This window comes from Gallinula chloropus (genome assembly GCF_964237585.1).
Source record: "Gallinula chloropus genome assembly, chromosome: 6".
NCBI lineage: Eukaryota > Metazoa > Chordata > Aves > Gruiformes > Rallidae > Gallinula > Gallinula chloropus.
In genome coordinates, this window is record NC_140091.1 from 21,614,960 (window position 1) to 21,903,317 (window position 288,358).

Genomic DNA, 288,358 nt, shown 5'->3' on the forward strand with positions numbered 1-288,358 from the left:
CTGGGCAACCTTATGCAGATCCAGGCCTGGAGGCTGGTGTCCCTGCCTGTGGCAGGGGGTTGGAGGTCTGTGATCCTTGGGGTCCCTTCCAACGCAGACCAGTCTCTCAGTCTATGAGTCTATGATTATTTCTACGAGGAGATTTTAAAAAGGCATTTTTTAAATTACTCATGTCATCATGGGAGAGCTTTGACCAACCCTTTCCCTGTCCCAAGCCTCAAAGACCACCTTCCAAAAGTGATATCAAAGGAGGGCAATGAGGAGGATTCAGGTTTCAGCAGACATCCAAAAGTGTTATTGAAAGTGGAAGAGTTCATTGCCTAGTTATTCAACTGGGAAAACAACAACTGGGAAAGATACAATACCCTGTCTTTAACATAGCTCATTTTCTGTTCAAGGAAGAAAACCGAGCAACAGCTCCCAGCCCGTGTAGGCTGGCCACAAGCTGTAGCTATTTTAATGCTTTTCAGCTATGGCATTCTTATGTGGTATCGAAAACATCCGGCTTTCTATGAAACAAATCTGTATTCCAATGAGGTAGTTGTCTAGAATACATATTCCTCTACATGTTATCAGAAAGGGAGGTTGAAAATGAACCACTGCAATGTGCACAAACCAGACCAAAGGAGTTCCCCAAGATGATGATCCTGGTACAAAGGTCTGCTTATGGCCAAACTTCTTTTTCCACGGTATTTTTATTAGTCTTTGTGGGTTTTTTTCAGAGTTTGAGCATAAGGCCTGGTGTCTTCCCTTGTTCTCCATCTATGTGACTCTGCCTGTCATGGGGAGTTGTTAAATAAATATGATTAAGCTGGCTCATCCTTAAGTAACATCAAGCTGCTTCAAATATAGACCTCCTAATATACCAGTTCTCTTCTGTGCATCGAGAGATGCACACACCAGGCTCAGGGAATGCCTGGGCCAGCCAAGAACAGGTACAGCATCATGACAATGAGGGAGGTGAGTGTTCCTCCTCTTTACCCTTAGCAGAAGATAAAGTAAGAGCAGCACAGTGCAGCACCAAGATGAGTCCAAATACAAGCTCCAGAAACACACACACAGCCACCTTAGGCACAAAAATAACCTGGTTTAGATCTATCGCCAGGTCGACAAGGAAGTCCTCCGGGTCAATCAACCAACCTTCCCTGCACACCTCGATCTGAAAATGAGCCCTAGGTGCTTTCCAAACTCCGATGACTGAGCTCCCTTGTCCCAACGATTTACACTCACCTTCCGCTCCGCGCTCTGTGGTTCGGAAAAGCAACTGTAAGTTATCTGTGCTTGCAATCTGTAGCCCACGTAGAAATAGGAGCTATCTGAAATGTCCCCAGGGAAAACATACTGGCTCACATTTCACTTGGCTTTACTCATTCCTGTAGAGTCACTGTACCTTCAGGTCCTTATCTGCACCGATGTATTTGCTCCGTAAGCAGCTAAAAGGAAGACACGGTAACTTCCTCCAGTGTTGGAAGACACATGCCTGGAGCTTTACTCATACAGTGCAATATTTCTTTATTGAGAGCATCATGAAACCCTGATCCCAGTGAGATAGCAGTTCTTGAGAAGTCATTGCTGACAGGGAATTTTCAGCCTTTCACTAAGGCACACTTTATTCTTGGAATTTAGATGTAGCTTTTTTTACTACTGACACCAAAGTATCTAAAGAACTGAGCCAAACCATCAGATGATGCCGAAGTAGAAGTATGGTTCATGTTGCTGGATACAAAGTTTGGAGTTGAGAAGGGAAATCATCTTGGGTATTTGCTTGTGTGGTACTTGATGTCTCAGATGAATTACGGGTAGGTCCGGAGTGGATTAACTTCCCTTAATTCTTATGAATAGTCTTATTGCTCCCGTAGTTCTCAACACTTAAATCTCCGCTGTCATATAACTATGCAAATACTCAAAGGATAAGAACTATCAGGACCATGCTGGAGGACTGTTTTGCCATCACTTTTTAAGATAAAAAAACATTAAAGCATGTAAAGTACCACAAGTAATAACAATGGCTCAAGCAGGTAATGTCCAGCAGGCAGAGCCCAGCAGTGGTTATTACCTGGGAACTGAGGGTTTCCAGCAGCAAAACAACTTCTTGCTGCTGCAAACAGAACTATTGATCCAAGAGAGGATGTTTTGCTCAGACCTTGAATTCAGACTCCCCTCTAAGCAGGCAGCTCTAGTCCAAGCATGCTGCCCAGCAGTGTTTGAGCCAAGGGGAGATGACTTTTTAATTTACAGTCTCCTTATTTTCTGAATGATAAATCCCAGCCTGATTCAGGTGCTGGTTTTTCTCTTGGCTGCAGATGTACAGGTACTTTCTTGTGAGTAATTTCAGAAAATACAGTTCCTCTCTCTCTCTTCTATCCATCCACCCATCCAGATTTCACACCAACTTCCACTTGCCTTCCAGCCCTCTTATCATCTGCAACTGAGTCATCTTCCATGCTTCCTGGGATTTCCCCTCCCACTCTTCCTCCACAGGCTCCTTGAGCAAGTCATCTTGCCTCGCTGTCTCAGCTTTTCCATCTCTAACACCGGAACATGTAGGCTTCTCTTCCTTGGAGCTCTTTTAAGAACAAATCCACTTCCCTCTGTAAAAGACTATGAAGTCTGCCACCAAAAACTATGTAGGCAACATGAGCCTTAGTGTGCTTTCACAAGGGCATTGCATTCCACTTCCCAACTAACCACACCTTAGGAATAGAAGGTTATAGTGACACCAAGCACATGCTGTCAAACAAGTATCAGCTGCTCCGCGAGCAGGGCTGGGGTGGCAGGTAAAGGGTCAAAATTAAGGTCTCCCACTTGGAGGTGAGGATCTGTGGGGCTCAACCCAAGGAAAGCAGGAGCAGAAGGAGGAGGAGACGATGCTTGATGGAGCACAAGCAGGCAAGCTTGTTCCTGGGACAGAGGCAGGGGTGATGAAGAGAAAGCTTAGAGGCAGTTTTAGCACCTCGTTCAGGAACCAATTTAGGAGACAGTTGGTTCCCTTCTTCTGCAGCCCTGCTTACACCAGGACAAAAGAAAATACATAAAATACAGGAAAACTGCAGCACTATGAGAGCATTGAGGTTAGTGAAAACATCATCCAGCCCTGCACTTGGCACTTGGACTGTGCCAATATTGACCAAATCACTGATGTTATTAAATAGACTCCCTTTTGTCTGAAATGCAAACAAGTCAATATTAGTGATACCTCAAATGAGACTTGGAGAATGCACATACCGAAAAACCCCCAACCCTCAGGTTCATTACCCTTACACATTGCTTAGATCATACGGAGGGCCTGGAAATGATGTGCTGCACCTCACCTAGATCAGACCCAATTATAAGCAAGCTAAGAGCAGAAACAGCTTGCAGTTTGGGCTGGACACCAGCTTGGGAACTGAAAATGGTATCTGAATGTATTTCTGTTTCATCTGTATTTTTCCAGCTCGGAGTTAAGGTCTGAAAAGCAGCAACAGGCATGTGGGAATCAGAGAATCACAGAATCACAGAATCACAGAATCACAGAACTGTAGGAGTTGGGAGGGACCTCCAGAGCTCATCGGGTCCAACACCCCTGCCAAAACAGGGTCCCTAGGACAGGTCACACAGGGAGGCATTCAGACGGGACTGGAATATCTCCAGAGAAGGAGACTCCACACCCCCCTGGGCAGCCTGTCCCAGGGCTCCCTCACCCTCACTGGGAAGAAGTTCTTCCACATATTGGTGCAGAACTTCCTATGCTCCAACACAAGTCCATCACCCCTTGTCCCGTTTCCACAGACCCTGAGAAGAGGCTGGCCATTTCCCCCTGTGTCCCACCCTTCAGATAGTGATAAACACTGATCAGATCTTCTCTCAGGCTTCTTTTCTCCAGGCTGAACAGCCCCAGCTCACTCAGCCTTTCCTCATAGGGGAGATGCTCCAGGCTCTTCATCACCTCCGTAGCCTCCGCTGGACTCTCTCCAGAAGATCCCTGGCTTTTTTATACCAGGGAGCCCAGAACTGGATTCAATACTGCAGGTGGGGCCTGACCAGGGCAGAGTAGACAGTGCTACTACGCTGAGCGAAGAGCAGGCTCCTCATGCTTTGCACACAGCTAGATGCATTTGAAGAAGTTCTAAGCCTGTTTTGAACCACAGAAATATAACCTTTGGTTCACAGCAGGGCAGGAGATGTCCCCAAGCAGTTTTGAAGCTATCAGGCTAGATTTCTCCCCATCCAACACCATGGAGTTGGATGAGGGTGAACTTCCTCCAGCACTTCTTTTGTCGCACACACAGATATATAACAAGCTTATGTACGATGTTCCATCTGCATTCTGGTCACAGAATAGAAAAGGCAGATAACACTTAGATAACACTTAATCCAGTTAAGCAGAGTAAAATGGATGGTGGTGGCTATTTTCTGAAAGGCTGTACAGGAGAGCAGGCGGCTGCGGAGATGAGTTGAGCAGTCTCGTTCCCCAGTTATCAGGATGTGTGCCAGGACATTTAGGAGCTTGATTTAGTCTTCCTTAAAATGGAAAACAGAAAAACATTCATCCTCACCTCCTTGATAACCAGGATCTGTTTTGTTCACTTAAACTACTCCACCTGCAGCTGAAGTCACAGGTGTCGGTGTCTGCTAAATAGTACCAATAAGTCAGCCTTTTCCCTCCACCTCCATCACATTAAACAAGCTAATAAAATATCTGGTCCTACTCATCCAGGCACCTCAAAGCCTATGGTGGAGCAGATCAGCACAAAGAAGCAGCGTGAAGGACAGGGTGAGAGGAAGAAGGAATGGGGACAACATCCATACAGACCTCAGCACGACACAGCAGAGCGACCAGCAAAAGGCCTTTTGCTGATGGAGACCTTCAGCTGCACTGCCTTCAACCAATTTCAGGTTTAAGGAGACTTTTCAGGCCTCTCAAATAAGGCAAAGGAGTTACTGGGTTGTGCAGGGACGATGAGAAATGTTGGGAGCAAAGCTGACGGCACAAAGTCCTTTCATTTTTGAAAGGCTTTGCTGGATCGACATCAGGTACTGAGAGCTGCCTTCCCCTTTTGGGTCAACAGTGGAAGTCACAGGCAGTGCAAGCTGGAGGTTTAGCTTTGCTCCACACCTTTTAACTGCCAACAGCAGCTCACAGGGGACACGACAGCCCCACGAGGGAGGAAATAAGGCTTTGGACTTCTTTACTGCAGCAGTGCCAAGGTGGGAAATGTCCCTTGACCACTGCACAGATGACAAAGAGGAAGGTTTATAAACTCCAGATGAAGAGCTCCACCTCTGTCTGATAACAGAGGCTCCTAAAGCATCTTTAAAGGGTTTTCTTCAACCTGGCTCAATTCAACTTTTCCTTAGCATCACACCCCTGAGCTGCAGTGATCTTCAGAGACTGGCAGTTCTTTCCCTCTCCCTTCTCCAAGGAGACCAGACACACACACAACCCAAACAACAAACCCAGTAACAGACGTTTCACAGAATCACAGAATCATAGGGGTTGGAAGGGACCTCGAGAGGTCATCAGGTCCAACCCTGATGATGATTTGCACCATCTTGGGCATAGAATGTCATAGAAAGTTACAGTGCCACAGCACTCAGAGGTGTTTAGCTTGGCTTGTAATCTCTTCTGATTCCCGGGGCAGTATTCACCTTAGTGGAGATGCCCCCATATTTTTCAAAGCCTGGTGCACTCCATCCCGCCTGCAGCAGGCTGCAGATGTTGTTGGAGCTGATGCAGAAAGGTTGCAGCTTTCCTTTCTTCTCCTGTATCCCTGCCAGTAAGACTTTCATCTCTTACCAACCTCACCCCCTTCTCCACCTCCACTCAGAAAAAGCTGCATTATCTCTATATTTAGCCTGATCGCCTGTGTGGGTATTAATACCACACTCTTCACATGGCCACGTGCCTGACTCCTGCCTCTGCGGTGGCTCAGCAACTTAAGGAAGTCGTTAGTGACCCTCAGCTGGTTTTACAAAACTACAATAACACCAACTGTCACGGGCTCAGCCCATGGAAGGAACGTCTCTCTCTGGTTTTTCTGGAAGGTCAGATTCCCTTCTGTTCCCGCAGCTATGGGTGATGGACACTGTTCAGGTATGTGCTGTGTTTTTGACACAAAGAGCACAAGTTCATGCACATGCAGACTTCATCTCCCCACCTTGCAGAGATCAAAATTTGGATAACTTTTTTTGTGATGGGGAAGGGCAGGAGATGGGCACCCTACTTAGTCTTCACTGGAACAGGCTGCCCAGGGAGGGGGCTGAGTCCCCGCCCCTGGGTGTGTTTAACAGACGGGTAGATGAGGTGCTCAGGGTTATGGGTTAGCACAGGACAGGAATGGTTGGACTTAATGATTTCAAAGGTCTTTTCCAACCTAGTGATGCTGTGATGCTGTGATTCTATTATCTACTTGGAATCCTGCACAAAACCAGGAACACCAGTAGATCTTCTGCATAGTCCTTCAAAGACAGGCTATACCAAAACAGGGTCAAGGAAGACTGGGCAAGATGTTCAACCTTCCCCATGTCAGCCTGCAGACCTAACTTGGGCTTTCCCCGAGTCTGATCTTGTTTTTCAGCAACAGGAGGAGCTAGAGGGAAGACTGGGCACCCAGGAATATATGAAATTTGTGACAACAAATAATACAGACCTACTTTCTGGTACGGCCCTTCACTGGTTTGCGAGTGGTCAGAATGCTTTCATGCCATTTTTAACTGAAGATCAAGAGGCCCCACCATGGCCTCTCACTGGGATATATACGTTTTAGAGCTGAACACTGCATCTCCATTTCTTAGGCCCAAAAGAGTCTCCATTGTTTGGACGTTAGCTCAAGATGATGGAAAGCCCATTTTTTCATTCTGGCTAAACATGTGGAACTAACACCCAAACCACGCACCGTATTTTAACGCAGTTCAATGGAAACTGTGATTTGGCCTCAAACCAAACCAAACCCAACTCACCTAGAGTGAACTCCTAAGTGCTTTTCAAGTTTTAATCACCATGTGAAGTTCTATTATGACTTTGTTGCTGATTTTTTTCCAAGTGTAGTATTGGGTACCTGCCTTTTAATTCCTCTTACTGCTATCCCAATTCCTCCCTCGGCCTCTAAGCTACACAGAGGATTAAGACAAGAGTGCTGGCAACATACTCCCTGACTTATTGGAGGGAACATCTCTCTGTCTTTCTACTAACTTTTTTTCTTCTTCTTCCAAGAGATAAACTTATTTTGATAACGAACTGAACCCCTGTATCTCCAGGCTGAACGATGACAGTTCTGGATGAAGAAGGACAAACAGACAGTAACAAAGTAGGAAATAAGAAAGGCAAAACCTTTTACACACTTATTGAGGGAAAGCTCCCCAAAATGCTGATGGAATGACCTTTGAATTGTCCCCTGAGGATGGATTCATGTGGTTTAGACATCAGAAGTTAGGTGCCTGTGCTTGTGCTAGTTATCCAAGCAAGACACAAGCCTCCAGGAGGTCATTCATTTCTCCTTAAGACAGATCAGCCTTTGAAGGTCTTTATTTCTCTGCTTTGAAAGGAGCTGTGGATGACTAGCCATAGCATGGACATCTCATCCCAAGGTGCCTAGGATAAGGCAGACAAATCCCACCCTACAGCTCCATATCACAACCTATAGATAAAAATTACAACTAAAAGGCTTTTGTGATGAATCACATAACCATACAAGTTGTGAAACTCAAGGTAATAGTTCCCTTACCAACTATAACACACACTTGCTGCTGGTTTAATGCTTTCTGTAGAGGTGCGTAGCAACAATTGCTCCAAAAGAGCTCGGTGTTTGGGATTGAGTTACAATTTCTAAGGGAATCATAACTTTGCCTTGATTTGGATGCAATTAAATTCCTGGCCATAATAGCAGTGTAATGACAAAGGGTATTTTTTGTTTATTTCCTCAGCGTGGAAATAAAAAGGGAATAGCACAATATGTTACTCAAACAAATAGACTTTCTGTCCCACACGGGCAGCAGTGTTCTCAAGTCAGCGTATTCTTCTGGTATGACAAGTGATGCAGACAAATCCATTTACGTATTTCTTTTCCATACCCACATCCAGTGCATGAAAAGAAGAAAGCTGTGCTAGAAGTCACAACATAACCTCGGAGCAATGGCCTGAAGCTTTGCTTCTCAGGCCCGCTTTAGAATCACAGAATCACCAGGTTGGAAAAGACGTTTGAGATCATCGAGCCCAACCATTCCTGTCCTATGCTGAACCATATCCCTGAGCACCTCATCTACCCTTTTATAAAACACATTTAGTCTACTTACAGAACTACTGTTTGTCCATCTAAGATGCTAACACCTGAAACCTTGATCTAACAACAGCTGTGTTCAGGTCTAACTTCACCCATGATGCACAGTTCCTTGCTGCATGGCTGACAAATGGCTTGGGTAGAACAATGATGACTTCACCCATGACAGCTTTCACTGTTCAAAGTAATCCTCCAACTAGTGATGAACTTGGAACACCTTTTTTTTTTCTGGTGCATTAAATGACATGACAAATCCCCTAATTCTTCATTATTGTTGTTAGAGCCACCAGTTTTCACTTTATGTTCTCACAAACAGTATTCTTATGGCCTCCTGAAAGACTGATTTACTTAAAGTTTAAAAATGCTTGCTTGTCTCCTGCTGTAACTGTATCCTGGCTGTCCTGCTGGAACCATCACACAGTGACTCTTACCTCCCATCACACCAACCCAACACCTTCCCAAATACCCACACAGCCTAAAGTACATGGTACAAAGGCTGGCTTCTCAAGAACCCTTTCCAATCAAGCCAAGACAATGTCCAAAAGACAGTGGTCTGTGGTATTCTTGTATGAGCTGGTAGAGTGAGTCCCAACATATCGCTGTATGTGGGGGTCTCTGTGTGTGACCCGACCAGGACCAGAATATCTAGTGCTTGGTTGTCACTGAGTTGCTGTGTTTTCAGATCCTCTGCTACCTTGTTAGAGGAGTCATAGAGCAAATGGTGGGGGGTGCTGACAAACTGTGCCTCCAGGAACGCGAATCATGTCAATCTTGGCTGGTTTATCCTATTACAGTACAGGGACACAGCCCACAACTCCAGTCCCAGGGCAAAAGATATCTTAGGCTAAGAAACTTGATGTACTAACTTTAGCGGTACTTGTGCTGCCCCCAAACTCCTGAACAACCAAAACCCAAAATCCCTGCTTATTCTTTCCTCTCTCTGCCCTTGCCTGAAATTAATGGACAGCTTCGCTAAGTCATTAATCTGTAATTAGGACCTCGGAATTGCATGCTCTGACATGGATCTTTATTCTTGTTCATACAGCATCCCAAATACACCAGGCTTACCTGAGGGCTTACCTACCTGTTTTGTCTTACCTGGCCTAATTGTAAGCCCATGTATAAAGAGAATAGTTGAATCTGGGGACTAAACAAACTAGCCCTACGTGTAGAACTGAGAGAATAAAGGCTGTGTGAACACTCCCAGGGCTATCCTTAGGTTCCTCCTTTGGCTGAGCTTGCTCTCTGCCCCAGGTTTTTAATCTGTCCCTGTTCTCCGATGGTGAAAAAGGAAAAGGCAGAGGAGTTAGGCAGTTAATAAAGATTAATCTTTGACTCTTTTAAAGTATTTCAGACTCCTTTTTTGCTCCCTGAACAAGTGTACTGCCCAGTGAGGTGAATAAGAACAGTTCATGTTTCCAAGGGCTTTACTTATTCTAAGACAATTATGGTTAAAATGCAATCTCTACCACGCCAAGACTTTGCCATCCTTTTTCCTCTTTATTGCAGATTAGCACCATTTCCATTTTAATAACGATAGTGAATGTCATGAGCAGGGATGGGGGCAGACTGTGCAAAGCAAACATCCACTAATTTGTAATCATTTAAATATGCAAAGCTGGTCTTTGATGTTAACGTGCCATTAAAAAGAACCCGGGAAGTTCATACGTCTGTTCCTGTATCGCTTGTCAGGCAGCAGAACAGCTCAAAGAGCAGCTCGTTGATTTGCAGCCTCAAACCCCCCTCTGCAGATTTGCCATCTCATAAAAACAAATTTGTGGTGCGTGATTTCTTCAAATCTGACAGGACGTGAAAAATCCATGGGAGGAAACCCAATCTACAGAGCCTGTGCCTTTCCAGGCTCTCTCCTCATTATCCAGCAGCACCGGCTAGCTCCTCTGCATCAGCAGCATCCTGGTTCTTCTCCAGTCCTTGGGTATGGAGGAGTGGCTCCATCACCCCAGCTGGCAGAGTCCTTCCACAGCAGTTGTATGCTCCAGCCCCAGAGATTACACTCACAAAGACTTTTGAGTATCAGCACATTTAGGGAATGGTTAGAGGTTTTGGAACTATTATTCTTAAAGGGAAAATGAATCTGTCGCCGTTGAGTTTACGTTAGCATCTCCCAGGCAGGGTCTATATGATACCAATGAATCCAAACCTTTGAACGGTTCCTGGCAGCTTCTTGCTAGCATTTTAGTTTCTCTCCTGAACCGATGTTACTTGGGAAAGACGTGCAGTGATTTCACCTAATAGCCTGTAAGCTGAGCCATGACTTCTCCAGTTTCTCCCATTCCTGAGATGGAGACCTTCATTAAAGCATCAGGAAACCACCAGTGCTGTTCAGAAAATAAAGCAGGATAACTTAGGTGCTTGCAACAGTGTTTAGGCTTGGAATGGAGAGTGCTGTGCTGCTAACAACTACCTGATCAAAGGAACAGTTCATTTTTTACCACTAACAAGCAGGACACGGGTGCAACCTTCAGCAGGAGAAAAAAAACACGCATCGCTGCCCTCATATACAATGTGTGGCACACACACTGATGTCACCGCAACACTCTGATAAAAACCACATAATTTTCTCCTTTTTTTTTGCCTCAAGGGCCCAATATGTCTACACCCCTGTTTTAACTGTTCTCTTAAGGGGCTCGGCATATCCAGTGCTCCCATTCACATCTTGCATCCTTGTGGCTTGCTGTCCCCTACAGCAGCTGTAAGGCTTTTAACTCTCCCCATTATGCTAACTGAAATTGCTCTCTGCAAATGTAAGTGTGTTGTGACAGCGCGGCGTGAGTATCAGTGTGGGCAAACAGCTCCATATTCCCACTACCATTGCGCCTGTGCTGTAAATAATATTCATCAGCCTGGGTAAAAGTCCTACTGTAATCAAATGTGTCCATCAGAATAGAAACAACATGCAGCAGAAGCCAAGAAATAACCTCTCTGAGTGCAGAATTTCAGCCTTTGGAAGACCAGCTCACCAGCTTCGCATCGTTGGAAATTAATTGTGCACATCTAGTGCATTGCTGTGTTGAGGTCAAAATGAAAGAACCTGCCACTGATGCCAGACACAGCCCTGCTTGGAGAGGGCTCACTAAAACCCTACCAGTTCCAGTGGCACACAAGCTATTGCCCTAAAAATGGGTCCCAAATTTTAGCGTGGCAGAATCTGGCCCAGAGTTGGAGGGTCTTTCAAAGGATGACAACCAGGTGCACTCTTTGGAGCCACTGACTCATTCCTGTCCTGATCCTTCTCCTTTCTGAGAGTTCTGAGGAGCTTCTGGTTGTTTTTTGACTTACAATAGTAATTTTGCAAACATGTGTCTCTGGCTACTCCCTGGTCCATGGCTTCCCCAGTTCCAAGCCAATTCATTCCCACAGCAGCAGGGGAACTGAAATGAGAAAGCTGATTTCTTTTGTGCTGCACAAAGAAGCCAGAATGAGTGTTGTCTTCTTGCAGGAACAACGCCCAGCACAAGGGTTTGATATTAAAACTGTAATTTAATCTTGAGGTAATGAACCAATACGCAGTTTGGGCATCACTAGGCAGGGACAGAGGATCAGGCTCAGTTGGTGTGGGCTGTGCTTGGTACCAAATATGTTCTGGGTGGCAGAAAGAAAGCTTTAACACTATTTATCATTTTCCTGCTTGAAAGTAAGTAAAACCTACATGAGGAATCAGGGAAATAACTATCTCCTGCTTTGAGATGGATCTTTGACTACTTGAGAGTGGTATTCGAAGACCTGATCAACAAATCTGTGCATAAAGAAATGGGTTTATATGTAAAGAATTATATTGTGAATGTTAACTGGCTGCACACATGACAAGGAGAACGCCAGGGAGGTTTGTTTGTGGAGGCTAAACAAAATATGCTTGCTTTATGCTGTTCTTATGTTTTTTCTTACTGGAAGCACAGTTGTTTTCCCCCTTTACTGACCTGCCTTGGTCAGGCCCCACCTGGAGTGTTGTGTCCAGTTCTGGGCTCCCCAGTGCAAAAAAGCCAGGGATCTCCTGGAGAGAGTCCAGAGGAGGCTACAAAGATGATTAAAGGCCTGCAGCATCTCCCCTATGAGGAAAGGCTGAGTCACCTGGGGCTGTTCAGCCTGGAGAAAAGAAGCCTGAGAGGGGATCTGATTAGTGTTTATCAATATCTGAAGGGTGGGACACAGAGGGACATGGCCAGCCTCTCCTTAGTGTCTGTGGGGACAGGACAAGGGCTGATGGCCTCAAGTTGGAGCACAGTGAGTTCTGCACCAATATGCAAAAGAACTTCTTCCCAGTGAGGGTGAGGGAGCCCTGGGACAGGCTGCCCAGGGGGGTGTGGAGTCTCCTTCTCTGGAGATATTCCAGCCCCATCTGGCCATCTCCCTATGCGACCTGTCCTAGGGACCCTGCTTTGGCAGTGGGGTTGGATCCGATGAGCTCTGGAGCTCCCTTCCAACCCCTATGATTCTGTAATTTATAACAGCATAGCAATCACATATTTTTCATCATAAAAGCTCCCCGTGTCTTTGGAAATGCTATGGGGCTCTCTGTAGTGAGAAGGGTGAAAACCAAAGTTGGCTGACTTCAAAGTTGTCAACCTGGAGTTGAAAACATTCCCTCTTTTGGAATCTCTCGGTGTTGTTTATGTCTACCTTCCTGGTAGCGATTTCCAGTGCAGAGGAAATTAATTAGATTGCTGAAAAGATGAAGGTAGAAGTGACTGCAAAGGGGATCTTGCCAACGATTTGGCAAACAAACATTTTCATAACAGTGGAGGAAAAATGCCCTTCGATGAACACAAATCTGCCTGGACTATTGAAGGGTACTAAAACCGTAAGTGATGAGAAGAATATAGGCTTGCTGGAGTCTTTCTAGTTCACACAGTAGTGCTTCCTGGCAGAAACAATCTGAGAAAGCTTTTATAACCGGATCTTCAAAGAAGTTTCACCTCAGCCTCTTTTTTTTTTTTTTTTTTTTTTCTAGTCAACAGTCATTTTCATGAAGAACGATGCCTCTCTGAATACAAAACCACAGCTTTGCTTGTGAAAATGTGGGCGCATGCTGATACACCACGCCTTTCGGGATATAAACGTCCATGATGATGTGAGAAACTACTTTGCTATCCCCTTACCAAGTGGGAGAAGGACATCAAAGGCACAGGGTCTCCAGCTTTGCATCTCTGACCTTACCTAGATGCCTAATGTTCTCCCACCACAGCGTACTCAGGCTCCTGCCCTGAGAGACTGCGGACCATGGGCACTTGAGATGCTCTCTGCTGGGTGCTGAGCCTGCATTCTTCTCCCTCTGGAGAGGACAGTCCACCCACCGAGTCGGGCAGAGACTTTCAGGGGCTGGAATGCAACCGTCCTTGTGCTCACCATCGCCCTTGCAGGGTACTGAACTGCTCGCACAGACACCGTGCTTAAAACCAGATGGGATCGATGACAGCTTGACCCAAAAATGTCCTATCCCTGTGCGCCTTCCACCCCCGCGCACAAGCCAGGTTTGGGTGCGGTAATTAAGCAGCACAGCGCCGATAATGACCGCGACTCCGCTGCTGGAGTCAATGGAAAGGGACACACCGGCCGGCGGGATGTATTGTTTGAGGGTTACAAAACCGGCACGGCGCTACCCTGCCCCTCCGTCGCGTTCGGGAGGGCACAGTTGTAACCTTCGTTTGAAAGAGGGGCATGCCCGGGTCTCCTTCAGCACCCCAGCCCCTGCCCAAAGCACCTTGACCCCCCCGCGCCAGCCCCTCCGACCCGCGGCCCAGGGTGACACCGGGTCGCTCAGCCCCTCCGGCCGGGGAGCGCAGGCGGGCTGGCGTGAGGCGGCGGCCAGCAAGGGGCCCCCAGCACCCGCCGCCGCCTGAGGAAGAAGGGAGGGAGGAACCGCCGCCACGGCTCCTCGCAGCCCAGCACGAAGGCCCGGAGCGGAGCTCGCGGCGGGCAGAAGACGCTGCCTCCGCCCGGGCCCCAGACCCCCGCCCGGGGCGGCCGTCGGGCGCCGCTCGCTCCCTAGTCCGGGAGCAGAGCGGGAGGAGCCGGCCCCCGCAGCCCCCTGGGCGGGCCGGCGGCGGGAAGGGCGGGCGGTGCGCGGGGGCTCCTCCTCCGCGGCGTCTCCCCGCCTTAACGACCGGGTGCGCCCCCCGCTCCGCGCCGCCCCTTCCCGCCTCGGCCCGCCCCGGCTCCCCACAGAGGCCGCTCCGCGCCCGGCTGCCGCCGTTGCTGCTGTCGCCGCCGCCGCGTTCGCACAGTTAGTTGGAGCCGCCTTTTCCCCCCGCGCCTTCACGTCCTCTTCGGCCCGAGCCGCGCCCGGCGCCTGCCGGCGGCTCTCTGCGGCGGGGGAGCCGCTCCGAGGCTCTGAGGTGAGCGTCCCCCGGGTGCCGGGGGAGGAGGGCGGGGGGCGCCCGGGGGGCGCCGCTTCCCTCGCGGAGGCCCGGGCCTGGGCCGGCGGCGGGAGCGCCGGACGTCGGGGTCGAGGCCGCCCCCTCCTCCTTCCCCCTCCACGGGGCCGTGGCCGCTGCCGTGTTCCCCGGCCTTCGCGGAGCTTTTTTATTCCCGTATTTCTCCGTATCCCGACACCCACCTCCGCGCCCCCCCCCTCCCCCCCCCCTCCTTCTCCGCCTGCGCTGGGCGATGTTTTATTCATAACCCCGCCGGGCTTTGTACGGGGAGAGCGGGCGCTTTCCTCTGCAGTTTGCCAAGTGCTGCCAGGCCCCGGGGCTGGTGGGGGTCTGAAGGCGGGGAGGGGGGAATGGCGGGGGGTGGGTCACGGCTTGGAGCCGAAATGGCTGCAGGGCGGGCAAGGCTTCGCCATCCGGGCTGGCAGTCCGGAGCTCGAACGGCATCTGTTTGCTGGGGGGGGGGGGGGGGGCACGGCGTGGAGGCGGCGGCCGCGGCGGGGGGGACGGACGCCTCTTGCAGCATTTCCCTCCGCTCCCACAGCTCTGCTGGCCTCTCGGAGAAGAAACGAGTCTCCTCGCAGCTCCCTGTAGCGGGTTTGATATTGTGTGCCTGTGTGTCTTCTCTTCCAAGGCTTCGGCAGCAAGCGTATTGCAACCCCGAACGCCTGTGTGCCAGGCGGCCCTTACACCGCCGCCGAGTTAACTGTAGATGTCAGGCTGTGCTTGCGCTGCTGTGATGTCAGATTCCTAATAACGAGCAGAAATGGTGAATTTGGTGAGGGCTGAGCGTGATGGAGACGGCACAGACCCAGCTGGCATGGACAGACTTGGTGGAGCCTTTTTCTTTCCTGGTGCAGGGCCTGCTGTGTAGGTTTTTCCCCCCCGGAGCCAGCAGATCATGGGGTGCTGGGGTAATCGTTAGAGATTTGTGGGCGCTATGGACTTGGAGGAGCACATATTTGTGCCTGGAGCAGAGATCCTTAGCTTGCTCTCCCTTACAAAGGTATTCAGATGTGTGTTGGTTAGAGAGTCGCTTGCTGCCGTGAGGCCGCCACCATGGCTGTCACCAGAGAGGAGGAATTTTGTTGTGTGCTGGAGAAAGCCAGCTGTGATCTATAGGTGGTTTCATATTAACCCCCCGATACCGCCTCTTCATTTATCCTGAGCTAATCAGGGACTGGTGAACTAAAAACCCAGAGATGCTCAAATGTGTTCCTCATCCTTTGCAGTTTCCCATTTGCCTGCTTTTCCCGTGCCTGGGTTGGTTGGATTTCAGTGGAAAAAATTGTGGTCCTGAGCCTGGTTGAAGAAATCCTGTGCGCTTTAGTTGTGCTTTTCCAACTTGCTGTCTGACAGCAGCTGTGAGAATACGTGTTTCTGAAGGTCTCTTGCGTCCGGAGGCTGGAGGGATTCGCCCTTACCAGTAGAGTTCACCGATACTTCATGATGTTGTTTAACCTTCTATTATCTTAAGTGTTGTATAATGAGGTAGCCTGATTTGTTTAAGACTTTGTGATGATGTAATATGACAATAATTATAAATCTTATTGTCTGAAGAGAGTTTAAATACTACCCTGTCTTGGGAGGCTCTTCGTATGTGCTTACTTCCAAGAGGCGTGGATGAGCAGCGTTTGGTATTAATCACATTCATTTTGGGGTGGAAGGGCAGGAGCGCTTTGGCACCAGCACTTTGAGTTGTAATTTATAGGTGTGACGTAATGCGGCAGATAAGCCTTTATGGGCTCTGTCGTGTAAATTATGGCCTTTGTTTATATACGTGCAATTACTTGTTTTGAAAATCCACGCCGTGTGGTTTGCTTAATGGCTGGAGCTGTGAATAAGAGCTAGCAGAATGCACTTTACTTGCACAATACTGAAAACCATTTCGCTTTACCTTGTGCGTGCTCCAGGTGTGAAGTCACTGTGCCTCACCTGCACGCTGCGGTACGTCCCGGACGGTGATCAGTTCTGAAAGTGGTGGCCGGGCGCTTTTATTTCCTTCTTTCTCTCTCATCTAGTTTGCATTTGGTTATTTAAAAGAAGCGGGGGTGCTGAAATGAGTCGTTTCAATTAATCCCAGCGCTGGAGAGAGTGGCTTGGTTATTTAAGGCTGCTGTACTTTTGTTATGCAATCGGATTAACAGAGGTTGAAATGATCATTCAAGTTTGGGTAAACAAAGGAGATATGTATATATATGTATATGGATATCTACAAAGCAACGCAGAGTAGGGTGGCTGTTCACCTCGGAGAAGATGTGCTGCGGTTGGCCCATTGCAAATATTGGACAGGAACGTGGCCAGTGGACACAGTACATAATTTTTTGGTAAACTTCTCGGGATTATAATGCACTTACTATTGATTGTCTGTACTCTGGGAGCGTTGGCGGTGCCTTAGGTGCTGCCTGCGTGCATGGGCAAACTTACTTTCAGCTCTGTTTATTTGACAAGCAAAGGCCTGGGCAAACGTCTCTGTGCACAGCCCGGTCATGCCTGGGGTGCTGTGTGTGGGCTCTGTGCTGATCACGGCGCAGGAGCTGGGTCAAGGAGGATGACCAACTCTCAAATGGAAGCTTTTTAAAATAAAATAAGTTAAAAAGGAATATCATTCCAGGCACGTTTGCCGGAGCTGGCAGCCCCTCAGCCGGGCTGTTAGTAGTTGACTGTTTCTTCTTGCTGTCGGGGAGGTGGCTTTGCTGCGGGAGAGGTTTTTAAGGCTTGTCTCCCTGAATCTGCTCGGAGAAGAGGCGATGATGTGTGTGCTGCGTGCCGAAGGCCGGTGAAGGGATGGTCGCCGCAGGCATCGCTGGTGTATTGGAGGTGAGGCTCTGCCAGGAGAGCAGATAAGCAAGGGGAAGGTGGAAGCTTGGGATGCGGGAGAAGTAGCCGGAGGAGAGGGAGGTTTCTATCGACGTTACGGCAGGGACCTCTCTGTCTCTGCTTGCACTGTGCAGCACCCGGACCCCCGTCTGCAGCTGCAGCGTGGTGATCTCACGTGGGCTCTCTCCCAGTGCAGGTGGACTTGGCTCTAGAAATACTGTAGCGTGAAATATGCCCACGGGTACTACAGCATACAGTGGTGTCGAGTGTTCGGAGAAAAGGAGGAATAACTGAGTCCTGGCAGTCAGTTTTCCGGGGACCTTGGTGTTGGTGTGGAGCCTGAGCCCTTCCCACCTGCCTGACATGTAGGGAAAGGTAAGGGACCCTTGAGGATGCTGCTCTTGGTCCTTCCTTACTTATTTCCTTGCTGCCTGTGGTTAATTCTATATAAGCAAGGATCTAATTGCACAGGGCTTGCACAGGCAAATAAATGTGTTGCTATGCTGGTGTCTGATCTTTGTTCTGTGTAACGTATTTGTGACTAAAGGCACCCAAGCACATTTTGGGCACACAGGAATCTGTTTTATTGTGGGATGTTCAGAGAGGAGCTGGTGTGGGATGTGAGGGACAATCAGTAATTCTGTTTCTCTGACTGGTACCAGTCTGCCTTAGCTCCAGTTTCTTACCACAGTGGTATCGTCTCATCTTTGGTATCGTGGACTGAGGAAGAGCAGATATTCTCGCTCAGCCTAGAGCTCTGTCTAGCTTGACATTTTTCCAGCGAGGCAACTTCCAGGACTGTTGTGTTTAACAGCTCCTGATGGGTTGCCATCTCTGAAAAACATCTGTTTTGGAAAACCTTATGGTGTTCCCAACATTCCACATCAGCGAACTCCCAAAAGGATTTTATTTGTTTGGTGGCTTGTCATTTGAAGTGCCTGCCCTGTGACTTTTACCTGAATCCTGGGAGAATATCTTCCTTTTTTTACGTTTTTATGCAGAGAAGCAACTCTCTATGGGGATATTAACAGGCCTTAGAACGTCTGTGAAGGTAAGGACTGTATGCTTGCAATAAGGTATGCTACCAGCCCCATTCAGCATCACCTGCTGTAGGTACATACCGTTAGGGCTGTTGTGTTTAGGTGACTGCATGCGAAAAACCAAAAGGTCAACTGCAGGAAGTGATGGGGTTCCTGCAGCTCTCCATCCTGCACACAGATTGCAGTAAGTCTCCATTTGCAACGGCTCTGGCTACAAACAAGTTGCTGGATGCCAAGGAGCGACTCCAGTGTGTTGGTTGAGGTTCTTGCCAAAGCAAACAGTTGCAAGGTATCTGGAGCAAGGTTTTAGGGGATGTGGAAGGGTTGGAAAATTGTATTGAAGAACTTGCGGTGAAGAAATACCGATGCCAATAAGTGCAGCATCGTGCAGTAAGAACAGGGACTTGGTCCTTGAATTTGACTTCAGGTTAGCTTTCAGCATGCTGTCCTGCACCCTTTCAGAAGGTGGGTGTTAAAAAACTGTGCTTTAATCCTCCTGATAAAAATGGGTAACACTTTCATGGCTTTAAAGCAGACAGAAAATCTTCATCTTGTCATTTTTACTGTTATCCCACCCATAAGCCTGTAAAACTTATGATTAAAGTGGGTGGAATTCCAGCTTACTGGTTTACGGGTAGCATAATAGTAGAGAGTGACCAGGCAAATGTTTTCTGTTTGTTTTAAAAATAGAGGCACTTACATAATGATGCTATACACAACAACAGAGCATGCATATGGATAAGAGCTCTGTAACAGTGTGTTAGTCCGACAGCATCCCTTGCCTGTGTGTCTGCTGTCACTTGCTTCAAAGGAAGGTAATTCCAGAGTGATTTAACTGGGATATTGGTTTGTTCTGAACAGCCCTTTGACAGGGCTCTGGCGTAAGCATTTGGAGAAATAGTTTTTTAAATCATTCTGAGCCTTTACTTGGTTACCTGAATCAACGAAGCCCATTCTTCTTCTGTGGAGCGCTGTCTGTCTGTGTTTTGAGTTGTTTGCAGAGATTCATCTCTCAGTGTGTGGTGTGTGCATAGTAGAACTGAGGTCCTGTCTCTGAGAGCGGGGTGCTACTGCGAGGGAAGGAAAACCCCAAACGAACCCGGCGCAGGAGTCTGAAAGCATCAGGATTGCATCGGGCTCTTTCCTCCTACCATGGAAGTGGCCCCACTTTGTTTTCCTTCTGTAGCTGGAAGCAACAGGCTTTATCCATCATGGTTGGGAAAAGGATAAAAAGCAAGTTTGCCTGCAATATGTCTTTAATGGGAAAACTTTTTCTGGGATCTGTATCTACAGGTGGGCGTTTTCCCAAAAGGGTGTGTTAGGTGTTGGGGCTGTAACTATGTTGGTGCTAACCAAAATTCTGGCCCTGAACGCATCTATAAATACCATAGCCTCACCCCTTTGACTCCCTGAAACGATACGTAGCTGGAACCATTCCATACATCGGCACATAAAAGGACCTTGGTGAACTTGTGCTTTTACAATAAACAGGGAAAAGTTTATCCAGGTTGCCCAACGGAGGAGTTCAGCTGCACAAAGGCGGCTCTTTATTCAGTCAGGCGTAGGCCCTTTCCTTTTACACTGCTCTCCAAAGGATTTTTGGCTCATCCCATCCCAAGTTTTTATTAATAAAAGCAAAACTTTAATGTGATTGTTTGTCTGACAGGCAGAGGGGCCTATGCAATTTGAGATATTGGGCTTTGTTCCTTCCTCCTCATCTTCCTCCTAAAACAAATTCCTCTCCTTCCGTTTCTTACGGTGGCAGCAGCATTTTCTGTGAACTTCTGCAGGTTTCCTGAGTTCCCTGGGGAACTCGAAATTCACCTTTCTAATCACAAAGGGAATTTTCAATTGTTATTGGGTAAAGTTTTGAGCACGGGGGGGACTATTTGCCCATCTCCTATAGAAGTAGTTTGAGGAGAGACTAAGCTGGTAAAGCAAAACACATGCTCTCTTCTTAAAGAGAAGGCTTTTTTTACAGGCTGTAAACCCGTTTCGGCTTTAACTTTGAGGGATGACTAAGATGTTTCTCTCTGCTGGCAATACCCAGTTTGGATCCTACTGCTTAATTTTGTCTGTAGGCCTGCTCATCTCAGCCTCATCTTAAAGGAAATGTGCCCAATATCCCATAAATGTACCGACAGAGTGCACTGGAGCTTGGTCTTTTGTTGTGGGTGGCTTTGCAGAGTGTTCCATCGCTGGGCAGCTGTCATCAGTAGGAGGGTGTTCTCTGAACTAGGATGTTTAAAGCTGTGGTTTGGGCTGCTGGGCAGCCATGTGATGCTAAAGGGCAGGGTACTCTTCCTTTGCTTCCAGGGCAGTTAAGCTTGTTATGTAGGTGCAGTAGCTGTGGGGTGGTGGATGCCCTGCAGTCTCAGCTTTCTCTTCCTGGCCTTTATTTTTGCAGGAATCTGAAATAGCAGCACCAAAGCTGCTGAATAAGCCAGGCAGAATGCAGGGGAGCAAATCCAGCTGCCTACCCCTTCACCCACTACAGAAATGCATAGAGGGGAAGCTCCTATGAGCACTTGAGGGACTTGTATTCATGGGTGAAAGAAAAGGCAACCAGGATCTCCTATGATTTTTTTTTTTTTCCCCCTCCAAGTCCTTTTGGATGCAGTTGTTTTTTCTTGTGATGTGTGCTTTTTAATCACTACCTAGGTTTGAAGCGTGGATGCGTATTGTTTATAAGTGCCTGTCCAGTGCTACTGAAATGAAAATCCCAGCCTCCCAGTGACAAGCTTCTGAGATAATTTCTATTGCTTTTCCTCTGTTTAAAGAAGCAAAACAAGAGAAGCCATATCAGTTCCACTTTGGTCTTGTTGGATAAGGTGTATGGTTGAGATTAAAAAGTCTTGATGCTTGTGGGAGGAGGGAGAGGTCCAGAGGAGGCCATGAAGGTGATCAGAGGGCTGGAGCACCTCCCCTACGAAGAGAGGCTGGGGGAGCTGGGCTTGTCCAGCCTGGAGAAGAAAAGGCTGTGGGGGGGACCTCATTGCAGCCTTCCCATCCCTGAAGGGAGCAGAGACACAGGAGGGGAATCAGCTTGTTCAAAGGGCAGAGACTGGCAGGACAAGGGGAATGGAGTGAAGCTGAAGGAGGGAAGGGTTAGAGGAGATCTTAGAGGGAAGCTCTCTCCAGAGAGAGTGGTGAGGGGCTGGAAGTGGCTGCCCAGAGAGGGGGTGGGTGCCCCATCCCTGGGGGTGTTCAAGGCCAGGTTGGCTGGGGCCCTGGGCAACCTTGTGTAGATCCAGGCCTGGAGGTTGGTGGCCCTGCCTGTGTCAGGGGGTTGGAGCTCTGTGATCCTTGGGGTCACTTCCAACGCAGACCAGTCTGTGATTCTATGGTTCTATGATTCTTTCTTTTGTCTTGAACATTGCAGCAGAGGATACTAATTAACCACCAAACAAATTGGGTTTGGGGGAAGTTTCCCTTTGCTATCGCAGTGACAATGTTTTGTTTGGAAGAGTCGTGCGAATTCCACCCGTGGGTGTTCGTGTTAGAGAGTAATCAGCCCCTGGCTGCCCAAAAAAATCTGCCCATTTCAGTCTGCAGAAATATGCCAGGAAAGCTTTTGAAATGGCAACAGCCAGTCTGCATGTTCTGGAGCAGATTGTGTACCGGAGAGCGCGGCACAGCCCTGAGCAAAGACGTCAGCAGCGAGGAGTGACTGTCATCCCCAACACAAACAGACAGGCTCCATCAGCCTGACAGGCTGGGGAAGAGTGATGCAACGCTAATGGGCACATCATGCTAATTGTCAGCTCAGGAATATAGGGTTTGTTTGTTGTGCTTCCCCAACAACGGGAGCTGACTCTGAGGTGGATTTTCCTACAACTGGTGTTCTGTATCTTCAACGTTTTGTCACCAGTGAGATTATTTCAGAGGATAACAAGCGCTCAGCCCTGTGAAGCTCCACTTAGTTGTACATTTATTTGGGGATTTTTACAAGCATAATGGGAAATTATGGGCTTGACTCTTGACTGAGTTGCAGTGGGATTCAGGGGATCCTAATTTCCCTAAGACTACGAAATTCCCAGGCTGTGGGATGTGATATTTTGTTTGCATTTACACTTCCCCTCTAGCTTCTGAGCCTTTTGTCATCCATGGCAAACGCTTGGGTGCTGCAGCAGAAATAGTTTGGGAGGCAGTGATTTGAGGGGGGAAAAAAAGAGCTGTAGCGTCTCAGATGCTGTAGTGGGATCTGATTGGCATTAGGGCAGAAATCTGTGGGAGAAGCTGGGTCTGGGGACTGGCTGGATAGAACAGATAGTTCATGAGGTCAAGGTCACGTCTTCAACCAAAAGGCGATCGGAATGACATCTCTGTGACAGGGGTCACTGCCTGCCCCTTCCCACAAGCTCCGGGCTGCTGTCCCATCCTTCCCCTGCAGTTGCTCGGTGTTCCCTGATCTCTGCCTTCAAAAGGGAATCTCAACAGCCTTCTAGAAGGTCGTTAGAAACTTAATCCTACAGTTTAATGAGGCTTGTGAGTTACCTGTAACACAAATCACAGTGCTGACAACTGCTTCTCAATTATTAAGTTTTGTACAGTGTGGTGCTGGCCATGAAGATGGGCTGTCTATGCAAGGTGGTTCCATAAAATGCAAATTACTAGCCTCTATGTGGGTCAGAAAACATTGTGTGCTTGGTGTAACTCTCAGTTAAATAGACTCCTTCGTTAAGCAAATAATTTAAGCACTGGTTACTTAGCAGTGTCAGGAACATCAGTGAATTCTTGCTGAGTGTAAATAAAGCATTTCAGCTTTGAATGATGACTGCAGGATTTGGCTTAAAAGCTATTTTTGGGCCACGGGCACAGCCCAAAGCTGGGGGACACACACACACGTACGTGGCTCCACTCCTGGAATGGCGTCAGGATGGAGGATGACTCAGTCACCCCTGCAACTTCCTCGTTGCTCCAGAAAGGTGGTGATTTACAGCAGGTCTGTGTCAGCAGTAAATAGCCATCCGCCCGGTGCAGATCCAGCCGCTCCCACAGCGGGAGGTACGGATGCTCGCCCTGGCTTTGCCCGCTGGGGCCCTCCCTGCTCCCTTCCCACCCATGGGCTGCCGAGGGTGTAAACAAACACCCTCCCCTTCCCTCCCCCAGCTGGGCGGCCTGTCTGAGGCTGTGAGCAGAGATCCCGTTCCTGGGGATAGAGGCATGCCAGCATCAAGGTTTGGATGGCATTCCTGTTGAGTCAGGGAAGTTTGGCGGTGCGAAGCCTTGCGGGGGTTTGGTCTTCAGAGGGTGCTGAGGTTGAAGCAATAACGAATGTGGTGAAATCAGCACATTGTGCTGTTGCTGCTGGGTGAAAAATAGGTCCCAACCCTTCCTGGCCCTGCCCTGGCTGCCTTCTTGCGGGCACAGCAGGTCAGGCAGCAGGACGGCACCCGAGGAGACCACAGAGGAGAAGGTGAAGTTCGCTGACAATGTTCATTAAGTGCCACAGGTCAAGGACTCTGGTTTCTGTGGGGTTTCTGTGGGCTTGCAGTAGGTGAGGAATTTCTCTGCTCCTGTTTTGACATAAACGAGAGGGAGGCAGGAAACTGTGCTGCTGGCTCTCCCCTCCTGCCTGCCTTCCAGAAGATACCCCGAGCTGCAAAACCCACCAGTTTTAGTGCCCGATTTTGAAATAAAGAATTTCAGCTATGTGAATCATCCTAGCAAAGCCAGAGGATTGTCATCTTAATGGCAGTGCCTCCTCCCATCTCTTCCACCCTGCTTTCCCAAGAGCTACTGCTATCATGGGAAGCACGTGAAGAACCCACTGGCTGTTTCTTGCCATCACAGCCCTTTTCTTTTTTGTGGAGGACAAATACCAGGATAATTGTTGTGTCCTGTATTTTATTTTATGCAGAAGGAACCACTCTCTTTTCTGGGGTGTTTTTGAGTCGGCATATGCATTGAAAAAGTGTGTAACTGGCAGCTGTTGGCCATGATTGCTGTTAGCCACTTCCCAGGTGTGGGCTGTCATGGGCAGAGGGTGGGTTTTAATGTGGCCCTTGTGAGAGGGAGAGGTGGGACAGAAGATACCTGGTGAACTAACCATGCCGAGGAAACTGTTCCCTAAAAAAAAAATCCTCTGTGGGCTTTATGAGAGATCAGCCCTACTGCTTTTGATCTTGGTTGTGACTCTGAGCATCCTCAGGAGTAAAAGCCACACAGAGATGGCTCTGGGTTCTTGGCTCGGTGGTTGTTACCTGGTGCATCTCACTGTCCTGTTTGTGGACAGACTCTCTGCTTTTCCAGGCACACGGTTTCAATTCCTCTCTCCCCTATCTATAATCTTCCCTTTTTTACCTGCTGTCAGCTCCAGCAGCATCTCATGGATGCGCCTGGTACGTGTTTTGCATTGAAATGCTTTTATTGCTTTGAAAGTGCTGAGGGTGGTGGGATTTAAAAAACCTTGGAAAACCCCCAACAAACCCAACCAAAGAGAAAACCAAGCCAAAAGGCAGCATGGGAGCTTCACTGACATACTCCCTGAGTTAGGCTCTGGATCTGCAAGGTCTCTTCCTGAGCTGAGGCGTCGTCTGTGGGAATGCTGATCGCATCCAAACCTCAGGGGTGGGGGGAAGCAATGTTGGAGGAGACACAGGGTCTTTTGCATATGATCAGACCACAGGACTGGTTTTGTATCTTGATTTGAATGTCAAAGAAAAGATGGAAAACAGAAGGTGGGAGTGACTTTTGCCCTTGAGGTAGCGTATGCCTCTTGGTGCTGGGAGCTGGGGTGCCGGTCCCTAGTTCACACTTTCTGCTTGGTCGCCAGCCTTACATCTGGTAGGCTCAGTCCTTTGGATAGTCACCAGAGGGATGTCGGACAGAGTTTAAATTTGATGGGAATTATGGCGGTCTGAGGTGCTGTATTTACTTGGGAACGTGAGGGTAGACCCTTGGTGCTATGCTCAGCTGCCTTCTGCAGCATCCCACTCTAATCACCATTGCTCCTTCGTTACAGGTCTCGGTTGGAAGGCTTGGATAAAGTGAGCGTCCACAGGGAAAGCTTTAGGGAATACTGGAAAGAAGGATAAGGGAGGACAAGCATGTACCAGAAAATCAACTTCAAAGCATGTGGTGAGGAGGGAAAAACATCATCTGCTGCAATCTGGGGAAGATTTCATGGGGTGGTGAGTGGTGCCCCAGGGTGGGAGTGGGAGAATTTTGTTTTAGAGGCTCTGGAGCTGCTGCCGCAGGAGTTACCCCATTGAGGGTCTTCGCAGCTGCGATGGGGTCTTTGTGGCACACAGTGTGGTCGGGCTCTGAGCTTGTTGTGTGCTTTGTTGTCAGACAAATAGAAACAGGTCTGTTTCCTCCATTTTGAAATGGGTTTTGTTGGGTTTATTTTTCCTTAACAGAGCGAAATCTGGGTTATTTTTCTAAATACCTTGATCAACTCGAGCCTCCAGAACTTCAACCTGTTCTCAGAACAGAGCTGCTCTTTTTTTCCCCATACTCTTTTTAAGTTCCTAGTTAAGAAGAACCTTTCCTATTGCTAAGACAAGCACCGATGCTCCCAGTTCAGTCCTGGGGTGCCCATCGCTGTCTCCCGGTGGCTTTTGTAGCTGTTCTTTCCCCACTTGTGCAGGGTGAAGCCATCGCTGATTGATTGCAGGTTTCTATCACTAATAACTATAAACAAGCAGTTCTGACTCATCGGTCACAGAAGACAGAAGCACAGTCAAACATTGTGGCTCTGCTAATTTGTTTACATATAGCGAAATTATGTAAATGTTCATGCAAGCTGAGGTTGAGCCCCTGTGTGCGCTTGCGTTCAGCACCCTGAGGCAGAACTGGGTGCTGCTGAAGTCACGGAATGTTTTGCTGCAGCGCTTAGCGAGCCCGGCATTCAGCCTCCCTGTGTTTCGAGGCACAGTGGAGCAGGGTGGTTTTAATACCCTTGAAGATGGATTCTTGCTAACTTTACTGTTAAAGTCATAACCATGGACTTCTGAAAGGACGAAGTGAGCTACAAATGCTTCTGCCTTTCTGGCTGTACTCTTTGGAAGGTTGCAGAGGTCGCCTGCTCATCTAGCTTTTGGTTGTTGTCCCCCAGGTTCAACTCCCCCTGCCATCACCCATCCCTCCCCTCCTGCAGGCTCTGCCTGCAGGCTCTGCCTACAGGCTGGAGCCTGCAGACACCTTGGGCTTAGTTAGTGTGGGCTGAGACTTAAGGCTGAAAAAAAGTTCAGGGGAATGCTTGGGCACCATGAAGCCCAGCAAAAGAGGTATTCATGGGCTCGCTCTCAGCGCTGCTGGGCAGGTGGGGTTGGCTAAATTCTCTTTCTGGGGTAGGTGCAGAGCCTGGGTCGTTACCATCAGGAGCTTGTTTCAATACACAGAGAAATGATACGGAGAGCAGTGATAGGTCGTCTGTTCATAAATGTCTTAAATGAGGAGGTGGCGAGGTGGAGGGCCGGGGGTGAAATGCAAAGAATCACAGAATCACAAGGTTGGAAAAGACCTTTTAAGATCATTGAGTCCAACAGTTCCTGTCCTGTGCTAACCCATATCCCTGAGCACCTCATCTCCCCATCTGTTAAACACACCTGGGGTTGGTGACTCAGCCCCCTCCCTGGGCAGCTCCAGTGCCCAACAACCCTTTCGGGGAAGAATTTTTCCCTATTGTCTGATCTGACCCTGCCCTGATGCAGCTTGAGCCCATTCCTCCTTTTCCTGTCACCTGGCTGAAGAGATCATTGTCTACCTCTCTACACCCTCCTGTCAGGTCAGTGTGGGCAGTGATAAGGTCTCCCCTCAGCCCCCTCTTCTCCAGGAAGAGCTATGCAGCTGATGGCATGAGGCTGGAAACGTGAGCAGGAGGGAAGGAGGCACTGACTGACGAAACCAGAAGGCACTTGCTGTTGAGAAGGAAGTGGTGTAAGGTCACACGCATGCTTTGCGTTACGATCTCAAGGTGTGTGGTCAAGGGGACAGAAGTGACGAAATGCTTCCTCCTCCTGTTCTTCCTATGGTTTGTATGATGAATAAAGGCTTGCTGAATGAGAGGCTCAGAGTGAGAGCGGTTCTCTGTAGGCTGTGATGCAGGGTGCTGGGCTCTGTGTTCCTGTTCCTTTTTGAGGCAGTGGTGCCAGAAATGAGCCTGTTGAAATGAGGAGGGCTGAGCTGGGTCTTGGGCTGATCACACCCCAGAGGCCAGAAACACCCCAGGTTCTTGGAGGAGGCACCAAGTAAGCGCCTAGCTCTTTGTGCACCCCCGTCTCTAAATGGGTGAGGTATGATTGGGCTGGATTCAGCAGGGAGATTCACCAGTTGAATCCCACTGAGCAGTATCACTAGATATGGGTGAGGGAGAAGAGGAGGGAAAGAATTCAGCCTTTCTAAAACATTAACGATCAGTCAAAAAGGTTGCGAGTATCCCAGTTGTGAATTGCAGGGATTTTGCTTAATGCACTTTACTGGTTCTTCCTGTCATCTTTTCCAGATGGAAATGTTAACGTTCCACTTAGACGTGGTATTTTTCTGATCTCTAACTGCACTCATGGTTTGTTCCCCAAACCATCTCTCTTCTTATGCTTGGTTATGGCAAAATAATCATGGCTCATGTTAGCTCCCTGAGTCTCAGCAATGCTGACTCGTACTCTGGGATTTGAAGTTGAGAGATGGACAAATAGATGTATGCACAAAGGCAAAGCAATAGGAAGAAGACAAAGATACTATATTTGATTAAAATCCATTTCACCGTGGGTGCTTAACTGTAGCTAACTGGGAGCATGTTTTGGGGGAGAACTAAGGGTAAGAATGCAGGTTTGTGGAAGAACCTTCACTTCTTGAACCGGGGATGGAGCTTGATGGAAGAACCCGAGGCTCATCGTGGCAGTGCTGTACTGTTGGGACGGGGAGGGGTATCTGGCCCTGCAAACACCGGCCCAGTGAATATGTGGACTCATGGTTTCAGTGGCTGTTGCTGGTTAGTGGTGCTGCTAACATGCCAGCTTTGTAGGCTGGTGGCTTGTTTGGATCTCTGGTTTATGACCGCCACCCTCGCCCTCTTCTGTTGCGCAGCAGATCTGCAAAACCTAAACCAGCATGAATTTCCGCAGGGTTTCGTGTTGCCACTTGTGTTGGCACACCGTGTATTTGACAATATGTTTGGCAGGACACCAAAGAACAGGAGCTGGCTTGTAGGCCAACAGATGTAATGGAGGTAAGGCAGTGTGCCTGCTGCCACAGGGACTCGTAGGCAAGACTGTCGAGCGCTTTAGTGCCTGTTTGGAGTGTGGAAGTGCCTAGGACTATATCTGCAAAGTCCTAGGCAACCTAAAGTTGTGCCATGGGTGTCATCTTCTATGGTTTAACATTTTAAAGAGTTTCTAAATATATAAAAAAGGCTGAAAATTTAAACTTTAAAAGCCTTGTTCCTTGCTTAACTTGACTTGCAACTCAGAATGACGACTTTAGTACGGAGCTTCCTCTTGCCAGCCCTAATGCCATTCCCTGTTTCGGCTTGCTCTCCTTAAATCTCCCCTCCCCACCTTGCTAATGGTGTTGTGTTGGTTCAGGGAAACTCCAGATGAGATCACGTGTCATTCTACAGAACGCAGTCGTGACCCCTCTTTGGCAGGAATGTTGGTTTCCCAAAGCTCACAAGGTAGAGGAGCAACTGGGAGTGGGTGGGGAAAAGGGACGTGATGTGACACTGTCAGGAGAGCTTGATTCTCTGCCATGGTGATTGCTCTGTGTCAACTTGCTGTGTTGTGCTTAGTAAGGCTTTAGTTTTAGAATCAAAGAGAAAAAAACTTGTCCCTGTATTTGGGTTGGGATAGGAGAGAGCGTTACACTGAGTAGTTGATCAGTGTTCCTACATCCTTTCCTTCTGGTTTCACAGAATCACAGACTGGTTGGGGTTGGAAGGGACCTCGAAAGATCATCTAGTCCAACTCCCTGCCAGAGCAGGATCACCCAGACTAAATCACACAGGAACACATCCAGGCAGGTTTGAATGTCTCCAGAGAAGGAGACTCCACAACCTCTCTGGGCAGCCTGTCCAAGGGCTCTGTCACTTTTTTCTTTTCTCTTATTCCCGGGAAGGCATTTTTCCCCCAAAGTCTACAAGTAATGCTCTCACCCATGTTTCCTCACCTTATGTGCTGTAAATCAGAATACTCTTATTTATTAGATCAGAATACTGCTATTTTTCTCCAAATTTACCTTTTACAGCAAATTAGCGATGTACATTTTGCTCTCCATCACGTTCCTCCCTTGGCTGAGGACAACATACAACACCAGAAGCATTTAGCCAGCGGCTCTTGAAGCCTAAAGGGTTTCCAATGTCCAGCCAGCTGTAATGGCACTGCATCCTGGGCCTGCACACCATCCTCCAGAGCCCCCTCCTCTCTTTTGATTACCTGGCTGATGATTGCTTTGGGTTTATAAGACAAAAATATATGAGGGATTTTGGGATTCAGAGTCATGCCTTTGTGCTGGGGGTGCAGTTGACTGAGGGTGAGCCTGGTGCATGGTTAGAGCTCCGCCATCCCTTCCCCATGCTTTTGTCTCCAGCCAGTTTGTGTCAGCCTTTTTTTTTTTTAATAAGCCAACACTCTGTGTGCTGGCAAAGACATTTTTATTAATTACACTCAAAAGCAAAAAACCAGGACAAAAGGCAGATGCAAATGTGTAATAAGGCAACACCTGTAAGAGAGACTCTCAGTTCTGTTTGAAGTGAGTTGAATGTGCTAGATTTTATATATGTACATATATATATGGGTGTGTGTATAGACATATATTTGTGTGTATAGAAATACATTTGAGCCAATATATTCAGCTCTAGGTATATTGTGATAAATGATGCTGTTTCTAATTGTCCTGGGTTTATAGTAATTCTGAAAGTCATGTCTCTCTATAGAGATCCTGAAACTATCTGGATCCTAGGTTTATTATAAAATGCTTGTTGTGAATGTATTGTGTTTTGTCCATTGGGGTCCACTGTAGTATTTGTATCTTAAGAGAATAATATGTTCAGTATGGTGGCTGTTTGACACAGCACTGGTGTCATTAATTCTGACTGCTTTAACACATTTCTGTTCACCAGTGTATTTGCCAATGCTTTCTTTCAGTATATATTGCTCAAGTCAGCATATATTGGCTCACTTGGATCACAGAATCACAAGGTTGGAAGAGACCTTCAAGATTATCAAGTCCACCCACTCCCGTCCTATGCTAAACCATATCCCTAATTACCTCATCTATCTTTTTTTTGAACACAAAGGTGATTCAACCACCTCCCTGGGCAGCCTATTCCAGGCCCCAACAACTCTTTCAGTGAAGAATTTTTTTCTAATATCTAATCTGACCCTGCCCTGGCACAGCTTCTTGCAATTTCCCCTTGTTCTATCACCTGGCTGAAGAGACCATCGCCCACCTCTCTACAACCTCCCTTCAGGTAGTTGTAGGTGGTGATAAGATCTCCCCTCAGCCTCCTCTTCTCCAGACTAAACATCTCCAGCTCCCTCAGCTGTTCCTCATGTGATTTGCCCTCCAGCCCCTTCCCCATTCTGGCTGCCCTTCTCTGGACTCTTTCAAGGACCTCAATGTCCTCCTTATGGTGAGGAGCCCAGAACTGGACACAGCACTTGAGGTGTGGCCTCATCAATGCCGAGTATAGGGTCACAACAGGGAATGGTGTTTGACTGGGTACCAAAGTCAGCATCGGATGGCCATCTGCGCCACTATTTGGGTGCAGGTTTTTGGCCATGGACACCCATCCGCAGCTCCCACCCATTTCCACCACTCACTTCTTGCCATGGTACTGGGCAAACTCCCACGGGGAGGATGACCAGCCCGAACCATTGCTTGCTGCGCTACCCACATCCCTCGTACCGCTGCTGAGGTGATGGCGGCTGCCGATGGAGAAGGAATTGCAAACTCCATGTGGATGTGAGAGCAGCAGTACTAAGCACCGACACGCTCCTGAAGAGAGCTCTAAGCAAAGGGGCCAGGCTTGCAGGGGAACTCCAGGTATTTTCGTAGCATTAATAATTGTGTGTGATACAGCTTTGAAGTAAGTAGCAGCCGTTGTGACAGTGCGCTAGGGCAGCGTCCCCATTGTCCCGCAGTGTCATCAGCAATTCGTGTGCAAATCGAACTGCATCGCGATGATTCTCATGGTGTCTGTGCACAAGGCATGTAGAGTTTTGGAGCAGCAGGTGGGTATAGCACAGATAGACTACGGCAGCATTAAGGTTTGGTTTTTACTGGCTCCTTTTGCTTTGCCGTGTGCACCGAAGACTCTCTCACCCTTAACTTTCATTTTTACCCCCCTTTTAAATGTGATAATTGGCCTTTAGCAGAATGATGTTGCTGCCAAACCCTTTGAGAGTGAAAGCCGAGCATTCAAGCCCTTTCTCTGGGGTGACCTTCAGAAGCAGCTACAGCACCAGGTCTGCTCAAGCATCTCCAGCAGTCTGGAGCCTGGGAGACCGGCCTTGGCTGTGTTTTTGGTGTTAGTGGTGGCCCTGCTCACAGTGGCTTTCCTTCCTCCTTTGTCAGTTTTGGGAAGGAGCAAACCCAAAGTGGAGGGAGGAGATAGGTAGAGGCCAAAATGAATATCTCAAGCAGTCAGAGATTTATTTCGCTGACAAAATCACCGCTTAATTTCCGCAGGAGGAGCGTTTGCCAGAGCCTCGCCAAATGCTCCAAAAGAGGAGCTGGAGAATGTTAAACATAAACCCCACAGCATTTGATGGGAGTTTATTCTCTTGTTTTGGGAGTGACTCATCTCCAGCGTGATCCATCTGCTTCACTATGTATATGTTGAGGAGGGGTGGAACCCAGTGAAGGTCTTGGAACCACCTCCAAAACACAGTGTCCTGTTCAATTATTACTCAAAGCAAGTGAGTATCAAGCCTGTGGGCAATGTTGGGAGGTGTGCTGGCAGGTGTTCATGGTCACAGAATCATAGACTGGTCTGGGTTGGAAGGGAGCACAACGATCACAGAGCTCCAACCCCCTGCCACAGGCAGGGCCACCAACCTCCAGGCCTGGAGCTACACATGGTTGCCCAGGGCCCCAGCCAACCTGGCCTTTGTCAAACCTTATTTGCTGTCTTTTCAAAGAAGTGTGGGAAGAGAAAGGAGCGGTACATATGGGCAGAGGAAGAGGTGATAGGTATGTGTTTCGTTTCCTGCCTGGCTAGGGTTGTTTTTGGAACCTCAGCTGTTGTTAGGACGTGGCTTTTTCCTCTCTGTGCATCGCATCTTTGGCCAACTGACCTGCAAATCGATGATCAGCATTCCAGTGCGGTGGTTAAACACTCTGTTTCCTGAGGTGACTGTTCAGAGAGCCGGGGGCCTCCCCTCTTGATTTTTCCTCCTGCCCCTACTCATCATCCTCCCAAGGCAGCAAAAACAGGAAAGGGGAATGATAAAGTGTGGGAATCGAGCGAAGGCTGAGTTAGCAATGTTGTTTCCTTCTGGAAACGGCTCTCTGATGGCAGCCGCGCTTCTGGTGAGAAAGAAACTGGGGGTAAAGCACCTTAAAATCCTTCTGCAGATGGGGTTCTCTCTCACCTCACGTTTTTCTCTGACCTCTTCCTACAATGCTTTTAATGGTGTGAAGTAGCAAGAATGCCCGTTGTATTGGCTGGGTGCTGGCATCCGTGTTTTAGCAAACACCTTGTTTTAGCAAACACCTACACTGTACCTACAGCCCAAATTATCCAAAGGGCTTGTTAGCATATCATTTGCATGCAGAAGAAAGTGATGGTGGTGATGGAGCCTTCTTAGAAATCTTTGAAGCACTCTGCTGCTGTTTTGCTTCTGCACGTGACAGCTGCTGCTTTTTCCTTTAACCCTGTTTTTTCCTTTCCTGGTAGCATTCCTCACACACTGTGCAGATCAATGGACTGATAGGAATATAGTGTTTTCCTCGTGTTCCCCCATGGAATTGCTAGCAATACAGAAATATAGAGACATGTGAAGTGGGATGCAAAAGCCTGTCGTGGCTTCACGGCCTTCCCAGAGCCACTGAGCCCGTCACAAGGCTTTGGTGGGACTCTGCATGTGTCAGATGCTGCCCGTGCTCCTTTTGTGTTGGCACCTGGTGGACATCGTGGGTGCACTTTTGACATCCATGTGGCACTAATGTTTCCCTCTCCAAGAGCAGCATGTTCTTTGGCTCTCCATCTTCAAATGAGTCAATCTTGCAGAGCCAACACCATTACTGAGTCCACTGGGAAGGTTTGGGGTGGAGGGTGTCTTGTGAATGCTGAGAGAAATTTCGACCTTGCTCAGGGGTCTGAGGAAACCAAGACAGGGCTACCAAATAGTTTGGGGTTTTTTTTGTTCTGTTTTCACATTTCAACTGGAGGAAAAAAAACCCTTGAGCACCAAACTCCAAAACTTTTGGAAAAGAAGCTGTACTATGGCGGCTCCTTCCCAGAGGGCAATGTCATCCAGGGGTCCTGCTCCAGCCCGGTTCACTGTGAGCATGGTAGTTTTATGTCCTGGTGGCCTCCAAGCAAGGAAGAGCTGAGTTATGGGATATGGGCATCTGTGTGTCTCTGCCTCCTGAGCTTGTGATGGAGCAACGAGTGTGAAGTCCCAAGGGCAGTACAAGAGAAAGGAGAGTGTTTAACCAGAAGACTTGGAAGTAAAACCACTCAACATGGGTGCTTTCTGTCTTTTGATGTTGGTCTGGTCCCATGCAGAAGGTTTCCTGCACAGTGATACAGGCAGGGCTTATTTTAGAAGCAGCACAGTAGAAATCTGAAGAATTGTGTTCAACTGCAGCCTGGCATGTACCAGACCAATGCAGTACAGCCTCAGTAAGAACCATTTTCCACCAAAAAGAAAGGAACCACTGGGAATTGTGGTACACATATAGGAAGCTATGAAATTAGGAATGGTGTATCCTCTGGGTTTGTGGAACTCCCCCCTCAGTTTTTAGCAAGAGGAAGCTATATTTACATGGGGATCAGGGAGCTTTCGTTAATCAAATAGCTGCCAGTAAAAACAGAGGTGATGATCTGGGTTGCCTCACTGAGAGTTTATATTACTTGGATTTAAATAAGTATATCCTTCTTTGTGCAGAAACTGAGAGTAGTGATTTGTGCTGCGTCCTCATCATCAGCTGTGGAGAAGGCCGAGTAAGAAGGCTGAGTAAGAAGGCTGACTGCAAGTTCAGGATTTTCCTGTCCAGCCCCAGGTGTCTGTCTCTTGGCCAGGAGACCTAGGCAGGGTGCCTTTCCTTTCCAGACTGGGGGCATGAAGAAAGCCTCCAAAGCCTGTCCTCTTCCCACAGCGGCCACCAGAGCGTATGCTTTGGGAAGGGATTAGGTGGTTGTTCCTTTGTGCTTTCCTTTTTCTTGTCATCCCTTTCTCCACAAAAAATGCACTCAGTTTTTGAGCAAGTCTTTTTCTCTCTGTTGTCAATTTTGTTGTTGTTTTGAAGGACCTAAGATATTTTATCCCCGCTATTTTAGTTTAGGAAGGTTTAATAAGATGCCCAGCCACTGCTTTTGTGAAGTCCATAGAGCACATAAAATAGTCACAGAGCAAACCCATCCACCAGCGAAAATACAATCTACAGAGTAAGTTGTTTCTTAGAAACACTGAGTAATGCTTGATTTGATTCTGTTTTGTTGTGCTTTGGTTTCTTGGTTGCCAAATCACATTGAAAAATACCTGCCAACTGTAATTATTTTACTGGAGCCTTAATTCAGGACCTAATTTTACTGGAAGCCTGAAGGAGGGGAGGACACCAGAGCTGCAGAGTGGCAGCTGATGTTGAATGATGGCAGTGTCAGACATGTCATGCTGCTAATAAAATAAACACTTGATGCTGCTTTTGGCCCGACGTGGTCAACTGGCTCCACGGGAGGCTCGCAGCATGCTGGCCCTTTCGCTCCTGCTCCTCAAGCCTTTGCTGGAGGTTTTGGTCATCTTCCGGTAGAAGCTCTTGTCACGCGTGTAACTTAGAGCCCTCAAGCTGGTTGTGGTTGAAATGTGTGTGAAGTGCTTTTCCTGAAAAGAAACTCTACTACTCTGATAAGGAAATGGGAAGTATCAAGTTGCTTTAAATTCTTGGTTGCCTTAGTAGGATTCGGGTTTGCTGTTTCCTATTGGTAAAAACTCACTGTTGTGCCGGTAGTTCTCCATCAGGGAACCTCCTGAAACAATTCCAGCATCTCCAGATGGGTCTGCTAACACCTTTGTTGTCCTAATTTTTTTCTTAAGAAGGAGAGAAAAGAGAGAGAGGGTGGGGAAAAGCAAAATTTTGGAGTGGATCAATGCGAAGAGCAGGCTGTGTAAGGATTTATTGGGATCCTGGGGCGCATCAAAAGGAGTGTGGTCAGCAGGTCAAAGGAGGGGATCCTCCCCATCTGCTCTGCCCTGGTCAGGCCCCATCTGGAGTGTTCTTCTGGGCTCCCTGGTATAAAAAAGACAGGGATCTCCTGGAGAGAGACCAGCGGAGGCTACGGAGGTGATGAAGGGCCTGGAGCATCTCCCCTATGAGGAAAGGCTGAGTGAGCTGGGGCTGTTCAGCCTGGAGAAAAGAAGCCTGAGAGGGGATCTGATCAGTGTTTATCAATATCTCAAGGTGGGACACAGGGGAAATGGCCAGCCTCTTCTCAGTGGGCCCGATGATCTCTGGAGCTCCCTTCCAACCCCTATGATTCTGTGATTCTCTGCAGTTCTCCTCACTGCCTTCATGTGGGTCTCTTCATTGAAATATCAACCCCATGTTTCAGACTCCCAAATTATTTGGATAACTTTCCTGAAGAGTTTATATGGTATCTTTGCCTTCTGGTGGTTTTACCCATCACAGAAGCACATGAGGAGTGTTAACGGCAGTGCTGGTACTTGCAAAGCATTTCTCAAGTTTGATGATAAAGGGTTGATGTTTAGGTGTATGCTGTGTTGACAGAGGGGGAAGGTTGTGGCAGGAGTAGTTAACTTTGTGCTTTAATAGTTTAGGTAAAAATGTTTGGAAACAACACAGTGGGTAACTCTGTTTTCATGTTTCCTTTCAGAGTAAAAAGCCCAACCATCCAGTGTGTGACAGTGACGGTGCTGCGTGCAGCTTGGTTTTGCAGCTCGCTGTGAGGGTGAAGAAGGATGGATGGGGTTACGTGGGGAAAGGGATGCTCTCCTCCTTACCTTTTTTTTATGGGGGGAGAAAAAACAACCCAAACCCATAATTTTCCTCAATTTACCTATTGAGAGTGAACTTGAAAAGTATTTCTAAACCACAGGGTTTATCTGATCTGTCTGGTTAGGCAAATCAGCAGAGTCTGTGTGCGGACAGAGCCAGAGAGGGGACTGCTGCCTTGTGTTCTAAACTTCAGGGAGAATCTTAAAATTAGAGGTTGCTGCAAGTCCCCTCCAGCAGCAGGTTTGATACAAGTTGGTATTTACGTGCTGAGTGCCTGTCTAGACTCCTACCAGTTGTGTTTGTTACATACAGTGTCAATCACTGCCTGTCTCTCCTTGTCAGCTCATGTGTATATAATAATGCTCATCTCAGTCTGTCTGCATCTCCCTTTCCCCATACAGCTCCCCCATAAACACATCCCTCCTATTCCTCATCAAACCACCCGTGCTGGGAGCCCTGCGGTGTCTGCGGGCCCATTTCTGGGAACACGGCAGGATCTGCTGATGCCACCGGCTTCCTGCGTAGGCCTCAGCTGCCTGGATCTGCTTTTATCAAACCATCTCTCAATGCCAAGGGCAATTCACTGCGTCCAGTGGACAAAGGCTGATCTGGTTTCACATGGAGCCTGCTGAGGTTACATTCAGTTGGTTTTGCACCTGTGTAAAATGGGAATTGGGGTACCCTCGGTCTTCCGAAAAGCAAGCCTGGCGCTTGGACTGACTAAACAGTTTCTAAGCCCTGGACACTAGGAGTCCTGGTGTTTATCTTGAAACCTTCTTTGAGTTTTCCAGTGGGTTCTGCAAAAGGGAAGTGAGTTTTAATAGGAACTGCAGATTGTCCTCTTGCTGACCTTGTGCTAATAGCTGTTTATCTTCTCATTTATACTTTAAAGATAGGCTTTTTTTGGAGGAGGCTGCTCTTGCTTCGTGTTTACACGGTGTCCGGTGCAGTGGGATTCTTTCCCATGCTACTCCTATGTACTCCAGATATTGAAGTAACAACATGGTTACATGAAGCACTCTCCTCTCCTACACAAACAGCTTTGTACTGCTCAGTTTCTTCCTTTCACCTGTCTTATCCGAAACCCCATGAATTGTGCCTGGAATTGTTTTGAGCTTGTGGGGAGCTGCCTGTTTGGTATCAAGAAGCTCTGTTTACTTACATACTGGTGAATCCTCTGTGTTAAACAGGAACAGAAGCTGTTTGTCATGCTCCATGCTCAGGAAAACTCGGAACAAGAAACAGTTTTCCCCTTTTCCTTTTGAAACGCTGTGGTATTTACGTTTACTTCTTGTCTTAATCTTGCAGGGGCATCCTTCACAGAACACAGGTTCTAAGAAAGAGGCACATCCAAAACCTGTAGACAAGGGATTAGAAAGTCAAATCCCAGGTTGGAAGGTAGATAGATTTATTCTCTGCATTCACACTTGTTTATAAAAGATGCAGCTTTCAGGTTTTGCCTACCCCGTCGCTGCTTCTGGAAGTCCTCTGCATATCTAATTAACAGTTTCACGTTTGAATTATTTCCCAACAATTTCTTGCTTCCTGTTGTTGGTTTCTTTTATTCTGCTGTCACCTGAAACCCTTCCTTTCAAGTACAAAAACACTGGAGATGTTCTCGCAGACATTTGTGAATGCAGCCTTCGCGGCGCTAACAGGCGCAGCACCCAGCTCCCACTCCTAATCCTGTGAGTGTGGGTCCTTCTGGGACTGAGGGCTGTGAAGCACAGCCTGTTGTCCTACATGGAGGCTGGTAACAAGCTCGTTTGGTTTTGGCTGTCACTGACCTGCCTGGTGGTGCTTTTCACATCCCTGTCTGTAGTGATGAGATCTCTTGCTGCCAGTGTGCCTGAGTTACATGAGATGCTGGTTTTCATCTCGGGCTCTGAGTAAAGGCTGAAACACAGAACTGTATAGTTGTGGGGGTTTTTTTAATTTTTTTTTTTATTTAAAGGTAGGATCTTCCTTTAGTGATAAACAAAACACACACACGTGAAAGGGGAAGATTTTATTTGCTTTTGGGGATTGGGAGCCTACCAAAGCAGTGATAATTTGCTTTATTGACTTTTTCCCCCCTCTGGTTCGAGACAGCACTATTTATCTTCTTTTTTTTTTTTTCTTTTTCCACTCTGATTGTGTTCAGCTTGTACTCTGTGAAAATTATACTGCTTTCTCTTCCTGACCCATGGAAGAGCGGATTTGTCTGTCACTGGATGTGTTTCCCTGTCCTTTGCTGCCTTGCTCAGCCATAGCCTCGGGAGCAGTTTTCCTCATCCGTTTCTCCTTGGTGAAGCTGCACTCTGTGTTTGATGGTCCTGGGTTCGGTGGTATAGTGTATGTAGCTCACAATAACCATGGTTATATGGATGACAGGATGCTCACAGCGTAGGTCCATGATGCTGACTAGCCTGGTGTTAGGATTTCCCATTGTCATTGTGACCTGGGCGTGCATCTCTGCATCTTCCCCTGGAGCCACCTACAGCTCGTGAAACACAACTCCTTGGTTTAAAAACACATCTTTAAGGGGATGGGGAAGTGTAAGGGATCTAACTAAAGATTTCCCTGCTTCTGCGGGGATGGCACCCTCATAGTCTTGATTAAGAGAAGAGGAGGCTGAGGGGAGACCTTATCACTGCCTACACTGACCTGACAGGAGAGTGCAGAGAGGTGGGCGATGGTCTCTTCAGCCAGGTGACAGGACGAGGGGGAATGGGCTCAAGCTGCATCAGATGAGTTGTTGGGAATATATTCTTCCCCGAAAGGGTTATGGGGCACTGGAACAGGCTGCCCAGGCAGGGGACTGAGCCCCCACTCCTGGGTGTGTTTAACAGATGGGGAAATGAGGTGCTCAGGGATATGGGTTAGCACAGGACAGGAATGGTTGGACTTGATGATCTTAAAGATCTTTTCCAACCTTGTGATTCTGTGATTCTGATTCTGTGAAAGGTCTTAGCCAAAACTGCCTTGTGTCTCTAAAGTACAAGGGAGAAGAGCCAGCATGTTCTTGAGAGTCCTACAAAGGATGTGCAGACCTTCCCCTGTTCCACGTTGTTCTTTTTAACAGGAGCACCCTGCAATGATGAGCTTGTGTAGTGGTTACATTAGAAAAGGCAGATCATAGAGTGCAGATTGATACGGTTTTCCCCTCACTTGGATTTTAATGCTGCTGAATTATGACAGTATTCATTTTTATACGTCACTTTTCTTCACTGAATTCTGTGCTTGTAGACTATAAATGCAATATTGTCATTAATGATACGAGCGGCCTCCTAAATATCTTCGCACGCTGTCTTTGCACGTCAGGATGGTTAACCTTCATTCCAGAGGTCTGATACTTCTTTAGCAAGACAATAATTGAGCAGCGTGGGAACACGGTCCCTCTCAACACTGAAGGACGCCCTCTTGTAAAAGAAACTCAGGCGCCTGTCAAACAACTGCAGGCAGATGTATGTTATAATTTAATAGAGGAGCTCATTTGATTGCTTTCCCCAGGGAGCACCACTTCAGTGAGCACGAAGAATTAAAACACTTCTCTTGGTAGGAAGCACCGTAGGATCCTCCCCTATGAGGAAAGGCTGACTGAGCTGGGACTGTTCAGCCTAGAGAAAAGAAGACTAAGGGGGGACCTTATTAATGTTTACCAGTATCTGAAGTACGGAATGCAGGGGGAAATGGCCAGCCCCTTTTCAGTGGTCTGTGGAGACAGGACAAGGGGCAATGGCTGCAAGTTGGAGCACAGGAAGTTCTGCACCAACATGAAGAACTTTTACACAGTGAGGGGGAGGGAGCCCTGGGACAGGCTGCCCAGGGAGATGGTGGAGTCTCCATCTCTGGAGATATTCAAGACCCATCTGGATGCTGACTTGTGCAATATGAGCTGGGGAGCTGCTTTGGCAGGGTGTTGGACCTGATGATCTCTCAAGGTCCCTTCTATGATTCTATGTGTCAGGCTGAGCGGGGATATTGTGGTATTGTGGGTATGGATTTGCTGTCATGGTACAAGTTTTGGATGAGGCAGAAGCTAAGGTAATCCTTGGTAAGGTGAATAGGAGTCTGGGAACGGGTGTTCAGGTAGTCTAACTTCTAGAAGTTTGAGAAAATGGAAGGTGAGCCTGTGTATTTCTATTTCCTTTGCTGAATAAATGTTTCAGCAGCTATTAAACAGATTAATAAGCCCTATTAATGTCCTGCACTCTTGGTTTTATAATCTCTGGGACTGGAAAGCATATTTTCAGGTGAATCTGAAGCTTGTGCTCCTGTGAGCGCTATTGAACCCCAGAAGTTGGGGTTTTTGTTGTGTGGGGTTGTTTTTCAGTTAGAAAGTCAGTAGCATCTCCTTGTTTTCCTTTCATTCCTCAAAGCCTGTTACTGCTGGTAGCCAACACTTCTTGCCTGTGCCTACAATCCATGTGCCACCATGGCAGTTCCCGGTTGGGCGGGCTGGTGCTGCAGCTCTTGACGTAGCTTCGAGAGGCTGAGAAGACTTCTACTTAATTTATCATTGTGCAGACCTTTCAGCCTCTGCTCTGCCTTCCTCTTACATGTTTACCTTTCACGACTCGAGCACCTCTGGCTCTGTGGTTGATGTTACGGTGGGTGTGCTGACGGGGTTGATTTTCTTGTTTTTCTTTTGGCTTTTTTTTCCCTGAGATGCAGATTATTTTGAAAGGCAGACGACGTGCTGAAGAAGTCCTGTGTGCCTCGTGTGTGGTTGTGTATAGGGCAGACTGCTAATCTTTGCAGCATCACAGCTTGCTGTATTGCCTCTGAAATCATCTTTATTACCAGCAAAAGCGCTTTCTTACGGCATGGAAACGTTGTGCTCCTTCTGTCAGCAGCAATAACTGGTTTGCTTGTCGTGTTCGTGGTAACTGCTGACTGTATAATCTCCTACTCGTTGGCTCGGTGGGAGATTATTTATAAACCATGAGGAATAAACTGTGACGATTACACACGGTGCCTGGGATGCCTGGCTCTTTAAGATGCTGTGTTCAAACGCCGTTGACTTGGTCTGCTAAAGCTGCCATAGCATCGCCACCTTTAACAGCTCCCCGGCTCTTTGCCTCCTCTTCAGGAATACTTGGGATTTAACAGTCTGAACAGGACGTGATGCTTTTCCCCCCCGAAGTATTTTTAAGAAAAAGCTGGGTTTCTGCCAAGGATAAAAAAGCTTGCAGTAGCAATTCCATCTGCACTTAGGCAATGAAAAAAAAAAAAAAAGCTACAAATTTCTCTTGATCTTTCAGTCCAAGCACTAATTATATAATTTGTATAAAGCCACCAGACTTCACCTGCAGCATGTTGCCATTTTAAAGGATAAACCTAGTGTACTTTTTTTCCCTACTATTTCCCCCCACCCCCTGCCAAATGCTATTTAAAAAAAACCCCTTGTAAATGAAGGGGTCCAGCGTGCATCCAATTCTGTAAGAACATCATTCCTAGGATAGCCAAATCCCTAAAGCTTTAAGCCTCCCTTTGATCCATAGGATTAATGGAGATTTCCATTTTTGCATGGCAAATTTGGGGGCTGTGAAGGATGCACAGAAGAACTGTGTTTTCATGGGAGAAGCATTGCACAGAAGTAACACCACTCCCTATCCTGCTCCACATCCTCAGCACTGGTTTGCACAAGCCGTTTCAAGTGGGTTTGAATATTGCTCTTGAGCTTGGAGGAGAGCCCCTTCCCTCTCCTTTATTGCTTGGTAAGATAAAAGCCCATCATCCACTTGATGACCCAGGCCGTCACCTACAAACTGAGCTGAGCATTGAAGTGATTTTATTAACACCAAGGATCAGTTCACAGGGGTCAGCACTACTCAGACACCTCGGGGTGGCATCGTGAGGAAACAAGGTATCCTGTATCACAAGGTTGGATCAGAGGCTCTCTGGTCATGGCAAGGTTTCTCTTCACCTTCGATGCAATGTTTAAAATAGTTTTGGGTAGTGCAATATAATTGCCTGTCTCCTGAGCCCTTGTGGAATCGCTCCCTTGTCTGTGTTGTGTTAAAAGAGATGTTTTAGCAGGTTATACAGACTTCTCCAGAAAGTTTACTGTGTTTAGAACCCAAGCTGTGGTAAGGGTGGCTCATGTACCTGTGAGAATGCTTCTAGGAGAGGGATTTGATCACCCTGAAAGTTGTGGTGAGAAAGTTTGCACGGACACCAGGATAGGTGTTTTGAGAGGCAAGGAGAAAAATCACACATGGAATAAAAAGAGATAGGACACTGGTGGTATTTAGGAGGAGACAGATGTTTTGTAAGCCGACAACATCTCTATCTAAGAGGAGGACTGATGTGCATCAGCTGTTTATACCACTCAGATTGGTATTTCCAGTATAAACACTATCAGTGCTTGTAGTGTCTCTCCCAGTGAGGATGATGAGGCCGGAGTCATGTTGAAGGGAGGCAGGGTGTGGCTGTCCAGTGAGCTCTGGCATTTGGAGAAGCTTTTTCTCAGGCCAGAGCTATTTTAAATTTAAACCCAAAATGATAAAATAGCATCAGGCAAAATAAATGCTCGAATAAAGGAGAGGAACCGTCTCAAAAGATTATCAAAACCATCAATCTGCTCTTTTCCTGTATCCTTCAAGAGCTTCACAAGCGGTGCGGATGCGGTCGGCTGGTGCAGAGCCGTGATCCCAGTCTGACCTCTCTTCTCCTCAGGCGGCTGCGTGGGAGATAAGCCGGGCAGGTTCTTGTCAGCGCAGGAGGTCAGTGCTTTAATGTGATCTCGTTCAGTTGGGTGGCTGCTCTTCGTGTGTAGCGTATGTCCTGAAATCAGCATCCTCTGTTAGAAATCCGATGGTACTGTACCCAGCGAGATGAGCTGAGCTGTGCCTGTACCCAGAGAGATGAGCTGAGCTGGGCTGAGCTGTGCCTGTACCCAGTGAGCTGAGCTGAGCTGTGCCTGTACCCAGTGAGCTGGGCTGAGCTGTGCCCGTGCCCAGTGAGCTGGGCTGAGCTGTGCCCGTGCCCAGAGAGATGAGCTGAGCTGGGCTGAGCTGTGCCCGTACCCAGCGAGATGGGCTGAGCTGAGTTGGGCTGAGCTGTGCCTGTACCCAGTGAGCTGAGCTGTGCCTGTACCCAGTGAGCTGGGCTGAGCTGTGCCCGTGCCCAGTGAGCTGGGCTGAGCTGTGCCCGTGCCCAGAGAGATGAGCTGAGCTGGGCTGAGCTGTGCCCGTACCCAGCGAGATGGGCTGAGCTGAGTTGGGCTGAGCTGTGCCTGTACCCAGTGAGCTGAGCTGTGCCTGTACCCAGTGAGCTGAGCTGAGCTGTGCCCGTACTCAGCGAGATGAGCTGAGCTGTGCCCGTGCCCAGTGAGCTGGGCTGAGCTGTGCCTCTACCCAGTGAGCTGAGCTGAGTTGGGCTGAGCTGTGCCTGTATCCAGCGAGATGAGCTGAGCTGTGACTGTACCTAGCAAGATGAGCTGACACTTGTGGTTGCTAAACCCCAGTTTTGTGAGTAATCTGCTGCTGAGAGGCTGTTTCTCTGTGCCTGCAGGTAAGAATCCAGGAGGAGGCCCTTGGGGGATATTTCCCGGCTTTCAGAAGGGCTCGGTCTGGCAGGGACTAATGCATCACAGCTCAAGATTATAAAATACATGTGCTCAGAGACATATTTTTAAGGTGCTGAGAGAAGCCAACCAAGCAGGAACCTACAGTGCCTTCTGCTTGCTTTCAAGTTGAGCTTCCCTCCCACCGTAGTTGTTTGGTTATTTATTTTCCACAAGAAATAGGACAGATGATATTTATCAATGCCACAAGCAAACATTTGGTTTATACTTTCGTGTCTGTTTTTCCCTCGTCTGCGATGTGAAGGTCTAGGAGTGGAAGCCTACTGTTAGGGGAGGCTCAGCAGTATCCAAAACTTCCTGTCCATCAGTTATTTGCCACGGCACGTCGTGCTTGTCTCCTGCTTCAAAGTCTTTGGTGTCGTATGGTGGGAAAGGTTTTGCTTTGGGTAATGAGGATGTCAGCCTGTAGCAAATGATTCGTTGTTAAATATATTAAAAATATTTTAGGGTTTTAATCTGATGTTGGAAAATAGCCCAGGAAGCATAACCCTGATGGGGTGCAGCTGTCTCATTGTTTGACATGGGGTCTCCGGAATTCTGCTGTGACTTCGTGGCTTTGTCTGAACCCAAGCCATCAGAGCAAAACTCAGCAGAGGCTACTGGCTGTCGCTTGGCATTGAGAAGAAATTGCATAAATTGGAAGGCTTGGGTTGCTTCTGTCAAAAATGAAATTCCCCAGGTTTACTGAAAATTCATCTCAGGTCGTGGCGAGTCGCTTGGCTTCGGGAGTCTGATGTGCACGTGGTGCAAGGGTCACAGGCTCCCCCCCACCTGAGTGTCCTATCCTGCAAGCATTGCTTTGCATCTCTCTGAAGGAGAGCTGCAGAATAATACAATATCCCACTGACTCTACATATCAAGAGCCATACAGTAATAACAATGATAATATTTAGGGGTGGAGGCCTCATTTGGAATTATTAATCAGGGTCACTTGAGGTTTTAAGTTGAAGGCAATGAATAAATGTAGCTTTTATAATCACAGGAAGTATTTGCAACCTGAAAAATTGTGTTTAAAACCAGCGTTAGGCTAATTAACAGAAAAATGGCTTTAGACCTTGCCTCCTGACCACTCTGGAGAGAAGCTCTGCTGTTTAAGAGAACGAGGAATGGTTTGTGTCCTGGAAAGCAGCCAGCTGAAGCTCTAGCACGGGGTGTTATCGGACATACACATGCCTGTGTGTATGCACATGTATGTAATATACATCTCTACGCACACACATACAGAGATGAACCCAAACACGTGCTCAGAGATGCCTGAAAACCCACCGCCTGAGCCACGGTGTCGCAGCCTGCACTGTGGGGTCTGGCTGCCTCAAGCACAGCTTCTTGGTCGTGCTCTCACACCTTGTAGTAAGGGTGCCTAGTTTACCTCACGGAGCTGGAAGATAGGAACTTCTCTGAACCATGGGCAGAGGTACCTAGGGAAGCTGAAGGTGGCTGGGCTTTTATCTCTAGCGGGCAGGAGTTCTTGTGAAACATCTCATGAACTTTCATAAAATGCCTAAAGAAATAAAATGAAAAAGCTGGGCCAGGCTTTTGCACCAGAGTTTTTTCTAGGCTGAAAAGCCAGGCTCAAATTCTCCATGAAAATGAGAAATGCAATTAACTCTTACTGTGAGAGAAGTGATAATTTATGTGCTAGGTGTCTGGGACCAACAGGAGAGAATCCAAGGAGGAGGAATATGTCTCCTTGAGTCTTGGAAACAGGAGTAAGCACGTGGGAGCTGGGGTTGTGTTTTGGTTTGCCCTGCTCCGTTGTTTTGATTGAACCTCCTCGTACGAAACGCGATGCTTATTTACAGTGAAAACATCTATTGACAGGGCAACTTGTGGAATGGGGATCTGAGCGTTGAGTTGAAGACTTAATGAAGGGATGTTAGCAAGGAGCTGTCTGGTAGCATAAGCTGACAGTGTGGTTGTTGAGGAATACAAATTCTTCCCTCTTGAGCAACGCAGCTGAATGTGCGGGTGGAGTCTCATGCGAGCATAAAGCTGAACCCTGGTAAGCAGGGGACCCTGGTCTCTAAAAATCAGAGGAGCTGCAGCTCATGGGTCTACTAATAGCAACAAGGTGCTTGGGGGAGGGAGGGGTTCATCAATGATTATATGAGACAGGCGTAATACACAAGAACTGTCTTGCATGTTTATCATGCCACATCATGACAGCTCTTCCAGGTGCTTTCCAGTGACTCAAACTTGCTGTGAAATGGCCCTCTGCCTTCCAGAGGGTTTTTCAGAGATTGAGAGAGATCTACTGAACTGCAGCGTGTCGGGGTGAAGCCTTCTGGGGGTAAGATAAACTAGGTGTGTGGCGGAATGCATGTGAGAGAGAATCCTGATCACCAAACCCAGATATTCTGCATCCCATCTTGCAATACAGATCGATACTAAGGAATCTCCTTGCTGGTTTGGTTTAGTGTTTATTGTTTAATTCAGTATGTAGAACTTTCTACAGTAAATAATGAAACCAAGGTAAGAAGCAAAATACTATGGTGCAGATGTACCTCTCTGGGTTCCTGTCATGTTTCAGCAGGGTTTTGACTGTGGAATCCCAGCGATCGGCTATCTCTGAGCTGTCTGTCTGCAGCTAAGCCCAGGTTGTGCTTCTACATTATTCCTTCTAATCTGTGTTACCTTGTGCTTGTCAAGATAAGTTTATTCCACTCTCGGGCGGCTTAATTCTTGATTAATTTGCATGGTTTACAGCATATCAGGATCACTGGGTTGGTAAAGAGCTTTGAGAACATCTAGTCCAACTGTTCCTGTCCTGTGCTAACCCATATCCCTGAGCACCTCATGTACCCGTCTGTTAAACACAACCAGGGTCGGTGACTCAGCCCCTCCCTGGGCACCCTGTTCCAGTGCTCGACAACCCTCTTGGGGAAGAACTTTTCCCTCACATCTGATCTGACCCTGCCCTGGTGCAGCTTGAGCCCATTCCCCCTTGTCCTGTCACCTGGGTGAAGAGACCGTTGCCCACCTCTCTACACCCTCCTGTCAGGTCAGTGTAGGCAGTGATAAGGTCTCCCCTCAGCCTCCTCTTCTCCAGGCTGAACACCCCCAGCTACCTCAGCCGCTCCTCATAGGATTTGCCTTCCAGCCCCTTCCCCAGCCTGGTTGCCCTTCTCTGGGCTTGCTCCAGGACCTCGATGTTCTTCTTGTAGTGAGGGGCCCAGAACTGGACCCAGCACTCGAGATGCATCTTCACCAATGCCAAGTCCTGGGGCACAATCCGTGCCCTGGCCCTGCTGCCACACTGGGTCTGACACAAGCCAGGATGCCCTTGGCCTTCTTGGCCACCCATTACGTATAACTCTTGCTGGCCACTCTTTTCTGGAGGTGGGGTTTAGCCACATGAAGAATGCTGACCTGGGCTTTTGCTTTGGGTGTCAGTTTGTTGAGTTTTTCCTGGTTTTGAGGTTTATGACAGCATGGTTGGTGGGGAATTACTAAGGACTAAAGGAGGGCTGTAAGACCACTCAGCTCTCTCGTGTGAGGCTCTCACTCTGGATTGTTCCTGGAGAAGTTGTTGAAGGAAGCCTTTGGAGGGTAAACTTGTCCCTTTGGTAAGGTGTCCTGCTTCTTCTCATCTTCACTTCTTTTTCCCAGGGGCATGCAGTTGGCTTTCTAAGGTCCCTTCCAAGCCACTTGCCCTGAAAATTCTGCAATAAAGCCCCTCCAAGGTGCTCTTACACTGTTTTTTAAATGTTCCAACGAGTGACATTTTGTTTCTCCAAAGAAACTGATCACATTGACTTCCACAACTGAAGCTGGGTTAAAACGTTTTGATTGAACTTGTTTCTCAAGTTGTTTTTGAAGCCTGTTGTTAATTCTGATTTCAAACAGCTTGTAAGGCTGATGGAGCTCTAATTTTTGAGGTCATTCCAGTGCCTTTCCCACTCCTCCCTTTACCCGACTTGGGTGGAAAATGGAATACTTTGCCCTGGTAAATTTTGAGTAAATCTGAGTTCTTGCAAGCTGGGCAGTAGGAAAGCATTACAGGCACACTCCACACCTCAAACATTGTCCATAACGTACCTATCAGCTACCAGCTCCTCAGCGGGTGAGAGGCCATCACAGCAATATAAATATATATAGAAATGGGGTTCGGTTTGCTGACCCACACAGAGTTTGTTCCTGCCTGCAGTCTGCTCAGCTGCCTTGGAATCCCTTGTTTGGATTCCCAGATGTGCCATCCCATGTCATTGGTATTCTGTGAAGGTGCACAGCCACTCACAGGGAGCCAAATGCTGGGCGCTCGGGCTGGCTCTTCACTCACAAACCATCGAGGAAAGGTGAGACGTGGTGACAATACCACAGCAGTGGAGTTTTATCCTGTAAAAGTCAGCATTACCCGCTCCCGTCCTTCTGAAATAGTCTGCTGTGCTCTGAAACACCAGGCCTGGTTCTTCTATCCAAATAAGAACCCCATTAATGACCTTCCCTGAGTCTGTACTTCAGCTTACATAAAATAAAATATTTTTTAAAATTTAATAAGGCACTTAAGCAGCCTTAAATAAAGATTTATGTTCCATTACACTTTTATCAGTTACGTTACAGGCTGAAACGCGCTGGTCACATGCAGATTGATCTTCTGTGTCAAATAATAGCAAAAAATCAATCTATAAATTTATTTATTTATATTTTTTAAACCAATACATCTACAGAAAGGCTTATTTGCATCAAGTGACTCCCTTGTTTTATTGAGGCGCTCTTTGGGGATCCGTGCATGCCGGGGACATGGGATGCCCGGAGTGAAACCCTGAACTATGTGAACATTCACATCATTCCTCCCATCCCATTTTATCTTAACATTATCATTTGTATTCTGAATTCAAAGTCTTGTAAAAAAAAATCTCTTCATTGCCTAAAAAGAGAGGAAACTCAAGCTGATAGGGCCACAGCTTCTGTTCCAGCTGGTACCGGCTGTGTGTGCCGTGCCGGCTGGCAAACACCCGAGGAATTGCCGTCCCTGGCTTTGCATCTTGGCTGGATTTAAAGACTGATCTCTATTGCTTCCTCAGAAACTCTTTTTGTGATGCTGGGAGGGGGAGCATTGACATTTGGGCGACAAAATCAGAGTGGCTGCTTTGTGTGCCTTTGGTATAGAGCCTGAAGGCAGTCAAGACTTCTGTGCCCAAGTTTTTGCTGCCTTATTTCTTTGTTGGGTGGTTGTTGATACCTGTTAGTTTTGCTCCAGATTCACAGCTGACGCGGGCTGACTTGACCATACAAGCTTCATCTGGGTGATGTCATTTATGTTACCTGAGGAAAAGTTTCTCTGTTTAATCCCTTCACCCTTAAACTTGGAATTTCTTTCACTCAAGTGGACTATCAGAATAAGAAAGTTGCTTAAGCATCATCTTCCCTTATCAACATGTCATTTTCCTTCTTCCCTGGTGTTCTTGGGTGCTTGTTCTGGATTTAGTCTTTGGAGTTTGGAAGACCTAAACTTCACCATGATGAATTATGGTTTATTTATGAGCACTGACATATGTGTTAAATGATTCACCATAGATGACAAAACACGGTGGCTTTTCCTCGTGCAATGCTTTTAATTATAAAAAGAGGAAGGAGGTGAAGAGAGAAGAACCCTGGCATTAGCTTCTGGGGCAGATGCTTTTTCCGCTGTCGTTAGCCTAATGACGTTTCCCACAGTGGGATGGAGGCACCTTTAAATAGTCAGCCTAGAGCATCATCATCGGTCAGCGCTCTGCTCCAGTGTCAGCATTCATTTGCGTGGAATCTGCATGTAGCGTGGGGAGGGAAAAGCACAGTGACAGTGACTCGGGGCCTCCTGGTGGTTTGGTGTGTATTGCTCGGGAAGCTGATTGTCATGGGCCTGTGTTGCCTGGCATTCTGCGATCTACCTGTGCTACATCATGGAATCACAGAATTGTAGGGGTTGGAAGGGAGCTCCAGAGCCCATCGGGTCCAACCCCCCTGCCAAAGCAGCTCCCCAGCTCATATTGCACAGACAGGTGTCCAGATGGGGCTGGAATATCTTCAGAGGAGACGACTCCACATGCCTTGGGCAGCCTGTCCCAGGGCTCCCTCACCCTCACTGGGAAGAAGTTTTTCCGCAGATTGGTGTGGAACCTCCTGTGCTCCAACTTGAGGCCATTTTTGGCCATACCTGGATGTCCACCATGCTATAAATGGCACTGGCACTCCCAGCTACCTTGGTTGGAGTTTAACACTGTGCTGGGGAACTGGGCTTGGCCATACAGTTCTTCTCAGGGTTAACATTGAACCGACTTGAGGTTACAACCTCCTCTCGCCACTGTGACCACCTGCATCCCTGAGCTTGGGACAGAGCTGCATGGTCCTTGTAGGGCACTGGTTGGGACTTGGGATGATAGAGCCATGCTGGTTGAAAGCTGCGTTTGTGTGATGCCATCACGTAGGGTTGGGGTTTCTTTCTTTAAATAAAAAGAGCAGGTTTAGTGTGTATTTTTCTAGCATTGCAAAGTGCAAAGCCAAAGGTTGGAGAGCTGGCTGGAACTTAGAATTTTTCTCAATGCTGCCTTACTTTTGAAATTAAAAACTAAAATAAAATTAAAATAAAATGCAAAAAGAGAGGGTTGTGGCAGCCCGGAGCCGGGCGGGCTGTAGGGCTGCACCCAGGAAGGGCTGAGCATCTGCTGTCCGCTTGCTGAGCCGGGGCTGAAGCGTTTGCTGCCTTGGGGTTTGAGGGAGCTGGGGGTAAGCTTTCTCAGCCTGAAAGGCTTTTCTGTTGTCACCCAAATCCAGATGTAGCTTTTCAAGTTAGTGGCTGACTTACTGCAAGGGAGCTGCTTCAGGTGCTTCTCTGTGCCCTGCTTTGCTCCGATGGGAATGTTTTTGTGGCTCTTAAGCTTCTGGTAAATTCTAACTTTCAGAGTTAGCTTTGGGAGAAGTGCTACAGTTAGCAATAGTTTGACTCCCTAGTTTTCCTTCCTTTGGGTTTTTCTCCTTCTTAATTAATAGAAAATTAAATATTTGTTTAATTTAATCTCAGTATTGTTTTTCTCACATAATAAAATCACACCCAACCGAGCCTGCCTGCTGCTGGAGTTCAGAAACGTCTTTCTAATTGTAAAGAGAAATTGTTCTCACAGAAATCCTTCTGAGAGGAAGGCTATAAAGATACTGCAGAATTTACTCGCAGGAAAGCAGCTGCTGTTTCCCTGGGAAAAAGGTCCATGTAGGAGTTAAAGGGGCTGAGGAGTTTAACATTGGACAGTGTTGGTTGGTTGGATGCCTTTTAGCTTTGGCTGCAGCTGTGTTGGAGTTTCACTGTCGTGGGGAACCCTGGGCTGTGCAATGGTCCTGCTGGACCTGACCCAGCTGGGCATGCTGGACCTACAGAGCTGCAGATGGAGATGATTCCACTCAGTGAGGTCTTGTAATTAGTCTTTGCTGGGTGTGAGGAAGACAGGAAGAACAAAGTCAAGACATTACAAATACATTGACGAAATTTAACCAGTGCTATGTTGCTTCTCAAAGTAATAAATGTGCCAGGGCTGAAGGCTTTGAGATCCATCCCTCAGGAAGGTGTTAGGACATCTTTGTAGAATTTATCAAAAACCCCAAAGCAATGCCATGCTGTTGAGTATAGACACTGTTGAAATGTGGTGGTCTTCATGTATTTTATACATGAATATCAGCAGTACTAAGCATTTAGTATTTGAAGGCTGCTGAGGTGGCTTTAGCAGTGCTTTGTGGCTGCATAGGTAGGATGGAGCAGTGTGTGCGGTTCCTTGGGCCCTTAAGGCCCAGAAGGTCATAGTGCAGTGGGCACTGAATTGGAGACAGGGTGATCCTTGGGCATTTGAATAATGAAGTAATTGCAAAGAGAGGTCATTGTGGGCAGAAGGACAAGGAGTTGGAAGAGGTACTGGGGCCACCTACCTCAGTTCATCCCCAGGAGAAAGGAGTCCTGCTCAGAGCGTAGCAGAAGAACTTGGGAAATATTTTTTAATTAAGATTGTCCTTTTGGTCTCGAGAGGATGAAAATGGTGGAGTGGGTGGAATTTCCACATGTCTGTGGATGTTGTCCTCTGACCATGGGTTTGAAGGAGAAGCCTGGTGTGGACTAGTGGAGAGCTGGCCTGGGCGATGTGTTGGCATCCTCAGAGCTGTTGCCTGCTCAGCTCCTCCTCAGAGCCAGCCGAATAGCAAACATACTCACGTCCTTCTTGTTTTCTGAGTCCTCTCAGTCTTTTGTGAGGCATATTCCTGGTTTCCTCAGGGGACTGGATTGTTTTGTTCCACCCTGGAACAAATGGAACAGTGTTGCATTAACTTTTCATCCCATCAAGGCACGGGGGCAGGATGCTGACAGCCCGAGGCAGAGATAGGGAACCTGGGGAAGGCAGAAGGTGGTTTCTATGGTTTAAATCCAGCTGGGGTACATTGCTGCTTTGATTGCTCCTTGTTGGAACCCAGGGGGGTCAGGCACCCCTTCAGCATCACGAGTGGAAGGAGAGATCTGCTGTGTTCCCTGCTCCTATGCCACAGATCTGGCTCCAGGCTTCTTGGGGGTATAGTAGATGGGTTGTTTTTTGGCTAGCCTGCTGTCCATGTTTTGGTATCATAGGCTGGGATGTGATTTAGGTCTTACTCTGTGAGTATCCAGGCTTGGTTGTGTGCTTACCCCTTCACCATCTCACAACTGAAAGGAAATCTTGCCATGACTTGCTCTGTCAGCATTAATGTAAAGTATGAAAATACAACTTAGGGTGTCCTAAGACTTTTCTTGTTTAAAAAAAAAAGTGGAAAAGAAAAATAAGACAAAGCTCCTACCCAAAGCTGCGCCTCGGGTAAGCTCCTAAACTGTGCTGAGGGAGTGGAGTAAGGAAATGCTTGTTTCCAAGCACTGAACCTTCAGCAGGGACATCAGAAGCCCCCGTGCTGGATGGGGAGATGTGATCAAAGAAGGGGACAGGTTACACTGGGTTTTGCAGGAGCGGTGACACGTTGCTTTTCCTCCCTGGAGCCCAGCTCCTCTCTTGCCTGTGTTTTTTCAGCTGCCTATTCTTGGCCAGAGGTTTCTGAGCTCTCCCCCTCCCGAGCACAGCCTGCTTTCCCAGCTGCCCTCCCACCTTCCAATGGTACAGTGCAAGGGTACCGTATCGGGTAGGACATCACACAGGCTGAGGGAGCTGGGCTTGTCCAGCCTGGAGAAGAGAAGGCTGTGGGGGGACCTCATTGCAGCCTTCCCATCCCTGAAGGGAGCAGAGAAACTGGAAGGGAATCAGCTTGTTCAAAGGGCAGAGACTGGCAGGAAAAGGGGGATGGAGTGAAGCTGAAGGAGGGAAGGGTTAGATGAGATCTTAGGGGGAAATTCTTTCCAGAGAGAGTGGAGAGGGGCTAGAAGGGGCTTCCCAGAGAGGGGGTGGGTGTCCCATCCCTGGATGTGTTCAAGGCCAGGTTGGATGGGGCCCTGGGGCAACCTTGTGTAACTCCAGGCCTGGAGGTTGGTGTCCCTGCCTGTGTCAGGGGGTTGGAACTATGTGATCCTTGGGGTCCCTTCCAACACAGACCAGTCTGTGATAGGGCTCTTGGATCAAACCTTACCAATGCAAACATTTAGGTACTGTGGCCTTCAGCACTGAAAATCCTCTTTTCTCTTCCTTGATCCTGAGGAGTAACCCTACTGAGCAGCCAGTAATGTAATTTTTGGGAATGCAGGTTGTGGTGTGCATCCCTTTCATTCCTGTTGGAGCCATTGCATCAGTTGGGAAACGTCCCGACTGCGTGAAAAAAATCCCCAGTGGAAATGCTGAACGCTGTGCAACTGTTCACAGAAGCCAAGAATGGAACGAGCCACTGAAGCTGTAGCAGGCTGGAGCTGTTGTCTCAGCCGTGTGGGAGGCAGCTGTGCTAGGATTACTCCTCACCGGCTTGGACGAGCCACATCCCGTGGTTTGGAGCAGCATCTCTGTGCTTAATGCTGTGTTAAAGTGTTATCAGGTTGGCAGGGAAAGATTTACTTTTTCCCTAGCTCCTCTCCAAAAAAAAGGAGGCCCCTTTAAAGTGCTTCATGCTTTAATTGTGCAGAAACAGCAGAGGTGCATATGGCAAATGCCTCCTTGCTGACACATTAGCAGCAGGTCCCCGGCATCTCACCCCCCCGGCTGCTGCGGAGCTGCCTTGTTTTGGTTTAATTTCAGCCTAAGTGGCACACAAAATAGATCCTGCTGCAGCTCTTTGAGGAAAAAAGCCTGGGAAGCGACTCGGGGCAGATCGTGGGCTGCCTGTCACCACAGAGACATCCAGCGCCCCCCCTCCAGCTCGCAGCTGCTCCCCTCTTCCTCTGCGGTGATGAACTTGGCCGAACTCATTGCTTTGCCAGACTTACTGGGGAGCAAGGGAAGGTCTCCAGGTGAATGCTGGAAGTGCACGGTGTAACTGCAGTGTATGTTCAAAGTGGATAGTACAGAGCAGGCTAGAAGGAACAAGAGGGTTTTCCCAAGGTGACGTAACTCCATGCTGCTAGGGGGCACCATGTTTGGAGGTGGTCTTTTTGTGGGATAGGTGATTTCTTGCTCTATCTGTGGTGATCATTTGTTGATGCAGCTGGAGATGGGGGAGTTGATGGGGCCTGACACTTCCTGGGTGTACGTTTAAGGATTTTCTAGGGAAAGTCGGTTGATAAGAGGCGTTTTATTATAGTTGGGATAGATCAGTGGGTCTGAAGGGGGATGAGCCCCTGTAAATGTGCTGATGGTTGTGTTAAAAATCCTTGTGCTTAGAAAATAAATCTCACAAGTCCATGGAAACGAATTGTTTCACTTTGCAACAAGACTGTAGGGAAGTATCCACGCTGCTGTTACCCCTGAGTGGCAAGCTTTGGCTGATGACGTACTTCTTCATCTGGGCTTTAGCACCCTCTCTTCCCAGCTGGTTTGGAAGGACTTTGGAAGGACCTGTGTGTTTGCTGGGTGTGTTCCGTAATTGGTGCTTTCATCTGAACTCTCCTGTCTCGTTAGCTGATGAACACACCATTGTGTGCCCAGCTGTCTGTGTCTGGGACACCCTGCCTTTTCCATCACCTCCAAAACAAACCTGGTACGTCAGCTGGTTGCTTTTGGGTTGTGTAAAATCATATAATGTGTAAGGTTGGAAGGGACCTTTAGAGATCATCTAGTCCCACCCCTGCAGTGAGCAGGGACATCTTTGCTAGATCAGGTCCCATCAAGCCTGACCTTGAATGTCTCCAGGGATGAGGCCTCCACCACCTCCCTGGACATTGTGTGCCAGTGATCCACCACTCTCATGTTGAAGAATGTTTTCCTAACTCCCAACCTAAATCTCCCCTTTTCAATTTTAAGCTCATCACCCCTCATCCTGTATCTCCATGCCCTTAGGAACGGTTCTTCCCCAGCTTTTCTATAGGCACCTTTCAGGGACTGGAAGGCTGCTGTAAGGTTCCCCTGGAGCCTTCTCTTCCTCTCTGCTGCCTGGCAGAGCTGGGTGGCAGAGCACTGATGCTTTCAGTGCACAGCTCTTAGATCTCAAAAGAGTTTTGCTGTAACAGGAGGTGCTGCACCTTGGTGTGGGAGAGGAAGAATTCATCTCTGTTCTTTCAGCATGACTGCACTGCTGCCACCAACATGGGTACATGGCACTGAGGTTGGATGACCTTGATAGCAGGGATGGAGACTTCTGCACACACCCTGGCTCTCTGGGAGTTTACACAGTCTTGGAGACTGTAGCTGTGTTAGATTTGTGATGAGAAGATGCGAAAAGTGCTCTTACTGAGTTGGACTCAATGTTGGACTCGATGATTTCAAAGGTCTTTTCCAACCTAGTGATTCTGTGAGTTTTGAAGGATGATCATCATCAGCACACAGAATGGAGAGGTTGCATCTCCCAGAGCTGGAAGCATCTGGCAGACCCATCTCTGTGTGATGATCTCCACCATCATAGTGTCACACGAGAAAGACAACGAAGTACTTTGGGAAGAAAATAAGTCTGGAAGAAGGAAGAATAAAGATCATATTTAGATGAGATCTTAGGGGGAAGTTCTTTCCAGAGAGAGTGGTGAGGGGCTGGAAGGGGCTGCCCAGAGAGGGTGCCCCATCCCTGGGGGTGTTCAAGGCCAGGTTGGATGGGGCCCTGGGCAACCTTGTATAGATCCAGGCCTGGAGGCTGGTGGTCCTGCCTGTGTTAGGGGGTTGGAACTCTGTGATCCTTGGGGTCCTTTCCAATCCAGACCAGTCTGTGATTCTATGCTTCTATGATCTATATTTTACCCATCGTCTCCCAGAGTCTCTTCCTGGACTCACTGGTGCTGTTTCTGCTTAGGAGACTGAGTGAGGAGATGCTCCCTGGAAGTAGGGTGTTGCTCTCCAGAGCTGTTCTGTTTATAAATCACTCCTTGGGTAAGTGGGAATGCTGATTGTGAGCAAAGGAAAAGAAAGGAAGAGGCTGATATTGCCAATAAAAAAATAAAAAGGACAAGAGAACCTCAGGGGGGCAAAATCTGTCCTGTAAGAGACCCAATAACCTGATGATATGAATTAGCAGCGTTAATTCAAACCAGTCCCTCCCTGCTGGGAATAAAACTGGGCAGCTGAGCGTCCAGGGTTTCTCTTCCAGGTCTCTCTAGCTGCCAAATTGGGGTATCCTTGGCTGCTCTTTGAAAAGGGGCTGCTTTAAAATACCATTTTGGCTGAGCACGAGAGAAAACACACGTGAGCTTCCACCTCCCGACGGGTGAACCGGGACGCTTTGGTTTCTCTGTGGTATTTTTAGTGCAGCTTGAGTGAAATGCCGTAGGACCGCGGTGCCTTCTCTGCCTGTCCTCGCCTGCTGTTGATCTCAGCGCCCTGCTCCTTCCTTCCCCTTCCAGCAGGATCCCTGCTGCAGTCTCCCAGCTGGCTGGAACAGCGTGTTTTCCAAGAGGATGCTTGAAAAGTGGTAGGAAACACAGCAGCTTTGCATCACGAAGGCAAAACAGTCCGTATAACGTGAGAAAATGCTGAGCAGGATGGCTGTTGTGGGCAGAGGGGAGGGTCTTCTACCATTGGGTTCAGAGGGGTGGAGCATCACTGCTGTTAGGGTTTGCCCCAGCTGGGAGCCAGGCACCATCGAGCTGCTTGTTCTTTAAGAGGGAGTGGGGAGCGGGAAAGGGAGGGAGAAGAAAACCCAAGGAACCAAAACTTTGTGGGTTGGGATGAGGGCAGTTTACTGGGATAGCAGAGAGAGAGAGAGATAATAACAGGGATTTATAGCAAAATATGAGGCTGGTGATACACAATGCAGTGTCTCACCGAGCCACACAGCTCAGGTCGTACAGCTCAGAGCTACCCCAAAACTGGACCTCACCAAACCGCATCCTGGAGCTGCCTGCTCCTCCTCACACCAGCCCCTCTTTATGCTGAGCATGACGGTAACTGGCATGGAATACCCCCTGTGGTCAGTTCAGGTCACTGTCCCGGCTGTGTCCCCTCCCTTCTACTTAGCAGGGAAGTATGAACTGAAAGGTCCTTGATTGCTTGGCAACAATTAGAAACAGCAGTATGTTATCAGCACTGCTCCCATCCTGACTCCCAAACACAGCATCCACCCGCTGCTAGAAAGAGAATTAACTGTATCCTGGCTGAATCCAGGACAACCACTCACTTTGGCTTTTCCCTTTCCCCTCCTGCCCCTGCAAGGCGTTTCTCCTGCATCTTTGCCACTGTGGTTCCGCTGTGACCTTGTCCTGTTTGGTTAGTAAGTCAGTAGGTTCATTTTCAATACAACATGCCTGTTTCTTACAGGAAATAAGAGTAACAAAGAGGAGTAAGTGAAACCCTTGGGTTCTGTCTGGGCTGGGTTGGGAGAGAGAGAAAGGCAGTGAGGTTTTTCTTTGTAGCTCTGTGTTTTTTCATGGTTGCATGGAGCTTGTTGCTTTGATCTCTTGCGCTTTGTGAAATTTTAACCTGGTTTCCTGTGTGGTCAACACGGAAGGAAAACTCGTAGATGTGTCTGCAGCCTGAAGGAGATGAAAGTCTGGTTATCTCAATGCAATAAAGATAAAAACAAATACACCTGTGGTAACAAAATAACTAACATACATTTGTTGTCCAACACTGGAGATCGCTGGGGTGTATCAAAAGGAGCATGGCCAGCAGGTCAAAGGAGGTGATCATCCCCCTCTGCTCTGCCCTGGTCAGGCCCCACCTGGAGTGTCGTGTCCAGTTCTGGGCTCCCTGGTACAAAACAGACAAGGATCTCCTGGAGAGAGTCCAGTGGAGGCTACAAAGGTGATGAAGGGCCTGGAGCATCTCCCCTGTGAGGAAAGGCTGAGTGAGCTGGGGCTGTTCAGCCTGGAGAAAAGAAGCCTGAGAGGGGATCTGATCAGTGTTTGTCAATATCTGAAGGGTGGGACACACGGGGACATGGCCAGCCTCTTCTCACTGTCTGTGGGGATGGGACAAGGGGCGATGGCCTCAAGTTGGAGCACAGGGAGTTCTGCACCAATCTGGGAAGAACTTCTTCCTGGTGAGGGTGAGGGAGCCCTGGGACAGGCTGCCCAGGGGGTGTGGAGTCTCCTTCTCTGGAGACATTCCAGCCCCGTCTGGACGCCTCCCTTTGTGACCTGTCCTAGGGATCCTGTTTTGGCAGGGGGGTTGAACCTGATCTCTGGAGCTCCCTTCCAACCCCTACAATCCTGTGATTTTGTGATCCTCTGTTCCCTATTAAGGGTTCAGCTTCCAGCTCTGGAAGCGAAATGTGTTTTACCAAGGATGCAGCCTTGGATGTGATGGTCGGATAGAAGGGCTGAGGGCATGACGAGTGGATTAATGAACCTTTGAAAGAGCTGGTAAAAGAAATAGAACATAGGTATGCCTCAGGAAAACTGGGAAGGAACGGCTTAAGGTTTCCAACACCCCTCTGTGCTAAGAATTAAGCTCCCATATTTTTAGCTCAGAAGAAACTTGGGGTACGAAAAGAACACCTAGAGTCTTCTCTTGACCTGCACAGAAGATGTTAATCTCAAACCTGCTGCAGTTAATTTGGGGGTGGTGTAGACACTTTTGATCTGCCCAAGAGCTTTTTCTCACTGGCATTTTACAGATCAGAGCTTGTAAATTGCCTCTCAAATCTTGATAATTAATGATGGTGGGTGGTGAACACGAGCTGCAAATGGTTTGAGGTTTTCTTTTCCCTTTTATTTTTGGCTTCTCAAAATCACTATGCCCCCAAAAGGCTCAGGAAGACAAAAGGGAAAATTACATTTGGGGGAAAAGTGGGGGAGGAGGCGGAACAGATACGTTATTCTGCTGACATTCAAAGCACCGCGTTTTGCATCCTCAGAACCCTCCACGGGCATCCCACCGAGGGAAAGGGAGGACTGGCACCTTGTTTCTGAGTGATACCCTAACCTCCTCCCTGGGGGCTTCGGTACTTGGGCAAGAGAGGTTTCCCTGAGGCTGGGGGCAGCTGAGGAACGTGCGGTGTCATGTATCTTAGATTTCATCTCTTGGGAAATTAATGCTGCTTTTCTCTCTCTCCTTTTTGCTTGGGTTTTCTTCTTGGTTTAAATCCCGTTTATCCGTGTCGCAGTATCATCTGTCTTGCTGTTTACAGTACTCCAGGAAACATGCCTGGAAATGTGGGTTGGCTGTAATGTTCTCAGATCATTTTGGTGTAGCTTTCCCAGCCCAAATTATCCGGTCACCGGGAGAAATCGCCTCCATAATCCAGTATTAGCTGTGTACATTATTACAGATCCTCCTGTGGCTATTGTTGTGTGATGTCAGAGGTAAAACTTGCAGTTCTTGCCCTCCCCCTGTTTCCTTCAATTGCTGTGCACCTTCAGACCTGACCATATTCTAAGTAAGGCTGGTCCGTGCTACCAAGGTACCACAGGAGAGATTTGACTGTGGGCATTTTTTAATCCCTCCCACCAAGCTTTCTCCCTCTGTGTTCACATCCCACTGCATCTCTCTGCTTCTGATTGTTTTGGCAGCTCGCTGGTCCTGAGTGCTGGGACCATCACATCACCCTCCTGGATACTAATGGACAATTACATACTCTGCAGTTTGCTTTGCTGCGTGCTGGCTGTGTACGAGGCTTCATCAAAAAACATCCCCAAGCCCCCACCCTTCCCAAACCCCATCCTGCTGCAATGCTGGGAGATGCTGTCAGGTTTTATTACCAAGCAGCACTTTCCCTTTTGTAAAGGGTCCCTGCTGGGAGGGAAAAAAAAGGAGGAGGAAAAATAGTTTAATACAGCGAGAGTGTAATTCATCCAACAGGTCCTTGTGGGAGTGTGCCAGACCCTGGGCTTGCCTGCACTCCCCTGGGCTTTTCAGGGCTACAGAGGCTCTCCCCTTGTGCTTTACCCCATTGCTGCCCACCTCCTTTACACCAAGTCACAGAATCACGGGGGTTGGAAGGGACCTCGAGAGCTCATCGGGTCCAACCCCCCTGCCAAAGCAGCTCCCTACCTCATATTGCACAGATAGGCATCCAGACAGGTCTTGAATATATTGCTGGGATATATTACATCTGGATATATATTTTAATGTATATATATTTTTAATATATGTATTTATATATCTTTTACCTGGTTATATTTAAAATCAGAAATCCAAATGGCTGTTTTCAGGCTCTGCTTACCTTGAGGCTCCTGTTTTTATCTGAAATAGGAATGTTTGGGGGAGATCCTTGATCGTTTTTACCTGCTCCTTTGTAGCAGCCAGTCTATTAAAAGCTATTGTCTTTAGGCACATTTGCATCCTCTAAGAAAATGAGTCCACATTTAATTTCTGGTCCAGTTAACAAGTCCCCTTCCCAATCTGCTGTTTCTCCTCCATCTCCCACACCTCTGTGTGTCTTGACCTACCTCCTGAGCAAGCAACAGTGTGGCTGATGCTTCACATCATAGAATCATGGAATGCTCTGGGTTGGAAGGGACCCCCAGGGTCACAGAATTCCAACCCCCTGCCGCAGGTCCTTATGGACCCTCATTCCCCACTCCAGCTGTGAGACCAAGACACGTTGCCTTAACTGTGTAACGCATGCTGGCATGCCCTTGGGACACACGGGATCATCAACTGTGACCCTCACTGCGTTGCAAGAACTTCACAGCAGTGAATACAGCTTGTATGAAACGAATGTGTCTCTGTTGATGCCACCTGGCAGTGTAATTAGGGTGGCCAGCTCTGGATATTGACGGCTCGGGTGTGCACAGGGGGCTCTTGATTTTGCCCTTAGCAGGGCTGTAGCTCTGGCCCTACATCTGACAAGCAGATGGATGAAAACGATTTGAAGAATAGCCCTGGTGATTGCTTGAGGAAGCAGAAAGCTTGCCTAGCTTAGTAATGACTTCTGCTGCAAAAAACCTAGGTTTGCTTGAAAGTAAACCCACAAACCATGTAGGGTTAAAAAATAGCTCAAGGGGGTTGGCTTGCTCCCTTCAACTAGCAGCAAGAATGCCTGATTTGAAACCCTGGGGTTTGGGGTGAGTAGCTGGCTGTGGCTAAGGGAGAAGGGAGTTAATTAGAAATCGCTGCTCAAGTGTGCATGTATAGGAGGAAGGAGGAAAGGGGAAGGTGCGTGGGGGAGGATCTGAACGCAAAGAAGAATGCCTGTAGAGGTGTGGTGGGAAGGGTTAGATGCTTGGAATGGGGATTTAGCCTGTTTGTATTCTTTGAGTGAAATGCCTGTGTTTAGTGGAGGAAAGCACTTCTCTGTGCAGAGCAAGATGGGTGATGGAGGCTGGTCTATGAGTGGGTGCGAGAGGCCATTCTGCATCCCCAGTGTGAGAAGCAGTTCCACATCCCGAGTCCTTCCCCTTGCACGATAAAAGCTGCCCATTTCAGGGAACCTGTGGCTGTGGTGGCAGAAGCAGAATGGTTCTCAGCCTGACCGGCCACATCCATGACTTTGTGAATGGGCAGGGAAATCCCTCTGAGGGTGGCTGTGGAGCTCCCAGGGACCATCTTCTGGTCGGCATGGAGTAAAATGAGCCAAACCCTCTGAAAGTAAATGCTCCAAAGTAATGAGTTAAGAAATGGTGTCTGTGAGCTTGTGCTGTACCTGAACTGAACAACTCAGGGAGAAGGGGTGGTTCTCAGCTTTCCCTACCTCTTGTCCTCTTTCCAAACAGTTTGGCTGGTGGAAAGGCAAGCCAGGTCCTCTCACCACACTTGGACACTGTTTTTGTTTAAGTGTGGAAGCATTTGGTCATTAAACAGTTGATGCTTTTAATTTATTTTTTTTTAACATAAAATATTGCAGCTCTAAATGAGCTTTTTATTCCCCCTTTTGTTTCATGGACATCTGGATTGTTCAGGGAGTGTTGCTCCATCTTAAAACGAGGATGGTTGCCTTTCTGAGCAGTGGAGGTTTTATGGATCTAGTAGGGTAATGAACACAGGGAAGGAGAGATAATACAGCTGGCTATTGCCTTTCACATCTATTAACATCGTGTCTTGAATTGATTTAAGGGGGTTATTTTGTCTGAACACTTGCAATTAGCAGCTCTTAATCACTAAAACACTTTGTAAGAAAGCTGGCTTGGTGGGTAGATTGGCGAAAGGAGGAGGAGCAGATACTGGTGGTTTCTTATCTTCCCCAAAACCCCGTGTTCTGCAAGAATAGCTGGGTGGGTGGAGAACAGCTCTCTGTGTGTTGCTTTCTTCAAGCCCTGGGTTGAAGAATAGGGCCGGAGGAGACATTGAGTTCCTGTCCCAGGGCAGGACTAGTCTACCTTCATGATGAATCTAGATCAGGTGTTTCTTGAATACAGTTTTAACAGCCTAAGACGATGGAGACAGCCTGTGCTCCTTCACAAGCCCTGCCATTTGTGGGTTGAAGGTTACCTACGGTAGGTGTTACCTTTTCTCACTATTTTTCTCTCCTCTTTTTCTGTCTTCAGGTGAAAGTGTCTTGACCAGCTGCTTGGGAAGGTGGATTATTTTTCAAACAATGAGCCTGCGTCTCTAGACATGGTTTGTGGTTCGGTCCAGCTGAAGCTGTCTGAATGAAGCTATGGGCTGTGCCTCCGCCAAGCATGTTTCTACTGTTCAAAACGAAGAGGAAACTCAGAAGGGGAAAAACTACCAGAACGGAGATGTGTTTGGTGGTAAGTGTTGCAGGATTTCATCCTCCTCCAACAGCAGAACAGTGCAGGAAGGTGGATTTGGGAGCCTTAACCTTTCACAAAACACATAAAGGAAAGTGTATGTTAAAATAAATCATGGTGATAGCTCATTCAGCCCCTCCAAGGGACAGCAGCTTGACAACTGAAACAGAGGATGGAGTGAAATCAAGTAGTGGAAAATTAACGTGCAGGTGATGAGCAGTACTGCTCTGTCTTTAACTCCTCACATCATGGAGTAGTTCAAAGACAACGAGTGGCTCAACCCCCTCAGATTTATACCCTCGTCTCTGTTATGTATTTGTCATTAGGCACCAAAATAGTTGACTCATTTCCTAAAAATAAAAACCTATTCAGTAAGAAATATAATTCCCCAGGACCATTGGCCTGTAAAGCAGTAAACCATTAGCTTAGAAATCCTATAGCAACGAGGGATTGAAGGCACAGTGAAACCAGAACTAACCTTCCATGAGGGATTCCCTGGTACTGGGAGGCTCTGGACGTGGGATGAAAACAGCTCTTACACTTTATGGGAAGACTGGTGTGTGATCCAGGTCTTACCAGCATCAGGAAACATAAGTGGTATGGCATAGAACTTATAGTCAGCTTCAGGATTTCCACATATTCCCCCTCCCTGATTGTGTTAGTATATGCTGAGTGTTTTTTAGACAATAATGTCTATAAAAATTCAGGTTCTTAAAATGTTAGGAATTATCTGGAAGGCTGTTATTCTGGAAGACAAACCAGGATTTCAAGATCTGCCCAGATACCTAGCTTCAAGTAAAGTCAGCTATAAACAAGCCAGCTTTGGTTCTGTTCTTCTTAAATCAGGCGTGTCGCTTCTGTGTACGCCAAACTTTTCTCCTCTGGTGGTTTTTATAGCCATTATTTGTGCTAGAGGTGGGAATGACACATCCAGCAGCAAAAAAAAAACCCCTCCCCTTAATTTCCAAAGCAATGATATTTCACTTTTTCAGTCTTTCTGGGGATTAGCTTGCTCCTGATGGCGGATCCCAAAGTAGGAATACCCGGAGGTGTAATCTGAAGTCAAAAGTAGTGGTTCAGCAAGCTTCCAGCCTAAGGCACAGGCTGTTTTCCCATGCGTGCTCTTCACTAGCCCAAGAGATGCTGCTTTGGAATTGTGAGTTGAGTACACTGCTTTTATTTAGAGCAGGCTTTAAGTGCTGTCAGGAACAAAAAGCAGTATTAGTTTCTCCAAGGAATTTGAGCTTATATTTTAGCTGCTGTTTAGGTAAGGAGAAATGAAATGTGTGTGTCTGGGCATTTTAAAAAATTTTTTTGTTTGTTTAAACTGCATACTAAGAGCCAGAGATCATGATGTTAATGACAGGAAATCCAGTGTATTCTGAAGGCAGAGTGTCAAAAAGACTGAAGGGACTTTAAAGGGCTCCCACTATATAGAGCTGGTGTCACTGGTATCATTCAGCTACTCTGGGATCCATTTGAGGGCTCTTAATTGTTCCCTATTTTACAGAAACCTGTTAGTGGCAGGAGTAGCACCCCCCTGTTAACCACTTCCTGGCACATACTTTAGTTTAGGTACGCGGTTTGCCGTTCCTAAAGATCCCATTCAGGGACACTCCTCTTGTAGCAAAGAATTGGGGTCTGTGGCCTGGGCAACATGTTGAATGGTGACCAGAATGAGCACAAAAGCCATGTTTTTCCCTTGCTGCTGAAGGACAGCTGCCAGATCAGGAACTGGGTGTATGGGAAAGGTGAGCTGAAGTGTACCTGGCTATGCTGCTGTCCTTTCAGGACTTGCAGATGAGCAACAGGGTGCTTAGTTGCTCAGGATGAGGAAGCCACGTGCTTCACACGTCCAGTGCCTTGCATAGCTCCCGAACACAGTTTTTCAATATTAAAAAAGATAGGCATGAAAAATCCTCCTTAATATCTTATTTATTGTCCTTCTTTACAATCTTCTGGACTTCCCAGATGCCTGGAGTTCTTCCATAGGAGGCTCTTCCTGCTCCACCTTCTTCCGCATTGGAAACTGTAATGGCAATTACATTGTTATGAGTTAGATCTGAAAGATCAGAGTATTCTTTCCACTCACTTCATTTTCTATGAAACACTTGTGCTCTTAGTCCCAAATTAATTCTGTGTAACATGTTCTGTAGAGTTATTCCTTCAGTCATTAAGGAGGAAGTCAGTCAGTGCCGTATCAGAGGGCTGTCACTGTCAGGTCCCTGCACCAGCGTGGCTGCAGCTTTGCCCTCTGCTTTTCAGTGGCACTCAGCTTGCATACCACCACAAGTCTTTTCTGTCCTCCCTCCAAGCCCTCAGAAGGTGGTCTGTCTTGAAGACTGCTTACATTTCCAAAGTGTTTTTCAGGGTTTGTGATGTCCATCCATTTTCTTCAGGGGTTGTGATGTTCATCTTAGGGTTGATCCACCCAGCTTTAGAAAAAAGAAGATAATTTCTAGGTATGCAACCTTTGGATATTTTATTTCTAATCAGTGGTTTTTGCTTGACTATAGATGTCACTTTGAATTCAGAGACTGTTTTCTGATCTGCTCAGGGCATTGCAGTTCTGATTCTGTTCCTCCTCAGAGTCTCGAAATGCTTTTTTTTCTTCTCTCCCTGGTGGGGCTCATTGAAGCCAAGGCAACTGACTGAGAGATCACCCCTTCTGGTTTGATTTGGTTTGGGTTTTTACCTCTAAAAATCACTGCAGCTTGAGACTGTGCCCTGGCGCCTTACTTCCTCCCCAGCTTTTCACAGCATCACTGGGTTCGAAAAGGCCAACTGTTCCTGTCTTGTGCTGGACCGTATCTGTAAGTACATCATATACTTGTCTTTTAAGTACACCCAGGGGTGGTGACTTAGCCCCCTCCCTGGGCAGCCTGTTCCAGTGCCCAACAACCCTTTTGGGGAAGAACTTTTCCCTCACTTCTGATCTGACCCTGCCCTGGTGCAGCTTGAGCCCATTCCCCCTCGTCCTGTTACCTGGCTGGATAGACCATCACCCACCTTTCTGCACCCTCCTGTCAGGTCAGTGTAGGCAGTGATAAGGTCTCCTCTCAGCCACCTCTTCTCCAGGCTGAACACCCCCAGCTCCCTCAGCTGCTCCTCGGAAGGTTTGCTCTCCAGCCCCTTCCCCAGCCTGGTTGCCCTTCTCTGGACACGCTCCAGGACCTCAGTGTCCTTGTAGTGAGGGGCCCAGAACTGGACCCAGCACTCGAGGTGCAGCCTCACCAGTGCCCAGTCCAGGGGCACAATCCCTGCCCTGGCCCTGCTGTCACATTGGGTCTGATACCAGCCAGGATGCCCTTGGCCTTCTTGGCCACCCAGGCACACTGCTAGCTCATGGTCAGTTGGCAGTCACCCAACACCCCCAGGTCCTTCTCTGCCTGACAGCTCTCCAGTCAGTCTCCCCCAGGCCTGTAGCACTGCTCAGGGTTGTTATGTCCCATGTACAGGACTCTGCCCTTGGCCTTGTTGAATGTCATCCTGTTGGTCTCAGCCCATGGATCCAGCTTGTTCAGATCCCTCTGAAAAGCCTCCCTACCCTCAGGCAGATCAACATTTCCTCCCAGCTTAGTGTCACCTGCAAACTTTCTGAGGGAACATTAAATCCCTTCAGCCAGGTCATCCATAAAGGTGTTGAACAGCAAACCTGCTTTTCAACTGAGCAGACACACCAAACCAGGCATTCACTGTGAATCTGAAACTCGGGCCTTCAGAACTGAGAACCCCACCCTGCAACTCACAAAGTCCATAAGAACAAACTCCGGTTAGCTGGAAACAACCCATAAAAACGTCTGTCTCATCCCAAACTGCAGAAGGCACACTGCATTTTGCTGTAATATATATGTAAATAATTGAGTTAGCAGGCCTATCAAAGAAGATGTTCTAAAGAAGATTGAATATAATATGATTATTATGTCTTGTTGGTTTCTAATGACTTTAAAATCCCTGTAATAAGGATAGCAATGATAAATCTTCATTTATTCATCATTCTACTTCAAAGCTGATTTCCTGGGCAATGCATAAGAACTATAATCATGTAAATACCAGTGAAGAACAAAATGCTGTGATAGAGCCTCTAGCACTGTTGATCTCAGCGTATGTTTTAATAATCAAACCTCTCTTCTAGATTAATTTGATTTGGGCCTTTTTTTAAAAATCAAGGTGTGTTCGTTTGTAGAGGAGGTTATTGATGTGTGAGAAAATGACTGGTAATGTGATTTCTTGTGGAAAAACCTGGGTTACATGCTGTTTATTAATCTGAGAGGCCAGGTATTTACATGGAACTCTTGGATGCTTTGTGGAAGTGAGAGTAAATGTGGCCTGTAAAGATCCTGCCAGAGATGATTTCTGTTATTAACAGCAGCTCCAATTGCTAAACCTGTCTCAATAAAGCTGACACAAAGCATAGAATCACAGATTGGTCTGGGTTGGAAGGGACCCCAAGGATCACAGAGTTCCAACCCCCTGACACAGGCAGGGACACCAACCTCCAGGCCTGGAGCTACACAAGGTTGCCCAGGGCACCAACTAACATGGCCTTAAACTCCCCCAGGGACGGGGCACCCACCCCCTCTCTGGGCAGCCCCTTCCAGCTGCTCACCACTCTCTGTAAAGAACTTCGCCCTAAGATCTCATCTAACCCTTCCCTCCTTCAGCTTCACTCCATCCCCCTTGTCCTGCCAGTCTCTGCCCTTTGAACAAGCTGATTCCCCTCCTGTTTCTCTGGTCCCTTCAGGGATGGGAAGGCTGCAATGAGGTCCCCCCGCAGCCTTCTCTTCTCTAGGCTGAACAAGCCCAGCTCTCTCAGCCTCTCTTTGTAGGGGAGGTGCTCCAGCTGTCTAGTCATCTTTGTGGCCTCCTGTGAGCCCTCCCCATCAGTTCCACATCTTTCTTGTACTGGGACCCCAGCTCTGGACACAGGACTCCAGCTGGGGCCTCATGAGGGCAGAGCAGAGAGGGACAATCCCCTCCCTGTCCCTGCTGCCACCCCTCTTCTGATGGAGCGCAGGATCCCATCGCCCTTCCTAGCTGCAGGAGCACACTGCTAGCTCATGTTAAGTTTCTCAGCCACCAGAACCCCCAGGTCCTTCTCAGCAGGGCTGCTCTCCAGGAGCTCTTCTCCCAGTCTGTATATATATCTTCGCAGTGTTGAACCTCATTAGGTTCACCCGGGCCCACCTTTCAGGCCTGTCGAGATCCCTCTGGATGGCTCCTTTCTTTCTATTGTGTCAACTGCACCACTCAGCTTGGTTTTATCAGCAAACTTTCTGAGGGTGCGCTCAATTCCATCATTGATGTCATTGATAAGGATGATAAAGAGCACTGGTGAGCTCTTTAACATCTTTGTTATAAGCATGGTAGGTTATAAACCGGTTTGTCTTAGGATGACTGGGAAAATGCGGTAAAAGGAAATGTTGAACATTGGGGAATCATAATGGGCTAGATACTATGTGCCCTGATCGGATTTTCAGATTGCTTCACAAGCTGTGCTGTGGTCATCTTCACAGCTTTCCTGGTTTGTAGTACAGACCCACCCTTGTTTTGCCGATGGACACCATGGAGGAGGTGTGTGAGGGACCTGATGTCAGATCACTTGCGGATGTGCATGTCCTTATCTCTGCTCTGCTCTTCCTCACTTGTTTTTTTCCAACCTTTTCCTCCCGTGTCGATGCTCCCTCCCAGATCTTTCATAACTAGTTGAAAGCCTAAGAGACTGTTTATGTATGGCAAGCGTTGACCATGGTATAGTGACCACCGCTGCCATGTCGGGAAAGCATTGGCCTGCCCGGCAGTGAGGAACTCCCTTCTCTCATCAGATTGAAGTGTTCAGACCCCAAAACAACAACGCTGCTCTAGAGCAGCCATACCTGAACTGGAAGAAGAGATAACTTTGCTTGGCTTCTTGTTCCCAAATGCCACACTTCGTTTGAAGGCTCTTTTTTTGACAGGCCTAGAAGCATCATCTCACTGCAAACTTCAGGCTCAGGGTGTTGCTTAGGACACTAGGACACCTGTGAGCAGGCAGACTGTTCAGATGCCCTCAATTAATACGAGATCGACTTCCTAAAGCTGCTTTGTTTCTGTGCCTGGAATTCTGCAGGGCATCTCCTGGCTATTTGGGGTTCTGAAGTTGGGGAGTTTTCTGATAAAATTTGAAGTGGAAAAAATACATGAGAAGTGTTTCCAGTGAGTAACACCTTCCTGTTACCTCTTCCTTTCCCTCAACTGCCCAAAAAACCTGCTAACATTGAGAAGGAGAAGTTCATCCTTCTGAAAGGCAGCATGGTGGTCATCCTCACTGGAGGCCGCAGTTGAAGGAATGTAGCTTCTGTTGTGTTGGCCGCGAACGCGTGCTGCGGTCGGAGTCTGGCTGCACTGAGCAGACCCCCAGCTCGCTTGGCCTGGCAGCGTGTGTTTTATCCGCCCTGTTGATTGGCTGTAGCACTGCATGGGGTTGTTCTGTCCCTTGTGCAGCACTCTACACTTGGCCTTGTTGAATGTCATCCTGTTGGTCTCAGCCCATGGATCCAGCTTGTTCAGATCCCTCTGAAAAGCCTCCCTACCCCCAGGCAGATCAACACTTCCTCCCATCTTAGTGTCATCTGCAAACTTACTGAGGGATCACTGATAAAACTTACAAAGTCATTGATAAAGATGTTGAACAAAACTGGACCCAGTACTGAGACCTAAATATCCAGTACATGCAGTGTCCTAACACTGTACTGGGTATTTTGAGACAATCCCCCTTTTTAAGACACTTTCAAACATGACCACCCATCTCTGGTGCCACCAGAGGCACTCACTCCATGCAGTGATTCATCTGTACAAGGGGCACTTGAGCACCTGCTCTCTAAAAACCCCATCTCAGGTGTGCAGAACTTTAAGTATCACAGGAAGCTATCGCTATCTTCGTATCTCATGCAGCAGTTGCCACCTCTTCCGTACCATTGACCTTGCAGCTACAGAAGCTTTTTGTTCATTTAAAGTCAAAGTACAAGGAGAGGAGGAGAAAACAAGAAAACACTGACCCGTGGAAGCTGATCCCATCCACCACTGGTGAGCAAGCTTGTGCTAGGGAGCAGATCGACCAAGCGGATGGATGGGAGCAAATTGCTTGTCATTCCAGGCTGGAGGAGGGCTCTTGGCCATTGGGTTCATATCGCTACACCCTCAGCCACACTGCAGGGTCACTTCACAGAATCACAGAATCTTCTCCAGGCTGAACACCCCCAGCTCCCTCAGCCGCTCCTTGGAAGGTTTGCTCTCCAGCCCCTTCCCCAGCCTGGTTGACTTTCTCTGGACATGCTCCAGGACCTCAATGTCTTTCTTGCAGTGAGGGGCACAGAACTGGACCCAGCACTCAAGGTGTAGCCTCACCAGTTCCGAGTCCAGGGACACAATCCCCTCCCTAGACGTACCTTGGGGGAGCACTGCATTTATATCCATCGAGCAGCTTGTTTACCAGATGAAGCTTTCCCGTTCCTCGTCGTGACTTCTGTCAGGAAGCAAAAAGCAAGCAATAAAGAAAAATGGGGCGTATCTGGAGTTCTGTCTCCTATTACTGCAGTTCTTTCCTTTGAAAACATTCAGAAGGACCTGAAATGAGATTACTTTCCCAGATGGAGAACAGATCTTTGCCGTATGAATGTCGCAGAGGCTTTCTGACCCATAAGCAAAGAACAATTGAGTAAATTTAACGAAACAAAATGGTACTTTTTTGTTGCTGCGGTTTGAGATGACTGTATTGGATGCTAAGCTGTTACAGGAGCGTACAGCCCTTAGCTTTAAAATTCATCCCTACAGTTTAACTGATGCTTGCTGTCTAGCCAGAAGATGCAAAGTACCCTTCTTCTTTGCAGCCTTTAACCTTAGCACACAGCTCAGCACCAAGCCTTTCCCCCTGTGTTTATCTTAGCATTGGAAGAGCAGACAATGCTCATGGTTAATTTTGCTGTAGGAAAACTGAAGGAAGAGGAGGGCGACTCCAAGGGTATCCTTTTTGGAACTGTAATTCTGTCCATTTTTCTCTTGTGCAAGACTGAATTTGCAATTCTTCGACACCTTAACAAGAGTTGGACTCAGAGCAGAGCAGGTGTCCATAAGCTAACTAGATAACCTTCAGGTCCTGGTTATCTTCTTCTAATCATCTTGCAATGCTTACAGCCCCCTGTCGTGGTGTGAGATGAGGGAATTACTCCACAGTGTCATGCTACTTGGTGTAAATGTACAAATATATCTGTACAGCCCCTTTGCAGCTTTCCAGCTGGATGTCTGCTGGCTTCTGATCCAGAGCCCTGGAACAGGCTGCCCAGGGGTGTGTGGAGTCTCCTTCTCTGAAGATATTCCAGTCTAGTCTGGATGCCTCCTTGTGCAACCTGTCCTAAGGACCCTGCTTTGGCAGGGAAGTTGGACTCGATGAGCTCTGGAGCTCCCTTCAAACCCCTACTATTCTGGGACTCTGTGATCCCCACGCAAACCCAGCACCTTTAGTGGTGAGAGACGGTGAACCAAGGTGGCGAAACAGTTGTTATCCCTGTTTTAGGGGGAGGAATTAATCACAAGCAGGTTGTACCTTCCCCATGTCTTAGTTTAAGGCAAGCTTTTACCTTTCGTGATCTGTCGTGGCACTGGAGGAGACGGCCCAGCAGATGGGGAAGCTCTGAGAGATACGTCGACAGAGTTAACTCAGTTTTATTCTTGGGAATGACCCTTCCCACAAGCTGTTTATCTTGATGAAGAGTCAAAGGTGGATGAAAATAAAGCCCCTGGAGTATGCATTTCACAATTGCATTAGTGTGCTATAAATAGAGGCATACATCCGCCTTCCTTTGGTATTGGCTAGAAAGAAGGCAGGATGTGATTTCTGGCAGCCTTGGCGCTGAAGGAAATCCGTTTATTTTATGGTACAGACAAACCTCCTCTTTTACTTTAATCTGTTAAAGAAGCAATCCTCGGCCTCCCTTTGCCCACCTGTAGCCAAACGAGGGGAGAATCCGGGCAAAAATGTCGTTGTCCTTTCCGAGGCTGCAGAGCTCCATGGGCCCTTTCCCAAGCAATCTGTTACTTGACCATAAAGTGAGGGGAAAAAAACCAAACAAAGGCTAAAATTCTGTCAGGAGAACCTCAGTCTGGGGGGTAATTCTCCAGTTCCCCTGCCTCCCCGTAAGACTTGCGTGTTGTGAAGCTGCACGGGTGTGTATTCACTTCAGCAGCACAAGGCCGTAGTACTGTAATAGGAACTTCCTATTAGTAGTAGAGGTACCTGTTAAATTCAAGGAAGAGATACCTGACCGGTGTTTCTGTACCCCCATGTACACAACTGAAGATGCCTTTGCAAGTTATTTACTGGGAAACTTTGGATTTCTAAAAAGCTGCCGAAATGCCTCGCCACCCCGTGCAGTCGGGCTGCAGCAGAACGCCCGCTTGCTACCACAGAAGGTGTTTTTCCACAGGGTACTTCTGCAAAATGCCATGGGTGTTTTAAGTAAATCCTGTAACCCAGCGGTTGTGTTTGGGCCTGGTCTGAGGCCTGTGATTGTGATGCTCTGTCTTAACACTTGCGCCAGAATGAAATATAATTGGGAACCTTAAGATCGCTGCCTCGTGGGTTTATAAAGCCTGGCTGCTGCTGAGCGGGTGCAATCGTGCCCTTCCACGTGTCTCTTTCTCCTTATCTCTATGAAGGAGGGGGATTCTAACAAAAAAGGATCAGGTTTAGGGTGCCTTTAAATGATATATTTGCTCTCTGCCTTTGTAATGGGAGCGCTGCGAGGGGCTGTTGAGGCAACTGGTGTGGAGCACGTCGTGTTCTGCAATACTGGGAATAGCGTGAAGTCGCTTTTGTTCCAGGATTGATGGTTTCAGGAATGATCTCGGGTTATTCAAAAGGGAAAAAAGAGGGGTGTAGGGTTGGGGTTTTTTCCATGGAAGTCTCCTAAATTGTATTAATGGTTGTATTTATTAAAATTACAGACATTTTATTCCCTGTATTTTGTCGTCAAATGTATGCCTAATTTCTAGCTGCAGGAACTGGGTGCATCTTGAGATGTTTTTAGTGCTTGTCTAATTCAAGCACTCTGTGCACGCGTTTCTCTTCCTTTTTTGTTATCGTTAAATGCTGCCTTTCCTCACTCTCTGATATTTTTCTTTCTTCTTAAAACTGTTGCCCAGAGGGAAGGAGGCATGGAAAATCTTTAATTTTAAATTCTTTAATTTCTTTTCTTTTCTACCCAGTCATCTTCGTGCTTCCAGTATGTCCCCAATGTGTGGGATCAGGTGTTACTTGCATGGAGCAGCTTCGGTGTGGCTGCAAACAGGGACAAGTACTTCTGGTACTCAAGTTATGTTCATGAGGACAGTAGGGACAAGGGAAAAGATCGTTAATGGTACAAGATGGCATGGAAGAGCACTGACTGTGTGCTGCAGAGAACTGGGAGTCAGTTTGTGGCTTGGTGTATATAGCAAGATGGAGGCGGTAAAGTGGACGGGGCTGTGAGCCAGGCAGGCTCTTGCTGCCCGTTGTCACTGCAGTTCCAGGGATTTCTTAGGGTGTTCCCATTGTTACCGTTGATTGCTTGAACGATACACCTCCACTGGCGCCGTGTGGGTGGTAGGTGTTTGCTTTTGGGGCTTTAGATAAAGCTTTTGCAACATGGATGCTGCTCAGGGAAGTAGACGCCTTTCAGTGATAATGAATTAACTCTGAACATTGTAACCAGAGTAAAATATTAATCTTACCGATAGGCTCGTTGTGTCGCTCGTCAGATGGCCTGTAAGGAAATTAATTAACTTTTGTATTTCTAGCTTCTGGAAAGGGGCCTTGTGTTGTATAGATTAAGTTTTCGTTAGTCCTCCCCTCTTGGTTTACAGAAATACTAGCAATCAGGAGACAGTTGAGCTCATCCTGAGTCTCCAGTACGTCACTGGTCCTGGGTTCCATCCTTTTCATAATTCAATTAATAAAAATGAAATAGCTGTTGATTTCTAAATACTCTTTGAGGTGTGTGAGCAGTGAAAAGTTGACAGACTAATATTAGTAGAAGAAAGCCAGAAAGGATGGGAAAATCCTTTTCAAGTCTGATGTTGCAGGGCAACGATCTCATTTAATAGTTGACTGATTGAGAGCAGCATTACGTGTTAAGTAAAGAGGAATCGGCTTTTTTATTGACAGAGAAACTGAGGACGCCACATCGTGTATTTGCAGTAATAGGAAGTGTGTGATTACGGGGTGTGGAGCGGTGATGCCTGGGTTTTTATCTTATTTTTCCAGGGAACTCCTGGGGCAGCTCAGTTCAGGAAAGGGGTTTGGTGTACAGTACCTTAGCAGGGCTGTAAGGAGCAAGGATCTCTGTTGTAATCTGAGGGATGCTCGCAGTAGTGGTCAATGTGGTTTTTTTTCCTGAATTCTGAATAGTCCCAGACAGTGATCCATGTTTTCCAATGGAGTTCATAGTTGAGTGCTGGCTGCAGGGTCAGCAAAGACTGGGAGATTTGTTGATGACATTGAACAACCTGTAAAGAATGAAACATTTAGTGCTTAGTGGTGTTTTTTTACCCTTCTAAGGGAGAATTTTAAAAAGGGGACAGTGAAATGGAGTTGGAGTAGCCCTTCCGACCTGGCTGCAGTGTGTTGTGTGGATTGGCCGAGGTGACAACTTTTGGGTTGCTAGCAAGATAGTTTCTGGGATGTGGCTTAGAGAGGCCTCTGCTCCTGAGGGAGTCACACCACCACTGCCTACAACCTTGCTAGGTGTTTCCCACCTAGCTGGATCGTGGGAGACGTTATAGCCCTTCCTGTGTTGTGGTTCACTGTATTTGCAGGTTCGCTCCCCAACCATTCCTCTTCTCCCTTGTCTCTCCCTTCCACAACGCAGAGGTCTGTGCCTGTGAAGCCAGTTCTCAAGCCTTTGCTTTCACCATGTCTGAGCAGCACAGGGTGTTCTCTGCAGGGCAGGCTCACTCGACTTCGTGTCCCAAGAAGTCGGCGATGTTTAAATGTGATTGGGAATGCTCAACTTCCAGCTGAAGCTGGAACAGGATGGTTCAACCTCGATCCAAGACCCCACCTGATGGTTTCATACAAACAGCAGTATTTTCAAGGGATGGAGACCCATTGTTTTCCTCCCATCTGCTCCTTTAATTAATCTCTCTGCTGCTTGTTTCCTCTCCTGCTTCCATTTCTCAATTTGATCTTTTTAGTGGGTTAGATAATTGCATTTACTGAGCATCTTTCGTGCCGAGTGCTGTGGCCATAATCTCCTCCACCTGAGATATGGTTTCCTTTGAACAGCCTGGTATCTGGCTCAAAGTTAAGTGTTAATTAAGTAAAAAATAAATTTAAAAGTCTGTGTGTGTGTATATATATATATGTATATGTCTGAGTGATACAGTTTCAGCAAGCAAAAATCTGGGTAGCTGAATGACAGCTACAGCACCAGCACTGGGTTTTGGCTTCCTAATTACAGGCGAGTGCACAAAAGTCTTTAATTATATGATCACATGGCTGTTTTGTCAATACCATCTTATATATGGGGTTTTCTCAGATCTTAAATACAACTGGGAGTTTAAAGATGTCTGGAGGTTGTGTAATTAAAGACATCAGCGGGCAAGCAATGCAGAAGCTGTTTAAGAGCTGGATTTTTGGATATTGAGGCTGAATTTGTAAGAGTCTGTCTGAAGTGGAGGAATAGCCTCTGAGGTTGTGGTGTGTTTCCCCATGCTTGAACATACATATGTCTGGCCGGAGGGATTCATTGGAGGAGTTGGCCAGAGGCTGCCTGACCTTGTTGGGGAGCATGATGGAGCAGCGGCAAAACGTTGCCTTCCTTCCTGGTTTCCAGGGGGGTTTAAGGCTTCCAATCCTGGCCCATGTGCACACGCATCCACAAGCCCCTTTGTCCGCAAGAACTGGTTTTGGGTACTCGCTGTTTTCTGCTTGTTCCTGGCTCTTCCCATACTTCTCTTTCCATAAAGAGGATTAACCCCAAGGAGCACGGATGAAGTATGAGCTCCAGCAGGAAAGGCTTTAGGTTGTACCCTGACCAGTGACCTGTCCTCCTCCCTTGATCTTTAGACCCAGGCTGGGTGGACCAGTGTGCGAGGAGTCAAACAGGAGGGGAATCAACTTTTTAAAAGGGTAGACACTGGCAGGACAAGGGGGAATGGATTGCCCAGAGAGGGGGTGGATGCCCCGTCCCTGGAGGTGTTCAAGGCCAGGTTGGCTGGGGCCCTGGGCAACCTTGTGTAGCTCCAGGCCTGGAGATTGGTGGCCCTGCCTGTGGCAGAGGGGTTGGAGCTCTATGATCCTTGGGGTCCTTTCCAACCCATGCCATTCTGTGATTCTATGAAGCCACTTGTGCAAACCTCTCTGAGGTCTCTTGTTTTTCCCACATGGTGGAGATTGTGTACAAAGCAGAAACCTTCATGGAAAAATTAACTGGGAAAACACCTCCATTGGTTACAGAGGAACACTGTTGAAAGCTGCTGCCATGACTTGGGCTTGGAAATGGGCTTGATAAAGTAGAAGGGACTTTGATAAAATTTCCCTGTTTCGTTTCAAGTAGGCATCACCCTTGAAGGAGTTAATGCTTCATCATGCACTGGGTGTGATGTGGGGCTGTAATAGGAACTGCTCAACAGGTTAGAAAAGACCTACCCCATCTTGCCTGGCTTTAGGGTGGCAAGTGTCCTTCCAGGACTGCAGAAGTCCTCCAGGTAGGATCTGTCTTCTGTTCCACTGGATGTCTTGGTCTCCTTCATTCCCTGCAGAAACTCAATTCTGGCAGTCACCTCTCCCTTGTGCAGAAGCAGGAGTTAGCATTCTCATTTCTAAGTAGTACACATGAGTAGGGAAGCAGTAAGGAAGTGATCTTTCCCCTGTACTCAGCGCTGGTGAGGCTGCACCTGGAGGACTGTGTTCAGATTTGGGCCCCTCATTACAAGAAGGTCATTGAGATCCTTGGGCATGTCCAGAGAAGGGCAACCAGGCTGGGGGAGGGTTTAGAAGACAAATCTTATGAGGAGCTGCTGAGGGAGCTGGGGGTGTTTAGTCTGGAGAAGAGAAGGCTGAGGGGAGACCTTATTACTTTGTACAGCTCCCTAAAAGGTGGTTGTAGTGAGGTGGGGGTTGGTCTCTTCTCCCTGGTAGCTGGTGACAGGACAAGGGGAAACAGCCTGAAGTTGTGTTGAGGGAAGTTTAGGTTGGATATTAGGAAGAATTTCTGTACTGAAAGGGCTGTCAGATATTGGCACAGGCTGCCCAGGAAGGTGGGTGAGTTACCATCCCTGGAGGGGTTTAAAAGAAGAGTAGTGCTTGGTGACCTAGCAGGGCTGGATGGATGGTTGGACTTGATGATCTTGAAGGTCTTTTCCAACTGAAACCGTTGTGCGATTCTGTGATTCCTGCTTGACGCATGTTAGGATTGTGTAGGGAGAAGCAAAAATACTTGAGGGTGGTCTTCCTAGCATGCAGCGACCCGTGTAGTGCCTCCCAGGTTTTTCTGTCAGAGGATTTACATTTCCATGGCAGAATCAGTGTGCCGGTTGTGCACCCGTGCTCTGTTCAATGTCTGGTGGTGCTCAGTGCCTCAGCATCCGGCATTGGATGTAGTTGGGATCGGATTAAGTTACAGGTGACTTCAGTGAATGACCAGTTTCTGAAGGGCCAGCCTGTGTTTTCTCAAGGAACACTTTCCTAAGCTATTTTTTTCTGTTTAGTTCATGTTAGTAAACCCAATGTGAACACTCAGATTGAGAACTGCCTGGGAGTTGATAGTCCAGTGACAGAGGAAGATGATGAGCTGCTCACCCAGTGCTGGTTGATCTGAAATGAAATTTCACTCTCAACCTATGTCCAGGCGGATCAAAAATCACCCCACAGCTTTGAATCCCAACAATTAAATCAGAAGCAAAATAACCACATAGAACCAGAACAACCACATGATGGTGATTTCTTAAAGCACTTGAAGCGGGATCTAAGGTGCTGCTTAGAAGTCATCCAGTTCCCAGTAGGCAGTTTGAGAAACATTGGTTTACTGGATTTTTGCCTCCTTTCTCTTACAGTTGACTTGGTTTTGGATCTTTGTCACAGCTTCTGCTCATAACCAGACAGTCGATACCCATGTGTGGTAGCAGAGCTGGGATAATCCAAAGAGCTTATTTCACCCCTGTTGTGCTCCAAACCAGGATGGATTTCAACCCAAGGCCCTCAAGGGTGCTGCTTCTTAAAGACCTCTGAAGATGGAAACTGCAACCACCCGAGCAACCTCATTCTGGTCCTTGGCTGGCCTGGCAGTTAATGATTTCTCCTGATGTCTGGCCTGGCTCTTTCTAAAATTAAGCCCACCTATCAGTGTAGGCATGCAGCTCAGACCATTTCCCCTTTGCAGCGGCAGCAGAGATGACATTTGGTGTGGTTTGTGTTTAGCATCTCAGCGGCTCACCTGCCGTTAGAGGACTCAGTTAAGCTGCATCACATCCCTTATGATTTTTAATGAACATTTTTAGAAGGAGCCACCCAGCACGTCATCTAAATAAAGCTTTTAGCTTACAGGTCTTTCAGAACGTGGAGCACGTGAATCTTCCATCCGTGGCATTTCTCGTGATGGTGGCAGTAGGTGTAGTTCCTGCAGCTGGCAGAAGGGCTATGGAGAGGTTTGGTAGGCTTTGAGTTTACATTTCACAGAGCAGCCGTGTGTTTCCTCGTGGGGGGAGGATCAATCTCAGCATGCCCTCTGATACAGAGGCGAGAGATGCTGGAGAGCAAATCTGAAGCACGGGCAAATGGTGGTGTGGTTAGGGGCTTAGCGGTGGTGGGACTGAAGTAGCACGTACCTCCTGCCCGATACTGGGTGTGGCATTTAAATTAGATAAGAGAAGCTCACCCATCTTCCCTGCCAATGACAGCAGAGCCAGAACGGTTTGTCCTCTGATGTCTGAAATGGGAATGCAATGTAAATCGGCTGTTTTGATTGATTGATTTTAATTTGTAGGACTTGATGCTTAACAAAAGATTTCTCCCAGAGTTACAGTAACTGGGTTGGTGGAGTTAAAAAAAGGGGAGATCAGGTATTTAGGGATATGGTTTAGCATAGGACGGGAACAGTTGGACTCGATGATCTTAAAGGTCTTTCCCAACCTTGTGATCCTGTGATTCTGAGTTATGCTTTTTTCTGGTGGTGGGTTTGGGTTTTTTTCTAACAGAGCCAGAAATGACATCATTACCGACACTGCTGCCACAGTGGCACTTCCAGCGATGTCTGGAAGTGCCAGAGGAATGTTTCTCCTAGGAACAACCACAGGTTTCTTTCCCCCCCCCCAGTAATTGTTTCAATATTATAAGTTGATATGCTCATTTATCACTGAAATCATTATTAATGAGTGCTGGTTTTCTTTGTCCCATTACCATGGCAACCGGGTGACATGTTTGAGTAGAATTATCTGTTTCCAGATGGAGATCTTCATTCATAAGATTTGCCTACTGAGAATTTTTGCAGCACATTCAACTTAAAATTCTCCCTCCCTTGCCCTTCTGAAGAGTTTTCATGCTAGAAGCGTCCCTGCTCTCTGGTTGATGTCTTCTGATGGGTGTTGCGGTGGGTGTTTCTGCTCAACAGTCCTTCTGCCTTTTATTTGTAGTACATCTAAGTTGGTTTTCACTCTGATTCAGCTGGGCTGCTTCTCTTCAGCTCGGTATTCTCTGCAACCCGCCCGTTTGATTTGTTGGAGATCGTTTCCTTTGAGGTAATATACCAGACAATGGAAGAAGAGTACTTGATTTGTACTTCTATGCATGGAAGAAGCTTAAAAGATGTGTTTATCTCGGATACCACACACCCTTAATGATGGTGTCCTAATGGTTTCATTGTATTGCCTTCTCCATCTCCAGTTCTGCACAGGGAAGGAGCGTAATGATGCTTCACTGTGGTTTGACTGGTGATGTAAGGCTGTATTTAGGAAAAAGGAAACAGATGGTAGTCAAGATAGAGCAAGGTAACTATGGGGAGAACTTTCTATCGTTCCCTTTATCCTGAACATCTCACAGTTTTAAGGGTCCTGGGGACTGTCAGGCTTGATTGAGAACACGTAGGACCTAATTACCAGTTCGGGATTTCTCTGGGTTCATCTGATTGCTCAGAATGACATCTCCCCAAGTGGTGTGCTTACTTCAGTAGAAACCCAAAGGTGAAGATCAGAAGGTGAATTCAGCAGCATTCACTTCTTCAATTCCAGGCACACTCTTCCCTTATCAAGCAAAACCTGGGGAGTTGTTTTTGCAGGTGCCTCCAGAGGTTACCTTTGGGGAAGGCATCAAAAGCCCATTCCTCCAACTGGTCTGTACTCTAATTTTCATACTCACTTAAAGCTGTTACTGACCATACACCCCACAAAACAAGAGACCATCGCCCACCTCTCTACACCCTCTTGTCAGGTCAGTGTAGGCAGTGATAAGGCCTCCTCAGCCTCCTCTTCTCCAAGCTGAACATTCCCACCTACCTCAGCTGTTCCTCATATGATTTGCTCTCCAGCCCCTTCCCCAGCCTGGTTGCCTTTCTCTGGACATGCTTCAGAACCTTGATGTCCTTCTAGTGAGGGGCCCAGAACTGGACACAGCACCTCACAGGACCTCACCAGTGCCCAGTCCAGGGGCACAATACCTGCCCTGGCCCTGCTGCCACCCTGGGTCTGACACAAGCCAGGATGCTGTTGGCCTTCTTGGCCACCTGGGCACACTGCTGGCTCATGGTCAGTCGGCATCCACCCAACACCCCCAGGTCCTTCTCTGCCAGGCAGCTTTCCAGCTACTGTGTCCCAAGCCTGTAGCACTGCCTGGGGTTGGCATGTCCCAAGTGCAGCACTCTGCCCTTGGCCTTGTTGAGTGTCATCCTGTTGGTCTCAGTCCATTGGTCCAGCTTGTCCAAATCCCTCTGAAGAACCTCTCTGAGGAGGGTTTTTCCTCAGTGTGCGATCTAGCTCTGAAAGCGGATGTTCCCTGATACCCCTCCTCATAGCCGGGAAGCCGTAGGGCTTGTGCTGAGCCAGATATGCCTCCTTTTTCTTTGTGTGGCAGTATAATTACTAAGCTGGGTGTTTTTCTCCTTTGCAAGTGGAATCATATCCATTATGCCCACCTCCAGCACTACTCAACATGAGCTCACGCTGCCAATAAATTGTATTTGTGCTCCCTATTTTAAGGGAAATATTTTCCTTGTGCTGGGAAATGACGGGAACTTATGAGTAATAATATTACTTCAAACTTAACATCACTGCTCTGTTCCCTCCATCTCAGTAGCTGATAAAACAGTTATTCTTGGCTCAGTCCTCTCTTCTGCTCATGTTCACTGAGATCAGCTCAATCGCTCGCTTCCCACAGGCCAGCGCTACGTTTGCCTGTTTGTCAGGTAGTGGTACGGGCACACGCATCGGGGTGCTGGCGTTGCTAGCTGCTTGGCACTCTGTGGCTGTTATTCATTTAGGCACTGCTTCATCCTCAACATGCCTCATCCCCAAGAGGGAGCCTCTTGGCCTTTCAATGCACCTCATCCCCAGGAGAGAGTCTCTTCAATATGAGGGTGGTGAGACACTGGCACAGGTTGCCCAGAGAGGTGGTGGAGGCCCCATCCCTGGAGACATTCAAGGTCAGGCTTGATGGGGCTCTGAGCGACCTAGTGAAGATGTCCCTGCTCACTGCAGGGGTGGGACTAGAGGGCCTCTGAAGGTCCCTTCTAACCTTACACGTTCTGTAATTCTGTGCTTCTCTTGGCCTTTGGGGCAGGTTGTCAGCTTTAGATTGTATCAAATTCACGTTGCCTGTTGAGATACAATTAGAGATTTTTTACAGAATCATAGAATTGTTTGGGTTGCAAAAGACCTTTAGGATCATCCAGTCCAACCACTAACCCAGCACTGCCAAGCCCGCCACTGAACCATCTCCTTAAGCACCATGTCAACGTGTCTTTTAAACCTCCCCAGAGACAGGGACTCCACCACTTCCCTGGGCAGCCTGTTCTGGTGCTTGACAACCTTTTCAGTGAAGATTTTTTTCTGAATATGCAACCTAAACCCATCTTGCCTCCATCCTATTGACTGTATCAAACCTTCATATATCAATTTGATTATACCGATCATCAATCATGGGCTCATCGGTGCTCTGCTCTACTTGCTCCAGGAGATGACATCTTCTGAGGAAGCATTCCTTGCATTATGTCTATGTAGGATGGTCTCTCTCCCGGTGTGTGCACGGTGTTGGATCATCATTAATCATAGAATCATAGAAGGGTATGGGTTGGAAGGGACTCCAAGGATCACAGAGTTCTAACCTCCCTGCCATAGGCAGGGCCACCAACCTTCAGGCCTGGAGCAACACAAGGTTGCCCGGGGCCTCAGCCAACCTGGCCTTGAACATCTCCAGGGGTGGGGCATTCACCACCTCTCTGGGCAGCCTGTTCCAGCCCCTTACCACTCTCTCCGGAAAGAACTTACCCCTAATATCTCATTTAAGCCTTCCTTCCTTTAGCTTTAATCCATTCCCCCTTGTCCTGCCATTGTCTACCCTTTGAACAAGCTGATTCCCCTCCTGTTTCTCTGCTCCCTTCAGGGATGGGAAGGCTGCAATGAGGTCCCCCCGCAGCCTTCTCTTCTCCAGGCTGAACAAGCCCAGTTCCCCCAGCCGCTCTTCGTAGGGGAGGTGCTCCAGTCCTCTGATCATCTTGGTGACTCTCCTCTGAACCCTCTCCACCAGTTCCACATCTTCCTTGTATTGGGGTCCCAGCTCTGGACACCGGACTCCAGCTGGGGCCTCATGAGGGCAGAGCAGAGAGGGAGAATCCCCTCCCTGTTGCTGCCCCTCTTCTGATGGAGCTCAGGATCCCATTGCCCTTTCGAGCTGCAAGAGCACACTGCTGGCTCATGTTAAGTTTCTCATCCACCAGAACCCCCAGGTCCTTCACAGCAGGGCTGCTCTCCAGGAGCTCTTCTCCCAGTCTGTATCTGTGTCTGGGATTCTTCTGGCTCAAGTGCAACATCTGACACTTCACAGTGTTGAACCTCATTAGGTTCACCCGGGCCCACCTTTCCAGCCTGTCAAGATCCCTCTGGAACAATCTCTTGGAACAAGCAGGAGCCAGGTTTCAGAGGTTATTTTTGCCACTGAATGTCAGGGCGTCCCTACTACACTCAGATTTTAAGGAGTCTGAGTTGAACATGCCTCTCGTTCAGTTAATGGAGCCGCAGATCCTGTGAGGCTCCTTTGCAGAGGAGGCTCTTCTCATCTCTTCCTCACCTGTGTTCCTCTCCGCATCCATATGCACCCTGGGGGAGCGCAGTGCTTTCCCGGTGTGTGGGTTTTACTGCTAATGGCAGCACAGAGCAGTGAAGGAGCCAGAAAGGTGGCAGTTAAGATATCACAGCCGGTCGAGTACTTCTCATTCTCAGGCTTTATTGTGTTCAGCCTTTTTGGGTCTATGAATTGTCACCCCCAGGCTACCTAAATTCTGTTTGAAAAAGAGAAAGAAGATAATATGGGAAAGCTGTTTGTGTTTACTGATCTAATAATGGTGTCTTAAACTCCACTGTTTGTTGGGAGACTGCACCTGAGATGCTGCAGTTTAATTAATTCCAGGTTTCTTTACATTCTATTGTAAAAATACGTAGCTGTGGACTAGACCAAATGCAAGCCCATGTTGTGTTCAGGAAAAAAATAAGTTGTGTTTCCAAATTAGGCTTAATACAGTCTGTGGTTAAGGTGCTGGAATGGGCTGCCTGGAGAGGGGCTGGCTGCCCCATCCCTTGGGGTGTTCAAGGCCAGGTTGGCTGGGGCCCCAGACAACCTTGTGTAGCTCCAGGTCTGGAGGTTGGTGGCCCTGCCTGTGGCAGGGGGTTGGAGCTCTGTGATCCTTGGGGTCCCTTCCAACCCAGACCAGTCTGGGATTCTGTGATTCTAATAGTTTCCTGAAAACAAGCTTCCATCTAAATAATTCTGATTCTTTATTTTTAACAGTAACCCAGAACAATCTACTTGTAGTTTTTTTTTCCCTTAGAAATTGCAACAAATTCCTTGAAAACCCCAAGGAAAAAAAAATAAAAGCAGCCCAATTTGTTTTCATTTGCCCAGGTTTTGCCTTTCACTCCCCAGACACCGTGCATCCCACTTCATTTTGTATTAGAATTTTCCACTTACCCAGGGTAAAGCTCTTCTGCTGCATTATATATCCTGTCTGGAGGAGTGTGGCTGGAAAACCGTGGGTGTTTTTCCAATAGACTCCAAGATAACCAGAGCAAAACGTGGCTGAGGAAAAGTGGTGTTGGCACCGCAAGCACTGGCTTCCTGGGCTGGAGAGATAAATCACTTCTGCCCAAAATCCCACCAGGTACCACCAAAGGAAGAACCAAATAAATCCCTTTATTGAAGCTGACTCGTTACTGTGGCATAGCACATGTATAGTTACTAATATTCATGTTGATATTTATATATGGAAATATTATACATTGTATATAATGTATAAAATATCATGTATAGAATATTTAATTTTATATAATCTGTTTATATAAACTATATTATACATAAATAAATATTTTATATCTAATATATATATAATATAAATAGATTATATTTCCATCCTGCCACTGCAGCTGGGAATGTTTTAAGCTGGGAATGTTTGAAGAGCTGAAATGCCTGGCTGATAAATGTTAAGGGGAAACAAGGAATCTTATTTTACTTATTTTCACGCTGGCTTTTTGTTTGGGTAACAATGGTCCTGGGGTGGTGGGAGAGGGGAGAGGAGGATGCTCAGAATGGGGCTCCAGAAATCACTGTGTGCCTGTATGTTTTATACATTCGCTTTAGCTCTGTTAAAACAGTGCAGGAGAAACAAAGTAGTAATAATAACAATAATAACAACAATAATAATGATAATAATAACAACGATAATAATAACAATGATGATCATAATAATAATAGTAATAACAACAACAATAATAATAGCAGTAGGTTTTGGTGTGGGGTTTGGGGTTTTTTTCCCCAGTTTTTAACTTAAAATTTAAGTATCTTCCATCAGCTTTGCTTTTAGAAGAGGTTTCTACAATGCCAGGAGCATCTAGGAGCAGATTCCTCTCTGTAGTAACTACTGTACTTGTTTGCCCACTGATAATACAAATCCAGGGAGGGTGCAGGACCAAAGAATGTGTTTGTATTAAACATCTTGTACAGAAAAGTGTGGGTTTGGAGGAACACATGTACAGCACGTCCACCAATCCCAGTGCCATGGCTCTTCCAGGCCAGAGAGCTACCAAATAATTTCTGGAAGCCAGAACTAGATAATCCTTGCTGAAGCTTCTGTCAGGACCAAAACTTCCTTTGTGAAGGTCCTACTTAAGCCTTTGAAACTATATATGTGTACGTTTTTAGCTGCTTTGCTTAATTAGGTTCATTTCTAGTCGGCTGCTTTGGTTTTAGCTTGGGGTTTTTTTCTTTTCTTTGGTTTTTGGTTTTTTTCCCCAGCTCTTGAACTACACTGGTTCAATTTTTTTGTTTTCTTTTGTTTGTTTTTTTCTTGGTGCTCAGATGAGTATAGGATCAAACCAGTGGAAGAGGTCAAATACATGAAAAATGGGGGAGAAGATGATCAGAAAATAGCAGCCAGGAACCAAGAAAACTTGGTAAGGATCGAACTTATCGCTTATCTAATCAAATAACATGGCTCTGCTTTTGTGATGAACTGTGCAACGTGCAGCACACCCGGACTATGGCTCATGTGTGGCCAGAGGATGTGCTCCAAAATGTGCTCGGTAACTCCGGGAAGCTGGCATCCAAGGTGCAAAATATGACTTTCTCCTGCTTGTCTTTCTGAATTAGGCTCTACTTCATACACTGCGAAGTGTCAGGTGTTGCACTTGGGCTGGAGGAATCCCAGACATAGTTACAGACTGGGAGAAGAGCTCCTGGACATCAGCCCTGCTGAGAAGGGCCTGGGTGTCTTGGTGGATGAGAAACTTAACGTGAACCAGCAGTGTGCTCTTGCGGCTCGGAAGGGCAATGGGATCCTGGGCTCCATCAGCAGAGGGGTGGCCAGCAGGGACAGGGAGGGGATTCTCCCTCTCTGCTCTGCCCTCGTGAAGTCCCAGCTGGAGTCCTGTGTCCAGAGCTGGGGACCCCCAATACAAGACAGATGTGGAACTGATGGAGAGGGTTCAGAGGAGCCACGGAGATGATTAGAAGGCTGGAGCACCTCCCCTGTGAAGAGAGGCTGAGAGAGCTGGGCTTGTCCAGCCTGGAGAAGAGAAGGCTGCGGGGGGACCTCATTGCAGCCTTCCAGTCCCTGAAGGGAGCAGAGATACAGGAGGGGAATCAGCTTGTTCAAAGGGCAAAGACTGTCAGGACGGGGAGGTGGAATGAAGCTGAAGGAGGGAAGGGTTAGATGAGATATCAGAGAGTGGTGAGGGGCTGTCCAGAGAGGAGGTGGGTGCCCCATCCTTGGGGGTGTTCAAGGCCAGGTTGGCTGGGGCCCTGGGCAACGTTGTGTAGATCCAGGGCTGGAGGTTGATGGCCCTGCCTGTGTCAGGGGTTTGGAACTCTGTGATCCTTGGGGTCCCTTCCAACCCAGACCAGTCTGTGATTCTATGATTCTATGATCTTGGAGCAAATGCTTCCACAGTGATGTTCCCTCACCTCCTTTGCAGACTCAAATACATGCACTTGGAAATGTCCCTGCCTGTGTTGCAAATGTGTTGGTAGGAAACCAGCGGCTCGCTGCTGTTAAGGATACGACCTACTTGTGTAGGTATTATTTGCTCTGCGCTTCCTGGTTTTATGTGTTTTTAAATCCACAAGGAAGGCACTTTGGAGTGCAAAAAGCAACCTATTCCTAACACAGAAGGCACAAGAATTACTTTCTCTGTGTTCCTTTTCCCCTGACTTGAGCACCTTGCCGGATCGTAGTTCCGCTTATGGGAAGGAAACCACAGGTAAACTCTTAGTACTATGTGGAATAACTAGGAGACTGTTGAAGCAGCTTAAAAAGCCCCATTGAGTCACTTCTGGCATTTCTGAGCGGTCGTTTCTTCTCTTCTGAAGCTGAAGGAATGTCGATGTGGTAACTGGCTGACTGGGGCTTTGCCCAGTTTAACTTTTCAAAGACAACCCACAATTAAATGGTTGGGTGTGAAAATTCCCATCTGGTGCCACTCCTTCACTGCAGCTATTTTCCACGTCGGAATGGGGGGTGGGGGTGTGTTGTTTTTCCCTCCATCACTAAGGGACAACGGCAGCAGCAGGTTTCAGCAGAGCCATAACTGTTATCACCAGCTGAGGTTGACTTGTTGCCATCACTGGGTGTCTGTACAAAAACCTCCTGTTGGGGATTTTTTTGTCTTTTCCTGAAGATGTAAGTGAGCTCCAGATAACTGGGATCCTTCATACTCCGTCTTCTAGACACACGTACTTGCAGTACACAACTACATGTGCATCACTGTAGTAAATACTAACCTTGTGCTCGAGCTGTGGTTGAGCAGCAACGCGACACGGTTTCCCCTTTGCCCTTGCTGATGCTCCAGTGGATGGCACAGCTTCATCTTGCAGCAGGGTTTGGAGGGATTTTAGGGTCTCAGTGCAGGCACAGTGCATTCTGCCTTACCACCAACATAAGTGTGGTTGGTTGAACTGGAGGAAGCTTGACTGTAAGAGGGCTTTTGCTCATTGTGGAGACCCCAGGGCTTTGTTGGTAAACAGATAAAAAGGGAAAACATCTCAGTTTTGGTTTGTTTGGTTGGAGGTTTTTTTTGATAAACATCTAAAAAATCTAACAGGTGAAATTTTACAGTGGCCTTCAGCTGTATTTAAATTCGTATTTGCAGAACATGCCCCTTGAATGACAGTGAGGGAGAGTTGGGGGAGGCTGCGGTCTGCTGAGGGCTGTATTCAAAACTCCAGAGAGAGATTTGGTGCCTGCTTGCTTGTAGCACCTTAGTGTAGACCTGATGAAATTTGGGCAAAAGCCATTTCTGCAGCACGGTTCTTACCGTGTTGTTATCGCTGGGTCATGTTTTGTTGGGAGGTGGGACTTCACCTGGAGTTGGAGGGCTGGTAGAGCTCTCCTCCCTGGCATCTCTATCTGGAGAAGAAAAAGCAGACAATAACCCAAGAAAGCCTGCAGTCAGACAGGAGATAGGTATATTTGAAAACATAAAAGGCTTTATTTTCCTTTTCCTCAGCTTACTCTAAAGAGATTACATTGTCTGTAATGTATGCAGCTTCCTAATCCTGGGAATTGTCAAGTCCTCCTCACTCCTGGGGTTTGTAAAGGGGTTTCACTGTTTGAGTTCTCCTTAGTAAACACCTTTTAGTTCACTGCTTAGAAGATGGGTTAAGCTACCCATCACTCAGGCTTTAGTTTTCTTAACGTATGAAAAGTTGGCAAGTGCTTACATAATCCCAGCTTCTCATCAGCCATTTCCAGGCAACGGAAATTTTAGGAACGGCGGTGGGAGAATTGACCAGCCCCTTTCCCCCCTCCCCCTCTTGTTTCTTAATCCCACGTTTCTTTATTGTCACGGGGCTGCTATTTCCCATCTCTTTCAGAAACAGGGATGAGATGTATAATCTGAATGTCATTGGAGCCGGTTCCCTGGGAACTGCTGCTGTGTGGGTTCTCTTTTCTTCCGATACTCAGGCTTGAATGCTTTTCCTCGGATGCCACAAGGATTTTTCAGTCCCATGATCATCACTGTTACTTTTAAAAGGTATTTTGAAGTCTCACTTAAAAAAAGCCATATAAAATCTCTGCTCAAGCTAAAAGAAAACCGTTTCCCTTATATCTGAACCCTTTGATGTGGTGCCATCACTGCCTTTGGTGTTGCAATATTTCTGAGTCGGGGTGGGTGGAAATAGTAGATGAAGAGGATGGGAGGACATGGCAGACAGCAGGCAAATTGTCATTTTGTGCTGGGGCCCTGTGGTCAGGGTCTCATTCTGTTCAAGGTGGGAGCTGGAGGTGGGCTGGTACTAACGTGGGAATCCTTGGGGGAGGAGAGAGGAGGCTCTTGGTGAGTCACCGTCTTCTCTGCTTCAACCTGGGGCTTCAGCAGGGCTCAAGACTTGAGCAGGACTGCCCTGGTAAAGCAGAGATCCTCCCAGGCCTGGAGGTTGGTGGCCCTGCCTGTGACAGGGGGTTGGAGCTCTGTGATCCTTGGGGTCCCTCCCAACCCAGACCAGTCTGGGATTCTGTGATTCTATGACTTGCTGTTTAGCTCTGTGCCATGACAGTAAAGGCACAGAGTACAATCACCACAACCTAATTAACATACCTAATAGGATGGATTTAGTTCTCCTCCTTTCTGTACTCTCACAGCCCTCCTGCCTTTCTGACGCGAAGTTTTCTTGCTGGAAAAGGTACAGTAAGGAGGCACGGTGTATCCCTGCAGCTGAGCAGTGCATTGGCAAACTTGATGAGCTGTATCAGTTTTTCCTCTGAGATGGTTTGTGATTGCAGAGATAGCTCCAAAAATCCCAAATTTCAAAAATACCGAAGGCTTTTCCTTCTCTTTTTTTTGGGGGGGTTGGTTTGTTTTGTGGGGTAGTGGTTAACTCAGTATTTCTTGCAGTTCAGTTTCTGGGGTGTTTTTATCACTTCTCCTAATAGAAATCTTTCCCTGGTCTGCTTTGGCACAGAAAGCTGCTTATTGGGAATTTTATGCTTTGTTACCCAAACCCTCCAAACAATGGGGCATAATCCTCTGCTTTGTCTTGAAGCTCTGTAGTGCAATTGCGTGTTAGAGCTTGAGATGAATTCCTGCCGGAGCTGGAAGAAAATTGCTTTTCTCTGTTGCTCTTGCTATCTCCCACTCTGCCTTTAATACCAACAACAACACTTTGCCTTTATTTTTTCCTCCCAATAAGTATAAATTTCCACCCCACTTACCTGCAAGTGTAATTTTTCCCAGCCTTGTGTGTGCTGTTATTTCCTACCTACATCTTGAGCTTCTGAGCCCAGTTCTCCATCTATCATCCGGCTCTGGAACACATAGCATTGCAAATCCTCCATGTGTAGCTCTGTATTCAGCACCAGTTATCAATGTCTGCAGTGATATGTTAAAAGCAGACAGTGGGATCTGATAGATGAGGTGTATGAAATGAAAAGCCTGGCAGAAAATGAGGAATGAAACAAGGGTAATAACTATATAAACCATGGAAAGGGAATCCCAGAATCCCAGAATCATAGGGGTTGGAAGGGACCTCCAGAGATCATCAGGTCCAACCCCAAAGCTCCTGCAAATCATGTCATTGGAAATGGGGGTTACAGATGCATCCACGATGGATGGTTTGCGATGGGCAGTGCAAATATTGGCATCTGTCTGAATTCCATTTAGGGATATAGCTTGTGAATTCAACTGCCAAGTTGCCCAATCTGGGCACTAAATAAAACCAACCCCTAAGAAGAAACAAGCTAGCCACCACTCTGGGGGTTTAATTTGTTGGGGGGGGTCATGGTGTTTTCCTTTCTGCCTATGCAGAACAGCACAAGTGCAAATGTAAGCCTGGGAATACAATGAATTTGGTGGGTGTTTAAAACCACTGCGGCTCACTGACCAATGGCATCCTGGGGTGTGTTAGAAGGGTAGTTAGTAGGTCAAGAGAGGTCCTTCTCCCCCTCTACTTTGCCCTGGTGAGACTGTGCCTGGAATATTGTGTCCAGTTCTGGGCCCCTCAGTTCAAGAAGGACACAGAACTTGAAAGAGCCCAGTGCATGGTCACTGAGATGATGAAGGGAGTGGAACCCCTTCCTTATGAGGACAGGCTGAGAGAGCTGGGCCTCTTTAGCTTGGAGGAGAGGAGACTGAGGGGTCGCCTTCTCTGGACACATGCAGACCCCGCCTGGATGTGTTCCTGTGTGATTTAGTCTGGGTGATCCTGCTCTGGCAGGGTGTTGGACTAGATGGTCTCCAGCAGTCCCTTCCAACTCCTGATGTTCTGTGATTCTGTGATTGCAAGGGAAGCTTCCAGCTGCTGTGTGGAAAGGTCCAGCTATCACAGCATGCTGGGACTGTAGTGGTACGCTTGTGGTACACCTGAGAAGAGCTTTGTACAATTTAGTGTCATGTTAGTGGATGCTGCAGTGCTAAGATTTCAGGCTGAGTTTCCTAATTTTTTATTTTAAACCATTTTGCAACATCATTGTGTTTTGAAACACACGATTTCAGGATAGAACTTGCTCGTGCTCTACTTAGAAGGGGAAAGAAACCAGGAATAGCCAGGACCAACAGCTCTTAAGCCCCTAGAAATAAGTGGTTTTCACAGAATCACCCCTGCTGCCCCTTGTCCTGTCGCTGCCGTCCCTGAGAAGAGCCTGGCTCTGTCCTCCTGACTCTCACCCTTTACATATTTATAAATATCAATAAAAGCACCCCTCAGTTTCCTCTCCTCCAGGCTAAAAAGGCTCAGCTCCCTCAGCCTCTCTGCATAAGGAAGGAGTTCCCCTCCCTTCATCATCTCGGTGGCCTTCTTGGGCTTTGGCTACCCTGAAGCACTTTGGTGTGTTAAATCCTGCGTGGACCCCTCATTTGCTTTCAGTGCTGTAGAGGCAGCACCATCCAGGAGAACCTGTCCTACCACTGGTGCGGTGTCAGCTCCAGGTATGAGCCATGATGATTTCATCATCAGGGATGGATATCTAGATATCTTCTATATATAAAGGAAAGACTATTCATTTCTCTGCCTCTTGCTGCCTTGTTTTCCCTTCTCCTATTTTCAGATATAAAAATCTCGGCTTGAGGATGATGTTGGGTCTTGTGTTGCAATCCAGGCAGGGAGAAAAGCCCCAAAAAACACACAGAAAAACCCACTTGGGTCATTCTGGAAGGGGAAAAAACCCCAGAGGTGCCCTTTTTCTTTCATTTCTGGGGCAGAAAAGTAACAAGAGGACAAAGCAAGCATCTCCAGATGTGCAGGGAGACATGATAACACACAGGGGTTGTTACACCACCCACCCATTGCATCTTCCGTAGCCACGAGAGTTGGAAAAGTTGAGGGCTGCAAAGCAAGGCTACTCCCCCACACTGTTTCCCACAAGGAGAGGCATCCACTTTGCCTATATCCTGCCTCAGCCAAACCCCGGAGCCCCGAGGGAGGTCTGGGGAAACAGGTCCCACAGGCTCCACGCTGACCATCGCAGGGATGCTCCCTGTGGGGACTGCTCCTCTCTCCTATTCCCGAAAACAAACCCCAGAACAAAAGCCGCTGCTACATAACGCAGCTCCAGAATGCGTAAGTAAAGGAAAGCCAGGGATTAAAGTTTAAAAGTGAGTAAATGAAGGAGTGATGGGCACAGTATCAGGCTCCTTTCTGCTGGAGGTGGTGGGGTTTGTGTTAGGATAAAAGGAGGCAGCATCCCGTGCCTTGCAGACTGTGGTGGCTGTGAACTTCCCTGCCCCGGGCAGCTGCAAGGGCAGTGATGTCCTTCCCTCGGATGTCCTCTCCCCCGGGCACAGCCACCCGGAGCGATGCTGGGACAGAGCAGGCAACACAAGTGGCGTGTCCCACTTGGTAAAGAGGAATTTGGCTTTCTTACTGCTTGGTAGGAGATACCTAAGCGATTCCCCTGGGAATACGGGGTTGGTTGTTGGAAGTGGTTTCTGTAGGTTCTGGATTGGGGTGTTCAATGCTGCTTGTTCTCCCAGGTGCCTTTTGTAACTTCCCAGGGAAATTAAAAATCTTAACATTGCTGTTGGGTTTGGGTTGGGTTTTTTCCCCCAAAGCCTGAGATCCCAACTGAGTGCTGCCCTGTGCTGTCAGTGCTAAGTCATTACAACATCACCATTTGCATAAACCAGCCTCTCCACTGGTTTTTGTGGAGCTGAAACAGAAGAGCCAGTTATTTTAAACACCAGGCAATTAGCTTATTTCCATATTGCCCGTTTCGGTTGGAATTTGCAGTGATATTCTTCAAAGAATGGTTTCTCATAATGAATTTATGACAGTTTTAGCTCATTCCACTTATGGGTCACTGCGTATTATATAGACATCAAAGGAAATGAGTTCACTGAGTATTAATATTCTTTTTCTTCTGGATTCCATTAAAAATGGTTGGGGGGGGAGAAGTATTAATTTTTTCTCTATGATTTAATTTTTGACAATCTAGAAAATTAAGTGGATACTATTAATAAATATTTTCAGCATAACACCAGATGTTTCCTGTTAAAAGATCCGTGCACCAGTTTGGAAAACTCGGCAGAGTTTTCATTTTGGTCATGTTTATGCTTAAGATTGTCATGTCACCAAATCGTGATATCACAGAATCACAGAGCTGTAGGGGTTGGAAGGGAGCTCCAGAGCTCATTGAGTACAACCCCCCTGCCAAAACAGGGTCCCTAGGACAGGTCACACAGGGAGGCGTCCAGACGGGTCTGGAATAACTCCAGAGAAGGAGACTCCACAGCCCCCTGGGCAGCCTGTCCCAGGGCTCCCTCACCCTCACTGGGAAGAAGTTCTTATGCATATTGGTGCAGAACTTCCTATGCTCCAGCTTGAGGCCATCGCCCTTTGTCCTGTCCCCACAGACAGTGAGAAGAGGCTGGCCATTTCCCCCTGTGTTCCACCTTTCAGCTATTGATAAACACTGATCAGATCCACTCTCAGGCTTCTTTTGTCCAGGCTGAACAGCCCCAGGTGACTCAGCCTTTCCTCATAGGGGAGATGCTCCAGGCCTTTAATCATCTTTGTAGCCTCCTCTGGACTCTCTCCAGGAGATCCCTGGCTTTTTTGTACTGGGGAGCGCAGAACTGGACACAACACTCCAGGTGGGGCCTGACCAGGGCAGAGGGAGAGGATCACCTCCTTTGACCTGCTGGCCACACTCCTTTTGATGTACCCAGGATCCCACTGGCCCTCATTGGAAGTGGAGGGTGATGAGAAGGAGGATGGGTGCAGAACTGTTCGTGAACCAGAGGATGGCAAGGTTGCTCGTTGAGAATGAATTATGCTGCTGGTTTGGAAATTCTCCACCAATAAGAGCTGCCTCGCTCTGCAGGGAGCTGCTCTCCTTTTGCCATTGGGCACTGGTGGAAAATCAGCTCTACCAAGGATGTCCCATCTCACAGCAGTTCTACCTACGACCTCAGCCATGTAACTTAGAGTGTTGCTGCTTGTTGACTGCTGCGTGTTGGACTTCTCCAGACCAGATCCTCCAGGGTTTATAGACCTCAGCACCTGAAGCCCAGAGTCGATGCAGCTGCCGTGAGCAATGGCAGTGGCAGGCAGATGTCCACGGTGACATGCGTCTGGAGCCATGAGTGTTCCCACAGGCAACCCTGGGCTCGGAGGCATTTCTCAAATCCTCTGGTTATCATCATCCTTGTGCTTGGAGTTACCAAGGCCACGGGCATGGTGTGTGTGCTCTGGTCATGCAGCTCGCAGTCCTGCTCTCCAGAAGGGGAGACGGGAACGTGTGCTGCACCCTGGGAGAGCTGATTGCTCACTTCATGGGAAACCAGCCTGAGCTGCCGTGCTGCCAACATCAGCCATTGGGAAATGAGTCAGTCAGTTTTATATATAACAGTGGGTATTTAAAAACCTCAGACATAAAGCTCTGGAAGTGTTTGATTTAAATGCTTCTCCCATGGCTGTGAGGACTGGGAACCATCTTCCCACCTCTTTTTTATTATTATTGTTATTGTTGTTGTTGTTATTATTATTTGTTATTAGAGCTGAGGTTCTGTTTTATTTTATACTTTTTATTATTTTATAAGAATTTGAGCATCTCAAAACGTGAGGAACCGAAGCCCCAAGAAAGATGAGTAATAAGGTTTTGAGAGCTGTCAGCAGTAGAAGCTGTCCATCCTTTGCTTCATTACTTGCTTTTCAGCATTAATTATCAATTCTGCTGGTTTGGAACAGAGGAGAAGACAAGATGCAGGCAGAAATGAACACACAGAAACCCTTAAGATCATCCAAAGTACGCCAAAAGAATAAAACTGGCAAATCTGGGCAGCTGTGCCCCCGAGGGTCCCGGGGTGTCAGGAGGATGGAGCCAGGCTCTTCTCAGTGATGGCAGTGACAGGACAAGGGGCAGCGGGTGCAGATGGAGCAGAGGAAGTTCTATAGGAATGTAAGGAGGAACTTTTCACTGTCTGGGTGCCTGGACAGTGCTGCAGTGAAGGCCACACGCGGGCAGCAGACATCCTGAGTCTGTGACGTCTTCTGTAGAGAAAGTGAAAGAGAACTGGAGGCGTCTGTTGGAGAAGCTCATTACTTGTCTTAACAGGCTCGTTGAGCTCTTTAGCCTTAATTACTGTGTCTCAGGGTGACAGGTTTAGTAAATCCAGGTCTCCCTGAGATCTGGTGTGAACTTTGAAGGTGCTCCCCTGTTTGCTCTCTTGCTGCTGCATGTGTCTGGACTGTGGGAAGGCAACAATGTTCCTCAGCCTATGGTAGTCCACAATGGTGGGCGCGTTTGCTGGTGCTGAGGTGGCCTCTGCTGAGGTCTCCAGAGTAGTGGGAGGCCATGGGGTGATCTGTAGGGAGGAGGTGAGTCAGTCACGGCGGGAGGATTTATTTCTGGTGGTGGATGAAAGTGGGGTAGTATCACCAACATGCATGGATGGGAGAGGCTGATGATGTTCCCTGGTGTTTTAGAGGCGTTGCTGGTGCCCTGTACAAACCTTCCTGGAAAAGAAATTAGAATCATGATGGACTTGGGAAGGGATGTAAAGGCAATGTTCTCAGGATTTTTTCTGGATATGAAGTGAAATTGGAGGATATTTTTATCAGTAAGAAATTTATTTAATTATGTCACAATTAAATTCTTCCTTTAATTATTTCTGTAAGATGCCTGGGACGTCAGGTGGTCATGTGCCAAACAGAGTCAGCACAAACAATGTTTAAACTCACAAAGTCAAAGGTCCTGTTTTAAATCAAGGGATGGAGATGGGTGCTGGGAGAGGGTGCAGGTTCGGGGGTTGCATCAGTCAGGTCTGGGGCAGGAACCCCCCCTTCTCTGGCAAGCAGTGGGGCACTGCCGATGTTTGAATTCCCTGGAGCATGTACCTGCCTCCATTTGAATGATCTCTCTGCCTCTACTGTAAGGGCTTAAACCTGGGCTGGGGGGGGTGGCGGTGCTCAGCATTGTCTGTGGATTGGATTGTGGGGTTCCTGTGCTGTAATTCTGCGTTTCGGTGGCTCCGGTTGTTTCCCGTCGCTTTTGTGGGCAGCTGAGAGGCTCGAGTGCAGGTGTTGGGAGGGATTTCTGCATTTCAGCTGGTGGAAGGAGGGGGAGAAAATTGGATTGGGAGATTATAACCTCTAAGGGCTCAGGGTTTGAGTTGGGTTTTTTTTTAAGTAAAAATAAAAAAATCAAGGCAGGGGAAAAAAACCCTATGAAAGTAAATTTGGCTTGTAAAACCAGCGACTTTGATAATAGAAAACTGCTGGGCAGATAATTCAGGCTGTTGTGTGTGCTGGGGACGGTGAGGTTGGAATGACATGTGTCACAGAATCACTAGGCTGGAAAAGAGTCCAACCATTCCTGTCCTGTGCTAACCCATATCCCTGAGCACCTCATCTACCTGTCTGTTAAACACAACCAGGGTCGGTGACTCAGCCCCTCCCTGGGCAGCCTGTGCCAGTGCCCCATAATCCTTTCAGGGAAGAACTTATTCCTAATGTCTGATCTGACCCTGCCCTGGCACAGCTTGAGCCCATTCCCCCTCGTCCTGTCACCTGGCTGAAGAGACCATCGCCCACCTCTCTGCACCCTCCTGTCAGGTCACTGTAGGCAGTGATAAGGTCTCCCCTCAGCCTCCTCTTCTCCAGGCTGAACACCCCCAGCTCCCTCAGCTGTTCCTCATGATTTGTGCTGCAGCCCCTTCCCCAGCCTGGTTGTCCTTCTCTGGATATGCTCCAGGGCCTCGATGTCCTTCTTGTGGTGAAGGGCCCAGAATTGGACCCAGCACTCGAGGTGCAGCCTCACCAGTGCCCAGTCCAGGGGCACAATCCCTGCCCTGGCCCTGCTGGCCATGCTGGGTCTGACACAAGGCAGGATGCTGTTGGCCTTCTTGGACACCCAGGCATACTGCTGGCTCATGGTCAGTCGGCAGCCACCCTCAGGTCCTTCTCCCCCTGTCTAGCCACCATGCCCCAGTGTAGGTACGATGTAAAATAACTCTCCTGTACACATGAGTATTTCCCATGTGAAGTACTAGTTTACACAGAGAGCAAACGAATACCAGACCGAGCCAACGCACAGCTCCCCAAACACTCTCCTCTTTGTTGTCTTCAGGAAGAAAACCTCTTTTTTTTGGCTTTACATCTTTTTGCTCCTGCAAGAAAATCTCCTTGAGTTCAAGTAGAGCTCTGCGGTGCTCCGCTTTCATCTGCCGCGCTTGGCCTGCGCAGGCCGTGCTGGCTGTGTCCTTCTTGCCTGCTTTATTGACCACGTAATGTTTCCGTGGGACAGTGTCATGGATGGGCAGCTTTAAATAAAATAAAGGAGCTGCTGGATAGCATGTGCAGGGGAACACGGCTTTTTGGGAAGGTTTGCATGATGGCAGCACCTGAGGGCACTGGTGGGGAAGCGGCGGTGGCTGCTCTGCCAGAATGCAGCAGAAAAGGGCTCGTGTGTTCCCAGCTCTTGCATCCGAAGCAAACCTTTCATTCCAAAATTCCAAGGGAGCAACCTTGGGGGGGGCATGGGGGAGTTCCTGAATGCCAGGCTATAAAATGAAAGGCAAAAGCTGGAGGGGAGAAGGCGGGGTACAGCACAGAGTCGGATGTACTGCAGTGCTTTCCCCCCACCATTTGGATATCAGACTCTGTGGTTCAGGGGAACAGTGTGGATCATAGAATCCCAGGTGGTATTAGGTGGGAAGGGACCTTCAGAGGCCATCAAGTCCCACCCCTGCAGTGAGCAGGGACACATTGAACTAGAGCAGCTTGCTCAGAGCCCCAGCAAGCCTGACCTTGAATGTCTCCAGGGATGGGGCCTCCACCACCTCTCTGGGCAACCTGGGCCAGTGTCTCACCACTCTCTCAGAGTGAAGAGCTTCTTCCTAAGGTCTGATGTAACCCCACCCTGCTCTAGTTTAAACCCATCGCCCCTCATCATGTCACTCCATGCCCTTACAAACAACCATTCCCAGCTTTTCTGTAGGTCTCTCCAGGGACTGGAAGGGGCTTGGAGCCCAACTCTCTCAAGCTGTCTTCACAGGAGAGGTGCTCCTGCCCTCAGATCATCCTTGTGGCCTCCTCAGGACCTGCTCCAAGTGGTCCAGGTCCTTCTTGTGCCAAGGACTCCTGAGCTGGATGCAGCACTGTAAGTGCTCTGAGCAGAGCAGAGCAGAGGAAAGGGGGAGAATCCCTTCTCTGGATCCGGATGGGAGTGGGATGGAGCACGCTGTCCTTTTTGCCTTGATTTTCTTCTTTCCTTTAGCTGTTCAGAGAAATGAGAGGGAAAGGAGGGACGGGTTTGGCTGTTGGGTGTGGTAGAAACCAAGGGATGATTTCAGGCTTGGAGAGATGCTGGGAATGTCGTAGTTCTGTGGGACTGCTGCATCGCCCTCTCTTTTTAGGCTTGGAGAGCGTGTAGGGAATCGTTGCCCTGTCAAACATACCTGAGCTAAACAAGGAAATCCTCAGGCTGTTCAAGTGATGGGGGGGCTCTGACATCATGGGCTCCACATTGCTTCGTCATCTCTTGCAGTGACTCAAGGTCAAAATGTGCTTTTTTATTTTTTCTAAGGCCTTGGCTGGCTGCACAAGTTTAACGACTCGTACATGTGTGGGCTTTGTTGCTTCTGGAGATCTCCCCAGCTCTCTATGTCACACCGTCCTGCCCAGCTTTCCCAAAGATTAACATCCCTATGGGAACGCTGTCTCCGAAAGCCATGTTTACACTGCGTTTCCTTCCTAGAGAAAACAAGCGGCAGCGAACCCCGGCTTGGGCAGTGCCGTGGAAGTGGTGACGGCAGACGTGAGGAGATGGCGGCACGGCCTTCTAAAGCACAGCCTGTTCTGAGCAGGCTGTATATTGACTTTTCTGCATCCTTTTTCTTTATTTTCCTTTTATAAAAAGCGAGCAGAAACCTTTTACTGAGCTAAAGGCATTGCTCAGCCTCACAGCGAACCCCGCCGACGCTGGCCACCAGCCAAACCTTTGCTAGCTGCAGCCTGCACACCATGGAGCAACTCTAAGAATAGCCCCAGTGCTCTTCTAAAAAAGCTTTTCCTCCCCCCACCCCCCATCCAAAATATATATATATATTAAGTGGATTGTCTTTATCATAGCTATAAAGAGGCGGAGTTTGGTAGGGATTTGGGGGGGGGTTTCTCTCCCCCTTCAATGTCCATTCGTTCTCCTGTGCCTGCAAAGAGCTGTCACTAATGCTGAGAAATATTTTCGGACTTAATGCGATGAGTCAGGGCTTAGCCAGGAATTGGTCATGAGGTAGAAAGGATACAGATTGTCTCTTATCCTGGGTCTAGTTTCAGCGATTTTAGAACCATGAGCAATTTCTCAACTGATGTTAATTAGACTCATAACTCTTTCAGAGATGATTTAAGGCAAGGATTAATTATAAAAGTTGCTTGGTGTTAGAACATGTTCCTTTAGTTAAAGTCTGGCATGCTTTCGGTTCACCATTAACATGAAAGAATTTTCCTCTACTTAAAACCCCTAAACACCCCATCCTGTCTCGCTACCTAAATACCCATATTCATGAGTTTATCTAAACAAATCTTGCTCTTAAATGGGAAAAACACATAAAAGGCCCAAGCGCTACCAGCCAATTCAAAGGCTCCTTGAGTGGACTTGCATATTCCTCGTGGGCTTGGTTGCCCTTTGAAAGCTGTTCTTCTGGCTGTACTTGATTTTTTTCACTTAAATAAACCAGGCTGTAGATTATTTTCCTATATTTGTTTAAAAAAATAAGTGACCTAGCTTAAGTTCCCTTACACACTTCTCCTTTTGTCTCTGTAGACAAAGGCTTTTCCAGGAAAATGCTTGGAGCATTGATGGAGATGGGGATTTGGTAGGGTTGTGTTAATCCACCTCCCGCAGCTGGTTTCTTTAAGGTTGTCTGTGAAATTCCAAGGGTGTGAAACAGGCAGTTAACATCAACCTCGTTGATTCACCCTTCAGAAGACCTAAAGAAAAAGGGTCAACTGGGTTTATGGCAGGCTTGGTTTGACTTGGTGGTGTGCAGTCACAACAGGTTAGATGAAATGATGCATCTTCTCTCCATCTTCTCTGTCTTCTCTGCTCCTTATGTTTCGGGGAGTAAATCATAGCAGATTCTTACAGCATAACCACAGATGTTTCCTGGTAAAAGATCCCAGCACCTGTTTGGAAAACTCGGCGGAGTTTTCATTTTGGTCACTTTTATACTTTGTCAAGGTCTTTTCGTATGATTAAGTCATGTCACCAAATCGTGATATCAGAGAATCACAGAATCACATGGGCTGGAAGGCAGCTCCAGAGATCATCAGGTCCAACCCCCCGCCAAAGCAGGGTCCCCAGGACAGGTTGCACAGGGAGGTGTCCAGATGGGGCTGGAATATCTCCAGAGAAGAGGACTCCACACCCCCTGGGCTCACAGGGGGAAATGGCCAGCCTCTTCTCAGTGTCTGTGGGGACAGGACAAGGGGTGATGGCCTCAAGTTGGAGCACAGGAAGTTCGGCACCAATATGAGAAGAACTTCTTCCTGGTGAGGGTGAGGGAGCCCTGGGACAGGCTGCCCAGGGGGTGTGGAGTCTCCTTCTCTGGAGATATTCCAGCCCCATCTGGACCTGTCCTAGGGACCCTGCTTTGGCAGCTGGGTTGGACCCGATGATCTCTGGAGCTCCCTTCCCACCCCTACAATCCTGTGATTCTGTGATTGGATTGACTTTCTGGCGCTGGCTGTCGTGGTTTAGCCCCAGCCGGCAGCTGAGCCACACAGCTCACTCCTTCCCCGCCATGGGTTGGGGAGGAGAATCGTAAGAAAAAGAGTTTTGGGATAAGGACATTTCAGTGGCACAGCAAAGGCAGAGGGAAATAACATGCCTCTAGTGAAAGAACATAGAAAGCATGTCATTACAGTATGATTCGCTCACTGCCTGGAACCCAAGCAGCTCCCCGCATTAGATACGGAGTGTGACACCGTATGGTATGGGATTATGGAATATCCCCTTGGCTAGTTTGGGTCAGTTGGCCTGGTTGTGTCCTCTCCCAGCAACGTGTTGATTTTAACTCCATCCCAGCCGAAAATCAGGACAGTGGTGCACAGCATGACGCTGAATTCACCTGAGGAAATAAAAGCCACACAAACACAAAGCACTAAAATAATAGCCAAGTCTTGTGTGTCACGTTGGGTGATGGATCCCAGAGGGATTTGTAATTCGGCTTTCCCCTGAAGCTCTTTTCTGGAGTTGTGCTCCAGCATCACTCGCCCTCCGGCCCTCAGCGTCCCCAAACTTGTCCCAGTTACTGGTGAGACAGAATGTATTGGATCTGCTTTGCGTTTACACATGGTGACAGATTAATTTGGAAAGACAGATTACAAACATGCATCATGGCCACTGCCTGAGTCCTATAAAAGTGATGTATGGCTGGTGCAGAATGATAAAAATTCCTATCCAGGGAACAGCTTAATTAACTATTCTTGATTAAAGTAGTACAGTATGTGAATTTAATAGCTTGTCTTCAAAAGGAGAATGTGAAATTGCTTATGACTTTGGTGTATCTTGCTGGCAGATCGTGAGCTGTGAGGGGTTCCTTGTGATAAATTGAGTTTAGAGGAATTTAACACCAGGGTGGGACATGCCAGATAATTATTCTCCTCTTGCTTCAAGCTCCTTGCCTGATGTGAATAAAGAAGTTGTCAAGAACAAAGTCATAGGAGCGGGCTAGGAATAGGATCAATAGGTGTCAGGAAACAGAAGGTATATTGGGATTGCAAAGCAATTCCATTGACTACCACCATCAAAATGCTGGGAGATGACATAGTTAACAGCATCGTGTTCAGACTTCCACGTTAATGGTCATTTGATGATGGTCATTTGATTAATGGTCATGTGCATCATCATGGTTGTCGGGGTCTTTGTAGGTGTGGAGAGCAGTTTATTGTGTCTTGCTTTCATCATACTTTAGGTAGAGCAGTTCTAGCTCATCGAGTGTTTTCTCAGTTGTCGTGTCTTTTGGAGCTCTCATTGTTCCTGTGGTTCTCAGAGACCTTCTCTGTGTGTGTAGCTGAAGAGCATCGCATATTGTGCAGTCTACTAGACTTTTATTTGCATCAGTATGATGCCGGTCCTACAAAGCAGAAACACCAGTTTATGCAGCCCATATCCAGTTGGTGATTCCTGCCTAGCAGTAATACCTAGGAGCCAAGGCCCCAAGTGAATCATCTCCTGTCTTCTTCAGTACATCTCTCCAAGTTGCCAGGATAGCTGAATCCTGCAAAGCAGAATCTTTCCTGGCTTGCTGCTCTCTGTGGTTTTGGAAGACAGCTGTAGTCACCAATTCATTATTATTCATCAACCGAGTCCCTAAATGAAAATCCAGCTCTGGGACAAATAGCAACAAAACCCTACTTGATTTATTCCTCCATCTTAACAATGTGCCATCATGTCTGTGCGGCTTCCCAAGGAGCCTTGTGCTTCTCCTAGACTGCTTTCATCTTGTGGGTCTAGAGAAACAGATTTGGTTTCCACAGGTTGTTTATGACAATGCCAGGAGAGATGGTGACAAAAGCCCTACAAAAATTACAATGTATCCATGTTCCCTGCAACCAGCATAACTGAAACACGGTATTTACATAAACATGTGCTCTGAGCTTACAACTTTTTTCCATGTAAATGTTTTCCCTAAAATACGCTACAGAATGGATATTGGCTTGAAAATACACACTTAGATCGTGAAGCATAATTGAAAGCCAAAGGGTGAATTTTGGGAGCAGGTTTTCTTGCTGCAGAATGATGTCAAATTGAGCTTAAAAAATGGTTATCTCATCTTCTTTAAAATTACCATAGAATCCCGGACTGTGTTATGTGGGAAGGGACTTTCCGAGGCCATCTAGTCCAGCCCCTGCAGTGAGCAGGGACACCTTGAACTAGAGCAGGTTACTGAAAGCCCCATCAAGCCTGACCCTGAATGTCTCCAGGAGTGGGGCCTCCACCACCTCTCTGGGCAACGTGGGCCAGTGTCTCAGTAGAATCACAGAATCACCAGGTTGGAAAAGACCTTTAAGATCATTGGGTCCAACTGTCCATGTCCTATGCCAAACCATATCCCTGAGCACCTCATCTACCTGCCTGTTAAACACACCCAGGGGTGGTGACTCAGCCCCCTCCCTGGGCAGCCTGTTCCAGTGCCCAACAACCCTTTTGGGGAAGAACTTTTCCCTCACATCTGATCTGACCCTGCCCTCCTATCAGGTAATTGTAGGCGGTGATAAGGTCTCATCTCCCACAGAGCGATCAACTTCTTCCTAAGTTCTCATCTAAACCTGCCCTTCTCTAGTTGAACCAATCGCCCCTCGTCCTGTCACTCCATCCCCTTACAAACAGCCCTTCCCAGCTTTCCTGTAGGTCCCTTCAGGGACTGTTAGGGGCTTGGAGGTCTGCCTGAGCCTTCTCTTGTCCAGGCTGAACCAGCCCAACTCTCTCAGCCTGTCTGTAGGAGAGGTGCTCCAGCCCTTGGATCATCCTTGTGGCCTCTGAACCTGCTCCAAGAGGTCCACGTCCTTCTTGTGCCAAGGGCTCCCAAGCTGGAAGCCATGATCTTTGGCTTTGAGACTGGGCATCTGCACGCATTAGGTCTCACTCCTATTTTTTTCCTGATCGAAGATGAAGACTTAGGGTTTCTTCCTAATTTTTTCCTAATTTCCTAGTCTGTTAGGTTTGTACACAGCATATTACCTTGGTTACAACCAGTGAAGCTCTGAGTCCTTACTAAAACAGCAGAGAGATACCTTTTTTTTGAGAGATACTCATCCCTCCTGGCGCCCTTCTCCTGGGAGCAGGTCTTACTGTGACCTGTAGGCTTGCTGAAATGACTGGGACTGGCCAGGGCTGAAGATACTGTACCCTACAGCAAGTAAACACAAACCCCGAACTTCTTAAGGGCATGTCTGTGTCTACACATTTTGCTTGGAGATACATATGGCGCAGAAGCTGCCTCTGCGGTTTACACTTAATTGGAAGGCACCATCGTTGTGTATTTTATGAGTGCTTCAAAAAAATCAGCAAAATCCATTAATAACCATGGTCGGTGAACTCATCCCAAATTGCCTGACGATGCTGTTATTTCTACGCAGTGGAAAAATCAATCCATTTAATCCAAGGTACAACCGTCTGGCTCGCTAAAGGAGAAGGCTGCCTCGGTTGCCGGGGACTGGAAATCATTGCCTCATGCTAATTGAATAACATCCAGCCGTTGCGTGGTTGAATCTTCCAGACTGATTTGACTCACAGGGACTGAGTAGCTAAAGGAAGTGTATTTGTCATGCTGCAGTCCCACAGGATTAAGAGCACTTGGATTCATTTGATCTGATGCATTCTGATAATACTAAGTAAGTCCATTTTTTTGATTGTCCTCTGCACCTTGTGTTTTCCCTGGCTGTGGAAGTCCAGCATCTCACGTCTTTGGAAACCGAGCTGTGATACAACAAATATTTCTGGCCAGTATTTCTAGCTCTGGCAGAGCTTGAGGAATTCTTGGCTGGCTTTTATGGTAGGCTAATGGCTTAGACCAAATATAACGAGAGGCAGAGCGCAGCATGTAGAGTTCCATTGTGTTACGTCGTTGTTATTGTATTACTTCTCTGGTCTTGACATTCTATACTTCGTTCTGGGCTTTGTGATAAATACTGATTCTAAGATGGTTTAGTCCACACTTAGATGTTAAATAACTTGAAACAAAACTTCCAGAAGATATCTTTGTCTCTCAGCAGCACATTTTCACTGGGAAACTCACTTTCGTAATTGTCTTTTGAACATTTGGGATGTAGGACTTGCTCCTGATATCTGTGCTTTCTTCTCTGGAACCTTCTTTGCAGCCATGTCAGTGGACACAAAGACACGCTTTCGAACCTTGTGATTCTGTGAAATAAAGGCTGACAATGTGGGAGTGGGAGTGGAGGAGAAGAAGTAATGGTGCCCAGGAGGTGAGCTTTGAGGAAGCAACCACAGGACGGGGCAGGTTTTCTCGCTGCTGCTTCACCTTTTGCACCTTTTTGAATGAAACCTGTGCAAAAGACTTAAAGTTTCATTGCCAACAGGACTCCTTCCAGGGCCCGACAAGTCCTGTTCCTGGCAGGGCAGTACCAAAAGTGTGTGGCTGAGACCCTCTTAGTGGTAGGCCTCCGTCAAACGGCCATAAACTGACTGCAAAAATGCACTGTTAATGAGAGAGGGACTTACCAGGAGATAAATAAATACCTTTTGATGCCGAAAAACACTCTCTAAACATGCATTGCACTGTAAATGTTGACCAGAGTTCCTGATCGCTCCAGGAGGACATGTTCCGAATGTCTGTGGAGGTGGCTGTGCTGCTGCCCTGTGTCCCCTGGGGCATCTGGGAGACACGAAGCCACCCTCACAGCAACCTTGCAGCAGCAGCAGCAGCTAATACTAATTGAAAGCAATTTTTTTTAAGCTCCAGAAATTTGGCACTTAAACTAAACTCCAAATTTGACGGTTAGGAGGAGACCACGTAATCATCCAAGAGTTTGTCTTCCCCACATAAACCTTGACCATGTGGCTGGTTAACGAGTTGCTTAACGTGCTCTTTCAGAAGTGAGGGGAAAGGGGGAATTAGCAGTTGGTGTAATCACAGATGGCTCAGTCAGCGTTGTCTGAGCAGCAGGGAGGCACAGAGACACGCTTGGAGGAGAGGCATGGGTGCAGGTGCTCACAGGTTCCTTGTGAGTACCTGTAAGCAGCGCGCAGCGAGGTCATCGCCTTTGCCACAGCAGAGGAGCGCGGCCTATACACAGTGACAGGAAGGCTTTAGCAGTTCTGGAGCGTTAGTAGGACAGTGCACAGCATTGCTTAGTGGCCTTGTTTTGTAGCTGCCAGTTTAGGGCAATGCATGACTGCCCATGTTCCATTACAAAGAAATGAGGAGTCTTGGCTGAAAGGACCATGCTTCCTTCTGCTTGTTAGGCTCAGTTGATCACTGTTGGTTGAAATGGCATTTAGACAGCATAAAATGTGGGTTCCTCTTGTGTTCCCCTATCTCCTGTTTGCTCTGCCTTTCTCCAGTGAAGGTTATTTTGTATGTTCTACTTTTAGGTGGCACAGGCTCCTTGAGCTGGCCCCGTGCTGTTCCTGTGGCTGGTTGCTTGCCCAGCTTCCCCTTTGGTCTTTCCCTGAACACCTCACCCAGCTGGTGTACACACACGTACCAGTACGGCAAAGAGCCACGGAATCACAGACTGGTTTGGGTGGGAAGGGACCCCAAAGCTCTTCCAGTGCCCCCCCCTGCCATGGGCAGGGAAATCCCCTCCAGCCCAGGGTGCCCAAAGCCCCATCCAACCTGGCATGAACCCTGCCAGGGATCCAGGGGCAGCCCCAGCTTCTCTGGGCACCCTGTGCCAGGGCCTTCCCCTTCCCTGTGAAGGATTTCTGCCTCCCTGCCCTTGGCACCAGCCCCTCTCCAACTTTCCTGGAACCCCTCAAGGGCTAGGAAGGGGCTTGCAGGCCTCCCTAGAAGCCACCTTCTCTTCTCCAGGCTGAGCCAGCCCAGCTCTCCCAGATAGCTCCAGCCCTCAGATCATTTCCATCACCTCCTCTGGGCTCGCTCCAACAGCTCCGTGTCCTCCTTGACCTGAGGATTCTTGGATCCAAGTGTGTCCTGCTTGAAGCTTACATCACGAGAACTTCTAAGAATGAATGTAAGCACATGATTCTTTAGGGTCATGCTCTGTCACATCCCATAGCCTCAGTGATGTGGGTGCTCATCATGAACAGGACAGGGAATGAGAGCAGTTCTGCACTCCCCTGGCTGGGGAAAAAAGTGCTCCTGGATTGCAGTTGATGCCTTAGTTTCAAAACTGCTTTTGCAGTCCTAAAGATTGAGAAATTTTGGGTCATCAGATTTAGCTGCTGAACACCAAGCAGTGTCTCCAGTTGTCTTCCTAAAAGTTATACCATCTATTTGTTGGTGTTCCTGACAGAGCTGATAAACCTGCTTGAAGGTCAAGTGTGCTCCTGGCTAGGTTTTCATGTTCTAGGTCTTTCTCAGTCTCTAGTTTGTTTTTAATGACTCACAAACTATGGGCTAGAGAAGGGCCAAGGAAGGAAGACCTATCCCAGGTGTCTGCTATGAGTTCTTCAAAAGTCAAAAGTTTTGATAGAATAGAAGTCCTAATGTGGTCTTTGGTTGAACATCAATATAGGAACTGTAGAAAGCCCTGACCACCATGTCTCTGCTGCCAGAGACATAGACAAGTGAGAAATATTAATCATAGCTTACTGATTGGGATTTCAAAATAGATCTGATTTGTTCTTTGTAGCAATTGGGGAAGATTCTTGGCCTGTCGCAGCTGCTGCGCTCTTTGCATGGCTCATGGGGTTACAGAAAGGCAGAGGGATTATGGGGCTTTGGTGACTGTCATAAAATCTATTTTTACTGTTAGGATCATTGATGTGGTCTGTAGTTTGAATTAACGTTCTCATTATCACATTAAGATTAAACAAGAGTTAATTAAGTATAGAGAAGTCATTGAAGGCTAATGCTGCAGCACTGCAGTGACAAATGAGACCATGTTTATGTACTAAACCCCAGTTTTCTCCTTGTTGTAAGGACTGTACCTATGAACATGCATCAAAGTATACTTCTTACCCCGGCAGAAAGATTTGTGGTTGGGGGTGCTGCACCTCTTGGCAGTCACAGGATGGTCCCTCATTCTCTGAACATCCCTGTGACAGGACAGGTCTACTGAATTTTAGAGGGGCTTCTCTCACCCTCACACTCACCTGACTTTAAAAGAAAATAGAGAGCATGTGTGACACTTTGGAGTCTGCAGACAGCTAGAGATCAACCTGCAGGCTTGGAAGCTGATCTTGATTAGAAATGGCAACATTGACTTTAGCTGAGAATCATAGGATCATAGACTGGTCTGGGTTGGAAGGGACCCCAAGGATCACAGAGCTCCAACGCCCCTGCCATAGACAGGGACACCAACCTCCAGGCCTGGAGCTACACAAGGTTGCCCAGGGCCCCAGCCAACATGGCCTTGAACACCCCCAGGGATGGGGCATCCACCCCCTCTCTGGGCAGCCACTTCCAGCCCCTCACCACTCTCTCTGGAAAGAACTTCTCCCTAAGATCTCCTCTAACCCTTCCCTCCTTCAGCTTCACTCCATCCCCCTTGTCCTGCCAGTCTCTGCCCTTTGAACAAGCTGATTCCCTTCCTGTATCTCTGCTCCCTTCAGGGATGGGAAGACTGCAATGAGGTCCCCCCACAGCCTTCTCTTCTCCAGGCTGGACAAGTCCAGCTCCCTCAGCCTCTCTCCACAGGGGAAGTGAAATGCCACTCCCTCAGCATTTATTTACCTTGTTTTTTGGAAGTGGGAACGCACAGTGTGCAGATGTCCCCTGGACACGTGGTGGTAAAGCTTTATGGTGTTTCAGCTGCAAACTGTGAATTCCAGTAACAAAATGAGCATGTTCAAAGAGGGCTTGTGGAAGTTGGAGAGATGTGAATGGGAGGTACCTCTGGTTTTGAAGCAGTTGGGCTGTCTCATCCCCAAATATGTGCTTCTCAAAATCAACATACTTCCCTTTTTTAGGGAAACTTGGCAGTAAAAAGAGTTGGTAGAGCCACATGCAGCTCCTGTCTGTTTGCTTAGGAGCCTCTGCTGCAGGCAGAGAAATGCCATCTCCAAATACAACAGGTTAACTTGTCTGGTTTGAGACACCCCATTAAAACCAGGAGCTTCTCCTGCTCTTAAATCCAGCAATACATATGATGATACATCCTGACTTCAGTGAGGCTTTAAATACTGTGACTGAAATTGGAAGTGTGCTCTGTAGGAAAGATGTAGGCAGATGGGAAGGAGCCCAGAGGGGAGCGACGAGAATAGGAGGCTTAGCAAACGTCAGCTGTAATGGAAGACAGAAGGAATTGATTTGTTTAGCCTAAAAATACAGAAGGAAACGTGACTCACCCCATAGATAAAAGGTTGCTTCAAAAGGCATGACAATGGGGTTTTTGCCGTGACCGCTAAGAGATGCAAGATGACATCAGGCAAGGGGGTAAGCTGGGTGATAGGAGAAATGTTTGAACTTCCAGGGCAGTGGTGAAAGGAAAGATGTGCAGTTGAGGAAATCTGCAGGGTAGGAGTTTGGAGAGCAGGTTAGAATTGTGTTGAGGTGGTCTGTATGCATGTCCTCTGGTGATGTGATTAGGTGGTACATTGAAATAATTCCCTTTGGTGGTGGTTCCCACCATGCGAAGCTTCCAGGAGACTCACCTTGCGGAGTTCACGGTGCTGCTTCATGTTCTGATCAAGGAGCCGCTGAAAGCCTGTGCCCTGGCCTGCCTGATCTCGCACAGGGTACGAGACCTCCTTCTCCATGGCCAGCCCCTCCCACGGGACCAGACGCCACAGAGACGGGCCACAGCTTGATGCAAGCAAGAGTCGATTTATTGTAAAGAATCCTTCCTTTTTATATGCTCTGCAGCCGGCTGCTTTCTTTCTTTCGTGGGCTACATCTGATTGGCCAAGGTTTTGCTGTCGCAGCAGCATCTCTATCTTATCATGCTAATAGAACTTCTAAAACCTGGTCAGACAGCAGCTACACCTTAACAATAGAGGACACTTTTTCCTGGAGCCTGTCCCAGCAGGGGGCCGGCAACGATGCTGCCACCTTGTTTAGTTTCCCCGAGGTTCATGGCCTAAAGGCTCCATCCCGTTACCTGTTACCCTGGCAGTGCTTGAGGCTTTGTTTCTCAAGCTGCAGGCCACAATGTCCCGGTGCTGTCCTGTCTAGTGACCACACAGCTGCTGGCGCTGATGCGCGGCAGCCGTGCTTGGCCAGCACTGGTGTTTTCCCGAAGGAAAAGGCATGCAGAGCTCATTTTGAGTCTTTTCCCTGTCTTCTCCCAACTTTGAGGGATGGTTTGGGAAGGGGTGAGGTAGACGGTGAGATGGTGAAATCAGTGGATGCCGTAGCAGGCATAAGTCATTTGAGGACTCTTAAATATTTGACATCTTGAATGTCAAACATGAGTATTGCTGGGCCTGTGGTTAGATTTTAAGCTAGTTCTTCACCTAGTATTGACTTGGATATCTTCTAATCTGTGGCATCTTGAGCATCAAAGCTGGTTTTATACATCCTTGATGGAATATATCTATGAACTGGTCCATCTTTTCTGTAACACTGAGGACACGTGCATATTTATCTGCTGTTTTTCCATGGAAACTTAGAGGAGATCTCTCCCCTCTTTTGAGAGGGGATCTATTGAATGTTTATAGACATCTGAATTGTGGGACACAGGGGGAAATGGCCAGCCTCTTCTCAGTGTCTGTGGGGACAGGACAAGGGGCGATGGCCTCAAGTTGGAGCACAGGAAGTTCCACACCAGTATGGGAAGAACTTCTTCCCAGTGAGGGTGAGGGAGCCCTGGGACAGGCTGCCCAGGGGGGTGTGGAGTCTCCTTCTCAGGAGATATTCCAGACCTGTCTGGACACCTCCCTGTGTGACCTGTCCTAGGGACCCTGCTTTGGTAGGGGGGTTGGACCCGATGATCTCTGGAGCTCCCTTGCAGCCCCTATGGTCCTGTGATTGTGAGATAAATGCTTTAAAAACTCAGCCTCCTGTACTGATTGAAACAGCCTGTGAAACTTGCACACCACGAATGATTGTCTTTCATTTGGATGTATCTGATGGCTCTGCTTGGTGTTGCTCTCAGATCAGTTTGTTTGGAGAAGCCAGGTGATATCCATGCTCCTACATCCGAGGGCTGGAAGCTCAGTAAGTGAGCAGGCTGCCATGTTCTTTGTGGAACAAGATTCATTCTTTCTGCTGCTCAAAAGCAACAGCTCACAAAAAAACAGCAAGAGGATGGTGCCAAATACATCAATTGGATTTAAGGCTCCTCCTGCAGCCACAATATTTCTCATGTGTGCCGTAGTACATATGTCATATTTAATAATATTCCAACTATTATGTCCTTTGAAATGCCCGTTTTCCCCATGCTCACTGGAATTTGCCGAGTAGCAGGAACTATAAGTTCCCTCTCCCGGGTCTTAAATCCTAATGCTTTGTGCAAATAAATACAATTAATGCAAATAAAACAGACGCTGAGAGGAGCTGAATCCAGACACTGACAATACGTTCCAGCGATGGCATTTACATAATTGCAATGTACCAACAAGCTATAAATGGGAGCCTTGGACAATGCTGGGAGCCTGGAGAGCTTCTTGTAGGGAATTCTTGCCTGGTTTGGATGTTGGTACGGGGTTTGTCCCTTCCTCTACAGCACAGCCCTGTGAGTGGGGAATGCAGCATCCGTCTCCGTGAGCGTGCGGTGCTTGTTGTATGTCCAGAGGTGTTTCCCATGGTGTCAGCCTCTGGGAACTGGAAACACACTGTGGGAAGAACTGGTGTGAGAGTACCTGGTGTGTTAGCGGAGATGGTGGTTGGATTTAAGACTCCTCCACATAGGCTGTGTGTGAATGCTCCACACCTTCCTGCTGCAGATGCTTTAGTGGCAATGAGGAGTGGTACATTGGTGCCCGTCAGCTCACTTCTCAGGGTTACCTTGGTCAACATTTCTTGCTACAACTTCTTTTGGTTTACAAGTGTCTTTTCATTTGCACTATATTTTTTAATTAGTTATGTCTTTCTTCTTAATTGCAAAGAAAAACCTAGAAGGACTTTCGTCCCTGCTTTCCCTTCCTCTTCCATCCCTTGGAAACCTCAGGTTTGAACAAAAGGGGAAAAGATGTAACATCTATCCTGCAAAATCCCCTGTTATGACTGGGTTAGTGGGATGCTCCTCTTTGTCCTAACAAACCTCAGTGCGCTTTATGGAGTCACAGAATCGCAAGGTTGGAAGATCATAAAGTCCAACCATTCCCATCCTAAGCTAAACCATATCCCTAAATACCTCATCTACCCTTTTTTTGAACACATCCAGGGAAGGTGACTCCATCACCTCCCTGGGCAGCCTGTTCCAGGCCCTGACAACTCTTTCAGTAAATTTTTTTTTTCTAATATATAATCTAAACCTGCCCTGGCACAGCTTCATGCCATTTCCCCTTGCCCTATCTCCTGTCACCTGGCTGAAGAGACCATTGCCCACCTCTGTACAACCTCCCTTCAGGTAGTTGTAGATGGTGATAAGGTCTCCCCTCAGCCTCCTCTTCTCCAGGCTAAACAGCCCCAGCTCCCTCAGCTGTTCCTCATGTGATTTGCCCTCCAGCCCCTTCCCCAGCCTGGTTGTCCTTCTCTGGACTTGCTCCAGGACCTCGATGTCCTTCTTATGATGAGGAGCCCAGAACTCACAGTACTCAAGCTGCAGCCTCACCAATGACCAGGGCACAATCACTTCCCTAGACCTACTGGCCACACTGTTTTTGACACAAGTCAGGATGCCATTGGCCTTTTTGGCCACCTGGGCACACTGCTGGCTCATATTCAGCCTGCAGTCAACCAACACCCCCAGGTCCTTCTCTGCCTGACAGCTCTCCAGCCAGTCTCCCCCAAGCCTGTAGCACTGCATGGGGCTGTTATGTCCCATGTGCAGCACTCTACACTTGGCCATGTTGAACTTCATCCTGCTGGTCTCAGCCCATGGGTCCAGCCTGTTCAGATGCCTCTGAAGAGCCTCCCTACCCTCAGGCAGATCAACACTTCCTCCCAGTGTACTGTCATCTGCAAACTTACTGAGGGAGCGTTCAATCCCTTTATCAAGGTCATTGATAATGATGTTGAATAAGACTGGACCCAGGACTGAGCCCTTGCGGATGCCACTCGTGACTGGCCTCCAGCTGGATTTTGTTCCATCTTGAATGTGTAAAAAAAGCATAATAAACAGTCTACTCAGACTTGCAATTTGCTGATAAAGGCCAGGGATCAGCGCAACTGCAGACCCTACAGGAGGAGACACCATCAACGTGCTGCTGCTTTGCAGATGGAGGGAACTGAGTGTTCCTTTTAATGATTCCTCAAAGTTGTTGTTTGATGGTCACCAACTTTTCAAACCAAAACGAAAGGGAAAACCATGTATGAAGGCAGGAAAGCAGCATACATGTGCACAGGGAGTCATCAGTCTTGGTTTGGACACTGCAGGAGGATTTCAGAGGCTTTGCTTGCCTGTGCCTAATGTGGAGCCATCTCCCAGGGAACTGTATTTTCCAAAGGATGTAGAGCATGTTCCAAAAACAGGCTGAAAATGTGAGTGTTGACATTGCAGAAACTGCTGCAGCTGCTGAATTTTTTGGTGTGGGTGTTAAAAAAGCTGTGCCACATTGAAGGGCAAGCAGGCTGGGGAAGGGGTTCGGGGGCAAATCCTATGAGGAGCAGCTGAGGGAGCTGGGGGTGTTCAGCCTGGAGAAGAGGAGGCTGAGGGGAGACCTTACCACTGCCTACACTGACCTGACAGGAAGGTGTAGAGAGGTGGGTGATGGTCTCTTCAGCCAGGTGACAGGAGATGGGGTAAGGGGGAATGGAACAAAGCTGTGCCAGGGCAGGGTTTAGATGTTAGAGAAAAATTTTTACTGAAGGGGTTGTCGAGGCCTGGCACAGGCTGCCCAGGGAGGGGACTGAGTCCCCACCTCTGGGTTTGTTTAGCAGATGGGTAGATGAGGTGCTCAGGGATATGGTTTAGCACAGGACAGGAATGGGCTTGATGATCTTAAAGGTCTTTTCCAACCTTGTGATTCTGTGACACGGGGCACATCTTGTTCTCCAGATACGCCTGTGTTTGAAGAGCATAAACCTCTTCAAAACCATCCAAATAAAAAGCCCTGCAATAAAATGCAGTAGTAGTAACCTGCTCACTGCTCCTTCACAGTGCCTCCTCAAAGCAAATACCAGTGGCCGCACGCCCCGCTGCAGGCGGGCTGTGTACCGCTCCGAGTCGCTCTTCAGGCTGCCTCTGCCGTTCAACCCCGGCCATAAATGTTTCATGGGCTCCGTGCAACCCTTTTGTCCCCTGCTCAGTGACAGCTCTTCCCCTGTTACTGTGCTTGGTGGAAATCTGCCTCCAGGAGACACACGTGAAAAGCCTGCGAGCTGAGTAATACCTACAGCTGCTGTAAATACACTGCTGCAGGAGCTCGTGAGAGGGAGGGTAACGGCGACATGGACGCAGTCAGCAGAATGACCGTTTTTGAGCTTGGGCATCAAAAGGAGTGTGGCCAGCAGGTCAAACGAGGTGATCCTCACCCTCTGCTCTGGTCAGGCCCCACCTGGAGTGTTGTGTCCAGTTCTGGGCTCCCTGGTGTAAAAAAGCCAGGGATCTCCTGGAGAGAGTCCAGTGGAGGCTACAAAGGTGACTAAGGGCCTGGAGCATCTCCCCTATGAGGAAAGGCTGAGTGACCTGGGACTGTTCAGCCTGGAGAAAAGAAGCCTGAGAGGGGATCTGATCAGTGTTTATCAATATCTCAAGGTGGGTCACAGGGGGAAATGGCCAGTCTCTTCTCAGTGGGCTGTGGGGACAGGACAAGGGGCGATGGCCTCAAGTTGGAGCACAGGGAGTTCTGCACCAATCTGGGAAGAACTTCTTCCCAGTGAGGGTGAGGGAGCTCTGGGACAGGCTGCCCAGGGGACTGTGGAGTCTCCTTCTCTGGAGAGATTCCAGCCCTGTCTGGATGCCTCCCTGTGCAACCTGTCCTAGGGACCCTGCTTTGGCAGGGGGGTTGGACCCGATGAGCTTTTGAGGTCCCTTCCAAACCCTACAACTCTGTGTTCTGGGTGTCTGTATGACCCACATGAGTAACAAACCTGCAAAAGATAAAGGTTTGTTGCCGTGTGCCCTAACACCTCATCCTCAAGAGTCAGTCTGCTCTTGTAAGTTATCAGTAAGGCCCTTTTTAACTTTTATTCATCTATTTTTTATTTCTGAGATAAAACTTTCAACATCTCTGATGTAGCAAAGCCATTAAAGATCTGGTATATTAAGGAGAGTTGGAGAGCAGGTCTCCTTTCTGCCCACAGCGTTCTATTTACATTGTCTCTGGATATCTTTCTGTGTAAGCAAGTATTCTTCATGCCCTCAAGCAACCCTGTGTCACCCTAATTTTTGGTGAGGGACAGTTTTCAGCCTTTTGCAGAGTTGTTTTTGGAGGAGATTTTCCTCAACTTCATTTTGCAGGGAGTCTTGGAGATAGAATCATAGGACAGTCTGGGCTGGCAGGGACCCCAAGGATCATAGAGTTCCAACCCCCTGCCACAGGCAGGGCCACCAACCTCCAGGCCTGGAGCTACACAAGGTTGCCCAGGGCCCCATCCAACCTGGCCTTGCTGGAAGACTTCATTAAAACTACCAGGCTTTGAGCCTTGATGGAAGATGTCATTAAAGAGCGGGGTGGGAGGGGGAAAGAAGGGCTTTTCCCACCACTAATGGGTTTGCAAAGGGCATTAATATTCCCTAAATCTAACAGCTACAGCTCCTTAAACATCCCCATCAGCTTTTCAACTTCTTCCTCCCAGTCAATATCAGAAAGCCTGGACTAATTGGTTACAATAATTCCAATTAGTTCTGTTGAGTAACCAAACACCAGCAAAGCTACAGATGAACTGAAACAAGGACATGGTAGCAGCTGGCACAACAATGGGAAATTAAGGCAGGTAAACAGATGAAATTACAAGTAAGGACCATAAATGATAGATAAGCATGGCCAGTAAATGCTCCAGGGAAGCTCTTGCCTGTACCTAACCATCTTGTCCCTTTTCACAGCTCCACAGTTGTACCACCCGCAAATTGGAACCCTCTCCTTTCTATATGACATGGGGCACTGAGGTCCAGAAAAATAAAAATGGGGTTTTGAAAAGTTCTTCCCCAAAAGTGTTATTGGGCACTGGAACAGGCTGCCCGGGGAGGGGCTGAGTCCCCACCCCTGGGTGTGTCTAACAGACGGGTAGATGAGGTGCTCAGGGATATGGTTTAGCACAGGACAGGAACGGTTGGACTTGATGATCTTAAAGGTCTTTTCCAACCCAGTGATTCTGTGAAGGCCAAAACGTGGTGCAAATTAATGAAAATGAGATTAAGTAATATAATTATATCTATTACTTTTAATTGATTTCTTTCCAGCCAGTGGAATCAACTTTAAAAAGACAATAATAAAATAACATCTAGTCTGTCCCTGCAGTATAGGATCACTTTGGAAGCATCTCTTGAAAACCCAGCCCCTCTCTGGCAAGCCGTGAGCTTTGAGGGAGTTGAGATGGAGCAGGACTTTTAGCACCTTACCTGAGGCCATCTGCAGCAGGGGCATGAAGAAAAGCAAAATGACTTGGAGTGAAGCTCCCGTGCCTCCAGAAAGGGGTTTGTCAGAGGGGAAGTGTCAAGGGAGATGTTGACAGATATTTAATTACAGCGGCGGCAGTGGCTGCTGCTGTGTTAACAGCATCTGGCAGCAGAGTCACCACCATCTGTCAGGGCCCTGAAATTCTCATATGGTGCATCCTTTATGGAGGAATTAACAATAATTAACGAATCTATCACATGAAATCACCTTGATTGGGTGACGGCTTTACCTTGGTAATTGCAAAATAACAGGCAGTAAAATGTCCACTCTTTGCCTTTTTACTGTAGACTAGCTAATGCTGCAGTCTATGGGCGGCATCCTGGAGGCTTTACTTGTGGTGTGAGGCATCATGTACTGTGTTTCCTTTCAGTAATCCTCACAAGCAGAGCTAGATGAAAACCAAACTTTTACATATTAATTTCTGTTTGCAGCGAATTAGGACTCTAAAGCTTAAACATCTGTATGGAACCTCTAAACCAGTTGCGACTCTGCTGCAGCACGTAACTTATTTAAGGTAAAATGAGGTGAGGCTGAAGGAGGTGGCCCTTCAACCCAAGTCAAATCAACCTTGAGGAGCAATCTGACTACATTTTGGGTTTTCTGCAAGCTCAGTATTAGAATCCAAACCATTGATTGCTGAATCACTTTGTCTGTAGAGTGATGTGGGGGGGGAAAAGAAGTATTCTATTTGTTTGTATTTGGAAGCATTATTTTTTAATATCTATTTTTATCAAAGCCAATATTTTGGTCAGGGTGATGAAATATCACTGCCATAAATAACAGCTGCAAACAAAGCGACAAGCCAATTCGGGGCCCACTTGGGTTTTGTTTTTCTCTTTAACTCTTCTTTTTCTGTTCGCTCCTGCAGAGCAGCAGATGGAGAAGGTGGCATACTCTCTGCTTAGACAGATGATGATTAGAGGGCTGGAGCACCTCTCCTTTGAAGACAGGCTGAGGGAGTTGGGGTTGTGCAGCCTGGAGAAGAGAAGGCTCCTAGGCAGATCTTACAGTGGCTTTCCAGGACCCAAAGGGACCTGCAAGAAAGCTGGGGAGGGACTTTTTAGAAGGGCCTGGAGTGATAGGCCAAGGGGGAATGGTTTTAAACTGGAAGTGGTAGATTTAGATTGGATATTAGGAAGAAATTCTTCACTGTGAGGGTGGTGAGGCCCTGGCACAGGGTGCCCAGGGAGGTGGTGGCTGCCCCCTCCCTGGAGATGTTCAAGGATGGGTTGGATGGGGCCTTGAGCAGCGTGGTCTGGGAAGAGGTGTCCCTACCCATGGCAGGGGGTTGGGACTTGATGATCTATAAGGTCCCTTCCAAGATGTATCAAGAGAAGTGTGGGCAGCAGGTCGAGGGAGGTTCTCCTGCCCCCCTTCTCTGCCCTGGTGAGGCTTCATTGGGAATAGTGTGTTCAGTGCTGGGCTCCCTGGGTCAAGGACAGGGAGCTACTGGAGAGGGGACAACATAGAGCTGCAGAGATACTGAGGGGACTAGAACATCTCTCTGATGGAGAGAGGCTGAGGGACTTGGGACTTCTTAGCCCGGAAAAGAGAAGACTCAGGGGGGATCTTCTCACTGCTGATAAACCCCTGAGGGGTGGGCTCAGGAGGATGGGTCAGTCTGTGTTCAGTGGTGCCCAGGGACAGGACAAGGGGCCATGGGCACAGACTGGAGCAGAGGAAGTTCCATCTAACCCTGAGGAGGAACTCCTTTCCTGGGAGGGTGACAGAGCCCTGGACCAGACTGCCCAGAGAGGTTGGGGAGTCTCCATCTCTGGAGACATTCAAATCCTGTGATCCTGGACGCTGCCCTGTGCAGCCTGAGGGGATCCTGCCCTGGCAGGGGTTGGCCTAGGTGATCTTCAGAGGTCGCTGCCAGCCCTCCCCAGTCTGGGGCTCTGTGATTCTGTCTCGTCAAAGCTCCCAACACAAGAGCTGTCCATCAGTCTCCCTTCCCTTTTAACTGAGGCAATGGATTCGCAGCAGTTTTTTGGTGGGGAAAGGTCTGTGCCTCCAGGGTGACAGCATGCAGAGACAGAAGATAGCCCTAAAGTCACCTTGTGTTGCAGTAGGTGGGCAGGAGATGTTGCTTGCAACTTGGCCATCCAGACAGGCCATCCCAGTTGGCAGCTCTGTGTTGTGGCAAATGGGCTGGCGGTGCAGATCAGAGAATAAGGGCTCACTGGGTGTGTGAGGTTGGGTTTGGTGTCTTGTCCATGAGACATAACCCTCTCTTCTGATTTTACTTGGCAGTTGCACGAGTCATACATCGCCTCACAGGGGTTATATGGCTCCACACGCGCACGTTCACGTATGCAACGTGTGTGTACAGAGTTACCCCTGTTAAAATTAGAAGGCACTTGGAAAGCAAGTGGCTTCCTCTGCTGTTATGCTGCTTTGGCTTGACATTGTGGCACAAGGGGCAGGTGGTGGCTGCTGGGATGTTGCAAACGTGCGGAGACATTTGTTAAGCCTTGTTTCTATCTTGTTTTCATGCAAGGCACCGCTTCCTCTTTAGGAGGGTTAGAAGATATGCATTAAACAGTGTTAAATACACTGAGGCAGTTGATGTTTGCAGCTCTTGTAGAATTATTCATTAAAATATTAACTGCTAGACAGCCTCTTCTTTAATTATTTTCTTTTTTCAGGTTCAGTGATTTAGTATCCCTCTTAAAAACCACATTCTGTGATCCAGACATTCAAAGACTAAATAAGACAGAATCACTGGGTTGGAAGAGACCTTTAAGATCGAGTCCAACCATTCCCATCTTGTGCTAAACCATATCCCTGAGCACCTCATCTACCCGTCTGTTAAACACACACAGGGGTGGGGACTCAGCCCCCTCCCTGGGCAGCCTGTTTCAGTGCCTGATAAACCTTTCAGGGAAGAACTTTTCCCTCACATCTGATCTGACCCTGTCCTGGTGCAGCTTCAGTCCATTCCCCCTCGTCCTGTCACCTGTCCCCTGTCTGAAGAGACCATTGCCCACCTCTCTGCACCCTCCTGTCAGGTCAGTGTAGGCAGTGATAAGGTCTCCCCTCTTCTCCAGGCTGAACACCCCCAGCTCCCTCAGCCGCTCCTCAGAGGATTTGCCTTCCAGCCCCTTCCCCAGCCTGGCTGCCCTTCTCTGGACTCTCTCCAGGACCTCAATGTCCTTCTTGTAGTGAGGGGCTCAGAACTGGACCCAGCAGTTGAGGTGCAACCTCACCAATGCTGAGTGCAGGGGCACAATCCCTGCCCTGGCCCTGCTGACCATGCTGGGTCTGACACAAGCCAAAACAAAACCTCCAAAACTACCCTCACAAGCACTAATTCTTGGGTGTACATTTCTTAAATCTCTCATGAGCATCATGTGCCTAAGAAATTGAAGTGGATTTGTGGAGTGGGTGAGCTGTGGGATTTGACTTGGCTCTTTCTCTTCTGCACCAGGAGCTTTCCCTTACATACAGTCCTGATAAGGGGCTGTATCTTTTTCCAGGTTTTTGTGGACAATGTGTGCACCAAGCTTGAGTTTACAGAAGCTTTTGGCACAAGGATGAGATGTTACCTGGAAGTGCTAGCTCTCAACTAAACTCTCTTCCCTCCCCGTGCCTTTAAGAGGCTTTTAAAACTTCAGTCATCTGCAGAGGAGATGTTTGTGTTCTCATCTACAAACATAATCTGGTTTTCTTCCTTGGGCCCTCATGTTCAGTTTTCCTGCTGAGCAGGTCAAGTCTGCTGTTGCTGCTCTTCTCACCAGCACCCTTAATGTCTTCTTGTGCCCACCTACAGTTTTCCACATGGTGCTAATGTTTCTCACCTCTGAGCAAACCTTTCAGGTCTGGGGTGGCTCTGAGGCTCTGCCTTCCCTGTGCTTTGCTGTGCTCTGTTAAAGGTCCTGTTGGTACTGTTATCGCTGCAACTCTACCAGGAGCCAAGCCACAGCTGCACATGGTTTTCCATGGACCACAGGGTTTGATTGCTACACATCCTGATGGATTTCACCCAGCATGGCACTCCCCCAGGTCACTGAGCCCGGGATATTTAAAAATTGCCTCCTCAGGGTCATTACATCAATTAAGTTGCCTTTAATTTTGTTTCTGATGAGCTTTTCTCACTCGGTTGTACAGGTGGAAGAGCCTGACCCCGGTGCGGTGTGACACCATGGTGACAGATGCCTTGTCAGCCTTGAATGCTTCCGTACTCATGGTATCTCTGCTGTGTCTGTTGTGTCTTTCAGGAAAAAAGTGCCAGTTCAAACACAAGACTTAAATCTAATAAAGAGGTCCCAGGATTAGTACACCAACCCAGAGCAAAGTAAGTTCACTTACTCCTTATTTTTTAATTGGAATACAAATAAAAGCAGGGTTGAGCAGTATCTCCGAGATTCCCAATTACAGCTGAGCAGAAGCCAGCTGGTGGTTCCAGCAGCCCTAAAGACCATGCTGCCTTTAAATAAAATACTTTGGGCCACCTGCGTCCTGATACGAAGAGCATGGACTTGTGCTGGCATCCCTGTAGCATCCTCTCCTTGGCACAGCTAAGATGCAGGAGAGTGGTGAGGGGCTGGAAGGCGCTGCCCAGAGGGGCTGGGTGCCCTGTCCCTGGGGTGTTCAAGGCCATCATACAATGGCATGGGTTGGAAGGGACCCCAGGATCAGAGAGCTCCAACTCCCCTGCCACAGGCAGGGCCACCAACCTCCAGGCCTGGATCTACACAAGGTTGCCCAGGGCCCCAACCAACCTGGCCTTGAACTCCCCCAGGGATGGGACACCCACCCCCTCTCTGGGCAGCCACTTCCAGCCCCTCACCACTCTCTCTGGAAAGAACTTCCCCCTAGTATCTCCTCTAACCCTTCCCTCCTTCAGCTTCACTCCATCCCCCTTGTCCTGCCAGTCTCTGCCCTTTAAACAAGCTGATTCCCCTCCTGTTTCTCTGGTCCCTTCAGGGACGGGAAGGCTGCAATGAGGTCCCCCCACAGCCTTCTCTTCTCCAGGCTGGACAATCCCAGCTCCCTCAGCCTTTCTTTTGTAGGGGAGGTGCTCCAGCCCTCTGATCATCTCTGTGGCTCCTTTGAGCCCTCTCCACCAGTTGCACATCTTTCTTGAATTGGGGCCCCAGCTCTGGACACAGGACTCCAGCTGGGGCCTCACAAGGGCAGAGCAGAGAGGGAGAATCCCCTTCCTGTCCCTGCTGCCACCCCTCTTCTGATGGAGCCCAGGATCCCATTGCCCTTTTGAGCTGCAAGAGCACACTGCTGGCTCGTGTTGTCTCTTCTCGGGCAGAGATGAGATGGACTGCTGACACCATTCGAGGGACCATATGGAGTCAGGAGTCCATCCTTTCCTCAATAAAAGTCCCCCCAGAAATCAAACCTGACCTTCCTTCACCAGAAAGCCTTAAGATGGTGTGTCAGCAGAGAGGGGCGCTCCTGCATTAAGAAGAAAACCACTTAGAGAGTTCCAGAGTTATGTAACGTTAGATTGATGGGTAAACCTCTGCTGTTTGCCCAACCTGTCACTGGAGTTGTGTTTATCAAATGGCTGTTTGTGTTTGAGTTGCTAATCGCTGAGTCAGCAAATAGCTGTTAACATGCTCCATTTCTTCATTACTTTTTTTCCAAGCTTTATTACCTGAAAGCCAGGACAATTCCAGCAGCAGAGGGCGGGTGGCAAAGGCTACTTAGCTACAGGAGCAGGAATGACTAGATAGGTCACCTACACCTTGTAGGATGGCTCTTGTAGAGCAGATGTAGTTCAGAACAGAGTGGGGCCTCTGTACCCAATGACAGCTTTGTGTACAGTGGAGGGAGTTTAACATGGCAGATGTGACAGTAAGGTGGGGAGGCTCTTCCCATTTACAGCTGGAGCCCTGCGGTCTAAACCCAGCGTATGTAGGAGCCAGCAGTAGATTTACAGGGGTCTTTGGTCCTTCCTCTACCTCCCACACTGTGCTGGTACCATCTGTAACTCCATGGGGCTTCATCCCCACCCCCTGCCCTGAGCTCTTGATCGCATCCTCAGCACTGACTCTGCTGACATCTCTAACAGGAAAAGCCCTCACGTGTGCCCTGTCAAGTACACTGAGACATGGTCGTACTCACGGAGTAGCACAGCCTGGAGCATACAATGGGAGTAGGAGCACTGCATACCATTTTCACTCTGATAGGTCATGGAATCACAGACTGGATGCGAAGGAACACCCCAGTGCCACCCTGCCATGGTCAGGGACACCCCCCCCACCACCAGCCCAGGGTGCCCCAAGTCCCACCCAACCTGGCCTTGAACCCTGCCAGGGATCCAGGGGCAGCCCCAGCTTCTCTGGGCACCCTGTGCCAGGGCCTTCCCCCTCCCTGGGAAGGATTTCTGCCTCCCAGCCCCTCTCCAGCTGCCCTTCTGCAGCTGAAGGCCATTCCCCTGGGCCTGTCCCTCCCTGCCCTTGGCACCAGTCCCTCTCCAGCTCTCCTGGAGCCGCTCAAGGGAACAGAAGGGGCTCAGAGCTCTACCCAGAAGCCGCCTTCTCTTCTCCAGGCTGAGCCAGCCCAGCTATCCCATCCTGGCTCCAGAGCAGAGGGGCTCCAGCCCTCAGATCATCTCTGTGACCTTCTCTGAACTTGCTCTAACAGCTCCATATCGTTCTTGTCCTGGGGACCCCTGAGCTGGATGCAGCACTGCAGGGAGGTCTACATGGCCTCCAAGGGCTTTAGGACCTCCGGTGGGACTTTTCATATATATATATGGCCACGTAATAGTCCTCCTCCTCCTCCACTTCCTTGATTTTCCTTTAAATGATGGTTGGGGTAGGTCACTACAGTATCACCTCACCAGAAACTGCATCTAGGATGTCGCAATGGTGCTGGCTCTTATCTACCTGGGAGGGGCTCTACAGCCCTAAAGCCCCTCTCCAAGACACCCAAACATGCAGGTGGCAGGATCGGCTGCCCCCAAGAAGCCTTTTTCACCCATCTCAGGTGGAGGTGGGAACCTGAGGGCCTGGCAGACAACTGGAGACAAAAACTCCCACCACCGCTGAAAGGTGACTTGTTCCCTCTCCTGAATTACCAGCTTTAGGTTTTAATGCCATTTGTGAGACCTCCTCCTCTGGACTGAGCCTTCATTTCTGTCCAGCAAGGGAAGCCTGGATGCTGAGCATTGTGGGAACGTGCAGCCTGGCGTTGGGTGCTGGGGGGAAGTGTTAACTTGTTACAGCTGAGAGGTCAGGACAAGGACTCTGGGTTGGAATTCAGCAAGCCAAACCAACTTTTAGTGTCGGAGGGAGTTTGGCATCACTGTTAGTGCTGTCACCGGTCTCCCATCCTTCCTTTTTGGCCTCTCTATTTTTTTCCCACGTGGAGTCCCTGGCTCTTCTCTCCAGCCTGATGTGGGCCAGGCTCGCCTCCCGAGGAGAGGCAGTGGGCTCTGCAACCTGCCTGCAAGAGGGAATAGTCTCCTCCAGATGCAACACAGGTCCTAGGTACCACCCCTCATCTAGCACTGGAGTTTTTTTCTGTGGGGAAGCCAAAAAAAGAAAGGAAAAAAAAAAAGGATGACACTTTTGGCTACAGTGATGATTTTCAAAGTGAATTCTTTTTCAACAGCCCTCAGCTCCCAGCTGAGCCCCTCAACAGCCCCCGTCTCCAGCGCCGGTACTTTAAAATGGCAGGAGTCCTGTCAGTACTGATCCTCTCCCTTTGCCTTTCAGCATGCACATCTCTGAAAGCCAACAGGAATTCTTCAGAATGCTTGATGAGAAAATCGAAAAGGTAAGACGCAGTAAAGCAACTGGACCCACTCCAGGAGTGGGAACACCGGTTTCCCAGCTTCATGGGGAGGACAACCAGAGAGTTTGTTGCAGTGTTCCATGTTCCCTGGTACTTGGAGGGACTCTGGTCCAAGATACCCCCATTTACTGCTCCTCAGGTAGATGATGATGATGACCAAAAAGGTGAAGGAGGTACTGGGCAGAGCTCTTTGTTTTGTGGAAACATCACCTGGCTAGTGGGAATGACAAATTAACCCTGCACAACCATTCAGGATGTACGTGGAGAACTGGAAAAAGAGTGACTTAGTGACTTGGTTTTGTCATTTAATCTCTGTGGGACACAACTAGGATCTTAATGCCAATAGTATCTGGGGTAGCCACCTTCTTGCTGGCTGAATCTCTTCGTTATAGCTCCTGGCTCCAGAGGTTCTGCATAATGGGGCTGTATGTACTGATAACCTACGCTGGGTAAAATAATGATGCTGGCGAAGAGCAGGGTGAATAGTTCTTTACCTATCTCCTTGTCTTGATAGCTGCTTTCATGTGTTTCAGAAGTCTTTGAAATGAGAATCCCAGCTTCTTTGTGAGGTAGGAGTAACTGTGCCCCAATGTAGATGGGAGACTGAGACAGGAGGACTTAAATGGGATATTTAGATCAAATCTTGATCTCAGCCTTTTCTTATACCTTGGGCTGCTTTTTGCTCAACAGTATACTCTGTGCACTTCATGTTTTAGAGTGGTGTATCTTATGTCATATTTGATATTAAATATTTGCTTCCCCACTTGCAATGAAGTAATTTCACAGCATCACAGAATCACCAGGTTGGAAAAGACCTCTGTGATCATCGAGTCCAACCGTTCCTGTCCTGTGCTAAACCATATCCCTGAGCACCTCATCTACCCATCTGTTAAACACACCCAGGGGTGGGGACTCAGCCCCCTCCCTGGGCAGCCTGTGCCAGTGCCCCATAACCCTTTCTGGGAAGAACTTTTCCCTCACATCTGATCTGACCCTGCCCTGGCACAGCTTGAACCCATTCCCCCTCGTCCTGTCACCTGGCTGAAGAGACCATCACCCACCTCTCTGCACCCTCCTGTCAGGTCAGTGTAGGCAGTGATAAGGTCTCTCCTCAGCCTCCTCTTCTCCAGGCTGAACACCCCCAGCTCCCTCAGCTGCTCCTCAGAAGGTTTGCTCTCCAGCCCCTTCCCCAGTCTGGTTGCCCTTCTCTGGACACGCTCCTCCTGCACTCCCAAGTTGCAGCATCCACTCTTGCAGTGCTACAGTGGGAGAATCACTTCTTTCTCCCAAAAACAAATTAGTTATGCTGCTCTAAAAAAGAAATAAATTAATGAAAGCAAAAGGTCAGCTAAAGGGGAAGAGTAGAAGGGAAAAGGATTCTGTGGGGTCCAGAGAAGAGTATTTCTGTACCGGTATGTCACAGGAGTAAGGTTTTACTTAACCTACACTCATTTAAAGGTCTGCATACCCATAAGACAGCTACATCTCCTTGGAATAAATGCATTCACCCTGTACATACTTGGTTGCCTTTCCTGGACATCATCACCTTTTGTAATGTCAAACACAGAATGTCCAGTGAAACAGATTTTTCCAGAGCTCTCCCTTTCCATACCAGACCATCCAGTGGCCATATCTAGTTTGGAATCAAAGTTAGTTTTCAGTCTGGAGTTTTATTTCAGGACAGTAACACCATCCATTCACCCGCTGCCACGCTGAGATGCAGTTGACCGTGTCTCCTCGCAGTTTGAACCATGCTCAGATGCTTGCTGGTGTTCTCCAGGGCTCTAGTACTAATTTAGAAGGTTGTCAGCTATGGGGAGATGCACAGTTTTCCCCATCAGAGAGATGGAGGCAGCTCCCAACAGTTGATGGAATCAGTGGGAGTTAATGTGCAGCTGAACATGGGATGTGGTTTCTCTGGGACCCTCTTGTGCCTGAGGAAATAGTCTTCCCAAGAGAAGTTCTAGGGTTTCTAATTAATCTTTGCTCATAATACATTGCTTTTCTAGGTATCCACCACAAGGGCCCAAAAGGTTAGAATCTCGGAGGGGTTTTGTTTGATCCCTACATAGCCTTTTGAGTCCCATCTCCAGGGAAATGCAGGACAGCAGTTGAACAAAGAATTGTGTCGCTGAGCAGCTCACTGGTTATGGCTGAAATTGTCCTCAGAAGCGCATGAGGGGCTTGCTGTGGTTGATGAGGTCCAAAACCATGTTGTAATATTTATATGGTAACTGTGGCCCTGAGTAGCGATGGGTTTGTAATGGAGACACCCTGTCTGTCACTGACTCCATGGGCTGGGTCTACAGAAACTCAGAAGCAAAACATCCCTCAGCTTGCATTGAAATCCCAAGGGGTGTGAGGTCACCTAAAACAACCAAACAACAACAACTCCAACGTGTGTGCTGTGAATTAGAGAGGGAAATTAATGGGCGTTTTGGGCTCAGCCGAACAATTAAATGAATGGGAAGGCCAGCTGAAATCAACCTTGTGCTATGAAAGCATCAGCAGAGGGGTGGCCAGCAGGGACAGGAAGGGGATTGTCCCTCTCTGATCTGCCCTCATGAGGCCCCAGCTGGAGTCCGGTGTCCAGAGATGTGGGACTGCTGGAGAGGGCTCAGAGGAGCCACAGAGATGATGGGAGGGCTGGAGCACCTCCCCTGTGAAGAGAGGCTGAGGGAGCTGGGCTTGTCCAGTCTGGAGAAGAGAAAGCTGCGGGGGGACCTCATTGCAGTCTTCCCATCCCTGAAGGGAGCAGAGAAACAGGAGGGAATCAGCTTGTTCAAAGGGCAGAGACTGGCAGGACAAGGGGGATGGAGTGAAGCTGAAGGAGGGAAGGGTTAGAGGAGATCTTAGGGGGAAGTTGTTTCCAGAGAAAGTGGTGAGCAGCTGGAAGGGGCTGCCCAGAGAGGGGGTGGGTGCCCCATTCCTGGGGGTGTTCAAGGCCATGTTGGCTGGGGCCCTGGGCAACCTTGTGTAGCTCCAGGCCTGGAGGCTGGTGGCCCTGCCTGTGTCAGGGGGTTGGAACTCTGTGATCCTTGGCATCCCTTCCAACCCAGACCAGTGTGTGATTCAATGAAAGCATGAGATGGAAAGAACACAGACTGATGTTTTAGCAACTGAAAGTATGAAGTATTTATGACTCCTGTAGATCAAAAGAAGCCGTAATGAAATGGCCAGGAGAATTTCTCTTGAAAGCCTGGCCCCTGTGGGCACCCAGCGCGTGTCCACATTGCGAGCTGCCCCTATGAAGCTGAACTGCCTTCTACAAATGCCACCAAAGGTAAAAACCAGAATGCCAATGCCAACACATGGTGCTTCTGCCTCCCAGAATTCTGTGTCCAAACACTGTGAGGCATTCAGAGGGAGGGACCATCTGTTCCCATCGCTGCGCTGGGTGCCTGTCCCCACTCAGAGAGCTGAGAACTGAACCTGCCCAAACAGAACTGCCCGTGATCATGGTAATTCACCTCACAGGGTTTGTTGGAAGGAAGAATGCTGAAATGGAGCACCTGGGTAGGGCTGACTGAGAGGGTAGAAGTCCTCCTCGCACGTAGGGTGAGATGTTTGTTCTGCTAGAGTCAATCCTGTCATTTCAGAGGCACCAGAATTTGAGCTAAAAATCCCCACCCCAAAAGCTGATGAGAAGCCGGAGCTGTAAGTTATGTGGGAGGTTGGGAGGAGCTGGGCAGAGTTAAGTGGTTGACAGCACAGGAAGCAGTAGTTAGGTGTCCTACGTAGATGGGGGGTGAATTTGTGTGTATATATAGATATATATATAGAGAGAAATATAGAGAGAGATACGTAGATATATGACAGGCCACAGAGCACGTCTCACAGTGGTGCTTCCGTAGCCTCGCAACACGCCTCCCCAGGAACCAGGTGATTCAGGGGTTGGGATGGTCTCAGCCAGTGGGACACTGTCATGGTTGCAGAGGGGGAGCACAGCTCTGGGGCAACACCACGGCGGGATGTGCACGGCACTGGGAGGGCAGAGGGAGAGGATGGGCTGAGTCACCGCTGAGCAGCGCAAGGCCTGGACGCTGGGTCCAAAATGCTCCCGACTCTGCCGGCAGCAGCAGTGGCTCTTCTTGAGGTTGCAGTGAGTAAAGTCACAGGCTCTGCTTTTAGAGACAGAAAGGCATGTGCACACAAGGAGCTGGTAAGGGGGCAGGTCACATGGTGACGGTGTCATCATCATTTCTTTGACAATGGGCCTTGCCTGAAATCACATCAGTATGTTCCAGTGGGGGATGAGCAAGAGGTAACAGCAGCAGTTAAGCGCATGGAGAACACTCGCCCCAGAGTCAGTTAGAAAGACGTGTCAGAGGTGTAAGTGGTACAGGATCACAGAATCAGAGGGGTTGGAAGGGAGGGACCTCCAGAGATCATCAGGTCAGCTTGAGCTGAGAAACCAAAGCAGAAACACGACTTCGGAAACCCAAGAAGGAAGCAGGAAGCGACTGGCACAACCCCCCCGAAAACACACATGGCAGCTGCTGGATACATCTGGGATCCGCTGCATGCTGCAGCAGCTGCCTCACCCTAGGAAGAGGTACCAAGGCTGAGTCTAACTGAACGGTTCACAAGCAGTTTCTAGGATTACATCAGGGGGCTCTACCCCCAGAGAGAAGCATCTGTGGCCTCATGGTTAAAAAAATATCCCAACCCTCACCCCAAACCAATCCAGGTAGGCTGTACCAGAGAAAATCCTTGCTGTTCCCATCATGGTAAACTGTTTCCTACCTAGCTACAGTGGTCAGTAAAAGATAATCAGACGTGCTCATGGAGAACACTGGGACTGAAACATGCCATAGCACATGAAGATGTCTTGCTATGGACTCTTACGTCGCCGGTGGATACCCTGAGCCTGGGGCATCATGTTCCTGCTGCCGCAGCGAGTGTTGCTTTGGGTCACTGGAACACTGGTGCCAGTGCGGGTTCAGAGGGGTTCCTCCACCAATCTGCACACCTGGCTGCCAGGAACCAGGCTGGAGACTACTGGGTTGTTGTTGGAGGCCATGGGAGAGGTGTCTGGCAGCTCCTCACTCCATCCCCTCGTTAGTAAAACCGGGCATGAAGCACTGGGAGAGGGGGGAAGACACAATGCAGCCTCTTGTATCGTATGTAAGGCGTGCTGGGAGAGGCGGGGGGGGTGCTCACCAGAATGTATGCAAGGGCAGAGTTATTAGTCTAAAACTCATTAGCAAAGCGGATTGCGCTTAATGACTCTATTGATTTTTCTCCAGCAAACTAAGAAACGGGCAGAAATTAGCACAGTGGACAATTCTTCAGTGCCGCCTCCCGGCATTTTCTTCCCATCCTTCCCGCGGGCGCTGTAAACAAAACCAGATTGATGAAAAGGGTTCCCACCGCAGAGCCAGGCGAAGGGTTCCCAGCGCCGGCCACCTCCCTCAAAGGGCCCACTGTGTCCCGCAAGCTCTTTCAGCCGGCGCTAAAGAAAGGGCTGCTTGGTGCAGCTCATTTCCCTTCTCCCCGGCCGGCCGGCCTCCTCTTCCTCTTCTCCTCGCCAGGGTCGAGGCGTGAGGATGCTGGGTGCCAAACTGCGGAGCCGTGGCGGAAGAAGCATCTCTGTAGCTGCCTCCTCTCCCTCAACAAGTCCGTCAGCCACACAAAAGGCCTTTGAAGCGGGAGGGCTTCTGCATTCGGGCCTTGTTTATTGGCCTGTCACCCACGACAATGGGGGAAAGGGCTTTTCCTGAGGGGAGGGGGGTGGGGTGTCTTTTTCTTTTCCCTTTTTTTTTTGGTGTGTTCCTCTAAAAGGACAGTGCTGCTATGGTGCAGGCGCTGGTGGGTGGCAGAATGGTCGGGCTTCATAGCTACAGCAAGGGGAGAGAGCAGGGAAGGAGCCCTTGGCTCCAGCCAGAAAGGTTTGTGTACTGATTGACCCCAAATTCACTCGCTTGCTTTGTGGTGTTCCTGGGGACAGTTGGAACAGTTGCAGGGAAGGAAGACGAGATGTTTTGGAAATTACTGGGCCTTGTGTGCCGACTGACCATGAGCCTGCAGTGTGCCCAAGAGGCCAAGAAGGCCAATGGCATCCTGGCTTGTGTCAGACCCAGTGTGGCAGCAGGGCCAGGGCAGGGATTGTGCCCATGAACTTGGTATTGATGAGGCCACACCTTGAGTGCTGGGTTCCAATTTGAGGTCCTGGAGCAAGTCCAGAGAAGGGCAACCAGGCTGGGGAAGGGGCTGGAGAGCAAACCTTCCAAGAAGCAGCTAAGGAGCTGGGGGTGTTCAGCCTGGAGAAGAGGAGGCTGAGGGGAGACCTTATCACTGCCTACACTGACCTGACAGGAGGGTTGGACGATGGTCTCTTCAGCCAGGTGACAGGATGAGGGGGAATGGGCTCAAGCTGTGCCATGGCAGGGTCAGATCAGACATTAGGAAAAAGTTCTTCCCTGAAAGAGTTGTCAGGGCCTGGAACAGGCTGCCCAGGGAGGAGGCTGAGTCCCCGCCCCTGGATGTGTTTAACAGACAGGGAGATGAGGTGCTCAGGGATATGGGTTAGTAAAGGATGGGTCTGGTTGGACCTGATGATCTCAGAGGTCTTTTCCAACTGTGTGATGCTGTGATTCTGTGATCCCAGTCTCATCTCCCTCGGTGAACACCCTCAAGCCTTAAAACTTACTGAAGAGGCAGTGCTATCAAGGGCAGCTAAAGCGTGGCCGAGTTGTTGGCCACATGCTCTGTGGCTCTTCTGTCACAGGATCCCACTCACCTGGGCAGCAGGGGATGGGGTTTGGCCACCCATCCCACACTCTCATTTTCTAGCCATGATCCAGCTCTGTTTGGGCCAGGGGGCCATCACCTTCTGTGCAACCCCCAGTTCTACATGCAAGCTGCCAGCCCGCTGTGCCTTTGCTGCCTTCGCTCCTGCCTTGCTCGTGGCAGACAGTGGATGTGAAGGCTTCCACCAGCTGCCGAGCGACTGCGGGGGCATTTGCCATTGCCCCCTGCCCCCATCATGCTGTCAGTTACCACAGTCTGGGCATCGAACGAGCTGGCCAGGTCAGGGCTGCGGGCCTGTGCTGGGCTCTGCAGGTGGAATTGCTGCAGGATGGTGTGGGAGGTGCAGTTTTCACCCTCCTCCACCTTCGGGAGGGGGCAGGCTGGTGAAAGCCAGCAAGAGCATCCCTGCCTGCCAGCGACAGCCTTGAAGGCCACTTCTGAGACAGCGTCGTGGCTTCATCCCCAGCGGCGTGAAGATGGAAACAGAGTGTCTGGCAGCAGCAGCAGCTCTCGGCAGCCTTTGGGGGTGGGCGGGAGGTGGCCTTTCCACATCGCCGCGAGGGCTTCGGCAGCACGTTGCTTCTTGTGCGGTTTCTTGGCATCCTTTGGAGGAGCAATGCACTCGGCTGCCACAGAGCAAACCCAGAATGAGAAGAACAGCAGGAGGAATGGGAGGAAAGATATGCAAGACACTTCTTTCTTCAGGGTTTTGGGTCCGTTTGTGCCTATAGCAGCACAGATGGCACCTGGTGCAGAGCGTGGTGGGGAGTGATGGGCCACGGAGCTCCCTCTTCGGCAGGGGTAAATGGATCTGGCAGCGCCTGAGCCTCGCTCAGCAGTTGACAGCTCTGAAGGATGTTGGCCAAAGCCTTCATCACCACCAGCTTAAGTCTTGATGGGTTTTGGCTTTGCTGCAGAGTGTTTCAGCATCCCTTCTTTCCCGGTTAAATCTTTTACTTTAAAAAAAAAGGGTTTTTTTCTTTCTTTCTGGGTCGGTGGTGGCTGAATTGAAATTAGGGCTGCTCAGTCTCTGAGGGCATTTTTAGCAATACTGAGAGAGCCCTTTCCCTACTCGGATTGCCTCTGAGGGAGCTGGGAAAGCATCGCATGTTCCTGAGTGCGAGCCCTCCAGCAAAGCAAGCTCAGCAGTCCCAGCATCACAGAGTCATAGGGGTTGGAAGGGAAGGGAGTTTCAGAGCTCATCGAGTCCAACCCCCCCCTGCCAAAGCAGCGTCCTCACTCAGTGGGATTTTAGATTTGGAGCCTTTGTTCCCAACGGGTACCCCAGCTCTGCATCCCAAATGAACTGAGTGCTGCATCCCGCCTCCTTTCCCCCCTGCCCATTTTTTCTTTCCCCCTCCTCTTCCCAGCCAGGACATTGACCATTCTGGATTTTTGGGGCCACTGAGTGCCCCATGGTTGGTAGAATTTCACCCGTTCTGCCACCTCTGAGTTGGGCTCTTTGGCTTATAGAGTGCTGTGGAGCTTTTACGCTTTAGACCCTGGTGTTTCTCCTTGTCTTCTTTGCCAGCCCTCTGCTTAACTGCTGGGCTTTCCATGCCCACGCTCGGGTGAGACATTGCTTCACGAGCATCTTGGGTGCTCTACCTGCTGCTGTGTAGAGAAACGATGACAGGGGGTCCTGTCTTGGCAAGGACAGGACATACCTCCTCTAGACCTTCCTGAGGGTCACATAGATGGATGTTGCTGCCAGTCTTGCATTTGGGATGAGCTGTGGGATATCTGTGACTGGCCCATGTTTTGTGAAGCTTGCCCTTTCCCCCCCCACTATAGGAATGGTATCTCTGCTGAGGTGTCATACGGAGTATCCTGCTCACAGGATTGTGAGCTTTGCTGCTGCTGCCTCAGAGATTGGGTTTTCTCAAGGGCTTTATGGGGCTCTGGCCACCAAGGTGCTTCTTTGCACAGAATGGTTTTGTAAATCCCATTGTCAGACAGCTTGCCCGGGGATTCACCGGAGGGGATGACATTTAGGAGGTCAGCAGTGGTGGGAAGGGAAGGGAAGGGAAGGGTCTCCTGGTTTCACACAGACTTTCCCAAAACAGGTGGAGGAGTTGCCTGTACTTACTTTTGAAGGTTTCTACCCCTCTCTGAACTTCAGTCTCTTAGGTTTAAAGCCCTGCTGTGTGTCAGGAGCGCGTCACATTACTCCAGTGAGCAGTAGTTAACAAACTCCCATCAGTAGTAGTTTACGAACTCTAGTAGTTTCTAACATAGTTTGTAAGGTAGTTTGTAACTCAGGTAGTGGTTTACAAACTCTCTGCCTTTTCTCCCTCCAGGGCCGTGACTATTGTTCAGAAGAGGAGGATGTCACATAGTGCCAATGCTGCCGCTCGCCCCGGGAGTTACTGCTGTGTAAATAGATTACAACCCAGTCGAGACCTTTCGGGAGTCTTCTAGAGCCAACAGCACTACATAACAGAAGAGAAGATCATTTCCACATTATATGCTCCATTCAGTTGCAGTGTTTCTTAACGAACAGACAAGGAAGCTCGCTGAGAACTCACATGGAACTGTTTCTGTTGCTGCTAGTTAAAAACTCGTTGCAACTTCTCACTTTTCTCCGTGTCCAGATCCGCAGCAAATCCTTCAAAGTTTCATCTGAAAGACCTTTGTTGGTTTCACCGAGGCTTCTGGCCCGTTTCCTACCATCATTGGATGAGGTAGTGTTCCACTAAAGCTTCCGTCAGTGACCGTTCAGGCGTCTAGGAAACACCCTTTAAGCTGTCTGTCAGTCCGCGCTGGGGCCGGAGCGCTTCTTAACTGCTGGTGATCTCACGCTTTGGAGATGGGATGTCTTTGCCATGGCAGCAGGCCTTGCTTCTCCGCTGAGAAGAAGCTGAGGAGCTGTTATCCATTAAGAGCATGTTATCACTGAGATACTGGAAGTGATGCAGGAGCAGGGATTTGTATGTTAAGAGGAGAAAGAGTTTCATTTACCTAGGTATCTTAATCAAGGACTAAGCTTGCAGTATTGGCTTTGCTGAGCACGAATGGGAGTGTGATCACAATCATTTTGAATCTCTTTTTTTCTAAGAAAATAAACATTTTACTGTTTTTATGTATTCTTGTCTTTTACCCTTCCTACCACGTGATGTTTTAAGAGTCTGGGGGTGAGGGGGAGGCAGGGAGGGCAAAACCAGCATAGATAAGGCTGCGGATCTCAGCTCTTAAAGCAGCTCCATGCCAACCAGGGTGTCTGCTGCACGTTCTGTAGGGTTTATTTTTCCATAATTACACAGAGAGGGTGTCACCTACTGAAATGCAGGTTAACAAATAGTTAACAAATGCTGCTGTGATTAAAAAAAAAACAAACAACCCCCCCCAAAAAACCTGAAGGAAAAGAACTAGACCTTCTGTATTTATTATTCCAGAGGAGATGGTTGCCTGGGCTGGTGTTTGGTACCATATGAGGGCCAGGAGCACAGGAGAGCTCCACTAAGCCAAGCTTAGTGGCCAGGAATTTCCAGAAAATTCTGATTTTCCTAAATCCTTGCTGTGTTTCTGCTGCCACTTTGACTACGCAACTCTTCCTGGGGATGAGGTTTCACAGCCTTCCCCCCATCATGCCATCCTTCTTAGGGCTGGTGGCATCTCTCAGTGGATGCTCCGTGGAGCCATTTGATGGGAAACAAATTCTTCAAGGTGATGACACTGTCCTCTTGCATATGACTTTTCCCCATAATTGATGCCAGCTCTCAAGCAGGTAGCCATGCTACGGAGAGTCTAGAGACTGCCTGTTTCAATTATTTAAAGGTTTTAATTAATAAAGAGCTTGATCCCACAAATCCTTCTCTCAGAAGTGCTTCAGAAGGCTTTTCCAAGCAGCATGAGAGTGACAGAACTGGGTCCAGCCTTTTGAGCCACAGTTCATTTCCCAGCCCCCAAACGCCTCGCGTGTGAATTTCCCCATACGACCCATCTCACAAGCAGCTCCTCACTACCCCAGCCACCTTTTACATGGAGCTCCTTGATACTGCCACCAGTCAGGGGCTTTGGCAGAAGCTTTGTGGGAGAGGAAAAGCAATTCTCACCTTTCCCACCTTAACATGACCCTAGGATTGAACGGGAAGAGCTTTAAACTCCCATGTCAATTGGAACCCCACTGATAGGCCATTAGATGACACTCCTAGCACAGACCATCCTGCTGCTGCTTAGGTAGGTATGAGGATGGGCAGGAGGTTTGGAGAGCATCAGGCATTGTCTTTGGAGTTTGGAGGGCACCAGGCAGTGTCTTTGGAGCTGAGGTTTTCCAGGGCTGTCCCAGGCTTCTGGTGGGACTGGGTTGAGGAGCAACTGGCTTAGATTAGCTCTATCCTTCTGCGAGATACATGGGTGGAACTGAGGTTTGGGGCAGGGCAGGAGAGGGTTTGCCTGGTCATATCAAGTCAGCAAGTCCTTGGCTACAGCACATCTTGCGACCAGCACAGTGTGCCAGGCAGGACCCAGGAGCTTCTTGGTGGTTTTCAGCTGACTCAGCTTCTTGGCCAGGCAGGCGACTTGCTTTTAAACTCTTTGGGATATGGAAAAGCAAAGGCAGCACTGGCAAGTGACTGAAAGGAGCCCTACTCACAGGCACGACACAGAGCAGAAGCTCTCCTTTCGTCTCGAAGGTCTGAGGCCTGTGGAGGACATTCAGGCTGATGTCCCTCATACCTCAGGTGCTGAGCGCTGTCCGCGTGGGTCCCCGAAGCGGGATAAACAGCCCCTCAAGCCTCCAGCATCCATCGAAACAGGAGAGCGTGGCCAGAGCAAGCACGGGGCCCTGACTGCAACATTTGGGAAGGGGAGGAGGGGTGGGGACAACCCAACCTCCCAGGAGAGGTGGCAATGTGCCAAAAGCAGCGACACAAGGTTGCTGGGCCAGATGCCGCTTCTTAACTCGATTTATTCCTTCCACCTTTGTGTGGTCCCAGCAAATCTTGGTTCAGATGCTCACAGGGGCCGGGCTCTGTACCCACATGAGCAGATTACGGTAGCCCAAAATGCCTCCTTCCTTGAAGCCAACCCCCACATTCCACTGCTCAAGTGGGGTGGAAAAGAGGAGGGTGGGAAAAGAAGGCACCCATCTCTCTCTGGTACACAGTGCTTGGCTTCTAAAGGGGGTTTCAAGGCTTCTGTTAGATGCTTTGGGGCCAAGCTTCTCTTCAGGACGCTGATGTGGTCTTTAGGAAGCTCCGAGTCATGTTCTGGGGGCTTGGAAAGAGTTGTGGTGAAGGGGTTTGTGACCTTCTTCCCTTGATGTGCTTTTTCCTTCCTCTGAAGCCCTTTGAGCTGTGCCAGATTTCCTCCTCAGTGCCTGAGCCAAGCGTTAGCCCTGGGCAAAAGCAAGGAGAGGAACCATGGAGGAGTTGCTGTGCCTGGACCCAGCCTTGTGCTGCAGCCAGTGTGTGCAGAAGCCTCCCAACCCTGACCCAGGGGACCTGCATCCCTCCACGGGCTGCCTGGCTGGATGCTCCATCCCAAGCAGGCACAAAGCCAGCGCACCAGAGCTGGCCCATATCCCATTTCATTGCGTTGCCATCGCCAGTCATCTAACGAGCAAGGCTTGCTGGGCGCCGTTGAGAGGGAACGTCGGTGCTCTTGGGGTAGTCTGGATGCAGTCTGCTCACAGGACATGGTTGACGTGGGGAGTGATGCCTGGAAAAGATCATCTGCTCGCTGGTGTCTCTCTGGAGGTTTGTCTCCACCAGTACTAACGGGGACAGGGACATACTGTGCCGTCAGTAGAGGGTCATGCGTTTTTGGTGATGGCTTCCTCCTGCCACCAGCCATCTCAGGTAAGTACCTACTGGAGCACAGCCTCTTAACCTGTGCCCCCTCCAAAACCCTTCAACCCTCTGGCCAGCTCTTGGAGGACATAGAGGCTTTACCCTCCTACCCAAGATGCGGTGGGGTACCTTAGGCTTAGTTACACTTACGGGCCCAAGTCAGAGCTGGCCACTCTGGTGCCGCTTGTAGCATGGTTTGGAAGGCTGGCCTGTGGCATTCCTGAGCTTTTTTGGGGGCAAGGGGACATCCTGCTCCAGGCTGCCAGCACCACCACTTGATGCCAAGGCTTTGCTTTGCCTCCAAAGCTTCACCCTGTAACCCTGAGCAGCACTTGGCGCAAAGCAAGGCTTGAGGCACAGGATTCGACACCAAAATATGATGAAAGAACTCCCAAACCGTACCAGTGTGGGATTTTTTTCCTTCTCAGCAGGCTGCAGATCATCCCACATCACTCAGACACTGACAGTCCTACCTTTACCCTCAGGACTCCTGGCAGGACATGGCCTGGGCCAGGTCTGTGCACAAGCCAAGGGACCATGAGTGGTTCCTCTCCAGTGCTGGGACTTTGAGAAGCTGCTGGAGGACTTGAGCAAAGCCCCAGAGCGTCCTGTTTCCCCTGACACAGGATCCACTCTGCCTCATGCTCAGGACATGCCCACGGATGGGTCGGATCCCCGGTGCTGTGGGGAGACACGTAACACCTTACAGGTGCAGGCAAAGAGCTGATGGACAGAGAAACCAGCCTGCAGCCCTTGGCCAAAATGCCCTTGAAGAGCATCATCAGAGCAGCCGGTTACTCATCTGCTGGTTCCTGACTCCCACAAGCCTTTCTCTGACACTGGGCTTCAGCCCCAAACCTCGGCCACCCAAAACCCAACATTCATTTCTTCCTCTGTCTTCAGTCAGAGGGCTTTTTTTTTTTTGAGTCAGTCTCCCTGCCAGGACCCAGCTTTGTATCCTCCTTCACCACGAGGCCTTTGTGGCCATGGACCAGCCACACAGATCCCGGGCTGACACACACCATGTCTCTATTCCTTTGTGCACAGCAGGAACAGCTGTGCTCTCCTGAGCCTGACAGCCCACGAAGGCCCTCACCCTACTGTCCCCATGTGCGCTGGGCAGGCTCTGACCTCTCTGCAGCTGGAGGAGCTGTATGTGGTGCAGCCCCTCGAGTCCACAGCTGCTGCTGCAGGACAAAGGTGATGGTAATCACCAATGGTGTGCTGCATCGAGCTGCAAGAGAGCCCAGGCCAATGACTGGCACTGCCCATGAGGCAGCACAAGCGCTTTAACTTCTGCAGTATGAGACAGGAGCAATGGGGTAGATGTTTAAACACATATTTAAGCTCTGAAGACAGTGACATTGTTGTATGAAAGACAGAAGATAAATAGTTCTCAGCTATTTCAGTTTTATCAGGTCTATAAAACAGTAATTACCTGTCACTTTGATTTGAGCGTTAGCGATGACTCGACTCCAGATGGGTTTGGCTGACACGCAGACCTTCGGGAGACGCTTCCAGCCCGGTAATCTTGGCGTCTGCCGAGGGACGACTTCCAGCTGCTGTGGGCATTTCTGCCCCACCAACGGCTTTGGGCAGCGTTGCTGCTTCCCACATGACAGCCCGTGACACCACACAGGCTTCGTGTTCAACATGTGTGTTTTGTACTCAGGGTTTACACCACCTCCTGCCACATTGGCCATTTCATGTTTGTTTTCAAATGTGCACTCTGATTGGGCATCAGGTGCCGCCCCCCCCCCCCCCAGCAGGGGCGGGGGGTGGACACCTCTCTCCCCTCTTCATCACCCCAGCAGCTCCCTGCCACCCACTGCCACAGATGAAGTACACCAGGCTCCATGAAGCCACATGCTGGGATGATCACCTCTGGAAGCTGGCAACTCTAACCTTATGAACACTAAAGAACACTTTCTGAACCCCACACCGCCTGTGAAGTTGGATGCCCTGCAAGAACTGCCTGTGACAAGCGGGATAGAGAATTGCTGCCTGTTGGCCACTGCATCAGGTCGTCCTACTGCTGGGAAACCACCTTTTCAGCCCAAAATGTTTCCCTGTTGAGTCTCATCCTGGAGACATGTGGGGGGTGAGGAGGTGAGGACCACAGGGACAGTTTTGTAGAAGCAGGTGGTTTGCTTTATTGTCAGGGAGGAAGCTTTGATGTCAAGCATCCAAAGAGCTGGGCAAGCTTGGGGTGGAAATCTGCGTTACTGCACTGTGGTGAAGGGACATGAACCCCAGGACAGGGGCACTGCAGGACGGGACAGCTGGTGGAGTTCAACAGCATCTGACATCTGGGCAATGCTCTCTGAACTTGGAGATGGAAGGGTCATCACTATAGACATGTGTACAACCACAAATCTGCTTTATAACAGCCAGCTGTGACACCATTCTCAGGGACACCTGTTCCCTGCACCTCCAGCAGTGTCTCAGCAGAGTGTTTTTGGGGAAAAGCATGATGTTCTCTGAAGGTTTGCCCGTGTTACTAAAGCTGCCACTCTCTGAGGGCAGGAGTTCCATGTTGCACTGGGCCAGGATGGTGCGGAGAACCCCGCTGATGACTTCCACCCTATCTACCTAAAAAAGCTGGGTGAATGGAGCAGCCAGCCCTGGGAATGGGGCAAGTGGGGGTGAGCTCCAGGCTTGAGTCTGTATCTTTGTCCGATTGCTCCCTATCCCCAATTTATCTACTGGTTGTCAGGCAGCAAAATGAGATGCTTGTGAGTCCTTCCCTCTAGGAACAACTTGCTTCTCCACATACACACCCACCCCCTAACCCCGCTGCTCCACCATCCCAGATGGTTTCTGTTTGAAGCAGGAGAGCTGAGCTGTTATTTCAGGGTTTGTTAACAGCAGCAGCTTTGCCTCGATGGGTCTATTCGCAGGCAGCGGCGGGCTGTGGGGCTGGTACCCTGCACACCAGAGCTGGAGCAAGGAGCATCCTCTGTCTCTGCAGCCTTTCCTTCCCCTCCTGGCCCCCCCAAGCTTTCAAGCTGTGAGTTGAATAGAAAATTTGTTCCCCAGTATATGTATATATTAAAAAAGAATGAAATTTTGGGACTAAAAGTTCTGGAGCGCGATTGCTGGGAGAAGCCAGAAAGCTCCATGTGGGAACTGAGCGATATTCCGGGGGTTTTTGGCGTTCTGCTTTTGTGTCTATTAATAATCCCCCGAGTGAGTCATATGGAGAGACGCATTTATTCACCGAGTCGGAGAGAGCTGCTACCCAAAAATAGCAGCTCTGTAATTTTTTATGATGCTGTAATGCCGGTGCAGTGAAGATTGACATCACTTAACAGAGATGCTCCCTGCCTGGCAAGCCTGGAAACAACGTGGAGAGCCACGTGCCCAGTTACATAAAACATCCCTGAGGGCTGGCCAGGCAGGAGATGCTTTCTTGCTCTTCCCCACACAGCTTCTTCTTTTATTTCCCCCCTGTTTCTAAGCTTTCCTTGCTGGTTTTCTTAAACTGGAGCGTAAGGAGCACTAGGCCGGCGGAGCGGCCTTCCCTCAGTTACTATCCGTGAGAAGAGGCCCGTGGCAGAGGCCTCACATGCGTCGAGTTGGGCACAACCAGCTCTGGATTGCTCATCATTCCCTCTCGCTCACATCGCCGCTTCGCCGGCTCCATGTCTTGCTACACCAACCTCCCAGTGCCTCCCAAAACCTGATGACTCCTTTGGGTGCTCACAGCCTGAAGTGCCCCCAAGCCGATGGCAGCACCCATCAAAGGGCGTGAAGGCAGAGAAATGCCAGGGCAGGGGGCGCTTAGGGGAGAGGGAAACCTGGTTCTCCTTTTCCTTTCCTTTCTCTGCCCTGCACTGCTGCCAGCAGGTCTGCGCCGGTGTCGCAGCCGGCGGGCGCCCGGGCTGTCGCAGGAGGTCCTGGTGTGGTAGCACCACGCACACCACACCTTTCTTGGCACAATTCTGTCTAAACCAGCTCCCAATGGGAGCGGTGCTGGTGTCACGTCATCGCACCGTCACCTCCACCCCAGGACCCAGAGAGATGGACGTGTCCATGCTGGGGCTGTATAGCTCTGGTGAACTTTCCCAGGTGGAAATGGTGCTTTGTAGGCACCATTCCAGCTGAAAACATTTATTAACGGTACCTTTTTATGTGGCACTTGGGAAGAAAATGGAATCCCTGGCACCGGTGGCTTCGGGCTGACATGACCAATGGGCTTGGGAGGAGCAGCAGCCAAGGGTGAATCTTTGTCCTCCAGCTCCAGGTGAGCAACCAGGGCAATGGAAACATGAAACTGGAGTAAGAGCTGCAGCCCTTGGCAGAAAAAGATTAGTGAAGATCTTTGGATAGGAGGTGTGAGGCGCTGGTGCTGCCCTGCCTCCCTCACCCTTTGCCCATCACTCCAAGGCGCGACCCAGAAAAGCAGTAGGGGGAAATGAGTGAACAGCCCTGATTTCCTCTTATAAAAGACACAGGAAGGGAGAGGGGCTGTGCTTTCACATCATATTTTCACCTTCTCAGAGCCCATCTGCAAAGGCTCGTTACGGCACACAGCATCTAGGTGCCACAGCTGGTGGGTGGGGGGAGATGGATAGGGGCAGAGAAACCCAGAGCCTCTCCAGACTGCTGGGAGCAGCGCTTCCCCTAGGAGGGGGTGGGTTATTTTTAAATTTTTATTATTTTTAAATTTAAAGTCTGCTGGAGGTTTGCTCCGAGATCTCTCCAGTTACCCCAGTAATGCCAAGATGGGGTCACTGCTGCTTGTTGCCCCTGATCATACCCAAGAATGATCCATTTGCATTAAGAGATGGAAGAAACCACCCCCACACCCCCAGAATCAGAGGGAGCTCCACTCACGTGGACTTCCAAAGGTTGGTATTCTCACTGCAGGGATGGATTTAAAATTAAAATCAAGGAAATGCCCAACTCATAGAGTAACAGAGGTTGAAAGAGTCAATGAGAGGAGGCTGCTGAGTATGTTTCTAGCCTGCTTGCAAGCATCACATGAACAGGGTTTCCTCCTGGCCCTATGGACTATCTCTGTGCTCGGGCATTACCCCTCACCTCTGTGTTCTCCACATCACTCCACACCCTCAGGGCAGGGTACTCGCCCCTGGCCTGCCCTGGGCTACTCCTCACCCAGCCAGCACCAGGAGCGGAAGGGAAACCAGTGCCAGTTCAGCACAGCTTGACCAGAGTATTTACATTTTATTAAATCTTTACAATCAGCAATTATAATCAAGTACACAATTATGTACACAGATTATATACATTTTAGCCCAGACTTTTACATCACAGTACATAGTTGCCCTTAGAAATATTGTATACACTTATCACCGGAGAGTAAAACCCACCAATAGTGTTACAGCACCTGGTATTAGACATCTTGTGCAAGAAAATAGATGGCTGTAAATTGGGCTGGCTAAAAAAAAAAAGAACCCAAACAAAACCCCTACAAAACCTGGACATACAACATTGCATTCACTGAATGGGGTCTGGGTGGTTGTTCTCCTATGTCCTGGCTGATGCCTTTTGTGTTGACCACACACACACACACACACACACACACACACACCCCTAACGCTGACACCCTTGGGTACACGGGCAGGAAGAGGAGGATGACCAAAGCTGGGCTCGTTTCAAAACTTCATTAGGAAACATTATGTGTAAACAATCGAGAAGATTCCTCTAAGATCCAAGGACTAATTAATTGGCTGATCTGAATTACATGGCACGGAGGAAGCGCTAGGGCCGGCTGTGACTCCTGAATGCTTTGGTGTTCAACACCAACGCCGCGCAGAGAGAGAGGTGGCTACCGATCCGTTGTGTACGAGCAATATTCCGCACGGACAGAGCAGGCTTTGGAAAATCTGGGAAGAAGACAACTCCCTCCCCTGTCCGAAAGGGTTTGGGTTTTTTGATGAATACATTCTCATTGCCTTTTAAGATGATAGAAACCTGAATTCTTTTCAGAAGAACATGGAAAGGTTCAACCAAAGCCTATTTCCTCATCAGGAAATCCAACATGAAAGTAACCTGAACAACTCCCCCTCCCTCACCCCACCCCAATTTAGTCCTCTCTCCCAAAAGGTCAACCTTACCCCATCCTGTTCTGTAAACGATGCTATGGCTCTTGTAATGGTTTCGAAGGTAAAGCAGAACAAACTGAAACAGACCCAAACAAACCAACCCAAAAGGAAGGAGGAAAGCGTTATCTGAGGTAGGCCACCACCAAAACGATGCTTCAAATCCGTATGGAGTTGTGGGATCACCCCAAAAATCCCTCAAAAGGAGATCTAACGCCTCTACTTTATCAATAGACATGGGAAAAGCGGTTACATAAAAACAAGCTGGTGGTGCCAAGGAAAGTTAACCTTTGAATAAAATTTTAAGTCTACACCTAAAATTTCTGGATGTAGAAAAAGAAAACACCTTTAGTGGCTGTACTGACAGTCTTCACAGAATGCCCAGAGGGCCTCTACCACTAGAAGAATAGCTCTTTTGTTGGAAATAGAGCTAATGGGTATGAAGATGTAGTCCATAGTGAAGAACACGGGAAGAACGCTCCTATTGTGGCACTAAAGCACAGACAGACCAGTCACTGGAGGGAGAACTTCTGATCTGCACCTGATGGTTCCGACCCCGCAGCTGACTGCACACAGCCACGTTGCTTGGAGCCTGGGAGCTACTGGGGGAGCGCCGCATCCCTCAGGCACGGCCAGGGCTCCAAGTAACGAAGGACACTTAATTATTCCACAGTCAGATTCCTTAAATGAAGACACTCACGTAACAAAACCCGCAAATAAAAACACCGGGGCAATGGCAGCTGCATCATGCCCTGCTTGGTCAGCCCAAGCCTCCTGATGGGTGTCTGTGCAAAGGAATTAGGACTACATTTAAAAAACCTAACTTGCTTTGAAGGACACTTATTCACTATTCCACCACCACTCTGTCCCCTCCTCGAAGTTACCTCCTAGGCTAGTGATCTGAAGTTATCACTCAGCTTACGGATGATGTTCTGATCGAGTGTTGCACTCTCAGAAGGTGCCTGTGCATTTTTGATACTCTTGAAAGCCAGAGGCATGAAGCATACATGTACACAACATTTGCCTGGGGTCTCTCCATTCACACTGTACAGGAGTATACAGAAATAAATACAGTATGGCTGTACTAATTAACGGTTGCATATTCAGCACGCGTAATTTCACCAGCTAAATGAAAGGTGCAACTCAGACTGGGGCAGGTTTTTGGTTGGTTGGTTGTTCCCATTGTAAAGGTGAACTTAAACCTTCACTTTTAGCCTGGTGCAGCATAAAGGCAGTGTTATTGTTTAATACAAACCCATCCTTTGACCCACAAGTCACTAAAAGCAGTTTGTATAAATCGAGTTAATTAGTTTTTGGCAGTTTCTTTGGACAGAGTCAGAACATCGCTCTATTTATACATCCCTGTTTCCATCTGAGCACTGTTTTTCACAACAGGGAAAACAGATGAGGTCTCACACTTACCTGTAACAAACCCCCAAAGCCCAGAGTAACGTACCCCTCTTGTCCTGGCAGCTCACGCCACTACACTGGGAACTATGGACCCAACAGCCAGAATTGTTGCGCTTCACTACTGGCCTCATCACCTTAAAGTATCACACATATAGAAGTTGCGTATAAAAAGAATGACAGCAGAGTCAAGCTGTTAGAAATCAAACTTGTAGAAAAAGGAAGGGTTTTTTTTTTTTACTTTGTAGCTGATCTGTTTAGTGTCCTTTGAGAGAATATTGCCAGTTTAACTGCAGTATCTCGGAGTAGATTTGAGTTTTTCACCCTGGAAGGCCAGAAGAAATACCTGTACCTCATCTACCCTGCCTGTTTTACCTTCACCTCGAGCAGAGCTCCCTCCGCACGCTGGGGACCTTCTCCTGGCAGACCCCAAACAAGCGAGGCTGCCTGGGCGTGGCTGATGGTACCTGCTCGCTAAGGACACGTTGCCTTTGGTTTACGTGGGTTCTCTCCAGGTACAAGTGGAGCAGAAGGGATGCTCGCGGGTCACTGTGGTCGCTCTTCATGGTAGCGGATGGAAGGTGTGATGAGCAACGCTACGACGTCTCAGTATGATATGTCAGGGCAAAACCCAAACTGGTTCTAGCTGTGCCTTAAGAGACACAACAACTGGAAACATGCTTCCACCTGCTGCTATCAGCGCAGGCTTCCGGCTCAGCAGGGATGAGTGAAACCACACCTTCGCTCCAACCAGCACAGTGCTGACCTACGGCCCTCAGGCGCTCTCATCTATAACCGTTACGTGGCACGCTAAGCCCACCGTGCTCAACTTTTGCCTTCCAGAGAACCAAGGGAGAGGGACCTCCCAGGGCCTGGAACACAGAAGCCAGGCTCCGGGTTACAGCACCATGCGGTGGAGCGAGGCAAACGCTTCGATTGCACGTTCCCATTTTAAAACAGGAGGAACTAAAAGACAACACAAAGAGTGCGTGCTGGATTTCCATGGTCATTTCCAGGGGAAACCTGGCTGCTCATCACAATACTGAATTCGTCTTCGAGTTCTCAGGCATCAGGGCCTCACTTCTACCCAACGAGTTCTCCATCTGTTTGTTAACAAATAAGTTACTAGCACAAGTCATAGCTCATCCTTCTCCATCATTTCAAATGCTTCTATATCTTCATTCCAGTCTGCTAATATGGATTCCATAGGTTGGACTTTACTATCCCAGTCAACTTTGGAATTTGACTCTGTCTCGGTCTTTTGTTCCTGAGGCTGGCTGTCCCCTTGTGTACACGCTGGCTCTGGAGCGCTAGCCTCATCGGTTCCAGGGACACAGGAATCCTGGTTTGAAATGGAAACGCTGTCACTGTCTGTATGAGCAGGAGATAAGGAATCTGGGTCAGTAATGTCAGAGTTTTCTCCTTCTTCAGGCTCCTCACTGACCGCATCAAGATGCTGAGATTCTGAAGTGGCTTCTTCTGAATCCTGTTTGTGTGAATCATTTTCAGGTAATTTCTGGTCCATATTCTCCATTTCCATGTCTTTGAGAGAGAAGAGAAAAAGAAAGGTTTTGGAAAAAAAAAGAAAACATAATAGAAAGGCAGCATTTTATTGTTTTTCAAAAAGTAAGGTCACTTCCCCTGGCCTCAGCTCCTCAGGGAAGCACAGACTTCCCAGCAATAGGAAAACTTTCTGTTAAGGAACATCTCTCACAGAGGGAGGGCAAGGAGAGCATTCAAACACGTTTTAAATGAGGGCAAACAGTATCACGAGACTATTGTTGGCTCCTCAAACTTAAAACAGCAACTTCTAGGTCAGCGCTAGCTACCGTTGTTCAGTCTTAAGCAGGGGTATCCCTGTGCGCAGTGAAGGCCACCACCAGCTTTAAAAGCACTCCCAGACACACCAGGATCCCACATCTAAGCACCTGGGAGTCAGGCAGAGTTTCCTAAGGTTACTGAAGCACGAATTAGAGAGAGTACCAAAGCCAAAGCCTCCCTCATCATATCCCCACTCAAAGCAACTAACACACGTGCTAAGGTCAGGTTCTGATTTAGCTTTACAACAGCTGCCCCGTTTAACCGCGAGGGTCCCTTTGGAGTTTGACCAACTACCACCCAAGGACACTAACATTTCGAGGCTTCTAGGGAGGTTAACTGCCGTTTTTCACGTGGGATACTTACTGCTATCAAGAATGTAGTTTGGAATCATTTTACCTTTAAAGATTGTTGCTGGGATTCCAAACGGAAGCACGAGGGGAGGGGAAGAAGCAGATACGGATTACAAACTCTCAAACGCAGAGCTATCTCGTGTATTTAGTATTTTCTTAGAGCAGCTTAGCAAGAGTTACAAACAGGAGGAATCTGTAAGCAGCTATGAAGCAACAACGCTGTCCTTCTCGGCATATCACCTTTGCCAATGCGCAGAGAACAAACTGGTTTACTAGAGATAGTTGTTCTTACAACTCCACCGGGACGGAGCGGTGTGGAGGGGGAAGCTTACAAAAGGAACCCTAGAATTTTCTGCTGTATGCAAATGCTTTAATTGGGAAGGTATTAGCTTGCAATTTTCTTGTGTAGCGCAAGAAAAACTGCCAAACATCTGAGGTCAGCAGCCTTACTTCTCACAATAAGCATTTCTGCTTAGAGGGGCAAAATAGCTGTAGCAGTTGTCTCTTTCCTTTTGGGTACCAAGAATGTCACCAGGGAGCTTGAGAAGAGAGCGGCGTTTATAATGTAGGCCAGTGAAAACACTTATGCTATTCCTGACACCACTTCAAAGCAGGTTATGACAAAAAGGGTGAAAAAGGAACCCAAAAGGCTGTTTTCTCGTTAGCCAAACTGGCATTTCACTTACGAGCAGCAACGTTAACTGGGGGAGCAGATAACGACACATCTCAGATAAGGGCTTTCTTATGGAAAAACTAATACCAATGTCAAAGACAAAACCAGAGCTACCAAGTAATGTGTTTGCACCTTTGGGCAGCAATGGGAATCACTGTGCAGTTCACACTGTGCCATGGCGCAGGTGGGAGCTAAGTTTGTACAAATAACCCCCCCATCTTACCTCTGTCTTTAGCTTTATCAGAAAGGAGCACCTCCACAGACTCATACTCCTGGATTGCATCCAGGATAATGTTGCCTTCCTTGTTGAAGAGGAAGAGCATGGGGATCGTGATGTCATCTGTGTTCTTTCCATCGCCAGCCATTTGGAAGAGAGGAGCTGTGTCACTACTGCTTCCCTCATTGTCATCTGGCACAAAGGGAAAAAGCAAGCAAGCCTCTGGTCAGACACAGACCACAGCTCGGAGCTTAGCTGCAGGAAAAGCCTCTTCTCCTGCCCCATCAGGTAAGGGAACAGTAATTTGGTTATCAAAAAGCCAACTCGTGTACTTCTTTTCCTTAACTTTTTTCATTAGATCTCAAGCCTTCCTCACCTGTAAATAGCACTATTTCAATGCTGAGTGATCCCTAAAATAATAACTTTCCATCTGCAGAGACAATCAGCCATCCTGAGCTGTTTAGCCACGATTTCTGTGCACAACCAGACAAACCCAAAACATTTTGTCATCTTCTCAAAGGGTAATTTCTGTCTCAGAGTACCGCGATCTCACAGAGTTTAACAGCTTTCTGTCAGCTCCATGGTATCTTTGAATCCCAAAAAAACAGGTTACATCCAGGCAATCTTAAAGATTTTAAGAATGTTAAAAGATATTTACCGATAACAATGCCTCCTATCGCTCCAGCTTTTTGAATGTTTCGTGCCTTTTCAGCAAACATACACTGGCCTCTTTGCATCAGAGCAATTTTCTCTTTCACTGCCTCTGGATTAGTGATCTCTGAGCATCCGTTATATGGCTTAATGGTTGCAACAAATCCTCTTGTCTGCTTAGAACAACAAAAACAAAACAAGAGAGAATTAGAGCACCGGGTTTGAACCTGCAAAAGGTTCCTACATGGTTTTGTTTCTTCAGTGAAATGCCTTTCATGTCACCTTCTGCCAGCACAGGCAATCCGTGGGCTGAAGCTGGAGGCCATAGAAGCAAAGAACAACTAGAGTCAAAACCTAAGCCTCATGTTCAGCGTGCTTTGTCCATCCCTATGAAGTGCTGTCTCTGGAAGATTTTCTTCTCTGAACTGCTAATCTGGAATTCCTCTTTTGAGCTGAATCTCACCTGACTGAAGACATCAGGTTTTCCTACTGCTTCCAACAGTGACTACCGCTTCTGTGATACTGTCTTCTTCTTTGCTTGTGTAAAGAAGAGCCTACTCTAACTCTACAAGGGTTTCTTCAAGTTCATGGCTGACAGGATAGGAAAGCTTCTCCTTAAATTAACATCTTTAAGATAGGCACTGCAGATTATCTACATTTGTTTCACAAATCATACCACATATGGATTTTATCATGACTCAGGAGCAGAGCCTGGGCCACAGGCTGATAAGCTGCTCCTCTAGAAGACTGTCACTGTTGTGGTTCTGCCATTGCTGTGCCCAGTCATTCTAACCACTGTGATTTACTGACCACCCACTAACCGGCCGCCCCAAAATAGTATTGACACTGTAAAAATTTAGGCTCGTATGATAAGGAAAGTGACAGACAGCTAGGAACGGATCACATGCACATCTTCCATACCCCTGCTTTGTGTTTGGATAAGTCCATCCCAAATTGTGCTGGTCCAGCAGTCAAGACCACCCTGCCAAAGAACGGATGGGAAACAATTTGAACAGCGCGAGGAGGTAGCTGTTGTTCTTTCTGCTGCTGACTGGAGAGCTCAATCATCTCCTGCATGAACCGTAAGCCATCTTCAGCATCAAGTGAACTTGCTGCCTGAAGAGCAAAGAAACAATAAACAGTTTCTTCTTAGATGTGTGAGAAACTTTGGGGGGGGGGGAAATTACAATTTAAGTTGTGCTTGCTTAGACCACTGTTGCAGAGCTCTGAAAACAGAGGGGGGATGTTCACTGGTACTCAGTCCTAAACAAATGGGAGCTAGTGATTTCAGATGAGATGTTGTTAGCTGCATCACTTTGACATGATTAACCTCTGTATCATTTAATGGAAAATTAGTTTAAAGCATGGCTGAGGCAAAATATTAACAAGCACCAGTCTGCTGTTGTGTATCCCACTCCTGGGCCTCCTTCTACTGTTTGAACCTCAGAAGTGTCAAATATTGTTGCCAGTGGGATTTTTCTGAAAGTTTTCCAACAAAAGTAGTGTCAGGTCTTACTTGCACTGCATGCTGCACTAACTGCACTCTTCCATCTTTCAAGTGAATTAAACTGACTCCCATCTTCTTCAGTATCTCCAAGTGTTCAGGATTACTGGCCATGAAATCTCTGGCTCTCAATGGTGGTTTTGGTCCACTTCCCAAATTCTCTTCTCTGCCAAAAGATTTGAGAGATCAAAACTTTTAAAAAAAGGAAAATATTATTCTTAAAACATAACTCTCTTGTTATTCCTCCCACCACAAGACTCTTTGGAGTAATGCTGAGTGTTGTCAAGCTTCACTAGAGTGCAACACCTCTACCAAAGTATCTTTTTTTAAAAGCTGTTGGTATTATCAATAATTCTGTGGTGCAAAAAAGCACAGGCAATGTTGATTAGCTCTCATTTCTAAATTACCTGTATTATTGTAAGACTGATTTAAACCCTGTTTCCCTCATACTGTTGCTACTTGGTTTTACTCATGAAGTATCATCAGAGAAGTGTTTAGAAGGACAAGCTTCCTCAGACCGTCCAAAACGCTTCAGAACAGGTGAAGTCACACGTTTGGTCACTGCAGAGGAGAGCTGCAGAACTGTTTGAGGTGACAGAAGCTAATTTTACATCTCTAAGAGATGTATTTCCTGTAATACCCGGGCTACAGTTCCCACTTGCAGCGTGAGGCTCATTCATCTCTTTTCACGTTGAAAGACTTGCTAATTCCTGCTGGAAGTGAACTATGTCTGGTTGATGATGCCAGAGAAAACAACTGATTGTTCCTGTAAAGAGGCTATCTGTTCTACAAGGATACAAGCTCAAGCAGAGCAAGCTCCAGTACACCTCGTGTTTCTCCATCCATGCATAACAGACCTTATTCCACTCACTCCTAGCTAACAAAAGACAGACAATATTCATCTTACGCTCTGGAAATGCCCCTAGGGCAGCTCTTATCCACCACATTTTTCAAAGGTTCCCGAATACTCTGAGCAAACATCGGGTCGTTTGGGAAAAGAATCTGGGTGTTTGGACAGGTCCAGTCAAAATTGCTGTCATCCAGCTCTGTGTATTCCGTAGTCTAAAAATGAAAGATACAGATCACCCATTAAAAGTGCAGGTTTTGTTTCTATAAATAGCAAATCAACAAGCAGACCTACCCTTAAGTAATCCATGCACTCAGGACACGGAGCAGCTGAATGTACTAAATGTCCTACAGCCACAGATTCCAGGAATGAAGAACACATCACTCCTCTGCACTGCACATTGTAATAACAAAAAGGGAACCTGTGTGCTACAACCCCTTCTGAGGGATACATAAATACACCACCAGTTCTGGTTTGTAGTTACCAAACTTGTATCCACAGTTTCTAGATGTTTGGGGTTTGTTTTTTTAGCAGGGACAGCTAATCCTCTACTGGCAAATGGTACTTCCCAAGACTACCCGTGTCATAGCTATGTGCTGGACTAAGGGAAGTAGTTACTACTTCATTTGATACAGCATTTATGGGGAGTGGGCTGGCTGCAGGCCATAGGCTGTTCTCTGTATAACTAAAAACATCTCATCTTTTCATACTACCAAAGGATTCCCCTCCTTGGGGGCCAGAGAGGCTTGGAAGTCTGAATGGCCAAGGGTGAATCTCAGTAGAATTCAACCTGTGTTTCCAGAAAAGATGACAGAGTTAACAACTCGCTCATATCACTGGTTTGTAACATGTAAAACCCCACAGAACATGTAAGGTGACTTGGAGCCATATTTAGCCTGTCCTTTGTTTCAGAAATAACCCGTTGAATTTTCTCACCTGTGAAAATTAATGTGGTATTTATCTACTTGCAAAAAAAAAAAAAAGCCCGTTTGCCACATATTAGCTAATTTAAAAATCACGTAGTTATAGAATCACAGAATGCTTTGGGTTACAAGGGACCTCGAAGATCATATAGTTCCAACCCCGCCTGCCATGGGCAGGGACAGCCTCACTAGTTCAGATCACCCAAAGCCCAATCTTAAAGGCCCATTTAAAGGCTCCCTAAAAAAAAAGGCCTGAAAGGCTATTAGTTTATTGGAATAAGCACTTCAAAAGACATTTTTCACACTAAGACCATGACCCATAGTAGTCACACAAGTCATACAAGCACTGTGGCAAGCATCAGCATAGTAAGATAAAACCTTTCCTGTTTATGAGGATAAATACAAACAGGATGCTGAGCTGCTACTGCCAACTCTCTCACAGACATTTCAGCTTAATAGCACTCTGTATTAACAACAATTTACATATTCCTCTTTTCTTATTAATTTTTCCCATCAGATACATTCCACAAAGGAGTAACACTCATCGTCGTGTCCCTTTAGCCTTTCTTACTTTATAGAATCACAGGGTTGGAAAAGACCTTTAAGATAATGGAGTCCAACTGTTCCCATCCGGTGCTAACCCATATCCCTTAGCACCTCATCTACCCATCTGTTAAACACACCCTGGGGTGGGGACTCAGCCTGTGCCAGTGCCCCATAACCCTTTTGGGGAAGAACTTCTCCCTCACATCTGATCTGACCCTGCCCTGGTGCAGCTTGAGCCAATTCCCCCTCATCCTGTCCCCTGGCTGAAGAGACCATCGCCCACCTCTCTACACCCTCCTGTCAGGTCAGTGTAGGTGGTGATAAGGTCTCCCCTCAGCCTCCTCTTCTCCAGACTGAACACCCTCAGGTCCCTCAGCTGCTCCTCGGAAGGTTTGCTCTCCAGCCCCTTCCCCAGCCTGGTTGCCCGTCTTTGGACTCGCTCCAGGACCTCAATGTCCTTCTTGTAAGTGAGGGGCCCAGAACTGGACCCAGCACTCGAGGTGCGGCCTCACCACTGCAGAGTCCAGGGGCACAATCACCTCCTTGTATTACACACGTTAATAGCTTTGATTTAAAGAGCTTGAACCCCATTTGAACAATTTACTCTGTCCTTTTTATTGGCCTTTTATTAACATTTGCTGTTCTCAATAGAACTGCGTGTGGTAGGCCAGCACTTCACACTGTATCAGCTGTGGGAATCCTATCTGTCTCTGTCAAAAGTTCTCGTGTCAGGCCAAAAGTTATAGAAAATGCTCCTTCAGACCCTTGAGAGAACTTCTTGCATACTTTAAAAAGCACAGTCTCCATTTTGAAAACTCATAGCCAAAAGCTAAGTGCTCAGGGAAGAACATTCAGAGAGGGTGCAGGGGCTTCACTAACAGGGAACACAAAAAACTAACCCCCCATTAGATGTATAACCACTGCCAGACACGAAGAGCAAGGAATCAAATGTATTTTGCTGCCCAAGGCTAGAGTTTATTGTACAATAAAGTGCTTGCTACTCAATTTTAAGATTTCTCCAGGACACAGGGCATGACACACAACACGAGCATCTTCCTCCAATTCAGGCGTTATTGTAAAACACTTTGTAAAGAGTAAAAATAAAGGCACAGGAACATAAGGGAACTCACATCCCTGATACCCTAGTCACCTCCCTAGTCATTCTCTCACGCATTTCTTTTGCTTGCCGGTAGCATTATTGCTTTAGACATTAATTATGTCACTTTGAGCACAAAAGCCAACCAGCCAAACAAAGATGAGGTGAGTTTTTATGATGCTTTGCAGCACTGCTGTATTCCTACCAGTTATTTCCAAAGGTTAAGTAATTTATAAGCCCATAAATGTTCTCACATTGACACAATAGATGCCCATTACCTGGAATAAAACAATAAAATATACCAAAAGTTATCCAGCTGTATCTTGTCAAACTGACTTTGCAGCAGTCTCAAAAAAGGCCTTTCAGGCTTGGGTGGCAAACTAAGCAACAAAAACTCGGGCAGGTTACCGCAAATGTTTTAGAAAAAACAGAAAATAAAGATAAAAATATCAGTGTCTTACTTTCAAATTTATAGACATAGGGAGTGACTTTCTTTTTAAATATTGCTATTATTCCACAGCTTTTTTACCCCCCCTCCCAAGATTCACTGGTACAGAATCCAGACATGGAAACGTTACTCACACTCATATGACTGTCACTGTTAATATGATGAAATCATTCTTGTTAAACAAAAGGTTAAAACTGGTGTACTTCTTCAAACGAGGATATTTTCCTGATATTTTTTTCCTTCTGTTTCCTCTCACAGAATAAAAGAAGCTGCTTTGAAACACCACTACAGCTGATTGAGACGTGAGCTGCTACTTACCGTGTTTTTTTTAGAGACGGTTTGGTTTGTAGTGGAAAGCCAAAGTGGTAATAGATGAGCTTCTGTAGTGAAGATATAATCTTCAATGTCAAAAATCATGTCTTCCTTATCAGCAAACAGCAGATAAAGATATTTAAACATCTCAGCCAGAAAGAAAGAGTCCATTCTATGGAAAAAGATGGATGTCCTTTAGGAAGTTCCCTTTTCCCTAAAGCATCAGTATAACAAACACTCGTACAGCTCCATCTCTGAAGGCCTCATTACTGTTACTGCTGAACGTAACTCCATTAGCATTCCTTCCACTTGGAAGTAACGATGTTTGGAGGGAAATGATTCAGCATCTTCAGTACAAAACAGCATTACAGAACAAACAAATAAACCCCTTTACAAACGTCTAGGCCTGAAGCACATGTTGTCTGAGAGTTAATTCACCTACTGTTCTGAGGCAAATGCAACATTATTAAGCTAAAATTATTTTTATGTTACAAACCATGTAACTATTGAAATAGTTTACAAATGGGTAATTTAAGATGTGGTTATCAAACTGAAGACCGCTGGCTACTTAAAAGTTAATTAATTCAATTATACAAACAGGGTAACTGGATTTTTTTTCCTATAATTAGAAATAATTGCAAAAACTTTTACCTGTCTTCATGGCTTCCTGTGCGAACATCCTTCATTGCAGCAAACCCACAAGGTACTCTTGCATACTTGTTCAGGTTTTCAATGAGTGTTTTTCCTACTTCTAGGTAGTAAGGGTCCCCAGTAGCCTATGAAAGAGAAACAAACCCCAAAGATACAGACTTACAGCTTTCATTTGTTTCTTGGCCACTCACAAAGCCTCATCTATTAGCAGTGCTGAACAGTCACCGGAGAGACTGCTGAGATGCTACGGTGGTACATTTAGAGACTGCAGATATGCACACTGAAGTGCTTACAGACATGCAAGGTATTAAGGCACCACGCTCTCCTCGGCAAGGTACAAGTGGCTTTTGCTCTTAGTCTCCAAGATCTGTTTAAGTGGGATCAGCAGCAACTAAATATCTGTAAAACTAAGGGCCTTTCTCACTTAATTTTCTAAATCCAGGCATATAAAACAAAATTTCCAGAAGGATTTTTTGATAACCAATACTTCCATCTGCTTTATATACAGAACTTGCGCCAGTAGATGAAATAAGCTGGAGATACACTACTCATTCTACATCAAAATAAAACAGCGACAAAGTTCTAGGTGCTAGACAAAGAGACCAAAAGCCAGATGAATGAAAGCGCTCTCACCTTATACAAGAAGTAAGTGCTTTCAGCAAACTCGGGCCTCAAGGGGTGCTGAGCCCAGTGAACTCTGAAGTCTGTTGTGAATGCCTGAGGAAGGAGACAGGAAAATATAAATGTGAGAATGAAAGAGAAACACAGGTTTATTTTGAACCTGGTGTCCACTCTATTACAACACCTAAAGTATGCAACAGTGGAGGACTGAAGGCCCAGCATCAGTCTCAGGAGGCGACAAGAATCTCTGTCCAGAGGCTAAAACCTAAACCAGTACCCTCACCCACGTAGTAGGAGGAAGATTTAAGCTTGTGTTAGTGCAGGAGCCTGGACACCACGCAGCCTCTTGACAAGCGTCCAGCAAGGGGAGTTGTGGCGTGAGGTGCCAGGTGAGAACTGCAGCACGCAGCCGCTGCCACAATCCAACCGGCGCAGTCTGGTGAAGGGCTGCTGCACGGGGACCACCCAGCTTTGACAAACACCATCACTTCAGACTGACAGATTGTAAGTGGTTGTTTCTAACAGAAGAAATACCACGGGCTGCAGGTCAGTTCTGTAAAAATTTGTTAGCCTGTGTATTCGCTCTTAGCGCGCACTGGCTAAAGCCACATCCCTGATGGCTTGTGTTCACTGCTAGTTCACAGTAGGGTTTGAATTCCTGGCTAAAGGAGATGGCATATTGGCTTAAATACAGCTAACTGAGCTATCCAAGTTTCCTTCCTAAGTACAAAGCACCAACAAAACAACCCAAAACATCAAGAAGAGCCAAACCATGCCATTTTAAAAGCACTCAAAAACAATCATTCCTGTGCTTTGAGTCCCAGTTGCCACATTAGAGGAATGCAATGTTAATTAGAACATTCTCTAACAGAAATAAGCTTCCACTGAAGGAAAGTCAAAATTGCAAATGGAGTCAGATGCCTCCTCTCACATTCTGGGTCATCACAGAATTAAGACACATACTTCAGCAGGTAAGCAAGCTTTTCTGCAGAGAATTAACTTGCTCCAAGATTGCACTTGCAATACCTACAGATAATTAAGCACTCCTGCTTTCAAGGACATTATACAAAATCTCAGAACATTTTCTAAAGGCAATTCAGTCTTTCGCTCCCCCCTCCCTGGGTTCATAAAGAACACTGATCTTTAGCATTAATGCTATTACATTACAAAGCAGCTACTACTACGTGTGCCTATACGGATTTTGCATACTGAAATGAGTCAAGGTCAATTTTGAAAGGCTGAAATATAAAGCCAAAGCAATTATTAATAGCAGAAGCTTCCTATTACTGTGTTAATGAAGTAAAAACATTACAGCATAAATGAAGGAAAAACATTTCATATCTGAAACACAGTTGTCATATATACAGAGCTGTAAATCATGTAGGAATGCTGCTGAGCCTTTGGTTTTAACAACACATATACCTATGATTTTTTTTTCAAATAGGTATCTGACACTGCTTGAATGGAGATAAAAATCAGTTTATACAGTGAAAAAATTACCGCCTTACCTCTGGAAGAAAGTTATGCTTTTTTATAACCTGATACAGCATCTCATGAGTTTCAATAGCAGGTCTAATATCGCCCTTCAACACCTAAAATTCAATAATAAAATTAACACTAATTCACTGAGCAGAGGAATATCATTCAAAGTTAGAGACATTCACTACAGCTCCAGCAGATCCATATTGTAAATATTATCCCCATCAGTGTAAGCCATAGATAACAGAGAATCACAGGATTGTAGGTGTTGCAAGGGGCCTCCAGAGCTCATTGGGTCCAACCCACTGCCAAAGCAGGGTCCCTAGGACAGGTCACACAGGTTGGTGTCCAGCAGAAGAGGAGACTCCACACCCCCTGGGCAGCCTGTCCCAGGGCTCCCTCACCAGGAAGAAGTTCTTCCCATATTGGTGCAGAACTCCCTGTGCTCCAACTTGAGGCCATCACCCCTTGTCCTGTCCCCACAGACACTGAGAAGAGGCTGGCCATTTCTCCCTGTGTCCCACAACTTCATATATTGATAAACACTGATCAGATCCCCTCTCAGGCTTCTTTTCCCCTGGCTGAACGGTCCCAGGTCACTCAGCCTTTCCTTATAGGGGAGATGCTCCAGGCCTTTAATCACGTTCAGAAGCCCTCCGCTGGACTCTCACCAGCAGATCCCTGGCTTTTTTAATACCAGGGAGCCCAGAACTGGACACAACACTCCAGGTGGGGCCTGACCAGGGCAGAGTAGATAGAGGGGGAGGATCACCTCCTTTGACCTGCTGGCCACAAGATATTCCACAGGAGCTTTTTAAGCAAAACCAGCGAGCTCATTTAGACTACTGTCTATGGAGAAAAAGAACCTCAGTCATTTACAAAGAACCATGGTAACAATGTGATTTAGTTTGCATTAAAGGTGTAAACGGCACACGAGCTCGGAAGCCTGTCACTGGGCTACTCAAAAGGCAGCTCCATCTGAGCGTTTTCATGACTGGGCAATGAAAGCCCAGTGAAGCAAATCATACGGACAGGCTTTGCCGCTCAGCATGGCCAGAAATGCACGTCACCCTGCCCCATAGCACAGAGGTGAGGGGAGGAGTACAGACACCCTCATTCAACATTTCTAAAAATCAAATTACTAAACTTGACTCGTCAATTATATATCTGGTCTATTTAATTGTTTACAGGTTAGTAAAATCCCCTGCATGTGGGTTTTGAACCTTACCTGCAATCCAGGGAAGAAGGCTAGCAAAGAATCCATCCAGGTCCTAGCATTTAGCATTGGTTTGTGAATATGGACATCAAGAAGAAGAGGTGGTTGGCTAATATATCTCATTATGGCATCATAGTGCTGACAAACAAACACGAGAAACATCATGAGTTTACACTGTCAATACATTTTCCAGACCAGACAGATCACGAGGGTGCTGGATTTCAATGGAAGAGCCAGTACTATGCTCCCAATTGTTTCTACATTTGACAACGCACAGTAGTTTCTGGTTTTATGAACTTGGAGGACAGTAAGTTCTGCAGAGCTCAGTGGTGTTACACATGCAAGACACACCACATTTTCCACAGAATAATACACAGAAGTATATTCAGCAGCCATATGACAATCAAGGCACGTTTGTTTTGGCTGAACCTTTAAGCATATGCCAAAGCTCTACTTGCTTTCTCTGATCAAGAGGATTCTAAAGCAAATATGTCTCCAGAGAAGAAGGGAAGAAGGAGGGATAGAAACCAACAAAACAGCTGGGCTTGATCACAGAATCACAAGGTTGGAAAAGACCTTTAAGATCATCAAGTCCAACTGTTCCTGTCCTGTGCTAAACCATATCCCTGAGCACCTCATCTACCCTGATGTTCTGATATCTCAGAACTTTAATAACCATTACCTCACTTCTCAACTTGCTGACTGCCAATCCTACGCTCCCCAAGATAACTGCCTTCCCTGTATCCTGAAGCATGGAGGGTAAAGTCACAAGCACATGAGCAGAACTGACAGGAAACAGTTAATAGATAATGGTGGCTGCAGGTCAGGAACATGAAATTGAGGTGCTGCAACAGGCTTTAAGCTACTGAGCTACTCCAGTTTTAATATTATGATAGAAAAGCCACACTATATGATATAAAAAAAACATTTTATGGTAGAAAATGGTTTTATTGGTTATTGTTATTTTCAAAAAGAAAGGATAAAGATGCTGACAAAGCTGCTTAGTGATCTTATGAATTTAGCAATCCAAAATGTCTGCTGGGCCTTTGGATCTGCTGTGCAATGCAAGATCCAAAGTTTCAATTCCAGACCTTTTTTGTTGCTCCAGGATAGAAAGAAATTGCACCCTGGCTTGTAACAATCAGCCCTTACGTTGTTTTACAGGAACAGCAGCAGCATTACATTCTCTAATCTTAAAATACAGCTTCTGCTGTACTGGAAACACAAATAAGTTCCAGAAGATTCTGATTTTCACTGAATGGGCTTAAAATAGCTGCCCAGGTGATGGCTCGCTCCAAATAAGCAAAAACACATCAAAGCTGGCACTAGATAGAGCAGAAGTCACAGAAATTCTCCTGAAGATCTCTTCATCAGCTTCTCAGGCTAACAGCTGACTGACAACACAATTAGTCTTAAATTTGTCTTAAAGAAAGCACAAACCTGAGCAAGGTGTTAACTTACCGTGTTAAATCTTTCCAGGAAACTGTCATCTCCCAGCAAGACATAGGCTTTTAATAAATATTCATAATATGAATCTATTCCTGCTCCGACTCCACTATCTGGAAGCAGCGGAAAATGAAAAGCTGGTTTTACTTTAAGTAGCTAGAGGGATATTTTCACATGGTTTCATTTTGATTTTAAAGGCTCTTTCAGTAAAAGAAAAAGCCTCCTATCACTAGAATTAAGGCACAGATGGATGCAGAGACACAATGCTCTATGACTACGCTAAAGGCTTTGCAGTATCAGAGCACATAATGACAGGAACAGACACACACTGAAGCCAGTTGTTTCACTTTTCACTTATGAAAATATTTTTACTGGCTGCCACACACAGCCACAGTCCTATTTATATTTTTCCTACGTATTTATAGTAGAAACTCTGAAAATTTATCCTAAGGCATTCCCCTCTCAGAATCAAAGTGAGTCAGAGAACGCTTTCTTTGCCATGAATAAAACTAGTTTCTCTACCAAAACACCCCTTCAGAGCAAAGCCGGTTTCTCCAGCCCTGAAATTAAGTCATCCTCTTGCCTATCCCATGAACATTTTTAAATCACCTAGATAAATTCGCTGTGGGGATAAGGGAGTGTGTTGAGGTTTTTTTTCTTGCCCCAAACCACTTGTGGTGATGGGTTCTGAGTCAGAATACCACACACCTTTGCGGACCCAGTCTCCAGTATGGATATTAATAGTAACTCCCACTAAATTGCTGCTGCGCTGTCTCTTTTCCCAAATAAAATCAAGCGCTTTCCGTGCGTATTCCTGCAACAACAACAACAGCAAATGCTCGTTAGAGAAAATTACAGAGAAACAGAGATACTAAAGACTGTTATTCTGTTGTCTGTTGAAATTAAGATGCTGTGAAGTACTGTTTCGTAGATGTTTTGTGTCCAACAATTATAAAACTCAGCACTGCATTGCATACACTAAATTGTAGGTTGTTCAGTCCACATTTTTTATAATTAGTGATTTTGTGGCTGATTTGAAAGAGTGGTGCTTGTCTACTCGACTGTTTGCCAATAGACTGTATGGTCTTAAGGCAAGCCAAGTGTCTCACCCAAATTTCCTACTCTAAAATTGCAGATACAGACAGACTAGTGTAACCAAATTTTAAAGAAAGTCAAGAAATGTAATTGCTGGAGACCCAAAGCCACCAGGTCTTTTCAGACATCTTTCCAGACAAGGCTGAGCAGCAGCCCCTTTTCATGAACATCCAAGTTATATACATTCTTTATATACACAAGTAGTAACTTGATGGTTACAACTTCCCAACAAAAACAGCTCTAAATGACTACAGACGTGCATGGGCTTTTAATGTGACAAGTTTTACCAAAGCACTCAATGTGGGGCCAGCTAGGCTTCCACCTGCTTTGATGAAACTAAGTGAAACAACAGGCCCAAACTGAAAGACTTCAAAACCTCTAATTTGAAAAAGAGTGTCCTTTTTTTTTTGGGGGGGGGGGGGGGGGGGGGGGGGCGGGGGGAGAGAAGGGGACAGGGGGAAGGAATCAAAAGAAATACTGCTTTCTTACTACAAAATACACCCAACCCCAAAAAAATAAGATATCATGGAAAGCAAACCTCAAATATAGATGTTCCTGTGAATCTGCTTAAAGCTGCAAACTCAAGGATCAAAGTACCTGCACAAGCTGTGCAGGTATCAGTTTCTGTTCCTGTTCGTGCTTCTGGATGTCTTACACCAAATTTTAAATTAACCTAGAGAAAAGCAGAGATTACCATCTTAATTTTTATTAGTGGAAAGACTTCACACTCCCTGGCTCTAGACACTACCTGCTAGATGGACCCGCTTTTGTTGCAGGCACACCATAGCTTCCTGCATGCTGGAGAGGCCCCTCGCAGCAGAACACTCTCAAATCCAAAACATTTTGAATTAGACATTTTCATTAGATCAATGCTGATTTACTGAGCCTAGATTTTTTTGTTCACGGGACAGTTTCCAATCAAAACCACATCTCACAACGAATGGTACACAGGGGAAGTAGTTTCCTGTCATTCAAATAGTATGTACTGTGCTTTGTTTAGATTGGATTAAATTGTTTGCATTAAGTGAATGTTTTTAGATTACAGCTACTTTTGCCCTCTTAAAAGCGTGGATGCAAACCATGAAGGTTCACTGGTTGTGTGCTAAATTCACAACCATTTGCAAGTTGCTCTTTCACTGTCTCAGAGAGATGTACCGAAACCAAAATTACTCTCCTCACCTAACTGGTGGTGCCTGTAGTAGCAGGGAGCAAGAAATCATTAGAGAATGATTAAATAAGATTTCTGCAGTTGCTATATACCCACAGCAATATATAAGAGACTTTTCAGAGGTGGAAATGTAAGGATTCAAAGAGATTAAAACTGTAGCGTGCATTATAATGACCAACTTAATAAATAGACAAGTGATTTCAAATAAAACCCAAAACAACAAAAATTTTGCTGGCAGAAGTAATTCTGAATTTGGAGAAGCCAGAGTACTTACTCTTGGATAAGGGAGACCGCTCGTGGTGTTAAAAGCAGGTAAAAGCTTGTAGCCTAGCTCCTTTGCCATGTGCAGCAGTTCACCATTGTACCACTGCATGTATTCACCTTTATCTTTCAGCATAATTGCCACCGAATGCCCACCCAGGAGACCTCTAAAGACAAGAAGTTATCCACAGCTCAATAGGTGCAGTCATCTGAACAGCAGGGCAAACATTTCTACAAGTTAGAAGACTAGGTACACAGCTGTGCTATGTTCACATGGCCCTAATTTTGAGAAACGCTGAGCAAATGCAGCTCCCAGTTAAAATCAAGGTTAGCTGCCAAGATTTTGAAAGCAATCCTTACTGATTAGGACTCAGTCCCAAACTGTAGAGGAATCATCAGTATCGTTAGTCAAGAACAATGACCAACATCTTTAAAACTTCATATAATAGGCTAAAACTGGCCTGTGTTGCTGTGGTGGTTCAGCCCCAATCAGCCACACTCAAACTGTCCCAGAGCCGCACATGAGCACCCCTTCCCAACCAGCCCCTTCTACAGGGGAGTGATGTCAGGTGGTGTGGAAACAGTCCCAGGCAACTCAGCTCACCTGTGCTGGCTGCTTGGGGAAGTTACCTCTGGCCTGGCCAGAACTGGGACTTTATCCACCCCTTTTTCCACACCATCAACATCTATCGTAGCTTTTAACACAATCGGGTCAGATGTACCATTATCCCAACACTTTGTGCCCCACACTGGGTACCAAAAAGCACTGTGGTGGTTCAGCCCCAAGCAGTGGCTGAGCACCACACGCTGCTTGCTCACTCCTGGAGGAGGAACAGAGCCCTGATGGATTGGAATAAGGACAGTTTGTTGATAAAATAACCGTGAAAGGAGAACAGTAACAGCCTGTGACAGATTGCACTCACACCTGGTGACAACACAGAGTATGTGGTGGTAACACAGAGCACTGCACTGACAGGACAAGACAACAACACTGAGCACTGCACTGACACCCCGGCCACACTCAGTTGTCCCAGCACTGGGCAGGAGCACCCCTTCCCAACCAGCCCCTTTATGGGGCAGTGATGTCAGGTGGTGTGGAAACAGCCCAGCGCAATTCGGCTCACCTGTGCTGGCTGCTTGGGGAGGTGAACTCTGGCCTGGCTGGGACTAGGACAGTTGGGCAGAAAGTTGGAGGTCCCTTCCACCCTGAAATAATCTATTACCCCAACTACTGAGACATTCTATCTGTTAAATTTGATACTGGACAGGGTAATATGCAGAACCATTTCCATTAAGAGAAAACACTGGACCCTCAGCATGCACAATTTATTTTAATCAAACAAAGCTACACCCACAGCAGTTATCTGGGGGACAACTTGATTCAGTACTGCTGTATCAGTTCCTGCCTAGCATTGTGAAACCTTCCTTAGGGCAGGTGCTGAGCTATGCTGACTGCCAATGGCACAAGTGTTTGCAATGAGGTGCAATACCACAGGAACTATGCCCTGAGGACCCCACATTTTTAAGAGTTTTGAAAACATAACAGTTACTCACCCAAGGACTCTTATGTTGGTTTCAAAGACAGATACAACTATGTCGTTATCTAAATTAACATCCTTTATTACTTTCTTTACAGCCTCTTCAAACTCTTTGGTTTTATTTAACACCTGGAAAACAAAGAAACCAGGTGTTTAGGTTCCAACATAGTCACACTCACGTGAGGAAGAACAAGTGTAATGAATTAAAGAAATCAAAGACATTTAACCTGCCTTAGACTGAGATACTCTGCAGGGGCACACTGACACAGTGCAAACAGACATTAATATTATTGCTTCCTTATGAGAGATATGAAAGAGACTAAAAGCTGCACACAAAGAATAAAGTCACTGAGAATGTACCTAACTATTACCCAGAGATTGATTTGTTCCTTCCCCTGCTCGGGGGCTGTGCTAGTGGAGCAGGCAAAGACTGGCCTGCTCCAGCCTCCCATGTCAGTGGGTTCTGAAATCAGGAGCCACATCCTAAGTTTTGTGAATCATCCTAGCTGTCTTCTTCCTCCCAAGAGTTTTCTCCTTGTGTCTGAAGAATAGCTCAGGCATTTCCTACAGATTTTCTTTCACACTGACTTTCTTTTGGTTCAATCGATCTTTAAGAATCTTTGTGACTTATCCAATTTGTAATTGCAAGTGCCTTCAAACTCCACAAGGGCTAATCCTCCTCTAAGACAAGAAAACAATAAACAAACCACAAGAATCCATCTGAGTGTCTGGGAGAAAGACTGGGAGCTCCAGACTCCACAGTTTCAACCACTGTGGTCGTGATACGAATGAGCCAAGGGTCGTCTCCCAGCACATCACATTTCTGTCAGAGGAAGCTTTGTGTGACTCATGCACCAAATCAGGGCAGTCAGGGTTTTCAAAGCTTTTTAGATTTGTTTACCTGGAGACCTGGTTTAGATTGGATATTAGAAAAAAAATTTTTACTGAAAGAGTTGTCAGGGCCTGGAACAGGCTGCCCAGGGAAGTGGTTGAGTCACCTTCCCTGGATGTGTTTAAAAAAAGGGTAGGTGAGGTACTTAGGGATATGGTTCAGCATAGGATGGGAATGGTTGGACTTGATGATCTTCAAAGGTCTCTTCCAACCTTGTGATTCTGTGACTCAGACGGGAAGAAATTCCTGATTTCCAAACTGTATTTTATGATGGCAAAAGACGTTAAGGGAATGAAATCCAACCCAAACCATTCTAGGATTCTATAAAATCTTACAAAAAGTAGTTTATTAATGACTTGAGCCTATTAAGAGATGGAATGTAAGTTTGGTAACATTTCCTGGCAACCATTGTCCAGGTTATGAGTCTTTAACATATATTTAAGTGCACACAAATACATCCCTGAAACGTGTAGATGCACTTCAAATCCATAAATAATTCAGCAGGTAGTAAGAGTCGTTCACCCATAAGTGAGTGTGTTGGTTTACACTACAATGGGAAGCAAACTCATGTATCCTTTTTAAGTTGGAGCCCAATAAAAACAAGATAAAGCATCAATGAAAGGTGAAGGGACTGTTCTAGTGCTCTTTTTGCAATGAACTTCAACCACCACCAGCACAACACTTGGGAAGTTCTTACAAGCAACAGCCACATCGAACAGGTGGCTAGAGATGAAAGGCAAAGAAAGATGAGTATCTTTTTATATAGGAATTCATGAAATAGAAATATAAAAATAAGTCTGCACATCAGAAGACTTCTTTAGTTTGTTTATCAAAGTTTATCAACAGATCAAACTTACCACAAGAGTGTCCAAGGTATCAATTAAGGTCAGTGAAAACCTACAAAACAAAATTTAAAACATATTTACTATAGATCTGTACATGTGGAAATAAGACACATTTTAATAGTAGCCAATGCTATTAAAAATTAAATTCTCACAGACGACTAGCCACTCAAAAATTAATTGTACACATTAAGTTTAATATCAAAACACCCTACTAAGTTTCTTCCCTTTGTTAGCAAGCTGACAGAAACAAGAAGATTCCTTTACTTACTGCAAAGCTTTTGAACCTCTAAGCAAATTAAATTTTTATTTCTAGTCTCCGATCAAACCCACTGAGAAACCCCGTAGAACGTTAAGTCTTGTTCCAGCCTCTATATAAAGATCTAATGGCTTTCTGTGAGAGCTGTTCTACAGAGGTAGGAGATTAACTAGGACCTATGCACAAGTGCATAACAAATACACAAGTTTTTCCATACAAAAGGTGGGGGGCACGGGATGATAAATTGCACAGCTATAGGGAAGGCTGTGCCCTCCAGGGAAACAAAACTGACCTAGCTGTCTCACCCTGTCATTTCCTGATTGCAAAGGCTGGCACAGAACAGGACTGATGAGCCAACTGACAAGGATTATATAAGATATCTGATAAATATTATTATAGGTGTTCATTAGGAATAGAAAAAAGCACGTATACACAAACACAATAGACCATTCAATGCATTTAAGGGGCTGAAAGTGTTTTTATTCAAATGATAGTATGCTACTATGTAGAAAAAGGTGATTAAAAAGAATCACTGAATTGTAAGGGTTGGAAGGGACCTCAAGAGATCGAGTCCAACCCTCATGACCAGGATTAAAAATACATTTTCTCAAAACCTCATTCTCAGCAGTCATTTACCTTTCAATACCTCCAAGCAGCAGGTTTATATAGGAATTTCTAGGCTAAGGGACTTTTGTACATAACAAAATATAACCAAAATAACAGGTGCAACATCACAGAGTGAATTACAAGTAGTATTTAAGACAAGGACTTCAGCTTTGATTCACACTATTCTGCCTAGGGATGCTAAGCAGCGATACCAATAAAAATCCCATCAGCTATTTGTTATTAAGGTTTTGCTCTATAAACATGAGCTGCACACACACAGACAACGTTCCCTGTGGGGAAAAAAAGTCGATTACAAACACATCCAGAGTAATTCAACTTTGTCTTTGATGGTTCAATTTAACACGGAGAAAAACAGTCCTTAAATTTGCATTCTGTTGGCCAAAGGATCAGTGCTTTGTATTATTATCTCAAAAAGAAAAATATGAAGAATTTCCATGTCTGAAATAACGTTTCATACTTTGGCAAAGGCCCCAGGCTACCACACACATGATCATCACTTGACTAATTGTGCTTTCAGAGAGCTTTCTGAAAAAAAAAAAAGGCATTTCAGATATCACTTCAGGCCAGCATAATGGCTAACAGTTGACTGTTTGTGCAGCTGATATTTAACCTTAATAACCTCTATTTAGCAGTCAAATTTACTAATACCATGAACACCAGTTCACATTTGGAAGGCTTTCTTAAGGAAGAAAAAACCCAAAGCTATATTTGGCTCTCCTTCACAGGTCAAGTCTCTTTTTCTGATAAAGGTACAATTTTGCATCAGTTAAAAGTAAGTATTTCTGCCTTCATGATTTACAGCTGCATTTCCAACAGCTTCTCCCCAGCCTCCATAGGAGAATTGATGAGAGAAATTCTGGATTTGTCTACGCCCACAGAATCTTTTTCAACAAATTTTAAGTTTGGGGACATGTCAACTAAATAAACAAGTTTTATGGGCTGCAAATTGTACTTAAGATTCCTAGATGTTTACACGAGACAACAGTAATTTCAAACACTAACTTTCCCAGGGCATCATCCACATCCCCTCGACTTGGCTCCTGACCCCGTACTCGTCCACGACACGTTAAAGGCATGAGTTCATCTGCTGGATATGCATGTTCCTGCAGGGAAACAAAACAAGGGAGTAAGTTGTAACTGTTAGAGCCGCTTCAGCAAACCCTCAGAGCCCGTTAAAAGGAAGCCCAACTACAGTTGACTTCAGGAAAAACTGCATGTCAGTCAGAATCTTTGAGGTGGGAAGGTAGTACCTTGCAGTGGGACCTCCAGATGTCCCCTTGCCTGAGCCCTCTGCTCAAGCAGGGCCTCCTACACTCAGTTGCCCAATATCGTGTCTGGACAACTTCTGAGTATCTCTGAGGAAAGAGACTCCACAACCTCACTGGGAAACCTGTGTCAGCGCTGTGTCACCCTCACACTAAAGAAGTGTTTCTTGACATTGAGGGAACCTCCCATCTTTCAGTTTGTGCCCACTGCCTCTGGTCCTGTCACAGCTCCATCTTCTTTACAATGTTCTTTCAGGTATGTATACACACTGATAAGATGCCCCTGAGCCTTCTATTTTCCAGGCTGAACTACCCCAGCTCTCAGCTGCAGTCATCTTTTGGCCCACTGTGGGCTCTGTCCAGTATTGCCTGTGTCTCTCTTGCACTGATGTGGCCAGAACTGGTCACAGCCTCCCCAGTGCCAAGTAGAGGGGAAGAAGGATCATCTCCCTCAATGTGCTGGCAACATTTTGCCAAGTGCAGCCATTAGCTGCCATTGCCACAAGTGCACGTTGCTGGCTGGTGGTCAACTCAAGTGTCCACCGGGACCCCCAGGTCCTTTTCTGCAAAGCTGCTTTCCAGCTGGGTGCCTGGAAAAAGATTACACTGTGAACAGAGCAATAGGACCCCCTTCCCTCTCACCTCCCAAAGTCTAGAACTACTAATGGCACGTCCAAAAAACCCCCACCAACTAACCCATAGAGTTGATTGCATGTTTTCTGCAACAAGGCAGGTATAACATAAACTATAATGTTCCCTTGGCAGAAGTTATCACCTCAAAAATGAGTTTAAGACCTGAAGCTAACACAGGAGTTATCAAGTAGCTGGTATTTCATGCAGAGATTTGTGGGAATCATTTCCAAATGAATGTGGCACAATCAGTGACAGACACGAGAACTCACCTAGAATGTAAAACAATAAACTAGTAAATCACTATACAAAGTGCAATGGAAAGGCAAGCTCAGTGGGTAAATGCCTGTTCCTGTTCCTCTCAGTCAGTGCAAGTTTTGTAGGTTTAACCCAACGCCAAGATGGGGTATCAAATGAGAGACAAGTTTGAAATTCATCACTGTGCAATCACACAGAATCACCAGGTTGGAAAAGACCTTTAAGATCACCAAGTCCAACCGTTCCTGTCCTGTGCTAAAACATATCCCTGAGCACCTCATCTACCCATCTGCTAAACACACCCAGGGGTGGGGACTCAACCTCCTCCCTGGGCATCCTGTTCCAGTGCCCCATAACCCTTTTGGGGAAGAACTTTTCCCTCACATCTGATCTGACCCTGCCCTGGCACAGCTTGAGCCCATTCTCCCTCGTCCTATCACCTGTCCCCTGGCTGAAGAGACCATCGCCCACCTCTCTACACCCTCCTGTCAGGTCAGTGTAGGCAGTGATAAGGTCTCCCCTCAGCCTCCTCTTCTCCAGGCTGAACACCCCCAGCACCCCCAGCTCCCTCAGCCGCTCCTCGGAAGGTTTGCTCTCCAGCCCCTTCCCCAGCCTGGCTGCCCTTCTATGGACACAATCCAGGACCTCAATGTCCAGAACTGGGCTCCTCACCATAAAAAGGACAAGGAATAGGAAAGCTTTGCTGAAAACTTTTCAGGATGACTACTGTCATAAAGAAGGATGAATCTTAAACATCAGGGAACTGGCTGCTGTCCTGTGCTCTCCAATTCTACTTCTCATGGAAAACTAACATGGAGCAGGATGAAAAAAGTTCAATTACTTCACTGAAGCTACAAGTAAACACATTGAACGTCTTTCCAAATATACAGCAGAAAGATTAATCTATATTCAAATATGAAATAGAGAGGAAAAGGAACATTCTTCTATAAATAAACAGCTTTTACAGCAACTTATTTTGAAACTGATGGTTTGTTTCCCTGTCTACCACATTCCCAAGTATTTTGGTCTTTGCACAACTCTTTGTTGTTCTCAAGTTCAAGTACAAAAGCCAGAATCTAGATCACTTTAATACAGCTCAGATGCTTCTGAACCTCTGTGCAAAGTGTTCAGAAAAACAGATTAAAGTAGCACACAACAAAAGCAGTGTCAAAGCTCAGATCTCTGGCTTAAATTATGGAGGGGGAAAAAAGGTGACAAAAATTCTGGAGAAAAATAGATTTGAAGTATTACAAAATCATAAGGAACTAGAAGGATTCTGAAGAAAGAAAAGTTCACTTATTGTCTATCTATGGCAGGAACAGCGTAGGAGTATTTATTGGGTCAAGCAATTTCCCAACTTGTAACTTCTCCCGTTTCAAGTAACCTCAGAGAGAGGTAGCAAGAGCCATTAGATACAGAACATGGCACAAATGTTACAGTAAACATGCTTCTGGAAAATATGATACAAACGGAGCTCACCAAACTCTCCAGAATACTACACATTCTGCCCAAACATTTCCTAAGGTCAGAACTTTAAATTCAGGGCAGCAGAGTATTTGAATAAAAAGAGACATGGTGCTACTAGTGCTGTAAACCAGGAGTACCTACTGGCTTCCAGTGATTGACATTTTCACATATTCTTTCTGACAGTGAAGGAAAAACCATCCTGATTATCACAAATATTGTCAAAGGAGTGGAAAAAAAATATATATATATCTCCAGCTTTTTATTCCAAGCTCCTATTAACAACTGAAAAAAACCCAAAAAAGGCAAGGGAGTTTCCCCCTCCCTCACATGCAAAACTGAATTTTCAGTCTTCTAGCTACACAGGTCTAACAAGCACATTAATAGAAACAGAAAATCAAACCCTTTCAGCTGGCTGTTTCAAAAGCGGCTGCAAAACTACTTAATTCTCTTGCTGTCAGAATCAAGCCTGATAGCCTAATCTTTTCTTCAACAAACAAGTCATATTTCTCTGTTTGTTTAGTGTTCAGGCATACGTGGCAAGTAAATATCCGTCTGGCTTCAAAGTTTCCAGGATAGCTGAAGTCATTCTTCTCTTTCATCTAGAATTTTCTTGCTTCAGACATAGCAAGACACCTACCAGTTTATCACAGGAGGAGCAGTAGGACCATAGATCCTAACAGCACATAGAAGGGAGCATACAAACAGGAGGGGAATCAACTTTTTTAAAGGGTAGACAATGGCAGGACAAGGGGAATGGATTAAAACTAAAGGAAGGAATGTTTAAATTGGATATTAGGGGGAAGTTTTTTTTACAGAGAGAGTGGTGAGGTGCTGGAACAGGCTGCCCAGAATGGTGGTGGATGCCCTGTCCCTGGAAGTGTTCAAAGCCAGGTTGGCTGGGGCCCTGGGCAGCCCTGTGTAGATCCAGGCCTGAGGTTGGTGTCCCTGCCTGTGGCAGGGAGGTTGGAGCTCTATGATCCTTGGGGTCCCTTCCAACCCAGAACAGTCTATGATTCTATGATAACATTTTACCCAATTTTGGCCAATACATAACAGATTTTACTACAGAATGCCATGAGAAACCTGAGGAAAGTGTTTTTCATGGAGCCAGGTCCCATTATCCCCAAAAAGCCTGATGTTTGTTAATCTATTACAGTGTGAAAAGCAAGAGGCACTGTTAAGAAGGAAAACCGCACCCTCTTTGAGCTCTTCTATACTGTACTTCTGTAACTCCCCCATCCCACATAAACCTGTCACTCACAAGCTTTTATTAAAGTGTTAAACCATAATCCAGAAACTGGGACATGAAGCAAGATACTACTGTCAAGAGATGGCAGTTTGTCCAGCAGGAACTGGCGCAACTGAAGAGAGGGGTTTCTGCAACAGCCACAGAGAACGGGCAACAAGGTTGTTAACACAGACTCGTTGAGAACACATCAATTATCCCATCCACATTTAGGTTCTCCTCAGGAGTGTATTCTTTATAGCATATTTGAAAGCAATCTTTGCTCAAGGAAAGTCAGTGTACTCTACGTAGTTCTTAACCGTATCTAAACTAAGCGATCGTATTTCGAGGTTGGTTCGAGTGCAGAATGGCTCCCGCATCCAGAACCTGAAGAAACCTGCATGGAAAGTCACAAGTCACAGCAAAAGGAACCACAGTGAACGTGGCTCACTGCTGTGTGACAGCCACCAACTCGGAAGGGGCTACAGTGACACCAGACCCCCTTTTTGTTCCACAGTATTTGCTTGGATAAGAGCTACCAAGCTGAATCTGACATACCTTGCTACAGGATAGGAATTGTACAATATGTTTTTTTCCTATAAAATAATTAAGGTCAATCTGGATTCTCCAGGATCTGATGACTACAGACAGCTCTTCCTGAGCTTCGTTTTCCTAGTATTTTTAGGAGTTTGGAATATCAAACCAAACAGTTTACTAGAGATGGAAAATGTTTGTAGTTTGATGCAAGATAAACTGATTTGAGAAAGATCAGGCACAGACTGAACAGTTACTGCTAGTGATTTCCAGCTACTGTTCTGAAAACCATCACAGCCCTTGTGACGCTGATCTTCCTGAAAGTAACATTTGTTCATTGCTTTTTAAAGGCTATACAGGTGCTATTTATTTTAGCTTTGGTTTTGTCCCCACCGCCTGCTGTTCCTCTAGAACGTCATGTACCATAGGCTGCTTTCTCTCTCAGGTCAGCAATAATAATGCCAAAAATATTTAACAAACAGGTATTTTACTTACCATATAGTTGCTGTATGCGTGATCAAACATTTCTAGCACTTGGTTTCTAAAAAAGAAAAGAAGAAAGAGCATTAGTGGTCTGCCTCACAAGGGCCTTTAGCACTATCTTAGACAGCAAGATGTATCACACATTGACTTTGGAGCATGAGTTACAGATCAGATACAGTTACTACACAGGTAAATACAATGCAGCATAATATTTTTTCCTAATTCAGCTACTTTTGTTCACTGCAGAAAGTCTTTCTTCACCTAATGTGAAAGTAAGTATTTGGGAATCTCTCTCCTGTGCTTCCCCTTAAATAGCTGTAGATGTCACCAACACATTAAAGCTAGAGATGGAACACATTCCCAGCTCAGCAAAAAAAAAACCCAAAAAACCCAGAAAATGGAATTATGTTCTGCTTGCAATCACCAATACTAAAGCTGACACAGCATTAATTCCTGTCCACGATTCAGAAAAGGACAGTAAGTTACGAGGTACACTTCTTCCTTGCATTAGAAGCCCTGGCAAATACTGAAGAAACCTTTACTTTACACATCTGAAAAGCAGTCAAGGTGCAAACCACTGCTATATAACACGGCAGCGGCTTGCAAGCATTCCTAACTGTTTTGCTGAGGAGCCCTGCAAGGCAAAAGAGCATGCTAATTTCTGAGCTACCATCAACATAACTCACAATGTCTCCTGATAAGACTGAACATGAAAGAGATGAGAACACAATTATATTCTAAAGATCTGCTTCAGTTCAATGACTTGGAAATTTAAGTAGTTTTAACTCATCAAAAGACCAGAGCATGATGCTTTTTCCAGGTACTTCACAGCCAACATCCTATTTGTATTCCTGGGACCGGCCACAGCAGACAAAATGCTGGGGTTTGGCACACAAGTGCCACGTCCAGATGAACACTAAGGCTACAATGCTCTTCAGGGACAGAGCACACAGAAAGCCTCTTAAAACTTTTACTTCTCTACACACAACTTAGATTTGCAGGCCAATTGCTGAAAGAATTTCTGTGACCAATACGCTCCTGTCATTAAAGACACACACAGGTTACCCACCGTTACTCAGAAAGGGCAAGGTTTGGTGCCCCCCAACACACCCATTACTTGCACGTGCCTGAGGCATCAGATGCTGCAGCGAGTGCAGCTTATGAACGCAAAAATTTTAAAAGCAAGTGGTGCACAAAGTTTAAACACCTTCTGTAGTCACAGGAAGAAAACCCACAAAACATTCTGCACTCAAAGCACCCTGAGAACCCAAGGTGGAAAGCCTCAGCAACTGTAAACATCACGAGTTAAATATCAACTCCTATCTAATGATTAGTAACCACGAGAGTACTCAGAGTGTGTTTCTCCAGCAGAGTTTTTCCATCGTTGTTCTGTACAACTGGCCAGGGGATGGGAAGAGGATAACGACGATGATGAAACTCCCCCAGCAATACAGCAAGATGTGCTTGATTACACATTTCTCTAACCACACGGTACAACACATCGCCACCTATACCGTCATCTTCACCCTTTGACTAAAAGCTATACTAAAGGAGAATCAGCCCTGTACAGGTACCTGCCCGGGGGACCAGTGTACCTCACCTTATAGACAAGAGCCAGACAAGGGCCCATATAAACATTTACCCTTTTTATGACTCCCAAACACACACACGCTCCAGAGGAACAGCCGTAATTAGACCGACTGACTACAGATTTACCTTTGATCACTTTTACCCATAATCACACACAACCACTGGCTGCAACCTTCAGGACCGTCCCTCCCTTGCCCTACAGCACCCCCTCCCCGCCCCCAGACCTTCCAGCGGGGGCGACAGCGGGCTGTAGGACGAGGGAAGAACAGGAGATGTTCCCGGAGAGCAGCTCCCCCAGCCCCGGTACCCCAACGGGACGCCGGTGCAGAGCAAAGCCACCCCCCACCCCGCCTCACCGTCCCCTTCCCTCCCGGCCCGGCGGTGCTCACCCCAACCGGCGCTTCTCCTCCTTGCTCATGGCCCCAGCGCCCGGGGCGGCCGCCAGCACGGAGGAGGCGGAGAGCAGGCCAAGGGCCAGGAGCTTCCACAGCCTCCTCCAGCGGGGCCCTCGGTCACCACCGCCGCCGCCGCCGCCCTGGCAGCCCGCAGCTCCGCTCATGGCCGCGGCCGCCTGCCCGCTGCCGCTAGGCCCGGCTCCGGCCCATCCCGCCCCTCCCGGCGCGGCGGCCGCGGCTCCCAGCACCGACGCGCAGGCGGAAGGGACCGACACTCCGCTTTCCTGTGGCGTAGCCAAGGAAACCGCCTCACTTCACCACTTCCGGGTTCCCCCCCTCTCGCGCCGTCGCGCCGAGCCGAGCCAATAGAAGCGGGGCAGAAGCGCCGCGAGGAGGGAGGGCGCACAAGATACGTCAGAACAGTGGCACGCCGGGCGGGAGGGCGACGTGGACAAAAGGAGGGGCGGGAGGGGGAAGGGAAGGGCGACGCGCATGCGCATGCGCGGCGCTGCTGGACTACAGCTCCCGGCATACACCGCTGCGCGAGCGCCGCGGGTGGAGGTTCGAGCTGCCTGAGGAAAGGGGCAGCGGGCGAGGGGCGGCCCTCGCAGCAGTCCGCAAGGCAGCCCCCGGCCGGGGAGAGCGCAAGGCGAGCGCCTCTTTCCCTTCCCTGACCAGCAGCCGCGAGAGCTGCGTTTTTGCAGGCAAAAGCCCTCGAAATTATGTGATTGATGCCCCTGGACTGGGCACTGGTGAGGCTGCACCTCGAGTGACCAGTTCAGTTCTCGGCCCCTCAGTACAGGAAGGACATTGAGGTCCTGGAGAGAGTCCAGAGAAGGGCAGCCAGGCTGGGGAAGGGGCTGGAGAGCAAACCCTCCGAGTGGCAGAAGGAGCTGGGGGTGCTGGGGGTGTTCAGCCTGGAGAAGAGGAGGCTGAGGGGAGACCTTATCACTGCCTACACTGACCTGACAGGAGGGTGTAGAGAGGTGGGCGATGGTCTCTTCATCCAGGTGACAGGACAAGGGGGAATGGGCTCAAGCTGCGCCAGGGCAGGGTCAGATCAAATGTGAGGGAAAAGTTCTTCCCAGAAAGGGTTATGGGGCACTGGAACAGGCTGCCCAGGGAGGGGGCTGAGTCCCCACCCCTGGGTGTATTTAACAGATGGGTAGATGAGGTGCTCAGGGATATGGGTTAGCACAGGACAGGAACGACTGGACTTGATGATCTTAAAGGTCTTTTCCAACCTGGTGATTCTGTGAATTGTCACACACACACATACAGAGCAAACCAACCTCCCAGCAAAGGAAGGGAAGAGCTGCTTTTATTTTTAATAGCAAGCGTTTTTACAAAGTTACAAACAAAGACACAATGTGTTTCATAGCCTGTCCTTTAAAACTGGCAGCCCAGTGAATTAACGTGTCCTCCCCACCTTGGCCTGCTCCCCTCAAGGCACAGCAGCACTCCCAGTTCCCAGCTCTCTGTGAGGGGTGAAAGGCGGCTTGTTACTGTTCTTGGTTTAGAAATTAATTCCAGGTAGTTGTAGGAAACACCAAGAAAGAGATAAAAATCCACCGACTCAGTGGACTCTACTATCTCTCACCGGTGGTCCAACATGACCTTGCAGAATGCTGGCCTCTAAACTGCTGTCACCTCTACCGAAGTTGGATCAAAGACAGGAAAAATGCTACTCTCCATCCTGAGCATACAAAACACTTCCACAAAGGCAAAAAATTGGTCCCCTAGCCACGAGGACCTTCGATTAAATTGCAGACTGAGGCAATGTAGAGGCTAAATCCTCCCTGTATTTCCCCTCCTACTTGTGAAAAACAGTGCACTGGTATTCAACAACTCAATCCTTTATTATTACAGGAAAATATTACCCAGATTTAAGCCTGTCCCAGAAGTAACTCAGAAGTTACTATGCTGGAAACGTTCATGCTAAATACATTCTTTACAGATACAGCTAACTCATCTGTAAAAAACTTCCGTAGGAGACTGCAGTGTTCTTGGCAGGGAGATGCTGTCTTGTAGTTTTCTTCTGTACAAAACACCGTATTAAAACCCCCTCATGTTCCCTAATTTCAGCACGGCTAAAAGAGGCTGTGGCTGCTTAACTGTAAATGTAAAGCACATGTTATAATTTTGAAGCCGCCTCGTGCTCAGTACCAATTAGAAATAGCTAATGGTTTGTGAAAACAAAGTAGCTGACAGTGAAATAACTAATGAACTGTAAAAAAAAAAGTAATAATTGGCTGACAGTGGTTTGTGTCTTTACAAATTAGCATTTTTGCATGAAATATAAGCAGGAAACAAGTCAAAATACTTTTGCAAGGGAAACATCTGTGACCTTTCTCTTTCTGTACCACAGTGCAGCTTCGGGGATAAACAGGAGTTGCATTTATTTTACAGCAGTGTCACTGCAGTTGGTCCAGTTCCTCACTTATGCAGTAATATTTGCCTGTTCCTCTAGTGTCAATTCTCTTATTAGTATTATAGCATTAAATAACAGACTTTGCACACAGTCTGTCAAAGTTAAATGCCAACAAGCATTATGCTCTAGGGACTTTGTTATTTCTTCTCATGTATTTACGGGTGTAAATCCTGCAGTCCTTCCTGTATTCATCATTAATCTCTCCTGTCCTGCACTGATTATATTTACTTAGAAACAGTCTGAAACACCGGGCCAAATTTCTAAGGTGGCTGAAACGGACCTCTGATGTGAGGACTTGAGCTCTAAAGCCCAGCTGAGTAAAATAGTCTTTTCATTTGCAAGCTTTCCTGGGCACAGCCAGTAAATTCTGCATGCAGGTAATGCACATAAGTAACTGTGTGCATAGATGGTGATTGGATACGGACGGCAGCGTGCCAGCTATGAAAGCACCTGGTCTCCGTTTAATAACCGCTTCCAAAATGTGATTCTGCCTCCAAAATCTAAGTGATGTCAAAACCCCATGGCTGCTTTTTGCTCCACTTAACATCTGCATTAGAAACGATATACAATGGTTATGGTACTTCACAATTATCAAGATTTATTTCCACACCTGAAAAGGTCTGGGTAGCTCAGGAAGAATGGGAATGGCAGGACGCTGAATAGTCTGTATTAGATAGCTGTAAGTGAATACATCTTATGGTGGGAAGTAAAACAGAAAAACATGCTCCTGAATGGTTATATTTACTGTAAACGTTCTTATCGTTCCCTTCCATAAACCAAACCAGAATAAAATAGCCATAAAGTGCTCTGGAAGGCTAAATAACCCAGAAATGCAGAGTGGGACTGAGAAACCTGCTCCCATGTTTTCCCCATTTTAAATACAGCAATGAGAGAGAGGAAAAAAAAATAATCAGAACACTTGCTTGTCTTTAATTTCCATCAAACCTTGAAAATAATTAAACTTGCAGAGTTTGCACAGACTGTGGCTTTTGAGCAACCTACTAAATGAACTAGTTGGTTCTTTTCAACTACTCAAATTTTTTATGTATTTCCCATATACTGCATGCAAATACTAAAAGCATCCTTGAATAGCAACATATGTACCAACCACCTAAGAATCATAGCAGTACTTGACAAATCCATGCATTTAAAAATGAGTTATTTCCACACACCCCAAAAAACACCTAAGAACAGTTAAGCTGTCAGAGTAACTTTAGAGTTGGGGGTGAGCTGCTTTTGAAGCATTTGGTGGTCACGCTTTCAGGCTTTCTCTACAACCACAAAAGGTGGCAAATCTTGAGTGAAAGGTGAGTTTCCCCAAGTAGCCTGGTTTTAAACAACAGTGAGGGCTTTAAGAGAAGAAACCTACCACCCATCACTCAGGAAGGAATCCGTTCTACAACTGCAAGAGCTGCCAATACCTCCACAAAAGCCCCTTTATTTTTTTCCTAGCCCCAGTTAAGTATTCACAATTGAACAGGGATTACTGGAGTAAATAATTCCTGCAGGGCTGGGCTGAAAAATGCTTCTTTACTCTTCAGAGTTTTGCTGTGTGTAATGATCTTGTGTATTTTGTTCTGTATGAGTATCTTTTACTTCTGTGCTTTTTATTTCTGTGTATGAAGATGATCCAACTTCCAGCTCCCCTTCACCCTCTCCAGCCTCTGTATCTCCTGTGACCTTTACAGTGCTGACCTCGCCCTGCTCTGGCACACAAGGAACTGGCACATCTAGCAGTCCTGTTCTTGGGTTTTCTGCATCCAAAATGGGCACTTGGGTTGCGTCTGCACTTTCAGCAGGACTACAAATAAAGCTCTCAGTCCCTACCTCCGCTGGGATGGTATGGCTATTCCCTGCTCCTCCCTCCTCCCCATCTAATCGTTTGCCTTCAGACCCATTTCCAGTGAGTTCCTCTGGCTGCAATGTGTCACTGCCACAGCTCCCCACAGCTGTGTACCAAATGCTTTGCTTCATCTCCACCTCTGCCTTTGCTGCCCGAGGTGTTTCAGAGCTCTCCACCAGCCATTCTGCTCGTGCCATGCTGCAGGGCCCCTTGGACACGGGCACTGAATTCATACCATGGGTCCCCAAACTAGAAGAAGATGGTTGGTCCTCCTTGAACTCCATGCATTCTGATGCATCTTTATTCATCACCGTCCACCTCACTTCAACCTCCGCGGCAGTTGTTCTGCTCATGTCCTCATTCTCTTTATCTTGCTCCTGCAACTTGAGTATCTCACTCTGACAAACCTCCTTTATGTTCTCAGCTGGAGTATCTGCTGGTATCTCAACCATTACCATCAGCAAATTCCTGATCTCGTTCACATCATCAGCAGATTTACAGCTTTTTTCTTCTGACTTGCTTTCTTTTTCAGGATTATCCCCATCCCCTGCTTTCCCTGTGTTTTCATCTTGGGCAGTAACCCTCATCTCAGGACTTGCTCTTTGATCACTGCTTTCTTTTCTACTCTCCTCTTCAAACCCTGTTCCCACCACATTTTCACTCTGAGATAACTCTTTTTCTACCTTGATTTTCTTTTCAGCATCCCCTAAAATCTCTGCTCTGGCTAAGTTATCGTGTGGGGAAGCCAGCTGTATCTCAGCAGCTGCTTCCTGCGCTTTGCTTTCTTTTTCAGCGCCACCGAGGAGCACAGCATCCGTTGCCACGTGACTCTCAGAAGCTACCTTCTCCTCCACAGTTCCTTTGTGTACCTCAAGCTCTTTTTTAGGGCTGCCTCCTAAATCTTTCATTTCAGTTTCAGTCCCAGGAGCTACTTTTTCCTCCACAGCTCCTTCTGGTGTCCTAAGCTCTTTCTCAGCGTTCACTACACGTGCTGCTTCCATTGTGTCTTCGTTCCCCAATGCACCTTTTTCCTCTGCAGCTTCCCGGTTTATAAGTACCTGTGGAAGGGACTCTTGTTTCCCACCAATGTCTGTGAGGACCCCTTCTTCGCTTTGGCTTGCTTGATCACCAGCCACAATAAGAGAAGCGACTGCCTCTTTGTCTGATAGCTTTCTATCATCAGCCTCCTTCTCCCATGAAATTTTTTCTGTCACAATGAGTGTCTCGTCGCTCTGGGTCTCAGTGTCGGACAGCTCGGCTCGGGCGGAGGACGGCTTCTTCGCAGGAGTGGTTTGTGCTGATCCTGAAGGCGTCTTCAGGTCCGTTAAGCTGGATACACTTTCACAGGGCAAATTCAAGTTGTCCTCGAAGAGGTTGTGCTTCTTCATGATGGCAGCTTCTTTTATCACTAAATAAAACAGAAAGATCAACTCTTTTCACAGAATCACAGAATCATAGAATGACATGGGTTGGAAGGGACCCCAAGGATCATAGAGCCCAACCCCCCTGCCACAGGCAGGGCCACCAACCTCAGGCCTGGATCTACACAAGGTTGCCCAGGGCCCCAGCCAACCTGGCTTTGAACACTTCCAGGGACGGGGCATTCACTACTTCTCTGGGCAGCCTGTTCCAGCACCTCACCACTCTTTCTGTAAAAACCTTCCCCCTAATATCTAACCTAAACCTTCCTTCCTTTAGTTTTAATCCATTCCCGTTGTCCTGCCATTGTCTATCCTTTTAAAAAGTTGAATGCCCTCCTGCTTATAAGCTCCCTTCAGGTACTGGAATCACTGGCTGCTACTGCCAAATCTCTCACAGACATTTCAGTTTAATGGCACTCTGTCTGTATTAACAACAATTTACATATTCCTCTATTCTTATTAATTTCCCCCATAAGATACATTCCATAAAGGAGTAACACACTCACCTTCACGTCCCTTTAACACATTCTATCTCCATTTTCAACAGAACTTTCTTACTTCACAGAATCAAAAGGTTGGAAAAGACCTTTAAGAGCATCTAGTCCCACCATTCCTGTCCTAAGCTAAACCATATCCCTGAGCACCTCATCTACCTGTCTGTTACACACTCAGGGGTGGGGACTCGGCCCCCTCCCTGGGCAGCCTGTTCCAGTACCCGACAACTCTTTCAGTGAAGAACTTTTTCCTAGCATCTGATCTGACCCTGCCCTGGCACAGCTCGAACCCATTCTCCTTGTCCCATCAGCTGTCACCTGGCTGAAGAGACCATCACCCACCTCTCTACACCCTCCTGTCAGGTCAATGTAGGTGTTGATAAGGTCTCCCCTCAGCCTCTTCTCCACGCTGAACACCCCCAGTTCCCTCAGATGCTCCTCATAGGATTTGCCCTCCAGCCCCTTCCCCAGCCTGGTTGCCCTTCTCTGGACTCACTCCAGGACCTCGATGTCCTTCTTGTAGTGAGGAACCCAGAACTGAACCCAGCACTCAAGGTGCAGCCTCACCAGCACTGGGTCCAGGGGCACAACCCCTGCCCTGGCCCTGCTGCCACGCTGGGTCTGACACAAGCCAGGATGCTGTTGGCCTTCTTGGCCACCTGGGAACACTGCTGGCTCATGGTCAGTCAGCAGACATCCAACACCCCCAGGTCTTTCTCCGTCTGACAGCTCTCCAGCCAGGCTCCCCCAAGCCGTTACATCCCATGCACAGGTCTCTACACTTGGTGTTGTTAAACCTCAGCCCATTGGTCTCAGCCCATTGGTCCACTCTGTTCAAGTCACTTTTGGAATGACTGGCAGGGGTACATTGAAGAAGGCAACAATGTCTTCCTGACCTTCTGATGTACATTTTGACATTACAAACAATAGTTAATTTTCATTCTCAGCTCATGTTTAGTTTACGTTTCTTTTTGAGGGGCAGGGATTTTATTCGTGTCCAATACGGAACTTCAATATTGACCTAAGCACTGAGTGACGGAGAACTACCCGCAGAGCCACAACACACAGGCCACGTGTCAGCGCACGTGTATTTACACCCACTATAGGAGTAAAAGTGTGCTTGTTACTTTAATTATCACACTGCTGCTTTGGAACAGGAGTGCCAAAGAGAAGCTATTAAAACTCACAGTGCGATACAGATGCCTGTCTTTTACCTAGGGTATGAACAGACAGATCTGGTATTTGATACATCCCTATGTGCCATGAGGAGTAGTTTCGCTTGCTGACACAAAAGCCAGGAGTTCTGCAGAGAATAACTGCTTCTGTCAGTACAGGCTGGGGGATGACCTGTTGGAGAGGAGCTCTGCAGAGAACGAACTGGTGGATGACAGGCTGGATGAGACAGCAGTGTGCCCTGGGATCCTGGGGTGCATCAAAAGGACCGTGACCAGCAGGTCAAAGGAGGTGATCCTCCCCCTCTGCTCTGCCCTGGTCAGGCTCCACCTGGAGTGTTGTGTCCAGTTCTGGGCTCCCTGGTATAAAAAAGCCAGGGATCTCCTGGAGAGAGTCCAGTGGAGGCTACGGAGGTGATGAAGGGCCTGGAGCATCTCCCCTATGAGGAAAGGCTGAGTGAGCTGGGGCTGTTCAGCCTGGAGAAAAGAAGCCTGAGAGGGGATCTGATCAGTGTTTATCAATATCTCACAGTGGGACACAGGGGGAAATGGCCAGCCTCTTCTCAGTGTCCAGGGGGTATGGAGTCTCCTTCTCTGGAGATATTCCAGACCCGTCTGGACGCCTCCCTGTGTGACCTGTCCTAGGGGCCCTGCTTTGGCGGGGGGTTGAACTTGGTGATCTCTGGAGCTCCCTTCCAGCCCCTATGATTCTGTGATACTACCCTGCCTGTCTGTCAGGTACTGGGAACTGTATTCAGCAGTACTTTTCTTTGCTGGAAATTCATTTTTGCTGCCATTAGGTATCATCAGATCTTTGCAAATAAGAGCGTCATCTCACTCCTCAGCCCAGGGGATCAAGATAAAATTAAGCTGGCATAATTACATTTCGTTAGAAATCAACAGGCTTGTGCCAAGCTGTCACTGTGAATTTCACAGATTTAGTAAAGCCACCCCATAATTCAGGTTTTAGGGCTTGCCACACATCTTTAGCAAGCTCAATCCAAACATCATAACCACCTGTCCTTGGAAAAAGCACGACTCGCGTCCAAACCAGCCAGGTTAGGACTCTGGGAAGCTCTGAAACAAGAGCTCATCGGCCAGCGGCCAAAACATTACTGCTGTCACCTCAAGAATGCTCTCACCTTTCAGGGTTTCTTCAAGCAGTGTCTGATACAGAATCTCTTCATACACGTTCTCTACTTGGATCACGCTAGTGTAATCAGCGAAAATGAACTGCTCATACTTCTGCAGCTCCTGCACAGGCAGAGAACAGAAACAGATAGATTAACATGAGGGATTCTGAGAGCACTGATTCAACAGCACACCTTGGAGATGCCATCCAGCTTGTCTTGCAATGCTCCCTCCTGGCTCTTGAGGGGGTCTGTTTGAGCTATGACTGAACAGGCTATGTATCTTCACTGATTATTATGCCTTTAAGAACCAATATTCTTGCAGTACGATCCCATTTAAAAGCACCAGAGATCACTGCCATCTGCACTGTCATAAACAATCCTGAAATAAGCAGCTGGTGAGGCAATACCTCATGCAATGTTTGCCCAAGGAGGCAAATCCCTGGTGAGCATGGCAGATACAAGGTCTTATTTTTCTAATAGGTGTGTAATGTTTTTCACTTACTGATTCAAACACAACAGACTGTCTGGACAATAACTGAATCACTGCCATGAGTCAGCTACTTCATGGTTTATAAAAGGTAAATTAAGTGACCTCTGCCCACCTCTAAATGAGGTGCCTACAGACAAACATCTGGGGGTCTTCAAGCAGAAGGTCAAGACTTGACTGGGCACATCAGCTGTGCCACACATTTGCTTGTGGAGCTCACTGCTCGTTCCTGCAGAGGCACAAACACTAGCCCCTTGTAGGAAACTAAACAGAAAGGGCTCGTGGGAAGTTTGCACCATGAGTACTTCCCCTGTCCTGTATAACAGAGGCACAGTAGGGGACTCCACCCTCTCTCTCTATATATATATACATGGTGATGAAATCCTTGCTCCTGTGTGTAGACACTATGTAGCAAAGGCACGGCCGACACCCTGCTAAGAGACTTATTTTTGGGATAGAAAAGAAAGTGGGATGACACACGGATGAGAGTGATTTTAAGTGTATTTTTGAAAGCTATAAGCATTTACAATCCGTACTCAAAGATTTGCAGGTATAACTTGGCAAAACACTCGGTTTTAAACTTGGTTTTGAAACTGAAACAAGCTGAAGAGGATCAGCAAGAGTAGCACACCATGGGTGAGAGTCTACAGCCTCCGGGAACCGATGGACATTGAGGGGAACATCAGGGCAGAGAGGCCAGGATAGCTTAGGGCAGTCAGCTCCCAGCAGGTACAGTGGAAAGGCAAGAGGATGCATGCATGGGCCTCAAAAAGGGTGAAGACTGGTTATTTTGAACCACAGTGAAGAGCTTCCCAGCTGGTCACTGACACAGCCACACGGATAACATCTCCGTGAAACTGGCATCTGCGCTTGCTCTGTACCAACCAACCTGCATGGTTAAGGGCAACAGAGATGGGAGATTGTCTCTGTGTTCTTCCTGACTGCTGACACAATTGCTTCCATTTAACATCACAGAAAGCAAGCACACAGCCTGTCTGCTCACTGCTTCTGCTGCCCAAGCAGGCGTTTGGTTTGGTTTTGAAAGAGATTGTCAGCTGACTGTGTAAGGTCACAGCTGTGCCTCAGGGCGCTGCTCTAGGGGAAAGCACCCTTCCCACAAACAATTTCAGCCTGCAGCAGGGCTGCTGAACGTGAGGACCAGAGCACAACCTACAGCTGTAGCTGTCGAGAGGACTCCAATCTGAAGGGATTTCAGATCTCTATGGAAGAAATGACAAGGGGATGGGCAAAGGTCTGCAACTACCTTTGGGAAAGCAAGCTGTACATACGGTTTCCCTGTTGCCCAAAATCTTCCCATCTACCCAGTCCACAAACTGACAAATCACAGGCGTCGTTTGGTCAAGCAGGCAGCCAATCTGCGTGACTCTTCGTGAGAAAACGACGTTACAGAGTCGAGGACATACGGCCAGGGCGTTGATCCTTCCCCACCAGTTATTATTGTTGGGGTTTTTAACCACGGAAACTTACTGGTTTGCACACTGAAGCCAGGGTCTTTTGCATTGTGGGCAAAGTAATCTGCACCAGTGCTTCTTGAAATATCTTCTTTCGGATAGTGCTGCTGTCATAATCATATTGCTGTCAACACAGACAAAAGGAGAAACAAGCCCAAACGTGTTTGGGGTTATCAGTCACTCAGAGGAAGAACTGGTTCTCCTTAACCTGTAACTAGTGACGGTGAATCCCACAGGACACCACACCACGGGTGCACTCAGGGGTTTGAATTCCCATGCAGGTTATTCCAGCTTTTACAAAAATTCCCTAAAATCTGGGTCTCTGGGTTCTCTTTCCTTTCACTGTTTTTCACCTAGGCTAGAAAGCGGCCCCCTGACTGCTCTCCCTGGGTATTTCAGCACTCCCTCTGCAGAGGGTAACAACTTGCAGGGCAAGGCAAATTATAAAGCTAATATAAAATTACTTAACCAGATCCACTTCATCATCTCCAGCTGATTTAACTGCAGTTAAAAGGGCTGCATGCATAAATACTTTCACACTGGTGTGCTCAGAACTACACTTTACTCTCCCAAAATGAGCATCTTTGTTAAGGGCCACCAAACCAGCATCTCCAGCCGGATGGTAAGAGAGAACTTCTTTCAAATACTGAGATAAATTCACAGAAAATCTCTTCTCTGTTTCCAACAAGGCAAAACCCAACATCTTCCTGTGCAAACGCTGCAACATCACATTTACCTTCAGTACTCTCAGCTTGACTTTTTCAATGGTTGTTGCCACTTTGGCCGAGTCTGCTTGGCGACTTGGGGAGAACAGCTGCTCAAAAGTATAAACTGCATTCACCATCAGCTGAAAAATAATAATTAAAAAAAATCTGTTAAAGACCAGGAATGTAAAGAAGCATGGGAAGTGGAACTGTTAACTTAGATTGTATTTTTGAGACGGTGAAAAGGAGGGAGAATAACAGGCCTAAACCAAATATATCAAGTCTATGTATTTCCAGTGCCAAAAATTATTGTGGGAGAAGAAGAAAAGTCTTACTTAGTTTAGATTGCAACACTCAGTTTGGGATGGGGAAACCGAAAAGCTTATCTAACGCAAGAGATTAAGTAAATCAAACTACCTCAACTTCAATGTTGAATTTACAGGCAGACCCATACTAGGAAGTCTGTTAACGTAACTAAACGTTCTATCAGCAAGCTTACTCAGAGTAGATTCACTTCTGTCATCCAAAGGTTTTCTGTTGTATCTCAGTTCTCTGAAGGCTAACACACATAGAAATATGGCAACACATAAAGAAAAGTAAGCCCTGGTATCATTATTAAGCTCTTATAGCTTCCTCATATAGATTTAACCTCATGCCACCATCCAAACCGATGGTAAGAAAGGCTGAAAGTAGAATTGCTCATCTATATGGAAAGGCCATAAACAAAACTCATTATCCCTAATAAGGCTTCCACTGAGTCCTACCAGATTCTAATGGTCTTATTAATACAGCAGATAATTTTTTGTAATTATTCAATAGCTTGTTTTTTAATACAGGTAATTACCAGCCAAAATCACACGGAGTGCAATAATCTCTCAGAGAATTAGGTTAGGGCATGTTCAGGTTATCCCGAGATTCATCAAAATATTAAGCCCTCTCCTCTGAAAAGACTTTTCAGGAAAAAAAAACAGTTCCACAAGCAGTTCCTACATCTCCTTAACGAGGTTTTGCCTTCTTTAGCCAAGTGTTTCCATTCAAACTTGCCTGCCTTCTCACTGGAGAGGCCCAGGGACCCCAGGGAACCCAGCCGTGTGGCTGGTTCTTACTTGGCATTGCATAGGATCGTCCCAGTTGATATACACAGATGGCCGTATACTATAGAGACTGCCTGCAGGCTGTAAGGAGTACGTACATACTTATGGATTAGGTACCCCTTTAGTTCCTCCATGGCTGGCAACATTCTCATGAGGAAAAAGATGCAGTGACAGATGGTGGAGGCTGACTTCTGTAACTGACTGTGGATAATGTTGGATTGGGTCACAGGATCGGTGCAGAGTTAGGCCCAAGGCCGATGAAAAGGCAAACTGTTCACTTTCAGTTTTTATTTGAAGCAAACCATAAACTGGCATAGGTCTGGTGAAATCCCTCACGCTGCTTTATTTATGCCAGCTAGGCGCCGTGCTCCCAAATTTCCTGGAAGTGGCCACTAGAGGATGCCAAGCTCCCAGACCAAGGCATCCCGCTCCAGCCTCCACCCCAGTTAGGCCAAGCGCTGCTTGTCCATTAGGCCACATCTGACCTTACTCCTTAATAAAATAAATGCCCGTGGACACAAAGTGGAACCGCTTACTATTTCTGTGAGGAAAATACCAGCCTCTTAAAGAGAGAGAAGCAGTAACTGTGTTTTTACATGCCACCCTCTTAAGGGGAGAGAGAAGGACCAGCAACATTTTTAGAACAACTTGTGTTTTAATTATTTCGTGTGAATTTTGAATCATACCCTGCCCAGAAAACAAGGGCACCCACTTCATTTGAACGGGATGTATTTTCTGTCTACTTCAGTGTCTTGACTCGTGGTCCTTGCTCACTGAAAGGCATTCTATTTGGCAGCACTTTGGAATGCTCCCCCCAAAAAAAACCCCAGACCTGAAATCAGAATTTCATTTTTGAGTAATAGTTTGCCTGCTGACCATGGCTGTACTCAGAAGAGCTGCTTTTAGGAAAGCCCTATCCCAGCACTGTGCTAGAGCCGTGCTTTCTGTATCCCAGCTCCCACTCTGCACAACTGGACCAGCTCCATTTCACAAGATTACCAACCATACTATCTAGTTTCTCTACTATGGATTAAAATCACAGGATTCAACACAGAGCTACAAGGCCAAATCTGCCTTGTGAGCTGCTGATTGAAAGATGTCTACTGGCCAGCTCCGAACAGACTCCTGGCCAGGCATCCAGAAGAGTTAAAAGCAAAGCAAAACTATAGTCTCTACCAATACACACTATTGGGGGAAAAAAGGTGGAGTTCCTGTTTCCTCTGAAATCATGCAGTCACTTCAGCCATTCCCATGAGAAGTGAAGTTGACCGAAGCACCTACACACAGAGACCTCCTGAGACATCACCTGTGTCCAAGTAATTACCAGCTTCTAACATGAATTGCTCTGCTTTATATTAATGCGAAAATAAACTACCAAGGAGATGTGCCATTTTGGTAAAATATATTTAGGATCCTGCCTGAAAAACCACCTCTTGAGAAATCAGATGAAGTTTAGCCACCCTGCTGATACCCGCACCAGTTTCTCAGGTGCTGAGACTGTGAGAAGTCAGAACATCGAGGTTTGGGGGAAGAGATGATCCAGTCAGAGCTGTTGTGCCATACTGAAAGAGTCATACTCATGCAACCTCACTGATATAAATGTGGAACAGCCCCTAGCTGTGATTGTCTTTGGAGTTTTTTGCCTGTACTTTGAATGAGAGAGATTCTGGGCCTCTTGCACATCTTTTCATCAAGTTTGCTTTGAAGCATATTAGAAAGACAAACCCAACCTCTTGTCCCAGGGGAGGAAAACTGGATCTTACAGTACCTCTTGCATGAAATTCTGTGTCCTCTGAATCACAAAATCAATGTGATAGACCTTGAAGCGACTCTTAAGGTCTTGAAGGAGCTCCTGGAGGAGGTTCACTTTCAGATAGCAGGGCTCCATTTTCCCTGAGTTGAATGGCAGGTTCATAAGCTGATCCACATTCTGCATTCCAGCGGAGGAGGAACAGGTTTTGAGAGAAAGCAACCAAAGGTGAATTTTTAATAGACAATCTAACAGTGGCCCTAAGACAAATTCTGGCATCCATGCTCTAGCAGCACAAACACCACAAGATTCTCTAAATAAACCAAGTGCTAGGACACTACCACCTGGGAAAGCAAATACTGCTCTGCCTTGTGCTAATGGAAAAGACATTCCTGTCTTACCTCCTTTAGCTTCGTGATGTCATTTGTCTTCTGGAAGTCCTGGATGATTTCATTCACTTCTTTATCAAAGAGTGAGCGGACTTCAGTGAATCCAGAACTCACAGGGCCCATGAGCTCCTCCAATATGGATGCGAGAAACGGCTGGATATTTTCAGTGCAGCACTTCTGGGCAGGCTCAGAAACAGTGGCTGGAGTGCCAGACAATACAACAACAGTTGCATTTAGGCTACTAAATATGGATACAGAGATAGATTGTAAAATCTAATCTGAACTGATCTGCTTTACAATGAATTAAATGACTCCCTATTTTCCCTGGAGTCACACCTCTGCAAAGCTGATGAGGGCGATGAAAGAAGGCTTCATGGTTTTATGAGTGACAATGAACCATCTTTTCCCACGCCCCACCTAGCCAAACTGTAGCAGCTCGGGGCACTGCGGGAGCAGAGGAACGGGCAGCTGTCAGTGCTGGAACATACTGGGAGGTTTACTCTGAGCGTGGCCATTGTGACTCAAAGGAGCTGTATCTCTACTTGGTATGCTACAGCTTGCTGGAAGCATCCTGGTCTGGCATGTAAGAATATCATCAAAACATCCTAAGCTTTATCAACACAGCTCCTCAAATATCAGCTGGGTTTTTATTTGCCAGCTTAATCAACATCACCTGATGTTTTGCCTGCTTTTTATGCTCATTTTTATATTGATAGCAAAACTGTAATTGCTTCATATTCATTTAAAACCACCTAAGAAGCCCTTTGGAGTCAGTACTCTTTGGTAGCCTATGAATTTGTCACATAACCAGAACCTGGTTAGGCATTAGGTCAAAACCACTACAGTTTTAATTACACTCCCATGGCCTGTAGCTTCATTACACAACCCTTTCCCAAGTGAAAATGAAAGCCAAATGAGCAGCTCGAACTGGGACACTCAAAAACCTGCCAGCACTAGCTCCAGCTTGAGAAGACCTGCTATTTTCAGAGACACAGTGGCCACAGGTATCCGTTCCCATCAGAAGCAGCAGGAGCTTAAAACATTTATTTTCTGAAAATTACTTTTTCAAAGCCTACAAGGATTTCAAAACAATGACATCTGATCATTTGAACAACACAATGAGAAACATTTTTTTAAAAAATGCTCCCAAGCACAGTTGTTCCTCCACTAACCTTTGATTTTTCCAGCTAAGAAGTTCTTGGAGTTCAGAATCTGATCCATGTCTGAGCGAATGGTTCCTTCCAGAGTTTTTGCAAACTCACTGCATTCTTCTTTCAAGGCACTCAGTCCTTCTGACACCTGCTGCTGGACTAAGCTGTAAGTTTCTTCTACGATCTGAACCCAAATTAAATTGAGAAGCATAAATCAGAATTGGCACACAGAAAAAAGAACCACATGAGAAACAACTACTCTGAAATCTCCTGGAGAGAGTCCAGCAGAGGCTACGAAGGGGATTAAGGGCCTGGAGCGTCTCCCCTGTGAGGAAAGGCTGAGTGAGCTGGGGCTGTTCAGCCAGGGGAAAAGAAGCCTGAGAGGGGATCTGATCAGTGTTTATCAATAGCTGAAGGGTGGGACACAGGGGGAAACGGCCAGCCTCTTCTCAGTGTCTGTGGGGACAGGACAAGGGGCGATGGCCTCAAGTTGGAGCACAGGAAGTTCTGCACCAATATGTGGAAGAACTTCTTCCTGGTGAGGGTGAGGGAGCCCTGGGACAGGCTGCCCAGGGGGGTGTGGAGTCTCCTTCTCTGGAGATATTCCAGACCCGTCTGGACGCCTCCCTGTGTGACCTGTCCTAGAGAGCCTGTTTTGGTAGGGGGGTTGGACTCAATGGTCTCTGGAGCTCCCTTCCAAGCCCTGTGGTTCTGTGATCCTGTGAAATACCAGCACTTACACCAAACCAGGCCCGCTTCCTGTCGTTCCTCTTTCCTTTCATTTTGGGCAGGATCATTGTCTGAAGGTTAGGCAGGAGTTCCTCCATCACAAGGTTGCTCAAGATCTATATGGTCAGAAGATTAAAATGACATGTTCACACACTGTTCGTCATCCCAAACCCGAGCAGTTGCATCACAGAATGATGTGCAAATGCAGACAAGCCCAGATGTACAATGGACGCCTCCCTGTGCGACCTGTCCTAGGGACCCTGCTTTGGCAGGGGGTTGGACCCAATGAGCTCTGGAGCTCCCCTCCAACCCCTACCATTCTGTGATTCTTTGATCATTTCCCTAATTACACCATCAGTCTGTCTCTCATTCAAAGTTTTTCTAAATTGACACTGAGTACTTTCCTCCCCCAAGAGCACTTTCACTTTGAAGCAGGGTTCAGTGGCTGGAGAGATGTATCACCCTCTTTGTTCCCAGTGTCAAACTGGCAATTCGGTCTTGCAGATGGTTCCCATTAGAAAGCAAAGCTATTGGACTGGGAATACAGATGACACCAATTTGGGGGAGTGGTCAATGCGCTGGCAAGACAGGCTGCAATTCAGAGGGACCTAGATGGGCTGAAGAAATAGGTGGACAAGAAATACCTCATGAAGTTCAGCAAAAGCAAATGCACAGTCCAACATCTGGGGCTGAACAATCCCGTGCACCAGTACAGGCTGGCGACAACTGGCTGGAAAGCAATTTTGCAGAAAAGGGCTTGGCATAGACAAGAAATTCAACATGGGGCAGCAGGGTGACCTCACAGCAAAGGGCAACAGCAGGTCAAGGGGGGAGAATGTTCTCCTCTACTTAGCACTTGTCAGACCACATCTGGAGCTGTGTCCAGTTTGGGGCTCCCCAGTACAAGATCTTGACATGCCAGAATGAGTTCAGCAGAGACCACAACAGTGATGAGGGACTGGAGCACACGACATGTGAGGAGAATTGGGGGTACCTGGGTTTGCTCAGCCTTAAGAAGATCAGGCTCAGGAGAGATGTTACTGCTGTCTAGAGCTACCTAATGGAGGATGCTGGGCAGCTGGAGCCAGGCGCTTATTGGAAGTGCCCAGGGAAAGGAAGAAGGTGATGTTACGAGTGGCACCAAGGGAAACAGCGATCGGGCGTTAAGGAACACTGAGGGCAGTCATGGGAACAAGTGATGTGACCCCCAGCCTTGGATGGCTTCAGGACTCAGCTGCACACGGCCCCTGATGTTGGCTCTGCTCTAAGTGGGGGGCTGAGCCAGCCAAGCTCCGAAGTTCCCTTGTTACTGGAACTGTCCTCTGGTTCTGTGCTTCTCTTGACAGCATCACCCAACTCTGTACAGAAGAAGCACCAACATCTGGCTTCAACACAGAAAGAATGAAGCGGAGTGAGACAGACTCCTGGGTTCACTCACTAGCACCTCTTTGGAAGTTTTCTTCAGACTAACCACTCTGTCAGGCTTTGCACCTCCTCTGCCTAGATCAGAGCTGTAATTTCTTCCTTGCAAAGCCCACTCAGATGTACCAAACTGGCCATAAATACAGTTACAGGCACATAACTGATTTGGAGAGTCTAGGCTTTCCTCTCTGTTGTTTTTTTTTATCTATGGACACTGTGTCTATGGCCTGAGAAACCTACCAGACCTCTCTTTCTCCTGCACCTTCCTTTGGCCAAGAAGGCCAGCTTTGCAAGCAGAGGGAAGCAGCTCATCACAGGCCCTGCCTATTTCTGTTCCTTGGAGATCTCCTGTCTCTAAACACATTTCCTATGGAGGCATATATCCCCATCACTGACAGATGCCTCCATAGGAAACCCCCATCTATCAGTGCTGGGGATATATGCTGCATTCCCAAATTTCTCTACTTAAAGCGCCTGGGTTTGGAACTACAGACCTCAGTGCTGTACTTTGCTCCATCATTACTCATCGTCATGATTCAGAGGAGGGAGGGACATCTTTTATTTCTGGCCATGTTCGTTTGCTGGTTATAGCTCTTGCCCAGGTATGTTTGTACTGGCCTACAGTCACACAGCTGCCAGCTGCAGTACTCTTGTGCGCATACTGTACAGCCAGCACACAGCCCTTCATCTCTCCAGGCTGCACAGCACACCGGACATTGTCCACAGCCTCTGGAAAGCTTTGAAGTGCAACGGATGTCCTACAAATCACTGAGAGACATGGGAACCCTACAGAAAGTGGACAAAACGCATCTCAGTATCCTGTACATTTCTCACTTCCTCAGCAGTTTCAGCCAAGTGACATGAAGTACATACTCCTTCCTCTCCAGCAGAGGAAGGGAGGAACAGAGTTTTGCTAAGTGATGTATATTTGAACCCAGTTCTCCTTCACCAACAGCCCAGCATGGTCCTCATTCAAGGATCCTTGCTCTGATGCAACCAGCTGCTGGCTGAGCTGACACCAAGTGCAAAACCACTCAACTTCCCTTCTTCATCACACCAGTGCTTCTTCATTCACGCTGTTTCATCTGCGCCAGTGCTTCCTGACGTTCAACCTCACATACTACAGCTACCCAAGTGGGTTTTAGGAATGGACCAGCAACACGACAGGGACACAGCAGTAATTCAGACAACAGAAGCAAAAAGGAAAGGGCTCTGGCTGCATGCCATGTGGTGTAAAAACAGAAGTACCTCCTGGGCATAAAGCAACTCACAGAAACTGTGCCCTACTTGCTAATACATCCATAACACACCATACCCTACTGCTGTTGTTGTTTCCTTACAGTTCCACAGCACCCCTCGAATCTACAGAATTCACAGCATCACAAGGTTGGAAAAGACCTTTGAAATCATCGAGTCCAAACATTCCTGTCCTGTGCTAAACCATATCCCTGAGCACCTCATCTCCCCGTCTGCTAAACACACCCAGGGGCCGGGACTCAGCCCCCTCCCTGGGAAGCCTGGTCCAGTACCCCATAACCCTTTTGGGGAAGAACTTTTCCTTCACATCTGATCTGACCCTGCCCTGGTGCAGCTTGAGCCCATTCCCCCTCATCCTGTCACCTGGCTGAAGAGACCATCACCCACCTCTCTACACCCTCCTGTCAGGTCAGTGTAGGCAGTAAGGTCCCCCCTCAGCATCCTCTTCTCCAGGCTGAACACCCTCAGCTCCCTCAGCCGCTCCTCGGAAGGTTTGCTCTCCAGCCCCTTCCCCAGCCTGGTTGCCCTTCTCTGGACACACTCCAGGACCTCAATGTCCTTCTTGCAGTGAGGGGCCCAGAACTGGACCCAGCACTCGAGGTGCAGCCTCACCAGTGCCCAGTCCAGGGGCACAATCCCTGCCCTGGCCCTGCTGCCACACTGGGTCTGACACAAGCCAGGATGCCTGTCAGTTGGGTGAAGAGACCACCGTCCACCTCTCTAGCTATGAGTAATCCTTGACCTGCCGATGCATTACCTCTACATTCAAATAGATCACTGGAGCCAGGCCAACATGCCCTCACTGGGCTGCACACTGCAAGGCTGTGATGCCGCTTACAAGAAGCACTGCCAAAAACGCCCAGCCTGGGTTTCACCCCATCCTTCAGCTCTTACCTACGGAAATGCAATCTACAGCTGAATTTATCCTTTGCTATTAATAAACCATTAAAAACCAAAGGGAACCAAAACAAAACCAGGAAAAGGAACATTTACACCACCAAACTGCCCCATGAGCAGGTCTGGAGCAGAGTGCCCGGGTACTGGCTAATCTTACATCCACGCTGTGGTACGTAGGCAGAACTGTGCAAGCTAACGCAGCGGACGCCCTGTCATTACAAATGAATGCTGGGCAATATAGTTATTGGCATTCAGTGGAGATTTTTACAGCAACAAATTGTAGCTTGCTCACTCCAAACCATTCCCTTATCTTGGATGTCTGCCTAAAATAATGATTGTCTTTGGTCAAAGCAGGCATGAGAACACACCATGCTCACAGAATGAATTATTAGTGAGAAGATAATAGTGTAACTAGTCAGCCTGTCTTCTGATTACGGTTCTCTTGAGGTATATGGGTTATGAGTAAGGAGTTGGCAAACAAAAGGAAGAATAAAACATAAAATGAAACTAGGATAGCTCCATAACTTGAGGGAGGAGGGGAGAAAAAAACCTCACTCCCTCCCCTGGAAGGATGAAACTCCTCATACTGAGGAATTTATTGTCAGACATTGGCAGGAAACTTCAATCCCTGACATGATGGCACTGGAAAAGGCACCGTTTATAGATTCTTCTCCAGTTTCCACATTTTTCAGCATTTCCAAGGTAGACTTCTCTTAAAAGAATAATCTGGTTTCTTAAAACAAACCCCTGGATCGTGAGCTCCAGCAGGCTTTTTTCCATTTTTCCCAAGGGGAAGCCAGATTTCATCAAGGAAAACACCCAGCAGCTGGTACTGAAGTAAATATTTGCTGCTGAGTGCTCAGTGCTTTGGAAACAATTTATAAATCAGGGCCCGAATAGTGTCTCAACTGCACTAAAATGCATCAGGAGTGATGCCAGAGGGAGCAGTGGAGTTCCTTCCGCTGCCATCTGTGCTCCAAAGCTGGGTGCCCAAATACAGACCCAGAGTTTAGCATCTCATTTCTGAGGAACTGAAGTACAGAAGATTTTGGTGTTTAAGTGTGGCTGTTTCAGAAGGCTGGCACAAGAAGCAGGTCTACTGGTTTGCTTGCTCAGGATAAAAGCTTCATTCCCTCCCAAAGAACAGGGAAGGAAAAGGAAGAGATTCTTCAAAACTCGTGCTTAGCTGCTGTTCTGTTCTTCAGAAGACCTGATCTACGGTGGCACCAGCAGGCACTAGAGGACAAGCAACGGGAAGCTGCTGCTTGTCCTCTAGTTTAGTAAGAAAGCTGACAGCGACACGAGAACATACCTTGTCTGTCAGGATCAGGAAGAATGAGCTGTCATGGAAAGGTTAAAAACCAGAGTGGAGCCTGGTGCAGGGGACAGCAAGTACCTGCCATGGGCAAACCATGTTCTGCCTTTGGTGTGTGCTGCACCACCGAGTCACCAGAACTTCAAACAGCAGCAAATGTGGCAGCAAGGCCTGAGCAAGTGCCTTGCATGTAACACACACACACGCAGCTGAGTGGGTTACTCACCAACTGACCCTGTGGCACACAATCCACACAATCAAAGTAGATGTATCAGCTGTTTGTGGCAATGTGGCCACCCTGGTGCTCCTGCACCGCGCGACCGCATCAGTTCACAGCATGCTTTCTGTCACTGCTTAGTGGGATTTGGTAAGAAGAGAGGTCCCTTAGGGGTCATTAGAAGCAGCTTGACAGCTTGGGGCTTTCTGCTTACTCGGTTTTCTTTTTTAAAAAGCCCAAGAGGCTTCACAACCTTCACTATATCCACATGCCATATCCAAAGCAAAACACACACACAATAAAACCTCAAGAAGATATTTTTTACCTCTTTTTCATTGCCGGTTATCATTTCCCATGTCCCATAGTGGCCTTTCTCCTGTCGGAAGAACTGAATGGCTTCTAAGAATGCCTCAACTTCATATGTGGTCTGCTTGAGAAAATCTAAAGAAAACAAGAAGTTACACAAAAGAGTTACCCATAAACAACCTTTAAAAAAATATCCATCCTTTTCTGATGCACTTTCCTGTCTCATGAGCATCCCACAGTAACATGTAAAATCCTTTACTAAGCCTGAACGTCTGGAGGCCTCGGGCTTTCGGTATGGTTTAGAGGTGCAATGTCGAACCATCACGTTGTGCATTTGAACTAGCAAAAGCTGTCCCATCTAAGCTGATTATACAACCACAGAATACTTTGGGTTGGAAGGGAACTCAAAGCCCTTCTAGTTCCAATCCCCTGCCATGGGCAGGAACACCCTCACTAGACCAGGTTGCCCAAAGCTGGGCAGCTGATACTTTAACTGCTAAGGTAAACTGATGCCAGGCAGTGTTAATAAGGAGGTAAAAGATGAGGTAAAAGAGTTTTATGGCAGGAGCTTTGTCTGTGGCAGTCAGTGAGAAGTCATTAACATATGACAGCTCATCCCTTGCCTCTATGCCCATGAGCAAGGTGAGATGGTACATGGGAAGACTGACAGCACATACCAGGGCCAAGAGCTGGGAGCTTCTGCTTCGTTAATTTAAGATTAAGAGTTAGGGAGTTACAATAACGACAGTGAGCTGATTGTGGCCAGTTGTATGCCCTTGATAAACTGTTGAACCCCGAGCTAATGCTCCCCAATAATCTTTCATTAAGTATTCATAAGGAAGTGATGATCACCATGATTTTTCACAGACACTGACCTGGACAAAGTAAGCTCAGTGCTCATACCAATCAAGCACAAAAACTTTCAGATAAAATGGTGCTGCTTTCCCTAAATATTTCAGGAATGTTTAACCACAGCTCTAGAGTATCTGGTTATCATCCAGGGTGCTGCTGCTGGATGGTAGCTCTTCCCAAGAACAAGGCGGTAGCCTGGTGACTCTCTGTTGTACAAATGAGACCACAGCACAGAAACACCGGAGAAGTGGCCGAGCTAGTTTGGGCTTAGAAACACTGCTGGGTAACCAGTCCTGCAAGAGGAATCACATCTCCAGCAGTGTGCTCCCTCCAGGCAGCTAAAGGCTTTCAAGGTACTCACAGCCAACAGTCTTCTTCACAAGAGAGCACAGAAAACCTCGGCTCATTAAGACTGCAACAGCAGTCACCGGACTTGTTGGACTAGGGGAGAAACAGTCCCTCTGCCTCAAAATGTGGAAAAGTTCCCTAGGGCACTGAGGCTGCCTGACGAACCTGACTACACATTTCAGGCTGAAAAAACACCGCTGAAACACTTGGGGAATGGAAGTGTTGTGCCTGCTATGAAACAGAGCTGCAGGATTATTCACTGAGACCTGGACAGGCTGGAGAGCTGGGCAGGGAGAAACTAGATTTAACAAAAGCACGTGTAGAGTCTGGCACCTGGGAAGGAATAACCACTTGTATCAGTACAGGCTGGGGGTCACCTGTTGGAGAGGAGCTCTGTGGAGAACGAACTGGGGGTCCTGGTGGATAACAGGCTGGATGAGACAGCAGTGTGCCTGGGTAGCTAAGAAGGCCAATGGGATCCTGGGGTGCATCAAAAGGACCGTGACCAGCAGGTCAAAGGAGGTGATCTTCCCCCTCTGCTCTGCCCTGGTCAGGCCCCACCTGGAGTGTTGTGTCCAGTTCTGGGCTCCCTGGTATAAAAAAGACAGGGATCTTCTGGAGACAGTCCAGTGAAGGCTACAAAGGTGATTAAGGGCCTGAAGGATCTCCCCTATGAGGAAAGGCTGAGTGAGCTGGGGCTGTTCAGCCTTGAGAAAAGAAGCCTGAGAGGGGATCTGATCAGTGTTTATCAATATCTGAGGGGTGGGACACAGGGGGAAATGGCCAGCCTCTTCTCACTGTCTGTGGGGACAGAACAAGGGGCGATGGCCTCAAGTTGGAGCACAGCGAGTTCTGCACCAATATGGGAAGAACTTCTTCCCAGTGAGGGTGAGGGAGCCCTGGGACAGGCTGCCCAGGGGGCTGTGGAGTCTCCTTCTCTGGAGATATTCCAGACCAGTCTGGCCACCTCCCTTTGTGACCTGTCCTAGGGACCCTGCTTTGGCAGTGGGTTGGACTTGGTGATCTCTGGAGCTCCCTTCCAACCTCTACTATTCTGTGATTCTGTGTGATTCTTAAGGGAAAAACGAAGCCACGGTGGTTTACTGTCCCCTCTTTAAGGTGCTCTTCTTGCAGCCTTGATCAGCTGAATTGAGGTAAAAAGGAGGGAAAAGGAATGGCAATCCTTGCACAGGTGAGGATGCTGGTGCCTACAAACAGTTGTTACGTGAAGCACCGGAGGGTAAAGTCTCAAGGCCTGAACATCAAGCAAAACCCTTCTTTCACCTCCTTCATGAAACTTCTAAAGAGAGAAGCTTTGTGAGGGGCATGTGTACACGTCAAGGGTAATACAGGGATTAGAGAAATTATGGGAAACACGAAGGATTAACACTGCAGCAGTACCTGAAACGTCTCCTCCGTGTGCTCTGCACAAAAAGGAGAGCTACAGAAACCCACTGTTACTTTCAACCCCATTTCCCCCTGGCTACTGCTTGAACACAGTGCTGTAGGAATTGTAATTATGTGAGGGCAACAAGCTTTCAGGGTCTGTCACTATGTGAGGGCAACGAGTTGTCGCATTTGCCGAGAGCCCAAACTCCAGAATCTGCCGTTGCAGAGTCTCCCCTGTTGCTTCAGGAAGGTACGTTATACACACTGAGGCACAGGAAACTCTCTCGGTGCCACTCTGTAGACACTGTCCCTGTTCCACAGGGTAAAATCCCACCCATTCCTTCACTGCCACCGCCATGGTTCTACAGCAAGTCACAACAGGATGCTAAAATATCAAGTAAAAGTGTTGCAAGTCAGGCTGGTCACTACCAAGAGAAGAACATCCTCTGATGGCACCTTTAAGACAAACATAAGAGTTTTCCCTGAGATGTTAGTGGCATGTTCCATCTGAAGGCTTTTGTCCTCCCAAAATTAAACTGACTATTTTGACGAGAAGAGGGACGGGCTTGGCTGGGAGAGAACTGCAGCTCCCACAGCCCTCCGATCATGACTCATATGTTTTCCTTCCTCACAGCTGTGCTCCCTCCTACCCAAAAGGGACAACAGACCATCCAAAGGGCTGGATTTTGGACCTGCTGAGATGATGATGTGCCAGTGCTGTCAAGAGTCTCCCTTTTAAAATCACAGAATTTATAAACTGCATGCTCAGGGGAATATTTTCTCTCCATTCCGACTGTCTCCAACTCTGTAGAGAAGTGGGAAGAAGGTGCTAAAAATCCAAAAGCGATTCATTGGAATAGTTCATGGGAAAAATATCAAGCTGGAAGTGCCATACGAGCCCAGTCACTCATTCTTTCCTACGCCTGTAGACATGTGAGAGAAACACAATTATGGCAGCCTCAGCACAAAACCAGCTCAGAGCAGAAAGGAAGCTTTATCCTTGGAGGCTGCTACAGCGGCTTGATTTAGGCCATTTCATGCTCACTTTCCATAGGAGGAACAGATTGCATCAGCGATAAGGCACTGACCAGCCAGATCCATCCTGCACTGGGCTGTGCAGAAGCTGCTGGAGAGGCACACAAGACAGAGGCACATTCATGGGATGTGCCTCAAGAAAAGGGAATTGTACCCAAGCTGAAAGGAGCTGTGGTGCACGTCTTCCAGGATTTCAGCAGGAGACAGCCAGGGCTTCTTGTAAATCAGATGTAGCAGTTTATGAAAATGCTCGAGGAGGGGGGCTGGCTTGGCAGCCAGCTCCATTGAGCCATGGCAAAGCAAGAGAAACAATGGACAAGCTGTTGGGGTAGCCCCGTTTGCGTGCAAGAGGGAGGATGGCGCGTGGGAGATGGAAGCGGGCACCGCAGCTGCAGACAGGGCAGGTGGCAAAGCCCAGCGGTGTCAGGAGCAATTGTTCATCCATCAGCAGAAAGGACCACGGGTGCTTCCCTTTCCTCAATGCCCTCGCAGGGGCTGCCACTCCAGCAAACCTGGCAGGCACCTACCATGAGCAATGCAGCTGCCCCCGCTGTCTGCAGACAGTGGAGCATGGTAGGAGAGCTTGGGGCAGTGGTGGTTGTAGTTCCTCCTTATCCAACTCCCATGCAAAGCCATAAAGTTTGCTGGATGTCCCCTGAAAAAGGCTGGTGAGGCTTTACCAGTACCCAGACTGATGCTACAGACTTATTCCAGGCTGGTCTCCACTTGGAAGATTATCTGAGCAGCTTCTCCAGCCACTAATGAATACAACATCATCTTATTTGAGGAGAGCAAACCAAAATCATCTTTGGTTTTGCTCTGTTTAATTTTAAAATAAGAAAACCCACCCTGAGACTTTACATATCCAAGTGTGGAGCCTAATTTTAATACTAGAGAAGATACTGCTATTGCTGACCCTGGATTCCTTTTACAAAGGTAACAGAGTGATGCCAATAAAGCTCCTTTTTAAAAGCCAGAAGGACATCTGAGAGCTCCATGACTTCAGAAATCTCCCCGCATGTACACGTCTCTCAGAGGCACAGATGAGTGTCTGGTCCTGCAGAGGTGTTTGTAGGACTGAGCTTCCTTGCAGCATCCAAACAGCTTAAATCCCTTTCAAATAAATAAAACCTCAAAGATTAAGTCATCAAAGCAATGCACAGAGGATCAGGCCACCTGACACCCACTGCCCCTCCATCAGTGTTAATTTAGAGGCTCCCTGTCCTAATTTCAGCTGTACCCAATGGTTTGGCTGCTGTGGGACTTGCAGTCTCCTAATAAGGTGCTCCAGGCTGTGAGCTCCTCCTCTGTCACATCTCCTCCTATGGCAAGGGATGAGGAAACCTTCACTTCCTATGTGCTCTCCCCTCCATCCAGAACAGCTGCACCTTTGTTTAGAGATGGATGTGGATGTTTGGAGATGGATGTGGTTTTTTCTGGCTCACCAACATGGTGGCCTTGTCTGTAGCCATACATCAATTGGTCTCACATCAGTCAAAGGACTGAAGACCACTGTGCAACAAACTTCTACACACAGTCTCGTTATCAGGGAGGAGAAGTGCTGCAGCCCTTCCTGCCTCTAGCTAAAATTGTGAGGTCTCAGCAAATCCAGACAGCATGGAATCTGTACTCCAACACTCCAATTCAAACCTTGCACCTGCAAGCACTGCTGCCTGCTGTGTCCTGCAGCAGAAAGCTCAAAAACAGCTGATGTTTAATCACTTAGGTGATTTTTTAATTACAAAGGCAGGTGCCTCTTTAACACTGCAGGTCCTAACCTGGCAAGCTAGCTGTTCAAAAGCGGGTATTTCAATACCCAGTTTAAACTGGGTGCCCCTCCAAACGATAGCTATCATGAATGAAGCTATTCAAACCCATCATTGCAAGAAAGGGGAAGCTGAGGCAGTCACCACACCACAGGAGTGCCAACCGTTGTCTGAAGACACGTGGCATGTCCTTTATCCACTTACAAAAGACAAAGGCAGCGAGTGAAGCCTTCCTGTCAGGAGCAGAACAGCCCGTTTCTGTAAAGTCTGTGTTTGGGAAGACCAGGGGAACATCCCTCCAGCTCCCAGGGACTTCAATCAGATGTGATACCCGGGCAGCCAGAACCTTCCACCTCCCAGGGCGCAGGGGATGGCTTTGCTGCACCCAGCCACCAGCACTTCCCAGCTCCCTTCAGTGACTCTGCCAATGGGGAGTGCACCAGTTTTTTGGACACAGCAGTGGCATTACCACGTTAAAAGCATTCGGAGAGCCAAGGACCCAGTCAGGATGGTTTATGATGTGTAAAAACAGACTGTGTCATTCTTCAAAAGAAACTGAGTACCCCTATTACAACCCAGTAAACCTCCTCCTCCTGCACAGGTTTTGGTTACAATTCATTTATTACTTTGCTGTTACTAAAAGCAAAGGGGTGTATCAACTGCGGACAAAGTGCTTGCCAAGCCTGCCAAACCACCACGAGCAAGCTAAGCTTTTTGGCTGACATTTCACAAAAGGCTGAAGCCCAGAGACATAGATGAACAAGTGTTAAAGCAGAATCCAGAAGCCTGAGCTCACAGAGCACGGGTTTTAATTAAAGAAATGCTGATTCTGACATAACGCCCATCATCTGACTCCCAAACCTCGGAAGTTATCCACCATGGCTTCATCTTTTTCCTGCAGCACTCACATCTCCAGAATAACATCTCCAGAATCTCAGAAACAGAATCACAGAATCACCAGTTTGGAAAAGACCTTTAAGATCATCGAGTCCAACCATTCCTGTCCTATGCTAAACCATATCCCTGAGCACCTCATCTACCCACCTGTTAAACACACCCAGGGGCCGGGACTCAGCCCCCTCCTCCCTGGGCAGCCTGTGCCAGTGCCCCATAACCCTCTTGGGGAAGAACGTTTTCCTAATATCTGATCTGACCCTGCCCTGGTGCAGCTGGAGCCCATTCCCCCTCATCCTGTCACCTGGTTGAAGAGACCATCACCCACCTCTCTACACCCTCCTGTCAGGTCCCTCACTGACGGGAAGAGCGTCTGTCACTCACTATAATTTTTGGTATGTGATACGTTGAGTAGAAGTCACATTTAGTTTCATGTCATCTCAGGGAAATATTTCCTTCCTTCCTCATCTACTTGGTGGAAAGGTGAAGGCAGTGCCCTGACATCTAGTTTGGGGCAATTTCTTGCTAGGACGAGAAAAATCTCTGTACAAGTATCAGTGAAGAGCCTTCTTTATTGTGATGCTACAAATGCATAGCATAAGGTAGATAAAGCTGCAAAAATTATGGAATTTGAAATGTCTTCAGTCTCAGCTGAAAGATGTTGCTCCCACCACTTAGTATTTCCACTGGACACTGCTACCTCCAATGGAATAGATTTCATGCTAGAAAAGCTAATTACATTGTTCCCAATTTTCTTATCCTTCCAAGTCATCCCCCTCTCACCTCAGCATCTTTTTCTTTCAAATATATTTTGATTGTTTTTTTTTTCTCTCCCTAGTAAGCGGCTCTTCAATGAAACCCCGAAATTCTCAGGGATTTTCCTTTTTAAGTGTAGTTCTTGTGAAACAGGAAAGAAAATACACAACCCTGAACTAGAGGGAGGCCGTTGAAAGAGAAGGAACCTACAGGAAATCTGGGAAGGGTTGTTTGTAAGGGCATTGAGCAACAGGACAAGGGGTGATGGGTTTAAACTAGAGCAGGGCAGGGTTAGATGAGACCTTAGGAAAAAGCTCTTCACTCTGAGGGTGGTGAGACACTGGCACAGGGTGCCCATGGAGGTGGTGGAGGCCCCATCCCTGGAGAAATTCAAGGTCAGGCTTGATGGAGCTCTGAGCGACCTGATCTAGCGAAGATGTCCCTGCTCACTGCAGGGGGGTGGGACTAGCTGGACTTTGAAGGTCTCCTCCCACCCAATGCATTCAATGATGCTATGATTCTGTGATCTTCAGGAAATGTGGTCCCTGAACCACCTAAACACACAGGAGGTTCCTATCTCCTGCACTGGCACTTCACAGGAAGCTCTTGCACACTGTCAGCCACTAAAGGATTTGGGATGAAAGCAGCTGGAGAACATCAGGGACAAAGAGATGTTCCTGCAGTTGAGGAATCATTCTGCCAACCTCCTACACCACAATTAGGGGATGCCCATCAAATATTAAATTAACATGACAAAGAAGGATTTCCCTTTCTAACAGTGATCTCTGTAGCCCAGGTTTCCAGCAGTAGCATTTGTTCCTGGATTTCGGGTAACACCTGCCTGGGAATTCTTTGCTGTGGGTGGGGACTGTAGCTCATATAGTTTGTGTTTAATGCTGAGCAACTTTCTCATGTGAGGTGTATGAGTATTGCATCACAGAGAAGACAGTGGATAGGACCTGGGGAGATGGCTGAGAGCAATATCATACAATCATCATGCTGTCAGAAGGCCAAAACCAAAACCCCGAGTTCCCATCACATTCTAGGAGCTGTTCCTTGAAAGATACTAAAGAAAATTACTTAGAAAGGCCACAGCCATCAACTCTGGATAACGAGGTCCTGAAAATCTCCATCTCCAAAAAATAAGCAAACGGTCCCAACCCAAAGGAGACCACAGGTAAGAAAATGGAAGGGAATCCATCTGGACTCGATGATCTCAAAGGTCTTTTCCAACCTAGTGATTCTGTGAACTTGGGGAGACGAGGAGAGCTTGGGAACTGCACCTCAGAAAGCACAGCCTGCCCAGGGCTTGTAACACAGCTACAGCACCTCTAGAAATGATCCTCTGCTAAAAAGACACACTGCTGACTTTCACAAAGTGGGCTTCTCTCATATTAGTATCCAAAGTGAGGACAAAGCAAAGCCTGCAGTGCTACAGGCTTGGGCAGGGGGCTGGAAAGCTGCCTGGCAGAGAAGGACCTGGAGGTGTTGGGTGACACCTGGCTGACCATGAGCCAGCAGTGTGCCTGGATGGACAAGAAATGGCATCCTGGCTGGTATCAGGAATGGTCTGGCGAGTAGGACTAGGGAAGTCATTGTCCCCTGTCCTCAGTGCTAGTGAGGCCCCACCTTGGGTGCTGCGTTCAGGTTTGGGCCCCTCACTACAGAAAGGACGTTGAGGTGCTGGAGCATGTCCAGAGAAGGGCAACCAGGCTGGGAGGGGACTGAAGAACCGATGTTACAAGGAGTGGCTGAGGGAACTGGGGGTGTCCAGTCTGGAGAAGAGGAGGTTGAGGGGAGACCTGATCAGCCTGTACAACTACCTGACAGGAGGGTGTAGAGAGGCAGGGGGTGACCATTTCTCCCTAGTGGCAAGTGATAGAACAAGAAGAAGTGGTGTCAAGTTGTGCCAGAGGTATAGATTGAATATTAGGAAAAACTTCTTCACAGAGAGGGTTGTCAGGCACTGGAACAGACCGTCCAGGGAAGTGGTGGAGTCTCCATCCTTGGAGGGCTTTAAAAAACAGCTAGATGTGGTGCTGAGGGCCATGGCTTAGTGGTGGTTGTTGGCAGGTCAGGGTGATGGTTGGATTTGATGATCTAAATGTTCCCTTCCAACCAAGACAATTCTATGTTTCTCTGATTCTAATGCATACAATGCAAAATACAATGTGGTCTTGGAGGAACCAACCTCACAGCTCTGATGTTTTCCTGAGAGCTACATAGTATCATACTGCTCATAGATCATGTGGTCTAAAACTGCTAACCACTAACAGAAGCTAGATGAGGTCACTTCCAGACAGGATACAACCCTGCAATAATGCACTGTATTTATAGCAAAGCAAGTTTTGCAGCACAAGTTCCCCTGGAGACCATCAAAGCAACATTCAGCAGGTTTTGCTACTTGCTCTGCAGTGCACGGTGCCTGTATTAGAGCTGTTCAAAGCACCACCGGACAGATTACATGGCACCTCCCACGGTGGGCATCAACAGCTTCACATTTCAGAGTCTAAAACATGAGGGCACTGCCTTAACACACACAAAGGATCACGACACTGCTCACCTCCAACAACATCTAAGCATCTTCCAAACCAGCTACTGTATTCCTGGTGCATGCGAGAATTTTCCTGCTGCTGAAGTTTGATGGTGGAACTCAAATACAACCCCATCCCACACTAATGAGCATCTTCACAGCTCTGAAAATAGGCTCACAGGTGGTGGGCACAGGGCTCTTCTACACCACCCCACGCTTGGTAACGCGGAAGAAAAGGAGCCTCAGCCCAAGGCATGGAGGTGAGAGAGACAGGAAGATGGTGTTTGTGATTAGGATTTGAGCGCATTAATCACCCCGGCGTTTCAGAATGACTGGCACTCCTACAGACACAGAATCCTAGCTTGAGTCCAGGCAAGTGTGCTTCCTGCAAGAGCAAAAGCCACACAGTCTCAAAGAACTGACAGCCCAGAAGAGGACAAACCATCTTTACCTTAAGGAAAATGTTCTAAGTTACACAAAACATTTCTGAGTTGTGCCCTGAGAAGTATCCTGAGTTTTGGAGCGCCCCGCAAGCCTCATCAAGGATACTCATAGCAAAGTGTTGCGATGGCATTAATATTCCTGTGGAAGTTTATGTATCAGGTTTGAAGAGCCCACTTGGACATAGACACCTGCTGGGTCTCAGCCTCACCATGGGGGTGACAGGACAGCTGATCCTACTAACTGTGAAGTGATGCCATTAACCACAGCACAGGAGCTGCAGCAACAGGAGCCAAGTCTGAGGCAGGCAGGCAAAGAACACAACACTCCATCTCCAGTCCCACCTTTTCCCAGCCCAAATCATCATGCAAGCTTTCAGAAGGTCCCTCCTCCCAAGCCAGTGCAGAAGGACATTTCTCTTTAAGGTCCAAAAAAGCAATTTCCTCCTCAGTTCTACTTAGGTTCTTCAGTACATTGTCTGAAAAAGGCAAGAAGAAAATCCTCCTCTTTGGCTGCCCTCTCTGGAGAGGAAATGCCACCATCTTTGCAACATGAAGACTCAAGAAATCTTTCTAAAGTCCTTTTTGGACAAACGACAGCTGCTCTGCATATGGAGATATATATTCTCCAGCTTAAGTACTGAATGCCATCTCCTAAACCTTTATCAGTAATTATTCTGAATTACAGCCCAAGAGGTGGTAAGCCCTACCAGTACTATATGCGTGTAACATAGGAAAGCTGGAAATAACGAGTAGATGGGTAGATGAGGTGCTCAGGGATATGGTTTAGCATAGGACAGGAACAGTTGGACTCGATCTTAAAGGTCTTTTCCAAGCTAGTCATTCTGTGATTCTGTGATTCAACACCTGCCTGCTGAACATAGGGTAGAAACAGGAAATGTGGGGGCAGCGAACAGCAGCCCTAAAAGCCAGAGACAAAGAAAAAAATACCTGAAGCTGTCCTAGCTGTCTGACATGGCTGAGCTGAGCCAGAACACGCTGTGTGAGCTCAGAGGTACGTCTGGTACTTCTCTCCTGCTAAACATAATTCTTCACTGTACTTCTTCAATATATGTGTTTCTCTAATATTCTTTATTATTATTTAAGGCAAAATTGGAGATGACGTGATTGGCTCTGAAAGTCCCCCAGCTTCCTCTGTCATAAGAGCGATCGTCAAGATAAGGATGTGAAATCAAACCAGATGAATGGCAATAAAATCACGAAGTGAAACTCCGTGTCTCCCAGAATTAGCTCATTGTACTTTCCTTCTCATGGCACAGACTTCCCTCTATCCCAGCCCCAAGCCGTCGGGCTGCTTCACTTCTAACAACAGATACCACATGAAACACGGCAACTGGTAACCCTGGATAGGAAATAAGACCTCCTAAAGTAACAAAACAGAATCATAGAATCACAGACCGGTCTAGGCTGGAAGGGACCCCAAGGATCACAGAGCTCCAACCCCCTGCCACAAGCAGGGACACCAACCTCCAGGCCTGGAGCCACACAAGGTTGCCCAGGGCCCCAGCCAACCTGGCCTTGAACACCTCCAGGGATGGGGCACCTACGCCCTCTCTGGGCAGCCCCTTCCAGCCCCTCACCACTCTCTCTGGAAAGAACTTCCCCCTAAGATCTCCTCTAAACCTAAAATAGCTAAAATATTTAAATAAGAATTCAGAAGAAACTTCTGTTTCAGGGCATACAAACATAAGGGATTAAAACCCAGGGAATAGGAAATAATTAGAGCACCGTGAATATTTCGAGCATTCCACTCGTTGGTGCTGTCTGGGCAGCACTTCCCCATCAGGGGTTAGGTGGCCATTTCAGCAGTAAATTCCCCCAAAATTTGAGGTGTGTGGTTCTCACCGTTTCACCAGGAAAATAGGGATGGAAAGGGAACCTGAGTTATGCCCAATCTGCGGGTGAAAGTGGAGGGATCATGGAGAAAAAGGCAAACCAGTGAATTGCATGCTACAGCCTCCACCTAAACTGGGACCGGAGGTTTAGGAAACTGGAGGAAAAAATAGAGCCATTTCCTTCCACACTCCAACTCAAGTACAGCTTCTCTATAAACCCGGGAAGCTTTTAAAAGTCCATATTACATAAATCCCACACTGACGAAGGTCTGACCTCCACAGATGCTCCAGAAGAACAGGCCCCCTTCAAAGAACAGTGAACAGTTAGCAGCTCCTCACCATCAACCTAAAATGGGCAGGCAGGAGGGGCGAGTTAAAAGATAATATTATGGGCAGAAAATTCTCCTCCTTGCTGCTCTTTCTGTTGGGAAGTTGATATGAAAGTGGTATTAGGATGTGTATTTTTGTCACATGCTGTTGTTCTCCTGAATTAGTGATGAATCCTCACAACTGAAAACAAAAATATAGTAATACATTGTAGGAACTGAATGAAAGTAGGATCATTAGATGTAAGAAATTCTAATGCAGTCAGCATGACTCGTTTCTTACTAAAGCCAGCAAGACCAGCTCAGAAAGCAGGAGTTCTCCAGTAGCCCTTGGGCTGGCTTTGGTCTTAGCATATTTGGCACCTCAAACATTTCTTTTTGAGATTTACTGAGCCAGAAAAGGCCGCACGATGGCCCTGGGGAAAGGCAGCAAGTGCCCTATGGCATTAAGGAACGACCAAGTGAAATGAAGGTTGAAAATCCATGGAGCCCTGTACCCAGAGAACTGCACGTTCCTCTCTGTATGTGGGGTTATCTTTATCGAGAGCCATCGCTAGGTCAGTATTGCTCTACACCACTGCATTTTACTCAACTCCTCTGCATGTGTTGGTGATTGTTCTGCTGCGAAGAACATCCTTTGGCTGACCTGCGTTAGGTGTCTATTTACCCCATGCAGCACTACAGGCTTGGGGGAGACTGGCTGGAGAGCTGTCAGGCAGAGAAGGACCTGGGGGTGCTGGGTGGCTGCAGACTGACCATGGGCCAGCAGTGTGCGCAGGTGACCAAGAAGGCCAACAGCATCCTGGCTTGTGTCAGACACAGTGTGGCAGCAGGGCCAGGGCAGGGATTGTGCCGCTGGACTGGGCACTGGTGAAGCTGCACCTCGAATGCTGGGTCCAGTTCTGGGCCCCTCACTACAAGAAGGACACTGAGGTCCTGAAGTGTGTCCAGAGAAGGGCAATCAGGCTGGGGAAGGGGCTGGAGAGCAAACCTTCCAAGGAGCGGCTGAGGGAGCTGGGGGTGTTCAGCCTGGAGAAGAGGAGGCTGAGGGGAGACCTTATCACTGCCTACACTGACCTGACAGGAGGGTGTAGAGAGGTGGGTGATGGTCTCTTCAGCCAGGTGACAGGATGAGTGGGAATGGGCTCAAGCTGCACCAGGGCAGGGTCAGATCAGATGTGAGGGAAAAGTTCTTCCCCAAGAGGGTTATGGGGCACTGGACCAGGCTGCCCAGGGAGGGGGCTGAGTCCCCACCCCTGGGTGTGTTTAATAGACAGGTAGATGAGGTGCTCAGGGATAGGGTTTAGCATAAGACAGGAATGGTTGGACTCGATGATTTTAAAGGTCTTTTCCAACCTGGTGATTCTGGGATGCTGTGATTATGGAGATGTGAGTGCTGGAGGAAAAAGATGAAGCCATGGTGGATAACTTCTAGTTTTGGGAGTCAGATGTCAGAATCAGCACTTCTTTTCCAACCTGGTGATTCTGTGATTCTAGCATTCTGTGATCACAAGACCTCCCCTCAGTTCTGCCTTTCTCTATGTCATTTAGCCAATGCACGTACCCCTTTCATCTACCATATTCACTGATCAAATCCCAAAAGCTCTTAGACCAGCAGACTGGCCCGTTCCAATGTTTTCTACCCAAACCTTTTCCCTGAGAAGTGAAGCGGGTGTTTCAGGGCTGCACACACCGTGTTCTTTAATGCAGCCTGCTGTGTGTCTCTAACTGCAAAGCAGCTGGTAAAGAATGGACAGTTTAGAGGGAAGGAAGCTGCTTGATAGAGCTTCTGAGATAAGGGCCAAGATGAGATAGTTGCTCCTCTGTGAGTTTGCAAATTTGCAGTAGTTATTTTTTCTCCTGGGAGCACAGTCAGTCGTTAACCTTCGCAGGAGAAGGGTCACGTGCTGGGTGGCAAAAGGCCATTCTGAAAGGTATTTGACTCCAACTCAGCCAGGAAAGGGAATGCACTGCAAGCATGGATGATGTTAGAGCAGCCCAAGAGCTGCCGCTCTCACTCTGTCCTTCCCACATGCCGCACTGGCAGCAGGACCAGACTTACGTTCCCCCCAGCAGTAGCTCTCAGACCCACCCCATCTCTTCCATAGCTGGCTCGGACCTGTGGTCCCTCCAGTACTGGACCCAGTCCTGTGGTGTCTCTGGCTGCTGGCTCCCACAACTCCTCTCCTACTTGCCAGATAGTCCAGCTTGAAGTTTGCTACTGAGCACAGCCCACATACACGCAGGGCGGGTGGAAGCTCATCAGGAGAGCTCTCTGGGCCCACCAGACAAGGAGCCCTGAGCTCTGCGCTCCCTTCATTGCAGGCACTGGGACCTTTCGCATACATCTCTCCAGGTGCTGACACCTCAAACCCGTGGAGTCCCTGTGACCCCATGGAGCCCCCAGGGCCCCCGTGGAGCCCCCAGGCCCTCGTGGAGCCCCCAGGACCTGTGGCTCCTTCACTACTTGCTGGCACTTAGACCCCGACATGGAACAGAGAGCACCCTCCCCGTGGCAAAGAGTTACAAGGGGAAGTTAGTACCAAGGCAGCACACACCATGGAGATCAGAGGAGGGGCTTGGTTGGGCAAGCGCACGTGACTGACCCACACTGTCCCCTTTTATCTCTGTTATCCCTCACTTGTTCCTCTCCAATCCACTTTGATCTGGAGGCATCAGGAAAGCAAACTTGCAAAGGGCAAAGCGGGAGCTGCCCAGGTGACTCAAGGAACTCAGATGAACCCTACAGGGATTAATCTGTCAGTCAGCTTCCAGAGTCGGGGCAATTCACAGCATCTTAGCGGTTGGGGCTGGTTGTGCTGAAATATTTTTAAAGCCAGGACTGGTTAGATCTGGATTGGCTTAGGATGATTTTAAAGGGTTTAAATATGCTTCATCTGAACTGTACTTAAGGGAAGTGTAAAACTGCTACACATCCTAACAAAGTAAATTACTGCAAACCCTCATCAATTAGGTCAAAGGGTGGGCAAACACAATAGGAAAATTGGGGCAAGGGGAGGAGAACCCACAGTGGGTGCATCAAAATGTATGAAGATGTTTAAGGGCTTGGAGCATCTCCCCTACGAGGAAAGGCCGAGTGACCTGGGGCTGTTCAGCCTGGAGAAAAGAAGCCTGAGAGGGGATCTGATCAGTGTTTATCAATATCTGAAGGGTGGGACACAGGGGGAAATGGCCAGCCTCTTCTCAGTGTCTGTGGGGACAGGACAAGGGGCGATGGCCTCAAGTTGGAGCACAGGAAGTTCCACACCAGTATGGGAAGAACTTCTTCCCAGTGAGGGAGCCCTGGGACAGGCTGCCCAGTGGGTGTGTGGAGTCTCCTTCTCTGGAGATATTCCAGACCCGTCTGGACACCTCCCTGTGCGACCTGTCCCAGGGACCCTGCTTTGGCAGGTGGGGTGGACTCTGGAGCTCCCTTCCAACCCCTACAGTTCTGTGATTCTGTGATTCTGTGATTCTGTAACTGCAAACAGTGATTGGTGCTTTTGTAATTATCTTCCTGACCCTGAGTGAGTTCTGACCAGAAAACCCAGAAACACAGGCTGGACCAGTTCTCTAGAACAGAGGGACACTAAAGAGTGGAAAATAGCTGAATGCCAAGGCGTTGCCCATCGAAAGACCACAGGCTGATTCACTCCAGCTTTCCCTGCAGTGAGAGACAGCACTTCATTCTGTTTCCTGGGAGAAAACAGACTCTAACAGAAAACTCCTCCAAGTTTTGGGCTAAAGCCCAGTGTGATACATTCCCTTCCAGAAGTGGCATATTATAGAAAACACAGAAAGGCAACTTCTGATCAGACATTACATCTGTCTTTCTCCTGCCCTTGCCAAATCTGCCTTGGCAAAAGTTAACTGAACTTTTTGGAAGAGGTGGGGGAGCGCTGCCTTGGCTCCTTACCCCACTAACTTATATTCCACAGTCGAACTTGAAGGATTTTCCACCTTCCTTCTCTCCTCTCAATTTTCTCTTTTAATTAATGACCACACAGCCAATTTTTACACCATGAGCCGTATCACCCGAGGTACCACTGCACGCACCTCTCACTGGGTCAGACTGTTCGGGCACCTGGTTTTTGCAGGCAGCTTTGTTTGCAAAAGTGGCTTTATAAAAGCATTAATGAAGTGACATAATGAAGTGACATCTTTCAGCCGTGTGATAACAAACAGAACTCAATATGAAGCTCTTGGAAACAAACCCCTGAAGATGATCACTGTGAAGGCTTCTGGGGTGCTCACCAGTCATCACGTTTCCGTTCCTAGCACCTTCTAGGAGAGGGTGTAACCCCGAGAAATCCAGAAGATACAGGCACCCACTTCCTAGCTGTGGCAACCTACTCATTTTTCCCTGATGTCTTACTTCAGACTGTCCTTATCTACCAATGGGTCTGCTGAGCAGAAATAACATGACAGAAAGGATGAGCCTTGGAGATGACACTCCAGCGTCATAGAATAATAGAAAGGTCTGGGTGGGAAGGGACCCCAAGGATCACAGAGTTCCAACCCCCTGGCACAGGCAGGGACACCAACCTCCAGGCCTGGATCTACACAAGGTTGCCCAGGGCCCCAGCCAACATGGCCTTGAACACCCCCAGGGATGGGGCACCCTTCCAGCCCCTCACCACTCTCTCTGGAAAGAACTTCCCCCTAAGATCTCATCTAACCCTTCCCTCCTTCAGCTTCACTCCATTCCCCTTATCCTGCCAGTCTCTGCCCTTTGAACAAGCTGATTCCCTCCTGTTTCTCTGCTCCCTTCAGGGATGGGAAGGCTGCAATGAGGTCCCCCTGCAGCCTTCTCTTCTCCAGGCTGGACAAGCCCAGATCCCTCAGCCTGACTTTGTAGGGAAGTGTCACTGAGCATCTTCTGTCAGACAAAATCTGACCTCTGTAAAAGCTGAGGGAGAGAAATCCTGGAACAGATGTGCACATGAGCAATAGCTGAGCCACATGAAATATAATCAAACACAGACGTACAGACACTGGAGATGGAAAAGACCTATTAGATCATCTAGTCCCAGCTTCTGCCAATTCAGAATTGGCCCCTAGAGTGATGTGCTGAACTTTAAGAAAAAACAAACTGCCAAAAGCTTTGTCAAGCCTGTTGCACTTGCTCCAGAAGAAAGAAATGAAAAACCCAAACCTAACAAACAGGCTTCAAATCATGGAGGACAAACAAGTGCCAGGAAAACTTGATTGTATCCCACCTCTTCACCAAGCCCCGGTAAGGAGCAAAGGGGTGGCTTTCCAAAGTCTGAAGCACTTTCATACCATATGACCACCACAGCTAAAACTAGGCTAACCAGAATCAAAACCTTGCCCTCAGGCACGCTGTGGGAATTCAGGTTCCTCTGGCAGCTATACATGGAGTATTTATTGGGACCCAAGCTGTTTGTAAGTGCCAAGTGAAGGCCTCCAACCTGCGTCAATCTAACTATGAAATAAGACTCTACAGTCCCTGTGACTGGGTATTTGCATACCAGGGTGTTTTAGTGCTCAGCCTCTCCACACCTACACAGATTTGCATGGGAGCTGCTTCCTCATGGTTTGTACAAGGCTAGAAGGGCTCATGGCATCTTACCACCTTCAGCATGCCTTGGGAACAAGCTGGAGAGGGGGATCACTGAGAGTCAGGGGAGCGTATATCCCCGGCTGGCACCGGTGCCGAGAGTCCTGCGTGTCCTGTGATGTAGGCACCAAGTACCACCGAGCACCAGATGAGTAACTGCACATCTTAGGAAGCTGCCCAGAAATACAGTAACGCATGTTTTCATCACAGGAATGGTGTCCTAAAAGAGACCAGGAAGGCCTCTGGCAGTGGAGACAAGGGGAAGGATCCGACAGTTGAGAAGGATCTGGGGAGGATAGTGTGACACAGCTGGCTGAGGGCAATGGGGTGAAGCTGACGGCCAGGAGAAAGAAGCAACAGCTAAAAGCACTCATTGGGAGCTACTTCTGTGAGTAAAAGTGACTGTCCACACACCGAGCTCTCAATTGGTTTATCCAGAAGCACGAGCTTCAGGCACGAGTAGCTGAGATTGCTGGAAAAGTTCCCAAGTGCTCCCATCTCCCACCTAGGGCAGCAGGACCAGACAGGGCTCGAACGTGATGCTGAAGGCATGGAAGAGCCTGGGCACCAGTGGGGGAAACAAGTCAGCTTGATAGAAAAAGAGGATGTCACCTGAAAACCAGCAAATCATTTCTTTTTCTGAAGAATACAACTCATAAATGGTCTTCCAATTTCACAGGAGCAAGATCGGTTTTATAATCCTAGCAAGTCACAAGCTTGGGTTTTTTAAGTTTTCTGGTCTAACACGCTCAGAAAGTGACACGTAACATTTCCCCTGGCAGGAGCAGCCAGTACCGCATATCTCACACCATTCGTGTCCCTCCTTTAAGGCTTACCCACAGCTGGGGGCTCAAGCTGCCATCTAAACATGCCCAGAGAACATCAAAGGTCTGCCCACTGGTGACACAAAGCATTACCACAAGACAGCGTTCCCTCCGCACGGTACAAACCCAGCCCACTCCACCTGTCACACATGTGACAAGCCTGCAAACGCAGGTGAGAGTTTGCCACACCGTGTATTTGGTAACCATCATGTAGGATTTTACATCGTGACACTGGATTTAGATGAGCTGGCAGAGAGGGGAACCCCCACTTTCCAAGCCACACCCATGTTTTCTACCCAAGCGCGCGCCGCTGCAGCTCAAATCCCACCTAACATCGCTCCCAGCAAAGCAAGAAGAAGGGCTACGTTACTGCACCTCCTCAAGGCACTGAAAGCCAAGCATCTTTCATACATGACTCGCCTTCTTCTACAGCTATTTTTTACTATAATAGGTATTTAAATCCTCACTGAGGTGGATGACGTACAGGAAGAGGCCCCTTCTGCACTCACCGTGGTTTGAGTGTCTCACGCAGTCACACAGCGCGGCGCTGAACTGCCTCTGAGCTTCTGGCTCCGAGAAGCAGTAGTAGCTGTGTCGGGCAAAGGGCTGCCACAGGTAAACCGGGAACTCCCTCGGCAGCTGAACAAAGGCCTGAGCAACCTCCTTCTCAGTCGACCCTAGGCAAAACACACATCTCTGTTTGAAAGCTGCAGGTGTCTTGGGGGTGTTCAGCTCTTTTCCTCTGCTAGGACAGAGACAACAGACCTTTGCTAGCAGGGAAGCACGAGACATGAAAGCAAATCCTATCCCCTCCTTGATCCGAGTGATTGGGCGTGGAGGGCAGGGAGCCCAGCTGGGATGGGCAAACTCAGCAGGCACAACCACCTCTCGGCCTTGTAGCAACTTGATGTCCTCATTTTGTATTCAAGGTGGCCAAAACCTACACATATTTTGGTAAAATTTCAAAGCCACTATTTCACAGGATTGTGGCTGCTAGGGAAAAGGGTTTCCTGCAGATAAGTAAGTTAGTGACCACCTCTGCTCTCTGTAGAGACCATGCATATAGAAATGAATTGCATTAAACTGTTGTAGGGTAGGTGTGTAGGAGCAGCAGAGGTTTCCCTGTCTCCAGGGTGTCCAAACACAACTGCAAGACTGCCTTATGAACTGTCACTTCACTTGAAGGTGAAGTGTCTTCAGTTTACACCTGCCCCAAGTCCCTGTGCACAGTGGGGTCTCTTGGAGGGTCTTCAGCATGGCACAGAAGGGCCATAAAAGACTGAGCCACTCTTTGTGAAGGGAGAGCCTTGGGCTGCTCCACGTGGCTCAGCCCTAACTCCTGCAGGGCTGAGGTGACACACAGATGACACCTCCAGGCACCCCACTGAGCACCCTATGCCTTGGGAAAGGGGTGTCAGGGGACACCTCCCAACATTCAGAACTTCAAGTGATAAGAGTCAGAACTTTAAAAGAAATCCTTGTCTAAATGTTGCTCTTATCCTTTCCCTTATGTGCCATCCCACTTTCCAAATCCGACTCTGTAACATGGTATCTGCTCCCTTAAAGCCCGAATTTTCTCCATCTTCCTGGAGTGGGGTGGGACCAGGCAGGACCACAGCAGTTCCCATCCCAGAAACAACAAATTCAGCAGGAACAACCTTCCTGCCCTCTCTGTGGGACTTATTATCAACCCTGAGTCAACACAGGCAGCTGGCATCTAAAAAAGGAAACAAATAAACCAGGAATATCAACAAAGCCTGGGAACAATGGCGGTGTGGTTCCTGCCCTGCTTCTGCACCACTTCCAATGGCTTTGTGCCAGGATGCTGGGTAAAAAACTGGAGCTTATAGCATCTTTGGTGTTCTTCCACCCTGGAACTGAGCTTTGACTTTGAAAACAGGCTGCATGTATATTCTGTGTCCCTGATTTCAAGTGGAGCCTGAAAGCCCGCCCGTTCCATCCTGAAATTCTCCATCGGGAACAGAGGCGGGGGTCTGGCCCCTGAGCTGCGAGCGGGGCTTACCAACAGGATCTGGAAAATGTTTATCAGACAGCAAATTGTAATCTTCTTCTGAGGTCAGGACTTTGCCTCCTGCAGGAATAACATGGTATTTTGGGCTGGCTCCTTTCTGGTAGGCCTGGAAAATGGAGAGAGAGAGAGAGGGAGGGAGTCAAAGTGAGTTTTACCGAGAGGGAAACCACAACTCATTTAGGAAGCTGATGCATGGGGTTATTCCCCAAAGGAAATCTTTATTTTTTATTTTGTCAGACTGAATTTTGGATACTTTCTCTGGAAACTTCAAATCTGAAACATGGTTAAATGTAAAAACCACATTTAAATATATCTCCTCGGCGCTTATGAGCCGTGATGAAGAGTCAGGAATGGAAGGGAGGGGAAAAGGATGGGATTTTCTTCTGACCCCTAGTTGTTGGGTTTGTCAGCCAGGACTAGTTTGACTACAGCAGCTGCCAAACAAAAGCCTCCCACAAAATGCTGTTTCAAACCTAACTGTGGAAGCACAGGGACATACTACAGTGCCACACAGGTAAGGAGTGCTCTGTGCCGTGCCAAGGAAGGTCCAAAGGATTTACTAATTCTTGCAAATGTGTAGGGCCAATGCAAGGCGCTGGGTTGTACCCTCAGCCAGCCCTGTGAAGCCTCCAGCCATCATCTCCACAAGGCCAAGGACAATATTTCACCTGGTATTGCTGAAAGAAAGGCGGCAGCAGTGGCAAATTCACACAGTATCGGTTTCTTTGGGAGCATGGAAGGGAGGAAGAGGAAGAAGCATTTACCTCTTTAGTTTCAAAGATATGCACCGTGTAGTCATTTTTGATAACAACGTATCTGTCCTTCCACTTCTTCAGATCCTCAGCAAAATGCAGCAGCTCTGCCTCGTACAGGATGGTCCCATCTTCTGCTGGGGGCTGCAAGGACAAGCTTTGAGATTCGAAACGACTCTGGATTCCTGACCATTCCCAAGCTTGTATTTCCACATTTCCATATGTCTGCTATGAGGGCTTCTGAGCCTTCAAATGCAATCTGGAGCTCTCTGATTTGGGCACATACATGATCCAACTCGTGTGGCCCGAAGTGAGCTGGCAGCAGAGCTCTGTCTTCCAAAACACTTCCAGGTTTCTGAGACAGTGACGTTCTTATTTACCTTTGGGCTGGCAGTGCTGAATGTTAAGCTGAATTGCAGTTCATTATCTCCCATTTCCCACTATCTAACATGCATTTCATCGATACAGCAAAGAGTTTTATTACAAAACAGTACAGTGATTTCTTTGTAACACTCTTGTACTCTGCTCTGGTAACTGATGTGCACCTTTCTGGAAGACACGGCTCCTCTATTACCCCACCTTCTACATCCCACCTCATTGCTTTACCCATCCATTCCAGGAGCATCAGAAATGATGATTTCTGCTTCGTGATTTCCAATATGGCCAAAAAAATTACATCTGTACGTACCTTCTTAACACTGCAGGCTGGTTCTCTGAATTCCCCTCTAACACAGAGACTTTCCTCTCTCTTTTTTTCTCTCACTAAAACCAACTCTCCATAGCTCACTCCACAGTGGGGATTATTCCCATCTTTGTTATGGAGACCTACAGTCAGGGCTAAAGGGTTAATTAAGTTTCCTGCATAAATTTCTACCCTGAGAGCATGATCTCTGGCCCAAGACTCTTGTAAAACTTGGCAATCAGCAGGAAGCAACTAGTTTTATCCAAGCATCCGACTCTACCTTGATGAAACACATGCTTTGTACCAGAGACTTGTGTCACAGCTCTTCTCACGCTATGATGAGACAACCACACATGACAGAAACAAAGATGAATTTTCAAAGCTAAACATTAAACCTGCACCCAAATGTGACTATTCTATCTAAATCCAAACTGAATCCAACTTCTGCACTTGCAAATCTATTCTGTATACCTGAGTTATAAAGTTATAAGAAAGCACACAGGTAAAATGTCCTTGATACACATTCATTATGCATTCAACTATCCAATGTAAGAAGCTCTTATATGCTTTTATATATAGATGTATTTAAATAACTTTAAAAATCCTTTGGGTTTGATTCCTGAGTAACTGTACCACCTGTTAACTTTACTTGAGGGCACTCAACACTGGGAGAAACAAGAAAACCAAGCCCAGTGAGTAGCTGGTGCACTTCAGCTCATGTTTTTCATACATTATGACTACTAAATGTGTGATTTAAATAGTTAAAGCATTCATTTTTCCGTGCAGGAGAGTAGAGCTGTATGGCAGCTTGAGGACAGGGCAGGGCTCACATGCCCTCCTACCTTGGTCTTCAGGAACCGGGACTGGGAATCCCGGTGCTGCTCCAGCTCATTCTGCACGTGCTTGCAGAAAGCCACCGCATACTGGCGCTTGTAGTGTGGGCTGAAGTTTTTGATGACAGCCTCTGTTTTTCCTGCAGCAGAAAAAGAGATTTAATTGTATTTAATGCACATCAGTTCAGAAGCTGTCACACTGGGCTGAAGCGGTTCTCACCAGTGACCCCAAGTATTGCCCAAGTGTGCCCACGGCCACTTGCTGCACAGCAGATAGGCAAACCCTCGGAGATGACCACGTGGGTCATCCCAATAGTGGGGTTTGGATATTGGGTTTTCTCCCCCTCTAAGAGTGAGCAAAACATACCCCAAATCCCTTTCGGTAAGAACAGATGGGATCTGCCTCTCGTTAGGACACAGTGCCACAGAGCCGTGGGGTTTCCAAAGCCGATAAGGCTTTCAAAGAAACCAGTGATACCGGCCAGTCTCCAGGCATATCACCCAAATTTATCACACGGTGAGGTTTGAAAGCTGACTCAAAGCCCCTACAAAGGATGTTTTCTACGCCTGAGCACTGCAGCCTCCTCTTTATTGTCATGTAAACAGATACTCAGTCAGGCTGCAATAAACACTAATCCAGCATTGTCTTGCTATGATCAAGATCTCCTCGGCATCAGTAACAGCAATAAACACACTGACAGTCTCATTTCTGTGAAACTTAAAGCAATTTACAAGTAATTAACTCGTTAACCCTATCAAAGAAATACTAATGCTTTACAGCCAGGGAATTGAAGCTAAACTCAAAGCCATGTGTACATACATTACTCAGACTCCGTGGCAATGCGAAAACTGAAACCTGGACTACAATGTAGACAGCATCCTGACCGTCCTGGAGACTACAGAGTCCATTCTTCGTGCTTTAAGGAGCCCATGACAAGGGGCGTTTCTGAGCACACAGTGAAGAAAGGGCATTTCACACCTCAAGCAGCTTCAATGCTTCTAAAAGGTCATTTTGTTCTGCTTGGTGTGTGGGGGGGGAATAATCAAATTTTCCATGTATGACAAAAAACGTGGTAGTTCCCAAACTCTCATTTCTTGAAGCCTTTCTAGACCTGGGCTCCTAAACCAGGACTGGCATTCAGCACTCCCGAGGGACCAAACAGGGAACCAGCAAGAAGCACCACAACATTCAGAGTCCTGAAATCCTCAACCACACGCATCCTCTGATGATGTAACCAGACTGGCGAACTCCTCCCAGCCAGCCACCCATCAGCACTACCACCAGAAGGATTCACCAGGGGTTTTCATGATGTTTCTGTATTTTAAACACCAGGCTGAGAATCACAGAATCACAGAATGACTGGGTTGGAAAAGACCTTTAAAATCATCGAGTCCAACCATTCCTGTCCTATGCTAAACCATATCCCTGAGCACCTCATCTACCCACCTGTTAAACACATCCAGGGCTGGTGACTCAGCCCTGGGCAGCCTGTTCCAGTGCCCCATAACCCTCTTGGGGAAGAACTTTTCCCTCACATCTGATCTGACCCTGCCCTGGTGCAGCTTGAGCCCATTCCCCCTCATCCTGTCACCTGGCTGAAGAGACCATCGCTCACCTCTCTGCACCCTCCTGTCAGGTCAGTGTAGGCAGTGATAAGGTCTCCCCTCAGCCTCCTCTTCTCCAGGCTGAACACCCCCAGCTCCCTTAGCCACTCCTTGGAAGGTTTGCTCTCCAGCCCCTTCCCCAGCCTGATTTGCCCTTCTCTGGACACACTTCAGGACCTCAACGTCCTTCTTGTAGTGAGGGGCCCAGAACTGAACCCAGCACTCCAGGTGCAGCCTCATCAGTGCCCAGTCCAGCGGCACAATCCCTGCCCTGGCCCTGCTGCCACACTGTCTGACACAAACCAGGACGCTGTTGGCCTTCTTGGGCACCCGCGCACACTGCTGGCCCATGGTCAGTCTGCAGCCACCCAGCACCCCCAGGTCCTTCTCTGCCTGACAGCTCTCCAGCCAGTCTCCCCCAAACCTGTAGTGCTGCAGGAGCTAGGAAGAAATCAGAGGTCTTGAGGTATTTGCTGCTTCAAGCACACAAGCGCAGCCCTTCTAAAACAGCCGTGCAAAACCTTCTGAGTTACACCTGATTTCACTGCCAGTGCTCAAGAAAAAGAATAGGTTTAAATGTCAGTGCAGGTCTCAGAATGTTCATGGCCTTTCCTCACCTTAAATAATTTTGAAGATCAAAATAAATGTGGTTGAAGAAAGAGAAGAGCAGTGAGTGGGTCACTGTGTGAGTTAGTGCTTGGGGCTTTACGAGAGGATCCTTCCCTTCTTTCCATCTCAAGCCCCGAACCCGTGTGGCTGACACTGCCAAGGAGGAACAACTGGTTTGCTAAGTGTTCACAGAGATGAGCACAGGCAAAAATGATTTTGGGAAGAGCTTATTTCAGGTCCAGCTCCAATTTGCTCCAAATGTGGGATATTACCAGGCTGGCAGAGACAATTTCATCAATGCCCATGGCTGTGGTACTTAATGACTCCATCATGTCCTGACAGATACATTCACATCACTGTAGCTACACAGACGTGTGTGCAAAACTAAAAGCTACACATCAGCCCTCTGCTTCTGCAGGTTTCTTTTCAGTTTGACACACAGAATGTGACAGATGACAGGCTCAACATGAGCCAGTAGTGTGCGCTGGCAGCTCAGGAGACCAGCCATGTCTTGGGCTGCACCCAGAACAGCATGGCCAGTAGGTTGGGGGGGGGGGTCTGCCCCTCTGCTCTGCTCTCGTGAGATCCCACCTGCAGTGCTGTGTCCAGTTTTGGGGTCCCCAGGAGAGGAAAGACATAGACCTGTTGGAGGAGGCCATGGGAGGATCAGGGAACTGAAGCACCTCTCCTACAAGACAGGCTAAGAGAGTTGGGCCAGTTCAGCCTGGAGAAGAGAAGGCTCCAGGGAGACCTAATTGCAGCCTACCAAGACTTAAAGGGTCCTACAAGAAAGCGGGAGAGGGGCTGTTCCCCAGGGAGTGCAGGGACAGGACAAGGGGTGATGGTTTCAAGCTGGAAGAGGGCAGGGTTAGGTCAGATGTTAGGAAGAAATTCTTTACTCTGAGGGTGCTGAGGCCCTGGCACAGGGTGCCCAGAGAGGCTGTGGAAGCCCCATCCCTGGAGGTGTTCAAAGATGGGTTGGATGGGGCTTTGGGCAACCTGGGCTAGTAAAGGTGTCCCCGCCCATGGCAGGGGGTTGGAACTAGATGGGCTTTGAAGTCCCTTCCAATCCAAAACGTTCTGTGATTCTGTGATTCTACACCTCTCAAGTCCACAGACAATATTGACATGACCCGACGGCAGCACCTGCAGAGTCATCACACGAAGCTGGGGAGGCTGAGTTAAGTGCTCAGGTATATAAGTTTTTCACAGATTTACCTGTGGGACAGCACCAGCCTGAACTCCAACCTACCAATTTTACAGGACCAGATTTTTTGAGACCTACCAGTAATAGGATGTGCTTGTATATAACAACAGGATAGCAGTGCTGCTGAAGCCGAAAATCCCTGCTCATCTGACAGCCTGTTAAAAACTAGCCTCCTTTGGGCAGAGGCATAAGCTTATTCTCCAAATAAGGAAAAAGCTTCCCAAAACCTTCTTTAGAACTTTTTTTTCTTTCCCTTCTGGTCCCAGCCAGCAGTAGGATGTTGTTGGCCTCAGCCCCAGAGGAGTTTCCTGCTCAGGGTTTGCCCCTGTTTTCCACCATGGCTTTTTCTTCTCCAGCTTGTGGTGGCCTCTTGATTTGTTACAGAGGCACCGGGATGCTGGACCTCACTCGCCTGCTGCCTGCATCCTGCAGTGAAAAGCTGGAGAGGAAGTGGGACAAAGAACAAAATTCTGGTGTTGGGAAACAAACCCCAACAATCACAGGAAATATTTGTAATTCTGGAAAAGTCTTTCAGTTATGGCTAAATTGGCTCAGAAGTGGGATTCTTCGGTGTCAACAGTTCTGAGATCAGCTTAAGAGGGCACCTACTGAGGAGAAAGGAACCAATTTATCCTATAAATGATAAATACAACCTTGATGGGATTTCTATGTGCAGAATATATTCACAATCAATCAAAACACAACTCGACAAGTGAATGTTTCATGCTGTTTATCCCAGTGTCTGCACTCCCTCAGCAAAGGAGCTCTGTGTTTAAAATCACAGAATCACAGAACTGTAGGGGTTGGAAGGGAGCTCCAGAAATCACCAAATCCAACCCACTGCCAAATCAGGGACCGTAGGACAGGTCGCACAGGGAGGCGTCCAGACAGGGCTGGAATATCTCCAGAGAAGGAGACTCCACACCCCCTGGGCAGCCTGTCCCAGGGCTCCCTCACCGGGAAGAAGTTCTTCCCATATTGGTGCAGAACTTCCTGTGCTCCAACTTGAGGCCATCGCCCCTTGTCCTGTCCCCACAGACACTGAGGAGAGGCTGGCCACATCCCCCTGTGTCCCACCCTTTAGCTATTGATAAACACTGATCAGATCCCCTCTCAGGCTTCTTTTCTCCAGGGTGAACAGCCCCAGGTCACTCAGCCTTTCCTCGTAGGGGAGATGCTCCAGGCCCTTCATCATCTCCATAGCCTCTGCTGGACTCTCTCCAGGAGATCCCTGGCTTTTTTATACCAGGGACCCCAGAAGTGGACACAACACTCCAGGTGGGGCCTGACCAGGGCAGAGCAGAGTGGGAGGATCCCCTCCTTTGACCTGCTGGACACACTCCTTTTGATGCACCCCAGGATCCCATTGGCCTCTTAGCCACCCAGGCACACTGCTGGTTCATCCAGCCTGTCATCCACCAGGACCCCCAAGTCCTTCTCCGCAGAGCTCCTTTCCAACAGGTCATACCCCAGCCTGTACTGACACATGTGGTTATTCCTTCCCATAATACTGGCCCCTTCCTCTTCAAATTAGAAGAAAAGGGGTTTGTGAAGAGATGGTGGGTCGCACTATGCAGTGACCTGGCCTTGCACTGCTCGGCCCAACAGGAATGGCAATGCTACCTGTGGGTGGGAGGAGAAGCAGGTGGAGCCGTGAGCCATTGGCCACCAATAGATCTTTAAACTCTTTTTGGTTTACAGAAGATAAAAATAAGGCTAGCTGAAAATAAATGTGATGGAAACAGTCATGAGGAATAGAAACTTCTTCCCATGAAATGGTAACCTGGGGCAACTGGAGATTAAATACTCCAGGGCACTTGAAAAATGAGTTCTCCTAATTCTTTTCCAAATTTAGTGAGGCTTGCTTAGTCAGAGCTGTTTCTGTGGAGCAAGGCCAACTTTCCCACTTGGTTGGTCTGGCAGCTGCGCAGCTCCAGCCCATATAAATGTGAGCTGAAGCCCAGCAGCTAGGTTGATGTTTATCCTAGTGATCATCTCGCCTGCATGCGACTGGAGTTACCAACAGCAAAACGTGACAGCAGAAGTGGCAGGATTTCTGTCACATTAATCAAGCTGGCAGAGGTCTGCATGTACAGATATCCCCCCCATTGTGGAGGGTTTAGATCCTGGTAAAGAATAAACTTCTCATATGCTTCCTGACCCATCTCCTCTTTGGCAGAACCACCTTTGTGCTTGATCACACAAGTTTAGCATCAAGTTATGACACGCGTTTCAAGACCAAAACCAAATGTCCTTGCAGTGAGAAGTGAGGACCACCTGCCTGATGCCCCATTGGAGATATGGAACCCCCCCCCAAATGTTTCCTCCTGTTTATCCATTGCCTTTGACCTTTTTAGCTGTGTAGCACCCACGCCGGGCATGTAACTCCAAGTCACCAGCCCCATGGCATGTCTGTTTGCATTGATTTCACTGCTTTTACTGAAATAAACTGACACCCATAGCACAACTGCTTGCACTCATGAATGGGGGTTTCATAAAATACTCCAGTCATGATACAAATCCCTTTGGAGGTCTGAGGGATTTGTCTCCTTAAACCATTTAAGCCCTTTGGAATATACACTCTGTTCCCTGAGGGACATGGACTAAAAAAAAAAGTAGATTATGTTCTGTATCAAAGCAAACCCCAGACAGAACAGAACCCAAAAGGAACAATAAGCATTGTGCCTGCCAAATGCCAGCACACAGCGCTTCAGACAAGTGTGAAGTATTGAGAGAGAACAGGAAGGAATGACTTTGTCCTTGTATTTCTATCACAAGACAGTGAGCACGGCTGTCAGAAGTAAACAGAAAACATGCTGATTGTGCCCAAATGGTGCATCCCAGCCAGGAATGCAGCCCACAGCAAGGGACATGCTTTTCAACTGTACCTACTGTGTGCCTTAATGTTACATAGCAAATTCAGCACAGAGTTACTTAATTGCTACTATCCATCCATCTACCCATCCATCTATCCACCCATCTATAGAATCACAGAATCACAGGCTGGTCTGGTTGGCCTTCTGAGCTGCAGGAGCACACTGCTGGCTCATGTGAAGTTTCTCATCCTTCCATCCACCCATCCATCCATCTAATCTTATTCTTACAGTCCACCAGAGTAGAAGCAAAATGACTTAACAAATAAGTCCAGTCTTCAGCTCATGGTTGACTTTCATCCCAGGTGGAGGATGAATACAACCTTTGAGATACATGTCTAAAGATGCTGTACATGAGCCCTGTGAATCAGCACAGCTGCATTTCAGTACTGGGAGCTCTGAGATGGGTTGGATGCTTGACCTGAGGAGAAAGAGGCTGCCTCTGCTGCTTCTGCTGCAATGCAGAGCACAAAAACGGCTCTTCCCAAATACAACAGTTAATTTCCAACATCATTATCACTTACTAAATGCACCTGGAAATCAGAAAACCAAGAAAAGCAATTCTTTCCAGCATACTCTCCCTAAGAGTGCCCACCACTTCCTGGTGCTCCAGCACCTCCTAGTGCAGCAGCTTCCCTACAGTCTTCTGCCTTGCATAGCACTTATGGACACCATATTCCCATTATCTGTGAGTCATGACATAGTATCTGCTATGGAAAAAAGGGAAAGACAGACACAAATCCCATGTTCAGACTTGGTGGGATCCCATCTCAGCAGGTTGGTCTGCACTCACTCAGCCAAGCCAAGCAGCTCTCCAGTAAAGCCACCCCTCTTCCCCATGCAGACACACTGAAAAGTGCCATTTGCACCTGATAAAATACTGAAACCAGTTATTTGCTCCCAGCCTTGCTTTGTATTCATGGACATAACTCTTATTAAAAACTCGTAATGCCATGACTACACCAGTGCACACACACACCCCAATTACCCACCCACAAGTGTACTGGTAAAACTCCAGTTAGTCACCCAAAGTTCAATCAGTGGAAGAGAGCAACACCCATTGCACCTCAGACCATCCTCTTCCTAAATCTCAGCACAGAGGTGCCCCTTGGTGCTTAACCCAACTCCTCCATGGGATGAGTGCTAAAGTCAAAGCTGTCTTCTGAGGAATCCTTGGAGCACAGGGAGTTCTGCACCAATATGGGAAGAACTTCTTCCTGGTGAGGGTGAGGGAGCCCTGAGACAGGCTGCCCAGGGGGGTGTGGAGTCTTCTTCTCTGGAGATATTCTAGACCCGTCTGGACGCCTCCCTGTGCGACCTGTCCTAGGGACCCTGCTTTGCCAGGGGGGGTGGACTCGATCTCTGGAGCCCCTTTCCAACCCCTACAATCCTGTGACTCTGTAATTAAAAACCCAACCAGATTTCATAGCGAGTTTTCTGGTTGAGATGGTGGGTGTGGAACTTGTGCTCCACCAAGAAGTGAAGCTTCTCCCTCAGGGCAAGCTAAGTAAACATGTCTGTAAACTCATGTAAACTTGATCCACAGCAAAGGAGGAGCCAAAAATAACAGGCTTCCTTCCAGTCTTGCAGATCTCTCTTTCTACAGTTGTACTCGAATGCTTGGCTCCTCCTCAAGTGCTCCCCTGCGTAAGTCTAAACTTCACCCTGACCTGCGCAAGGATCCCATCAATCTCAACACCTTTACATGCCTACAGTGTCCTTCTCAGGCAACTTCATGAGTATCTTGTATTTCAGAGGGAGCAGACAGACTCAAGTCAGGCAGACCTCACATACCCTAAGAAAAAGCTTGTTTTCCAAAGAGCAGCTTGTGATGTACGGATGGAGCTGCTATGTTAAATTAATGCTGAATGCCAGAGCAAAACAGAGAGAGCTCATCCTGCCTAAGGCACAGGTCATCTCTTGGGTCAAACCCAGAAACTCATGGCTACAGCTGGGTTTCCTTTCCCTTTCCATCCCAGATTGGGATCAAGAAAGTTCTTCTCAGGAAGTGCAGAGACAGGACTATCACATCTTTGATCTATGGTTAACCACCTAACAGCACATCTTTCACACCTTCCTGTCTCCTAGAACCTGACGCTCTCCTGAGTGTATCTCAGTGGCAATCACACCATTCCCATGCTCTGTCCTTTAGGAGAAGCACACGATTCCCTCTGACTGCACAACCTGTTGCTAGGGTATTTTGAGACTGGCTGCTGTTAAGGTGGAAACACCCAGGGAAACATATTTCACACATGCCAGCCCTGGGTCACTGCTCCCTCCAACCTCTTCATATCTTCTCATATACTTATATCATCTCTCATGCTGGGGAAAATGGATAGACAACCTCTCTGTCCAGAGACAGGTCTTGCACAAGCAGCTCCACCAGCATTACAGAGGGAAGAGGCAATAAAATGTTGGGAAACCATTAGCAGTAAGGCAGGGAATGGGAAAATCAATGGGAGAGATTTGAATTTTAGCCTTAAAACACCTGAATTGCAGCTGGTGAGACCAGGCACTCCAGCATCAACTCCAGCAGCTCTGCACCACGCCCATCACCAAACTGTTATGGAGGGGAGAAACAAGAGCTCACGAGTTGCCTTCGCACGTCTGTCGGATTAAAAATATCCTAATGGCCAGGAGTTACATCAAGGCCAAAGCTGGTGGTTAATCAAGCAGAAACAAGCCCAGTGCAAGCCAAGGGTTTGCTTAACACTGTGTCAGATAAGTTTATCCTTATGGCTGATGGAATTTATCCTTTATTGGTAACGGGGTTAGAAGGAGCCGGGCTCCATCTAGAAACAATCACGCACAGTCAAATTCAATAAGAATAAGGCCTGGAGCTACACAAGGTTGCCCAGGGCCCCAGCCAACCTGGCTTTGAATACCCCCAGAGATGAGGCACCCACCCCCTCTCTGGGCAGCCCCTTCCAGCCCCTCACCAATCTCTCTGGAAAGAACTTCCCCCTAAGATCTAATCTAATCTACATCATGGTAGGTCATACAAGAATCCTTCCTGAGAACATTTTAACAGCCTTCCAAAACCATAAGCCAGTGCTGCATCACCCTTCACATCAGGATGATACACTCCCTCTTCCCTGCCTGACCCACCGTATAAAACCCAGAAATCTGAGTGAAGCATCATTTAAAAATCTCTTTAGTCTGTCATATATGTTGTTGTTAGGGAGCGTGCTGGTCCAATGGAATCTCTTTCTGACACCACACGGGCTGTGTTGGCCATGACAATGCTACAGTAGGAAATGTTTGGGGCTGACACAACCCATGAGACTAAAATGTTGTTTCACAGCACCACACTGTAGGCTACAACATCATGATCTCTTGCCTGGTAAAGGCAAGTGATACCCTGTTAAAGGCAGAAATATTCAATGAGACTTTGAGTAACCTGTTTTGCATACATATTACGCATACTGAACAAATATTTCCATCGTATCATCCACCCATAAACGCACCCAGCAGCTGCAGAAGAGCAACCAGCATAGACCAAGGGGTTTAAACTGGTGAAGGGTTCTTAGTTTTGGCATTTCCATGCCTTAGCTAAGCCAAACTAGAGAAATTATCCTTGCTGACAACCTCTTCTCATGGTGAGAAAAATCAGATCACATCCTTAAATGAGTTTGCTACATCTTTAGGAATGACTGGATTAAAAGAAAGGATTGCATTGACACTCTGCAAGAAACACTTCTAAGGATTAAAGGGTCTATATTTGTGTAACCAGGCATCTTCCCTTTTACAGGCAAGCCCTTCTCTACCTCTCCGTGGACGATAGTATCTCCCAGACAGGAAAACCACACCATTCACTGACTTTTTAATTCTGCAGAAGAGACAGGAGGAAGCACTGGCACCTCATTCTGTGGGGAAGGAGGTTCCTCATCAGGGCTGCAAAAAAGCATCAATTAAAGTTAAGACTTTAGTAAACAAGTGTGGAATTACTGCACAAATCTGCTCACCAACCCCTGTGTAAAACAGTCTGTTGTTCAGTGAATATTACAGACAGGAAAGGGAACTACACACCTGTGATGCAAGAGATATGCTTCACACTTTGAGCTAAGTGTTGACAAACACTAAGCCGTGGTCCCCAGAGCATCAGCCACCAGAATGTGAGATTCTTCAAAGCCACAGAAGTGTCTGCTTTGACATGAAGGGAGGAAGACGCCCTGATGCTCGGCTGAAAACGGAGACCTCAACTGAGCCTCCTCTCATCCGGCAAAACAATCTTGGCCTGAACAAGTACATCTGGTTTTCTCTCTCATGCTTTACTTGGACTCTACTACAGTGGCTTCTACTGCCAAATGTCCCAGTTTGGATTAGGACACAGCCTTGTGTACTATTACAGCTGTGAAATGGGTGCAAAGGAGACAGAATTGGCTGTAATGGAGGAAAGAAGGTCTTCCAACCCCTCACAAAATCAACACAACCACTCCAAAAGCCCCTGCTGAACTTAGTCCAGGGACAATCCATGGGCAGAAGCAGAGAAAATGTGGCAAAAGGGCATGAAGAGAAAATAATGGGAAACAAGGAAATAGAAGACAAGAGGTGATCCTCTGACTGTCTGGGGCTTCTCAACATGGTAGACCTACCAGTGGCCTCCTTTTCCCTCTTTTCTACCACCCAAAGTTGAGCAAGGCCATAATCAACATCTCAATATTTCCAAAGCACTGAAAAAGAAGGAAACAAAGTGATCACAAAATGACTGGGATTCTAATTATTCATTCCTTACTCTCCAGATCTCGCACCTTTGATTCTACAGAATTAAATGTATAACTTCTGCTGGAAACCTCAGAACTGATTCCATAAATTTCATCCTGAGAAGTATCCAAGTAAAAGCAGAGCAACCCATAACTTTCTGTATGTGCAGTGGTATCAAAGCTGAAGGACTGCCTTCACATTCGCCGGGTCAGGTCTCCCTACAACCAGCCAGTGCCAACCTTCCACACCACCAGAGGCACAAGAAAGACTCTCAAGGTTACAGGAATTTAAGGAGAAAAAGAAAAAAAGAACTGCATTCAGAAAGAATTTGATGCAAATGGAGGACACATTCAAAGCAAGACCTTCATCCTGTAGCCATGCCTGCACAAAAGCTGGGGTTTAAGGTCTCATTATTCTATGTCCCAGCAAACTGTCGGGAAGTATTTATTTTTTCAGACTCCTATTTTTAGCTGTTAATTCAGAGAAACACCAGAGCCCCACTGAGCGTTTGACTGCAGCTCTCAGACAGGCGTAGCTCCGGTGTCGCTTGCTGTGACAGGAATGTGGTGGCACACAACTCTGCAGGTGGAGGCTCAAAGTTGTCTTGTTCCCTCCACGGAGCTGGTTTCATCAAATCCCCCTTTATATCCGGCGGAAGCAAGCTCAGAGGGGTTACAGTCCAACCACCTGACACTCTGCCAAGTGTTGCACACTATTCTTCTTCTGCCTGGATGAGTTTCAGTTCCTCAAGGCTCATGAAAGCATCACAGAGAAGACAACAGGATTAGCGCTGGTGGTGGGTTTTTTCCATTTCTAAGAAGACTTCCCAGGAAGAAGTGCCAGTCAGCTATTGTCTCCTGTCACTGTGTATTTGAGTTTACTCAGCTGCTCAGCTGTTCTGCCTCAGTGTTTCTATGCCCCTTCCTTTTTGAAAGAGAGATACGTCACCTCATTTCCTCTCCATTTATCTCTCATGTTCAGAAGGGCTCATGACAACACAACACTACTTGAAAGGGGAAAAGCAAATCAAAACCACCTTCTTCCACCACTGCATGTGTACAGTAGGGCCAGATGAGCTCAGAAAACCATCCGGGCAGGTTATTATCAATAAGGGGAAATTTGTTCCTGAGAATTTATTTGGAAACTGTTCGTTGAGAGCTCTCTCCACCCGTTCGCAGCAACCCTGCGCCTCTTGAGGTCTTCAGCAGGACCTCCACCTACTGACACACCACAAGTCCCGCACACCGTGGCTTGTGACGCGTAACCAGAACATGTCCAAGGCCTGGTTTTACATCTCTGGTGGCAATACCTGAATTAGTGCATTGAACAGTGTGCTTTGCCTTTGTATGAGCAATGACAGAGCTCCAGTTTTGTAAATCTCAGTTCTTCCACCACGGGTTTAAATAAAGCTCCTCCCATCAAGCTGAGTTCCTAGCGACATGGATGCTGATACTTCCTCTCTTGTTGGCCGACAATAGAGTACTCTTCTATTTGATCCTACCAAAATGAAAATTCTTCACCCTTCTGTGGTGTTTTATTTAGGGGACTAATTAAAATCCAGCCCTACAAACGCAGTGTGCAAGAGCTGGTAAGAATAAATGAAGATAGCTTTTGGTAGTACGAGTTTTAATTTCCTGAATCACAGAATCACAGGGGTTGGAAGGGACCTCGAGAGATCATCGGGTCCAACCCCCCTGCCAAAGCAGCTCCCCAGCTCATATTGCACAGATGGGTGTCCAGATGGGGCTGGAATATCTCCAGAGAAGGAGACTCCACCACCTCCCTGGGCAGCCTGTCCCAGGGCTCTGGCACCCTCACTGTGTAAAAGTTCTTCCACATGTTGGTGTGGAACTTCCTGTGCTCCAACTCACAGCCATTGCCCCTTGTCCTGTCTCCACAGACCACTGAAAAGGGACTGGCTATTTCCCCCTACATCCCATACTTAAGATATTTATAAACATTAATCAGGTCCCCCCTTAGTCTTCTTTTCTCCAGGCTGAACAGTCCCAGCTCACTCAGCCTTTCCTCATGGGGGAGATGCTCCAGGCCCTTAATCATGTTTGTAGCCCTTCTCTGGACTCTCTCCAGGAGATCCCTGTCTTTTTTTATACCAGGGAGCCCAGAACTGGACACAATACTCCATGTGGGGCCTGACCAGGGCAGAGCAGAGGGGGAGGATCACCTCCTTTGACCTGCTGGCCACACTCCTCCTGATGTCCCCCAGGATCCCATTGGTTCTCTTAGCCACCAGGGCACACTGCTGGCTCATGGCCAACCTGTCACCTACCCTTAGTAATGCCACTTTAAACATGCTTAGCTGCCATTTACTCAACTGCACATGAAGGACATCATTCCAGTTCGTTTCACCAGGGAGGCAGCCAGGCAGCAGCCCAACTTTCAGACTCACAGCTGGGGAGAAAGATGCTACAGGCACCCCTCCAGGGCAAAAGGGCTCAGGAAACATTTGTGTTAGCACAGGCCTCCATTGGGAAGAGCGGGTTTTGGATAATAATGAACAACTGAGACAATGTGGCACTGCTTTGAAGTTTCAAGATTATTGGATGTGTTTTCCTTTCCCCAGACTCCTCAGTTAAGCGATTGTAGAAGATAAGGAGAGCCCATGAGATGGTCCAGTTTCTGCTCCAGCCTCTGCAGAGCTGCTCTGCAAAAATTCCCCACGAGCCTATGTAAGCATCCCATTTCCAGAAACTGCTTCTAACAGAGCAATGTTCATTTTGACTCTCATCCAAATCTGAATTCCTCCGAAGGCTGCCTGCGTTTACTGACTGTATTTACTGACTGCAGCTGAACTTCCAGCCCTGTTTGCGTTCTTTGATGGTGGCCTAAAGTCAGCCCCTGTCTTTTGATGGGAATCACCAGCCTCATGAGGGACTGGGTGAGTATGGAACTTCTATGAAATATTCGCCCCAGTGACATCCAGTGGCATTTCAAAACAACCCCCTAAGAGCTCTAGAATTCACAACACCCTTTTGGAGACCTTTCTATCCCTTCCCATTATGCCTAAAGACCTCTTCACTTCTCTACTATACAGTGCAACCACCTCTTCCGATGAGATGCTACTCAGGTCACGTGCTACTCACACAGTAGCAAAACTACTTTGTACCCCAGGATATTACTTCTTCACTATTTACCCTTTCAAGCATCGCTGAGCAACTATTTCACCAGCAGTTTCACCAGAGGTTTTGCATAAAACCAACAGCTTCATACAAACAGGCAAGCTCCTGGTTAACGAAAAAGCAGCTCAGCCAAAAGGATAATTGAGTAGGAATGACAGGAATTACGGAAAACTTTATTCATAAGAACCACCAATATGATTCATGGATTATTTATAATTTCCAATGCAAACCCACGGTCACTCTGAGTTGGAAAACCACGGTCATGGGGTTGGAAAAGTGCATCTTACGGTGCCCACTTTACACCGAGCCTGACTAGCAAAGACTCACCAAAAATGAGTTGGTCAGGTTGAACCTTCAGGCTCCAAAAGTTTGGGTTTAAATCAAGTCACAACATTTTCTTGATGGGTCTCAGAAATTCAGAGCTCAGTACAAGAAAACACAGATCTAACAGAACTGTCTCCAGTTTTGCTTGAGGGCTTGTCCCTCAGAATGTGTGCTGTAGCTAACAGCCACAAAAAATACAGCCTAGAGTTGACAGTCTCCTGACAAACTCTTTGGAATCAGTAAGGAGGTCAGGTCCTTGCACCGTAATTATTTCACATTTAGATGTACCTGTCGCTAGGGGGATACTACACATGGTTGAAGATTCAAAGGCGTTTCTGGAACATGGCTTTGGCTGCCACCAGAGTAAGCCAACTTCTTGTGTTTGCAAAACCACACACATCATGTGGGTGCTGAGCACCTCTGAAGTCAAGCAGAAAGGCTAAACATCAACTGAAGTTCTAAAAATTGTGATTTTTGCTTGGATCTATTAAAAACATCTGGTTAGTGTGCTTCAGAGGAACCTTCTGTGAGGAAAAAATTAAAGCATCAGATCTTATCTCCTTCAAGAATGAGTACAGAGCAACGCAAAGAAAGTCAGAGGAGATAATGCAGCCCTGGTTTCAAGATGGAGCAGATACCCTAACATGCTTTTTAAACTCTTCATTTCCTCAGGCTTCTATAACTTGTAAAATATTCTGCCTTGAAACTGAAAGAAAACATAGAATTATAGTAAAGAAACACATAAGCTACAACAGCAAAGCGCTTCACGACCCAGCACACGCTGAGACTTTCTTTAAGCTATCCAAATAAAAATCAATCTTTTAAATGCATTAGAAGTATCTTTTTTTTTTTTTTTGCAAAACTACTCTGAAAAAAACTGATTTTTTAAACATACATTCATCTCTGCTTGTCTAGCATATAGAAATCATGTTATCTTCTGGTTAACATAATATTCAGCCCCCAATAATCACACATCAGAGAGCTGCCTAATAACCTAATCTTTAAACTCTACAGATCTACAAAAAGATCCCAAGGCATGGCTTATGAATATAGAACGGCGTCAGCTGACAGATACGTGGCAGAGTCCATATTACTATGGTTGCCACCCTGAACCACATGAATCAACATTATGGGCTTGGTTTTGCATTATTCAAGAGGCCAGGACTCCTGAAGGAAAGCCAGAGCGTGTCCCGTCACCGTGAGAATCCAGGGTGAAGATAAAAGACAGTGGAGCCGCGCAATGTGGAAGAGAAAACACAGAACATAAGTGTTACTCCACTCTCTCAACAGCACGCAAACCACTGGAAGACTCCATAAGGTTTTAAACAAATCAAACAGCTGCTATGAGAAGCAGCAGTGAACAGAAATAGTTGGACTTGCAACTAAAACAGAATTGACAAAGAAGTATTTTCAGTTACCATATCCATATTGTTTCAACCTTACATCAGACAAAAGCTATTTCAACAGGAAAACCTGTCTTAGCCAACAGCTGGAAAACTCATAGCCTTATTCTGGAAGGAAAGGGGACTTATTACTTTTTACAGATGTCTCCATTCCCATCATCCAAGAGAAGTTAAAGCTATGAATAGAGAGATGGGCCCCATCTGAAATACGGCTGCACATCCTCCCAGGGCTGTGCACACTCCCAGTGCTGGCACGGGTTCAGCCCCCTGTACTGGTCACAGGAACTCAACCTGACGACCCGTGCAGCATCTTGAAATCCAGCTTTGGATTTAGCTTTGGTTTAGGTCTCTCAGAAAATCAGGTGTCCCTTTCTAACAGCAAAACTCCAGCCACCCGAGAGGCTGGAGCTTGATCTTTGGAACTGCTCATTTGCGGAGGATAACCATAAGAGCCCAGCCAGTGCTCACCTACACCACACAGCCCCAACACCCCACGACACCTGACTGTCACACCACGCTCCCACGCGGGTTGGATTTTGGTTTATAGTCATGAAACTAACACCTGCCATGTGCCAAGTGCTACGGAAAGAGCGCAGCAACTTTTCAGTTGACCACTTCCTCCTGCCTAAATATTTCAGGCATGCTAAGGAAAAACCATGCAGCAAGGCGATAACTACCAAACCACAAGAGCTCTTGCTCAAAACTACACCGTAGCTGACACACCTGCCAACACACTGTTTGCTTACATTGGAAACTCCCCTGTATCTCGGTGTGGCATCAGTTGTAGACAACCCCATCCTGGCAGGAGATGCGCTGCGCGGCTTCGTGTTCTGTCCATGCGTAAGGGAAGTCAGTGATTAATTCAGACGGGCGCCTTTCTTCTTCATTCACTTCAAACTCAACTTCTTCCTCCCACAAGTCCTGGTGCTGCTCCTTACTGGAGCATCGTACTTCAGTTTAGCATTTGTCACCAGTACTTGGCCGCAGCTCCCACGGGATTATCACGAACACATCAAGCCCCAAATGCTCAATCTCCAAAGTCTTCTACAGAAGCTTCTTTTGTCACAGATCTTGGGCCTGTTTCACTGCAAATATGGCCTCAGTTTTATTCCAGGCACTCTTCCTCCCCACAGCTTCCCCTGGGCTCGGTGGGACATATTTGAAAGCAGCTTTGCCCTCCTGCTCTCAGCTAAAAAAACCACTGAAACTCAACACCACAAGAAAGGGGTTGGAGCTCCGGTAGAGAATGGTTAGCTACATACAACAGCATGGAGGCCTTTCTTCTGCAGCTTCTGAGGAAACCCCATAATAAGGACAGTTGAACTGGCAAAAGAACTGCTGTTCTAATGAAATACGGTTCCTCCAGCAGCACAGCAATTACAAATCATGAAACCAAGCAAGCACACTGCGGCCATTCCCAAAGGAGAGCATCAGCCACATCATTAGAATACTTACAACAAAAAGGATGAGAGGAGGAGAACCCTCATACTGACCAAAAAAGGCAGTGTGACCAGTGAAGTAGACCCATCATGCATCAGAAGTAAGGTTAAATCAGGATTCAGGTGTTCCAAGTTGCCTTGACTTTGACATTTAAGAGAGGTGCTCAAATCATGCATCAGCCCACACAGACACCGAGATCCTTCCCCATTCCTTAAGCCTGGTTTTGATCAATAGGCCGATGGGAACAGCTGTAAACACTATTTTCTACTTAGCACGCAATTTGCTTCTAACTCCAAATATTTGATTTATACCACTGAATAAATGGACAAGGGGGAAAAGGTGGCTTGCTACCCAGCTTTGGATAGAACTCACTAGGCTGAAGCAAATGGATAATTTATTAAGCTTCTTATTCAAATGTATGTATCTCCCTCCATCACAGAGCACACACATGGATTGATCGGGTTGATTTCCCTGGATTACATCCTCCTGTGCAGCACATATGGGTTTGCTTCATGTTTTTATAACAAAAGATGCTGGAACCACCTTTGGGGCCCATCTAGCAAGTCTCCCGTACAAGGTGTAGGAAGCTACACCAGGTAGGTGTGCACTCACCTACCATTAGAAGCTGGGGCTGCCCCCAGATCCCTGGCAGGGTTCAAGGCCAGGTTGGATGGGGCTTTGGGCACCCTGGGCTGGTGGGGAGGTGTCCCTGCCCATGGCACAGGTGGCACTGGGAAGGGCTCTGAGGTTCCCTCCCACCCAAACTACCCTGGGATTCTATCATCTTTTCTCCTTCAAAAGCACCATAAACCCCACCATCAACTTCAATCAGATGACAATCTGAATGATTTGGGGTCTCCTCCTTGCAGACACATCAAATGCCACCTTGACCTGTGGGTACCTAACCTCAAACAGTCCTTGTGTCAGTAGTTCTGCTGCTGCTTACTGGGCTGAGAGCAAAGACCAACAGAGTGAGAGCAACAGAGGTTAAAACTACTGTTCTTTAAAGTGACATCTAAAAATACTGTCTGCTACTCAACCCAGTATGGTACCTGCCCCATTTCCCATGGAGCTCTCAAAGTTCGTGGTGTGGGTGGTTGGAAATAGCAGAGATTTGATTTGTAATTAAGGCAGGTGAATGCCACCCTGAAGAACTATATCCTGTCTCTGTGTCTACTGCAACATGTAAAGCTGGACAGAACATAAGTCCCTTGTGGCAGAAGCTCCCAGGTGACTCTTGCCACCTGCTTCTTCTGATTTGCAGAAGTTCTGAGCACCCACGGTCACAACAGAGCACAGCCAGAGTCTGGCTGGAAATCTGAGGAGAGCATTTAAATGACCAGTTCCCTGAAAAACTAAGCACTGTGTCTGTGAAGCCCCATATGAAGAGCTGTAACTCCTCACACATGAAATAAAATACCACCACCTATCACAGGATCTCAGCAGGAAGATCAGCAGATTGATGTCTGTGCTGCACTTTCTAGCTTGGCAGGTGTACAGGAAATTTCAGGAGGAAAAAAAAACCCCAAACCCAAACAACAAATCTGGGCTTCCTACTGAGTGAAGCCAATTGAAAAACACACCAAAAAGCTGGTTTTGCATCCTGGTCTCCTCCCAGCATCGGTGGCGAGTTCATGGCTTCAGATCCGTGGTGCTGTTTCAGCCAACAGAGCGAGCTCACGGTAGAACGTCACGTTGGCTTTGTAGCACTGACTTTGTCTACAGGGGCAAAGAGCTGCTGGTAGCTCTGGGTTTCACAGCAACCTGCTAGACTTCACAGAGGACAAGGGTCGAAACAACAAGGTTTAGTTCTGCTGGTAAACACAGGTAGGAGTTAGAAATCCTTCCCACTCACCTCTGGTTTCCCTTATTCCAGTTCTACAGTCCCCAGCCCCTTCACTCCTCTTGTAGGATAAGCCCAAGCTGTTCAGGAGAACAGCCAGCACAAGGAAACGCGTTTTCTTGAGCTTAATTCTCACAAAAAGGAAAAAAAAAAAAAAAAGGAAAAAAAGAAAAAAATGCTGATCGATTTTAACTGGATTTTTCTCAGAAATGCCATTTGGGGCAGATGCTCAGCATGGAAACTGCACTGTGAATGGCTGAAGGCTGGTGCAGCCCTGTTTCCAGCTCCCAGCAGCAGGGAGCACCAGGCAGAACATGGTACAGACCATGACAGAACACCCCCAGAACAAAAAAGACCCATTTTTTTTCCCCTCTGCACACACCCTGCCATTAAATCTTTGCCTGGGGATGATGAAAGCTTGCAGCCTCAGTGCCACCGCTACAATACATGGAATGTCAAGTGAAGATAGGCAGAGATCCATTGGATGACGTTCCATCGAAGCAGGTCACACTTCAGACCATGGCCATTTAAGATATTTAACATCCACAACTCTGCTTCAAGAATCAGGTCATAAACAGCATGACAAAGCTCTGCAAAGAATCACAGCTCAAAGAGCAACTGTGGTTTCATGGGGAGGAAGGAAACATCATATAAAGCTTTAAAAATTGCTTCCTAAGATGGCAGATGAGAGGGGCTGTGGAAGAATGCTGGCCAACAGGACAGGGATCAGCGAGCTGGAAGCTGGGTGCCAGGATGGTGATGGCATCTTTTGTAAACTTCACAGAACACTTTGAGTTGGAAAGGACCTCAAAGCCCATGTAGTTCCAACCTCCTGCCATGGGCAGGAACACCCTCACTAGACCAGGCTGCCCAATCCAACCCATCCTTGAACACCTCCAGGGATGGGGCTCCCACAGCCTCTCTGAGCACCCTGTGCCAGGGCCTAAGCACCCTCAGAGTAAAGAATTTCTTCCTAACGTCTGACCTAACCCTGCCCTCTTCCAGCTTGAAACCATCACCCCTTGTCCTGTCCCTGCACTCCCTGGAGAACAGCCCCTCTCCCTCTTTCCTGTAGGACCCTATAAGTATTGGTAGGCTGTCGTTAGGTGCCTGTACATCTCTGAAAACTCCTTGATAGGCAGTTTCCAGATACAGCACACAAGGGCAGTTTCTTCAGCTGGGATCCCAAGCACACAGCACTAAAAACCAGCAGTAAATCCAGGGAGGCGCTACTCCAGGGAATGAGCTATCCCAGGCAGCGAATGGTGGGGGGTCTTCAGAAGCAGTATGCATGGACAGGGCTGGGTTGTGAACTTCACAAAACCTGTAGCTACCTTGACCTGGGCGGCATAAACTTTTGTGAGAATTCCCAGATGTTTTTGTAATGTGAAAAAGTGTAGACGTTTTTCCCCAAGGTTGGCTGTGGAAGTATTTAGCGATCATGAGTGCTTAGAGGTGCAGCCAGTCCACAGCAGGTGCCAGAGCTGTTAACTCTGCCTGGCTGGGACACGTCAGCACGGTGCAGCTGGAACCAGTGCAGAGCCTGACCCTGCACAGGGATCAGCAGAGGCACTCCCAAGATTCCTACAGACTTGCACTTTCCATGTGTTGCCTCCTTAAACAGGAAACCACCTGGACAGAGGATTGCCTTACACTGTTTGCACCATGAGCCCTGGGACAGGCTGCCCAGGAGCGTGTGGAGTCTCCTTCTCTGGAGATATTCCAGACCCATCTGGACACCTCCCTGTGCAATCTGTCCTAGGGACCCTGCTTTTGCAGGGGGGTTGGACCTGATGAGCTCTGGAGCTCCCTTCCAACCCCTACAATCCTGTGATTCTGTGACTCTTTGTGAGGACCACCACGTCCTGTCCTGTCCCCCCCCAATTAACATGCAGTTCAGGAGTAGATGACCCCTTCTGCAAGCTGCCTGTTGCACTGTGCAAGAGCTGCCAGCAAAACGCTTACAGACCTTAGAAGCAAAATATGGAGCGAACCTGGACAAAACCAGCAGCATTTTTGGGGAGCTATGAACTCAGTGTCTTGCATAGTTACAAATGATCTCCTTACAAGGCCACTTTCATTTAAGAGGCATCAGTGCTGCTGGTGTTACCTCTGGGGAGTCCGAAAATGAGCCAGGCACTGACGTGGGCGGCTTTTCTGGGCCAGAAAACCGTAACGGGGAGGATGCACCACACTGACTGGTTAAGCAATGACATGTAGAAACCAACCTGCCGACCAGCTGCCGCGATCGCTCTGCATGAATCTCAAAAGCAGAATTTATTCTGAAGGACAGAGCACGGCTCGGTCCTGAGCAGACATGGAAAGCAGGTAGCGAGCCAGAAATCCCTGCCCTACCTTCCCACCCCAGAGTCACTGCACCCCATTGCTGCAGCCCTCCCAGCCTGCTGAGCAGCGTGGTGCCAGCCATGGTTTGAGGCAGTCCCGAAGGAGCATGCACTGTTCCGACCTAAAGGGTTGGCACAGCACCCTCAGAGATCCCTGAGCGTGACCACGCACCTGCAACAGCTGGTGGCAAACACCAACCAGCCACAACAGTCACGCTGTGACGGCTGACATGGCGCCTCCCCCTATTCCCATCGGACCCTGGGCACCTTTGTCAGAACACTAAGCGACAGACACTTGGCTGCTCTGGCAGGGAGCGGGCCCTGCACAGAAGCACCGAACATGTCAGCCATGTGGAAAGCCTCCATCATGCCTGCATGCCCCTTAGGTACCACACTGCTCGGGACAAGGCAGAACATGCTCAGGAGAGAGTTTATCACCAGCATCATCACAAAGGTCGGTTTAATAACTGTTTGTGGATTAGAAAAATCTATTTAAAAAATAAATTAACTATTCCTTATTTCACTTACTTCCTACGAGAATGCCAACAACAGAAAAATAATCTACATCTTTCTGAAAACTACACTGCTTTTAACTTTTAGCTCCCCAACCAGAAGAACCCAAGAGTCAGTCTTGCTTTTGGTTTATACTCCCTGATGTCGCTAGCTGACAACCACCCAGGTGACAGAGGAAATGCAAGGCACAGTCACTAAATGACAGCTTCAGTAGCACTACAACAGCTTAGAGCCTCAGGACCAGCGTAAGAGCTGCTGTTTGTGTCTGAGGTATTAAGCAGTATCACAGAACCATGAAGATTAAAAGTTCAGCATTTCAAAAATTCACACTTAATTAAATGCCTAGGGAAACGAATTCACCAAAATCTTCATTTATGCCTCTTAAGTTAACCATTAACATGGAATCAGCACCAAACTTTCTTTTTTTGCTGTTGTATGTATGTAAGACTCACAAAAAAATGCAGGATAGTCTTCAGAAACCCCAAACAGGCCAACCCTTCCTTCACACAAGTTGGAGCCATTTCTACAAGCTTTAATCTTGGGTTTATGTAAGAGTTGGCTTTGTTTCATCACTGTCCTTTAACTGCAAAAGCAACTAAAATGCTTGCATGCACCTTCAAAACCCAGAAGCCATTTTTAATTGTCCTTTAAGTGCAAAGAGATCAGCATATTTGTTAATGCAACAGGAAAAGTCATAGAAAGAGACTTTAAAAGCAGCCACGACCGCATCGCTCATGAATATCTCCTCTCCCCATCCAGACACTGTCTTCTCAGCTGCTACTGCCCAAAGGCATCAACAACAAAGCTGCTTTAATCATCTCAGAGCTTGCTTTTTCTCCCTTGAATATCAATAAAATTTCTATCAGATGCAAAGACTGGCTTATAATTTGTGGCCAAGCTGCACTAATTAAAGAACCTCCATTCTTCAGGATTTCAGAACATCTCAAGCAGAGAACAGCAGACGCCACGCTTACACTGTGCTGCTCTACTACAGGGTGGGGTTTTTTGCAAGTGTCAGTGTGCTTCTCCCTCCTCCTGTTGAGAAGTGGCCCTTTCCATTGATCCCTGTGCTTAATTCAACACCAACATAGCTGTTGCTACACAGCAGGAAAGCATGGAACATGCCCCATGCCTTCCCCATTGCTCATGCTACCCGAAAAAGACCCTCTTTCCCAGAAAGAAACCCCCTTGCTGTTTTCAAACCCCAGCTCCTCAGCAAGCGTTATGTAGTGCATCATCTTTAAGGCTGCTTCTTGTGCAGGAGAGTTTGCTCTGGTTTCAGGGAGCTTAAGATGCTCCCGCTGACCAGGCAAGGAGCCTGCCCTGCCTTCCCAGCTGCCTTGGCAGGAAAAGGAGCTGTGCCACGAAGTAAATAACTCAGATTTCTGGGGTTATGAAAACCTCAAGCCATTTACAGGAGGTGATCACAGACAACCCTCTTCTTGACATCCTGAAGAACAAATTCATACCTCCCGCTTCGATTTGGGAAATTCTTGACCGTGCCTGCTGTGAGACAACGTGGCTGTAAGCTTCCAAAATTACTCACGGTTCTTTTGAAAGAAGCTCCTAAATGGGACTATATGAGCAATGGAAACCGACTAGAGAAGGTATCTCCTGCCTTAATCCCCCAAACTGGAACCTGGAAGCTCCCAAGTACAGTAAATTCTGTTCGAGTTGGGTGGCAAATACCTTCCCAGCTTTTGCCCGATTCAGTCTAAAGCTAAGATATAGTGTCTGGCCTCCTGACTTAAAGAATGTAAGAACCACCAAGGAGCTGCTTTCCAACACAGACATGCTCTATTTATTAAATCGACGGGATGAAAACCTGCCAGTGGCTTCAACAGCAACAACCTTGTTGAGACTGACGCTTCCCAGCAAACAAGCATTGCCAAAAGGAGTTTTGTTCAAAATTTCATTTGTTAAGGTCTTCAAGAACTTGGACACTTAGGAGTATAATGAGACCAGAAACTCATAACCATATTGGAATTCGAATTCCTACCTCTCTTGCTTCCTTCTTTTCTTTCCATGGATGTTTATGCCTATTTGGATTGGACTAGACACTACTTGCTAAGCGCTAACCCACAATCATGAAGTCTAGAGTCACTGTATTTTTGTAAAACAAAATATTACTCTGCCTCTTCCTCAGATTTTGGGAATTGCAGGGAAATCATACCAGCTTTTCACGTAAACCTCAGAGTGTGAAAATGAAAAGCACCATCTGAGAGCTACACAGTAGATGCTGGTAAGTCCCAAGAGACACCACACTCCTGCTCCATACAATGCTACAGCCATGCTCACCTGGAGAAAACGAAAGAGGGTTTCCAAAGCATGGCAGAACACAGCTCCTAACAGCCTGAAACGGCGGTAAGCACAGCCAGACTTCACAAACCTCTGTTACACTTGCAGCCATACACCAAATTAAAACCAGAAGGACTACGCGACAGTTAGAAGCAGAAAATCCAACATGCAGTCTGAGTGCCTGTCCAACAAAGGCTGACTTTTCCACAATTAATTCCAAGTTATTCTTCCAGCCTCCCTGCTCGTGGCTACACACATGCTGGCTGGCTGCCGGTGAGATTGTCACCCCCGAGCTGTGCCAGGCGCTTGGGTTATCTCCTTCCGACTCGGTGGGACCAGTCTCCGTACCACCGGTGGCATTTCTTCACATGGTTTCTTCACGTGTGATTGTGTGAATCTGCCCAAGAAAAACTCCTGAGCAATGAGGAAACCCACAGGGTACATCCCTGGGTGCCACAGGATCACAGCACCATCTCCGCATCCCTTGGCCGGGCTGTCCCATCCACCCAGGCCAGGAAAGAGATGGAAAAGAAGGGAAGGAAGGATAATTGCATTTAAATGAATAAATCAAAAGCGAATGACCACAAAGCCTCATCCTCTGGACAGCTTCACATTTACAGTAATGGACAGACTGGATGTGGTTAAGCACATGGAGCACCTTTAATAGAAAAACAGCTTCAGAGAAGTTCTGGTTTTGTGTGCTAAACTCTTTTGAAGATGCACCTGTGGAAATGAACAGTGTTGGGGGCTTGAAATCTTGCCACTTCTCCCAGTTTAGCAGAACCCAGTCCATATGTGACAGAGCAGAGCCAGGTCCCATGCTAGGAAGATCGCTAATAAACCTCAGGGCCGTTTCTCCCTTCTCCCCACTGTGAAATCTGCCTCCTTGATTGTTTCTTATCTAATATTAAAGACCCAAAGCAGAAACTTTCCATCAGCAGCCCTGATGCCAACGGTGCAGTCTTGCAGGCTCTACTACTATGAGGTTTCAACAGGCACTCTCATCTTTTTTCCCCAATTATGGGCTTCCCTGAGCCCATAACTCCCCACTGCTGCCCCGTACCCGCTCCCTGTGGGTTTAACACTCATTAAATACCATCAGACAAACCATGCAACGAGCACCTCCCATCCCAAGGTTAGCCCATGCCTCATCAAACCAAAAGCACCAATTTTTTTTAACAAACTCCTTGCACACAGCCAACTCCCAGTCTCCTAATTATTGTCATTTTTTAAACCCCACTTATCCCACTAGCATCCTGAACGATCCCATATCATCCCACCAAGCCCTACAAAGGATGGATGATCTCCTCCACAAGTCTCTCCTCCTTTTTGAAGGATTCAGTCCAAAACCTACAGGGATTACTATAAATATTTTTTCCCATTTTAGAGGACTTTAAATTATTTTACTGCTTACAACACATGTGGATTTTAAATGGCTCAAGTGCCATTTAATAAATGGGAAAAATGTATTTTTCCATAGGTACTGTTAGAAAGCCAGGCTCATGCTACACAGAACAGAAGACACCTTTGAAACTGCTAAGAGTTTCATGACAAGCAATGTAGCAGTTCATGCGGTCTGGCTTTCTGCCCCACTCCTCCTAACTCACACTACACAGCCTCCTGCCCTTCTCCAAACATCCTCCACCCCTGCTCCATCCTTCTCCCAGCAGGCACAAGCTCTGCTCAGCGCTCACAGGAGTCCCTGCTGACTCTCTTTTTCCTTTTACTTTACAATGACATTCATTTCCTTCAGGTAGGAGCAAGGAAAAATGAGGCCTTTTAGTCACAATTTTGTCCTATAATAATTACCAATTTTCTTTAATTTATACTCAAAAAAGAGAAAAGATTTGATGATGGCTTGCAAAATGTAACTTCATTCTTTATATACATTTTTTTTTCTTAATGCAGAGATCTGAGTATGGCAAAACATTGCCATCCCCAAATAACCCACATTAAGTCTTCAGGCAGCTTGTGAAGTGCCCATCCCTGATTCAGACTTGAGGGGGATGACCTCTGCCCTTGCTATTTCAAACAGCCTCATGTGCATCATACTGCGAAGAATCACAGAAGCACAGAATGTGCTGGTGAGACCTTCAGAGCCCATCTAGTCCCACCCTGCAGTGAGCAGGGACATCTTCACTAGAGCAGGTCGCTCAGAGCTCCATCAAGCCTGACCTTGAATGTCTCCAGGGATGGGGCCTCCACCACCTCTCTGGGCACCCTGTGCCAGTGTCTCACCACCCTCCTATGAAGAACTTTTTCCTAACACCCAAACTAATTCTCCCCTTTTCAAGTTTAAGCCCATCACCCCTCTTCCTATCGCTCCGTGCCCTCTGGAACATTTCTTCCCCAGCTTTCCTACAGGCACCTGTCAGGGACTGGAAGATCATGTGAATCTACACATTGGCATCATGCATTCTCTTACTCGCTGCAGGAGTATACCAACAAGTATATTATTTTTTGGGTTTGGCTCAAAATCTCCCCCCTTGTACTCAACAATTTGCAGTTCTTCCTTAAGAGCACAGAAGTCTAAGTAGGTTTAGGTGGAAATCGCAGCCTCCGCATTCAGCAACCGAGACTCCGCATGGGATGCTTTAATGGTTTTTGCTGGGGATCATCCAACTGGGATTCATTTTTCTGACTGGTCTGTCCAGGCTTATGCTTATTCCCCCACAGGGATTGGCACAGAGCAAAGGGTCTCCCAGGCTCTATCTACCTGGGGGTGCCCATGCCAAGGGCCATGTTCTCACTGGTTTGCAGACACCTACACATAATTTTTTACATATTTTATTTAACATAATTTTCCATGACATAATTTTTGTCCTTGTTTGGTTCTCCTCTCACCCCTCAAGCAACATGAGCTTCTAGAAGTGAGAAGACCTGCAGGTTTGTACAGCAGTGATGAAGAAACTGTATGGGACTATTGCTGCAAACCACCCCCCCCCCCCGCCATTAGCCCTCAGTCCCTCATCCCCACTCATTACTTTGTGTTTCAGCTTAAGTCTTGCCTAAATAAACTATAAGGCCGTACAATACAGGGACATGGCTTCCAATTATATTATCATTACAGCAACAAGAAATTAAATTATATCACGATGACAACAACCAAGCAGCAACCCTGCTACCCATCCAGGCGGTCACGTTTAACTCTGCCCCATGTAATTTTGGCTAACCACCCCCTCACCCCCTCCACCCCTGCCCCTCACAGGGAGCAGCCCAGAATGTTGCAGAGCTGACATCCCACATGAGCAGTTTACTCTGCTGGCAGGAGCTAAGTGAAGTATGCCAGTGTTGAATCTTGCCGTGAAGGTGAGAAAGATGAGGAGAACAAGTCACTGGCAAACTAAGCTAAAGGAGACACAACAATCTAGTGCCGAAACCAGGACACAGAAATTACAAGTACTGGTGTTTACGGAAACGCTGGGTTGGGAGAAAGCGTTAGACAGGATCTAGACCAAACTTATTTGAAGCAATATTGAGGTTTTCCTGTCTTGAGTCTACGGATATTTAGGCTGCTGTGAGCAAGCACCCTCAAAAGCACTGAGGCTGGAGAGCGCCATCGCTGAGGGCAGTCTCTGAAGAAGATGTGCGAGACGGCACCCTCAAGCCCGTTGTCTCAAGGCCTCTCTCACCATTCAAGCACCACAGGCTGAGAGTTCTACTGACAAAATCCAGCTTGCTCCCTTCCCTTTTTACTATAGCCACCCTCTGCATCATCCTCCAGAGGGGTGTGGAGTCTCCATCTCTGGAGATATTCAAGACCCATCCGGACGCCTGTCTATGCAATATGAGCTGAGGAGCTGCTTTGGCAGGGGGGTTGGACCCAATGAGCTTTCGAGGTCCCCTCCAACCCCTATGATGCTGTGATTCTGAGATCTTTGGAGCAAAAAACCCTTCAAAACTCCCAGGCCCCCAGTAAAACCCACCTCACCTTTACAAAGACAGCTAAAAATTGTGAGGCTTTTTCAGCCTACAGAATCAGCAATTCAGCCTGCTTCCTCTTCAAACAAGGAGAGCCCACCACAGCACTCGCTCTGGAAACCCATCAGACCAAAACACAGAAGACAGATAAACAAAGTCCAAATCTTGCAGACCCCTGGCCTCAACATAAGCATTATTTGGGGAGCTGGCTGGACTGCTGCTCTCTATTCCAATTTACAATGCTCCTCCCACCTCCTTTTCCTTCTTGGAAGCACGGATTTGCAGAGACCCTCCACACAATGTGCCTCATTAATTATTTTTCAAGGCATGGGTTTGGAGTGCGGGAGCCTCACATTCAGCAGGAACAGCAAACTCGAGCCAGGGGATAAGCACTAGGTTTTAATATCTATTTCTCCCAAGGATTTTGCTTTATCACTTGCCTCTGTAAAGCTGTGAGAGGCACACTGGAGATATGTCAGAACAGCCCCAGAGCTCTCTGCAAGGCCAAGGCACCCAGGCCATGCATACATCCAGTCCCGTTTCGCACATGGCTGAACGGATAGGGATGTCCCAACCCTCCGACGTGAGTTCCCTGTTCTAATTCTAGGTAATGTCAGGATAAAGACATATGAGATTTCCCCTTGCACAGCTGCAAAGAAGCTAACAAGCTCCCTCAATCTCTCTTTTTTAAAAAGTAATTGGACATCAGCATTTTCTGACCCTCACAGCTGCCCTCGCTCAGGCAGGGACCAGCCCGTTTGAAATGCTGAACTGGGGAAGCCCAAGGCTGCTGCATGGGGATGAGTGTAAAGAGGAAAAAAAAAAAGACACCCATGGGAATTGCACCCTCATGGTTCTGATGGGGCCTGAAACCACCCTCAGTGGGGCAGGACAAAATGACAATACCGAGGGGACAGTGTAGAAAAAATCCTGCACATGCAGACTGCAGCTTTGGGTGTGAAAGCCACTTAGTGTCTGGAAGTTCCTTCCCACTACAGGAAAGATCCACTGTGATCTCAAAAGAGTCCTAACAGAGGAACAGCTTCACACTGGCACTCCCTCTATGCCACACAAAAAAATAATTAAATAATAATCCCAAAGCAAGAGAATAAAAGGACGAGCTTTTAGTGCTCCTGCGGGCACCACCCCGGAGTCGCTCACTGAATCATCAGCCCTAAGTTCCATCCTCCAGTCCACTGCTGCGAGGGCTCTCAGAGGCTCCTCATACATAATACATATTGGCGTGGGGCTTCCTTCCCACAGACAAACTGCTGCTTCGCTTGGGAATCTCCAGCCTTTTAAAATTTGCTTTGCAAATACTTTACTACCTTAGCGGTAAGGAGTGTAGGAAGACAGGCAAGAGCGAGACGCATTTCAGCTTTTAACCACTCAAATAACAAAAATACACCCCCCAAAATACAAAATTACACTCTTTTCCTGTGTGCTTTAATCCATTTAATGCCTTTTTTTCCCGTTTTCCCTCTCCTAACATTGTAACGAGACACGCACCAGCTCCTACCGCAGTTCGCGCTGCCTGCCTCAACACCCCCTGCCCTCCGCGGGCCACCCCGCCTCGCCAAACCCCGGCGACCCCGAAGTCTGGGCCGCGGGTGCCGGGGAGCTGGGACCTGGAGAACTGGCTGCTCACACGGGCAGCTGCAGGTCGCATCTTCCCACGTCCCAGCAAGTTTTTACCGTATCCTTGGGCACCCCTCGGGAAGTTTAAAAGTTTCAACAGCATTCCCCCCGCCCTCCACTTCAAGAACGACACCGTCCCTCGCCGAAAGAAGCCCCGCTGACCCCACGGACGCCCGGCCCCGCTCGGGGTTCCCTCCGCTCCCCCCCCACCCCCCCCCCCCCGCCACCGAAAGCACCGCTGCGGATGCCCCGCTCGCAGCGCGGAGTCTCGGGAGGTAGCCGGCCGTTCGCCCCCCGCCCGCCCCAGCCCCGCAGAGCCCTACCTCGGATGTAGGTACACTTGCTCTCGTCCAGCAGACTGGAGACAGAGCCGCCCATGCTGCCGGGGAGCGCTGCTGCTGCCGCTGCCGCCTCCCCGCCCGGCGCCCCGCTCCCGCTTCCTCCCGCGGGCGCCGCCTCTCCCTCGCCGCCGCGGAGCTGAGGGTTGGGCCGGGGGCAGGAGGGCTCCGCTCCCGCCCCTCGCTCTCCTCCACCGCCCTCCAGCCGTGTCCTTCCCCAGGCTCGCCCCGCCGCCGCTCAGGGAGGGGCGGGCGCCGGGCCGGGCCGGGCAGGGCAGGCACCGGGGGGCGGCTGCTCACGGCTGTGCCCCCCGAGTAACTGTGGCCCATCAAAATGTCCAGCGTGGCGTCTTCCCTTGCTACCCCTCCACCTGTAACCCCGTCTCATGGAGACACACTCAGACCCTGGGAAGGTTCCAGGGAGGATGCTTCAAAGACCACTGACTGCACGTGTAGTGGGTATCATGGCACTAAGGCCAGCAGGAATACTCTCCAACATTTTTCAAGGCAGAAGAACCACCTGAAACAGCCTTCTGATAGGACATCGCATTCAGCAAGGCATGTTGAGACACTATGGGATCCATATGGATCAGCCTTCAGCGCTGTGTCCTGATCCAGCCAGCCTCTTACTGTGGGTCCTGGTGGCCTACATAGGATTCTACTAATCACAGGATCACAGAACGTTGGGAGTTGGAAGGGACCTCGAAAGATCATCTAGTCCAACCCCCTGCCAGAGCAGGATCACCCAGACTAAATCGCACAGGAACTCATCCAGGCAGGTTTGAATGTCTCCAGAGGAGGAGACTCCCCAACCTCTCTGGGCAGCCTGTCCCAGGGCTCCATCACCCTCACAGGGAAAAAGTTCCTCCTGACATTCCCATGGAACTTCCTCTGCTCCAGCTGCACTGCCTGCCCCTTGTCCTGTTGCTGCCATCACTGAGAAGAGCCTGGCTCTGGCCTCCTGACTCTTGCCCTTTACATATTGATAAACATTAATGAGGTCACCCCTCAGTCTCCTCCAGGCTAAAGAGGCCCAGCTCCCTTAGCCTCTCCTCATAAGGAAGGTGTTCCACTCATCATCTTGGTGGCTGTACGCTGAGCTCTTCCAAGGAGTTCCATGTCAGAACTAGAACTAGAATGACTCCAGAGCTGATACATGACTCCAGGATGAGCAATAACCCCACACAAGCAGGCACTAAAGTGTGTGGCACTTCAGCAAACATCATCCAGCGATGAACCAACTTCCTAAAGCATGCAGGACCCCATTTGCAGGTCCTCAGCACAGTAGCGTAAGGCTTGTGTTCACACTCTCTGCCTGTAGGCTAGATATACTGAAGCACATGGAGCAACTGTTAAAGGAGACTAGATCATCCAGAGCATCACTAGAACAGCATTTCACAAGTCTATACATATCTCAGCTGAGAATATAACAGTAAATCAACAGCCCTTCTAGAGGTCAGTGGTGAATCACACTCTATTACCTGATGCCAGCAGGTCCAGGGAAGTGATTCTGCCCCTCTGCTCCGCTCTTGTGAGACCCCACCTGGAGTGCTGTGTCCAGGTCTGGAGTCCCCAACATAAGAAGGACATAGAACTGTTGGAATAGGTCCAGAGGAGGCCATGAAGATGATTAGAGAGGTGGAGCACCTCTCCTATGAAGACAGGCTGAGAAAGTTTGGGTTGTTCAGCCTGGAAAAAGAGAAGGCTGTGGCTTTCCAGTACCTGAAAGGGCCTACAAAAAATCTGGGGAGGAAGTTTTTAGAAGGACATAGGATGAGGGGAAATGGTTTTAAATTGGAAGAGGGTAGACTTAAATTGGATATTAGGAAGAAACTCTTCACCGTGACGGTGGAGAGGCCCTGGCACAGGGTGACCAGGGAGGTGGTGGCTGCCCCCTTCCTGGAGGTGTTCAAGGATGGGTTGGATGGGGCCTTGAGCAGCCTAGTCTGGGGACAGGTATCCCTGCCCATGGCAGGGGGTTGGGACCTGATGATTTTTAAGGTCTCTTCCAACCCAAAGCATTCTGTGATTCCATGTATTTGGTTGCTAAGCTCTGCTCAGCAGCTCTACACCTGCTCGGAAAGGTGGATGCAGTGATTTGCTCACTACACATCTTTGAGCTGGGTGAACACACAGTGATGAGGAAATGCTGTTTGCTGTCATGCATTTTAAAGGTGTTACCTCAGAGAGGAATTTGGGCTCTGCTCAGCACAGTGTATCTTTTATCAATGTATTTAAGAAGCTTTTCATAATGTTCAGTCACACGTAATATGCAAGTCAGCTCCAGGAATCTGGAGAGATCGACTATGGAAAATTCATGAGCTGTAAACTGGATTGCTAGTCTGTCTCGTCATGTAGCAGATGAAAACATGCCAAATCCCAGCAGCTTTATACCCAAGAACAGATGTCAGTGTGCATGCTGAATGGGAAACCTCCCTAATTACAGATAGGCTAGGAACAAAATGAGAACTGAATAGGGTTTTTAATTTTAACAGTTTACACTTTGGTAGTACCTGATCCTCAAGATTCCCAAGCATTTCCCAAACGCCAGCTAATTAAAGACCATCATGTTCCTTTTAAGATAGGAAAATTCTGATTTTCAATGGCAAAGTTTGTATCTTCAGCATCTCAAGAAGATACCATGAGAAATGTGAGCAGAGTCAGGAACAGTTATAAATGTTTGGAGCGGGTCAGGACAACCCAGGAGTTGGACGAGTGGCTGAAAGGCTGATGCCGGCATAGGAACTGTGGGTTCTTTGACCAAGGGATGGTGTACTCAGCTCCTGGTATGATGACTGTTGACAGGGCTCACCTGTCCCCAAGGGGAAAGCGGATCCTTGCCCAGGAGATGGCAGGGCTCATTGAGCGAGCTTTAAACTAGTTAGGAAGGGGGAAGGGGATATCACAAAGGCTGCTGGGGTCAGGCAAGTGCTTCAGGAGACACGACAAGAGTTGATGGCAGAAGGTTACAGTAAATGCCAACGGCACAGGGACAAACTTGGGGATGTTGTTCCACATGACAGTAAGGAAAATTCTGTGGATTGCCCTGAGGACTCCTCAGTGGAGCCACCATTGCCCATCCCCTGTCGGAAATCTCCCTGTGACCTGTTGAGGATACCTGCATCTGCTGCCCCCCCTCTCCTGGAGAGAGTCCAGAGGAGGCTACAAAGATGATTAAAGGCCTGGAGCATCTCCCCTATGAGGAAAGGCTGCATAAGCTGGGACTGTTCAGCCTAGAGAGAAGACTAAGGGGGGACCTTATTAATGTTTATAAATATCTTAAGTATGGGAAGAAGGGGGAAATGGCCAGTCCCTTTTCAGTGGTCTGTGGAGACAGGACAAGGGGCAATGGCTGCAAGTTGGAGCACAGGAAGTTCCGCACCAACATGTGGAAGAACTTTTACACAGTGCAGGTGACAGAGCCCTGGGACAGGCTGCCCAGGGGATGTGGAGTCTCCTTCTCTGGAGATATTCCAGACCCATCTGGATGCTGACCTGTGCAATATGAGCTGGGGAGCTGCTTTGGCAGGGGGGTTGGACCCGATGGTCTCTCAAGGTCCCTTCCAACCCCTATGATTCTATGATCCTATCTCTGTAGTGCTTTATAACCCCACCATCCTTTTCTAAGATAGGAAATTGGCCATGTTAGATGTTAGTCTGATGTAGCAGACCCGCACTGCGGTGCCACAGATAAACACCATCAAAACAGAAATACCACCGGAGGTAAAACAAGCATTTCCCCACTTTTTCTCCAGTGAAATCCTGATCTTTGAGGATTTTCTCCTTTCCTGTCCCACAGAGTTCCTTCCCTAAACACCTACTTTGAATTATATCCTTAAGGGCAACATGATGGAACTCTTCCATCCCACAGAGAAGGTGACTCAAGTGAACAGGAGAAGTGCCTCCTTCCCACCAAAGGAAGATCTGACTCCAACTCTGTTGGCTCCATGACTTCCCTCACAGCTGTTATTTATCATAATAAGCTTCCAGTGGTGGTTACTCAAACACACAGTCCTTGACAGGACCACAGGGCTGAAAAATTCCAGGTGTGTCAGCAGAAGGACTGACAGAAACTTTGCCATTTGTTGTCACCTACTTGTCCCAGTCCAACACTTAGGTGATTGCAAAGATGACATGCCAAGGAACCAGTTGCTTCGGCATGCTGCACAGCAGCAGTCGGCTGTGCCCTTTGCTTTAGAGGTTCCTCCTGGGCACATACTCCCACAACCTGCCTCAGAAACACACTTTAATATCAAACAGAAGCATTAATTGTGAAATGGGTATGAAATCCATGGGGAGAGGAAAGCAATCATCTAACACTGCCTGACAAGGTTCCTCCAAGGGAAAGGAGCCATTTTAAGACCACTGACCTCTAAAGAGGGTAAGGAGGGGCTCTACACAAGGACAGCTGCAAATATAATGAACCCATCACGAATAAATAATAATTACCTATTGTTAGAGGAAATGGCTAATTATTGTCTGAAGGCCAAAATCAGGTTGCAGAAAGTCGGACTGGGAAGATGTCAGAAGACAAAAGAAGCTCTGTTCTCAGGACAGGCTGTTGGGTGAAATACAGAATCACAGAATGTGTAAGGTTGGAGGGGACATTCAGAGGCCATCTAGTCCCACCCCTGCAGTGAGCAGGGACATCTTCACTAGATCAGGTCTCTCAGAGCCCTTGAATGTCTCCAGGGATGGGGCCTCCACCATGTCTCTGGGCAACCTGTGCCAGTGTCTCACCATCCTCATATTGAAGAACATTCTCCTAAATCCTAACCTCTATCTGACCTTTTCGAATTTAAATCCATCACCCCTCATCCTGTCACTCCATGCCCTTGGGAACAGTTCTTCCCCAGCTTTCCTACAATCACTTTTAAGTTACTAGAAGGTCGCTATAAGGTCCCCCCGGAGCCTTCTCTTCTCCAGGCTGAACAAGCCCAACTCTCTCACCATGTCTCCATAGCAGAGGTGCTCCAGCTTTTGAATCATTTTGTGGCCTCCTCTGGACACACTCCAGCAGGTCCATGTTCTTGTGTTGAGGGCTCCAAAGCTGGACACAACACTCCAGGTGAGGTCTGAACAGAGCAGAGGGGCAGAATCCTTCCTCTCAATCTGCTGGCCACACTCCTCATGATGCAGTCCAGGATGTGGTTGGCCTTCTGGGCTACAGATGCACATTGGTGGCTCCTGTCCAGGAATATATATTCAGAAATATATTCTGAATTGCTTCCACTAAGCAATGCATAAAAGTCTTATTCTTCTGAGTTATTTTCAAAAGGTTAGAAGGAGGTCTTAAAATCTAGCTGGGGAAGATATTCTAAGCAAACCCCAACTGTTCTGGCTGGGGAGCCAGAAATAGTAACTCAGTAAAACAGCTTTACATAAAGGTGGTTGTGGCTTAGCTACTACTACCCTAATTCTGAGAGACTGACAAGAAGCACTGCGTACTCACAGACAGAAGAGTGGATTCTAATAGGTTCATAGGCTCAGCATCATGAAACAACCCAGGTTGGAAAGGCCTTGAAAGATCACACAGTCCAACCTTTCATGGGAAAGGGATCTCAGAGGAGATGATCTAATGCACTGCCCAGTCATGTCTTGAAAACCTCCAGCAATGGGGACTCTACTACACCCTTAGGAGGCTGCTTCAGTGAATGATTGTTCTGGCTGTAAAACAATTATCAAGATGAAAGGGAAATGCATGATGTGGAGACAGCATATGAAGTGCTGAAGTATGGATGACACTCTGAACTACTCGTGAAGGAGAACAGCAAGGCAAAGGTGTATTCAATAGCAGAGGGTATCTTGGGGGTATAATTACAGAATTTGTATCTCCACCTCTGCATTTCAGGAGTTCTGTGAAAGGACACAGTGTAAATGGTGTTGCAGGACAACACATAATGAGGCCACGGAGTGCACAACCTACTGCAGGAGCAGGCTTTGTTGCTGTGGTCATTCAGCCCCAAGCAGTGGCTGAGCACCACATGCTGCTCTCTCACTGCCAAAGGAGAAAGAGATGAAGCTTCCATGGGTTGAGATAAGGACAGTTTGCTGACAAAAGCACTGTGAACATAGAACAATACTGGCCAATTACCCTCACACCCAGTGATAACACAGAGTACCTTACTGACCATTACAGAGTGCTGCCCAACACAAAGGCCAACTGACCTGACATCCCAACCACACTCAGGCTGTCCTGGGGGCACTAACCCCTCCTCCTCCCCAACCAGCCCCTTTTATGGGGGAGTGATGTCAGGTGGGGTGGAAACAGCCCAGGCTGACTCAGCCCACCTGGGCTTGGCTGCTTGGGGATATTGACTCTGGCCTGGCCAGAACAAGGACAGCTGCCTGCCTTCCTCACTCCTTATTTCTTCCCATTCAACATATAACCAACGTTTGATAGAGTATTCATTGAATATTCAAACAAAGTGCTCATAAAATACCAAATTATAAATAATGTCTGTTTTCTCCAAGAGTTGAATGTGATCTGTAATCTAAGAGATTTCTGAAGCTTTTCAGACATGTCTCACAACACATGAATGGTGACACATCAGAGTTCAGTAGTTCCCCACTCACATTTAGTAAATATAAGTACAGGTGGCCCATGGTGAGGCTCAGCCAGATGTCAACATTGCTACAGATCAAAAATTTCTATCCCTGGTACCCAAACAGCACACATCTTGTTCCTCAAAATGAGATACTTTTAGTGGAAAGGTAGAAAATTTGGGGTGAAAACTCTTTTTTCTTAGTTGTCAAAGACAGTGGTGGGGCCATGAAAGCTATGCAAATGAATCATAGAATCACAGAATGGTTTTAGTTGATAAAGACCTTCAAGATCCTTGAGTCCAACCATCCATCCACCACTAGACCATGTCACCAAGCACAATGTCTACTCTTCCTTTAAACCCCTCCAGGGATGGTGACTCAACCCCCTCCCTGGCCAGCCTGTGCCAATATCTGACAGCCCTTTCAGTACAGAAATTCTTCCTAATGTCCAACCTAAACTTCCCCCGACACAGTTTCAGGCTGTTTCCCCTTGTCCTGTCACCAGCTACCTGGGAGAAGAGACCAACCCCCACCTCACTACAGCCACCTTTTAGGGAGTTGTACAGAGCGATGAGATCTCCCCTCAGCCTCCTCTTCTCCAGGCTGAACACCCCCAGCTCCCTCAGCCGCTCCTCGGAAGGTTTGCTCTCCAGCTCCTTCCCCAGCCTGGTTGACCTTCTCTGGACCCGCTCCAGGACCTCAATGTCCTTCTTGTAGTGAGGGGCCCAATGCTGAACACAGTACTCCAGGTGTGGCCTCACCAGCACTGAGTACAGGGGAAAGAGAGACAGAACATCTTGTCTCTTTTGACACCTAGGATTCCCAGGATTTTAGCAGCTGTGTCTTAAAGACAACAGGCAAGCAAAACATAAGAATGCTGCTTACACAGAATCACCCCTCAGAAATATGGGGGATGGCACACTGCAATGGTACATGCTCGAGAGAAGGCATGTTCTCTTTCCTATCCATAAGGACCCTTGTGTGTGTCTTAGGTTCCCAGTTCACATGGAGTAAAACAAAAACTTGTAAACATACTCTGAGCAAGTTATGCTCTTTATAACAAAATACACAAGCTCTTAGTACTCAGGGCATATTACCAACTGGGATGTCAAGGCTGCTGTTTAAAAGCAGATTCTAAAAATGATTTATTACAAATAAACAGACTCTCTCAAGCACAGCTCTAGCCATCGCCTGCGGAGAAGGAAAAACACTCTGCACACCAAGAGTACTTAAGCAGACAAATACTCTGAAACCAGTAACCTCACAAGAACAAGAGACTTTGCCTTACCTTAACTTTGAAATCGTTTATCCTCAAGCCCTGTGGTGAAGAGTTGCCCTGGTTCCCTCTCCTTCCCTCCCTGGTTTTACCATTGGCCCTGTCAGTGTCAGGAAGCTAATGGGAGCACTGGTTAAAGATCATTCTTTAGGTGTCAGCTGCATGACTCTTTGAAGCTGGAGTCTGTTTTTGGAAGGCTGGGGGGGAGAATGCTGGATCTAGAAAAACAGGAAAGTAAAGAGGCACAGTAATCCCAACACAAATGGGACTCGGTTAGGAGAAAACATGGGAGTAAGGGCATTTGGGAAAGGAATTGACCCTCTGAATAGGGATGTGAAATTCAGACTCTTTAAGATGTGATCCTCAGTTTTAATTCCTATAAATTAAGGAATCCTAGAGCTGAGAATCACATCCAGCTGTTGCAGACTCCATTTGCCTGCCCAGTGGCCAAGTAATTACAGGGGTTTATATAGATGTAATCTCAAATAAATTGAACATGGTGGCCTTCTCTTGTTTACTAAATACACGTATCATATTTGTTAAATTCAGACACCATTTCCTTCTCCACTTAGTCACCAGGTTATGAAATGTGTAAAACAACATGGCTGGAGCAGGCAGTCCTGCCCAGCTGCCATTACAGGCTGGATTTTTAATCAGTCAGGATGTTCTTGGCAAAGCAGCTGACATACAGTGAACGAATCAATGAAGCAAAAGTTTCCTCATTGTCAAACAAGGTACACTGATTTGTTCCCTCACCTTGAAACCTCAAAAGAGGTGGTGTATTGAAACCAGTAAATAAAACCATGGGTGACTGCCCTTTCCACTGCCTAGTGCTCACACAGCTAGAGAAGGGTAAACGAGAAGGCCCGGCTCAATCTTTCCATCTCAGAAGAAAATCCAGGATAAAGATCTGTCTGTTGGCAATCCAATGGATTCTTTACTGCCTGAAATGAGCAGCCACACCTGCTTGGGGAGATAAAAAGAAAAACCTTCATCAATGGTGGAAATGAGTTTCTAGGGTAGGATTTGCAGGAGGCAGCGTTAAAGGCTTTCGGTGCTGGTAACTGAAGAAGGCTCAAGGCAACCTACAGCCTTTGAACAGACTTTAGTGAGGCAAGACATCAAAAGCTAGAAATCAGACCTGTCATTTTTTTTCTTCTTAATTAAGTAAATTGTAGTGTGACTCTGCTTAGAGGAGTAAGGAATTCTGTTGCCATTTGATTAACAAAGATGTGACTGTAACTTTCCTGCCAGGTGAGCTGATGTTCCTGCATTACTAACTGCCCTTCAGAAGTACAGCAGGAGTATGCTGCAGGAGCCCAACGACCTCTCAGACAAGATTAACAAAGGAGAGGAATAAATCCCCACCACATCTGGATTTGCTTCTTCTGGGCACAGATGGTTTTGGTTGCTTTTTATTCTGAGTGTATTCATTAAGACTAAGCACGAGGTTTAAACACAGCCTTCCTGTTCCAAGTCTCCATTTTCTGTGGAGAAGCTTCTCATCGGGAGCCTATCCAAGAAGGCATATGCAGGGACTGAAATGGGATTTGCTAACCCATCTTGCACACTGAACAGGCTGCAAGAGTTCAAAAGCATTGCTGAGAGACAAAGGAGAGATTAATAGTTTGGAGTTTTGATTTTTCCCCCCCTCTCTGAAGGCTTCAGGGGGACCTCATTGCAGCCTTCCAGTCCCTGAAGGGAATCAGCTTGTTCAAAGGGCAGAGACTGGCAGGACAAGGGGGATGGAGTGAAGCTGAAGGAGGGGAAGGTTAGATGAGATATGAGGGGGAAGTTCTTTCCAGAGAGAGTGGTGAGGGGCTGGAAGGGGCTGCCCAGAGAGGGGGTGGGTGCCCCAACCCTGGGGGTGTTCAAGGCCAGGTTGGCTGGGGCCCTGGGCAACCTTGTGTAGCTCCAGGCCTGGAGGTTGGTGTCCCTGCCTGTGGCAGGGGGTTGGAGCTCTGTGATCCTTGGGGTTCCTTCCCACCCAGACCAGTCTGTGATTCTATGATTCTTTTTTTTTTTTTTTTGCTTTAGTTATCATAGAAGAATGTTCAATAAAGCAGAGCTAATGCCAACCTTTTTGTTATAGATACACATATATAAACTTCACAAGGTACAGTGGCTGCAAAGATGCTACCCAGAGAACCCCAGCCGAGTCACAAGCTACAAACGCAGATTACTCATTACATTAACTAGAAGAGCAACACAGTAAACGTAAGACAATCCGTGCAGAGGTAAGTAATATACCTGGCAATTACACCTGCTCTCCTAAGGGAGAATGAAAAACTCCGTGTCTAGATATTGATACCCTAATAAAACTTGGTAATATGTCAAGATTTTTGCTTCCTGCTTCACCTTAAGATGCTCACTGCCATTCTCACAGCAGTCAGCATTACTGTGGCAGATCCCATGCCATTGACAAACAAGTCATGACACAGCATGTACTGGGGTGCAGGAGCTGCCCCACAGACGTGCTGGTGTGGTCAGGTAAGCAATGCCCTCCTCTTTCTGGACAAATCCTTGCGTGACTGCAGATGAGCTGGAGAGGAGCACACTGCTAACAGGATTACAAGGATCAGCGAGTCTCTCGCCCGCTGACACGATTAGTGTCCTTTGTTGTGAAGGCTTACCACTGCATGGCTTCCCATGGAAGGAGCCAGGCTTGGATGGATGAACTTAACAAGAAAGCATACACTCTGAGTGTCTAAACTACATGAACAGAAAAAGCTTGTCAATGGTTTTGGGTCCTTTTACTGTAGTTCAAAACCTGTGTGTGCTCAGGTTTCTGTAAAATTATTTAGAAAGAAAACAGAGGTGACGAGGCAATCACTTCTGAGAATCATAGAATCACAGACTGGTCTGGGTGGGAAGGGACCCCAAGGATCACAGAGCTCCAACCCCCTGCCACAAGCAGGGCCATGAGCCTCCAGGCCTGGATCTACACAAGGTTGCCCAGGGACCCAGCCAACCTGGCCTTGAACACCCCCAGGGATGGGGCACCCACTCCCATCTCTGGGCAGCCACTTCCAGCCCCTCACCACTCTCTCTGGAAAGAACTTCCCCCTAAGATCTCATCTAACCCTTCCCTCCTTCAGCTTCACTCCATCCCCCTTGTCCTGCCATTGTCTACCCTTTGAACAAGCTGATTCCCCTCCTGTTTCTCTGCTCCCTTCAGGGATGGGAAGGCTGCAATGAGGTCCCCCCGCAACCTTCTCTTCTCCAGGGTGGACAAGCCCAGCTCCTTCAGCCTCTCTTCGTAAGGGAGGTGCTCCAGCCCTCTGATCATCTCCGTGGCCCTAGATGAAAGAAGAAAAAAGCAAACTCCTGCACTACTGTTGTGCAGCTCACACACCCCTGAGAGGTGCCTGACCAAGCCAGCAGTGCCTTTTACGTCTCTTGGGTGTAACCACTACTTTGTGTAACACCAACCCCCCGGTTTGCTTTAGAAGCACTGCAAAGCAGGGGCTCAATCTGCAGACCTTAGAAAGCATCCAGTACCTCCTTTTGCTTTAAATTGATCGTTTTGATAGAGTAGTGAGCTACATAGAATTGATAAACTCCATCCAATCACTAGCCAGGCTGTTGTGTTTCCTACAAAGTACTTGAAATGCAGCGTTTATTTGGCTTTCACAGGAAAGCATAACACTCATTAAAGAAATTGCTCTCTTTCATATACTCATCCATCACTGGAAGCCCAGCTGTTTCACTGTTCTGTATGAAACATACCAGCATATTTGCTGCATTAAAGCAGCCCTCTGCAGGGGAAAAAAAAAAAAAAAGAAAAGAAAATATCATTTTATTACATTACTTCTTTTGAGGGTGTTTAGCAGAAAGCTATATTCTCCTGGTTATCTCTGCAGTTCAACTTTCCCAGATTGGTTTTGACCACAGTTGGTTGCAATAATGTCTGTAAGTGAAATGCAACTATTGCTTTTCCTTCCTTTTCTATTTTGTAATAAAGTTAGTATTTCCGTAGGCACTGGAATCCTCATTTGCCTGACATGAGAGAAAATAACAACATTCTTCTCTTATCCCAACTTTGAAACATGATGATTATATGCATTATCATAGATCACAGAAATATCTAGGTTGGAAGGGACTTCTGGAGACCATCTGGTCCAACCTTCTGCTGGAGGCAGGGCCATTGAATTAGGTTTTCCAGGGCTCTGCCAAGCCAAGTCTTGACTATTTCCAGCGAGGGAAATTCTACCACTTCCCTGGCAGCCTGTTCCAGTGTTTAATTGTTCTCACAGTGAACATTTTTTTTACTGAGGTCCAGACAGAATTTCTCCTTGAAGGGCCTTGTTTGTATTAGCCTTAATGTGTTTTCTCTTGATGTCTTTAGAGATGCAAATTAGCATTTGCCTCTCTAAATAACCCACACAAGAACCAGCAGTGGTCTTGTTTTATTTCTGGTGTCATGCTGGATGTTTAGTAGTCAAACTACCTGATGGCTACCTTTTGCCCAAGTCTTTCATTCCTGTTCCACAGCCTGCCTAAGTATGGGACAGAATTGGGTGCTCTTAAGTACCCCATCAAGTGTCAGAGAACTGAGGAAGGCAGAAGCAGGCAAGGGGTTGGAGTCCAGAGCATTAATGTTCTACAGAAGCCAACCACCCCACTTTGAAATGAAGTTTTTCAAGGTCTTAGACCAGATACTTAGGGATATGGTTTAGCATAGGACAGGGATGGTTGGACTTGATGATCTTAAAGGTCTTGCCCAACCTTGTGATTCTGTGATAACTGAGCTGTAAAGGTCTCAGCCGCTGCCTGAAGGCCCGTATTCAACCCTCCTTTATTTTGGGCACATCCATCACTGCTGCAGACCAAAAGCAGCATGCAAAGCTGCCCTTGCAGTCCTGCCAACAATTACCTGTTCCTTGGAGCACTGCCCAGAATCAAATCTTGCAAAATTTCAGGCTCCAGTCTCCATTTCTCTGGTAGATCTCTGTAGCTATTTAAACAACTGCCAAAAAAAGAAAAAAAAATTAAAAAGAGATGATAAAACTATTTAGATTATGGTGCAAGCATGCATAATGGTTTGGCTACAGTTCCTGTCTCTTTTCCCAAATCCTTGAAAGAATAACAAGAGGAAATACTAATAAGAACTGGCAATCTAAACAAAGGTTGTGAGGTCAAACTCTGCTTGGTGCTCCTTCATTCCCTTTATCGCTGCTGGCCACTTGACTGCTGGCTCTCAGCTGAAGGGCTTGGTCACATTGTTAGCCTGAGGACCAAAACAAGAAATGACAAAAAAGGATTGTGTGGGGGCTTGGTGGTATCTGGAGCTGTTTCGGTTTTGTCTTATGCAAAATTAAACTCCTCTGAAAACAAGGAAAAAGAAACTGAAGTTGGTGAACATGAAGTACGTGAAGTGCCAGTCTTAACTCTGGTCACCATCAATGATGATTATCACTAGATTGAGTCACAAATGCAGCTATGTCTGCTGTGGTTAGATGTATCTGCAAGGGGCAGTGAGAAAAAGTGCCACATGAGCTTGGCAGGACTGTAATGGACTTGATTGATCCTTATGGGTCCCTTCCAGCTCAGTAATTACAGCTATCAGGGTGCAGACGAGTTATGAAGATTCTCACTGATGGTGCACAGAGGTCTGCTCACCAAAAGGTCATCATAGCAGTGAAACAGGGCTGAAGATTGAGTGTGTGGATTTAAAGACAGCTCGGTGAAGGTTTTGCACCAAGTGGCAAACCATACAAAGAGATGAAGGACTGTGAAAGCCCACCAAGCATGAAGATGTTTCTAGGAAGCATGCTGTGAGGATAGGATGGGTGTCAGTAGCTGCCACCCCGTGCAGTTCCTGGAGATGTTGCAGGAGGAGTCGGCAGAGGCTGTCTGACAGCAACCCAATGTCCTGTTTCTGCTGCCTGCAAAGCATGGGCACCTCGTCCCGCTCTAGCCCTGGAACTAAACAGAGCCCAAGCTGGGGCCTAGCTGCACGTTGCCTAACTCAGCAGCCTGGGAGCAGGTGGCCAGCACCAATTGCAGTGATGGAGAGCCTTTGTGAGTGACTTTTCTAGTGTAACAAGGAACTAGTTCCCTGTAGACACCGGCGTCACACGGCTGCAATCGAAGCCCTAGTGTGACACAATGAAAATCAAGGAAGCTATAGAGTTCCTTCTGAGCTTATTCTCACACATCTTATCACAGAGGCATGATACAGATTATACTCCCTACTGCCTGAGTGCCAGAGTTGCTAACAGGAATGAGATTTTGGGTCGATGCCTGTATATATTCAGCGCATGTTGAATTCACTGGGTACCCAAACCCGGGATGCTCAGCTGCCCGCTCTCACCCTGTGCAAAACAGAACTTCAATCAGAACTTCAAGCCACTGGGTCTCTTCCTACTTTACCACGACGTTACCGCACCACAAGTTACTCCTGGCTATCTGGCGCCCTCTCCTGCGCGTTGACTTGCGTAGGATGGTCTGGCCAGAGCGTCCCACCAACATCCTCCTCCCTCTGCTAAGGTCTTTCAGTACCCACCACACCTAACCTTCCTGTTTGTCACATACCCGGGTTGTTATCACTTGTGACACTACAAAAGGCTCCCAGGCAACCTGAGGTTTGTTAATGAAGGCTAATCAGGCAATTCATTTTCTTCATAGAGCAAAATTATTCCTGGCATCCTCAACTTCACCGTGGTCCAGCTCTCTGCAGGTTGTCTGTGGTTTACTGACAACTACCCTTGCCACAAAATGCACTGGGTGGGTATCAGTGGCTTTACCTCCTCAACATAATCCTTCCACCTCTTCTACCTTTTTCCTCCTTGAGTTCAGCTGAATTTGAAGCAAGTCACTGCCTCCTCAGTGTCTCCTCACCACCTTCAGCCTTCTTACTCCATCTTATAGTAAGGTAGCAGCGATTGTCCCTGCGCTCAGTACAGGCAAGAAAAAGCAGGCACGTGTTGCGTCTCCGCTCCATATCCAAGGGTTTGCCAGAGAAGGCCCATTGTATCTGCAGCAGAGAAAGTTCAGAGAGGTGTGACTTGACCTCTGCCCCCTGACAACAGAGGCAGGGGGGTTCTCAGGTCACCCAGCAGAGATTAGAACAACCTGAAACAGCAGTGCTGAGAGAGAAAATTTGTTCCACGTGTGGGTCCTCTTTCCCTAGTGTGAGAGAGAATGAACCCACCTCTGTATTCGGAGATGAAAATCCATGGTCCCAACTCCCAAAGGAGGCAAGGAACGGGGCACAAACCCTGTGGAGTTTCAGAATTCATACAAGAAGAAGCAATATAGGGCTAGCTCTTCACCTCCATGCTTCTACATACCCCCTCACAGGCTGATTGCCAAACCACTTTCTCTTGTGTTTCCTTCCTCCCTGTTGTCTTTTTTACACTGTCAAGTTGTTCACATTGCTGCTTCTTCCCACCCACTGCTCCAAGGCTTCTCTTTATCATTTTTTTCCTAGTTTATCATCAAAAAGCTCCTAGAAACTAAGAGATATTGTGCCTTAGAGAACAACACAGAGAAAGCTTTGACTTTTGGCTACTGCTCTGCCACAATGTATTTGATGTATACATTTTAGAAGGCACTTTACTTGCAGGTTGGGGCCTGTTTCCAGTAAAACTTCACAGATACTGGCCATTGATTTTCTGTAGCTGCCTTTGCAAAATCTTTCTGGCCTCTTTGATTATTCTTTGATCAATGGCTGCACAATGCTATTGCACACTACTTCATAGGAAAGTACATTAAAACCTTGGTTTCAGCTGCTTCGTGGAATTCAGTGTGTACTTACATTTTGGTTGCACAAGAACCCTGTCTCACTGACTTCTTTAGCCTCTGAATTTTTTTCTGTGATTTCCTGCACTAGTGCTGAGTGACAGAGTGAAACCTCCTAAAAATGCACCCAGCATTTCTGTTGGTGTGACTCAACTATGATGTGATGTTGCATCATTACTCCTTGTTCGAATTTGGCCCCTCACTACAAGAAGGACCATCAAGGTCCTGGAGCAAGTCCAGAGAAGGGCAACCAGGCTGGGGAAGGGGCTGGAGAGCAAACCCTCTGAGAAGCAGCTGAGGGAGCTGGGGGTGTTCAGCCTGGAGAAGAGGAAGCTGAGGGGAGACCTTATCACTGCCTACACTGACCTGACAGGAGGGTGTAGAGAGGTGGGTGATGGTCTCTTCGGCCAGGGGACAGGATGAGGGGGAATGGGCTCAAGCTGCACCAGGGCAGGGTCAGATCAGATGTGAGGGAAAAGTTCTTCTCCGAAAGGGTTATGGGGCACTGGACCAGGCTGCCCAGGGAGGGGGTTGAGTCCCCGCCCCTGGGTGTGTTTAGCAGATGGGTAGATGAGGTGCTCAGGGATATGGGTTAGCACAGGACAGGAATGGTTGGACTTGATGATCTTAAAGGTCTTTTCCAACCTTGTGATCCTGTGATCTACTAGGTGAGTAAGAGTGTAGCTCCAACTGTTTCTGCTGGAGGTGAAGTGTTTAGGACCAGGACATACACTAAGCCCATGAGTGTGTGAAAGCTCTCTCTATTATTGTGTCATGAATTTAGGTCATCCCTCCCCTCCTCCTCCTCCTGAGGCACACCAACCCACTGGACTTCTGCAAAATAAACCACTGAAAGTTGTAGGAAAAGGAACCAACAAAGTTTCACGAATTGAAACTGCCTAATTTCCGATTTACTTCAGGTTACCTGTTCCTGAAACACAGTAGGCAGTTCTGTAAGGAGCACAGAAGGACGTTACAAAGCTCCCAACGATAACCACTCTCTTATGGTAGCAGAAGTTTGTACTGTTGACAGGTTCCTTCCCCTACCACTTCGCTTATTGCTGGCAATGCCTGGAACTCCTTTCAAACAGTATGCTTTCAATTGATTCCAGGGTTTGAAGTAGGCTTGGTTTAACTTTCCTTAAGGACTTGTTCTCTATTGTTGCTAGGCTATTACTGAATAAACTTTTTTTTGCTTATGGAAAGAAAAAGGAAATCTACTCTCTGCCACCTGCTCCCACTAACATCAAGGTGTTTCAGAATCTTTAGCTTTGACCTTTGAGAAAATGTAGTTTTCAAAGTGACTCAAGTTCTTTTTGAAAGTGGGTGTGAGTTATGCATCTAAGTCATGTAGATGCCATGGAATCATTACCTGAAGAGAACTGAGAATCACTCCCCTTCCTGTCTGCCTTCCTGCCTGCCTTCCTTCCCTCCTGCCTTCCCTCCCTCCCCTTCCTCCTTCTCCCTTTCTTTACCCCTGAATTTTTTTATTCCAAAGTTGTAATTTAAATAAAGAAGAGATCCCAAACCAAACCAGCAAGAAAACCAAGACTAGTGAAAATCTGTTTTTAAGAACTTGCTCTGATGAAATCTGTCAATTCATACCTTCCACAGCTTCTCTTCCTAAGCTTTCTTAGCTCCACCTCACCCTGTATTGTAGCTTTCTCTTGCAAGCCTGAGCCTGGGCAGTGAAATGAAGCTCCATCTGTAGACCACCACACTCTTGCTGGCTTAGCCAATTCAAAGGCAGGGAAGCACAAAGAGGGTGATTCTGAACACCTGAAGTGAGTCCTTAGACCACATTGTGGGGGAAAATAATTCCCACTTTAATGGTATGAGTACAACAAAAAGTTTCTCTGACTTATTAGCCACCCTTGTGTGCTCTCCTGTCGTGCATTCATCACAACACAGCTCTTTCCCAGCCACTCACACTGGCTACATAATGAAAGAGTTCTTTAGTGCTTCTAATTTTTACTGTCATTGTGCTCCCCCTGTTATGTTAATTAGATTAACCCAGACTCCCACTGAGGCTGTAACAATGACAAACATGGCAATAATCTGTCAGGTCTCTCTGAAACCCTTTTGGAAGCTTGTAAACATGCTGCCCCAACAGACCACACCACCGAGTAACCCAAAGCATCTTTTTCATCCCACTTGCTCATATCAATTGCTGTAATCAACACAGGGAAATAAATGACAGCTCGTTGTCAATCTTTCCAATTAACTCACTGTGCAGAGGGTAATGGAAACAGCCAAATTTTCAACAGACATTAATGCTGTCATTTTGTAACCAGGCAATGCAAATATTGTGGGGAATTCTCTCTTGCCAGAAGTTTAGAATGCCTGGGCATTAACACTCCTCTGCTGCTTTGTCTGTACAGATCCCTTGTTCCATTTCCCACCTTTGCCCTAAGAGGCTGCAGCCTTTCCCGTGCCTTGTGCTAAAGATAATAATCCATTCTGACAACTTCTAACAGAGATCTCAGTTCTATGGCAGTCACCTTCTGAATCCACATTCTGACAGATTTCAGCTGAGGAAATAAGAACAATGCAAGAAAAAGTGCTGAACTGCCTTCCCTGTCTTCCTGCATGAAGGCATTCAGCAACAGAAGAGCTGCATCAGCAAAGGGGTGGCAGCAGGGACAGGGAGGGGATTGTCCCTCTCTGCTCTGCCCTTGGGAAGCCCCATCTGGAGTCCTGTGTCCAGAGCTGGGGCCCCAGTACAAGAGAGATGTGGGACTGTTGGAGGGGGTTCAGAGGAGGCCACAAAGATAATCAGAGGGCTGGAGCACCTCTGTGATTCTGTGAGATCTTAGGGGGAAGTTCTTTCCACAGAGAACGATTAAAGTGCTGGAAGGGGCTGCCCAGAGAGGGGGTGGGTGCCCCAACCCTGGGGGTGTTCAAGGCCAGGTTGGATGTGTCCCTGGGCAAACTTGTGTAGCTCCAGGTCTGGAGGTTGGTGGCCCTGCCTGTGGCAGGGGGTTGGAGCTCTGTGATCCTTGGGGTCCCTTCCCACCCAGACCAGTCTGTGATTCTATGATTCCAAGAACAGGGCACTCCACTCTATCAGACTGTACAGAGAAGCAGGGCGAGCTCCATACCCGCAGGCTCCTTACCAGTGACGTGGAAACCACCACAAGCAGTAGTTCTGCACCTCCCACTGCCCGTACGCCTCATTTAACTGAATCCAAAAGGTTTAAGTCTTCTGCATCCAGCGTAGGTGAGTGTCTGTAACATGCGTATCTGCTGTGCTCGTAAACCTCAGCTGCACATCTCATTTCTCCTCTTACTGCAAATTTGAACCAGATGTCTGAGGCTGTAGAGAATAGGTGTACGTTATTTTTCTCTAAACCATGTTCTTGCTGGCCCTTAGGAAGGCACAAATTACCCAAACAGCAGAAACACAGACTTCAAGAACAAGTAACGACATACAGCCAAGATCTCACTTCTGTCTTTCTGTCTGAGAATAATGAAAGAAGAATGGAGGTGGAACCCAAAAAGAGAAACTGTTTCTTCTTTAGACCTGTACCCTAACATAAGACCTGCCCCCAGCTCCTACCGAAGTCACAGAATCACAGAATCGCAGAATCATAGGGGTTGGAAGGGACCTCCAGAGATCATCGGGTCCAACCCCCCTGCCAAAGCAGCTCCCCAGCTCATATTGCACAGGGAGGCGTCCAGATGGGTCTTGAATATCTCCAGAGAAGGAGACTCCACACCCTCTGGGCAGCCTGTCCCAGGGCTCCCTCACCTTCACTGTGTAAAAGTTCTTCCGCATGTTGGTGTGGAACTTCCTGTGCTCCAACTTGCAGCCATTGCCCCTTGTCCTGTCTCCACAGAGCACTGAAAAGGGGCTGGCCAATTCCCCCTGCATCCCATACTTAAGATATTAATAAACATTAATAAGGTCCTCCCTTAGTCTTCTTTTCTCTAGACTGAACAGTCCCAGCTCACCCAGTCCACTACAGTTCTCTAATTCTGTTTAGACTATTAAAGAAGCAGAGAATCTTTAAGGTTGGAAAATACCTCTGAGATCATCCATTCTCACTGGCAACCCAACACCACCACGTCAACTAAGTCATGTCCCAAAAATGCCACATCTACTCATGCTCTGAACACCTCCCGGGGTGGTGACTCCACCACCTCTCAGGGCAGCCTGGTCCAATGCCTGACCACTCTTTCAGTGAAAAGAATTTCCCTAATCTCCAATTTAGATCTCCCCTGGCACAACTTGAGGCCATTTCCTCTTGTTCTTTTGCAGGTTATTTGGGAGAAGAGACCAACTCCAACCTCACTACACCCTCCTTTCAGGGAGTTGTAGAGCAGGTTCAGGACTCCCCTCAGCCTCCTCTTCTCCAGGCTGAACACCCCCAGCTCCCTCAGCCACTCCTCATAGGATTTGCTCTCCAACCCCTTCCCCAGCCTGGTTGCCCTTCTCTGGACACACTCCAGTACCTCAGTGTCCTTCTTGTTGTGAGGGGCCCAGAACTGGACCCAGCACTCGAGGGGCAACCTCACCAGTGCTGGGTACAGGGGCTCATTATCGGACAACTCTTATCTTTGTAGTCAGATGTGGGAGCTGGTTCAAATCGAAGCCTCACGTCACCAGTCCGCAGTCCAAGTGGAAATTGGGCTGGGCCTCCCTCCAGAGAAACTCTTAACTGCAAAATCCTACTTAATAAGTTGGACTGAAATGTGAGTGTGTAAATGAAATAAAGCTTAGATCTATGTACCCCAAATCCAAGGGCTGTCCAGCTACAGCAGGAGGACTGTTTTTGAGTTAAATAACTTTTGACATTTATGAGGAAAGGGCTGTGTTAGGAAGAAGTGGGCAGAAGTGCTTTGGTGAGTCACATGCTGACTTGGAATAAGAATGCCGCTGGCATGCACCTATTTTTCACAACTTCTTGAGGTCACTGCTGAAGTTCAAATAATGGAAAAAACAGATGAGTTAAAAGAGAACATTCTTGAGCTGTACTGGAAACACAGAGTGCAGGGATGGTGTTGTAAAATTTAACCAGCCTCTTAAAAGTATGGCACAATCATCTACTGAGCTCCTCCACTTATGGAAACTAGCCCACACTCGGTGAGACAGTCATATGGGGATCTGACCAGCTGCAAAACAAGGAAAATCTGTGCTATGAGGAATCTTTTCAAATAAGGTATAGAAAGAGGGAAGGAGTAGTCATTCATCCGCTATAAAATGGAAAAAAAACCCCTGTATTTGCAGAAATAAGAATTGCAGGACAAAAGAAGTCTTTATTTGCATGCTGTGTGTAGCTACAACTACAAATGCCACTCTTTATCTCTTTTAAAGAGACCTCTGGGGATGCTAGGAAGACCCGGGGAGAGACTTCATCCTCCTGTTGTCCGATGTGAAAAACTCCTCAAGAGGGCACTAGATGGTTATTTTAAATATCACCCGGGCAGCTGCTGTGCAGAACCTGACACTTGCACCCAAGTGGAGATCAACAGCTGAATCAACCAACGACAGGTCATGCCTACAACACAGAGACGTTCAGTGGTGAGTTCAGCGTTCCCACCTCCACTCAGCGTGAAGTTTGCTGCTTCTGGTTTGGAGCCCAAGGAGGTTCTGTCTGCAGGTGCTTCTACCTACACACGTCGCCCCATCTTACTGCCCTGCTGTTTTGTGTCATGTACCTAAAACATTGCCTGGACCTCTGGGATGAGAGCAGCAACTGTTCAATTTGTTTTCCAGGGCACACCACGATTTTTTTCCCCCTGCAAATGAAAAGTTCATCAGTGCAAGACACAGCTTTAGTATGGATTAGTCCCAGTCTGCAGGGCTACTCCCCCAAACACTACCACCTTCCACGTTTCAAAGGTGTCTGACCTTGTCTTTGCAATGCTTGTAGTTGTGGGCTTTTAAAAATAGCTATATTTTAGAACACCATGTACAGGATTTCCCCTGTGAGGAACCACACTTGGTAGGTGTTAAGCACTCGTTTCCTCAGCGCAAGGGATATGATGTTACAACCAGGTTTGCAGAATCACCAAGTGTTAAAATAGTTTTATTGTGTCTCTATCTGGGCAAATAACCTCTGCTAGATACCAGAGCTGAAGCACTGTGTGTTCCTCTTTGCCCTGAGACTACTTAGGTCCTTCTACAAGTATTTGCAAAACCTCCTCTGCCATTTTAAGGAAATAAGAAGCTAAAAAACCTAAGTAAAAATGATCTCTTTCCTCATGATCCATTTGTTAGAAAGCTAAAGGTAGATGAAGTAGGAAAAGAGGAAAAACAGATGCAGCTTGGCATGGAGCTTGGATTCTGTCCTTTGTCACAGAGAAAGGTAGGCACAGGAATAGCTCCTGTTTCACCAATGCATTTCAGAAAGTCATCCTTTGCACATTTCCAGTCCTTCATTTGTGATTATTGTGAAACCACTGCTTAACTGAACAAGTCCCCACATCACACAGTAAAGATAATTAGGAGAAATGAAATTACAACTTTAGATTAAATTCTGAAAAGTTACTGGCAGCACAAAACACAAATGTGCTTGGAAATCCCAGTCCAAGAAGAGGATCTGGCATAGTCCAGGCCTGGCTGGATAAACCACTCGTGACTTGCCCTTGGTATCTTGGGGGAACCTTCTTTACTGGAACACTGACAAACACTGATGCTCTAGCTGTGTGCTTTCTCTTTGCTGCCAGCCCACACTGGGCATTTCAGACGTACCAATTTGACACACTGGAAAATCAAATGGGCCTGAATCATTCGTCAGAGAGTGGGAGGGCAGAAATTCCTCATCCTGTACCCCTACTACAATTTCTTGTAGGGGACTTTCTCTGCTGTTCTGTCCATCACTCACTCTCACACTGCTGCTGCTTCCTGAGTTCCTGCCTCCTCCTTATGATCATTCCTATAGCACGAGTGGGGCTTGGGTGATAACACACACTTCTCTCATTCACCTTTGGAATTTTTTCTTCTGGACCTTGCATTTCATTCACAGAGCTGTAGGGGTTGGAAGGGAGCTCCAGAGATCACCAGGTCCAAACCCCCTGCCAAAGCAGGGTCCCTAGGACAGGTCGCACAGGTTGGTGTCCAGACAGGGCTGGAATATCTCCAGAGAAGGAGACTCCACACCCCCCTGGGCAGCCTGTCTCAGGGCTCTGTCACCCTCATGGGGAAGAAGTTCTTCCCATATTGGTGCAGAACTTCCTGTGCTCCAACTTGAAACTTCCTATGCTCCAACTTCATGCCTTTGCAAACAATAACTGCACTAGAATAAATTAACCATGGCCCCTCACCATGACACTAGTGGGAAGCATGTTATGGGATGGCAGGACTTAGTCTGTCAAGAAGAGAAGAAAGGATTAAGGAACTTTATTGCACATAGCAAGGAGAGGACAGAAGGTCAGTGACACTTTGCCAGCCACACACATACTTTAATCTCCTTCAAAAGGGAACAAAACTGCTCAGTGGGAATGTGAAGAACACTCCCAGGCTAGGAGTACTAAGTCTTTGAGAACTTACACAGGGAATGTTTTGGTTTCTAGACATATTCCCAATTACAAGACTCGTTTCACTCTGCATTCAAGAGGAGCAACATTTTGTTGCTTTCCTAGCTGCTTATGAGTGACCACATTTTTGCCTTTATCTCCCAGCCCTGGATTTCTGGGAACAGAAGGGTATCTTTGAACAATTTCTATCCTGTAGCCTGAATTTTGCATATCTCTTAGTGGAACGGGGCATAACACACGATATCCAAAAAGTAGAAGGAAACCACATGTGTTTGGTGTGTGAACTGGACAAGAAGAATCTTCTGATATCTGACATGAAATCACTAGTGAATTCAACCCAAGAAGTTCAACAGTGTTCAGTTCTGGGCTCCTCACTACAAGGACATTGAGGTCCTGGAGCGAGTCCAGAGAAGGGCAACCAGGCTGGGGAAGGGTCTGGAGAGCAAACCTTCCAGGGAGCAGCTGAGGGAGCTGGGGGTGTTCAGTCTGGAGAAGAGGAGGCTGAGGGGAGACCTTATCACTGCCTACACTGACCTGACAGGAGGGTGTAGAGAGGTGGGTGATGGTTTCTTCAGCCAGGGGACAAGACGAGGGGGAATGGCCTCAAGCTGCACCAGGGTAGGGTCAGATCAGTGAAAGAGTTGTTGGGGCCTGGAGCAGGCTGCCCAGGGAGGGGGCTGTGTCCCCACCCCTGGGTGTGTTTAACAGACAGGGAAATGAGGTGCTCAGGGATATGGTTTAGCACAGGACAGGAACAGTTGGATTCGATGATCTTAAAGGTCTTTTCTAACCTTGTGATTCTGTTCAGTGTACTCTGAAAGTCCAGCTCAGAGGACAAGAAAATAGGACCAGAAAGCTGGCTTCACATGCAGGAACATCCACCAGAACATAAACTATCAGCAGTTAAGTCACAGCTATATCAGGTTACCTGAGTGGCTGTAAATGCTGTCAGAAAGACAGTGTTTGTCTGTCTTTGGGCAGATAAACCTTTGCACCTATTCTGTTCTGAGTTTTTTGGCAGTGCATGCAAGAAGAAACAGTTCTTACCTTGGTTTTCATTGTGGCTAAGTGATGTTTTAGATAAGTGGAATTAATTCTCTTCTCTTACCAGATTAAAGGGATAAGGAAATGCTTAAAATAAAATTCCCACCAAATGAAAATATTTTTAATAAACTAATTACCTGGTTAAATAATTACATTGTTTGTCTGCCTGTATTTCTACACCTGCTAATGTCCTAAATATCAAATTCAGAATTAATAGCAGTCATTAAGGGCGTGCTCCCCCACTCCAGAAGTCCAAATTAAGCATGCCTTTACAAACAGTACCACTAATTATCCAGCTTTGTTATTTCAGTCAAATGTTGTAATGTTCCTTAAAATTGTTTCCCAAACTAAGGAGACATGTCTACTCAGAGCATGAATATTCTGAAAACACCAGGTATTTCTGAGCTCAAACCCTAAGGCTGTGGATTCTGTAAATACATTTTTTCCACTCTGAGTGAGTCTGGGGGTTTGCCTTCTGAATCTGAATTCCATGAATTCTTACTCATACAGCCATTTCTGTCAGTCAGGGCTTGATGTTTCAAACTGCCTTTCATTTTTTAAATTGGTAAAATCCTTTGATCACTGCCTGAAACCTCATTTTATCAAGTAGATAGATAACACTATCTTGCAGCTACTCCTGAAGCTCTTGGGTCCCTCTGACCTCTGTTTTTACTTTGCTGATAGGATTACTGTCAGAACTGTGCAGTTTAATGGTGTTATGAAAACACTGTCTGTAAAATACTACATATTTCTGAATTACTACCTGTGACTGACACCACCGTACCGCTGCTGTTCAGCATATGCAGCTGTATGATTGTTTGGCTTGTATCTACACTGGAATGCTTCATGCCCATACAACTGCCAAAGCTATTAGACTCTCTTGCCAATTAAGAGGCAAGGTAATTATTTTTTCCTCCATTCCCATCTTTGCCTTCTTACAAGCAACCTGCATTAGAGAACTTGGCCTGACACTGTTTCCATTGAAGCCAGTGAAAAGATTTTATTCCCCTGCTCAAAATGGTTTTAGGAGTACCTTTCCCTCTAGAATCACTGTCAATTGTCCAAATGCTGGCTAGGTAATGGCTTTCACCAACTTCTTTGAAAGCAAGAACTTAATAATGATGGGACCTGAATACTGGAGATTCTGTAATGTCTCACACAAAACTTATCCAAAGAAACAAAGCTGATGGAATCCCTAATACATGCATTTTGATCATTGGGTAACATGAATTCTCCTACAATTCCCAGTTATTCATGTTACCTCTGTAAGCAGTTGATATGCCATGGCTTTCTCCTGCCCATTTCTTTCTGTCTTCAAGTCACAGCCTTTTCAAAGTTCTAGAAATCGATTACCAGGGCACTATGCTACCTGTCAGTGAATGAAATTAATACAGATTATAGCAGAGCCGACTGTTTCTGACACACATTGATGTATTTTCATCAGACACGCAAACAGCATCCAGAATGTGTGACACACTACTGAAAGAGATGGCAGACCTGTCTCCAGGTGTCTACTACTGCCGAGCATAACCTACTATACTGTTAGCAAGCGTATCCAAAGTAACTCCTCACCTTTATCTTCGAGATGCCCATTTGACCTAACTCTTATCACGGGTTACGTTGGGTCCAGTAAACCCAGATACAACCAGAGAATCCTACTTAAACATGATGCCTTTCACAAAAGTGCACTTCCACTTGATGGAAGGGCTTCATCCCTGCCTTTACTATACATTTTGCAGCTCTCTCATGATCCAGCAAAGCGATTTTCCTCCAGACTGCTACTGGATGTTTTCACTAGGTTGTTACGGCTCTACCAAGAGGAAGAGATACATCACAGCAGGGTCCCATCAGTCCAACTGTCTGTGCCAACAGCATCTGCCAGTTCAAGATATCACTCTCAGGCAAAAGTTTTTGGCTGAGGTACCTTAGTTCAGTGGTGCAGCTGGAATAAACACTAACATCACATGTATTTCATGTGTCCCAAACTTCTTCTAGAACATGACCTGCCCCAATACAATCTGTGCTGAGCTATCTCATATAACTTCCCGCCTTTCCCATGCTGAATACTTGTCATTAAAGATCATCACGCAGCTTGCTTGCCTCTGCTTTCTTTTTAAAGAATCTAAATCCTAAGTTGCAGCAAAAGCATCAGTTGTGAGCTGGCATTGACGCAGAGGAACCACATCAGTGCCCTTTCCTCCAGCCTCGCTTGTATCTGATCTGATCCTCAGGAAGGTCGGGTTGTATGTGTGTTGTAACCTGTAGAAATGCCTCAGAAATCTCTTGCTCTGATGGACAGGGACAGCCAGCACGGGTGAAAAGACTGAGTATTTTACTAATGTTTGGGCAGACAAGTCTCTCAATGACCTTATTTGACCTTACTGACCCACTGCCCACTTATTTTCCCTTGCTATCATTTATTTATACACTCATCTTTCTGTACTGTATATGCCACGGCAGTGTAACACCCCAACATGGACACTTCCTCCTACCTTCTCCCACCTTTTGTGTATTATTTATGGCTCCTTGCCTCCACACTTCTAAACTGGGAGTACTTTATTTCCATTTTTTAATTCTCTCTCTCTAGTGGTTTCTAAAAGACAGTGAATGGGTGACCTTGAATCACTTAAACAGGTAATAAATATTTTACCTGGGAGGAGGACATGGAAACGGCATGTCTCAGTTGACTGGAGTAATTTTCTTTACTATTATTTTGCTGCTGCAGAGAGCAGAAGAAATGTTTCTATTACAGGCACAGTGGAAACCACGAGCTGACAAAAGCTTTTGCAGCAATCATGCTGCATGGTTTTTCCTACCTGCTGCAGAGAACGCTGCAAAGAACTAAAACGCTCACAAATGCAAAGGTTTGGAATATGGAATTATCCATAACTCAGGCTTTCTTGTCTGTACTGTGACATCTGCACCACCAAATGATACAATAACTTGGGCTGGAGGTGACGTCAGGTGGTCCCTGTCCAACTTCCTGCTCAAAGCAGGTCAGCATTGGGGTCAGATCAGGAATGGAGAGGGCACCTCTCTGTGCAAACTGGAGTGACCTTGTGAGGAACAGGTTTTCCCTAGATTCAGTCCAAACCTTTCTCATTTCAGTTCATTGCCATGTCTCACCTTCTGAGAAAAGCCTTGCTCCCCATTCTCAGTAACCTCATGGGAAGGGGTTGGATGGTGTAGGGTTCCTGAAGGGTCCTAGGCTGACCCAGCCCCACTCCCACAGCCCCTCCTCTCAGGGCCAGTGCTCCAGCCCCAACCACCCTGGGGGCCCCCCTGGCCTCACTCCTCTGTTGACACCTGTCCTCTACTAGGAGCCCAAAACTGCGCCTAGCATCTGGATGTGATCTAATGAGTGCTGAGCAGAAAGGACTAATCTGCCCTTGATCTCCAGGCCATGCCCCTGTTTGTGCCACCCAGGGCCTTCCCCGCAGAAGCAGCAGTGTCACGGCTCCTACACTGGACACGGTATCTAGTATGGAGCAGAGCTATGTGTCTGCACCACATTTTTCCCCTGAAAAGGAAACCATATTAATGCCTTGGCAGACTGACAGCCTCTGCTTGATAGGTATTCAGTAGTCTTGTTTTACACCCTTAAAAGTAACAAGAACACTACGTTACAGAGAAGATCCAGGGTGCTGCTGTTGAATGGTACCCACAGGTAATATAACACAAAGTAAACCAAAAATTCCTATGAATACAGGGAATCAGACACCCCTGCCACAACTGATGAATTGTGTTGAATTTCTTTTTGAGCAAAATGTTCTTAAAAACATTGATAATTTGTTAACCTGTACGCTCCTTTGTATTTTTGTACATTACCAGACTCACTTTGCATCCCACCTCTCTTTGGAGATCTGCCTTCCCTCTAACCACGTGCTTCCATTTTGCAAACCTTATCTTTGCAACATGCGCTGACCTAATACTCATTTTGCCTTTTTTAATCTCAAAAAAAAATTGTTACCAACAGTGGTATGTTAACACAAGAACTACTTCACTTACTGCAGCACTGCAGACGATTGACAAGTGAAGCAATTGTTACCAAAGGACACTTTTCTGGTACAGCCACAGCTTGACAGACGACGTCTCCCTTTCCTCGGCACCGACGAGCAGCTGAAACATCAGGAAAATTTCAGTCATTAATTCTGACTAGTTTCATTCTAAAGCAAGGAACTTACCAGAATCTCTTTTTCTGATTGTTTTCTCTACCATCCATGAACTTTAACATTTTAAGAGCTCATCACAACCCACGTAAGAAAAATTATTCTTTTAAAAAAAAAAAACCTAATTGGGAACAAAAAAGGGACTGTTAAATCCTGGCCCAAATTGACTCCCTCTGAGATTTAGCTGAGACATTTGATCACACTTGGAAAACAGAGATATTATTGCTGACTACCTTATCAGGCTCTGCCGAGGATTTAATTATATAGGCTGCTGTGTAGGTCACAAGGGAGTGCAGGGGAGTGAAAGCTACTATGTAAAAATACTTAGAATGACCAGGAATAACCTGACATGGGCTAGAATTTCTTTTGCAAAGAGGGAAAAAAGTCCAAACCAGGACTTTGTTGATTTTCAAATCATAAGACTATTAACTGTAAAACTCTAGGAAAATTTAAATTCCATATTGAATTGTTTTAAATACTCCATATTGAATAACTTTAAATGATTGTTGCTTCATCGTTAAAGAATGAAGTATTAATTCAAATTTACATCTCACAAGGTGATCTCTGTTCACTTTCCATTGGCACCAGACTTAATTACACTAAGCGTACTGCCTTGCTTTTTGCTATAAAACAGCTAATGACAAGGCTGATAAAGGCACCACTGAAGACCCAAAGCTCATAAAAGCTATCTTAATTTAACAATCATTAAAATGCAGACACTGGAAAACAAATGCTCATTTCACGTTACGACCACAGAGTGGACCTGAGACACTACAAAATACCCAGTGTGCGTTTTGGTACCTTAAATACCAGCGCAACGTGTCTTGCTTCAGTTCCTGACCCTCAGTTTAGGCATGTGAATCGTAGAAATCACAGACTGGTCTGGGTTGGAAGGGATCCCAAGGATCACAGAGCTCCAACTCCCTGCCACAGTCAGGGACACCAACCTCCAGGCCTGGAGCTACATAAGGCTGCCCAGGGCCGCAGCCAACCTGGCCTTGAACACCCCTGGGACAGGACACCCACCCCCTCTCTGGGCAGCCTGTTCCAGCCCCTCACCACTCTCTCTGGAAAGAACTTCCCCCTAAGACCTCAACTAACCCTTCCCTCCTTCAGCTTCACACCATGAGGTCCCCCCGCAGCCTCCTCTTCTATGAAGGAGGCAGGGTGCCTTCACGCTGGGCTTGGTGCCACGCTGACTCAGCCCCACAGTTCCGTCCTGCCCAGGGGCCCAGCTTCACCCCATGGCCCACAGACAGTGGGCATGTTCCTCTCTAAAGAAAACTGTCCTAGAGCAAGAGACGGGCTAAGAGCCATGGAGTCTAGAGGGCACATCCAGGGAGCGAGGTGCAGCCAAGGCCAGCCAGAGGCCATGCTCCGGCTCACGGCGTCCTGAGGCTGGCAGACCAGCTCTTGCCCAAAAGCGATTTAATTACCGCATTCCATCGCTTGGCCTGGCAATGAGGCACAACCGGCTGCTCGGGGTCAGCCCAGACTTCAGCCTGGACACCGCCGCCGCCATCCCACCGGCTGGGCGCCTCTCACCCGCTCACCAGCCCGCGGGCAGGCACCGGGGCTGCGGGACGCTCAGCCCCGCCGCCCCTGTCCCCTTCTCGGCGGCGCCGAGTAGAAATCAGGCGATCGTGACGATCGCCCACCGCAACTTTACCTCAGGGAGCGCGGGGTGTGCGTGTGTGTCCCGATCCCCTCCCGCCGGGCGACACCGCCGGCAGCTGGCGCTGCTCCAGGCCCGCCAGCTCGGGGCAGGGAGCCGCGGCTGGCTTGAGGGCTTGGCCCCGGTGTGGGCCGTGAATGGAGAGGGGCCGTGGCGCTGGGCAACGAGACTCGCGGGCTGAGGTAACGGACGGCGGCGGAGGGCAGACCCCCACCCCAGGCTCGGTGCGGCGGGGGCAGAGGAGTGAGAGCGCGGCGCTGACAGGCGGCAACGAGCCGGGGGCCGGACGGCCTTAGCGGAGGTGTGAGGAAGGCGGGGAAAGGAGCCAGCGACCCCCAGCCGCCGCCGCGCCCCAGCGGGGAAGGAGGGTGCTGGGCGGCCCGGTCTCGACGGCCCCATCTGCGCTCCCCCTGCCCAGCCCTGGCCATGAATATGTAACTCCCCTCTATTTCCCGAGCTCCATTGCGGAGGCTGCCGCTCGCCATATTGTGCTGCTGGGGCTGCGGCTTCTCCGCTGGCGAGAGAGGGCGACGGCAGCGAGCGGCGCAGTGAGGCGGGGCGGCCTGAGGCAGGAGCCCGGCGGGCGGTGAGCGCGGGGTGGCGGCCGGTACCGGCGGGTCTCCCTGCAGCGGGGCGGGGGGAGGGTGCGGAGGCGCCTGCGGCGGGGCGCCCCGGAGGGGCGTCTGGTGCCGGGAGCGGTGCCCGACCGTGGTGCGGGAAGGCGAAGGAGGGGCCGCTCCTCCTTGAGGCGGCTGTTACGGCGGGGCAAGGGTGTCCCGCAGCGGGTTCCCTTCTGGGCTTGGGTGGAACAGCCGCGGTCGGGCAGCCCCGGCTGGGCAGTCGCCGCGCAGGTGGGTGCGCTGCCCGCCCCGCTGTCAGGCGGCTTCGCTCGCCCCGACCCCGCTGACAGGCTGCCTCCGCCGGGCCGGGGCTGCTCGTCCCCCGCCTGCCACCTCCCCCGCCCCGCCGGGGCCACTGCCGGGGCCGTGGGACGTGCCCGCGCCCCTTCTGCTTCCCCCCCAGTCCGGCGCTTTCTGCGCTGCCGCAGGGCCGCGGGGAGCTCCGCAAGCCTTGAGCCGATCCGGAGCTGGCGGGGGGGGCGGCTTGTGGCAGCGAAGCCCGGAGGGGCGGGAGTGCGTGTGTCCATGTGTGTGTACACATGTGTGTGTGCACATGTGTGTGCACATGTGTGTGCACATGTGTGTGCACACACGCTGCGGGGAGAGGTGCCGTATGCAGCCCAGTATCACAGCCGCATACCGTAACACCAGCCCAGAGAGCTGGGCGCTGCCAAGTCCCCTACTTGGGAAGGGAGAGCTGATTAACAGAGTCACGAGTCGTCACGGTTGGTTTTATAAACTGCCCCCCCGCTTGAAATACGATGTTCAATGCGATTTATTGCTCTGCATCCCCGGTCTTTTGTTTCTCTTAAAGCCCTCGTGCGTCACTGTGCCGGAGAGTATTCGCAAGGTGATGCTAATAAACCGCTACTGGGAGCGACCTGACTGCTCTTGAGAACGTGTCGCTATTTCCAGCCGGGCATCAGGTGGAGAAAGACACTGTGTTGGGAGCTGTAGATGTGTCTCTTGCCTTAACACTTGGCTTTCGTTGCTGATATGAATTTAGCACCTGTTTCTTGCCAACTTTGGTGTTCTGTGGTCGCTGACTCTTAGAAATCCTTTGCCTTCCTTGGACCCACCCCATGGCGTGTAGTGTATATATGAACCAAGCAACAAACTATTATTTTTCTTGTGATTTTTGTTAAGTTCTTTGTTCTTTAGACCCTCTTCTATGGAAAATAATTGGATCAGGTGCCTAATTCCATAGAAATCCAGAGGGCAGCTGGTAGAGAAAGATGATTTCCAGTATGATAAATCATAATCCAGTCCTGTTCGAAGTGGCTGTAGCTCTGTGTAATAACTATGCATTGCATTCAGGCTTTTCAGGATTAAAGGAGATTGCTTGCATTTGGAAACACGTGACTGGTGTGCGGGTGAAATTATTTTTGCTTGGGGAAAATTCTTTAATCAAATCTGTCATTCATCCAGCGACAAAGACTCGGTTTGTCATAGGAGTTCCCTGCAGAGGTACTCTCATTTGTATTCATCTGTGTTTTCATTAAAAACTTTTGTAATGAGATAATTTGACACTTTTATATATCATGTCAAGCTCAGAGCTGGCGTTCAACTTGTCAGCCACGATAGAGGCGCTCACTTTGAAAGAAGCGGGTATTGATAAGCAGTATATTGGGGGGGTTTTGCATGGAAAGATGTGCTCATTTGAAAAGCCTTTAATTTTCACTGGACAGATGTTAGCAGGAGCTGCAGGGTGGGCAGCAGGCTTTGTGGCTGGGGCTGACCGCAGCACGCTACAGTGCCGACACTTAAATAACGTCTTTAGTCCTTATCAATGCAGTGAACTGTTATTTACAGTGTTTCATAAATACTCTATTATTTTCCTCATTTGGCTTCATAGTAATGGTGGGGGGTGGATTTTTGCATCCCAACTTCTCTGGTGGCAAAAATTTTGTCCTTCAGCATCAAACCATTGAAACACCCACCCCAGCATGGTGGCCAAGGAAAGCACTGCTTGTCCTGTCCTCAGGGTGTTGGTAACACACAGGCGCCAGTGTCATACCCTGCACAGGGCTCCCTTTATGAATGGCACTCTGTTTTGGAAGGGCAATTCATGGTAATGTGTTGGGAATCTTGGGTGACTAGAATGGAATCCTGGCATTTTCAGGGCCACGTTACCACAAAATGGAAATGTGGTTGGCACCTATAGAAGTTATTGGTCTTATGTATGAAATAGATGTTGGAATATGTGAATTTAGTATCCCAAGAGAAGTGTTTCTCTTTGCTTAATAAAAATAATGCAGTGGGAGAGGAAAAGGCATGGGGAAAGGGGAGCTTCAAAAATGAAACACAAGTCTGCAACTATTCAGTTGTATTATTCTTAAAAGGAGCATTGAATCCATGTTGAGGGAACGTGGATGAAGAAGAAGTGTCAAGAGTAACAGGATTCCTTCCCCCTTTTTATTTTTCTTCCTTAAATACCCCTTACCTGTTTTTACTGAGTAGATCAGAGGTTTAATAATGATGCAAACAGAGAAGGGGTTGGAGAAGGGATATTGTTGAACCTAAACTTGGTACTGCTTGTTGCTGAAAGCAACTGGCCTCTGAAGCTGACCTTAAATTCTTAATTTTCTGAGGAATGAGCAGTGTTTGGTATTATGGAGCAGTTTAAACTTGCTGTAGTGGAGAAATATTTTAGGAATTATCCCTGTCTGTCTTTCCCCCCCACCCTCAATCCCCCCCCCTCCCCACTTCTGGATGGTGGAGCTCTCTTGTGATCAGCTGGGACTTAGCAGTAGTATTCTGCTAACTAATTAAAAACCCTAATCCATTCTTTACTTTTCGCCACTCAGGGATAAAATTAAACTCTTTTGGATGATTACCGGGTTTAAACTCTGTGAGCATTGCTCCTGGGGTACTGTTTACAGAGCGTGCAGCTTTATTTGAGAGAGACTCCGCTAAACACAAATTGTTCTTAGCTGTCACCCAGCTTCAGATGAAAGCTGTCTGCTTGCCAAATTAACAGTTTTGTTTCTATATATTTATTGTAGCTATTAAGTTGATCATACATAAGATGAGTCTTTCTTTTTTTCTCTCAAGTGGTGTGGGGGAGTTTATTTTCTGTTTATTAATAACCAAGCTGTCTTTTGTTCTCATTAAGAAAATTAACATCGCTGCTGGCTGTGGCTAGCGTCACTGTGATAACTGGGAAGAGGGTGTGAAATTTTTGGGGCTACCTAATACAGCTCTGGAAAAACTGAAACCCAAGCATGTTTCTTGATGCGATATTCTCAGAATTTCTCATTTGAACACTGCTGCTTACAACCGATTAGGCTAATAATGGGATGGATAGTAGGTGTGCTGTAGGCAGGAAGGCAAGATAACGAAGTGGCTTGCTTGGCATGATCCCAGTCTCCTGGGGAGAGCAGTGTGCCCAATTTAGTGTATATTTGGCCTGAGCTTCTAAGATGTTTCTTAAAATTTGCTCAGAAGCATCTTGGATCCCATAGCACTGTAGCAGCAGCCAGAGCAGTAGTCCAAGGAGCTGATGAGCAGGCTTGCTTTTTTTTTTTTCTCTGCTGGTGAAATGAAAAATGGTTTCCCTATGGAAGTGAAAGCAGAAGCAGATCTGTGCTGGCTCCTAAAGCATTATGGTTTGGGGTCTAGCATGGTCGCTTCAGCGTGCCCGCAGTTTCGGTAATTAAATGGGCAGCAAAGTGTTCTGCTGTGGGCTCGGGGGTTGCACAGGTACAGCCCCAAAGAATGCTCTGACAAGTTAACTATGGAATTAATATATCAGTTCTGTAGCTCCTGCTTATTAAGATCCTATGGAAGTTATCCTGGTGTTTGCCGTTGATGCGAATGCCGGTTTGGATGCCAGTGCTGGAGCTGCCAGGAAGGACTATGAAAGCTTCGACTGCACATTTTATCTGGGTGAACACAGTGCTGGTGTTAAAACTGTGGAGCCCTGAGGCTGAAATTGAATCAGTATGTTTCGTTATCACTGCCGAAGGTGGGTTGAGCTGTTGTGGGGGGGAAAAACCCGCAGCTGTTTTTTACCCCCTGGTGTAACTGTATCTGTCGTTTCTGCCAGCACAGTCATCAGTCAAGGGCTATGTTTCTGAAAGTGGGAGACTAGTTTTCTAGAGACTTGACCTTTGCTGCCGAGCTAGTTACAGCACTGGGGGAGCTGGGAAAGAGCATTTCAATCGTAGCACAAGTACGTTCCTAATACTCCCGTTAAAATGAACAACAAGCCAAAAGGCTGACAGCGGGGGCACTGACATCTTCTGGCTTCACCTTATTGATGGGGTGGCTGTTATTCCTGGGAGATGGCAAGAAATTGTGTCACCTCCAAAAATGGGCCAGTGGTGAGTAAGAAAACACCACAAAACCAGAAGCCCTGGTTCTGACCACAGCCCTGTGGCAAGGGGGTGTGCTCCACAGCAGCGGGGTGCATCGTGTTCTGCTACGGTCACATCCATGGAAATCTGGTCTTTTACAGCAGACCAGGAGGTCCATTGCTCTCTAAACATTGAATAAAAAAGGAATAAAATAGTAAGTCTGATTAAAAACTTCCTAAGGCAACATGTATTGTTCCAGGCCTGTTTGCATGTGTTGTGACAGATTCAACTGTTTCTGGAGTTTGAAGGCTTGCTTTTGTTTGCTCCCCAAAGTTTACAATCCTTTGCCCCTCTTACTTTGACACAGCATTGAAATGCACTTTAGGTAGGATTTTAAAAAGGTGTTTTTGCTTTTCTCCTTGATAATTAGTGATTAAGTCTGAAAACTAAGGTCAATTTAACTCATAAGAGCTCGAGAACTTCACTAAGAACTTCGGTAGCGTGCTTCATAATATGAAAAACTGCATAAAATCTAACAAATAACAGACAATATGGCAATTCTCACTCCTCCATGAAGTTCTGCTTAATATTCTCATTTCACAGGGGTAAATTATGGCCTGGTGATGGCTGGTTTCCATTTTATGTGAATTTTTGGTGACAGTCTTTGGCACCTTTTAGGTCACTTGGCTGTCTGGTCAGTTGGCTCACATAGAGGAGTGAAAAGGTAGGGTTCCTGCTACAGTTTTGTTTTCGCTGCTGGCAGAAGGTGATACTGCTGTATCCTGTTTTAGTCCTCACTTTGGACAGGAGGTATGGTGGTGTGAAAGGGTAAGGACCAGGACTTTTTTAGCTCAGATGGTTAAAATAATCTTACTACCTGCTGCCTCGGAACTGTGGGCAATGTTTACTTCTCTTTTCCTTTGTACCAAAACTGGAAAAGTTTTCTACTTAATTCCTCTGAGATAACAAAAATCTAAGCCTGTTAGTTTAGGAATGGTGTAGGTATGACAGCTGGAGGAGGATGGGTGAATTCTGGACTATGTGGAGGTGACTAACACAATACAGGGAGAGCTTTCTGCAGATGTGGTGATGATTGTGTGTATTCCAGTTTCTGTAGCTCAGGAGGACGTGATACAGAACTGTATTGCATGGCTGTGATCAATAGTTTAATTTAATCCCTTTTTTATCCTCCCTTTTTGTTTCTTAATGCTCTTGACATCTAACCCGGGAGAAATCTCTCTCTTTGGTCACTCTTCATGCATGCAGCTTCTCCGTAGGTGTGCATATGTATAGCAGCACCAACGTTTCTAAAGGCTGGCATGCACAGCTTGGTGTCCAGATTGGAAATGCCCCCGTGCTCCCTGGATCAACTCCTTTCAGGTCCAGTAGATTTTGAACGGCAATTAACTGGATGGTCCCATGTCTTATGGCACCGGGCAAAACACTTTCTTCCTTAGGAGAACAAATACTGTGAAGGAACTGTAAAAGGCCCTGTGTTAGCAAGCCAGTGTGCTTCAGAAGTGCCAGTATTATTTTTATTTCCCCTCTCTCTGATGCCACCAGCCCAGTAGCCCCCTGGACATTTCATGGGCCCAGCATTGCATTCGGTGGGGTTACTTGGTTTTTAAGGAGGGATTTATTTTTTTCATGTTGAATAGAAGTGCCTAGTAAGTTTATGGGGTAGATTGTGAGGAAGATCAGAGTTTGGGATGAGCTATCAGGAAAACTAAAAACTCAGAACTAGTGTGATTGAGAGGAACAATCACGTTGAGGGAAAGTCTGTAGTGTTACCGATTGTTGAGGCTGTTAAACTGCACCAGTGCCTTGGGTTGCTCCACATTCCTCAGTTTTATTGGCTGCTTTGAGACATCTTTGAGTCTTGAATTAATTATATGACTGACTCTTTTTTTTTGGTCTTTTTCTCCTGGCTGCTAGCGCCCTGGGACAGAAATGAGGTTGTCTGTTTTTCCTAATTGCTCTATATAGGCTGACAAACTTTGGGTTTTTCAGTTTGACCATGGGAAAATGCAGATCTTTACCATACTTCCTTTGGGAAGACACACAGCTTCCCTAATCTTTACATACTTCCAGTGTTGAGAGTCATGAAGCAAATTCTCATGTGGTGGAGTCTCCTCTAGAACAGAAGCCTCGTTTATTGAAAGTAATAGCATAAGAGGAGAAGGTATGACTCTTTTTAGGGTGGCCCTTACAGCAGGTATCATGAGGCTTCACGTTTTGAGGAATCCTGACTTCATTTTAAGTGGCAAATGAGAGAATCTGGCAAACAGTCCTAAAGCTGATGTGCTTTCAGGCAGCCTGTAGCAATGAGTACTTAAATCTTGCAATGCATGTTCTGGTGACACGTTGCCATAAAGAAAAGGAGAATACGTTCCATTTTTTGATGCAGACCAGGCTGGACTTTAATTTTGCATGTAGAACTTGACCCAACCTTGAGCATGGGTAACAACTGGCACTCCTGTATGTACAAATAATGACCAGATTAGTTTCTTAGTCATGGTGCCCGTCGATCGCTTTTCTGATGATCGGTGGGAGCTGGATGTACCTATCTGAAAGCACAATTTGGGTTTCACTTCAATAGGGATTTTCTGCTTGTGTTATAGTGAAATTGGTTTTTTTCAGCCATGGTGGAGCTGTATTGATACAATTGATGGAAACATGTGAGTGGTAATCTCTTTATTTACTTCTGCAAATCTATGTACTCCAGTAAATAAGAGGAAAATGGGCTGGCAAGGAGCCAGGTGCGGACACTGTTACAGTGGCATTGTGTTGGTTATCACACTGTTTGTTTCTCAGCGTGCATCATGCTCTCCTTGAAGCATAACTGAAATTGGAATGGCTTCAAGTAGTGAAAGGGTAGGCAGGCCTGCTCTGAATTGTTTCATCATGTTAAACAGCAACCGCAATGTGCGGCACTGTCAGAGCGCTCGCCATAATAACATCAGTGTTTGCGGTGGTGGGTGGCCTCGAGGTAGTCCCCAGCCATTCTTTATCTTCATGCATTTATATGCAGGCTTAGTTGCTGTTTGTTTTGTGTAGCTCAAAACCAGGTTTGCTCTTTAAGAATGAAATACAGGATGCCTTACAAATGAAATATGGGACCTGGGAAGAAGGCAAAAGGACACGTAACTAGGCGAGTGCCTCGTGGCTAACTGCTCTCCTAAGGTCCGGGTTACAGTGTCAGCCTTGGAGCAGTCGTAGATGTGGTCCTTGGAATGGGATTCGGTGGTGGTGGCAGCAGTGGAATCTACAGTGGAGGTAGCTGGGTGTTTCTCTCCGGCTTGCAACAATGTGTGCTCTTGCTGTAGGTTTGGAGAGAGATGGATGAGTGGAGGGTTCCTGCAGCACACCGGAGGGTAATGACAGGCAGATGCGAGGGTAGTGGTGCCATTCCTTGGGGTGTTTGGGAAGGAGTTGGGGCAGGACCACACCAGCGCTTGTGAGGGTTTTGGGGGAGTGAGGGTGGTGGTTAGGGTTGCAGTGGTGCAGATAGTTTTATGCACAGGCTGCCGAGCCCAGCTCAGAATCCCAGAACAAGGAGCTGATTCTTTTTTTACTCCCAGCAACACTGTTACCCCTTGAGTTACTGGTGTACCAGCTTCATCTCTTTCATGAAGCATGTAACAACAAGGTGCAACTGTTTCTTCTCCCTCGTATTTTTTTTTCTTCATTCATTGTTTCTATCCCACAAATACAGTCTAAGGACATCTTTCTTTGCAGGCTGCTGTATCATAAGGGTGAAAAGCACAGTGTAAATACTCAATATTTCTTATCAGATTTGATTTCCAGAGCATGTAATTGCTATTTGAAGTTTCAGCTTCATAGTTTGTATTAATTTGGCAGCTTTAATAGTCTTTTAATTGGCTTTGATTGTGCTTTGCAGATGATAGACTTCGTTAATGTGTACAGAAGTATTTGAAGGGCTGGCTTTGTGCAAGTGTTGCTAACCACTTCTTTATAATCGTAGTAGGCATCTGCGAAGGAGCTCACGTAGATTATTGTGGAGTATTAACTGATCAAGTGTTCGGTAAAAGTCTAAAGTAAGCCCACAAATGTACTTTTAGGTATTCTGGGATGGTGGTTGAAACACTGTTCATTTGATAACATTTGTTTTCTAATTTGTATCTGATTCTTTGGAATTTACAGGTCGACTACTAATCTGTCACCACTTACAGCTCTGCTGTAACAGCCCCAAACGTTAAACATGGGCAGACACCTCCAGTGCTCCAGAGATCTGCTTTTCAGGAGAGCAAAACCCAAGGCTTTTTTGCTTACTGTTGGTCACTCAAATGTACGCACAGGAGAGAGAACCCATGTTGCCCCTTAGTGATGGGTTCTACTTTAGACAAAGCTACTTGTGGTGATAGAGCCCAAAGAGCCTTAGCATGTTTCTTTTTGGGCAAGGAGGATGTTCATACAGTCATAGATGGTAAAAGGTGTGTGTACGCAGGTGTGAGGGGCTCCTTTGGGTTCTTTCGCTTCTCATCAAGGCAGTGCTTGTCACATGATGAGTGTCCCTTGGTCTTGGCTTTTCTTGGCTCTGTCACAAAGCAAAACTAAAAGTCTAACTCGGGCAGTGAGATACTGCTGTAGTTGGGATAACTTGGGTTGGAAGAGCCCTCCAGAAACCATCTTGTACAAACGCCTGGTGAAAGCAATGTCAGTGAGATGAGGTTGCTCATGACCATGTCCTGTTGATCTCAGGACCTCTGAAGTGACCTTTTACAAGTGATCCTTTTACTGTGGCTTTATGCTTTCAGGATGCCCCTAGGAATTGTACTGCTTGGTACTTCCCAGTTTATCCAGTTTATTCTGTCTGCCCCTGTGCCTTTTGTCCTGGTAAATACTTTCTCCATTTAGTAGT

General features: G+C 47.5%; 3 protein-coding genes across 3 annotated transcripts; 1 reads left to right on the forward strand and 2 right to left on the reverse strand.

Moving 5' to 3' along the window:
* Positions 1–14,449: 14,449 nt before the first annotated feature.
* Positions 14,450–134,322, forward strand: LOC311193540 (uncharacterized protein C1orf21). Its single transcript, XM_084266391.1, has 6 exons — positions 14,450–14,608; positions 63,066–63,272; positions 85,840–85,934; positions 120,949–121,025; positions 124,411–124,471; positions 133,543–134,322. The coding sequence occupies exons 2-6, from the start codon at positions 63,179–63,181 to the stop codon at positions 133,579–133,581; spliced, it is 366 nt and encodes a 121-aa protein (XP_084122517.1). The 5' UTR covers positions 14,450–14,608; positions 63,066–63,178; the 3' UTR covers positions 133,582–134,322.
* Positions 134,323–145,644: 11,322 nt separating this feature from the next.
* EDEM3 (ER degradation enhancing alpha-mannosidase like protein 3) lies at positions 145,645–174,003 on the reverse strand (the record flags this gene model as incomplete). Its single annotated transcript, XM_084266371.1, has 21 exons — positions 145,645–146,051; positions 146,694–146,741; positions 147,577–147,762; positions 148,229–148,394; positions 149,143–149,337; positions 149,738–149,891; positions 150,633–150,787; positions 153,904–154,069; positions 154,549–154,673; positions 155,182–155,265; positions 156,678–156,761; positions 157,877–158,002; positions 159,326–159,423; positions 160,019–160,124; positions 160,944–161,078; positions 161,848–162,001; positions 163,389–163,501; positions 165,122–165,161; positions 166,995–167,095; positions 171,867–171,912; positions 173,834–174,003. 21 exons carry the CDS (start codon positions 174,001–174,003, stop codon positions 145,645–145,647), a joined length of 2,859 nt encoding a protein of 952 aa, XP_084122497.1.
* Positions 174,004–177,800: 3,797 nt separating this feature from the next.
* On the reverse strand, positions 177,801–248,660 carry NIBAN1 (niban apoptosis regulator 1; the record flags this gene model as incomplete). The annotated part of the gene is made up of 14 exons (XM_084266433.1): positions 177,801–179,521; positions 182,343–182,454; positions 184,309–184,416; positions 185,029–185,139; positions 187,859–188,020; positions 188,242–188,429; positions 189,402–189,564; positions 190,121–190,225; positions 195,543–195,658; positions 214,633–214,800; positions 216,147–216,261; positions 216,920–217,051; positions 218,432–218,562; positions 248,606–248,660. The coding sequence occupies 14 exons, from the start codon at positions 248,658–248,660 to the stop codon at positions 177,801–177,803; spliced, it is 3,387 nt and encodes a 1,128-aa protein (XP_084122559.1).
* Positions 248,661–288,358: the final 39,698 nt, after the last annotated feature.

Bases quoted from the DNA above. Each gene is read 5' to 3' on its own strand.
- LOC311193540 (XM_084266391.1), top strand. From the start codon at position 63,179: ATGGGCTGTGCCTCCGCCAAGCATGTTTCTACTGTTCAAAACGAAGAG. The intron at 85,935-120,948 runs GTAAGGATCGAA...TGTGTCTTTCAG, and splicing joins CCAGGAACCAAGAAAACTTG to GAAAAAAGTGCCAGTTCAAA. The intron at 121,026-124,410 runs GTAAGTTCACTT...TTTGCCTTTCAG, and splicing joins GTACACCAACCCAGAGCAAA to CATGCACATCTCTGAAAGCC.